At 46.1% G+C, this 288,358-nt stretch overlaps 1 protein-coding gene and 1 non-coding gene across 6 annotated transcripts; one reads left to right on the top strand and one right to left on the bottom strand.

The window, feature by feature from the left end:
• The first annotated feature begins 119,006 nt into the window (after positions 1–119,006).
• Positions 119,007–119,111, top strand: LOC139266471 (U6 spliceosomal RNA). The gene has a single exon (XR_011593716.1). It is a non-coding gene; the product is annotated as a U6 spliceosomal RNA (small nuclear RNA).
• Positions 119,112–158,365: 39,254 nt separating this feature from the next.
• On the bottom strand, positions 158,366–286,764 carry LOC139265159 (calcium-binding protein 39-like). Of its 5 annotated transcripts, XM_070882073.1 has the most exons (10): positions 286,696–286,707; positions 262,770–262,846; positions 194,812–194,972; positions 177,222–177,386; positions 175,842–175,960; positions 161,462–161,630; positions 161,308–161,367; positions 161,121–161,186; positions 160,803–160,946; positions 158,366–158,665 (listed from the first exon to the last, which is right to left on the bottom strand). In XM_070882073.1, exons 3-10 carry the CDS (start codon positions 194,926–194,928, stop codon positions 158,477–158,479), a joined length of 1,029 nt encoding a protein of 342 aa, XP_070738174.1. In that variant the 5' UTR covers positions 194,929–194,972; positions 262,770–262,846; positions 286,696–286,707; the 3' UTR covers positions 158,366–158,476. The 5 variants fall into 5 exon arrangements, with proteins under 5 accessions (XP_070738174.1, XP_070738176.1, XP_070738175.1 ...); XM_070882075.1 differs by lacking the exon at positions 194,812–194,972 and having other exon boundaries at positions 286,696–286,764; XM_070882074.1 differs by lacking the exon at positions 161,121–161,186.
• Positions 286,765–288,358: the final 1,594 nt, after the last annotated feature.

Genomic DNA, 288,358 nt, shown 5'->3' with positions numbered 1-288,358 from the left:
TCACCCATCACCCCCTGTGCTCACTGCCCAGTGTCCTAACTCGCACTGAGTCCTGCTAATTAGGGACTAATTAGCAACGTTGTTGTGCGAGGCCCCTTGGGGAAGAGTGACCATAATATGGTAGAATTCTTTATTAAGATGGAGAGTGACAAAGTTAAATCAGAAACTAGGGTCCTGAACTTAAGGAAAGCTAACTTCGACGGCATGAGGCGTGAATTGGCTAGAATAGACTGGCGAGTGATACTTAAAGGGTTGACGGTGGATAGGCAATGGCAAACATTTATAGATCACATGGATGAACTTCAACAATTGTACATCCCTGTCTGGAGTAAAAATAAAACAGGGAAGGTGGCTCAACCGTGGCTAACAAGGGAAATTAAGTATAGTGTTAGATCCAAGGAAGAGGCATATAAATTGGCCAGAAAAAGCAGCAAACCAGAGGACTGGGAGAAATTTTGAATTCAGCAGAGGAGGACAAAGGCTTTAATTAGGAGGGGGAAAATAGAGTGCAAGAGGAAGCTTGCCAGGAACATAAAAACTGACTGCAAAAGCTTCTATAGATATGTGAAAAGAAAAAGATTAGTGAAGACAAACATAGGTCCCTTGCAGTCGGACTTGAGTGAATTTATAATGGGAAACAAAGAAATGGCAGACCAATTGAACAAATACTTTGGTTCTGTCTTCATGAAGGAAGACACAAATAACCTTCCGGATGTACTAGGGGACTGAGGGTGTAGTGAGAAGGAAGAATTGAAGGATATCCTAATTAGGCGGGAAATTGTGTTGGGGAAATTGATGGGATTGAAGGCCGATAAATCCCTGGGGCCTGATTGTCTGCATCCCAGAGTACTTAAGGAAGTGGCCCTAGAAATAATGGATGCATTGGTGATCATTTTCCAACAGTCTATCAACTCTGGATCAGTTCCTGTGGACTGGAGGGTAGCTAATGTAACACCACTTTTTAAAAAAAAGGAGTGAGAGAGAAAACGGGTAATTATAGATCGGTTAGCCTGATCAGTAGTGAGGAAAATGTTGGAATCAATTGTTAAGGATGAAATAGCAGCGCATTTGGAAAGCAGTGACAGGATCGGTCCAAGTCAGCATGGATTTATGAAAGGGAAATAATGCTTGACAAATCTTCTGGAATTTTTTGAGGATGTAACAAGTAGAGTGGACAATGGAGAACCAGCGGATGTGGTGTATTTGGACTTTCAAAAGGCCTTTGACAAGGTCCCACATAAGAGATTGATGTGCAAAATCAAAGCACATGGTATTGGGGGTAATGTACTGGCGTGGATAGAGAATTGGTTGGCAGACAGGAAGCAGAGAGTCGGGATAAACAGATTATTTTCGGAATGGGAGGCAGTGACTAGTGGAGTGCCACAGGGCTCAGTGCTGGGACCCCAGCTCTTTACAATATACATCAATGATTTGGATGAAGGAATTGAGTGTAATATCTCCAAGTTTGCAGATGACACTAAACTGAGTGACGGTGTGAGCTGTGAGGAGGATGCTAAGAGGCTACAGGGTGACTTGGACAGGTTAGGTGAGTGGGCAAATGCATGGCAGATGTAGTATAATGTGGATAAATGTGAGGTTATCCACTTTGGGGGCAAAAACACGAAGGCAGAATATTATCTGAATGGCGGCAGATTAGGAAAAGGGGAGGTGCAACGAGACCTGGGTGTCATGGTTCATCAGTCATTGAAAGTTGGCATACAGGTACAGCAGGCGGTGAAGAAGGCAAATGGCATGTTGGCCTTCATAGCTAGGGGATTTGAGTATAAGAGCAGGGAGGTCTTACTGCAATTGTACAGGGCCTTGGTGAGGCCTCACCTGGAATATTGTGTTCAGTTTTGGTCTCCTAATCTGAGGAAGGACGTTCTTGCTATTGAGGGAGTGCAGCGAACGTTCACGAGACTGATTCCAGGGATGGTGGGACTGACATATGAGGAGAGACTGGATCAACTGGGCCTTTATACACTGAAGATTAGAAGGATGAGAGGGCATCTCATAGAAACGTATAAGATTCTGATGGGACGGGACAGGTTAGATGCAGGAAGAATGCTCCCGATGTTGGGGAAGTCCAGAACCAGGGGACACAGTCTTAGAATAAGGGGTAGGCCATTTAGGATTGAGATGAGGAGAAACTTCTTCACTCAGAGAGTTGTTAACCTGTGGAATTCCCTGCCGCAGAGAGTTGTTGATGCCAGTTCATTGGATGTATTCAAGAGGGAGTTAGATATTGTCCTTACGGCTAAAGGGATCAAGGGGTATGGAGAGAAAGCGGGAAAGGGGTACTGCAGTGAAGGATCAGCCAGGATCTTATTAAATGGTGGTGCAGGCTCGAAAGGCCGAATGGCCTGCTGCTGCACCTATTTTCTATGTTTCTATGTTTCTATGTTTCACCCATCACCCCTTGTGTTGACCGTGTGCTAACTCGCACTGAGTCCCGCTCACCCATCACCCCCTGTGCTCGCTGACTGTGTCCTAACTCACACCGAGTCCCACTCACCCATCACCCCTGTGCTTGCTGACCTACGTTGGCTCCGGTCTGGCAACGCCTCGATTTAAAAATTCTCATCCTTGTTTTCACATCCCTCCACGGCCTCACCCCTCCCTATTTCTGTAATCTCCTCCAGTCCTACAACCCTCTGAGATCTCTGCACTCCTCCAATTCTGGCCTCTTGCGCATCCCCGATTTTAATCGCTCCACCATTGGAGATCGTGACTTCAGCTGCCTGGGCCCTGAGCTCTGGAATTCCCTCCCTAAACATCTCCGCTTCTCTACCTCTCTCTCTTCCTTTAAGATGTTCTTTAAAACCCACCTCTGTCCAGGTTTTTGTTCACCTGTCCTTATGTGGCTCGGTGCCCAATACATTAAAGGCGCTATATAAATGCTTGTGTTGTTGTTCCAGACAGAGAAAGATAGAAACATAGAAAATAGATGCAGGAACAGGCCATTCAGCCCTTCGAGCCTGCACCACCATTCAATATGATTGTTATATATGTGGACTTGTATTTACTCTGTACAGCCACCAGAGAGCTCATCCCCCAGAGTCCCAAGGGATCCCATAATCCCTTGGGAGCACAGGTACTTAAGAAGGCTTCACAGATTGGAGAGGCACTCTGGAGACCTGCAATAAAAGACTACGGTCACAATTTACTTTGAGCTCACAGTGTTCAGTCTGACTCTTTCTCCATACACAACAACTGGCGACGAGATACAGATAGTGAACCCAAAGATGCAGAGAACAGTGGGCATCCTGGAGAAATTTTCGGAGGGAGATGATTGGGAAACTTTTGTGGAGCGACTCGACCAATACTTCGTGGCCAACGAGCTAGATGAGGAAGAGAGCGCTGACAAACAAAGGGCAATCCTCCTCACTGGCTGTGGGGCATCAACATATGGCCTCGTGAAGAATCTGCTCACTCCAACGAAACCCACGGAGAAATCGTATGATGATTTATGCACACTGGTCCAAGAGCATTTCAACCCGAAGGAAAGCGTTCTGATGGCGAGGTACCGTTCTGCACCTACAAAAGGTCTGAAGGCCAAGAAGTGGCGAGTTATGTCGCTGAGCTAAAACGCTTTGCAGGACATTGCCAATTTGAAGGCCATTTGGAGCACATGCTCAGAGACTTTTTCGTACTTGGCATTGGCCAGGAAACCATACGTCGCAAACTTTTGACTGTAGAGACCCCAAACTTGAGTAAGGCCATAGCGATAGCCCAGGCGTTCATAGCCACCAGTGACAATACAAAGCAAATCTCTCAGCACACAAGTGCTGCTACAAGTACTGTGAACAAAGTGATGTTGTTTTTGAATCATAACGTACAGGGCAGGTCACACATACGTGCAGGTGCACGTCCGCAGATGTCTCAGAGTCCACCATCAAGGGTGATAAATGCAAGGCCATTAACACCTTGTTGGCGCTGCAGGGGTGATCATCATTTCCATTCAGGCCGATTCAAAGGATATGTATGCAAGGGCTGTGGAACAATGGGATACTTCCAACGAGTGAGCAGGCGAGCTGCTAAGTCTGTTAAACCTGCAAACCACCATGTTGCAGAGGAGGATCACGACAAAACAGAGCCTCAGATAGAGGAGGCAGAGGTACATGGGGTGCACACATTCACTACAAATTATCCCCCGATAATGCTGAATGTTGAACTAAATGGACTCCCGATGTCAATGGAGCTGGATGTCAGTGTGCAAGCCAGTCCATCATGGTCAAAAAGACTTTCGAAAGGTTGTGGTGCAACTAGGCCTCAAGGCCAGTCTTAATTCCAATTTGCACGAAACTAAGAACTTACACGAAAGAACTGATTCCTGTAATCGGCAGAGCTATTGTAAAGGTCTCCTACGATGGAGCGGTGCAAAAGCTACCACTCTGGGTTGTACTGGGCGATGGTCCCACGCTGCTCGGCAGGAGCTGACTGGGAAAGATACGCTGGAACTGACGACATCCGAGCGCTATCGCCCGCTGACGACACTTCGTGTGCCCAGGTCTTAAACAAATTTCCTTCGCTTTTTGAACCAGGCATCAGGAAATTCCAAGGAGCAAAATTGCAGATCAACCTAATTCAAGGGGCGTGACCCATCCATCACAAGGCGAGAGTAGTACCGTACATGATGAGAGAAAAGATAGAGATCAAACTAGACCGGCTACAAAGAGAGGGCATCATTTCACTGATTGAGTTCAGCGAATGGGCCAGTCCTATTGTCCCAGTCCTCAAGGGAGATGGCACCGTCAGAATTTGTGGCGATTAGAAAGTAACTATCAATCGTTTCTCCCTCAGCACTAATACCCACTACCAAAACCCGACAACCTCTTTGCAATGCTGGCGGGAGGAAAGATGTTTACGAAGCTGGATCTGACTTCAGCCTACATGATGCAGGAACAAACTGGAGGAATCATCGAAGGCCCTCACCTGCATCAACATGCACAAAGGTCGTTTTGTTTATAACAGATGCCCGTTTGGAATCCGATCAGTGGCGGCGATATTCCAGAGAAACATGGAAAGTTTACTGAAGTCGGTCCCGCACACCGTGGTCTTCCAGGACAACATCTTGGTCACAGGTCAGAACACAGTCGAGCACCTGCAGAACCTGGAGGAAGTTCTTAGTCGACTCAACCGCGTGGGGCTCGGGTTAAAACGCTTGAAGTGCGTTTTCCTGTCGCCTGAAGTGGAGTTCTTGGGAAAGAGGATTGCGACGGATGGTATCAGGCCCACCAACGCAAAGACGGAGGCAATCGAGAACGCACTGAGGCCACAAAACGTAACGGAGCTACAGTCGTTTCTGGGACTCTTGAACTAATTTGGTAACTTCTTACCGGGTCTCAGCACTCTACTAGAACCACTACATGTCTTACTACAAAAAGGGGGCAAATGGGTTTGGGGCAAAAGCCAAGAAAATGCCTTTGTAAAAGTGAGAAAATTGTTATGCTCAAACAAATTGCTTGTGTTGTATGATCCATGTAAGCATTTGGTACTAGCAAGTGGTAGGTCGTCAATTGACGTCGGGTGTGTATTGCAACAAGGTAATGGTCTCGGTAAACTGCAACCGGTTGTGTTGTGTATCTGTAAAGTATGCACTCCCATGTTCCGCCACCAGGGAGCGCATCCCCTGAAGTCCCAAGGGATCCCAGCATCCCTTGGGAGCACTGTATATAAGCCGGCCCCTCAGGCCTGTTACTCATTCTGGAGTGTCTTAATAAAGACTGAGGTCACTGTTACTTTAACCTCCCTGTGTGCAGTCTCATCTGTGTTCGGAACAAAATAACTGGCGACGAATACACGAATCCAACGCAAAGATGCAGCAAACTGTGGCATCTTGGAGAAGCATTCGGAGGGTGAGGATGGGGAAGCCTATGTTGAACGGTTAGATCAGTACTTTGTAGCCAACGAGCTGGACAGAGAAGGAAGCGCTGCAAAAAGGAGAGCGCTCCTCCTCACGGTCTGCGGGGTACCGACCAACAGCCTCATGAAGAATCTTCTGGCTCGAGTGAAACCCACAGATAAGTCATATGAGGAGCTGTGTACACTAGTTCAGGAGCATCTTAACCCAAGGGAGAGCATGCTGATGGCGAGGTATCGGTTCTATACGTACCAGCGATCTGAAGGTCAAGAAGTGACGAGCTACGTCGCCGAGCTAAGGCGACTTGCAGGACAATGTGAGTTTAGAAACATAGAAACATAGAAAATAGGTGCAGGAGTAGGCCATTTGGCCCTTCTAGCCTGCACCACCTTTCAATGAGTTCATGGCTGAACATGCAACTTCAGTCCCCCATTTCTGCTTTCTCGCCATACCCCTTGATCCCCCTAGTAGTAAGGACTTCATCTAACTCCTTTTTGAATATATTTAGTGAATTGGCCTCAACAACTTTCTGTGGTAGAGAATTCCACAGGTTCACCACTCTCTGGGTGAAGAAGTTTCTCCTCATCTCGGTCCGAAATGGCTTACCCCTTATCCTTAGACTGTGACCCCTGGTTCTGGACTTCCCCAACATTGGGAACATTCTTCCTGCATCTAACCTGTCTAAACCCATCAGAATTTTAAACGTTTCTATGAGGTCCCCTCTCATTCTTCTGAACTCCAGTGAATACAAGCCCAATTGATCCAGTGTTTCTTGATAGGTCAGTCCTGCCATCCCGGGAATCATTCTGGTGAACCTTCGCTGCACTCCCTCAATAGCAAGAATGTCCTTCCTCAGGTTAGGAGTCCAAAACTGTACACAATACTCCAGGTGTGGCCTCACCAAGGCCCTGTACAACGGTAGCAACACCTCCCTGCCCCTGTACTCAAATCCCCTTGCTATGAAGGCCAACATGCCATTTGCTTTCTTAACCGCCTGCTGTACCTGCATGCCAACCTTCAATGACTGATGTACCATGACACCCAGTTCTCGTTGCACCTCCCCTTTTCCTAATCTGTCACCATTCAGATAATAGTCTGTCTCTCTGTTTTTACCACCAAAGTGGATAACCTCACCTTACATTTATCCACATTATACTTCATCTTCCATGCATTTGCCCACTCACCTAACCTATCCAAGTCACTCTGCAGCCTCATTGCATCCTCCTCGCAGCTCACACTGCCACCCAACTTAGTGTCATCCGCAAATTTGGAGATACTACATTTAATTCCCTCGTCTAAATCATTAATGTACAGTGTAAACAGCTGGGGCCCCAGCACAGAACCTTGCGGTACCCCACTAGTCACTGCCTGCCATTTTGAAAAGTCCCCATTTACTCCTACTCTTTGCTTCCTGTCTGACAACCAGTTCTCAATCCATGTCAGCACACTAGCCCCAATCCCATTGCTTTAACTTTGCACATTAATCTCTTGTGTGGGACCTTGTCGAAAGCTTTCTGAAAGTCAAAATATACCACGTCAACTGGTTCTCCCTTGTCCACTCTACTGGAAACATCCTCAAAAAATTCCAGAAGATTTGTCAAGCATGATTTCCCTTTCACAAATCCATGCTGACTTGGACCTATCATGTCACCATTTTCCAAATGCGCTGCTATGACATCCTTATTAATTGATTCCATCATTTTACCCACTACTGATGTCAGGCTGACCGGTCTATAATTCCCTGTTTTCTCTCTCCCTCCTTTTTTAAAAAGTGGGGTTACATTGGCTACCCTCCACTCGATAGGAACTGATCCAGAGTCAATGGAATGTTGGAAAATTACTGTCAATGCATCCGCTATTTCCAAGGCCACCTCCTTAAGTATTCTGGGATGCAGTCCATCAGGCCCTGGGGATTTATCGGCCTTCAATCCCATCAATTTCCCCAACACAATTTCCCCACTAATAAGGATTTCCCTCAGTTCCTCCTCTTACTAGACCCTCTGACCCCTTTTATATCTGGAAGGTTGTTTGTGTCCACCTTAGTGAATACCGAACCAAAGTACTTGTTCAATTGGTCCGCCATTTCTTTGTTCCCCGTTATGACTTCCCCTGACTCTGACTGCAGGGGACCTACGTTTGTCTTTACTAACCTTTTTCTCTTTATATATCTATAGAAACTTTTGCAATCAGTCTTAATGTTCCCTGCAAGCTTCTTCTCATACTCCATTTTCCCTGCCCTAATCAAACCCTTTGTCCTCCTCTGCTGAGTTCTAAATTTCTCCCAGTCCCCGGGTTCGCTGCTATTTCTGGCCAATTTGTATGCCACTTCCTTGGCTTTAATACTACCCCTGATTTCCCTTGATAGCCATGGTTGAGCCACCTTCCCTTTTTTATTTTTACGCCAGACAGGAATGTACAATTGTTGTAGTTCATCCATGCAGTCTCTAAATGTCTGCCATTGCCCATCCACAGTCAACCTCTTAAGTATCATTCGCCAATCTATCCTAGCCAATTCACACCTCATACCTTCAAAGTTACCCTTCTTTAAGTTTTGGACCATGGTCTCTGAATTAATTGTTTCATTCTCCATCCTAATGCAGAATTCCACCATATTATGGTCACTCTTCCCCAAGGGGCCTCACACAACGAGATTGCTAATTAATCCTCTCTCATTACACAACACCCAGTCTAAGATGGCCTCCCCCCTAGTTGGTTCCTCGACATATTGGTCTAGAAAACCATCCCTTATGCACTCCAGGAAATCCTCCTCCACCATATTGCTTCCAGTTTGGTTAGCCCAATCTATGTGCATATTAAAGTCACCCATTTTAACTGCTGCACCTTTATTGCATGCACCCCTAATTTCCTGTTTGATGCCCTCCCCAACATCAGTACTACTGTTTGGAGGTCTGTACACAACTCCCACTAACGTTTTTTGCCCTTTGGTGTTCTGCAGCTCTACCCATATAGATTCCACATCATCCAAGCTAATGTCCTTCCTAACTATTGCATTAATCTCCTCCTTAACCAGCAATGCTACCCCACCTCCTTTACCTTTTATTCTATCCTTCCTGAATGTTGAATACCCCTGGATGTTGAGTTCCCAGCCCTGATCATCCTGGAGCCACGTCTCTGTAATCCCAATCACATCATATTTGTTAACATCTATTTGCACAGTTAATTCATCCACCTTATTATGGATACTCCTTGCATTAAGACACAAAGCCTTCAGGCTTGTTTTTTTAACACCTTTGTCCTTTTAGAATTTTGCTGTACAGTGGCCCTTTTTGTTCTTTGCCTTGGGGTTCTCTGCCCTCCACTTTTCCTCATCTCCTTTCTGTCTTTTGCTTTTGTCTCCTTTTTGTTTCCCTCTGTCTCCCTGCATTGGTTCCCATCCCCCTGCCATATTAGTTTAACTCCTCCCCAACAGCATTAGCAAACACTCCCCCTAGGACATTGGTTCCAGTCCTGCCCAGGTGCAGACCATCTGGTTTGTACTGGTCCCACCTCCCCCAGAACCGGTTCCAATGCCCCAGGAATTTGAATCCCTCCCTGCTGCACCACTACTCAAGCCACGTATTCATCTGCGCGATCCTGCGATTCCTACTCTGACTAGCATGTGGCACTGGTAGCAATCCCGAGATTACTACTTTTGAGGTTCTACTTTTTAATTTAGCTCCTAGCTCCTTAAATTCGTTTCGTAGGACCTCATCCCTTTTTTTTAACCTATGTCGTTGGTACCAATGTGCACCACGACAACTGGCTGTTCTCCCTCCCTTTTTAGAATGTCCTGCACTGCTCCGAGACATCCTTGACCCTTGCACCAGGGAGGCAACATACCATCCTGGAGTCTCGGTTGCGGCCGCAGAAACGCCTTTCTAGTCCCCTTACAATTGAATCCCCTATCACTATCGCTCTCCCACTCTTTTTCCTGCCCTCCTGTGCAACAGAGCCAGCCACGGTGCCATGAACTTGGCTGCTGCTGCCCTCCCCTGATGAGTCATCCCCCCCAACAGTACCCAAAGCAGTGTATTTGTTTTGCAGGGGGATGACCACAGGGGATCCCTGCACTACCTTCCTTGCACTGCTCTTCCTGCTGGTCTTCCATTCCCTATCTGGCTGTGGACCCTTTACCTGCGGTACGACCAACTCGCTACACGTGCTACTCACGTCATTCTCAGCATTGTGGATGCTCCAGAGTGAATCCACCCTCAGCTCCAACTCCGCAACGCTGTCCGTCAGGAGCTGGATGCGGATACACTTCCCGCACACGTAGTCGTCAGGAACACTGGTGTCGTCCCTGAGTTCGCACATGGTACAGGAGGAGCATAACACGTGACCGAGCTGTCCTGCCATGACTTAACCCTTTGATAAGCAACAACAATGCTAAAGTTTACTCACTGTTATAGAAGAGAAAAAAGAAAAACTACTCACCAATCACCAGCCAATCACTTACCCCCTTGGCTGTGATGTCACCTTTCTGTTTCTTTCTACTTCTTTTTTGCCTTCTCCCTGTAGCTGCACCGGTAGGCCTCTCCATGCACCCCCTCGACGCTGCTCCCGACTGCCGCCGCGTTGGGCCTTTGTAGGCCTCTCGCCAACCCCGGAATTCACGCCTCTCCACGCACCTCCTTGACGCTACTCCCGACTGCCGCCGCGTTGGGCCTTTATAGGCCTCTCGCCGACCCCGGAACTCATGCCTCTCCACGCACCTCCTCGACGCTGCTCCCGACTGCCGCCACGTTGGGCCTTTATAGGCCTCTCGCCGACCCCGGAACTCACGCCTCTCCACGCACCTCCTCGACGCTGCTCCCGACTGCCACCGTGTTGGGCCTTTATAGGCCTCTCGCCGACCCCGGAACTCATGCCTCTCCACGCACCTCCTCGACGCTGCTCCTGACTGCCGCCGCGTTGGGCCTTTATAGGCCTCTCGCCGACCCCGGAACTCACGCCTCTCCACGACGCTGCTCCCGACTGCCGCCGTGTTGGGCCTTTATAGGCCTCTCGCTGACCCCGGAACTCACGCCTCTCCACGCACCTCCTCGACGCTACTCCCGACTGCCGCCGCGTTGGGCCTTTATAGGCCTCTCGCCGACCCCGGAACTCATGCCTCTCCACGACACTGCTCCCGACTGCCGCCGCGTTGGGCCTTTATAGGCCTCTCGCTGACCCCGGAACTCACGCCTCTCCACGCACCTCCTCGACGCTACTCCCGACTGCCGCCGCGTTGGGCCTTTATAGGCCTCTTGCCGACCCCGGAACTCATGCCTCTCCACGCACCTCCTCGATGCTGCTCCCGACTGCCGCTGCGTTGGGCCTTTATAGGCCTCTCGCCGACCCCGGGACTCACGCCTCTCCATGCACCTCCTCGACGCTGCTCCCGACTGCCGCCGTGTTGGGCCTTTATAGGCCTCTCGCTGACCCCGAAACTCATGCCTCTCCACGCACCTCCTCGACGCTACTCCCGACTGCCGCCGCGTTGGGCCTTTATAGGCCTCTCGCTGACCCCAGAACTGATGCCTCTACACGCATCTCCTCAACGCTGATGCCACGAGTTTGATGGTTTCCTGGAGCAAATGCTCAGAGACTTTTTTGTACTGGGCATTGCCACAAGACCATCCTACGAAAATTAGAGACACCAACCCTCAGCAAGGCCATCGCAATAGCACAGGCGTTTATGTCCACCAGTGATAACACCAAACAAATCTCTCAGCACACAAGTTCATAAATTACATGGAACTGTGTTTGCGAGCAGAAATGTACAGGGCAGAAACCAGGAGTCTGCAACTGCCAACAGGCCTCAGGTGACCCAGATGACTCAGCGTCCACAACAAAATGCAAGGCAATTCACACCTTGTTCGCGTTGTGGAGCTTCCATTCAGCCTATTCATGCCGCTTCAAAGGGTATGTTTGCAAGAGCTGTGGAACAATGGGGCACCTCCAACGAGCTTGCAGACGAGCTGCAAGCTCTGCAAAACCTGCTAACCACCATGTGGCAGAGGAAGATTGGTTCATGGTGGATCGAAGCAATTTCGAGCCTCAGAGAGAGTAGGCAGATTCTGAAGTACACGGGGTGCACACATTTTCGATGAAATATCCACCTATAATGCTAAACGTAAAATTGAATGGCTTACCCATAGCCATGGAACTGGACACTGGCGCTAGCCAATCCATCATGAGTAAAAAGATGTTTGAGAGACTGTGGTGCAACAAGGCACTCAGATCAGCACTGAGCCCCATCCACACGAAACTGAAAACGTACATCAAAGAGCTTATCACTGTTCTGGGCAGCGCCATGGTCAAGATCACCTATGAGGGCACAGTGCATGAACTGCCACTCTGGATTGTCCCGGGTGATGGCCCCACACTGCTTGGAAGGAGCTGGCTGGGCAAAATCCGCAGAAACTGGAATGACATCCAAGCGCTATCAGATGTCGATGAGGCCTCATGTACCCAGATTCTTAAATTTCCTTCCCTTTTTGAGCCAGGCATTGGAAACTTTTCCAGGGCGAAGGTGCGGATCCACTTGGTCCCAAAGGCAGGACCCATTCACCACAAGGCGCGAGCGGTACCTCACATAATGAGGGAGAGAGTGGAAATCGAGCTGGACAGGCTGCAACACGAGGGCATCATCTCCCCAAGTGGAATTCAGTGAGTGGGCCAGCCCGATTGTTCCAGTACTCAAACGTGATGGCACGATCAGGATTTGCGGCCATTATAAAATAACTATTAATCATTTCTCACGACAGGACAAAAACCTGCTACCTAAGGCAATCTATTTGCGACGTTGGCAGGAGGCAAGACGTTCACCAAGCTCGACCTGACTTCGGCCTACATGACGTAGGAGCTGGAGGAGTCTTCGAAGGGCCTCACCTGCATCAACACGCACAAGGGACTGTTCATCTACAACAGATGCCCGTTTGGAATTCAGTCGGCTGCAGCAATCTTCCAGAGAAACATGGAGAGCCTACTCAAGTCGGTACCACACATGGTGGTTTTTCAGGACGACATATTGGTCACGGGTCGGGACACTGTCGAGCACCTACAAAACCTGGAGGAGGTCCTCCAGCGACTGGATCGCGTAGGGCTGTAGCTGAAGAGGTCGAAATGCATCTTCATGGCAACAGAAGTGGAGTTTTTGGGGAGAAAGATCGCAGCAGATGGCATGCGGCCCACAGATGCCAAGACAGAGACTATCAGGAACGCGCACAGGCCACAGAACATCACGGAGCTGCGGTCGTTCCTGGGACTCCTCAACTATTTTGGTAACTTCCTGTCGGGATTAAGCACCCTATTAGAGCCCCTGCATGTGTTATTGCATAAAGGTGAGAACTAGGTATGGGGAAAAAAACAAGTAATTGCTTTTGAGAAAGCCAGAAACATTTTATGCTCCTACAAACTGCTTGTATTATATAACCCGTGTAAAAGACTCGTGCTAGCATGTGATGCGTCATCGTATGGAGTCGGGTGTGTATTACAAGCTAACATTGCGGGAAAGTTGCAACTTGTCGCCTATGCTTCCAGGAGCTTGTCTAAGGCCGAGAGGGCCTGCAGCATGATTGAGAAAGAGGCATTAGCGTGTGTGTTCGGGGTAAAGAAAATGCATCAGTACCTGTTTGGCCTCAAATTTTAGCAGGAAACTGATCACAAGCCCCTCATACCCCTGTTCCCTGAAAACAAGGGGATAAATACTAATGCCTCAGCCCGCATACAAAGATGGGCTATCAGCGTATAACTATACCATCCGCCACAGATCAGGCACCGAGAACTGTGCGGATGCTCTCAGTTGGCTACCATTGCCCACCACGAGGGTCGAAATAGCGCAGCCCGCAGACTTATTGATGGTCATGGAAGCATTTGAAAATGATAAATCACCTGTCACCGCCCGCCAGATTAGGACTTGGACTAGCCAAGATCCTCTGCTGTCCCTCGTAAAAAAACTGTGTACTGCATGGGAGCTGGGCCAGCATCCCCGTTGAAATACAAGAGCTAATCAAGCCATTCCAGCGGCGAAAGGACGAGCTGTCCATTCAGGCAGACTGCCTGTTGTGGGGTAACTGTAGTGCTACCCAAAAAGGGCAGGGAGACATTCATCTCGGATCTCCACAGCACACACCCAGGTATACTAATGATGAAAGCGATTGCCAGATCTCATGTGTGGTGGCCCGGTATCAATTCTGACTTAAGAGTCCCGTGTACGGCAATGCAGCGTATGTGCTCAGTTGAGCAACGCGTCCAGAAAGGCACCACTATGTTTGTGGTCCTGGCCCTCCAGACCATGGTCGAGGATCCATGTCGACTATGCTGGCCCATTTCTCAGTAAAGTGCTCCTGGTGGTGGTGGATGCTTTTTCAAAATGGATTGAATGTGAAATAATATCGGGAAGCACCGCCACCGCCACCATTAAAAGCCTGAGGGCTATGTTTGCCACCCACAGCCTGCCTGACATACTGGTCAGTGACAACGGGACATGTTTCACCAGTGCCGAATTTAAAGAATTCATGACCCACAATGGGATCAAATATGTCACCTCGGCCCCGTTTAAACCAGCCTCCAATGGGCAGGCAGAGCGGGCAGTACAAACCATCAAACAGAGCCTTAAGTGAGTCACAGAAGGCTCACTCCAAACCTGCCTGTCCCGAGTACTGCTCAGCTACCGCACGAGACCCCACTCGCTCACAGGAGTGCCCCCGGCTGAGCTACTCATGAAAAGGACACTTAAAACCAGATTCTCGCTGGTTCACCCCAACCTGCATGATCAGGTAGAGAGCAGGCGGCAGCAACAAAATGTAAACGATGGTCGTGCCACTGTGTCACGGAAAATTGATCTGAATGACCCTGTGTATGTGCTAAACTATGGACATGGTCCCAAGTGGATCGCGAGCACGGTGATAGCTCAAGAATAGGGTGTTTGTAGTCAAACTAGACAATGGACAAATTTGCAGAAAACACCTGGACCAAACGAGGCTGCGGTTCACAGACTGCCCTGAACAACCCACAGCAAACACCACCTTTTTCGAGCCCACAACACACACCCAAAGGATCAACGACACCACGCCGGACCAGGAAATCAAACCTATCACGCCCAACAGCCCAGCAGCCCTGCAGGGCCAACAACACGCCAGCCCAGCGAGGGCACAGCCAACACACCAGAACAGACATTTGTACCGAGGCGGTCCACCAGGGAAAGAAAGGTTCCCGACCGCCTCACCTTGTAAATAGTTTTCACTTTGACTTTGTGGGGAAGTGATGTTGTGTATCTGTAAAGCATGCACTTCCATGTTCCGCCACCAGGGAGCGCATCCCCTGAAGTCCCAAAGGATCCCAGCATCCCTTGGGAGCACTGTATATAAGCTGGCCCCTAAGGCCTGTTCCTTACTCTGGAGTGTCTCATTAAAGACTGAGGTCACTGTTACTTTAACCTCCTTGTGTGCAGCCTCATCTGTGTTAGGAACACACAGCCATGGTTATGGAAGCATTTGAGAGTGAGCAATCACCCGTCACTGCCCGGCACATCAAAACCTGGACAAGCCAGGACCCCTTATTATCTCTAGTCAAAAGCTGTGTGCTTCACGGGAGCTGGTCCAGTGTCCCAGTAGAAATGCAGGAAGAGATAAAGCCGTTCCAGCGGCGCAAAGATGACTGCTTTCTTTGGGGCAATCGAGTAGTGGTCCCCAAGAAGGGCAGAGGAACCTTCATCAATGACCTCCACAGTACCCACCCAGGCATCGTAATGATGAAAGCGATAGCCAGATACCACGTGTTGTGGCCCGGTATCGATGTGGACTTAAGAGTCCTGCGTTCACAGATGTAATACATGCTCGCAGTTAAGCAATGTACCCATGGAGGCGCCGCTAAGTTTATGGTTTTGGCCCTCCAAATCGTGGTCTAGGGTACACGTCGACTATGCAGGCCCGTTCTTGGGTAAAATGCTCCTTGTGGTTGTAGATGCATATTCCAAGTGGATTGAATGTGAGATAATGTCAACTAGCATGTCCGCAGCCACTACTGAAAGTCTGAGGGCCATGTTTGCCACTCACGGCTTACCCGATGTCCTGGTGAGCGACAACAGGCCATGTTTTACCAGTGCTGAGTTCAAAGAATTCATGACCCGTAACAGGATCAAACATGTCACATCTGTCCCGTTTAAACCAGCGTCCAATGGTCAGGCAGAGAGAGCAGTGCAAACTAATATGTCCTTACTACACAGTATAAATGCACACGAGGCCCATACTTGAGAGAAGGTCACTCTGTGACCAATAACCTTTATTAGCCAGCACTGAAGTGAAGGTGGTGGGTGGAGCTTCCCCTTTTATACCTGAAAGTCCAGGTTAGGAGTGTCTCCCACAAGTTCACCACCTAGTGGTCAGTGTTCTCATGGTGTACAAGTTAGGTCAGTTTATACATGGGTTACAATGACAGTTGAATACATGACACAAACCATCAAGCAAGGCTTGAAGTGGGTAACTGAAGGCTCACTGCAGACTCACCTATCCCGAGTCCTGCTTAGCTACCACACCAGACCCCACTCACTCACTGGGATCCCACCTACTGAACTGCTCATGAAACGAGCACTTAAGACAAGGCTCTCGTTAGTTCACCCTGATCTACATGAACAGGTAAAGAGCAGGCGGCTTCAACAAAGTGCATACCATGATAGCGCAAATGTGTCACGCAAGATTGAAGTCAATGATCCTGTATTTGTATTAAATTATGGACAAGGTCCCAAGTGGCTTCCCGGCACTGTCGTGACCAAAGAGGGGAGCAGGGTGTTTCGGGTCCAACTTTCAAATGGACTCATTCACCGGAAACACTTGGACCAAATCAAACTCAGATTTACGGACTATCCTGAGCAACCCACCTTGGATCCCACGTTTTTGATCCCCCAACATACACACCAGTGGCAACCGGCCCCATAGTTGACCACGAAGCAGAACCCATCATCCACAGCAGCCCAGCAGGACCCAACACACCAGGCAGCCTAGCAAGGCCAGCTGCACAGCAGCCCAGCGAGGGTCCAACAAATGATTCAACAACACCAGCTTTCACACCGAGATGATTAACCAGGGCAAGAAGGGCTCCAGATGGACTCACATTGTAAATAGTTACACTGTTGACTTTGGGGCGAATGTTGTTATATATGTGGGCTTGTATTTACTCTGTACAGCCACCAGAGGGCTCATCCCCTGGAGTCCCAAGGGATTCCATAATCCCTTGGGAGCACAGGTACTTAAGAAGGCTTCACAGGTTGGAGAGGCATTCTGGAGACCTGCAATAAAAGACTAAGGTCACACTTTGCTAAGAGGCTGCAGGGTGACTTGGACAGGTTAGGTGAGTGGACAAATGCATGGCAGATGCAGTATAAGTAGATAAATGTGAAGTTATCCACTTTGGTGGCATAAACTGGAAGGCAAAATACTATCTGAATGGTGACAGATTAGGAAAAGGGGAGGTGCAACAACACCTGGGTGTCATGGTACATCAGTCATTGAAAATTGGCATGCAGGTACAGCGGTGAAGAAGGCAAATGGCATGTTGGCCTTCATAGCGAGAGGATTTGAGTATAGGAGCAGGGAGGTCTTACTGCAGTTGTATAGGGCCTTGGTGAGGCCACAGCTTGGATACTGTGTACAGTTTTGGTCTCCTAATCTGAGGAAGGACTTTCTTGCTATTGAGGGAGTGCAGCGAAGGTTCACCAGACTGATTTCCGGGATGGCAGGACTGACATATGAAGAAAGATTGGATCGACTGGGCTTATATTCACTGGAATTTAGAAGAATGAGAGGGGATCTCATAGAAACATATAAAATTCTGACGGGATTGGACAGGTTAGATGCAGGAAGAATGTTCCCGATGTTGGGGAAGTCCAGAACCAGCGGTCACAGTCTAAGGATAAGGACCAAGATGAGGAGAAACTTCTTCACTCAAAGAATTGTGAACCTGTGGAATTCTCTACCACAGAAAGTTGTTGAGGCCAGTTCGTTAGATATATTCAAGAGGGAGTTAGATATGGCCCTTACGGCTAAAGGGATCAAGGGGTATGGAGAGAAAGCAGGAATGGGGTACTGAAGTTTCATGATCAGCCATGATCATATTGAATGGTGGTGCAGGCTCGAGGGGCCGAATGGCCTACTCCTGCACCTATTTTCTATGTTTCTATAATTCAAATTAATTGACCGAATTAAGTGGAGACTGTAGTTTCATTACACATTTTTTTAATTTGTTCTTGGGATGTGGGCGACACTGGCAAGGTCACATTTATTGCCTAACCCGAGGCGATGCTGGGCCTTCTGGAATCATTGAAGTCCTTCTCATGTTGGTACACCTATGATGATATTAGGCAGCAAATTTCAGGATATTAACACAGCGAAAATGAGGGAACAGTGATATATGAAGCTGATACTGTGTCCATAACATTGCTGCTCTTGTCCTTCTCGGTAGTAAAGGTTGTAGTAGTGGAGGGAGGGGCTGTTGTAGTAATCTCAGTGAATTTCGACAGTACACCCTATAAATAGTACATATTGCAATCAGAGCGTGTCGGTGGTGGAGGGGTTAAATATTTGGCACCTTAGGGCCTACTGTTAAGGCTAGTTTCAAGAAAAAAAATGGCGGCTGCCTGACTTCCAGCAGAGCCCGTGCTGGTCGCCATCTTGGGGAGGGCTACAGAGAAGTCTGTATGCAGAGGAGGCAGATTGTGACATCAGTCTGCATGTATATTCTCTTTTGACGCACGAACTGCCATTTTGGATGGCGCCGTTCCAAACTATGCCCTCTCCTAAACACACATGTGCATTCAACTGCACGCGAGACCCCCCACCAGCGCTATTTAAAGGGATACATAAAACTTGCAGGTAAGTTATTTTTCTTGCACTGGCTCTCTCAGAGTTTATCATAGAATCACAGAAATTTACAGCACGGAAGGAGGCCATTCGGCCCATCGTGTCCGTGCCGGCTGACCAAGAGCTATCCCGCCTAATCCCACTTTCCAGCTCTCGGTCCGTAGCCCTGTAGGTTACGGCACTTCAGGTGCACATCCAAGTACTTTTTTAATGTAGTGAGGGTTTCTGCCTCTACCACCCTTTCAGGCAGTGAGTTCCAGACCCCCAGCACCCTCTGGGTAAAGAAATGTCCCCTCAAATCCCCTCTAAACCTCCTACCAACTATTTTAAATCTATGCCCCCTGGTTGTTGACCCCTATGCGAAGGGAAATAGGACCTTTCTATCCACTCTATCCAGGCCCCTCATAATTTGATACACCTCAATCAGGTCTCCCTTTAACCTCCTCTGTTCCAAAGAAAACAAACCCAGCCTATCCAATCGTTCCTCATCGCTAAAATTTTCCAGTCCCGGCAACATCCACATAAATCTCCTCTGTACCTACACCAGTGCAATCACATCTTTCCTGTAATGTGACCAGAACTACATGCAGTACTCTAGCTGTGGCCTAACCAGTGTTTTATACAGTTCAAGGATAACCCACCCTGCTCTTGTATTCTATGCATCGGCTAATAAAGGCAAGTATTCCATATGCCTTCTTAACCACCTAATCTACCCATCCTGCTACCTTCAGAGATCTGTGGACATGCACTCCAAGGTTGCTTTGATCCTCTACACTTGTCAGTGTCCTACTATTTAATGTGTATTCCCTTGTCTTGTTAGCTCTCCCAAAATGCATTACCTCACACTTCACAGGATTGAATTCCATTTGCCACTGTTCTGCCCACCTGACCAGTTGATTGATATCTTCCTGCAGTCTTCAGCTTTCTTCCTCAATATCAACCACACAGCCACTCTTTGTATCATCTGCAAACTTCTTAATCATGTCCCCAACATTTTGGATACAACTTGCCACTTTGCCTTGGATCCCATGGGCTTTTACTTTCGTGACCAGTCTACCATGTGGAACCTTATCAAAAGCCTTGCTAAAATCCATATACACTACATCAAACACATTGCCCTCATCGACCTTCCTCGTTACCTCAACAAAAAATTCAATCAAGTTAGTCAGACAGTCAATACTAGCTTGCTGGAAGACATTTATCATGTTGTTCAAGTGTGCAGGGAGTGCTGCTGGACGTTTTGAAAGTGTTGGCTGCAACTGGAAGGCCTCTGACACCACTTGCTCCCAGTCATGGGGGCTGTAGATGCAGTCCACCTTACGCTGCAGCATGGCAGGGAGATGGAGCAGCAGCAGCAAAGGTAAGCTGCTCGCAGAGGGAGGGGGAGGAGTTGCAGGAGGTCTTACCCACCTAGGGTCTTCAGGGAGCACTTCTCCTATCTGCACCTAAGCCAGGAGCAGTGTATTTGGACGCTCCACTTCAGCAAGGAGGTGGTCACAGAATAGAATCATAGAAATTTACAGCATGGAAGGAGGCCATTTCGGCCCATCGTGTCCGTGCCGACCGACAAAGATCTATCCAGCCTAATTCCACTTTCCAGCTCTCGGTCCATAGCCCTGTAGGTTACGGCACTTCAGGTGCACATTCAAGTATATGTAAATGTGGTGAAGGTTTCTGCCTCTACCACCCTTTCAGGTAGTGAGTTCCAGACCATTTAATGTGTATTCCCTTGCCTTGTTAGCCCTCCCCAAATACATTACCTCACACTTCTCCGGATTGAATTCCATTTGCTACTGATTTGCCCACCTGACCAGTTAATTGATAGCGTCCTATAGTCCACAGCTTTTTTTTTCATTATCAACCCACAGTCTATTTTTGTGTCATCTGCAAACTTCTTAATCATACCCCCTACATTTAAGTCCAAGTCATTGATATATACCACAAAAAGCAAGGGACCCAGCACTGAGCCCTGTGGAATCCTACTGGATGCCTTCCAGTCACAAAAACACCCATCAACCATTACCCTTTGCTTCCTACCTGAGTCAATTTTGGATCCAACTTTGCCCTGGATCCCATGGGCTTTTACTTTCGTGACCAGTCTGCCATGTGGGACCTTATCAAAAGTTTTGCTAAATCCGTATGCACTACATCATATGCGCTGCCCTCATCGAACCTCCTGATTACTTCCTCAAAAAATTGAATCAAATTAGACAGACACGACCTTCCCATAACAAATCCATGCTGAATGTCCTTGATTAATCAGTGTCTTTCCAAATGAAGATTTATCCTGTCCCTCAGGATTTTCCCAATAATTTTCCGACCACCGAGTTTAGGCTGACTGGCCTGTAATTACTATGGACTGGAGGTTAGCTAATGTAACACCACTTTTTTAAAAAGGAGGGAGAGAGAAATCGGGTAATTATAGGCCGGTTAGCCTGACATCAGTAGTGGGGAAAATGTTGTAATCAATCATTAAGGATGAAATAGCAGCACATTTGGAAAGCAGTGACAGGATCGGACCAAGTCAGCATGGATTTATGAAAGGGAAATCATGCTTGACGAATCTTCTGGAATTTTTTGAGGATGTAACTAGCGGAGTGGACAAGGGAGAACCAGTGGATGTGGTGTATTTGGACCTTCAAAGGGCTTTTGACACGGTCCCGCACAAGAGATTGGTGTGCAAAATCAAAGCGCATGGTATTAGGGGTAGTCTACTGTCGTGGATAGAGAACTGGTTGGCAGGCAGGAAGCAGAGAGTCGGGATAAACGGGTCCTTTTTAGAATGGCAGGCAGTGACTAGTGGAGTGCCGCAGGGCTCAGTGCTGGGACCCCAGCTCTTTACAATATACATTAACGATTTAGATGAAGGAATTGAGTGTAATATCTCCAAGTTTGGTTTCTTCACCAAAGACAATGGTATGGATGCTTGGGTCTAACTTTGGTAATGAGGAGTAGAGGGAGAAAGGGGAGGAGTGGGCATGATGGTGAGGGAGGGGGAGTGTCACCATCATCATAGGCAGTCCCTCAAAATCGAGGACACTAAACTGGGTGCCGGTGTGAGCTGTGAGGAGGATGCTGAGAGGCTGCAGGGTGACTTGGTCAGGTTAGGTGAGTGGGCAAATGCATGGCAGATGCTGTATAATGTGAATAAATGTGAGGTTATCCATTTTGGGGGCAAAAATACGAAGGCAGAATATTATCTGAATGGCGGCAGATTAGGAAAAGGGGAGGTGCAACGAGACCTGGGTGTCATGGTTCATCAGTCATTGAAAGTTGGCATGCAGGTACAGCAGGCGGTGAATAAGGCAAATGGTATGTTGGCCTTCATAGCTAGGGGATGAGTATAGTAGCAGGGAAGTCTTACTGCAGTTAGGCCTCACCTGGAATATTGTGTTCAGTTTTGGTCTCCTAATCTGAGGAAGGACGTTCTTGCTATTGAGGGAGTGCAGCGAAGGTTCACCAGACTGATTCCAGAGATAGCTGGACTGTCATATGAGGAGAGACTGGATCAACTGGGCCTTTATTCACTGGAGTTTAGAAGGATGAGAGGGGATCTCATAGAAACGTATAAGATTCTGACGGGACTGGACAGGTTAGATGCGGGAAGAATGTTCCCGATATTGGGGAAGTCCAGAACTAGGGGACATTGTCTTAGGATAAGGGGTAAGGCATTTAGGACTGAGATGAGGAGAAACTTCTTCACTCAGAGTGTTGTTAACCTGTGGAATTCCCTGCCACAGAGAGTTGTTGATGCCAGTTCATTGGATATATTCAAGAGGGAGTTAGATATGGCCCTTACGGTTAAGGGAATCAAGGGGTATGGAAAGAAAGCAGGAAAGGGGTACTGAGGGAATGATCAGCCATGATCTTATTGAATGGCGATGCAGGCTCGAAGGGCCTACTCCTGCACCTATTTTCTATATTTCTATGTTTATTGTCAGGCTCACTAATGGGCAAACATGCAGGAGGCACATTGATCAGACGAAATTGCGGCACACAGACGAATCGGAATAGTTTGAAGAAGACACCATCAATGACCAATCAATTCATATTCAGCCATCAGACGATCCTGCTGTTGTCAATTAATCTGGACCTTCAATCTCCGACATGGACACTGTCACTCCCATTAGATCGGCTACCCAGCCTCAAGTCATGAGTGACTCGGAGAGCTCACCCAGATCTGGAATTGAACTGAGACGATCAATTCGGGAGCAGAAAGCCCTGGACCATCTCAATTTGTAAATAGGACTGATACCAAAATCTTGGGGGGGAATGATGTAATGTCTGGGTTTACCTGCCACCAGGGGGAGCGACCATCGGAGGTCATTGGGCCACAGACACACATGTGCAGCCCTTGTATATAAAGAAAGCCTCCATGTTTAATCCGCACTTTGAGAGCTAATAAAGTAGTCAGGTCACACCTGATTGAGTTCACGGTACTAAGCCTATTGAGTTATTGAACAGTCCAATACGAGAGCCACAGTCTCTGCCACAGGTGGGACAGATACTCAGTGAGGGAAAGGTGGGTGGGACAGGTTTGCCGCACACTCATTCCGCTGCCTGCGCTTGATTTCTGCATGCTCTCGGCGATGAGACTCGAGGTGCTCAGCGCCCTCCCAGATGCACTTCCTCCATTTAGGACAATCTTTGGCCAGGGACTCCCAGGTGTCAGTGGGGATGTTGCATTTTTTCAGGGAGGCTTCGAGGGTGTCCGTGTAACGTTTCCTCTGCCCACCTTTGGCTCGTTTGCCGTGAAGGAGTTCCAAGTGGAACGCTTGCTTTGGGAGTCTCGTCCATGTCTCTGAGCCATACAGGAGGGCAGGTATTACTATGGCCCTGTAGATCATGAGCTTGATGACAGTTTTGAGGGCCTGGTCTTCAAACACTCTTTTTCTCAGGCAGCCGAAGGCTACACTGGCACACTGGAGGCGGTGTAGGATTCGTCGTCAATGCATGCCCTTGTTGATAGGAGGCTCCCGAGATAAGAGAAGTGGTCCACATTGTCCAGGGCCACACTGTGGATCTTGATGACTGGGGGCAGTGCTGTGCGGCGAGGACAGGCTGGTGGAGAACCTTTGTCTTACTGATGTTTAGCATAAGGCCCATGCTTTCATACGCCTCAGTAAATACGTCGACTATGTCCTGGAGCTCAGCCTCTCTGTGTGCACAGATGCAGGCAACGTCCGCATACTGTAGCTCGACGACAGAGGTTGGGGTGGTCTTGGACCTGGCCTGGAGATGATGAAGGTTGAACAAGTTCCCACTGGTTCTGTAGATTAGTTCCACTCCAGCGAGGAGCTTGTCAACTGTGAGGTGGAGCATGGCAGCGAGGAAGATTGAGAAGAGGATTGGGGCAACGACACAGCCGTGCTTGACCCCGGTCCGGATGTGGATTGGGTCTGTGATGGATTTGTTGGTAAAGATCATGGCCTGCATGTCATCGTGGAGCAGGCAGAGGATGGTGACGTATTTTGGGGGCATCCGAAATGGAGGAGGACGCTCCATAAACCGTCGCAGTTGACAATGTCAAAGGCCTTTGTCAGGTCAAAGAAGGCCATGTATAAGGGCTGGCGCTGTTCCCTGCATTTTTCCTGCAGCTGTCACATTGCAAAAATCATGTCCGTTGTGCCCCGGAGGGGACGAAATCCGCACTGCAATTCCAGGAGGAGCTCCTCGGCCACAGAGAGAAGACGGTTGAGGAGGACTCTAGCGATGACTTTCCCAGTGGCTGATAGCAGGGAGATTCCTCTGTAGTTGCCGCAGTCGGACTTGTCTCCTTTTTTAAAGATGGTCACGATCACTGAATCTCTAAGATCTCCTGGCATGCTCTCCTCCCTCCAGATGAGAGAGATGAGGTCATATATTCGTGCCAGCAGTGCCTCTCCGCCATACTTCAGTGCCTCGGCAGGGATTCCATCCGCTCCAGTAGCCTTGTTGTTTTTTAGCTGTCTTATGGCTTTTTCTACCTCGTGCAGTGTTCGGGCCTCACTGAGGTGGTGGCAGGTAGTATGCTGTGGAATGGAGTTGAGAACACTCGAGTCAAAGGCAGAGTCTCGATTGAGGAGCTCTTCGAAGTGCTCCTTCCAGCGGGCCCTGACTGCCTCGGTGTCCTTGATAAGCGTTTCCCCGTTCTTGGCCAGCAGCGGGGTGGGGCCTTGGGTGTTTGGACGGTAGGTGGCCTTGACTGCGATGAAGAATCCTCGCACATCATGGCTGTCGACCAGCTGCTGTATCTCCTGTGCTTTCTCCATCCATCACCTGTTCTTTAGGTCCCGGGTTTTTTGTTGGATCTCAGCCTTGAGCCGTCTGTAATGTTGCTTTGCTGCTCCCGAGTTGGGTTGTTGTTTAGCGCTCAGAAATGCCCTGCGCTTGCACTCTATTAGCTCTTGAATCTCCTGATCATTCTCATCAAACCAGTCCTGGTGTTTCCTGGTTGAGTGACCAAGCGTCTTTTTGCAGGCACTGGTTATGGAGGCCTGGAGGGCAGACCAAGCGCTGTGGGCATTTTGCGTCTCGGGGTCATCAAGACAAACTAGGTTAGCTGTGAGGCACTGACTGTAAAGGGCTCTCTTAGCTGGGTCCTTAAGTGCCCCGGCATTGACTTTTTTGCGACACTGCTTCTGCTGCACCCTTTGCTTTGGGGCTATGCTGATGTCAATGATGGGTCGGATTAGGTGGTGGTCCATCCACCAGTCGTCAGCTCCTGTCATGGCACTGTTGGAAAAATGTTAGAAAAACGTTAGTCAAGATAGGGTATGAATGGCGGGATTATGACCAAATGCCATTAGAGACAAGGAGAGAAAAAAAGAAAGAAACAGGCTCTGGGAGGGAGCCAAAGATTGGCAGCGGTTACGCTCTGAAATTGTTGAACTCAATGTTGAGCCCAGAAGGCTGTAATGTGCCTAAATGAAAGATGAGGTGCTGTTCCTCAAGCTTGCATTGAGCTTCATTGGAACAGTGTAGGAGTCCGATGACGGAGAGGTCAGAGTGGGAGTGGAGTGGGGAATTAAAGTGACAGGTGACTGGAAGCTCAGGGTCATACTTACAGACTGAACGGAGGTGTTCAGCAAAGCGGTCACCCAATCTACGTTTGGTCTCCCCAATGTAGAGGAGACCACATCGTGAGCAGTGAATAAAGGATACTGAATTGAAAGAAGTACAAGTAAATCGCTGTTTCACCTGGAAGGATTATTTGGGGCCCTGGACAGTGGGAAGGGAGGGAGTAAAAGGACAGGTGTTACATCTCCTGCGCTTGCACGGGAAGGTGCAGTAGGAAGGGGAGGGGGCACTGGGGGTGACTGCAGAATGGCCCAGGGTGTCGCAGAGGGAGCTGTCCCTTCGGAATGCTGGGAGGGGAGGGGAGGGAAGATGCAAATGGTGGTGGGATCACGCTGGAGGTGGCGGAAATGGCGGAGGATGATCCGTTGAACATGGAGGCTAGTGGGGTGAAAGGTGAGGACAAGGGAAACTCTGTTGTGGTTCTGAGAGGGTGGGGAAGGGGTGAGAGCAGAGGTGCAGAAAATAGAACGGACATGGTCGAGGGTCATGTTAACCACGGTGGAGGGGAATACTCGGTTGAAGAGAAAGACATGTCAGAGGCACTAATGTGACAGATGGCGTCATCAGAGCAGATTCGACGGAGACAGAGAAACTGGGAGAATGGAATGGAGTCCTTACAGGATGCGGGGTGGGAGGAAGTGTAGTCCAGGTAGGTGGTGGGTAGGGTTTTAGAACAATAATCAGGGGAAAACTTGACAGGCACTTGGAGAGGTATAAGATAATTAAGCAGTGCCAGCACGAATTTTTTGATGAAGTAACAGAGAAGGTCGATGAAGGGAATGCAGTGGATGTTGTCTGTATGGATTTTAAGAAAGCGTTTGACAAAGTATCACATAAAAGGCTGGTTAACAAAATTGAGGCTCATGGAATAGGAGAGTCAGTGTCAGCTTGGATAAGAAATTGGCTTCAGGACTGAAAACAGCGCGTGGTGGAAAATGGTTGTGTTTCAGACAGGAGGATGTAGGACTGTGGTGTTCCCCGGGGGTCAGTGCTGGGACCACGGCTTTTTTTGATATATATAAATGACTTGGATATTGGAATACAGAGTAAAATTTCAAAATTTGCCGATGATACCAAACTTGGAGGAGTGGCAAACAGTGAGGATGATACCAATCGACTGCAACAGTTCATAGATAGGCTGGCAGAATGGGCAGACAAGTGGCAGATAGAATTTAATACAGAGAAGGGAAAGGGAGAGGCAATATAGACTTAATGGCACAGTTCTAAAGAGTGCAAGGACAGAGGGACCTGAGGGTTGATGTGCTTAGATCTTTGAAGGTGACAGGACATATTGAGAGAGTAGTTAGCAAAGCATATGGGATCCTGGGCTTCATAAATAGGAGGTATTGAGTACAAAAGTAGGGAAGTTATGCTGAACCTTTATAAAGCTCGGGTTAGGCCACAACTAGAGTACTGCGTCCAGTTCTGGTCACCACACTTTAGGAAGGTTATGAAGGTCCTTGAGAGGATGTAGAGGATATTTACTAGAATGTTTCCAGGGATGAGGGATTTTAGCTACAAGGTTAGTGTAATATATTTATGCTTGGAGGTCACCTGACATCAGAGGGCGCCACCGTCGGATGTCATGCAGGTAATACAGGAAGTCAACTCTTGTACTTATCCGAAGTGGGAATAAAAGAGATCGGGTTCACACCTGAGGGAGTTTATAACAACAGGACTCTTGTGTTATTACTTTGGCGATGAGGTAAATGAAGAACTTTCCTATTTACAATAGACAATGTACACTATTGGAATTATGCACGAATTCGTGGATGGCGAGGATTGGGCGGATTTTGTTGACTGCCTGGATCAATATTTTGTTGCCAACAAAATGGAGGGGAAGGCTGATGCAGTCCGTCGCAGGGCGGTTCTCCTCACCGTCTGTGGTCAGAAGGCTTACGGCATCATGAAGAACCTTCTCTCGCCTTTACGTCCAACCGCCAAGTCTTACGGGGAATTGTGCGATTTGGTGCATGACCATCTAAGGCTAAAAGAAGGGATCATCATCTCATGCTATCGCTTCTACTCTATGCTGAGGGTCAGTACATGTCGGGATTCATCAACTGACCTACGACAGCTTGCTGAGCCGTGTAAGTTCGGGAACGTGGTGGAAGACATATTGAGAGACTTTTTCGTGATAGGCATCAACCATGATGTCATTCTTCTGAAGTTATTGGCCGAAGAGAAACTGGACTTGAAAAAGGCCATCGCGATTGCCCAGGCATGCATGATGACTGATGAAAACTTGAGGCAGATATCATCCAATGGTCAGAGCTCCATGGCAGGCTTATCAGGTACTGCAAATAAGATTGGGTCGTCTAAGAAACATAGAAACATAGAAAATAGGTGCAGGAGTAGGCCATTCGGCCCTTCTAGCCTGCACCGCCATTCAATGAGTTCATGGCTGAACATTCAACTTCAGTACCCCATTCCTGCTTTCTCGCCATACCCCTTGATCCCCCCTAGTAGTAAGGACCTCATCTAACTCCTTTTTGAATATATTTAGTGAATTGGCCTCAACAACTTTCTGTGGTAGAGAATTCCACAGGTTCACCACTCTCTGGGTGAAGAAGTTCCTCCGCATCTCGGTCCTAAATGGCTTACCCCTTATCCTTAGACTGTGACCCCTGGTTCTGGACTTCCCCAACATTGGGAACATTCTTCCTGCATCTAACCTGTCTAACCCCGTCAGAATTTTAAATGTTTCTATGAGGTCCCCTCTCATTCTTCTGAACTCCAGTGAATACAAGCCCAGTTGATCCAGTCTTTCTTGATAGGTCAGTCCCGCCATCCCGGGAATCAGTCTGGTGAACCTTCGCTGCACTCCCTCAATAGCAAGAATGTCCTTCCTCAGGTTAGGAGACCAAAACTGTACACAATACTCCAGGTGTGGCCTCACCAATGCCCTGTACAACTGTAGCAATACCTCCCTGCCCCTGTACTCAAATCCCCTTGCTATGAAGGCCAACATGCCATTTGCTTTCTTAACCGCCTGCTGCACCTGCATGCCAACCTTCAATGACTGATCTACCATGACACCCAGGTCTCTTTGCACCTCCCCTTTTCCTAATCTGTCACAATTCAGATAATAGTCTGTCTCTCTGTTTTTACCACCAAAGTGGATAACCTCACATTTATCCACATTATACTTCATCTGCCATGCATTTGCCCACTCACCTAACCTATCCAAGTCGCTCTGCAGTCTCACAGCATCCTCCTCGCAGCTCACACTGCCACCCAACTTAGTGTCATCCGCAAATTTGGAGATACTACATTTAATCCCCTCATCTAAATCATTAATGTACAGTGTAAACAGCTGGGGCCCCAGCACAGAACCTTGCGGTACCCCACTAGTCACTGCCTGCCATTCTGAAAAGTACCCATTTACTCCTACTCTTTGCTTCCTGTCTGACAACCAGTTCTCAATTCATGTCAGTACACTACCCCCAATCCCATGTGCTCTAACTTTGCACATCAATCTCTTGTGTGGGACCTTGTCGAACGCCTTCTGAAAGTCCAAATATACCACATCAACTGGTTCTCCCTTATCCACTCTACTGGAAACATCCTCAAAAAATTCCAGAAGATTTGTCAAGCATGATTTCCCTTTCACAAATCCATGCTGACTTGGACCTATCATGTCACCTCTTTCCAAATGCACTGCTATGACATCCTTAATAATTGATTCCATCATTTTACCCACTACCGATGTCAGGCTGACCGGTCTATAATTCCCTGTTTTCTCTCTCCCTCCTTTTTTAAAAAGTGGGGTTACATTGGCTACCCTCCACTCCATAGGAACTGATCCAGAGTCAATGGAATGTTGGAAAATGACTGTCAACGCATCCACTATTTCCAAGGCCACCTCCTTAAGTATTCTGGGATGCAGTCCATCAGGCCCTGGGGATTTATCGGCCTTCAATCCCATCAATTTCCCCAACACAATTTCCCGGCTAATAAGGATTTCCCTCAGTTCCTCCTCTTACTAGACCCCCCGACCCCTTTTATGACCGGAAGGTTGTTCGTGTCCTCCTTCGTGAATACCGAACCAAAGTACTTGTTCAATTGGTCCGCCATTTCTTTGTTCCCCGTTATGACTTCCCCTGATTCTGACTGCAGCGGACCTACGTTTGTCTTTACTAACCTTTTTCTCTTTACATATCTATAGAAACTTTTGCAATCCGTCTTAATGTTCCCTGCAAGCTTCTTCTCATACTCCATTTTCCCTGCCCTAATCAAACCCTTTGTCCTCCTCTGCTGAGTTCTAAATTTCTCCCAGTCCCCAGGTTCGCTGCTATTTCTGGCCAATTTGTATGCCACTTCCTTGGCTTTAATACTATCCCTGATTTCCCTTGATAGCCACGGTTGAGCCACCTTCCCTTTTTTATTTTTATGCCAGACAGGAATGTACAATTGTTGTAGTTCATCCATGCGGTCTCTAAATGTCTGCCATTGCCCATCCACAGTCAACCCCTAAAGTATCATTCGCCAATCCATCCCAGCCAATTCACGCCTCATACCTTCAAAGTTAGCCTTCTTTAAGTTCTGGACCATGGTCTCTGAATTAACTCTTTCATTCTCCATCCCACTGCAGAATTCGACCATATTATGGTCACTCTTCCCCAAGGGGCCTCGCACAACGAGATTGCTAATTAATCCTCTCTCATTACATAACACCCAGTCTAAGATGGCCTCCCCCCTAGTTGGTTCCTCGACATATTGGTCTAAAAAACCATCCCTTATGCACTCCAGAAAATCCTCCTCCACCGTATTGCTTCCAGTTTGGTTAGCCCAATCTATGTGCATATTAAAGTCACCCATTATAACTGCTGCACCTTTATTGCACGCACCCCTAATTTCATGTTTGATGCCCTCCTCAACATCACTACTACTGTTTGGAGGTCTGTACACAACTCCCACTAACGTTTTTTGCCCTTTGGTGTTCTGCAGCTCTACCCATATAGATTCCACATCATCCAAGCTAATGTCCTTCCGAACTATTGCCTTAATCTCCTCCTTAACCAGCAATGCTACCCCACCTCCTTTTCCTTTTATTCTATCCTTCCTGAATGTTGAATACCCCTGGATGTTGAGTTCCCAGCCCTGATCATCCTGGAGCCACGTCTCCGTAATCCCAATCACATCATATTTGTTAACATCTATTTGCACAGTTAATTCATCCACCTTATTGCGGATACTCCTTGCATTAAGACACAAAGCCTTTAGGCTTGTTTTTTTAACACCCTCTGTCCTTTTAGAATTTTGCTGTACAATGGCCCTTTTTGTTCTTTGCCTTGGGTTTCTCTGCCCTCCACTTTTCCTCATCTCCTTTCTGTCTTTTGTTTTTGCCTCCTTTTTGTTTCCCTCTATCTCCCTGCATTGGTTCCCATCCCCCTGCCATATTAGTTTAACTCCTCCCCAACAGCACTAGCAAACACTCCCCCGAGGACATTGGTTCCGATTCTGCCCAGGTGCAGCCCGTCCAGATTGTACTGGTCCCACCTCCCCCAGAACCGGTTCCAATGCCCCAGGAATTTGAATCCCTCCCTGCTGCACCATTGCTCAAGCCACGTATTCATCTGAGCTATCCTGCGATTCCTACTCTGACTAGCACGTGGCACTGGTAGCAATCCCGAGATTACTACTTTTGAGGTCCTACTTTTTAATTTAGCTCCTAGCTCCTTAAATTCATTTCGTAGGAACTCATCCCTTTTTTTACCTATGTCATTGGTACTAACGTGCACCACGACAACTGGCTGTTCTCCCTCCCTTTTTAGAATGTCCTGCACCCGCTCAGAGACATCCTTGACCCTTGCACCAGGGAGGCAACATACCATCCTGGAGTCTCGGTTGCGGCCGCAGAAACGCCTATCTATTCCCCTTACAATTGAATCCCCTATCACTATCGCTCGCCCACTCTTTTTCGTGCCCTCCTGTGCAACAGAGCCAGCCACGGTGCCATGAACTTGGCTGCTGCTGCCCGCTCCTGATGAGTCATCCCCCTCAACAGCACTCAAAGCAGTGTATCTGTTTTGCAGTGGGATGACCACTGGGGACCCCTGCACTACCTTCCTTGCAATACTCTTCCTGCTGGTCTTCCATTCCCTCGCTGGCTGTGGACCCTTCTCCTGCGGTAAGACCAACTCGCTACACGTGATACTCACGTCATTCTCAGCATCGTGGATGCTCCAGAGTGAATCCACCTTCAGCTCCAACTCCGCAACGCGGACCGTCAGTAGCTGGAGGTGGACACACTTCCCGCACATGTAGTCGTCAGGGACACTGGTGTTGTCCCCGTGTTCCCACATGGTACAGGAGGAGCATATCACGCATATCTTCTGGCAAAGCTGCTCATGGCAGGGCCAAGTCAACTGTTTACGTGAAACCTGTAGCTGCTCAGAGCCCAACAACTGGTACGAAGCTGAGTTCACCCTATTGGCATGGTGGGGCAATCATCGGCCTCATCAGTGTCAGTTTAAACAATACTCCTGTAATGGCTGTTCGAAAGTGGGACATCTCCAGAAAATGTGCCCACAACTGAGCAAGCGTGCTGCTGCTGCTCATCATATTGTTGATGATGACCAGTCCAGTGCTGACTTTGATACACAACCTGAGGAGGAAGTGTATAGTTTGTATTCATTCTCGTCAAAGAGCCAGCCGATAACTGTTAATGTGAAGCTGAATGGCGTGCCTCTATCAAGGGAGCTGGACACAGGTGCAAGTCAATCGATCATGAGCCAAGTGATATTTGACAAGCTATGGGACACTGAGGCTGTGAAGCCGAAGCTGAGTCCAGTCAAGGCCAAGTTGCGTACTTATACAAAGGAACTCATACCTGTGATTGGCAGTGCAGTAGTCAAGGTGTCGTATGATGGCGTGATCCAAGATCTGCCATTATAGATCGTCCCAGGTAATTGTCCAACACTGTTCGGTCGGAATTGGTTCGAGAACATCAAGCTGAACTGGAGTGATGTCAAAGCATTCTCCTCGGTGGACAACACTTTTTGTGCTCAAGTGTTGAAGAAGTTTCCTTCTTTGTTTGAGCCTGGCATTGGTAATTTTACTGGAGCCAAGGTGCAGATTCACCTGGATTCTGATGCAAGGCCTGTCTATCACAAAGCTCCGTCTATCCCTATGTGAGGAGGGAGAAGATTGAGATTGAGCTTGACAGCAACGTGAAGGGGTCATATGGTGATATGACCTGTCGAGTTCAATGAGTGGGCCAGCCCTATTGTTCCTGTGTTGAAGAGTGATAGCACTGTCAAGATTTGCAGATACTACAAGGTTACGATTAACCGATTCTCGAAACAGGTTCAGTACTCGTTGCCGAAGGCTGATGACATATTCGCCATGCTGGCTGGCAGAAAGTCGTTCACTAAGCTAGATCTGACGTCAGCCTACCTGACACAGGGCCTCGTCGATAATTCGAAGAAACTGACCTGCATCAATACCCATAAAGGATTGTTTGTCTCCAACAGGTGTCCTTTCGGAATTTGTCCGGCTACAGCCATATTCCAGAGGAATATGGAGAGCATACTGAAGTCTGTTCCTAGAACTGTCGTGTTCCAAGATGACATTCTGGGTCACAGGTCACAACACCACTGAATATCTGAACAATGTTGAGGAAGTTCTACATCGTCTGGACAAAGTGGGACTCAGGCTGAAACGTTCGAAGTGTGCCTTCATGGCACCTGAAGTTGAATTCTGATAGAGAATTCAAACAGGCTGCATACAGACAGTCTGTACAGACCCCCCAGTTAGAGCTTCAATGTGCAACTCAGCACATTGCATTAAGTCATCAATCAACTTGACATTTTAGGACTTTTGGCAGCGAGCCAATTGAAGGTGAACAGAATATCAATTGAGCCAATAAGGTCAAAGAAGGCGCGTTCTTTTCTGTAAATTGATCAGGTATAAGAACAGCCATTTTGGCCATGTGTTCTCAGAAAGACAAAGGAACTGGCAATCAGCCAGAAGCTTGTTGCTGCTGCCAGAATAAAAGTTATGTTAAAACTACAACCAGAGTTCGCATTTCATTGAAAATTAAGAGATCTAACAATTTTGGCGTCAAGGACACGATCGCTGAGGGAAGAAACTGAATTTTGGACATCGGTCCTATATACTGAGGTAAGGACTCCTCGTTATAAAAGTCCTCGGTCAAAAGTCTAAATTCGCCTCTCCTTCTACGCGATTCCGAAAGCCTCCGTTTTGCGAACCCTCCGGTTGGTAGTTGGCTCGAGCTCCCATAGACGTCTAAACTTCGACGGTGTGTTAGTTAATTAATCACCGACCCACTGATCGGCTGGAAAGCCTACGACTCGAGACCCCAGTAAAGAAATAAGTATTATGGCAGCAGGAGATAAGTGCAAAGAATTGCCTACAACTGTTAAAGGTGGGCAGGCACCACCTGAGGTTTTGATAGATGAAATCCTCGAACAGTTGAAAGAATACATAGAGCAACAATTCAACTTATCTAAAAACTGTATTAAGATTGAACAAAAATACGGTACCTCCAAAGGACAATGGTCTTTGGACGAGATCAAAAGGGTCTGGGGAAAAACGACCCGTATGAAAAATAAAGAGCGAATCAGATGGTCCCTAGCCGTTATGGGACAGATCCGAAATCGGAATGAAATGATAACCCGTTCCCAACATGATAGAGAACTGATCAGTACAAAGGACCAATTGCAAGCTGTTTGTGCACAGCTGCGACAGAAAAAACTTGAACTTGAAAAGTCGGAAGCGGAAGTTAAAGATCTTAAAGGTGAAATTAAAGAATGGAAAAAATCATTAGGTCAAGAGACAGTAATAGGAAAAGGAAAATGTATCGGTCAATTCCCAGGGTACCCATGTTTGGATAAATTAAAAGCGCAAACCCGAAGACACGACCGAGGAATAGATACGGATTCTGAATCCTTCGACGATACAGGGTCGGAGGATGAAGAATTAGGGGTGCGCTTGGGCCCTTTTTAAAAAAGACGAGTTTTAGTCAAATCAGGAGAGACTGCGGATGAGGACGGAACAAAAACAACGAAGAACAGGGTGTATGCAAAATATTTAGTTCATGATCCGGCAGATCCAGAGAAAATTGATAAATGGTCCAAGGAGTTGCCCAATTCAAAGAAAGGGGGAGTGAAAACGTGGGACCAATTGGACCGCTTAAGAAATATATATCAACTTCATCCCTGGGACGGAGTGCAAATTTTGACCATAATGGTGCCAAAAACAGGGAAGAAAATTGTACGACAAGGTAGAAGAAGCTTTGGGGCGGGATGAGCAAGAATTAAACGCAGGATGGGAGGCGATTAAACACTGGCTGCAAGCCTTCAGTCCAGCTAAGACAGACTGGGGAAAAATTGCAGCCTGCCAACAGAAACAAACAGAGAAGGTCCTGGAGTATGAAGAGCAATTTAGATGCACGTGGCTAGAACATTCGGGTATGGATAATACGGATGAAGAAATGGATCAACAAGTGTTTGGACCCCTGAAAGCAGCTTTCATGGCAGCGAGAACTGTCCAAAATGCTTAAGGTAGTGTTACCGGACTGGGAAGGTAGAGGAACTACCTTTGCAGCATTGGTGGATCGATGTAACCAATTAGGTCAGGATATGGGAGCTAAAGTCCGAGCCCTGCAGGCTGTGGGATGGAAATCCCAGGATTCCGATAAACAGTTATTAGGAAAATTACCCGGAAAATGTCATTATTGTGGGAAAGAAGGTCACTGGGTCAAGACGTGCAGGGCAAAACAGCAAGGTCGCGGCCGGGGAAGAGGACGCAGCCAGGGATACAATTCAGCCAACAAGCCAGGCTTGTTACAAGATAATGACCTCATAGAAGCATTTAAGCGACTGACAATACAACAACAGAAGGAGTTACTTGGGATAGCAAAAAACGATTAGAGCCCACCCTGGCCCCCCTCCTCGCACTAATACAACAGAGGGAAGATGGGCTAAAAATAACTGAAGGTGGGCAATAAGAATGTGGACTGTCTTTTAGACACGGGCGGAATTAACATGCTTACCCCTACAATATGGAGACTTTTTGCCGTTGAATGGTAAGGCACGTACAGCCAATGGAGTTGGGGGCCATAAAATGGAAATTAAAAGGACAACACCGGTACTTATAGGGCTGGGTCCACATGAACTAACCACGCCGGTCTGGATAGGCCCAGTAGATCAACCCCTTTTGGGAATGGACGTTCTAATCCAAGTAGATTCATCGTTGCATTTTGAGGATGGTCGGGTGACATGGTCAATTAGAACTTTGAAGAAAGAAGAATTGAAGGAACACCCGATATGGGCTAAAGATAAGAACGATTGTGGCCTATTCCAGATGGAGCCTGCGTCATTTGCAGGGACCAAGCCTCCATGCACTAAACAGTATTCCATCAGTCCAACTGCCATCGCGGGAATCTTACCGGTTATTCAGCAATTGGAGAAACAAGGGGTGCTTATTAAAATGCATAGCTCCTCCAATAGCCCCGTGTGGCCGGTACAGAAATTTAATGAGACTTGGCGTTTGACAGTCGATTATAGGAAAGCTAACCAGTATATTGATCAAAAAGCTCCTTTGGTCGCAGATCCCTCCACCATTTTTAATGCCCTCAAACTGCAACATAAATATTTCTCGGTTATAGATATGGCCAACGGATTTTGGTTGGTGCCTCTGGCACCGGAGGTTCGACAGTGGTTTGCTTTCACGGTCCAAGGACAACAGTATACTTGGACCCGGTTACCGCAGGGTTTCCACAACAGCCCTACGGTATTCCACATGGCTTTACAAAGCCATTTGCGAGAATTACCTCCCCTGTCATCCACAGTCATCCAATATGCAGACGATATTCTGCTAGCTTCAAACACGGAAGAACAGCATGAACAAGATTTACGAGCTTTGCTGGACCACCTTTGGCTGAAAGGACATAAAGCCAGCATCGACAAAGCACAAATATCCCAAGAAGAGGTTGTATACCTGGGACAAAAGATTTCACAAGGAAAGAGAGAACTTACCCAGGATAGAACTGCAGCCATTTAGGCTGCTAAAAAACCCACCACTATTCAGGAACTAAGGTCTTTTTTTGGGATTGTGTAACTTTAACAGAAATTGGATTGACTCCTTCACACAGCTTGCTCAGCCACTGAATGATATCTTCAAGGGGAAACGTGCCTCTAAAGAAGCCATCACCCTCACTAAGGAACAGCAAGATGCCTTCCTGAGTTTGAAAAAGGCTTTGTGTTCGGCACCAGCTCAGGGAATCTCTGACAGTGGCAAGCCATTTACCCTGTTTGTCCATAAGAAAGAAGGATACATGACAACTATACTGACACAAGAAAAAGGGGATCGGCAAATACCTATTGGCTATTATTCAGCAAAACTAGATGCGGTAGCCCTCGGATGGGGAAGTTGCCTAAGGGCCATGGAAGCTACATGTCGAGCGGTAAAGACCACTGTGGGTCTAGTCCTCGACCAAAAGCTGATTGTCAAGTGTCCCCACACCGTACACGCTTTGCTGTCTATGAATAGAATGTCTCAGGTGATTGCAGCTAGATGGACCCGCTGGACAGCAGTTTTAGAAGCCCCTAATCTCCATATCGTCCGGGCCAGCCCAGTTAATCCCGCAACTATGCTCCCGATGTCAGAATCGAGGGAGCAAGAGGGAGGAGAATGTGAAGAGCATGACTGCGTGGAGATTTTTTAAAAAACAGAAGAAGCAGCCTTAGCAGCAGAGGAGCCTCTTCACAACCCAGACCTCATCCTGTTTACAGATGGTTCCTCCTTTGTTGACAATGATACCAGAAAAGCAGGATGGACAGTTACAACCTTATATGAGGTAGTGGCAAAAGGATGTTTACCCTCAGGAACATCAGCACAACAGGCCGAGTTACAGGCCCTGTCAGAAGCATGTCGAATAGCAGAAGGACAGACAGCTAATGTCTACACAGATTCGCGTTATGCTTTTGGAGTCGGTCACAACTTTGGTCTGTTATGGCGGAAAAGAGGATTTCTCACTGCTGCTGGTACACCTATCCGAAATGGAAAAGAAGTCCGAGACTTACTAGAGGCCATACAATTACCTCAGGAATTGTCCATCCTGAAGTGTAAGGCCCATACCAAGAAAAATACCACGGAAGCACAGGGAAATGCCCTAGCTTTCCAGGCAGCTAAAGATGCCGCCTCACAGGGCGCTCCCCCAGAAGAACCAACACAGATGTGCAGATTGAAAGCACTCAGGACTCTGACACGAGACCTTCAAACAATGCAAGGCGAGTGCTCCCGAGAGGAAAAATGGACATGGATTGAGGCAGGAATTAAGCTATGCGAAGATGGTGTCTGGAGACAAACAGTTACCGACAAGCCAGTCGCGCCACAAGCGCTTATGCCTTTTTTAGCTCAACAGATCCACTCGTGGGGACACTTGGTCTCACAACAGATGACGGCATGGTTCCAGAAAAGCTGGTGGGGTCGGGGATTTAAAAAACATGCCCAGCTGGTAGCAGACCGCTGTGTGGTCTGTCAGAAAAGTAATGCCCCAACTGAGGCCCCCTGCCCCTGTCGGACCATTCCAGCATCTGCAGGTTGATTATATATCTCTTCCTTCATGCCAAGGATACACTAACATTCTTGTCATGGTCGACAGATTCTCTAGATGGGTAGAAGCTGTCCCAACTAAAAGAGCCACAGCCAATCACACTGCAAAGGTCTTGTGTAAGGATTACATTCCCCGATGGGGAGTCCCGAGTAGCATTGACTCAGATTAGGGAACACATTTTATAGGTGCTGTCTGCCAAGAAGTCTGTAGGTTACTGAACATTAAGTAATATTTACACTGTCCTTATCATCCACAATCATCAGGACAAGTAGAATGAATGAATCGAACTCTGAAACAACGGCTTGCCAAATATCACCAAGAAGGAACACCATGACCAGTAGTGCTATGTAGCATTAGGGCAACCCCAAACAGAACTATAGGTCTTAGCCCATTTGAAATTATAACAGGAAGACCCATGTCGCTGCCAGGAACTATTGATTTACGGAAAGCTGATGTTCACTTAATGAGTGACACTTTGTTATCATACTGTCAGAACCTAACCAATGCTATTAGTTCTGTTTCCCGACAGGTATTGGCAGCTTGGGGTAACCCACCCGAAGGAGGACACAACATCATCCCGGGAATCTGGGTCTATGTGAAAAAGTTACATAAAGAACCTTTGGGTGCCAAGTGGGAGGGACCTTACCAAGTGTTATTGACCACCCAGGCAGCTGTTAAAGTCCAAGGAAAGAAAGCCTGGATCCACGCTTCACACATTAAACGAACACCCATAACTGAAGCTGAAATCTAATAAGGACAATTACTTTTTACCAAAATGTATAAATTTACTCTACAACTGACTGTAGGTATTCAAGACATTTGCCTACTTCTTACTAGCCGACCCTCTGCACCAAAGGGAATTACATGTAAATACCTTTTTATATATATGTCATACATTTATGCCAAACAAGATAACATTTCTAGTTGTTGGGTATGTGCGCATATTCCTATTCACTCAAAGGGAGGGATTCCCTTGAGGCCAGTTCCCTTGAATATCTCAGAAATGGCTGAGTGGATAATTAATCAAAACAAAACAGGCAATGCGTTTCAGGATACGGAAAAATGGGCATGTAAATGGAAGTCAGCAGGTTACAATCTGACTACCTTTGAAGGGAGGTACTTGCGCCCTACTCGGAACTGAGTGTTGCACTTTTATCCCAGATAGCTCCGAAGAAATTACCCACTTAGTGGAGCATATCCAAAAGGAGGTAGAAAAACTTAAGCAACCCCCATCATTCACTTTGTGGAGCGGAGCCACTGAATGGTGAGGTTCAATAGGAACTTCATTGGTGGAAGGTTTAATTCTATTCGTTGTCATTATTTTACTTTTATATTGTTTGTTTATGTTGATTAAATGTTATTGCAACCAGGCGGCTGTAGCTGCTGTCCCGCAGGCGAGACACCTTGCAGGTCCCAGCAGACCATCTGGACGTGGCACAGGGGTATGTTATGCTTAAGGGAAGGTTGTTTACTGGTTGAATTAAGATATTGATTTGGATTAAATTGGAATAAGGTTAATTAACCTACAAAAACCAGACTTCCATTGTGGCCACGATGGAATTCGTGTTGGTGTAAATTTGTGTGGAAGCTACTAGTCCGGACATGTGGCGAAACACATCAACAAATTTTAGAAGGAAACTATGAAATTATTTTGTAGAATGTTTAACCAGTGATACCTGATGTTTTATGATTCAGTTTGTGAAAGAATCAAAGGGGGAATTTTTTGAGAATTCAAACAGGCTGCATACAGACAGTCTGTGAAAATTCACAGACCCCCCCCCCCCAGTTAGAGCTTCTGTGTGCAACTCAGCACATTGCATTGTCATCAATCAACTTGACATTTTAGGACCTTTGGCAGCGAGCCAATTGAAGGTTAACAGAATATCAATTGAGCCAATAAGGTCAAAGAAGGCGCGTTCTTGTCTGTCAATCGATCAGGTATAAGAACAGCCATTTTGGCCACGTGTTCTCAGAAAGACAAAGGAACTGGCAATCAGCCAGAAGCTTGTTGCTGCTGCCAGAATAAAAAGTTATGTTAAAACTACAACCGGAGTTCGCATTTCATTGAAAATTAAGAGATCTAGCAAATTCCTTGGTAGGAAAATTTCTGCTTATGGAATCAGGCCTACTGATTCAAAAACCAAGGCCATCAAAAATGTACCCAAGCCTCAGAATGTGACAGAGCTGCATTCATTCCTTGGGCTACTCAACTACTTTGGTAATTTCTTACCCAGATTGAGCACTTTATTAGAGCCACTGCATTTGCTACTCAGAAAAGGTAACAATTGGGTCTGGGGTATGTCTCAAGATGGAGCCTTTGAGAAAGCTAAGAATATGCTCTGTTCAAACAAGTTGCTTGTTCATTATAATCCATGTAAGCGTCTTGTATTAGCCTATGATGCTTCACCATATGGTGTTGGCTGTGTACTCCAACAAGCCAATGAGTCGGGTAAGCTACAACCTGTTGTGTATGCTTCGAGAAGTTTATCTAAAGCGGAAAGAGCTTACAGCATGGAAGACAAAGAAGCTTTGGCCTGTGTGTATGGTATAACAAAGATGCATCAGTATCTGTTTGGTCTCCGTTTTGAACTCGAAACGGAAAACAAGCCACTCATTTCATTGTTTTCTGAAAACAGAACCAATGCATCGTCCCGTATTCAGAGGTGGCCGTTGACATTGTCTGGCTATAATTACATTATTCATCATAGACCCGGTATTGAGAATTGTGCCAATGCACTGAGTCGTTTGCCTTTGCCTACACCTGAGGTGAAAACACCTCAGCCCGCAGATCTAATGTTGGTAATGGATGCTTTTGAGAGTGATGAAACTCCTGTCACTGCTCAACAAATTAGGATCTGGACTAGCCATGACCCTAGTTGTGAAATGTTGTGTCCTCAGTGGTGATTGGTCTGAAATACCTACGGAGATGTGTGATGAGAACAAACCTTACAGCTGTCGCAAGGATGAGCTGTCCATTCAGTCAGATTGTTTACTGTGAGGTAATCATGTAATCATGTCTAAGAAAGGTAAAGAAAGATTTATACGTGAGATACATAGCACTCATCCCGGTATTGTTATGATGAAAGTCATTGCTCGGTCTCATGTATGGTGGCCTGGAATTGACTCTGATCTGGAATCATGTGTGCATCAGTGTAATAATTGCATGCAGCTAAGTAAAGTACCAGCAGAATCTCTGTTGAGTCTTTGGTCGTGGCTGTTGTGTTCCTAACACAGATGAGACTGCACACAGGGAGGTTAAAGTAACAGTGACCTCAGTCTTTATTAAGACACTCCAGAGTAACAGGCCTTGTATTAGCCTATGATGCTTCACCATATGGTGTTGGCTGTGTACTCCAACAAGCCAATGAGTCGGGTAAGCTACAACCTGTTGTGTATGCTTCAAGAAGTTTATCTAAAGCGGAAAGAGTGCTCTCAAGGGATGCTGGAATCCTTGGGACTTCAGGGGATGCGCTCCCTGGTGGCGAAACATGGGAATGCATGCTTTACAGATACACAACATTACTCCCGCCACCCCCCCCCCCCCGCCAAAGTCAAAGTGAAAACTATTTACAAGGTGAGGCGGTCGGGAGCCTTTCTTTCCCTGGTGGACTGCCTTGGTACAAATGTCTGTACTGGTGTGTTGGCTGTGCACTCCCTGGGCTGGCGTGTTGTTGGCCCTGCAGGGCTGCTAGGTGAGCCTGCCCTTGCTGGGCTGTTGGGCGTGATGGGTTCAATTTCCTGGTCTGGCATGGTGTCGTTGATCCTTTGGGTGTGTGTTGTGAGCTCGAAAAAGGTGGTGTCTGCTGTGGGTTGTTCAGGGCAGTCTGTGAACCGCAGCCTCGTTTGGTCCAGGTGCTTTCTGCAAATTTGTCCATTGTCTAGTTTGACTACAAACACCCTACTCCCTTCTTTAGCTATCACCATGCCCGTGATCCACTTGGGACCATGTCCATAGTTTAGCAGATACACAGGGTCATTCAGATCAATTTCCCATGACACAGTGGTGCAACCATCGTTTATATTTTGTTGCTGCCGCCTGCTCTCTATTGATCATGCAGGTTGGGGTGAACCAGCGAGAGTCTGGTTTTAAGTGTCCTTTTCATGAGTAGCTCAGCCGAGGGCACCCCTGTGAGCGAGTGGGGTCTCATGCAGTAGCTGAGCAGTAATCGGGACGGGCGGGTTTGGAGTGAGCCTTCTGTGGCTCGTTTAAGGCTCTGTTTGATTCTTTGTACTGCCCACTCTGCCTGCCCATTGGAGGCTGGTTTAAACGGGGCCGAGGTGACATGTTTGATCCCATTGCGGGTCATGAATTCTTTAAATTCGGCACTGGTGAAACATGGCCCGTTGTCACTGACCAGTATGTCAGGCAGGCCGTGGGTGGCAAACATGGCCCTCAGGCTTTCAATGGTGGCGGTGGAGGTGCTTCCCGACATTATTTCACGTTCAATCCATTTTGGAAAAGCATCGACCACCACCAGGAACATTTTACCGAGAAACGGGCCCGCATAGTCGACATGGATCCTCGACCATGGTCTGGAGGGCCAGGACCACAAACATAGTGGTGCCTCTCTGGGCACGTTGCTCAACTGAGCACACACGCTACATTGCCGTACACAGGACTCTAAGTCAGAGTCGATACCGGGACACCACACGTAGGATCTGGCTATCGCTTTCATCATTACTATACCTGGGTGTGTGCTGTGGAGATCCAAGATAAACGTCTCCCTGCCCTTTTTCGATAGCACTGCGTGGTTACCCCACAACAGGCAGTCTGCCTGAATGGACAGCTCGTCCTTTCGCCACTGGAATGGCTTGATTAGCTCTTGCATTTCAAGGGGGATGCTGGCCCAGCTGGTCCAAGTCCTAACCTGGCGGGCCGTGACAGGTAATTTATCATCTTCAAACGCTTCCATGACCATCAACAAGTCTGCGGGCTGCGCCACCATTAACAAGTTTGCAGGCTGCACCATTTCCACCCCCGTGGTGGGCAATGGTAGCCGACTGAGAGCATCCACACAGTTCTCGGTGCCTGGCCTGTGGTGGATGGTATAGTTATACGCTGATAGCGTGAGTGCCCACCTTTGTATGCGGGCTGAGGCATTAGTATTTATCCCCTTGTTTTCAGTGAACAGGGATATGAGGGACTTGTGATCGGTTTCCAGCTCAAATTTGAGGCCAAATAGGTACTGATGCATTTTCTTTACCCCGAACACACACGCTAATGCCTCTTTCTCAATCATGCTGTAGGCCCAATCGGCCTTAGACAAGCACCTGGAAGCATAGGCGACAGGTTGCAACTTTCCCGCAACGTTAGCTTGTTGTAATACATACCCGACTCCGTACGACGATGCATCTCATGCTAGCACGAGTCTTTTGCACGGGTTATACAATACAAGCAGTTTGTAGGAGCATAAAATGTTTCTGGCTTTCTCAAAAACAATTACTTGGTTTTTTCCCCATACTCAGTTCTCACCTTTACGCAATAACATGTAGGGGCTCTAAGAGGGTGCTTAACCCCGGTAGGAAGTTACCAAAATAGTTGAGGAGTCCCAGGAACAACCGCAGCTCAGTGATGTTCTTGGCCTTGGCACGTTCCTGATAGCCTCTGTCTTGGAATCTGTGGGCCGAATGCCGTCCGCCGCAATCTTTCTCCCCAAAAACTCCACTTCTGTTGCCATGACGATGCATTTCGTCCTCTTCAGCCGCAGCCCTACGCAATCCGGTCGCTGGAGGACCTCCTCCAGGTTTTGTAGGTGCTCGACGGTGTCCCGACCTGTGACCAATATGTCGTCCTGAAAAACCACCGTGCGTGGTACCGACTTGAGTAGGCTCTCCATGTTTCTCTGGAAGATCGCTACAGCCGACCAAATTCCAATCTGTTGTAGATGAACAGTCCCTTGTGCGTGTTGATGCAAGTGAGGCCCTTCGAAGACTCCTCCAGCTCCTGCGTCATGTAGGCCGAAGTCAGGTCGAGCTTGATAAACGTCTTGCCTCCTGCCAGTATCGCAAATAGGTCGTCTGCCTTAGGTAGCGGGTATTGGTCCTGTAGCGAGAAACGATTAATAGTTACTTTATAATCGCTGCAAATGCTGACCGTGCCATCACGCTTGAGTACTGGAACAATTGGGCTGGCCCACTTACTGAATACCACTGGAGAGATGATGCCCTCGTGTTGCAGCCTGTCCAGCTTGATTTCCACTCTCTCCCTCATCATGTGAGGTACCGCTCGCGCCTTGTGGTGAATGGGTCGTGCCTCTGGGACCAAGTGGATCCGCACCTTCGCCCCGGAAAAGTTTCCAATGCTTGGCTCAAAAAGGGAAGGAAATTTGTTCAGAACCTGGGTACATGAGGCCTCATTGACATGTGATAGCGCTCGGATGTCATCCCAGTTCCAGCGGATTTTGTCCAGCCAGCTCCTTCCAAGCAGTGTGGGGTCATCACACGGGACAATCCAGAGTGGCAGTTCATGCACCGTGCCCTCGTAGGTGACCTTGACCATGGCGCTGTCCAGGACAGTGATAAGCTCCTTGGTGTACGTTCTCAGTTTCGTGTGGATGGGGCTCAGGGCTGATCTGAGTGCCTTGTTGCACCACAGTCTCTCAAACATCTTTTTACTCATGATGGATTGGCTAGCGCCAGTGTCCAGTTCTATGGCTACGGGTAAGCCATTCAATTTTACGTTTAGCATTATAGGTGGACATTTCGTCAAAAATGAGTGCACCCTGTGTACTTCAGCATCTGCCTCCTTTCTCTGAGGCTCGAAATTGCTTTGATCCACCATGGACTGATCTTCCTCTGCCACGTGGTGGTTTTGCAGAGCTTGCAGCTCATCTGCAAGCTTGTTGGAGGTGCTCCATTGTTCCACAGCTCTTGCAAACATAGCCTTTGAAGCAGCATGAATAGGCTGAATGGAAGCCTCCACAACGCCAACAAGATGTGAATTGCCTTGCATTCATCCTTTGTTGCGGACTCTGAGTCATCTGGGTCACCTGAGGCCTGCTGGCAGTTGCAGACTCGTGGTTTCTGCCCTGTACATTTCTGCTCACAAACACAGTTCCAGTTAATTTATGAACATTGCTAACACTTGTGTGCTGAAAGATTTGTTTGGTGTTATCACTGGTGGACATAAACGCCTAGGCTATTGTAATAGCCTTGCTGAGGGTCGGTGTCTCTACAGTCAAAAGTTTTCGTAGAATGGTCTCGTGACCAATGCCCAGTACAAAAAAGTCTCTGAGCATTTGCTCCAGGTAGCCATCAAACTCACATTGTCCTGGTAGTCGCCTTAGCTCGGCGACGTAGCTCACCACTTCCTGACCTTCAGATCACTGGTACGTATAGAACCGATACCTCGCCATCAACACACTCTCCCTCGGGTTAAGATGCTCCCGAACCAGTGTACACAGCTCCTCATACAACTTATCTGTGGGTTTCACCAGAGCCAGAAGATTCTTCATGAGGCTGTAGGTTGGTGCCCCGCAGACCGTGAGGAGAACCGCTCTCCTTTTTGCAGCGCTTCCTTCTCCATCCAGTTCGTTGGCTACAAAGTACTGGTCTAACCGTTTGACATAGGCTTCCCTGTCCTCACCCTCCGAGAACTTCTCCAGGATGCCCACAGTTTACTGCATCTTTGCATTGGATTTGTATACTCGCCAGTTATTGTGTTCCTAACACAGATGAGACTGCACACAGGGAGATTAAAGTAACAGTGACCTCAGTCTTTAATAAGACACTCCAGTGTGAGAAACAGGCCTTAGGGGCCGGCTTATATACAGTGCTCCCAAGGGATGCTGGGATCCCTTGGGACTTCAGAGGATGCGCTCCCTGGTGGCGGAACATGGAAGTGCATGCTTTACAGATACACAACAGTGGCCATCTAAACCATAGTCGAGGATCCACATCGATTTTGCGGGTCCATTCCTTGGAAAGATGTTTTTTGTTGTGGTGGATGCATATTCAAAGTGGATAGAGTGTATTATTATGCCATCCAGTACATCTACAGCTACTATTGAGAGCCTACGTGTCATGTTTGCTACTCATGGTTTACCTGACATTGTTGTGAGCGACAACGGATCTTGTTTCACAAGTCTTGAATTTCAGGAGTTCATGAAACTCAATGGTATTAGACATGCTTTTGATGGTCAAGCAGAGAGTGCTGTTCAAACTATCAAACAAAGTATTAAACTCGTTTGTCATGTATAGTGCTCAGTTATAGGACAAGACCTCATACTGTTACTGGTGTTTCCCCTGCTGAACTACTGATGAAGAGCAATCTCAAGACCAAGCTTTCACTTGTTCATCCTGATTTGAAGCCCCAGATCATCTTGTATTGAAAACAGACGTCAAAGTCAGCAATTGTATCATGATCGTACTGCTGTGTCACGAGATATCTCTGTCAACGATCCAGTGTTTGTACTGAACTATGGTCAAGGTCCAAAATGGATTGCTGGTACTGTTACAGCTAAGGAGGGTAACAGAGCGTTCATTGTTGTGCTCAAGAATAGCCAAACATGCAGAAAACATGTTGACCAGGTAAAACTGTGGCACACAAATGAACTGGAACCGTTTGAGGAAGATCCAGTCAGCGACCCACCAACTATCGTTCATTCACCAGAGGCCTCTGTTGTCATTCCTGAACCCGGACTTCAGTCTCTGATGTTGTTATTACAACTCCGACCAGAACTGTTAATCAACCTCCAGTCACAACTGACTTAGAACATTCACCGTTGAACTGAGACAATCAACTTGTGAACGGAAAGCCCCAGACTGTCTTGTATTGTAAAGTGACTGATACTAAGATCTTGAAAGGGGGATGTTGTAATCTATTTATGCTGGGTCACCTGACACCAGAGGGCGCCACTGTAGGATGTCATGCAGGTAATACAGGAAGTCAACTCTTGTACTTATCCGAAGTGGGAATAAAAGAGATCAGGTACACACCCGAGGCAGTTTATAATAACAGAACTTGTGTTATTACAGTTAGGTTGGAGAAGCTGGGGTTGTTCTCCTTAGAGCAAAGGAGGTTATGGGGAAATTTATTGGAGGTGTTCAAGATTATGACGGGTTTGGATGAGGTAGACAGAGAAAGGCTGTTCCCATTAGCTGATAGTACAAGGACTAGGGGACACAGATTTAAGGTTTTGGGCAAGAGATACAGGGCGGATGTGAAGAAGAACTTGTTTCTGCAGTGAGTGGCAATGACCTGGAACTCGCTGCCGACGAGGATAGTGGAAGTGAGGAAATTGGATAGGCACTTGAGGGAATTACACTTGCAGGGCTACGGGGATAGAGCGAGGAAATGGGAGTGACTGGATTGCTGTACAGAGAGCCGGCAGGGACTCAATGGCCGAATGGCCTCCTTCTGTGCTGTAATGACCCTATGACCCTTTGACTCTAATAACAATCATAACATGATCGAGTTCAACATAATGTCTGAAAGGGAGAAATGTGAAACCACTACAAAGATTCTAGATTTAGGTAAGGCCAACATCTGTTGTGGGGAAATTGCTAGAGTCTATAATTAAAGATAGGGTGATTGAACACCTCGATCTTGCAGAGAGCCGGCACGGTCTTGATGGGCCGAATGGCCTTCTTCCGTGCTGTTATGATTCTATGATGAGGTGGAGACAGTCCATAGTAAACGGGGCAAATCTGTTAATGGGTAAAATGACAGAAGATCAGTGGGAGATGTTTAAAAAAGAATTCAATGTGATACAGAACCAGTTTATACCCCTGAGGGACAAGAGCTCAACTTGACAAAACAACAGCCATGGATGACTGGAGAGGTAAGGGACAGCATAAAACTAAAGGAAAGAGCATGTAAAAATGCAAAACATAGCATAGATCCTGGCGAATGGGAAAGATACAAGAACAGCAAAGGGTCACAAAACAGATAGTATGAAAAGAAATTTGCAAGGGATATTAAAATCAATGAGGAATTTTTACAGTTATGTTCGGAAAAAGAGCGTGGTCAGAAGCAATGTTGGCCCCTTAAAAACTGAAAGTGGTGATATTGTCAATGACAATGGGGAAATGGTGGACATGTTGAATAATTACTTTGCGTCAGTATTCAAGCTTGCCGGAAATCCCAAAGAAACTGATATTTAATCGATAACAGAAACGCAATAAAATTAACGTAAATACATTAACAATAATGAAGAAAATAATGACACTAAAGAGTGACAAATCCCCAGGATCAGTTGGTTTCCATCCCAGGGTTTAAAGGAAGTAGGTGAGCACATTGCAGATTCCCGAACTATAATCTTCCAAAGTTCTCTCCATTCAGGAACCGTCACTTTAGATTGGAAAGTTGTACATGTCGCTCCGCTATTTGAGAATGGTGAGAGAAGGAAACCAGGGAATTATAGACCAGTAACCCTAACATCTGTTGTCAGGAAATTGCTAGAGTCTATAATCAAGAACAGGGTGACTGAACACCTCAAAAATTTTCAGCTGATCGGGGACAGCCAGCATGGATTGTGAAAGGTCGGTCACGCCTGATAAACCTGATTGAAGTTTTTGAAGAGGTGACTAAAGTACTGGGCAGGGGAATGTCTATGGATGTTATTTATATGGACTTCCAGAAGGCATTTGATAAAGTCCCTCATAAGAGACTGTAACTAAGGTCGAAACCCAAGCAATTGAAGGCAAACTATTGACCTGGCTAGGAAGTTGGCTGAGTGATAGGAGGCAGAGTGTAAGGATAATGGTCAGGTACTCTAATTGGTGGGATGTGACTTGTGGTGTCCCGCAGGGATCTCTGCTGGGGCCTCAACTATTCACAGTATTTATTAATGACTTAGATGATGGGATAGAAAGTCACATACCCAAATTTGCCGATGACACAAAGATCGGCGACATTGTAGGCCGTGTAGATGAAAGCATAAAATGACAAAGGGATATCGATAGTGAATGGCAAAAACTGTGGCAAATGGATTTCAATGTCGGCAAATGTGAGGTCATCCACTTTGGACCTAAAAGGGAGAGAGAACAGGGAGCTTCCTAAATGGTGAAAGGCTAAACACAGTGGAGGTCCAAAGAGACTTGGGGGGTCCAGGTACATAGATCATTAAAATGTCATGGACAGGGACAGAAAATAATCAAAAGGCTAATGGGATGCTGGCCTTTATATCCAGAGCACTAGATTACACAGGGGTAGAAGTTATGCTGCAGCTGTACAGAGCCCTGGTTAGACCACAACTGGAGAAATGTGGGCAGTTTTGGGCACCACACCTTAGGAAGGATATACTGGACTTGTAGAGAGTGCAGCCTAGGTTTACCAGAATGATACCCGGACTTCAAGGGTTAAGTTACGAGGAGAGGTTACACAACTTAGGATTGTATTCCCTGAGGGGTAATCTGATCAAAGTTTTCAGGACATTAAGAGGAACAGATAAGTGTTATGTATGTAAACTCTACCGATGTGTAAGATTTGCCACCAGGGGGCGCACCAGTGGGAGACCCAAGGGTCACCTGCACATCCTGGGCAAGCAGGTATAAAAAGCTGTCTACCATGCTGCTTCCTCACTCTGGAGTTACATTAAAGAGACCAAGGTCACAACAGTTTGAGCTTACAGCATACAGTCATGTGAAGTTATTCTGAACATAACAATTGGCGATGAGTAACAGATCACGAACCTTCACGCCGTCATGGTTGCTGTTGGTATTCTTGAGAGATTTGTTGAGGGTGATGATTGGGAAGCTTTCGTTGAGCGTCTTGACCAGTACTTCGTGGCCAACGAGCTGGATACGGAAGAAACTGCGATCAAGCGCAGGGCGATTCTCCTCTCCGTTTGCTGGTCCACGATATATGGCCTCTCAAAAATCTGCTAGCACCGCCAAAACCAACAGAAAAGACATATGAAGAGTTGTGCATGCTGGTTCGGGAACACCTCAAGCCGAAGGAGAGCATCTTAATGGCCAGGAATCACTTTACACGCACCACCGCTCCGAGGGCCAGGACGTTGCGAGCTATGTCGCTGACCTAAGATGCCTTGCGGGACAGTGCATATTTGCTGGATTTTTGGGGGAAATGTTGCGGGACTTTTTCGTGCTTGGAATCGGCAACGAGGTCATTCTTCGCAAACTGCTGTCTGCCGAATCTCTAGATCTGAACAAGGCCATCACGACAGCCCAGGCTTTCATGTCCACGAACGATAACACAAAACAGACATCTGTGCAGCATTGAAACTTACCGGCAAGTACTGTGCATAAAATAACGCCTTCAGCAGGCAGAACTGTAGATAGCAGGGCCTACACGCCCGCAGAGGCCAGACTTAGGATGACTGAGTGCGCCGTGAATGCAAATCCATTAACACCATGTTGGCGCTGCGGGGGTAAATCATCGAGCCCATCAATATTGATTCAAGCACAATGTGTGCAAAGGCTGCGGAACAATGGGGCACCTCCAGCAAATGTGCAGACGTGCTGCGACTCACCACATGACAGTCGGCAGAAGATGACCAATCCGGCGCAGATCATGCTGAACGAGTAAGAGAGGCAACTTAACCCGAGGCTGAAGAGGAAGTGTATGGGGTACACACCTTCACCACCAAAAGCCCTCCGATAATGTTAAAAGTCAAATTAAACGGCATTCCAGTTTCCATGGAATTGAACACGGGGGTAAGTCAATCAATTATGAGACAGAAGGCTTTTGAGGAACTGTGGGGCAACAAGGCACAAAGGCCAAAACTAAGCCTGATCCCCATCAAGCTGCGCACTTACACCAAAGAGCTCATACCAGTCATTGGCAGTGCGGCAGTGAAAGTATCATATGATGGAGCTGTGCAGGATTTACCACTATGGATTGTACCAGGCAATGGTCCTACGCTGTTCGGCAGAAGCTGGCTAAGAAAGATCTGATGGAACTGGGACGACATCAAAGCACTGTCTTCGGAGGATGACGTCTTGTGCGCCCAAGTGCTAAACAAATTCCTGTCGTTATTCGGGCCAGGCATCGGCAACTTCACAGGCACCAAAGTGCAGATCCATCTGGTCCCTGATGCACGACCTGTTCATCACAAGGCCCAAGCGGTTCTATACATGATGCGAGAGAAAGTCGAGATCGAGCTGGACAGACTTCAACGAGAGGGGATCATATCGCCGGTCGAGTTCAACGAGTGGGCCAGTCCAATTGTTCCGGTGTTGAAAAGCGATGGGACGGTCAGAATCTGCGGAGACTACAAGGTAACGATCAACTGAATCTCGTTACAGGACCAGTACCCACTACCCAAAGCAGGTGACCTGTTCGCAACGCTAGCAGGAGGGAAGTCGTTCACCAAGCTGGATCTAACCTCTGCATACATGACACAGCAGCTGACAGAACCGTCAAAAAAATTAACGTGCATCAACATGCACAAAGGGCTGTTCATATACCACAGATGTCCCTTTGGGATTCGCTCGGCTGCGGCCGTCTTCCAGAGGAACATGGAGAGTCTGCTGAAATCAGTTCCATGCACTGTGGTGTTCCAAGACGACATCCTGATCACTGGCCGCAACACCACCGAACACTTGCACAACCTGGAAGAGGCTCTAAAGCGACTGGACAGAGTGGGACTCAGGTTGAAACGCTCCAAGTGTGTTTTCCAGGCACCAGAGGTCGAATTTCTGGGGAGAAAGATTGCGGCGGACAGCATCAGACCCACGGACTCCAAGACGGAGGCCATCAAGAATGCACCAAGACCACAGAATGTGACGGAGCTGCATTCGTTCCTGGGACTCCTCAACTATTTTGGTAACTTTCTACCGGGGTTGAACGCTTTGCTGGAACCTTTGCATTTATTGCTATAGCAAGGGTGACGACTGGGTTCAAGTAAATCTCAAGAGACAGCCTTTTAATAAGGCCAAAAACCTGCTATGTTCTAACAAGTTACTTGTATTGTATGACCCATGTAAACGTTTAGTACTAGTTTGTGATGCATCTTTGTATGGGGTCGGTTGTGTGTTACAGCAAGCCAATGCGTCAGGCAAACTGCAACAGGTTGCATATGCATCCAGAAGTTTATCTAAGGCTGAACGAACCTACAGTATGGTTGAGAAAGAAGCATTAGCATGCATATACGGGGTTAAGAAAATGCACCAATACCTATTTGGACTGCGGTTCGAGCTCAAAACTGACCACAAGCCACTCATTTCGCTGTTCTCAGAAAGCAAAGGTATTAACACCAATGCTTCGTCCCGCATCCAAAGATGGGCACTAACGTTATCTGCATATGACTATGTAATCCACCACAGACCAGGCACTGAGAACTGTGCCAATGCCCTCAGTCAGCTACCATTGCCCACCACCGGGGTGGAAATGGTGCAGCCCGCAGACTTGCTTCTTGTAATGGATGCTTTTGAGAGCGAAGGGTCACCCGTCACGGTTCGCCAGATCAGGACCTGGACTAGACAGGGCCCGGTGCTATCACTAGTAAAAAGCTGTGTCCTCAATGGGAGCTGGTCAGCAGTTCCCAGGGAAACGCAAGACGAAATTAAGCCGTTCCACCGACGCAAGGATGAAATGTCCATCCATTTGGATTGTCTCCTATGGGGGAATCGCGTAGTTTTGCCAAAAAAAGGCAGGGAAATGTTTATACGCGACCTTCACAGTACTCACCCAGGCATAGTCATGATGAAGGCTATCGCCAGGTCACACGTTTGGTGGCCCGGCATTGACTCGGAATTGGAGACATGCGTACACCAATGTAACACTTGCTCACAGTTGAACAATGCACCAAGGGAGGCCCCACTGAATCTGTGGTCATGGCCCTCCAAACCGTGGTCCAGGGTCCACCTAGATTTCGCTGGCCCCTTCCTAATAGCAGTGGACGCTTACTCTAAATGGATTGAATGTATAATAATGTCGTCATGTACGTCCACTGCCTCCATTGAAAGCCTCCGGGCCATGTTTGTCACCCATGGTTTGCCCGACGTCCTTGTTAGTGACAATGGACCATGTTTCACCAGCTCGGAATTCAACGAGTTCATGACCCCAAATGGCATCAAGCATGTCAGGGATGTCCCGTTTAAGCCCGCATCCAATGGTCAAGCAGAACGGGCAGTCCAAACTATCAAGAGTTTGAAACGTGTGACGGATGGTTATCTCGGATTCTGCTCAGTTACCGTACACGACCACACTCGCTCACTGGGGTTCACCCTGCAGAATTACGAATGAAGAGAGCACTCAAAACCAGGCTCTCCTTAGTCCACCCAGATCTCAATGATCATGTAGAAACCCGGCGTCACCAGCATAACGTGTACCACGATTGCGCGGCTGCATCACGTGACATTGAGGTTAATGACCCTGTGTTTGTTCTTAATTACGCTCATGGTCCCAAATGGGTTTCTGGCACTGTTTTAGCCAAGAGTTTTAGGGGAATAGAGAGTTTGTTGTCAACTTTTGAATGGACAAACATGCAGAAAGCACTTGGATCAGACCAAACTGCGTTCACTGACAACCAAGAACAGTTTGAAGAGGACATTACCATCATTGATCCACCAACACACACCCAACCAGCAATCAATCTCGTGGTCAACCACGAGGATGAACCCACCATGCCCGACAGTCCAATCAGACCAGCCACACCACAGTGCAGCAATGATCCGATCGACTCACCCATGCCAGGACTTCAACTCAGGTGATCAACCCAGGAACGAAGAGCCCCGGATCGCCTCAACTTGTAAATAACTTGTATCTAAGACTTTGAGGGGGGGGGGGGGGGGGGAGTGATGTTATGTATGTAAACTCTACTAATGTGTAAGACTTGCCACCAGGGGGCGCACCTGTGGGAGACCCAAGAGTCACCTGCACACCTCTGGGCAAGCAGGTATAAATGGCCGTCTTCCATGCTGCCTTCTCACTCTGGAGTTACATTAAAGTGACCAAGGTCACAACAGTTTGAACTTACAGCATACAGTCTTGTGGAGTTATCCTGAACCTAACAATAGGGAAGATAGAGAGAAATTATTTCTGCTGGTTGCGGATTCTAGAACTAGGGGGCATGGTCTGAAAATGAAAGCCAGACTTTTCAGGAGTGAAATTAGGAAACACTTCTACACACAAAGGGTGGTAGAAGTTTTGAACTCTCTTCCGCAAATGGCAATTGATGCTAGCTCAATTGTTCATTTTAAATCTGAGATGAATATCTTTCTGTTAACTAAAAGTACTAAGGTATATGGGCCAATGGTGGGTATATGGAGTTAGGTCACAGATCAGCCACGATCCATTGAATGGTGGAATAGGCCTGAGGGGAAGAATGGCTTCCTCCTGTTCCTATGTAAGTAAAAAAAACAATTAGGAAGGCAAAGTGGAACTGTGAAATGAATTATCAAGGAACATAAAACAATATAGTAAAATATTTTACAGGCACATAAATTCAAAAAAGGAAGGTTGGGATGGGATTACAGCCACTAAGAGACAGTCAGGATAAAATCACAGGCAGCGTTAGCGAAATGGCAGAAACATTAAATCATTAATTAAATAAATACTTTGCTTCAGTATTTACCAGGGAGACAGATCTGGTGGACATGACATGGAAGATGAGATTAGAAATGATATAATCGTATCCAAATTTACAAAAGGGGATATATTAAACAAACTAATCAAACTCAAAGAGGATAAAACCTCGATTACATGCATGCATTTTAAAAGAATCTAGGGAAGAAATAGCAGAAGCACTCTTACACTTATTTAATAATTTGTTAGAAACAGGTGTAGTACCAGAGGACTGGTGGATAGCTAACATAATACCTATATTTAAGAAGGGAGATAGAACATGTCGATGGAACTGTAGATTGGTCAGCTTAATATCGGTGGTAGGAAATATAATGGAATCCCTACTAAAGGAGAAAATAGAAGAACATCTCGAAACCAACATATAATAATGAATAGTCAGCATGAGTTTCAAAAAAGAAAGTCTTGCTTGACCAACCTCATTGAAATTTTGAAGAGGTAACGGAGAGAGTAGAAAATGGTAATGCAGTAGATGTAATTTATTTAGATTTTCAAAGGGCCTTCAATAAGGTACCTTCTTCTTCTTTCTTTAGGCAGTCCCCCAGAGTCGAGGATGACTTGCATCCACACTAAAATGAGTTCTAAGGTGACTGATTAGACCAATGAGGGACCTAGTCTCTGTCACAGGTGGGGCAAACAGTGGTTGGAGGGATGTGATTTGGTGCTTGGTGGGGTGCTTGGTTTGATTTATGCTCCTTCCTCTGTTTGTACTTAGCTTCTGTGTGCTCCCGGTGAAGAGACCCAAAGTGTTCGGTGCCTTCCCGGATGCTTCACCTCCACGTTGGGCGGTCTTAGGCTCGGTATTCGGTGGGGATGTTACATTTTTTCAAGGAGGCTTTGAGGGTATTCTTGAAGCATTTTCTCTGCCCACCTGGGGCTCGCCTGCCATGACGTAGCTTGGAGTAGAGTACTTGTTTCGAGAGTTTAGTATCGGGCATTCGGACGATGTGGCCCATCCATCGGAACTGATCGAGTTTAGTCAGTGCTTCGATGCTGGTGATGTTGTCCCGAAAAAGAATGCTGACATAGGTGCGCCTATCCTGCCAATGAATTTGTAGGATTTTGCGGAGGCAGCATTGATGGTACTTCTCCAATGCTTTGAGGTGTCTGCTGTACATAGTCCCTGTCTCTGAAGCATATAGGGGGCCCGGTATCACTACTGCTCTGTAGACCATGAGCTTGGGCCAGATTTGAGTTCCAGGTCTTTGAACACTCTTTTCCTCAGGTGGCCAAAGGCTGCGCTGGCGCACTGGAGGCGATGTTGGACTTCGTCATCGATGTCTGCCCTTGCTGATAGTAGGCCCCCGAGGTATCGGAAGTGGTCCATATTGTCCAAGGTCTCATCATGGATCTTGATAATCGGGGGGTAGTGCTGTATGGCGGGGTCAGGTTGATAGAGAACCTTTGTCTTACAGATGTTTAGTGTGAGGCCCAGACTCTCGTATGCTGCAGTGAAGGCGTTGACGATGGTTTGGAGTTCAAACTCCGAATATACACAAACGCAAACATCATCTGCATATTGTAATTCAATGACAGAGGTTGTAGCAACCTTGGGTCTGGACTGGAGGCATTGGAAGTTGAACAATTTCCTGCTTGTCCTGTAGGTTAACTCCATTCCAGCGGGCAGCTTGTTAAGGGTGAGATGAAGCATTGCAGCGAGGAAAATTGAGAAGAGTATTGGTGCGATGACGCAGCCTTGCTTGACCCTGGTCTGCACTTGTATTGGGTCTGTGATGGATGCGTTGGTAAGGATCACGGCTTGCATGGCATCGTGAAGCAAGCGGAGGATGGTAACGAATTTTTGTGGACAGCCCAATTTGAGGAGGACACTCCATAATCCCTCATGGTTGACAGAGTCAAAGGCCTTTGTGAGGTCAAAGAAAGCCATGTACAGAGGTTGATGCTGCTCCCGACATTTTTCTTGGATTTGTCACAGAAGATCATGTCCGTTGTGCCCCTTAGTGAGCGGAATACACATTGCGACTCTGGGAGGAGCTCTTCAGCCACTGGGAGGAGACAATTGAGGAGGATTCTTGCGATGATTTTCTCTGTGGCAGACAGCGAGGAAACTCCTCTAATTACCGCAATCGGACGTCATCTTTCTTGAAGATGGTCACGATTACGGCGTCTCTGAGATTCCCTGGCATGCTCTCCTCCTTCCAGATAAGAGAGATGGGGTCATGGATTTGTGCTAAAAGTACTTCTCCTCATGCTTTAGTACTTCAGCAGGGATTCCATCTGCTCCTGGGGCCTTGTTTGTCAGTTTTCGGATGGCCTTTTCAACCTTATGCCGGTCTGGGATTGTGCCGAGGTGGTGACAGATAGCATGCTGTGGGATGGTGTCGAGGACACTCAAGTCAAAGACAGAGTCTTGGTTTAGGAGATCCTCGAAGTGCTCCTTCCATGAGCACCTCTCCGTTCTTGGCTCTCAGTGGAATAGGACCTTGGATGTTTGGACCATAGGTGGAATTGTCTGCACTAAAACATCCAGACACATCGTGATTGTCAGCTAAATGATTGGTCTGCTGTGCTTTTTCCACCCACCATTTGTTCTTTAGGTAACGAGTTTTTTGTTGGACCTCAGCCTTCAGTTGTCTGTAGGTCTGCTTTCTTTCACTCGAGTTATGGAGTTTGCAGTTTACTGGCTTCTGGATTTCCTGGTTCTTCTCATCGAACCAATCTTGATGTTTTCTGGTACAGTAACCAAGAGTCTCTTCGTTGGTGCTAATTATAGTGGACTTGAGGGCAGACCAGGCACTGTGGACACTCTGCGGCTCTGGAGGTTGTCAGGTTGGTTGTGAGGTGTTAGCTGAATAGGGCTTTCTTAGCAGGGTCTTTGAATGCTTCAGCATTGACCTTTTTGCGGCAGCATTTCTGTTGCCCCCGCCGTTTTGAGGCTACGTTGATGGAGAAAGCAGAGCGGATTAGATGGTGGTCTGTCCAGCAGTCGCCAGCTCCTGCCATGGCGTGAGTGATGTGGACATCCTAGCGATCCCTCGCTCAGACGATGACATAGTCGAGCAGATGCCAGTGCTTGGAGCAAGGAGGCCTTGTACTTGTCTTTCTGACAAAACAAGGTGTTGGTTATGTTCTGAGCATTTAGTCAGGAGGAGGATATCATTGGAGTTGGTTTTCCCTACCCCTTCCCTGTCAATCACCCCTCTCCAGAGGTCTGTCTCCTTTCCAACTCTAGCATTAAAGTCGCCCAGGAGGATCAGCTAGTCGCCCGTTGGGACTCGGGACAGGATTGTACAATTCCTCTTTGGCCTCATCCGTTGCTTCTAGGGTTGGGGCAGGGAACATACTGGTTCTGATAAGGTACCACATAATAGACTAATGAACAAGGTCAGCGAATGTGGAGTCAGGGGGCAGGTAGCAGAATGGATCGCTAGAATGGCTTCAAGACAGAAAGCAGAGAGTAGGGGTAAAGGGTAGCTCTGCACAGTGGCAGAAGGTGGGTAGTGGGGTCCCACAAAGGATCCAGGTTGGTACCACTGTTGTTCACAATTTATATAAATGATTTAGGGCCCAAAATTGATGAAGGCCAAGGTACCACCGATGGCCTCCGAGAGTCTGGGCGGTACTTTGCCAGGAAAATTCCTCTAAAAGAGGTGGCAGTACCGACCGGCGGCAAAATAACGGCTTACGCCATCAATCTGGGTGGCAGCAGGCGGGAGTTCTCAATCTCAGCGGCAACGGCTCTTGCCACCCAAGTGCCGCCGAGGATAGAGTCGGGCCAAGGGAGGCTGGAAGAGCTGGAAATAAAAATCATTACAAAAAAACCCAACAGAACATCTTCAGGGGGCCCCATCCAGGTAAGTTGCTGTGAAAACATTTTTAAAATTATGTTCACTGACCATTTTTTTCCTTCATACCTACCGTCGGGGGTAGACCAGCCTCCACGCAGCGGTCTTTCCCCCTGCTGGCGCCGACTCCCGCCCGCACCAACCTGGCAGCTCGGCGGGTGGGAGGCCACTTGGCCGCCAGAGGATGTCAGCGGGCGGTTCCCGACGATGCTCCCCTCCCGCCCGCTCCAGCCCAAGTAGAAACTAGGAGAGAGAGGAAACCGGACGCAAAACTCAGCGGCAGTGGCGGTAAGGCCACCAATATCAGCTTATAGACTCTGGAATCATAAACACAATTTCTAAATTAGTGGATGACACCAAATTGGGGGGTGATAGTCAATACTGAGAAGGACTGCAACAAATTACTAGAAGTCATTAATAAACTTGTAGAATGGGCATATAATTGGCAAATGAATTTCAACACAAATAAATGTGAGGTATTATATTTTGGTAAGGAGTATAAGGAGATCACTTATTACATGGAAAATAAGTATCTAAATGGGGTAGAACAGCAAAGTGATCAGAGTACAAATACACAAATCACAAAGTAGCGATGCAGGTTAGCAAGGCCATAAAAGGGGCAAACCAAGCACTCGGTTATTGCTAAAGGGATAGAATTGAAAAGTAGAGAAGTTATGCTAAACCTGTTTCGAACCTTGGTTAGACCACACTTGGAGTACTGCGTACAATTCTGGTTGCCATATTTTAAAAAGGATATAAAGGCACTGGAGAGGGTGCAAAAAAAATTTAGAAGGATATCAGAAATGCGAGGTTATAACTATCAAAAATGGATGAACAGGCTCAGCCTCTGAGGGGTGACCTAATAGAGGTCTTTATAATTACGAAAGGTTTTGATAGAGTTCACACAGAATGTTTCCACTTGTGGGGAAGAGCATAACTAGAGGCCATCAATATAAGATAGTCACTAAGAAATCAAATGGGAATTCAGGAGAAACTTCTTTAAACAGAGTGATGAGAATGTGGACTCGCTACCACAGGGAGAGGTTGAGGCGAATAGTATCAATGCATTTAAGGGGAGGCTGGACAAGCATATGGAGGAGAAGGGAATAGAGGGTTATGCTGATAGTGAGATGAGGAAAGAGGGGAGAAGGCTCGAGTGGAGCATAGACATTGGCTTGGACTGGTTGGGTCAAAAGGTCTGTTTCTGTGCTGTATATCCTATGTATCCTCTCAACTGAGAGACAGCACTTCGACAGTGCAGCTCTCCTTCAGTACTGCTCTGGAGTGTCAGCCTAGATAATGGGCTTAAGTCTCTGGAATTGGTCTTTAGTGGGTTCTCCGAGTTGACAGCATAATGGGCCCAAGTTTCGACTGGAGTTGCTCCTATTTTTTTGAAGCAACTAGTTTAGTTTGGAGTATCTTAGAAATCGCAATTCTCGGCATTTAGTTTGCTCTTGTTCTAGTGAGTTAGTTTAGTTTTGTTTTAGTTCAGTCTTTTTTTCAAAAGGGGGTGTTACCAGCCACTTACACCTGTTTTGCAAGTTTAGGCAGCGAAAAGTTACTCCAAACTAACTTAGAACAGAGTAAGTGTCGACTTTTGTATGCTCAGAAAAACCCTGCGTACACTTTAGAATTAGGCGCAGGTAGCCAGAGGTGGAGGTGGGGGGGATGTTAGAGGGAAGTTAGGGGATTTCCCAAAGCATTTTTACCAATAAAGAGCCATCAACAATAATAAATTATAAATAAATCAATAAATAAAAAATTAAATTTTCCTACCTCTCCATCGAAGCAGCGGCAGCAGGCACCGAGCTGCGATCTTTCGGCCAGGGGATAGGGACAGCCTGAAAAACACCAGGATGGAGGGCAACATCCAAAGAGCCCGTCCACAGAGCACAGCCCCAGCATGCATGCAGCAAACCGAGCTGCGATCTTTCGGCCAGGGGACAGGGAAGGCCTGAAAAACACCGGGAGAGAGCCAGACAGCCAGTCAGCTCGCACCTTTGAAAGTTTTACTTCAAGTATGGGTGCTGCATTATCAGCGCCACGGATTATGCAATGGTTTTCCATCAATTCCCTACTTAGGAGAGAATTGATTAGAGCTCACCACACCAGGAACGTCATAGCCTGTAGGTTGATGGGCAGGAGGCCTTACCCACCTCGGCAATATCAAGTCAGGCATTCATACCCAAACATGAGTGAGGCTGATTGTGTCAAAAGGCTGCGTTTCCGCAGAGAATTTGTCGTTGAGATCTGTGATATGCTGAGAGCAGATTTACAGGCCAGAAGCAGAACGCCGACTGCCTTGTCTGTTGAAGTGAAGGTTACAGCTGCACTTTCCTTCTATGTCTCGGGATCGTTTCAAGTTACAACTGGAGATGTGTGCACCATCTCTCAACGTGCAATACATGCCTGCGTTTACCAGGTCATGGCTGCACTGTATGAGTGAAGAAATGACTTCATCAAGTTCCCAATGACTGGCCAAGCAATGCATGACAGGGCTCTGAGGTTCAGGGCTGCACTGATTGTACCCACATAGCCTTGCAGGCACCTGTGGAGGATTCTGAGCAGTTCAGGAATATAAAAGGTTTCCACTCCATCAATGTGCAGCTTGTGTGTGATAACATGCAGCGCATCATGTCAGTCAATGCAAGATACCCTGGCAGCACTCATGATGCATTCATCCTACGCGACTGTGTTATATCTGACATTTTTTAGGAGCAGCCAGAAGGGCAGAGCTGGCTACTGGGAGACAAAGGGTACGGCCTGACCACCTGGCTCATGACAACCCTACGTGTAACACGATGGAAGCTGACCATCAGTACATGTTGCACATTGCAACGCGCAGCATCATAGAGAGGACCATTGGCATCTTGAAACAGCGTTTCCGATGCCTGAACCATTCCGGAGGCCACTTGCAATACTCCCAAGATGGTCGGTCAGTTCACTGTTGTATGCTGCATAAGTTAGCCATCATGAGGCAGCAGGAGCTGGTAGTTGAAGACGACGACTCTCATGAGGGGCCAGTGCCTGGTAATAGTCATTTGGAAGAGCAGGATGAGGATGATGATGACGATCAGGAAACCATGCAAGTGCCTGATGCCAGAGCACGAGGTCGGAGGAGGGCTGTCCATCGTGCTCCTTTAACGATTGCTCGAACCCTGCGCCAGCAGCTCATCCATGAACGCTTCAATTACTGATGCCTGAGGGCTCTACGACCACTGTTGCGCATGGACATGTTTATTTTTTGGAGTTGTTCCTATGTTGTGTTATGTTAATGGAACATGATTGAGTTTTAATGTAAATATATTTTATTGAAAAGTTCACAATGTACTGCACGTTAGTGTAATAAAATAATTGTATCAAACTTTACTTTAATATGACTCTTTAAGATCACCTAAAAACTTTAAGATCACTTATAAACTTGTAACATTACAAAAATTACAAAACAATTTCAATTTGAAAAATCTTACACTCTAAGATCACTTAAACTTCAAGATCACTTTTTAGGTGTGAAATTAAATAACTTACAAAATGTAAGAACATTTACACTCTAAGATCACTTAAAAACCCTAAGATCACTTATAAGTTGTAAAGTTACAAAACTTACAAAACAATTTCAATTTGAAAAAAGTTACTACAGTATCAAAAACAAGAACAGCAGCAAAGAAAGGCTGCAACCATCTCTCATCCACATCTTGGTGAATGTTCACTTCTTCATGGGGCTGTGTTGCATCCCCTCCCTGACGGCCTGTGCCATCGCTTGCATCCCCTCCCTGACGGCCTGTGCCATCGCTTGCACTCCCTCTGACGTTCTCTCCCTCATTTCCCATATTATTGCTATTTCTGGTAACAGTCCTGTTACCTCATCACCCACTGCACTGACGCTGTCGACGAGTGATCGGGTAAGGTCATTGGTCTCCACACCCAATGCCCAACCTGATCCACATCTGTTGCATGCTGCATCTCAGGAGAGCGTGTTTTCATTCTCCTTCTGTTCGGCCTGTGTCTGCCTCGCGGCACCCTTCCCGTGAGAGGCACACTCTGGGACAGTAGGGCACTGGGTGTTCCAAGCAGCACCCCTCCAGTGGGAAGCGCACCCTGGGACAGTGGGGCACTGGGTGTTCCAAGCGGCACCCCTCCAGTGGGAAGCGCACACTGGGACGGTGGGGCACTGGGTCTTCCAAGCGGCACCCCTCCAGTGAGAGGCGCACTCTGGAACGGTGGGGCACTGGGTCTGCCTCGTGGCACCCCTCCAGTGAGAGGTGCACTCTGGGACAGTGGAGCCCTGGGTGTTCCAAGCGGCACCCCTCCAGTGAGAGGTGCACTTGGACGGTGGGGCACTGAGTCTGCCTCGCGGCACCCCTCCAGTGAGAGGTGCACTCTGGGACGGTGGGGCCCTGGGTGGTCCAAGCGGCACCCCTCCAGTGAGAGGCGCACTCTGGGACGGTGGGGCACTAGGTGTAAAATGCTACATTACACCACCACCAGCACCACTGGGATCCGTAACCTCGGACTGTGAAACCATCGAATATCGGTCCAGAACCTATGCAAGTATTTGAAAAACTGATGTCCGTTAATTGGACTGATACATATTAAGTTCAGAAGTTTCCCCTGAAGACATTTCAGTCAACCCCTGCACCCATCCTTGGTCTGGATCGTCCGCATCTGGTTCTTCTGGTTCTTCTTCTGTATCCTCAGGATCTTCAGGATCGGCATCACCTTCTGCAAAATATAACAGAACAGTCAAATGGTTAGCAGCACAGAAGGTGGTAGAATGGGTGGCATGAGTAATCTCACACATAGCAGGCCAGGCAGCAGGTTGATTTGAAGCATTTTCAGGACTTAGAATCTCCCTCGCATGCAGGCCCAGCTTGTGCAGTACTGATTGTTTTTCTCCAGGTATGACTCATCTGTTCCAAGGGTGTCAGTGGATGCAGATTTGGCACGCCTTCTCCTGTTCGAGTTCTCTCCCTTTTGTTGTGGGCCAATTTCTTCTGCAAAGATTAAAATATAACTTTTTACAGAATGAGTCTTTCTGCAGGGTGGAACATATACAGATGGTCACATTTATAATTGCAATTCCATTGAAAAATGAAAAGATTACTTACACTAACTACTTGACCAAGGTCGTGCCATTTCTTTTTACACTGGCTTCCAGATGTCCTGGTATGCACCACTGCGCAGTAATCTTCTGCAACTAGGTTCCAGTGTTTCTTCATTTGTGAGCTGTGAGGAGGATGCTAAGAGGCTGTAGGATGACTTGGACAGGTTGGGTGAGTAGGCAAATGCATAGCAGATGCAGTATAATGTGGATAAAAGTGAGGTTATCCACTTTGGTAGCAAAAACAGGAAGGCAGAATATTATCTGAATGGCAGATTAGGAAAAGGGGAGGTGCAACGAGACCTGGGTGTCATGGTACATCAGTCATTGAAAGTTGACATGTAGGTACAGCAGGCGGTGAAGAAAGCAAATGGCATGTTGGCCTTCATAGCGAGGGGATTTGAGTACAGGGGCAAGGAGGTGTTACTACAGTTGTACAGGGCCTTGGTGAGGCCTCACCTGGAATAGTGTGTTCAGTTTTGGTCTCTTAATCTGAGGAAGGATGTTCTTACTATTGAGGGAGTGCAGCGAAGGTTCACCAGACTGATTCCCGGGATGGTAGGACTGACATATGAGGAGAGGCTGGATCGACTGGGCCTGTATTTACTGGAGTCTAGAAGGGTGAGAGGGGATCTCATAGAAACATATAAAATTCTGACGGGACTGGACAGGTTAGATGTAGGAAGAATGTTCCCGATGTTGGGGAAGTCCAGAACCAGGAGTCACAGTCTAAGGATAAGGAGTAAGCCATTTAGGACTGAGATGAGGAGAAACTTCTTCACTTAGAGAGTTGTTAACCTGTGGAATTCCCTACCGCAGAGAGTTGTTGATGCCAGTTCATTGGATATATTCAAGAGGGAGTTAGATATGGCCCTTATGGCTAAAGGGATCAAGGGGTACCGAGGTGAATGATCAACCATGATCTTATTGAATAGAGGTGCAGGCTCGAAGGGCCAAATGGCCTACTCCTGCACCTATTTTCTATGTTTCTATATTTCTTTGGGTGCCACTTTTGTGCGACCTCTGTTGCTGGTATCCAGCTCCTGCCATCTCGGCTCAATCACATTAACTAGTGTCTCCACTTCCTCATGCAAGAAATTCTTCTTTCGTGGTGGGCGTTGTTCCATTACTGTATTGAAATGACACTCAGTGATTTTTCAAAACACACAGTCCTTACTTTGCATGCACCTATGCAGCACTTCTTCTGGAAGTTTAGCAACAACAAACAGCACTCACTGATTCCAGCAGCTGATTTCTTCCACAGTACTGCTAACAGCACTCCTTCAGGCTCAAAAAAATCACTCAGAAGGCTTTGCACAGCTCCACACAGCCAAAAATCTATTTTATGCATGTCCCTTTAAAGATGGCCAATTGCCAATGTTTGTGCCATTGCGCATGTGTGCATGCTCCAACATGCATGCGCAACGCTGCCAGCTCTCAAACTGACGCTGGGCCCTAGCCCCGCCCCCCTACCGGCAGTGTTTTCACAGAATGACATTTGCTCCGCCCCCAGCAGCTCCTGCTGTGCCGTGCCAAGCTGCAAACGTGCCTACAGGTAACGGAAAATCACAAAGTTTTAGGCGCCTTTTCTGTTCTAAAAATAGGCGGGTCTCAAGGAGGTGCGCCATTCTACCTGATAGCCAAAACTTGGGCCCTATGTTGCCATGCATTAAAAGGTGCTGCTGTCACACAATTAAAAGGCTTTAGAAATATAGATTTGGAACAGTTGTTAGTTGAGTGACCTAAGTCAACCCACCACAGAATGGGATGGAAGAAACCAAGTATGCTTCAAATAAACAGGAGCATATTAAAAGCTATTGCTGCTAACTTTACCCACACCCATGTTTCTTTAGAGATGATTGAAATAAACATTTTGTTGGGCTGTAAAATAATGTTGTGCACATGGAAAACTCTAAAGATTTCAGACGGATCCTGTTGTGCAAGTGAGGAGTGTTTGAAGCTCTGTATTCAGTAGAAATATGAATGGAATAATGGCTTACTTGACTGGGATTCTTGGCATAACAGAAGCAATGGGTTTGCGGCTGTGTGCAGAGTGCATCCTTTCATCCTGTTACTGAAGAACATGCATTCAGCTGTATTTTAAGAATCTTTGTGTTGAATCCAAAATTGAGCATGCTTTGCATTTTAAATTTTGTTTATCTATGAATTCCGTAGTTGCCAAAGTTATTTCTGCTTAAAAAAAATAGACGCTATGGATTGCAAATCTCTATTCAGCACAATTGTTTTGGATTATTCCATTGAGCAGAGTTTATGAAGAGGGCAGCACACAATATTCTAAAGCTTTCTGGGAGGAATTTGTTGAATTGACGAGTAGATGAGATGGTGTTTGTATTAAAGCAGTCAGTTTTTGTTATACCTTGGATAAAGAGACAGATCAGATACTGCAAGCTCAAAGTAAGTGTGACCATAGTCCTTTATTACAGATTTCAAAGTCCCTCTCCAGCCTGCGAGACCTCCTTATACAGGTGTTCCCAAGGGATTGTGAGATCCCTTGGGACTCCAAGGGATAAGCCTTCTGGTGGTTAGACATGGTAATTACAGATTTACATACATAATGACACTCTTCCTTTCTCTCTCCTCTCTTTCACTCCCCCTCCCTCAAAAGTCAATAGCTTAACTATTTACAATGCGAGTCGATTTGGGGCCTTCCTTTGCCTGGTTGATCGTCTCGGTGCAAATGCTGGTGTTGGTGAGTCGTTTGTTGGGCCTTCGCTGGGCTGCTGCGCAGCTGGCCTGCTGGGGGGTGGTGAGTGTTGCTGGGCTGATGGGTTCTGCTTCGTAGTCAACCGGGGGGGTCGGTTGCCACTTGTGTGTTTGTTGGAGGGTCGAAAAAGGTAGAGTCTATTGTGGGTTGTTCTGGATAGTCCGTAAATCTGAGTTTAGTTTGGTCCATGTGTTTTCTGCAGGTGAGTCCATTTGCAAGTTTGACCACAAACACCCTACTCCCCTCTTTAGCCCAAGCAGTGCCAGCAATCTACTTGGGACTTTGTCCATAGTTCAACACAAATGTAGGATCATTTACTTCAATTTCGCGTGACACATTTGCGCGATCATGATATGTATTCTGTTGAAGCCGCCTGCTCGCTACCTGTTCGTGTAGATCAGGGTGGACTAATAAGAGCCTCATCTTAAGTGCCCTTTTCATGAGCAGTTCAGCGGGAGGGACCCCGGTGAGCGAGTGGGATCTTGTGCAGTAACTAAGCAGGACTCGGGATAGGCGAGTCTGCAGTGAGCCTTCAGTTACCCTTTGCAAGCTCTGCTTGATTGTTTAAACTGCTCGTTCTGCCTGACCATTGGACGCTGGCTTAAACGGGGCAGACGTGATATGTTTGACTCTATTGCGGGTCATGAATTCCTTGAATTCGGCACTGGTAAAGCACAGCCTATTGTCACTTACAAGAACATCAGGCAGGCCGTGCGTGGCAAACATGGCCTGCCTGATGTCCTTGTAAGTGACAATGGGCTTTCAATGGTGGCAGTGGACGTGTTTGCCGACATTATCACACATTCAATCCACTGGGAATACGCATCTACAACCACTAAAAACATTTTTCCCAAGAATGGGCCTGCATAGTCGACATGAATCGACGACTAAGTTTATGGTTTGGAGGGCCAAGACCATAAACTTAGTCGTGTCTCCCTGGGGGCATTGCTTAACTGGGAAGCTGTTTAACCTACGCCGCCTCCAGGCCAGGTCCAACCTCAGTCATGGAGCTGCAGTATGCGGACGACGCACAGAGGTTGCACATTCAGAGGTTGAACTCCAGGATATAGTCAATGTATTCACTAAGGCATATGGAAAGCATGAGCCTTACGCTTAATATCTATAACACAAAGGTCCGATCACCGCCGCACAGCACTCCCTCCAATCATCAAGATCTCTGGACAACGTGGACCATTTTCCATATCTCGGGAGCCTCTTATCAACAAAGGCAGACATTCAGCATCGCCTCCAGTGCGCCAGTGCAGCCTTCGGCCGCCTGAGGAAAAGTGTATTTGAAGACCAAGCCCTCAAATCTACCAAGCAGCCCATGGGCTACAGGGCTGTAGTAATACCTGCCCTCCTGTATGGATCTGAGGCATGGACGATATACAAGGCGGCTCCTCAAGTCGCTGGAGATAAATCACCAACGATGTCTCCACAAGATCCTGCAAATCCCCTGGGAAGACAGATGCATCAACATCAGTGTCCTCAACCAGACTAACATCCCCAGTACTGAAGCACTGACCACACTCGATCAGCTTCGCTGGGCAGGCCACATTGTTCGCATGACAGATACGAGACTCTCAAAGCAAATGCTTTATGCAGAGCGCCTTCATGGTTAAACGAGCCAAAGGAGGACAGCGGAAACGTTATAAGGACACCCTCAAAGCCTCTCTGGTAAAGTGTGACATCACCACTGACACCTGGGAGACCCTGGCCGAAGAATGCCCGAGATGGAGAAAGTACATCTGGGAGGGCATTGAGCTCTTCGAGTCTCAACGCAAAGAGCGTGAAGAGGCCAAGCGCAGGCAACGGAAGGAGCATGCGGCAAACCAGCCCCACCAACCCCTTCCTCGACTAATGTCTGTCCCACCTGTAACAGGGTCTATGGCTCTCGTATCGGACTGCTCAGCCAAAGAACTCACTTTGGGAGTGGAAGCAAGTCCACCTCGATTCTGAGGGACTGCCTATGATAATGATGCTTAACTGAACAGGTATTATATTTGTGCACACAAGACTCTAAGTCTGCATCGATACCAGACCAACACAGGTGGAATCTGGCTATCGCTTTCATCATTACAATGCCTGGGTGGGTACTGTGGAGATCACTAATGAAAGTGTCCCTGCCCTTTTTTGGCACAACTACCCGATTACCCCCATAGGAGGCAGTCTGCCTGTATAGACATTTCATCTTTGCGCCGCTGGTATGGCTTTATTTCTTCCTGCATCTCTTAACGGGACACTAGATCAACTCCCGTGGAGCACACAGTTTTTCACTAAGGACAGTAAGGGGTCCTGGCTCGTCCAGGTTCTAATCTGTCGGGCGGTAACAGATGATTGCTCACTCTCGAATGCTCCCATTACCATAACTAAATCTGCAGACTGTGCCATCTGTATCCCTGTGGTGGGCAATGTAGCCTACTGAGAGCATCAGCATAGTTTTCTGTGCCTGGCCTATGGCGGATGGCATAGTTGTATGTGGACAACGTGAGCACTCATCTCTGGATGCGGCCCGATGCATTCGTATTTATCCCCTTATTTTCAGAAAAGAGGGATACAAGCGGCTTATGGTCGGTTTCCAATTCAAATTTGAGCCCGAACAGATATTGATACATTTTCTTTACCCCGTAAACACATGCTAACGCTTCTTTATTGATCAGACTGTAGGCCCTCTCAGCCTTAGACAGACTTCTGGATGCATAAGCAACCGGTTGCAATTTCCCAAATTCATTAGCTTTTTGCAATATACAGCTGACGCCATACGACAACGCATCACATGCTAGTGCCAAACGTTTACATGGATCGTACAACACAAGCAATTTGTTTGAACACAACAGCTTCCTAGCTTTCTCAAAGGCATTTTCTTGGCTTTTACCACATACCCATTCATCTCCTTTACGCAGTAGAGTGCAGGGGTTCTAACAATGTGCTAAGACCCGGTAAGAAGTTACCAAAATAGTTCAGGAGACCTAGAAACGATCGCAGTTCCATCACGTTCTGTGGTCTTGGTGTGTTTTTGATTGCTTCAGTCTTCGAATCGGTGGGCTTGATGCCGTCCGCCGCGATTCTTCTCCCCAAGAATTCCTTTTCAGGCACCAGGAAAAAGCACTGAGCGTTTTAGCCTGAGCCCCATACGATTAAGCCGACTAAGAACCTCCTCCAGGTTCTGCAGGTGCTCGACGGTGTCCAGACCTGTATCCAAGATGTCGTCCTGGAAGACCACGGTGCACGGGACCGACTTCAGCAAGCTTTCCATGTTCCTCTGGAATATTGCCGCGGCCAATCGAATCGCAAACAGGCATCTATTGTAAACTAAAAGACCTTTGTGCATGTTGATGCAGGTGAGGCCTTTCGAAGATTCCTCCAGCTCCTGCGTCATGTAGGCCGAGGTCAGGTCCAGCTTTGTGAACGTTTTCCCTCCCGCCAGCGTTGCAAGTTTGCCTTTGGTAGCAAGTATTGATCCTGCAGTGAGAAACGATTGCTAGTTACTTTGTAATCACCACAGATTCTGATGGTACCGTCTCCCTCGAGGACTGGAACAATAGGCCTGGCCCATTCATTGAATTCGATCGGCGAAATGATGCCCTCTCGTTGCAGCTGTCCAGCTCGATCTCCACCTTCTCTATTATGATAGATGGGTCGCGCCCCCGGAATCAAATGGATCTGCACTTTTGCTCCTTGGAACTTCCCGATGCCTGGTTCAAACAGCGAGGGGAACTTGTTTAGGACCTGGGCACATGAGGTGTCGTCGACGGACGAAAGCGCTTGGACGTCATCCCAGTTCCAGCGTATCTTTCCCAGCCAGCTCCTGCCAAACAGCGTGGGCCATCGCCCGGTACCACCCAGAGTGGTAAATCGTGCACCGCTCCATCGTAGGAGACCTTTACGGTAGCACTACCAATTACAGGAATCAGTTCCTTTGTGTACGTTCTAAGTTTGGTACGAATGGGAGTCAGGGCTGGCCTTGAAACCTTGTTGTACCACAACTTATCGAAAGTCTTTTTACTCATTATGGACTGGCTTGCGCCCGTGTCCAGCTCCATGGACACCGGGAGTCCATTTAATTCAACCATCAGCATCATCAGGGGACACTGTGGTAAATGTGTGCACTCCATATACCTCTGCCTCCTCGGTCTGAGGCTCTGGTTCGTCATGATCCACCGTGGATCTGTCCTCCTCTGCAACATGGTGGTTTGCATGATTAGCAGGGTTTGCAGCTTGCCTGCACATACATTGGAGGTGTCCTATCGTACCACAGCCCTTGCAAACGTATGCTTTGAAACGGCACGAATGAAATCGATGATCACCCCCGCAGCGCCAAGGTGTTAATTGCCGTGTATTCGCCACCCTTGATGGCTGACTCAGTCTTCTGCGGACATGCAGCTACAGGCATGTAAGTCCTGCCATGTACATTTTGCTTCGAAAACAACGTACTTTTGTTCACAGTATTTGCAGCAGCACTAATGTGCTGGGAAATTTGTTTGGTATTGTCACTGGTGGCGATAAACACCTGGGCTATCGCTATGGCGTTCAAGGTTGGGGTCCCTACAGTCAAAAGTTTGTGAAGTATTACTTCATGATCAATGCCAAGTACAAAGAAGTCCCTGAGCATGTGCTCCAAGTGTCCTTCAAATTCGCAATGTCCTGCAACGCGCCTTAGCTCGCCACTTCCTGGCCTTCAGACTTCTTGTACTTGTAGAACCGATACCTCGCCATTAGAATGCTTTCCTTTGGGTTTGGATGCTCCTGGACCAGTGTGCACAACTCATCGTACGACTTGTCTGTGGGTTTTGCTGGACCGAGCAGGTTTTTCATGAGGTCATACGTTGGTGCCCCGCAAACGGTGAGGAGGATCTCCCTTCGTTTGACTGAGTTCTCTTCTCCCAGCTCGTTGGCCACGAAGTATTGGTCAAGTGGACACGCTGAGTGTCCTGACCCAGTGGTGTGGACACACAGTGCCCCTGACCCAGTGGTGTGGACACCACCCTGAAATCAGAGTAGTAGCTTTACTGCATTGCTGTTTTACCTTCAATCGTTTTTCGGAATATTTCATCGTTGATTGAGGAATACTTATAATTTTAGGGGTTTATAAAATATATTTAATTTGAGGAGAGATGAGAGAGATTAATGAAATTTGACTAACAATTTTCAGTAAATTCAACTTTTTTTAAAAAATGGAGCCTGTAAATTCTGCACCAATGCTGGCTACTAATTTCATGCTGCAGAGCAAATCTGGAAGAGGGTTTATTATGTGCCCAAAGAGATGGTAGACTGCGGAGGAGGTGACGACCTTACCCACAACGCATTTACAGGGATAAGCCATCATACCTGGACTTTTCCGAGAACATGTGCATTAGAAGGCTAGGCTTCCTAAAAGGAGGTCGTCCGTGAGATATAGCAGCTCATTAAGGGAGACCAGCAGTCTACCAGCACCATCAGAACCGCTCTGTCCGTTGAGGTCAAGGTGACTGCGGCACTTTCATTCTATGCATCGGGCTCCTTGCAGATATCAGCTGGCGACATATGCCGCATCTCTCAACACGCCACACATTGCTGCATTCGGCAGGTGACAAGCGCTTTACGCTTTCCAATGAACAGGGAGACAGTGAAAGGGCGTTGAGATTCTCAAGAATAGCAAACTTCCCTAAGGTACAGGGTGCAATAGACTGTATGCACATCACCCTGCGAGCACCCATAGAGGATGCAGAGGTTTACCGTAACCAAAAGGGATTCCACTCCCTGAATGTGGTTGACATAGAGCTGCACAATCAAATAATCATGGCATCAAATGTCAATTTCCAGGGAGCATTCACGATGCGCACATCTTGCATGAGAGCACTGTCTCCGAACTCTTTAAAAGTCAGCCAAAAGGATAGAAACATAGAAAATAGGTGCAGGAGTAGGCCATTCGGCCCTTCTAGCCTGCACCGCCATTCAATGAGTTCATGGCTGAACATGCAACTTCAGTACCCCATTCCTGCTTTCTCACCATACCCCTTGATTCCCCTAGTAGTAAGGACTTCATCGAACTCCTTTTTGAATATATTTAGTGAATTGGCCTCAACTACTTTCTGTGGTAGAGAATTCCACAGGTTCACCACTCTCTGGGTGAAGAAATTCCTCCTCATCTCGGTCCTAAATGGCTTCCCCCTTATCCTTAGACTGTGTCCCCTAGTTCTGGACTTCCCCAACATTGGGAACATTCTTCCTGCATCTAACCTGTCTAACCCCGTCAGAATTTTAAACGTTTCTATGAGGTCCCCTCTCATTCTTCTGAACTCCAGTGAATACAAGCCCAGTTGATCCAGTCTTTCTTGATAGGTCAGTCCCGCCATCCCGGGAATCAGTCTGGTGAACCTTCGCTGCACTCCCTCAATAGCAAGAATGTCCTTCCTCAGGTTAGGAGACCAAAACTGTACACAATACTCCAGGTGTGGCCTCACCAAGGCCCTGTACAATTGTAGCAACACCTCCCTGCCCCTGTACTCAAATCCCCTCGCTACGAAGGCCAACATGCCATTTGCTTTCTTAACCGCCTGCTGTACCTGTATGCCAACCTTCAATGACTGATGTACCATGACACCCAGGTCTCTTTGCACCTCCCCTTTTCCTAATCTGTCACCATTCAGATAATAGTCTGTGTCTCTGTTTTTACCACCAAAGTGGATAACCTCACATTTATCCACATTATACTTCATCTGCCATGCATTTGCCCACTCACCTAACCTATCCAAGTCGCTCTGCAGCCTCATAGAATCCTCCTTGCAGCTCACACTGCCACCCAACTTAGTGTCATCCGCAAATTTGGAGATAATACATTTAATCCCCTCATCTAAATCATTAATGTACAGTGTAAACAGCTGGGGCCCCAGCACAGAACCTTGCGGTACCCCACTAGTCACTGCCTGCCATTCTGAAAAGTCCCCATTTACTCCTACTCTTTGCTTCCTGTCTGACAACCAGTTCTCAATCCATGTCAGCACACTACCCCCAATCCCATGTGCTTTAACTTTGCACATTAATCTCTTGTGTGGGACCTTGTCGAAAGCCTTCTGAAAGTCCAAATATACCACATCAACTGGTTCTCCCTTGTCCACTCTACTGGAAACATCCTCAAAAAATTCCAGAAGATTTGTCAAGCATGATTTCCCTTTCACAAATCCATGCTGACTTGGACCTATCATATTACCTCTTTCCAAATGCACTGCTATGACATCCTTAATAATTGATTCCATCATTTTACCCACTACTGATGTCAGGCTGACCGGTCTATAATTCCGTTTTCTCTCTCCCTCCTTTTTTAAAAAGTGGGGTTACATTGGCTACCCTCCACTCCATAGGAACTGATCCACAGTCTATGGAATGTTGGAAAATGACTGTCAATGCATCCACTATTTCTAAGGCCACCTCCTTAAGTACTCTGGGATGCAGTCCATCAGGCCCTGGGGATTTATCGGCCTTCAATCCCATCAATTTCCCCAACACAATTTCCCGACTAATAAGGATTTCCCTCAGTTCCTCCTCCTTACTGGACCCTCCGACCCCTTTTATATCCGGAAGGTTGTTTGTGTCCTCCTCAGTGAATACCGAACCAAAGTACTTGTGCAATTGGTCCGCCATTTCTTTGTTCCCCGTTATGACTTCCCCTGATTCTGACTGCAGGGGACCTACGTTTGTCTTTACTAACCTTTTTCTCTTTACATATCTATAGAAACTTTTGCAATCCGTTTTAATGTTCCCTGCAAGCTTCTTCTCGTACTCCATTTTCTCTGCCCTAATCAAACCCTTTGTCCTCCTCTGCTGAGTTCTAAATTTCTCCCAGTCCCCGGGTTCGCTGCTATTCCTGGCCAATTTGTATGCCACTTCCTTGGCTTTAATGCTATCCCTGATTTCCCTTGATAGCCACGGTTGAGCCACCTTCCCTTTTTTATTTTTACGACAGACAGGAATGTACAATTGTTGTAGTTCATCCATGCGGTCTCTAAATATCTGCCATTGCCCATCCACAGTCAACCCCTTCAGTATCATTCGCCAATCTATCCTAGCCAATTCATGCCTCGTACCTTCAAAGTTAGCCTTCTTTAAGTTCTGGACCATGGTCTCTGAATTAACTGTTTCATTCTCCATCCTAATGCAGAATTCCACCATATTATGGTCACTCTTCCCCAAGGGGCCTCGCACAACGAGATTGCTAATTAATCCTCTCATTACACAACACCCAGTCTAAGATGGCCTCCCCCCTAGTTGGTTCCTCGACATATTGGTCTAAAAAACCATCCCTTATGCACTCCAGGAAATCCTCCTCTACCGTATTGCTTCCAGTTTGGTTAACCCAATCTATGTGCATATTAAAGTCACCCATTATAACTGCTGCACCTTTATTGCACGCACCCCTAATTTCATGTTTGATGCCCTCCCCAACATCACTACTGATGATAAAGGATACAGCCTCGCCACCTGGCTCTTGCACCCCCTCGCCTCCATAAGCCCCAGACAGGAGCCAAGCATCGGTACAATCAATGTCATATAGCCACACGCAAATAGTCGAAAAAACAATTGGAGTGCTGAAGCAGCGCTTCAGATGCCTGGACCACTCGAAGCAACTTACACCACCATCCGGAGCAAGTCACAGAGTTCATTGTGGTGTGCTGCATGTTACATAACTTGGCAATCAGAAGGGGTCAGGAAATGCCACAGGAGACTGGAGGTCCACCTCAGGACATAGTGGATGAGGCAGTTAGAGAAGTGGAAGAGGACGGTGAGGAAGAGGTCGTCAAGGAGGAGTCTGGCGATGAAACCATGATACCAGCTACCCCGGCACCGCTGGAGAAGACTTGCAGCACTTACGCAGCAGCCAGACTATTACGTCAGCAGCTCATAAATGAACACTTTGCTTGACTGGGTATGAGTTCAGTTAAAATTTCCATTGTTTGTAACCCTTACATTGATGGCCCTTTTCCTCCCTCCAATGTTTGCCTCGGGCTCCACCTCCATCGCGACCGTTAATTTACAGTCCATTTTAGTTTTAATTAGATAAGTTGTCAAATGCACTGAAGTCCACTCTTTTTCCACAGCTCTCCTTTACTCAAACACGCATGTGTGGGATGACCTTTGACCCCTGAAACGCGGATTTTTTAAAAATCCACTTCGCAGGCGCAAAAAGAAAACACCAGCCATTGCACATGCGCAATAAGGTCGGGCTGGATCGAGCCAGCCTTACACGAGGACTAAGACCGCCCGCTACTGCAGAATGCCGCCCCCACAGCCCTCCTCCTCCTTGTCCTCCTCTTGCGCCGTCGTCTCCTCCTCCGCTGCCGCCTCCTCTTCCTGCTCCTGAGGTGGAACTGGTGGATCCACGTCTAGCGGCTGGCCCCTCACGTTGGCCAGGTTGTGAAGCATGCAGCAGACCACGATGAAAATGGAGACCCACTCAGGCGAGTATTGCAATGCTCCACCAGAGCGATCAAGCAACAGAGCCTCTGTTTGAGGATACCTATGCAGTGCTCAATGATGCGCCTGGAGGTGGAATAAGCGTCATTGTACGAGTGTTCGGCAGCAGTCCTGGAGTTGCGACGGTGGAGTCATGAGCCATGTGGACAGGGGATATCCCTTGTGCCCAAGCAGCCATCCACAATGCTGGTTTAGCCCCGAAAAGATGGCAGGCACACGATGAAGGAATCGTGGCTGCTGCCTGGGTATCTGGTACCGACTGCCAGGATCCTGCGCTGGTGGTCACACACCAGCTGCACATTCAGGGAGGGAAATCCCTTTCTGTTAATGTAAATTTCAGGGTGGTGTTGTGGCGCCCTCAGGGCGACGTGTGCAGTCGATGGCCTCCTGCACCCTGGGGAACCCTGCAATGCAGACAAATCCATCCTGCCGCTCCACTTGCTTCTCCCTCGTCATGGGGAAGGAGATGTAATCAACTCTTCCTTTAGAGGGCATCAGTCACTTGCTGGATGGAGCAATGAGCAGAAAACTGGAAAATATTCCAGTTGCAGACTGGAATGAGCAAGTCGCGTAAAAGTTCAACACGATGGTCACTGTGATATATTCACAGAGCACAAGCACACACAGCTCTTAACATGGAGGCAGCTCTCTCGGAAGTCTCTGGAAACTGCCTAGTTCTGTTTAATGATTAACTATGCACTTGCAGTACACAATACGTCCACATCCAGTGTGGAGCTACAAACATTACAAGCTTACAGACATTACACTTCTCCCTCCTTTATGAAGAAGCCATCATAACAAACATCATACATAACTTTCATGTTTCTACGTAACACAGGATATAAACTTTTTTTTTCCATATTTACAAATTTAACTTGACCATTTGTTTTCTGTTTCGAAGAGGATACCTTCGCTCTCGAACAGAACCTTCCAAACCTGGTGTCGATTTTGCACTCATTCGAGGCTCATCGTGAGGAACATTTTCCTCCACAGAATTGCCTTGATTTTCATTTGAACTCACTAACTTCAGGTTTTTTGTTTTCCTGACTCGGACTTAGACTTTCATTCTGATTCTCTCCTGGATTTGTTTCCAGTACATTGAATTTAGGATTTGCTACTGGCGTATCAAAACTATCTGATGAGTCAGAAATAATTGAATCATTCCCACCTTCAACTCCTTCCATGTCTGTAGGTAAAATATGATTAATATGAACAAACCTAACCTGTCCACTATCAAACATCTTTACTAAATATGTGCGAGGACCACATATCTTCACCACTCTTCCTGGTAACCACTTTAACCATTTATGCTGATGTTTCTTCACTCTCACCTTCTGGTTTAATTTCACACTTCTCTCTTTTACTCTACCTTTATCATGATTCTCATTATCATGATTGACATTGCCTCACGATGTACTCTATATCTTTATCAAGACCTGGCCACCATAAATAACTGCGTGCAAAACTCTTAAATGCTGGTCATGGAGGTCTCCTAATAATTTGGACCTGAATTTATTTGGTATAACCACTCTTGCACCCCACATGATACAATCTTTTTCAACTGATAATTCATTCCTATGAATGAAGAATGGATGTGTTTCTTTGTCTGTTACCTGGTTTGGCCATCCATTTGCAATATACTCATACACCTTTGACATCACTGGGTCACGTTTGGTTGCTCTACCAATCTCTTCAACTGTGACTGGCAGTTCATCAATGTATGAAAAATAAAACACTTCTTCCCTATCGGGTGTAACTTGTGATGGGGAAGGCAATCTAGACATTGCATCAACATTACTGTGATCAGCTGATCGTCTGTATTCAATATCATATGTATATGCTGACAAAATCAAAGCCCATCTCTGCATTCGGGCTGCAGCTAAGGTTGGAACTGGGGACTTTGGATGGAGGATTGCTGTTAGGGGCTTATGGTCTGTAACGATGATAAACTTACGACCATACAAGTATTTGTGAAACTTCTTAACCCCAAAAATTAATGCCAAAGCTTCCGTTTCAATTTGCGCATAATTACTCTCGCTGGCATTGAGAGTGCATGAAGCAAAAGCAATTGGTCTCTCCTCCCCACTACTTAATACATGAGAGATTACTGCCTCAACTCCATACGGAGAGGCTTCACATGCTAGCTTAATCTCCTTAGATATGTCATAGTGAACTAACATGGTGCTCTCTACCAATTTGCTTTTATACTCCTTGAATGCTGTATCGCATTCTTTTGACCACTTCCAATAGCCTGTTTTTTCAAAAGTTCATTCAGTGGATGTAATACTGTAGCCAAATTTGGTAGGAACTTCCCATAATAGTTCAAAAGACCCCAAGAATGAACGAAAATCAGTGACATTCCTGGGAGTGGGTACATTTCTAATTGCATCCAATTTTTCCATGGTTGGATGTAAACCATCTTTGTCCACTCTGTACCCCAAGTACTCCACTGAGTTTTTAAATAACTCACACTTACGAGCAGACACTCATACTCTGTGCTTCTCTAACCGTTTGAGGACTTCATTCAAAATGTTATGATGAATTTGCCTATTTGGTGCTGAAATTAGTATGTCATCCAAATAACAGACTACCCCTTCAATACCTTGCAAAATCTGGTTCATCACCCCTTGGAATATGGCAGGGGCGGAAGACACTCCAAACAGTAGCCTATTAAATTGATATAGGCCTAGATGAGTATTTATAGTCAAACATGACTTGGACTCTTCATTTAGTTCAAGCTGTAAGTAGGTATTCGTAAGATGCAGTTTTGAGAAGATCTGACCACCTATCAGTGTTGTGAACAAATCTTCTATATTCGGCAATGTATTGGGGACATTACCCTCTAGAACCTGGTTTACGGTTACTTTATAATCACCACACAATCTTACCTTACCATCGGGCTTAGGTACAACAATAATAGGTGTAGCCCAATTACATCGATCTATCTTACAAATAATGTTCTCAGTCTCTAGTCTTTTGAGTTCTTGCTCAACTTTCTCCTTGAGTGCATATGGCACGGAACGTGGCTTGTATTAAACTGATCTAGCGTCCTTCTGTACCCTGACACTCGCCTTGAATCGGACTGCCCGTTTCGCAGAACACCTTCGGATACTTCTTGGTAACCTCATCCATTGATGAAAATCTCGCTTCCACACAGAAAATCTTACTCCAATCCAGCTTCAGTGAGCTCAACCAATTTCTTCCGAGTATGGTAGACTTGTCTCCTTTCACTACTATTAGAAGCAAGTTCTGAAATTGATCTTTATATTTCACCGGTACGGTGATACGACCTACCACAGGAATTTTCTCTCCCTAGTAGCCTCGCAGCTCTATCTTGGATTTCTCCAGTTGGAAATCACGCAATTCGTCACGGTACAATGACTCCGGTACTACACTCACGGATGCACCCGTGTCAATTTCCATTGGTATCTTGAATCCCGCAACATCTGTGGATTTTGATGCGTTCCGAATCGCTGTCCGTTAACCTCGTGCTCCTGATGACGTGTAACTCTAACATCTCCTCATCCTGTTGTTGGTCTTCCATGATAAGTAGTCTCTTGGGATTTCTACTCATAGCTTTGAACACTGCACTCAGCTTTAAAAGCTGGTTTACCCTTCAGTTGGCATGCCTTCGCCAGATGCCCAGTCTTTCTGCAAAAGAAACAGTCTGCCTTCACGTATGGACAACTTTGAGCAATGTGTTGTCCCAGGCACCTAGAGCATGACTTCGACGCTCTGGTAGAAATTCCACTTTGAGACTTTCGGCCATGCCCATCTTTTACTTTGAACCTGCAGGTGATTTACTTCGGTTGACTGACAACCGTAATCATTAAATAATTCTCTGGAATATTGTTCGGCCATGCTCATCGACCTCGCTGTCTGACAAGCAATCTCAAAAGTCAAGTCATCCGTCGTCAATAACTTCCTTCTGATCACATCATTTTTCACCCCACAAACAAAACGATCCCGTAATGCTCGGTTTTGAAAATTTCCAAAATTACAGTGCGATAGCATTTTTAACGCTATGATGTAATCACCGATACTTTCATCAGCTTTATTCCGAATCCCGAAACAATAGCTTTCAGCAATTTCTAACGGTTTGGGGATATAGTGCTGCTCCAGCTTCGTTAAAATTTCTTTAAGCACTGTGTCCTTTGGCTCGTCAGGCACAAGCAGATTTACAAGGGTTTCATATAATGCCGGACCTGCCTCCGATAACAAGATCGCTCTCTTACGTTCCAACACAGCCTGGTTCTGGACTGCATTGTCTGGAACTTCGATTATGTTATTTGCAGTGAAATACATTTCTAGCCGATCCACATACGCTTTAAAACGTTCCTAGTCGTGTCTATATTCACCCAAATGTCCCAATAAACCTGCCATTTTAATCTCTAGCTGTTCACACCATGTGCTGTATTTTACCTCGGATTTTGTAGCTTTTTTCCCCAAAGACAGAAACTTCCAAAGTCTCTGTCGGTTGGCTGAATCCTTCACCAACAAAATTTTAGCTTTAAATCATCTGAAAAATCCCATCTCAGTTGCCAACTGATATATTCACAGAGCACAAGCACACACAGCTCTTAACATGGAGGCAGCTCTCTCGAAATTCTCCGGAAACTGCCGATTTCTGTTTAATGATTAACTATGCACTTGCAGTACACAATACGTCCACATCCAAAGTATGGAGCTGCAAACATTACAAGCTTACAGACATTAGTCACCTTTGTCTCATAGAAACATAGAAAATAGGTGCAGGAGTAGGCCATTCAGCCCTTCGAGCCTGCACCGCCTTTCAATGAGTTCATGGCTAAACATGCAACTTCAGTCCCCCATTCCTGCTTTCTCGCCATACCCCTTGATCCCCCTAGTAGTATGGACTACATCTAACTCCTTTTTGAATATATTTAGTGAATTGGCCTCAACTACTTTCTGTGGTAGAGAATTCCACAGGTTCACCACTGTCTGGGTGAAGAAGTTTCTCCTCATCTTGGTCCTAAATGGCTTACCCCTTATGCTTAGATTGTGACCCCTGGTTCTGGACTTCCCCAACATTGGGAACATTCTTCCTGCATCTAACCTGTCTAAACCCGTCAGAATTTTAAACGTTTCTATGAGGTCCCCTCTCATTCTTCTGATCTCCAGTGAATACAAGCCCAGTTGATCCAGTCTTTCTTGATATGTCAGACCCACCATCCTGGGAATCAGTCTGGTGAACCTTCGCTGTACTCCCTCAATAGCACGAATGTCCTTCAAGTCCTCAAAACTGTACATAATACTCCAGGTGTGGCCTCACCAAAGCCCTGTACAACTGTAGTAACACCTCCCTGCCCCTGTACTCAAATCCCCTCACTATGAAGGCCAACATGCCATTTGCTTTCTTAACCGACTACTGTACCTGCATGTCAACCTTCAATGACTGATGTACCATGACACCCAGGTCTCGTTGCACCTCCCCTTTTCCGAATCTGTCACCATTCAGATAATAGTCTGTCTCTGTTTTTACCACCAAAGTGGATAACCTCACATTTATCCACATTATACTTCATCTGCCATGCATTTGCCCACTCACCGAACCTATCCAAGTCACTCTGCAGCCTCATAGCATCCTCCTCGCAGCTCACACTGCCACCCAACTTAGTGTCATCCGTAAATATGGAGATACTACATTTAATCCCCTCGTCTAAATCATTAATGTACGATGTAAACAGCTGGGGCCCCAGCACTGAACCTTGCGGTACCCCACTAGTCACTGCCTGCCATTCTGAAAAGTACCCATTTACTCCTACTCTTTGCTTCCTGTCTGACAACCAGTTCTCAATCCACGTCAGCACACTACCCCCAATCCCATGTGCTTTAACTTTGCACATTAATCTCTTGTGTGGGACCTTGTCGAAAGCCTTCTGAAAGTCCAAATACACCACCATCCACTGGTTCTCCCTTGTCCACTCTACTGGAAACATCCTCAAAAGATTCCAGAAGATTTGTCAAGCATGATTTCCCCTTCATAAATCCATGCTGACTTGCCTATCATGTCACCTCTTTCCAAATGCGCTGCTATGACATCCTTAATAATTGATTCCATCATTTTACCCACTACCGATGTCAGGCTGATCGGTCTACAATTCCCTGTTTTCTCTCTCCCTTCTTTTTTAAAAAAGTAGGGTTACATTGGCTACCCTCCACTCCATAGGAACTGATCCACAGTCTATGGAATGTTGGAAAATGACTGTCAATGCATCCGCTATTTCCAAGGTCACCTCCTTAAGTACTCTGGGATGCAGACCATCAGGCCCTGGGGATTTATCGGCCTTCAATCCCATCAATTTCCCCAACACAATTTCCCGACTAATAAGGATTTCCCTCAGTTCCTCCTTCTTACTAGACCCTCTGACCCCTTTTATATCCGGAAGGTTGTCTGTATCCTCCTTAGTGAATACCAAACCAAAGTACTTGTTCAATTGGTCTGCCATTTCTTTGTTCCCCGTTATGACTTCCCCTGATTCTGACTGCAGGGGACCTACACTCAGAGCTGTCCTCAGCCTTGTCTGAGGCTGCAGATCTGCCCGCAAGTCATTGCACAGCTCTCAGGATGTCCTTCCTAAGCCTCAGCCTTCACACACATTGCTCATCGCGGAGCTGTATCCTTGCCTCAGGTCTGGCCTCCACTCCTTCGATGGCAGCTGGCTGATTCCCTCCCTCCTCAGGCTCTTGTTCTTCCTCAGCCTGTGGAGGCTGAAGCTGCCAACTCCTGGCCCATTATCTGGTGTGGTGGGTCAGCGTACCTGACCCTCCTCACGCCACCTCCTTCCTGCCCAAGCTCTCTGCGTTCAGGTCTCTCCCACCTCCAGCCCCTTTTCCATGTTGGGCAGCCATGGCTGCTGCTTTCCTTGCTCACTCCCTCTGTGCCTGTTGGTGATGGCACCACCTTCTCCTGAATGCCTCCCTGCACAATCTGGACAAGGCGTTCTCCTGCCAACACTGAGCCCATCGCGTTTGCAGGCTCAACCCTCACTTGGAAGCCTGTGTGTAGAAGTGAAAAAGGCCCCCAGGCCACTGGCAAAGACAGAGTATAAAACACTTTTTAGAAATCGGCAAAAGTTGACAAAATTCCTCAACAATTTTTGAAACTCCCAAAGCAGTTTCAACAACTCCGTAAAATCTTTCCCAACAATTATGGCGATTTGACCAAAACTCCGTCCTCCTGCTCTGGCTGTATCAAGCAGGCAGGCTCAGGGCTTTGGCACTAAAAGTTGTCGGGGGCACCGCTAGGAATCAAGTCGGCCTTTTTATGCTGAATTTATGGCGAGGGGCAGAGCGACAGTGGTGCGCACTGTGATTGCGTCATTATTGTCACAACCACAGTAGCGCTGCGGAAGACATCCGAATGGGGCAGATAGTGGCACCGCCAGAACAAGGGCCCCCCTGGATCTCGGCAGAAAGCGACGGCCGCTTTCCACCGCAATCTGGCCGTAACGGACCTAATTTGGGAGCTGAACTTCTGCCCTTATGATCACCGTTCCCTAAATAACACTCAACCCACCTCATTCCCCAGATCCAGAAATACCTCCTACTTCGTCAGGCCAGAAAAGTACTTAAAGTTCTCCTGAACATACATCAGAAATTCTTCCCCCTCTCTGCCCTTTACACTATTACTATCCCAGTCTATATTAGGATAGTTGAAGTCTCCCATTATCGCTACACTATAGCTCTTGTACCTCTAATTTTTCTGCAAATTTGCTCCTCCATATTTTTCCCACTATTTGGTGCTCTAGAGAATGCACCTAGTAGTGTAATGGCACCTGTTATTTCTTAACTCTAGTCATATAAATTCTGCCCTTGACCCCTCCAGGACATCCTCCCTCTCCAACACTAACATTCTCCTTAACCAATACTGCCACACCACCTCCTACCTTTCCTTCCCTTTCTTTCCTGAACCTTATAACTAGGAATATTTAATCCCCAATCCTGCCTTTTTTGAGCCAGAACTCAGTTAATGCCACACCATATTCCATGTGGCGATCTGTGCCTGCAGCTCATTTACCTTGTTTACTATGCTTCATTCACATACATACACTATAAACCAATCTTAGACCATCCTGTATTCTCTTAGTCTGACCCTGTAAAGTCCTTACACATACCACAAATCCACACGAGGCACATTCTATGGACAAGGTCACTCCATGACCTGAACCTTTATTCACAGGACCCAGTGATGACCCTGCGTAGAACCTCCCTTTATATACCTGGGTGACCAGGTGATGTGTGTCTCCCACAAGTTCACCCCCTGTGGTCAAGGTGTGCATTTCTTATGTATATACAGTATTGCAGTGTTGTTACATAAAGGTTATATACATCACTGCCCCCTCAACATCTTATTGGGATCATAGGTTAAGTCTCTCGGGTGGTCTACGCTCTCTCGTGGAGTGCCGCAGTTGAGGCTCTGGTTGTTAAGCCTTGGTATGCGTGACTGTCACCTGTAGTGATTCTGGCCTGTCCGGGCTGACAGCAGGGACTGTGCATGCTGCTGAATGTTCTTGTTGCTCGTTCACTGGCGGTGGTGTGAATACCATCTCATGATCTTCCTCAGGTTCCTCAGTGTCCATGCTGATCCTTTTTTTTTCCACTTGGTCCAGATGCTTGCGACATATCTGCCCATTGTTAAGTTTAACCACTATGAACCTATTCCCCTCTTTGTCTATTACAGTACCCTCAAGCTATTTGGGCCCCAAAGCGTGAGTGAGAACAAATACGGGGTCATCAATTTCTATACATCTCCCTCTTGAATTTCGGTCATGGTACTAGTTTTGGGACTGGCGCTTGCCCTCGACAATGTCGGACAGGACTGGATGAATGAGGGACAGCCGAGCTTTGAGTGTACGTTTCATGAGTAGCTGCGCTGGCGGGACCCCCGCGAGCGAGTGCGGTCGGGACCTATAGGCCAGCAGGAGGCGCGATAGGCGGCATTGAAGGGAGGATCCTTGAATCCGGAGCATGCCTTGCTTTATGATTTGGACCGCACGTTCCGCCTGGCCATTGGAGGTCTGCTTGAACGGTGCTGTCCTGACATGGTTAATGCCATTACCCGACATGAACTCCCGGAATTCATAGCTTGTGAAACATGGGCCATTATCGCTAACAAGGATGTCCGGCAAGCTGTGGGTTGCAAAGACCACACGCAGACTCTCCACGGTGGTGGCTGTCGTGCAAGAATTCAAAATGATGCACTTGATCCAGTTCGAGTACGCATCAACCACAATGAGAAACATTTTTCCCCATGAACGGGCCCGCGTAGTCTACATGAATACGTGACCATGGCCTGGTAAGCCAGGGCCACGGGCTGAACAGGGCCTCCCTGGGGGTGTTACCTGGCTGGGCACACGTTGTGCACCTGCGAACACAGTGTTCCAGGTCTGAATCAATTCCCGGCCACCACACGTGACCAGGCAATGGCCTTCATCAGCATGATGCCCGGGTGCTCGCTGTGGAGTTCCCTGATGAATGCTTCCCTGCCCCTCTGGGGCATGACTACCCAGCTGCCCCATAGTAGACAGTCAACTTGGATGGAGAGCTCATCCATCAGTCTGTGGAACAGTCTGACCTCCTCAGGGCATGCTCCGTGTGCGGGCGCCCAATCCCCAGTCAAGACACATTTCTTAATCAAGGATAGGAGGGGATCTCTGTTGGTCCAGATTTTGATCTGGCGGGCTGTGATGGGGGAGCCTGCACTGTCAAACGCATCGACAGCCATGACCATCTCAGCGCTTTGCTCCGCTGCCCCCTCAGTGGTGGCCAGTGGAAGCCTGTTGAGTGCGTCAGCACAATTTTTGGTGCCGGGCCGGTGGTGGATGGTGTAGTCATACGCAGTGAGCGTGAGAGCCCATCGCTGTATGCGAGCCGACGTATTAGTATTGACGGCCTTGCTGTCTGACAACAGGGATGTTAACGGCATGTGGTCCATTTCTAATTCGAACCGCCTGCCAAAAAGGTACTGATGCATCTTTTTCACCCCTTAGACACATGCGAGTGCTTCTTTCTCAACCATCCCATAACCCCGTTCAGCTTGAGCGCGCGACCTGGAGGCATAAGCCACCGGTTGTAGTTGGCCCTCAGCGTTACCCTGCTGCAACACGCACCCAACCCCATAGGACGATGCATCACACGTCAGAACCAATTTCTTACGGGGGTCGTGCAGGGTCAACAACTTATTTGAACAAAGTAGGTTCCGCGCCCGATTGAAAGCCCGTTCCTGACAGTCCCCCCAAAACCAATCACAACCCTTACACAGGAGCACATGTAGCAGCTCCAACAACGTGCTTAAGTTCGGCAGAAAGCTCCCGAAATAGTTCAAGAGTCCCAGAAATGAATGCAACTCCGATGTGTTGCTGGGCACTCGTTGAATCGCCTCAGTTTTGGATTTGGTAGGCCGAATCCCATCTGCAACAATCCTCCTGCCCAGAAACTCAACCTCTGAAGCCAAAAACACACACTTAGACTTCTTGAGTCGCATGCCTACCTGGTCCAGTCGGCGTAGCACCTTCTCCAGGTTGTGGAGGTGTTCCTCGGTGTCACGACCCATGATGAGGATGTCGTCCTGAAATACAATTGTTCCAGGAATGGATTTGGGCAGGCTTTCCATCTTTCTTTGAAAAATCGCAGCCGCTGATCGAATGCCAAACGGACAACTGTTGTAAACAAACAGTCCCTTGTGCGTGGTGATGGTGGTCAGTAGTTTAGATTCGTCAGCTAGTTCTTGGGTCATGTAGGTTGAAGTGAAGTCCAACTTGGTGAACAGCTTGCCGCCTGCCAGTGTGGGAAAAAGGTTCTCCGCTCTCGGGAGCGGGTACTGGTCTTGTAGGGATACCCGGTTGATAGGGGCCTTGTAGTCGCCACAGATCCTGACCGAGCCATCCGCTTTTAGGACGGGAACGATGCGGCTTGCCCAGTCGCTGAATTCAACGGGCGAGATGATGCCCTCTCAGCAAACGGTCCAATTCACTCTCAATTTTCTTCCGCATCACATACGGCACAGCTCTGGCTTTGTGGTGCACTGGTCTGGCGTCTGGTGATGCGTACCACCACTTTGGTACCTTTGAACGTCCCGATGCCAGGTTGAAATAGTAACTCAAATTGATGTAGGACCTGTGAGCATGAACTTCGCTCCACATATGACATGGCGTGCACATCCCCCCATTTCCAGTTCATCTCAGCTAACCAGCTCCTCCCCAACAGTGCGGGACCATTGCCTGGGACAATCCAGAGCAGCAGCCGGTTCACCAATTCATTGTATGACCGCCAACATTGCACTGCCGAGCACTGGAATGATTTCTTTGGTGTACATCCGTAATTGCATCTCAATGCGTTCTAGTTTGGGTCTGCTGGCCACAGTTTTTCAAATTGTTGAACACTCAAGTGACTGGCTGGCCCCCGTGTCCAGCTCCATGTGTACAGGGATGCCATTTAATAGGACTTTCATCATCATAGGTGGCGTTTTGGTATATGAGCTGTGAATGTTTGCCACATGAACCCGCTGAACTTCAGCGCCCATTGATTTGCCCCAAGCTTCATCCTGCCTCGCAGACCCCTCATCTGGTTCATCCGCCTCGTATATTAGCCTGGTATTACAGGCTTTCTGCACATTCTGGCTAAATAGCCACTGAGGTTACAATTTCTGCAGGTGAACTGTTGAAACCTGCAAGTCCTAGCAGCATGTCTGCCCCCACACCTCCAGCATGAACTGAGATTCCCATTGTTGTGAACAAAAGAGCTGTTACCAGGCATTCCTCGCTGATTGTCCCTTTGACTGTTCTTGAGCACCCTGTTAGTGGGTGTCAATGGCCCCTTTCCGGGCCGCGTTGTCCACTGGGGGGGCGTAAATGTCCATTCAGCCTGCCATTGTCTCTGTTGGAGACTTACTCTTGGGTCTATTGCTGCCTGGGGTGTCTTGAACTGCCCTTGCCTGCCTGCAGAACTGTCGCTTTTATGATATTGAGTCCCTGATCCATCGGCACGTTGGAGGTAGATTATCTTGGTTTCCTCCTCCCCCGCCATAAAAGTCTGAGCCATCAACGCCACCGCTTCCAAGGTCAAGTCCTTGGTCTCAATTGGCTTTCTGAAAATCCCAGCATGACCGATGCCCTCAAGAAATCCCTTAGCATCTCCCTCCTGCAGACGTCTGTGAACTTAGAGGCTGGCCAAGCGCCGGAGGTCCGCAACGAAATCCGGTATGCTCTGTCCTTCCCGACATCGGTGTGTATAGAATCTGTGACGGGCCATGTGCACGCTGCTCGCCGGTTTGAGGTGCTCACCGGTTAGTTTGCTGAGCTCTTCGAAGGTTTAGTCTGCTGGCTTCTCAGGTGATAGCAGGTCTTTCATGAGCGTGTAAGTCTTAGGTCCACAACTGGTCAGCAGATGAGCCCTTCGCTTGTCGGCCGCTGCGTCTCCCAGCCGGTCCTTCTTGACAAAACTCTACTGGAGCCTCTCAATGAAATCGTCCCAGTCCTCACCAACACAGTACCTTTCATCTGTGCTGCGGGTGGCCATTCTCGTAGGTCGTTGATTCCCGTTTCTCATCACCAGTGTAAAGTCCTTACACAATATCACAAATCCACACGAGGCACATTCTATGGACCAGGTCACTCCATGACCTGAACCTTTATTCACAGGACCAAGAAGTGATGACCCTGCGTGGGACCTCCCTTTATATACCTGGGTGACCAGGTGAGGAGTGTCTCCCACAAGTTCACCCCCTGTGGTCAAGGTGTGCATTTCTTATGTATATGCAGTATTGCATTGTTGTTACATAAAGGTTACATACATGACAGACCCCCACCAAATATCTTACTATTTCTTACTGTAGTGCTCTCTGCCTCAATCATTTGAGCACTTTATTTCCCCTATCTAATGTTACATCCTGGTGCCCATCCCCCGGCCAAATTAGTTTAAGCCCTCCCCAACAGCACTAACAACCCCCACCCGCGAGGATATTGGTTCCGGCCCTTTTGAGAAGCAATCCATCTGGCCTGTACAGGAATCTGAAGTCTTCCCTCCTGCACCATCTCTTTAGCCCCTAAGTTGAAAAAAAAAGTGTGACCTTTACCAACCAATCAGTTGCCAGTTATCCTGTGATGTTACTCCTGCATTTTTACTTCTCTCTCGACACTGTTCTCTGTTTATATTCTGCTGCCTCCTCACGGCCACTTAACCTCAAAATGTAAATTCTGTGAGAAGACTGATTGATGGGAATCTGGGGCACGCATTCCTGGCTCCCGGTGACTGTTTCCTGGCGGAGTGGAGTGACAACAAGGGGAAGGCAGTGATTGGGATTCTGTGGAGTCAGCAGAGCTCTCCATAGAAACATAGAAACTTACAGCGCAGGAGGCCATTTCGGCCCATCATGTCCGCGCTGGCCAACAAAGAGCCACTCGGCCCTTGGTCAGCAGCCCTGAAGGCTACATATAAACCTATGAACAATGAAGGAAAGGTAAAGAGCACCCAGCCCAACCAGTCCACTCCACACAACTGCGATACCCTTTGCACCGAAACATTCTGCACTCCACCCCAACCAGAGCCATGTGATCTCCTTGGAGAGGCAAATAACCAGATTAAAAACCCAGGCCAATTGAGGGAAAAAGAGATCTGGGAAAATTCCTCTCCAACCCATCCAGGTGATCAAACCTAGTCCAGGAGATCACTCTGGTCGTATTCGATTCCCTGCAGTACTTACCATTATATCTGCGCCAGCCAACAAGAGGTTATCCAGTCTAATCCCACTTACCAGCTCTCGGTTTGTAACCCTGCAGGTTACGGCACTTTAAGTGCCCATCCAACCACCTTTTAAATGTGGTGAGGGTTTCTGCATCCACCACCCTTCCAGGCAGTGAGGTCCAGATTTCCACAACCCAGTGTGTGAAGAAGCCCCCACCCCCCTCAAATCCCCTCTGAACCTCCAAACACCTTAAAACTATGCCCCTTCGTAATGGACCCCTCCACCAATGGAAATAGGCCCTTGCTATCCACTATGTCCAGGCCCCTCAATATTTTGTACACCTCAATGAGGTCTCCTCTCAACCTCCTCTGTTGCAATGAGAATAAACCCAGCCTATCCAATCTGTCCTCATAGCTAAGATTCCCCATTCCAGGCAACATCCTAATAAATCTCCTTTGCACCCTCTCTAGTGCAATCACGTCCTTCCTATAATACGCAGTACTCCAGCTGTGGCCTAACCAGAGTATTATACAATTTAAGCATAACCTCTCTGCTCTTGTATTCTATGCTTCGGCCAATATAGGCAAGCATTCCGTATGCCTTCTTAACCACCTGGCCTACTACTTTCAGGGATCTGTGGACAAGCACTCCAAGGTCCTATTGTTCATCTGCACTATTAAGTTGCCTACCGCTTAATGTGTACACCCTTTCCTTATTAGCCCTCCCAAAGTGCATCACCTCACACTTCTCCGAATTAAATTCAATTTGCCACTGCTCTGCCCACCTGACCAGTAGATTGATATCCTCCTGCAGTCCATGACTTTACTCTTCATTATCAACCACACAGACAATTTTAGTGTCATCTGCAAACTTCTTAATCATACTCCCTATATTCAAATCTAAATTTTTAATATATACCACAAAAAGCAAGGGGCCTAGTACTGAGCCCTGCGAAACCCCATTGGAAACATCCTTCCAGTCACAAAAATATCCATCAACCATTACACTTTGCACATGGGATTGGGGTAGTGTGCTGACGTGGATTGAGAACTGGTTGTCAGACAGGAAGCAAAGAGTAGGAGTAAATGGGTACTTTTCAGAATGGCAGGCAGTGACTAATGGGGTACCGCAAGGTTCTGTGCTGGAGCCCCAGCCGTTTACATTGTACATTAATGATTTAGACGAGGGGATTAAATGCAGTATCTCCAAATTTGCGGATGACACTAAGTTGGGTGGCAGTGTGAGTTGCGAGGAGGATGCTATGAGGCTGCAGAGTGACTTGAATAGGTTAGGTGAGTGGGCAAATGCATGGCAGATGAAGTATAATGTGGATAAATGTGAGGTTATCCACTTTGGTGGTAGAAACAGAGACAGACTATTATCTGAATGGTGACATTAGAAAAAGGGAAGGTGCAACGAGACCTGGGTGTCATGGTACATCAGTCATTGAAGGTTGGCATGCAGGTACAGCAGGCGGTTAAGAAAGCAAATGGCATGTTGGCCTTCATAGCAAGGGGATTTGAGTACAGGGGCAGGGAGGTGTTGCTACAGTTGTACAGGGCCTTGGTGAGGCCACACCTGGAGTATTGTGTACAGTTTTGGTCTCCTAACCTGAGGAAGGACATTCTTGCTATTGAGGGAGTGCAGCGAAGATTCACCAGACTGATTCCCAGGATGGTGGAACTGACCTATCAAGAAAGACTGGATCAACTGGGCTTGTATTCACTGGAGTTCAGAAGAATGAGGGGGGACCTCATAGAAACGTTTAAAATTCTGACGGGTTTAGACAGGTTAGATGCAGGAAGAATGTTCCCAATGTTGGGGAAGTCCAGAACCAGGGGTCACAGTCTGAGGATAAGGGGTAAGCCATTTAGGACCAAGATGAGGAGAAACTTCTTCACCCAGAGAGTGGTGAACCTGTGGAATTCTCTACCACAGAAAGTAGTTGAGGCCAATTCACTAAATATATTCAAAAGGGAGTTAGATGAAGTCCTTACTACTCGGGGGATCAAGGGGTATGGCGAGAAAGCAGGAAGGGGGTACTGAAGTTTCATGTTCAGTCATGAACTCATTGAATGGCGGTGCAGGCTAGAAGGGCTGAATGGCCTGCTCCTGCACCTATTTTCTATGTTTCTATGTTTCCTACCTTTAAGCCAATTTTGGATCCAACTTGCTACTTTGCCCTGTATCCCATGGGCTTTAACCTTCATGACCAGTCTACCTTGTTGGACCTTTTCAAAAGCCTTGCTAAAGTCCATATACACTACATCGTATGCACTACCCTCATCGGTTACCTCCTCAAAAAATTCAATCAGGTTAGTCAAACACGATCTTCCCTTAACAAATCCATGCTAACAGTCCCTAATTAATCCAAATGTAGATTTATCTTGTCTTTCAGGATTTTTTCCAATAATTTTCCCACCACTGAGGTTAGGCTGACAGGCCTGTAATTACTCGGCCCATCCCTTTCTCCCTTCTTAAACAAGGGTACTACATTAGCAGTCCGCCAGCACCATGCACAAATCCAAAGAGGACTGGAAAATGATGGTCAAGGCTGTTATGTATGTAACCCTTGGCAACCTGTATCACACCACCACCAGAGGGCCTACCTGTTGGGAGTCCCAAGGGATCCTAGCATCCCTTGGGAGCAAAGTATATAAGCAGGCCTCCCATGCTGTACCAGCACTCTGGAGTTTAATTAAAGGAGCTAAGGTCACACTTACTCATTGCATACAGTAGTCAGTTGTATCACTATGAGCATAACAATTGGTGACGAGTTAACGAACAACCACGTGAAAATGCAAAGAACTGTTGGTATCCTGGAGAAATTCTCAGAAGGGGACGATTGGGAGGCCTTCATGGAGCGACACGACCAATACTTCGTGGTCAACAAGCTGGAAGGGGATGAGAACGTTGCCAAACGAAGGGCGATCCTTCTTACTGTCTGTGGGGCAACACTCTATGGCCACATGAACAATCTTCTAGCTCCAGTGAAACCAAAAACCAAATCCTATGAAGAATTGCGTACGCTGGTCCGGGAGCACCTTAATCCGAAGGAAAGGGTTCTGATGGCAAGGTATCGATTCTACACGTGTCAGCGGTCTGAAGGCCAGGAAGTGGCGAGCTACGTCGCCGAACTAAGGCGCCTTGCAGGACATTGATTCCGAGAACAAATGCTAAGAGACTTTTTTGTCCTTGGCATTGGCCATGAGGTTATCCTTCGCAAACTATTGACTGTTGAAACACCTAACCTGAGCAAAGCCATAACATTAGCCCAGGCATTTATGTCTACCAGCGATAACACCAAAAAAAATTTGCAGCACAAAGCGGTTTCAGCTAGTACTGTACACAAAGTAACGTCGTTTTCAAGCAAGAATGCATATGGCAGAATGTACACGCCGGCAGCTGCACGACCTCAGCTGACCCAGAGTCCGCCATCAATCGTTAATGCGAGGCAGTTAACACCTTGCTGCAGCTGTGGAGGTAATCATCGGGCCCATCAATGCCGCTTCAAACACTATGCGTGCAAAGGCTGCAGAACAATGGATCACCTCCAGCGAATGTGCAGACGAGCTTCAAACTCTGCAAACCACCATGTTGCAGAGGAAGATCGATCCATGGTGGATCAGGCTGAACTAGAGACTCGAACCAAGGAGGCAGAAGTGTACGGGGTACACCTTCACCACGAAATGTCCACCAATCATGTTAAAAGTTGAACTGAACGGAATTCCAGTATCCATGGAACTGGATACGGGTGCGAGTCAGTCCATAATGAGCAAAAAGGCCTTCGCCGGGCTGTGGAGCAATAAGGCATACAGGCCCAAGCTTAGCCCCATTCACACCAAGCTAAGAACGTACACCAAAGAGCTGAATCCTGTTATTGGCAGCACAGAAGTAAAAGTCTCCTATGATGGAGCAGTGCAGGAACTCCCACTATGGATTGTGCCAGGGGATGGCCCCACACTGTTCGGCAGAAGCTGGCTGGGGAAAATCCGCTGGAACTGGGATGATATCAGAGCGCTTTCGTCCGTCGACGATGCCTCATGTGCCCAGGTTCTGAGCAGATTCCAGTCGTTGTTTGAGCTCCGCATTGGAAGTTTCTCGGGGGCGAAGGTGCAGATCCACTTGGTTCCCGGCCCATCCACCACAAAGCACGGGCGATACCATATATGATGCAAGAGAAAGTGGAAATTGAGCCGGACAGGCTGCAGCGAGAAGGCATCATCGCGCCGGTGGAGTTCAACGAGTGGGCCAGTCCAATTGTTCCGGTTCTCAAAGGTGTCGGCACGGTCAGAATTTGTGGGGACTATAAAGTAACGATTAACCGTTTTTCGCTACAGGACCAGTACCCGCTACCCAAAGCAGACGACCTATTTGCGACTCTGGCTGGAGGAAAGACGTTCACCAAGTTGGACCTGACCTCGGCCTACATGATGCAGGAGCTGGAGGAATCTTCGAAAGGCCTCAACTGCATCAACACGCACAAAGATCTGTTCATCTATAATAGATGCCTGTTTGGGAGTCGTTCGGCAGCGGCAATTTTCCAACGGAACATGGAGAGCCTGCTAAAGTCAGTTCCGCGCACCGTGGTCTTCCAGGACAACATACTGGTCACAGATCGGGACACCATCGAACACTTGAAGAATCTGGAAGAGATTCTAAGTCGGTTGGATTGCGTGGGACTCAGGTTGAAATGCTCAAAGTGTGTTTTCCTGGCGCCAGAGGTCGAGTTCTTAGGAAGAAGAATCGCGGCAGACGACATCAGACCCACCGACACCAAGACGGAGGCCATCAAGAACGCACAGAGACCACAGAACGTGCCGGAGCTGCGATCGTTCTTGGGACTCCTCAGCTATTTCGGTAATTTCCTACCCGGGTTAAGCACCTTGCTAGAACCTCGACTTGTGCTACTGCACAAGGGAAATGACTGGGTATGGGGGAAATCACAAGAGGCTGCTTTTGAGAAAGCCAGAAATCTGTTATGTTCCAACAAACTGCTTGTTTTGTATAACCCATGTAAACGATTAGTGCTAGCTTGCGATGAGTCGTCATATGGGGTCGGGTGTGTGTTACAACAGGCTAATGAGTCGGGAACATTGCAACCGGTCGCCTATGCGTCCAGGAGTTTGTCCAAGGCCGAAAGGGCCTACAGCATGATTGAAAAAGAAGCTCTGGCGTGCGTTTACGGGGTGAAAAAAATGCACCAGTATCTGTTTGGTCTCAAGTTTGAGTTAGAAACTGACTATAATTCACTCATATCGCTATTCTCAGAGAGCAAAGGGATTAACAACAATGCCTCTGCCCACATCCAAAGATGGGCTCTCACGCTGTCGGCATACAACTATGTAATCCGCCACAAACCAACCAATGGACTAACTTGCAGAGAGCATTTGGACCAAACCAAAATGTTCACAAACAGCCACGAGCATCCCAAAGAAGACACTACCAACTTCGACCCTCCAACACACACACAAGTGGCAACCGACATCATAATTGACCACGAAGCTGAACTCACCATCCCCCGCAGCCCAGCAAGGCCGGCTGCCCAGCAAAGAACCAACCAACTCACCCACATCTGCATTTGTACCGAGACGATCGACAAGGGAGCGAAAAGACCCAAATCATCTCACCCTGTAAATAAGTGTACTGTTGACTTTGGGAGGGAGTGATGTTATGTATGTAACCCTTGGCAACCTTTATCACACCACCACCAGAGGGTCTATCTGTTGGAGTCCCAAGGGATCCCAGCATCCCTTGGGAGCAAGGTATATAAGCAGGCCTCCCATGCTGTACCAGCACTCTGGAGTTTAATTAAAGGAGCTAAGGTCATACTTACTCATTGCATACAGTACTCAGTTGTATCACTTCATTATGAGCATAACAAAGGCCTCTGCTATTTCCTCTTTTATTTCGCTCAACAGCCTGGGATGCATTTCATCTGGGCCTGGGGACTTACCTATTTTCAAAGTTGCTAAACCCCTTAATACTTCGTCTCTCATCCAGAATTTCACACTCCTCCTCCATACCTTCCTGGTTCCACCGCAACTTTAACCTTATATTTAAAACTCACCTTTTGGTGCTGCACTGCTTCGGCCACAGAAGTTGGTGAAGAATCTGGAGTGGATTGGACCCAACCCTTCTCTGCTCATCCAGGTCATTTCCCAGAGCAGGCCTCAAATAGGCAATGAGCCCCACATATACATACGCAGGTGGCCTACTGCCTAGTTCAGGCTACTGCCAGGGATGCCTGAGAAATATCCTGACCCAATACCGTGTCGGCTATCTTTCAGGTGCCCTTGGGCCATGGGAGAGGATGTTCGTCCTCTCTCACGAATAGAGAGTCGGGATAAATGGTTCATTCTCAGGTTGGCAATCAGTAACCAGTGGGGTGCCGGAGGGATCAGAGCTGGGACCCCAACTATTTACAATCTATATTAACGACTTGAAGGAAGGGACTGAGTGTAACGTAGCCAAGTTTGCTTACGATACAAATATGGGAGAAAAAGCAACGTGTGAGAAGGACACAAAAAAATCTGCAAAATGACAGACAGGCTAAGTGAGTGGGCAAAAATTTGGCTGATGGAGTATAATGTTGGAAAGTATGAGGTATTGCACTTTGGCAGAAAATAATCAAAGAGCAAGTTATTATTTAAATGGAGAAAGATTGCAAAGTGCTGCAGTACAACGGGACCTGGGGGTACTTGTGCATGAAACACAAAAGGATAGTATGCAGGTACAGCAAGTGATCAGGAAGGCCAATGGAATCTTGGCCTTTATTGCAAAGGAGATGGAGTATAAGCGCAGGGAAGTCGTGCTACAGTTATACAGGATATTGGTGAGGCCACACCTGGAATACTGCGTGCAGTTTTGGTTTCCATATTTACAAAAGGATATACTTGCTTTGGAGGCAGTTCAGAGAAGATACACTAAGTTGATTCCGGAGATGAGTGAGTTGACTTAAGAGGAAAGATCGAGTAGGTTGGGCCTCTACTCATTGGAATTCAAAAGAATGAGGGATGATCATATTGAAACATATGAAATTATGAGGGGGCTTGACAGGGTGGCTGCAGAGAGGATGTTTCCACTGATAGGGGAGACTAGAACTAGGGGGCATGATCTTCGAATAAGGGGCCGCCCATTTAAAACTGAGATGAGGAGAAATTTCTTCTCCGAGGGTTGTAAATCTGTGGAATTTGCTGCCTCAGTGAGCTGTGGAAGCGGAGTCGTTGAATAAGTCTAAGACAGAAATAGACAGTTTCTTAACCGATAAGGGGATAAGGGGTTATGGGGAGCCGACGGGGATGTGGAGCTGAGTCCATAATCAGATCAGCCATGATCGTATTAAATGGTGGAGCAAGCTCGAGGGCCCGTATGGCCTATTCCTGCTATTTCTTATGTTCTTATGGTCCCTGAAGTTGCCTCTTGTTGAGCCTATAAAACAAGTGCAACAAGCTTGAGTTTCTACCCTTATATTTAACCGCAGTTTACATCTTTTCCAGAAAGCCTTATAAAAGCTTGCTTAAAATGTCTTAGTTTCATGCAGTAATATGCAATCCCAGCAAGACAATCCCAAGTCTTTATAACCCCTCTCTGCAAGGGCTGATTTATTAGAATTGAAGAAATAAACTATTGTAGAGGGAGAGAGGCCACAGTTACAATTCTTGTTTCAGCTCCAAAAATGTGAGGGATGCACACACTAACCTTCCACCTCAACATATTGTGCCCAGCCCTGAATGATCTGCATTCCAGAATGGCTGAGAAGTTACACAATCCTTGAGGATCTGATGAGCGAAACCCCCCTAGGAATATTGTAAGATAAATCACTGTGGAACTATGCAGATCATTTACTAACACCTTTGTTTGGTCCAGTTCTGGAGGCAGAAAGGTGAAAGGTCAGATTCTCCACTCAAATACTCCGATGTATATTGTAACTGAAGCCTCTGCCTGTACAATGCCCAGTGTGGCGCTGAACCCTGCACTAATCTGGGCGATATTCAGGGAGACTCATTATAACCAGATGATATAACAAACAGGAAAAACACAATGAGACACACGAAGGCACGATCATAGGTCACGGGATAAAAAGTACAAGCTTAACGATCTAAATTCCAAAACAGAAGAGTATTTATAATGCTGTATGTATTAATTCATCATCATCATAGGTAGTCCCTCGAAGCGAGGATGACTTGCTTCCACGTCCATAGCAACGATCTTTTCCCGTGTTTCGGGAGGTCAGGGGTCATCTGCACATGCGCAGAAGAGATTGCCATGCTCCACCTCAGTCAACAAGCTCCCCGCTGGAGTGGAACTCAACTACAGAACCAGTGGGAAGTTGTTCAACCTTCGCCGTCTCCAGGCCAGGTCCAAGACCACCCCAACCTCGGTCAACGAACTACAGTATGCGGACAATGCCTGCGTCTGTGCAGAGGCTGAACTCCAGGACATAGTCGACGTATTTACTGAGGTATACAAAAGCATGGGCCTTACGCTAAATATCAGTAAGACAAAGGTCCTCCACCAGCCTGTCCTCACCGCACAGCACTAACCCCAATCATCAAGATCCACGGCACGGCCCTGAACAACGTGGACCATTTCCCATACCTCGGGAGCCTCTTGTAAACAAGACATTGACGATGAGATTCAACACTGCCTCCAGAGTGCCTGAGGAAAAGAATGTTTGAAGACCAGGACTCAAATCTGCCACCATGCTCATGGTCTACAGGGCTGTAGTAATACCCACCCTCCTGTATGGCTCAGAGACATGGACCATGTACAGTAGACACCAAGTCGCTGGAGAAATACCACCAGCGATGTCTCCGCAAGATCCTACAAATATCCTGGGAGTACAGACGCACCAACATTAGCATCCTCGACCAGGCCAACATCCCCAGCATCGAAGCACTGACCACACTTAATCACCTCCGCTGGGCAGGCCACATTGTTCGCATGCCAGACACGAGACTCCCAAAGCAAGCGCTCTACTCGGAATTCCTTCAGGGCAAACAAGCCAAAGGTGGGCAGAGGAAACGTTACAAGGACACCCGCAAAGCCTCCTTGATATAGTGCAACATCCCCACTGACACCTGAGAGTCCCTGGTCAAAGACCACCCTAAGTGGAGGAAGTGCATCCGGGAGGGCGCTGAGCACCTCGAGTCTCATCGCCGAGAGCATGCAGAAATCAAGCACAGGCAGCAGAAAAAGCGTGTGGCAAACCAGTCCCACCCACCCACCCACAGGGACTGTGGCTCTCGTATTGGACTGTTCAGCCACCTAGGGACTCATTTTAAGAGTAGAAGCAAGTTTTCCTCGATTCCAAGGGACTGTATGAGAGAGATGAGCACATGTGCAGAAGAGAGTGAGAGAGAGAGGTGGAATTATTGATTTGTCCGGGAGCGTGAGCGTGTGGGGAGCCGGAGAGTCTGGAGGTAGACGAGGAATTCATTTCTGAGGAGGATCTCACAGCCCTTCGCCCGGGCAGGTAAGTGGTTGGCTGCTCTTTTTCTCTTTAATTAGATTTTAATTAGATAAGTCTAATTAGAGGGATGGCAGGGCAGCTCAGTTCCGTGGCGTGCACATCCTGCGGCATGTGGGAAGTCCTGGACGCTTCGTGCAGCCTAGACAACCATGTGTGCAAGAGGTGTCGCCAGCTTCAACTGCTCGAGCTCCGCGTTTCGGAGCTGGAGTCAATAAAGTGCATCCGCGAGGCGGAGAACTACATGGATAGCACATTTCAGGAGATGGTCACCCCGCAGCTTAAAAGCGTCCAGGTAGAGGGGCAGTGGGTGACCACCAGACGAAGTAAGAATGCTAGGCAAGTAGTGCATCTTGCTTTCCAACCAATATTCACTTCTGAGCATCGGTGAGGGTGATGGTGCCTCTGGGGACTGCGGCCAGAGCCAAGTCCAAGGCACCAGGGTGGCTCAGCTGCACAGGGGGGAGGGATGAGGAATGAAAGAGCCCTAGTGATAGAGGATTCAATAGTCAGGGGAACAGTCAGGCGTTTCTGCGGCCGCAGACGTGACTCCAGGATGGGATGTTGCCTCCCTGGTGGCAGGGTCAAGGATGTCACAGAGCGGACGCAGGGCACCGTAGGGGGAGGGGTAAACAGCCAGAGGTCGTGGTCCATATTGGGACCAACGACCTAGGTAAAATGAGGCCCGAGGTCCTACAGAAAGAATTTAGGGAGCTAGGAAGAAAATTAAAGGGTAGGACCTCAAAGGTGGTAATCTCCGGGTAAATACCAGTGCCACATGCTAATGAGTAAAAGAAAAGGAGAGAGGGGATGAACGCGTGACTGGAGAATTGGTGTAGGAGGGAGGGCTTTAAATTCTTGAGGCATTGGGACCACTTCTGGGGGAGATGGGACCTGTACAAACCGGACCGGTTCCACCTCAACAGCGCCAGGACCAATATCCTTGCGGGGAGTTTTGCTAGTGCTGTTGGGGAGAGTTTAAACTCGCTTGGCAGGGGGATGGGAACCCGAGAACAAATTCAATAGGGAAGGAAGAAAAACAGAAATTGGAAAGCAAGAATTTAGAAAACGAATCAGTCAGAGGAAACAAGGCTTAGTAAGTAGTAATCGAGGAGGTCTCACCACCAATCACATCTTCCCCTCCCCTCCCCCTCCCCTCTCAGCGTTCCGAAGGGACCACTCCCTCTGCGACACCCTGGTCCATTCCGCAATCACCCCCAGCACCCCCTCCCCTTCCCATGGCACCTTCCCGTGCAAGTGCAGGAGATGCAATACCTGCCCTTTTACCTCCTCCCTTCCCACTCTCCAGGGCCCCAAATACTCCTTCCAGGTGAAACAGCGATTTACTTGTACTTCTTTCAATTCAGTATACTCTATTTGCTGTTCACGATGTGGTCTCCTCTACATTGTGGAGACTGAGCGCAGATTGGGTGACCGCTTTGCTGAACACCTCCGTTCAATCCATAAGCATGACCCTGAACTTCCGGTCGCCTGTCTACTATACTTCACTACACTACATTATACTACACTCTGATATCTCCGTCCTCGACCTCCTTCACTGTTCCAATGAAGCTCAACGCAAGCTCAAGGAACAGCACCTCATCTTTCATTTAGGCACGTTACAGCCTTCTGGACTTGACATCGAGTTCAACAATTTCCGAGCATAACGCCTGCCCTTATTTTTTTTGTTTCTTTCCCACAGCAGCTGTTGATGATTTTGCCATTCCCATTCACCCTATCTAGACTCGTCTTTTGTTTCTTAACTTGTCCCATTACCATCTCCTTTTGCCTCACACTATCATCGCTTTTGTCTCTTTAATCTCTCCTGCCATTCATCCTATTCACAGACCTTCCCTCCGCCCTGCCCCTGCACTTGCTTAAAACCTGTCACATCTCTAACTTTTTCCAGTTCTGACGAAGGGTCATGCACCTGAAACGTTAACTGTTTCTCTCTCCACAGATGCTGCCTGACCTGCTGAGTGTTTCAGCACTTTGTTTTAATTTCAGATTCCAGCATCCACAGTATTTTGCTTTAATATTAACACTGTGCAGTGTAGGGCGCCACCTGCTGTTTACAGTGGTAGCTGCAGCATGGAACCGGATCAAAGCGATTATAGGGAAATAGAAGCTTATTGCTTTATCACATCCAAAACGTCCGCTTCCGCTCTGTCACTGCAACGTGAAAGGTGAGTTATGGTTTGTGAGTTCAGTTTCCATAAATACTTTAAAAGATATAAAATAACGTCCAATGGCAGCATGACTCGGAATTGGCACAATCGAATTGTTTGCAAGATTGTTTACTTTGAACTTTTTTTAAAAAACGGAGTTTTTGTCTCAACTCACCGCTGAAGGAATGTTAGCAACAAATTCAAAATTATTTCATTCCAGTGAGTGAGAAAATGCTATTTTTGTTTATTGGTGCAATTGGGTGAAAGGTGTTGACTTAATTCCATTGTGATAGAAACATAGAAAATAGGTGCAGGAGTAGGCCATTCGGCCCTTCGAGCCTGCACCACCATTCAATATCATGGCTGATCATTCACTCAGTACCCCTTTCCTGCTTTCTCTCCATACCCCTTGATCCATTTAGCCATAAGGGCCATATCTAACTCCCTCTTGAATATATCCAATGAACTGGCATCAACAACTCTCTGCAGCAGGGAATTCCACAGGTTAACAACTGTGAGTGAAGAAGTTTCTCCTCATCTCAGTCCTAAATGGCCTACCTCTTATCCTAAGACTATGTCCCCTGGTTCTGGACTTCCCCAACATCAGGAACATTCTACCCGTATCTAACCCATCAGAATCTTATATGTTTCTATGAGATCCCCTCTCATCCTTCTAAACTCCAATGTATAAAGGCCCAGTTGATCCAGTTTCTCCTCAGATGTCAGTCCAGCCATCCCAGGAATCAGTCTGGTGAACTTTCGCTGCACTCCCTCAAAAGCAAGAACGTCCTTCTTCAGATTAGGAGACCAAAACTGAACACAATATTCCAAGTGAGGCCTCACCAAGGCCCTGTACAACTGCAGTAAGACCTCCCTGCTCCTATACTCAAATCCCCTTGCTATGAAAGCCAACATACCATTTGCCACCTTCACCGCCTGCTGTACCTGCATGCCAACTTTCAATGACTGATGAACCATGACACTCAGGTCTCGTTGCATCTCCCCTTTTCCTAATCTGCTGCCATTCAGATAATATTCTGTCTTGGCTTTTTTGTCCCCAAAGTGGATAACCTCACATTTATCCACATTATACCGCATCTGCCATGCATTTGCCCACTCACCTAAACTGTCCAAATCACCCTGCAGCCTCTTGGCGTCCCCCTCACAGCTCACACCGCCACCCAGTTTAGTGTCATCTGCAAACTTGGAGATATTACACTCAATTCCTTCATCCAAATCATTGATGTATATTGTAAAGAGCTTGGGTCCCAGCACTGAGCCCTGCGGCACTCCACTAGTCACTGCCTGCCATTCTGAAAAGGACCCATTTATCCCGACTCTCTGCTTCCTGTTTGCCAACCAGTTCTCTATCCACATCAGTATATTACCCCCAATACCATGTGCTTTGATTTTGCACACCTATCTCTTGTATGGGACCTTGTCAAAAGCCTTTTGAAAGTCCAAATACACCACATCCACTGGTTCTCCCTTGTCCACTCTACTCGTTACATCCTCAAAAAATTCCAGAACATTTGTCAAGCCTGACTTCCCCTTCATAAATCCATGCTGACTTGGACCGATCCTGTCACTGCTTTCCAAATGCGCTGCTATTTCATCCTTAATTGATTCTAACATTTTCCCCACGACTGTTGTCAGGCTAACCGGTCTATAATTACCCGCTTTCTCTCTCCCTCCAGTTTTTAAAAAGTGGTGTTACATCAGCTACCCTCCAGTCCATTGGAACTGATCCAGAGACCACCAATGCATCCACTATTTCTAGGGACACTTGCTTAAGTACTCTGGGATGCAGACTATCAGGCCCCGGGGATTTATCGGCCTTCAATCCCATCAATTTCCCGAACACAATTTCCCGCCTAATAAGAATATCCTTCAGTTCCTCCTTCTCACTAGACCCTCGGTCCCCTAGTACTTCCGGAAGGTTATTTGTGTCTTCCTTCGAAGACAGAACCAAAGTATTTGTTCAATTGGTCTGACATTTCTTTGTTCCCCATTATAAATTCACCTGAATCCAACTGCAAGGGACCTACGTTTGACTTCACTAATCTTTTTCCCTTCACATACCTATAGAAGCTTTTGCAGTCAGTTTTTATGTTCGCTGCAAGCTTCTTCTCATAATCTATTTTCCTGCTCTTAATTAAACCCTTTGTCCTCCTCTGCTGAATTCAAAATTTCTCCCACTCCTCAGGTTTGCTGCTTTTTCTGGCCAATTTATATGCCTCTTCCTTGGATTTAACACTATCCTTAATTTCCCTTGTTAGCCACGGTTGAGCCACCTTCCCCGTTTTATTTTTACTCCAGACAGGGATGTACAATTGCTGAAGTTCATCCATGTGATCGTTGCCTATCCACCGTCAACCCTTTAAGTTGCCAGTCTATCCTAGCCAATTCACATCTCAAACCATCGAAGTTACTTTTCCTTTCGTTCAGGACCCTAGTCTCTGAATTAACTTTGTCACTCGCCATCTTAATAAAGAATTCTACCATGTTATGGTCACTCTTCCCCAAAGGGTTTCGCACAACAAGATTGCTAATTAATCCTTTCTCATTACACATCACCCAGTTTCGGATGGCCAGCTCCCTAGTTGATTCCTCAACATATTGGTCTAGAAAATCATCCCTAATACACTCCAGGAAATCCTCCTCCACCACATTGCTACCAGTTTGGTTAGCCCAATCAATATGTAGATTAAAGTCGCCCATGATCACTGCTGTACCTTTATTGCATGCATCCCTAATTTCTTGTTTGATGCTGTCACCATCCTTACTACTACTGTTTGGTGGTCTGTACTAGCGTTTTCTGCCCTTTGGTATTCCGTAGCTCCACCCATACCGATTCCACATCATCCAAGCTAATGTCCTTTCTTACTATTGCATTAATTTACTCTTTAACCAGCAATGCCACCCCGCCTCTTTTTCCTTTCTTTCTATCTTCCTAAATGTTGAATACCCCTGGATGTTGAGTTCCCAGCCTTGGTCACCCTGGAGCCATGTATCCGTGATGCCTATTACATCATACCCATTAACTGCTATCTGCGCAGTTAATTCGTCCACCTTATTCCGAATACTCCTCGCATTGAGGCACAGAGCCTTCAGGCTTGTCTTTCTCACACACTTTGCCCCTTTAGAATTTTGCTGTAATGTGGCCCTTTTTGCCTTAGGTTTCTCTGCCCTCCACTTTTACTTTTCTTCTTTCTATCTTTTGCTTCTGCCCCCATTCTACTTCCCTGTCTCCCTGCACAGGTTCCCATCCCCCTGCCATATTAGTTTAACTCCTCCCCAACAGCACTAGCAAACACTCCCACTAGGCAATTGGTTCTGGTCCTGCCCGGGTGCAGACCGTCCGGTTTGTACTGGTCCCACCTCCCCCAGAACAGGTTCCAATGTCCCAGGAATTTGAATCCCTCCCTTGTGCACCACTCCTCAAGCCATGTATTCATCTGAGCTATCCTGCGATTCCTACTCTGACTTGCACGTGGCACTGGTAGCAATCCTGAGATTACTACTTTTGAGGTCCTACTTTTTAAATTTAGCTCCTAGCTCCCTAAATTCATCTTGTAGGACCTCATCCCGTTTTTTACCTATATCGTTGGTACCTATGTGCACCACGACAACTGACTGTTCACCCTCCCTTTTCAGAATGCCCTGCACTCGCTCAGACATCCTTGACCTTGCACCAGGGAGGCAACATACCATCCTGGAGTCTCGGTTGCCCTTATTCCCCTTACAATTGAATCCCCTATCACTATAGCTCTCCCACTCTTTTTCCTGCCCTCCTGTGCAGCAGAGCCACCCACGGTGCCATGAACTTGGCTGCTGCTGCCCTCTCCTGATGATTCATCCCCCCCAACAGTACCCAAAGTGGTGTATCTGTTTTGCAGGGGGATGACCGCAGGGGACTCCTGCACTACTTTCCTTGCACTGTTCTTCCTGTTGGTCACCCATTCCCTATCTGGCTGTGTATCCTTTACCTGCGATAAGACCAACTCACTAAATGTGCTATTCATGTCATTCTCAGCATCATGAATGCTCCAGAGTTCATCCACCCGTAGCTCCAGTGCCACAATGCGGTCCGTCAGGAGCTGCAGGCGGATGCACTTTCCGCACATGTAGTCCTCAGGGACACTGGTAGCATCCCTGACTTCTCACATAGTACAGGAGGAGCATAACACAAGTCCAAGCTCTCCAGCCATGACTTAACCCTTAGATTAACTTAATTTGGCAATTCTAAAGGTTACTTACTGATAAAGAAAAAAGAAAAACTACTTACCAATCACCAGCCAATCACTTACCCCCTTGGATGTGACGTCACCTTTCGATTTCTTTCTACTTTTTTGCCTCCCTGGTGCAGCTGCACTTCTGGCCTCCTTTATAGGTCGCTGCCTCCTCGAACTCCCGGGTCTCCCGACTGCTGGGCCTTTATAGGTCGCTGCCTCGTCGAACTCCTGCCTCTCCGAACTCCCCGGTCTCCCGGTGGAACTCCGGTGCAGACTGCGGTACACTGGATACCTGCCGTTTCTGGAAGTTTCCTTGGTAACGAGCGGGGGTATTGGATTCATACTCTGTCACTGGATTGGCATTAGGACCCTGCGGGAGCTATTCACAGTTGCTGTAAACGTGCTGGTTTCGGGACATCATTTTGAGAGTTGCTATAAAGGACAGTTAGTTACCTTACTCCTGTTTGTTAGTCTGTTTATTTACGAACACAGCATAATTTGGCGACGAGGATGAATCAAATTAACTTTCATACCCCCCGCCTTTCCTCTCCACACATGGGGACCCTCCAATTCCGTGGCCTAGATGGATAAAAAGCTTTTCTACGTACATCATGGCGAGTGGGTTAGACAGCGACAACATAACGCCAGCTCGCCACCATGCAATACTTATCCACTGTCTCGGCATCGAAGACCAACACATCAAGACATGGAGTCCTACGATAAAGCATCAAGAGCCCGAGAGAAATATTTTAGGCCAAAGGAAAGTATCATGGAGAGATACAAATTTCGTCAAAGGGAGAAAGGTGAACCAAACAGTATATCATTTCATTAACTGAACTGGCTGCTACGTGTAACTTTGGAGCACTCAGAGGAAATGATCAGGGATCAAATTATTGACAAAACAACGATCGCTCGCATTCGGGAACGCTTGCTAATGGAGGATGACAAATTGACATTGGACAAAGCAACTAATTTGGCCATCCAAATCGAATCAGCGCTTTCCAATTCAAAAGCGATCAGATCCCCTGCTCCCCCTGTGCAGCAGACTTCAGCTACAGCCCATGTGCAAGGCATTCGTCCAAAGCGGAAATCACAGTAGAGATCCAGGGCTAGTAATAAGCCACCCACTATGGATCACGGGTCTAATTTCCACTGCTTTAACTGTGAGAACAAATCACATTCAGCGAAGAGTCCTAACTGCCCTGCACGTGGGAAGAAATGCTCTGCATGTGGTAAAATGAACCATTTTACTAGTGTCTGTCGCTCATCACAGCATATTCGATATTCGACATGTAGACAACCCCGAAAGTGATAAACCCAGCATGGTTTACACGGTTAGTAACATTTCGCACATGGGTTCGGGCAGATTCAAGGACTGTGATGTAAACATTGACGGCACACCCATCTGCCTCCTCATTGACCTTGGAGCCAAAGTCTCCATATTGAGCGAGGCAGAGTATAAAAACCACTTCACACACTGTCAACTGCAGCCCACAACTTCCACTTTACATGCATACTCCGACTCCAAATTTGAGGTACTTGGGGTCATATCTGTCCCAATATATTACAAGGACATAACATTGAAGAACTATTCCTTTCATGTCTCGAAGGGATGAAGACTCATGGGTGTTGACTTTTTTGACAAGCTTGGGTTCAAAGTTTATGACCTAACCGGCACACCTGTGTACACAGTGGACTTTGACGAGCAGTTTCCCTCACTCTTCACAGGGTTTGGAGCGACGACAAAATTCAGCCATCGTCCCCGCGTTGACCCTTCCGTCAAACTGGTTACGCAGCGACTTCACCGTCTCCCATTCGCGGTTCGTGACCAAGTATCCACAGAATTAACGTGACTCGAATTCCAGGGAATCATTGAGAGCATCGACTCCTCACCCTGGATCGTGAACTTAGTCATTGCTTGGCGTAAAAATGGGGAGATCCGCCTATGCATCGACCTGAAAGAGTTCAACAAGGCCATCATCGCCGACAATACCCTCTTCCTACCATCGACAAACTGTCTTCAGAATTCCACGGCTCAATAGTCTTTACGAAACTCGACATGCGACACAGTTACCTACAAATACCCCTAGCAGAGGACAGCAAACCGCTCACGGCATTCACGATGCATGATGGTCTGTATCAGTATCGACGCATGCCCTACGGACTATCTTCTGCACCTAGTGCATTTCAGAAGATTGTCACTATGCTAGCAGACATCGAGGGAGCCCTCAATCTGCTTGACAGTATCGTCGGCCATGGACGGACAATGGAAGAACATGAACAGTGACTTCACGCAGTTATGGCTAGACTTTAGATATAACATTACACTTAATGCCGCTAAGTGTACATTCGCTGCTGGACAGCGCAAGGTGTCAAGCCGACGCTCAACATTGACACGATCCAGCGAATGCAGGAGGCTACCAATGTCAAAGAACTTTCATCATTCCTCGGCACTTGCAACTTCTATCTGAGGTTCGTCCCACACTACGCGAACATTGCCGAACCACTTCGAAAGTTGCTGCGCAAGGACATCCCTTGGGAATGGACAGATTCCCAGGCTCAGGCATTCACCACGCTGAAAGAGAAAATCACATTCCCTCCTACCCTCGCGCATTTTAATCCGAATGCCACTACACACGTCACCACAGATACATCAGGCACCGCCATGGGTGCTGTGCTCTCGCAATGGATTGACGGCCTGGAACACCCAGTAGCTTTCGCCTCTCGCACACTCTAGTCTGCAGAACATAAATACTCTACAGGGGAACGTGAAGCACTCTCTTGCATCTACGCATGTGAACACTGGCACATCTACCTCTATGGCAAGAAATTTACCCTCCGTATGGATCACCAAGCACTAACTAGGCTACTCGCTACAACTGGATCTGGGCACAGACCACGATGAATCAGTCGATGGTCAGATCGCCTTCATCAGTATAACTGATGCACAGTACATCGCTGGCAGTCGCAACCACGTAGCTGACATGTTCAGGCGCTCGACATCTGCTTCGGACTCTGGTGCTGACTTGTTCACATGATGACACAATGTCACGTCGATCACTCAGTCCATCAGAAACCTTGTCTCCTGAACTCAAAATTGAATCACAGCGTGATGCTACGCTCCAGCACATGTGCCACTTTCTCCAGACTGAGTGGCCTAAGCAAATTCCGGATGAGCTGAAAACATTCCACAGGCTTCGCGATGAATTTTCCATTTGGAACGATGGCTGCCTAGCTTGTGGTGATAAAGCAGTAATTCCCAAGTCGTTTCAACAGCGCGTTCTCTCATTGGCACACGATGGACACCCTGACACTGTCCGCATGAAGCAGAGATGTCACGATTCAGCGTGGTGGCCTGAAATTGACACTCGCATCGAGTTAGTCTGTCTCTCACTGCAAAGCATGCAGTCTGAGCAAAAAGGCCACAAATATCCGACCAGCACCAATGAAGTCCATTCCATGGACACAAAGACCATGGAAACAACTTCAGTTGGATATCTTCGATCCAGTTGAGCAACTCCACAGCACCAGCATTTCCTTGTTGTACTACATGACCTGCATTCCAAATGACCAGAAATCACTACAACAAGTTCAGTGATCTCATCAACGATCGTCACGATTCTGCATCGCATTTTCACGAAGTGGGGCCTCCCAGAGGTCATAATCACTGAAAGTGGACTACAGTTTGTGTCCAACCAGTTTGCGGATTTCCTCGCTCGTCATGCGATCGAGCATCGCCTTACTGCTTGGTACAATCCTCAAAGCAATGGAGGAGTTGAGCGATTTACTGTGTTATAGAAACATAGAAAATAGGTGCAGGAGTAGGCCATTTGGCCCTTCGAGCCTGCACCACCATTCAATAAGATCATGGCTGATCATTTCACCTCAGTACCCCTTTCCTGCTTTCTCTCCATACCCCTTGATCACTTTAGCCGTAAGGGCCATATCTAACTCCCTCTTTAATATATCCAAGGACCTGACATCAACAACTCTCTGCAGCAGGGAATTCCATAGGTTAACAACTCTGAGTGAAAAAGTTTCTCCTTATCTCAGTCCTAAATGGCTTACCTCTTATCGTTTGATTATGGCCCCTGGTTCTGGACTTCCCCAACATTGGGAACATTTTTCCTGCATCTAACCTGTCCAGATCCGTCAGAATTTTAGATGTTTCTATGAGATCCCCTCTCATCCTTCTAAACTCCAGTGAATACAGGCCCAGTCGATCCAGTCTCTCCTCATATGTCAATCCTGCCATCCTGGGAATCAGTCTGGTGAACCTTCACTGCACTCCCTCAATAGCAAGAACGTCCTTCCTCAGATTAGGAGACCAAAACTGAACACAATATTCCAGGTGGGGCCTCACCAAGACCCTGTACAACTGCAGTAAGACCTTCCCGCTCCTATACTCAAATCCCCTAGCTATGAAGGCCAACATACCATTTGCCTTCTTCACCGCCTGCTGTACTTGCATGTCAACTTTCAATGACTGATGTACCATGACACCCAGGTCTCGTTGCACCTCCCCTTTTCCTAATCTGCCGTCATTCAGATAATATTCTGCCTTCGTGTTTTTGCCCCCAAAGTGGATAACCTCACATTCATCAACATTATACTGCATCTGCCATGCATTTGCCCACACCCCTAACCTGTCCAAGTCACCCTGCAGCCTCTTAGCATTCTCCTCACAGCACTAACCAGCTCAGTGTCATCTGCAAATATGGAGATATTACACTCAATTCCTTCATCTAAATCATTAATCTATATTGTAAATCGCTGGGGTCCCAGCACTGAGCCCTGTGGCACTCCACTAGTCACTGCCTGCCATTCTGAAAAGGACCCGTTTATCCCGACTCTCTGCTTCCTGTCTGCCAACCAGTTCTCTATCCACGTCAGTACTTTAACCCCAATACCATGTGCTTTAATTCTGCACACCAATCTCGTGTGGGACCTTGTCAAAAGCCTTTTGAAAGTCCAAATACACCACATCCACTGGTTCTCCCTTGTCCACTCCACTAGTTACATCCTCAAAAAATTCCAGAAGATTTGTCAAGCATGATTTCCCCTTCATAAATCCATGCTGACTTGGACTGATCCTGTCACTGCTTTCCAAATGCGCTATTTCAACTTTGATAATTGATTCCAACATTTTCCCTACTATTGATGTCAGGCTAACCGGTCTATAATTACCCATTTTCTCTCTCCTTCCTTTTTTAAAAAGTGGTGTTACATTAGCTACCTTCCAGTCCATAGGAACTGATCCAGAGTCGATAGACTGTTGGAAAATGATCACCAATGGATCCACTATTTCTAGGGCCACTTCCTTAAGTACTCTGGGATGCAGACTATCAGGCCCTGGAGATTTATCGGCCTTCAATCCCATCAATTTCCCGAACACAATTTCCCACCTAATAAGGATTTCCTTCAGTTCCTCCTTCTCACTAGACCCTCGGTCCCCAGTATTTCCGGAAGGTTATTTGTGTCTTCCTTTGTGAAGACAGAACCAAAGTATTTGTTCAACTAGTCTGCCATTTTTGTTCCCCATTATAAATTCACCTGAATCTGACTGCAAGGGACCTAAGTTTGTCTTCACTAATCTTTTTCTCTTCACATATCTATAGAAGCTTTTGCAGTCAGTTGTTATGTTCCCAGCAAGCTTCTTCTCATAATCTATTTTCCTCCCTCCTAATTAAACCCTTTGTCCTCCTCTGCTGAATTCTAAATTTCTCCCAGTCCTCAGGTTTGCTGCTTTTTCTGGCCAATTTATATGCCTCTTCCTTGGATTTAACACTATCCTTAATTTCCTTTGTTAGCCACGGTTGAGCCACCTTCCCCATTTTATTTTTACTCCAGACAGGGATGTACAATTGCTGAAGTTCATCCATGTGATCTTTAAATGTTTGCAATTGCCTATCCATCGTCAACCCTTTAAGTATCATTCACCAGTCTATTCTAGCCAATTCATGTCTCATACACTCGAAGTTACCTATCCTTAAGTTCAGGACCCTAGTCTCTGAATTAACTGCGTCACTCTCCATCTTAATAAAGAATTCTACCATATTATGGTCACTCTTCCCCAAGGGGCCTCGCACAAGATTGCTAATTAGTCCTTTCTGATTACATATCACCCAGTCTCGGATGGCCAGCCCTCTAGTTGGTTCCTCGACATATTGGTCTCGAAAACCATCCCTAATCCACTCCAGGAAATCTTCCTTCACCGTATTGCTACCAGTTTGGTTAGCCCAATCTATATGTAGATTAAAGTCGCCCATGATAACTGCTGTAGCTTTATTGCACGCATCCCTAATTTCTTGTTTGATGCTGTCCCCAACCTCACTACTACTGTTTGGTGGTCTGTACACAACTCCCACTAGCGTTTTCTGCCCTTTGGTATTCCGCAGCTCCACCCATACAGATTCCACATCATCCAAGCTAATGTCCTTCCTTATTATTGCATTAATTTCCTCTTTAACCAGCAACGCTACCCCACCTCCTTTTCCTTTCTGTCTGTCTGTCTGTCTGAATGTTGAATACCCCTGGATGTTGAGTTCCCAGCCTTGGTCACCCTGGAGCCATGTCTCCGTGATGCCAATTATATCATATTAGTTAACTGCTGCCTGCGCAGTTAATTCGTCCACCTTATTACAAATACTCCTCGCATTGAGGCACAGAGCCTTCAGCCTTGTCTTTTTAACACACTTTGCTCCTTTAGAATTTTGCTGTAATGTGGCCCTTTTCTGATTTCTGCCTTGGGTTTCTCTGCCCTCCACTTTTACTTTTCTTCTTTCTATCTTTTGCTTCTGCCCCATTCTACTTCCCTCTGTCTCCCTGCATAGGTTCCCATCCCCCTGCCATATTAGTTTAACCCCTCCCCAACAGCACGAGCAAACACGCCCCCTCGGACATTGGTTCCGGTCCTGCCCTGGTGCAGACTGTCTGGCTTGTACTGGTCCCATCTCCCCCACAACTGGTTCCAATGCCCAGGAATTTGAATCCCTCCCTTCTACACCAGAGGGTTTGAAAGCCAACCTCACAACAGGCGAAACGTTCAATGAAGCGGTCCAAACCAATCTCCGCCCATACTGTTCGACAAAGCACTCGCTAACAGGGAAGACACTTGCTGAGCTCATGATTGGGCGGAATCTTCGCTGGCTACTGGATATTCTCAAACCCCCAGCCAAACCTAGCACGAAGATAACCACACTCGCATCCCAGATTTTGGAATGGCAACTGTTGTGGAAGAATTATCTCTTAGTTTATAATACTCTTGTTTTTGGTACTGTACCATGTAAACGTTCAAGCAACAAATTGCCTGCTTAAAACAAAAGACACATTTAGATCCCAACATTCGTTGACCCCGAGTCATGAAGCTAGGGGAAGTAGGGAAATGGACGGTTGGAGAGGCAAACAGATGTATATCGCTTGTACTAATAACAGGAAGATAGTTCCTTGTTTTTCTGCTGATGCGGGGAACTAACCCCACTTGTGTCTGCGCCTGCTAGTTAACCTTTGACTTACCACAATGTAAAGATAGATTGTCATAGCATTACCATATAGGGTAAGACGTTACAAAAATGTTAGATAATTGGACAATGGTGTAAGGGGGCAGAACCGCCCCCAAAGGTATAATTGTAACTTGAAAACTTCGCTCGGGGAGAAGGGTGTGAGCGCTCTGTACGAATAAACTGTGACGTTTTCTTTCACTGTACTTGGACTCGGTGTGGAACTTATTTCCCTTACAATTTGGCATTGCGAGCAGGGTGAATACGGTCGCTTCGGGTCGCCTAGCCGGTGGAGAGGGACGAGTAGTCAAGGTTTGACCGTCCAGTCAATTGGGCCCCGGAACAGGGCGACCCGAGCCCCGATTCACCAAAGAACAAAACGTCCGTGAACGGTGAGAAAAACCACAGCTGAGACCCGGGTTAGAATCTAAGCTAGCTTGATATGAGTGATGTGTGAAAGAAACGAGTGTTCCCCGCCACTTCGATTGTCACAAACTATCTCAGTCACCTAACTTGAGCCGGAATTAAGAGGGTGAATGGCCCACGTGAAGGCCAAGGATTAAGGTCGAAGGGAACATGGAGAGGACAAAGTGGCGACGGAAAAGTGGAACAGTGAGTGAAGTAGGGACTAATCTCCTTGCGACTTTGAGTCACACAGGTCGGGACATTGGGGTAGTGTGTCGAACAATTAATGTGGTTGTAGTAAGTTGCGGGTGCAGCTGGAAAAGATCGTAGTGGGTCGCGGAGGTGCCATTTTTAACAAATCACAAGTGTGTTGAAACACCTCTGACGATAGAGACTGCAAGTCCTGAACGGACCGCTGACAGTAGTAAGACCGCGATGGGAAAGACTGCGATGCCCGGTAAGGAAACGGAGTGGGGCCCCCCCGGGGTCCCTGACCAGACTGTACCTAGTCGACCAAAAGGGATTGATAGATAGAATGCGAAAGGAGGGATGGGCCCCGACGGGAGAAAAAAAGTGTGAAAGAACAGAGAGAGTGGTGGGAGATGCAAAAACAAAGAAAAACTGGGACATTTGAGAGGACGAAAAGCCTACGTGCTAGACTCCGTTCTAGTTATGAAAAGAAAGGATAAAGATGCAGCCTTGAAAGAAAACAAATTGAACGAAATTGAAAGAAAAGGTGTCTTCGATTGTCTGAATTAACGAAGTTACCAAGAGACGAGCCCTGTGTAAAATACCAAAACCTAATTTGAAGAAAGGAGATCAAAAAAAAGGACATAACTTTCTAAATACTAGTTGAAATTGGCTGTGAAAAAAAAAAGATATTGGTTTAATTGAAAATTTTTTTGGAAGAGGTAAAAGACACTCTCCATTGAAAATGATTTTAAATTACGAGAAAGTTTCATTGCAGTTTGCAAAGATTCCCAGAATAGATGTGTTTATCAAGAAAAGTCCCGAACAGTCTAAACAAGCAGGAGGGTTTTGAAAATAACGAGAAGAGATCTAAGCTATGCGAACTCAGCACAGAAAGAAAAATTGGGAATTAGAAAATCTTACTGATTTTAAAATTCTTATAGGAAATGTTGGAATGTATACAGCTTGTGTGAAAATTGAAGTTCAGTAAACAAAATAGCTATTAAAAATGTGTGGTATCGTTTTAAATCAATTAAAAAAAAATCTTTGGCAAGCACTTGAATTAGAAGTAAAGGAAAAAATTTAAATTTAATCTAAAATGCTCTGTCCTGATGAGAAGACTTCTATTATGATGACTTTACTAATGATTTGTGCTGTTTTAACAGATTCCTAATTTCTAAGCAAGTTTTGAAAGCACAAAGACTCAAAAAAAAAAATTCGGATGATTACGTGAAGTCACGTAATGACATCAGGCCTTCTTACAAACCTGTAAAGAAGTTAACCCTTTCCATTGCCAACTGTTTTATATTGGACATTATTCATTTGGATTTCTTAATAGAATAAAGACTCACCTGACAGATAAAAGAAATGGTGGGATAGTCAGAATAAAATAAAACAGAACTAGCCCATGTAATAATACTCGCCTGATACAAATAATGAAAAAATTATTCTGGGAACAAGGGAATTTAAACTATTAATAGACGCCAAGCTTAACAAAATAATCTGGCCACAAGCAGATGGATGTAAAAGCAAGCACTCCGCGCCCTTACGAAACATTGCGAAAATGGGCAGTGCTAAACCACTGGCCCGGGATTAGGGATAAGAGTCGGGAGTAGACGGGGTGATATGCGAGGCCCCAGAGCCGGTATGGGCCAAAACAAAGCAGGACACAGGCCTCGTTGACATGACGCCGGTTAACGTCCCAGGGCCCGAACATGAGGGACATAGGAGAAAACCCAGAAGGCCTCCTGGGGGCAGTGAAGCCGCACCAGTGTGAGGAAGTGGATAGTGAGAATATAGGTCGCCTAGCAGACGAACCCTTAACCGGGGCACAGATGACCCTCTACGTGGATGAGTCTAGAAAGTATGTGGAAGGGACACCATGGACCGGGTGGGCCGTGGTAAATGGCCAGTTACAAACCGTGGCGTCTGGCAGATGAGATGGGGGAGTCTCAGCCCAAGTTGCTGAGATTGTGGCCTTCATTGAAGCTGGCAGGGGGCAAGACTGTTCATATCGATACAGATAGTCGCTATGCGGTTGGAGTTGTACATGATTATATGATAGCATGGGGACGCAGGTGGTCCGTCACAACAGGGGGAGAACCCATCCGACACCGGAAGAGAGTCCAGGCTCTATTGCACACAGCTGAAGGGCCACTGCACGCTGCTGTGATAAAAATAAAAGCTCATCAAAAAGGTACAAACCCAGAAGCAGGAAGGTAATCAGGCGGCTGACGCCGCCGCACAGCAAGCGTTGGAACAGGGCGTGGAGGAAAGAACTGAGGGGGTGGGTAGTGTGGTGCATGAGAAGGTGGACATAGTCCAACTTCACGCGGATACCTCCCATGAGGAGCGGGAAGAGTGGAAGGCGATGGGAGGCGCCCCAGATAAAGACTCAGTGTGGAGGAGAGGGGAAGGTCATAGCCCCAAATTGTATTAAGCACACTTTGTTGGACCTACACCACGGTGTGGCACATCTGGGCAGAGGGTCCATAACGAAGCTACCCACACGCGATTGGTGGTGGCCTGGAATGGGCCGGGATATAGCCAAACACTGTCAGTGCTATATAACATGTGCGCAACATAACCCTGGCAAGCCGGTTAGAATACGGATGGCCCATCAACCGAGACCAAGGGGGCTATGGGAAAATATACAAATAGATTTCACCGGGACACTGTCGGACTCGCGGGGGAAAAGATACTGCTTGGTGGTAATTGACCAATTCACTCGGTGGGTGGAAGCGCTCCCCACACGAAATTGTACGGCCACTACAGTGGCCAGTATACTGGCCGAGGAGATCATCCCCAGATGGGGAGGTGCCGGTGCAAATGGATTCGGATCAGGGCACCCACTTCACGGGAGGGGTGATAAAGGCAGTATGTAAACTGATGGGGATAAGACAGAAATTCCACATCCCATACCATCCCCAGAGCTCGTGGATGGTAGAACGGATGAATCGAACCCTCAAGGTGGCGATTGCAAAGGCAATCCAAGAAACCGGGAGGACCTGGGTTGACGTGTTGCCCCTCATTCTAATGAAGTTAAGAGCGATCCCAAACAGGATGACTGGGCTGTCCCCCTATGAGCTAATGACGGGTAGAGCAATGCAACTCCCAGAAGGGATCATCACAGGAGGGACTGATGTGGGACCCTTAAGGGATAGGATCAGGAGGTACATCCTGGAAAAGAGCAACAGTCTTAAGATGAGAACGCAGGTCAGGGATAAGCAGCTCAGACAGGACGAGAAATTAGAATCCACCGCCCTCCTAGATGTGCCCCAGGCAGGGACCCGCGTAATGGTAAAGGTCATCCCTGGGAAGCCTGGCTTTGCACCAAAATGGATAGGACCGTACGAGGTTATGATTAGCGGAGCTACGTGTGCCTGCGTCGACGAGGGGACGGGGGCAGTGGAAACACTGGACCCAGCTTACGGTTTTCGAGCCGAAAAACTAATGCCTACAGTATCCACTATTCTTTGATTCGCCCACAGGTCAATAGAGACACTACAAGCAACATATATGGCCATTTTGCCTTTGACTATTTGTTAATATAGAGTGGTAAGATGAAACTGTGTGCCGCAGTCTGTATAATAGCCTTGGTGTACGTCAAGTGCAGCGCGTGGGAAGCGAGACGGAAACGAGAACTCCATGTAAACACCTTTCTGTATATGTCTTATGTTTATGCGTGAAATGGGAACCTTTCTAGTTGCTGGGTGTGCTTGCATATCCCTATACATTCCAAAGGGGGAATTCCTTTGCGCGCCATTCCCTGACCCTGAGATTGTCAAGTGGCTTCTGAGCCAGAATGGCACGGGAGGAGGGGGGCCAATGCAAGAACGAAGGATGAAAGGCGGGTCAAGAGAGGAATCACGGATGGGAGGACCACCATACCGCTACCGTGTGGACAACCACGGGACGTCACCGTGTGGGAGAGTGCTGGGTACCCCATTAGTCAAACGTTCCAGGGATGGTACCAACCACCCTATGACCATAAAAGGGAACCCCCATACCTAGTCCTGACCAATACCTCGGGGATCGGGAGACCAACCGGGACCATATGTTTAACCCAAAACGACACCAGTGGAAGGGGACGTGTCATAGGGTACAGCGACTGTCCACACAACCTCACTATCACAACAGGCGCACAGGTCACCATCCTCTCACGCCTCCCGAATAAAACAGGTGGAGGTCTGTGGGCCCAGTCTTGGCACCCCGAGACAATATATGAAATGGCGGTGTATAACGGCACGTATTTTGTGTGCGGGCATAGGGCATATCCCTGGTTACCCAGGCGATGGACAGGGTCCTGTTATTTGGGATATGTGGTCCCCTTTGTCAGACAGGTAAATACCCTGGCAGAGGTGCATACACTAGGTTGACGAATACGAGCGATTACCCCGGGAGAAAGACTCTTTGGAGTTGTGATATTCCCATACGGGATAGGGCGCACCATGGATGAACTAAGAAACGTAGAGAGGGTTCTGGAACAAATAGCTTACGACACTGCCAAGGCAATGGAGAGCATAACAGCTAAAATGGTAGCCATACGTACTACCGTACTTCAGAACCGAATGGCCCTAGATTACGTATTGGCCCAGAACGGAGGCACTTGCGCATTGATTGGGGCCGAATGTTGCACTTAAATACACGATAATTCGGAGAATATAACCAACCTAGCCGACCATATAAGGAGAGAAGTGAGGAAACTAACCACCCCGGATGGTGAAGTTGGCTGGTTGGGGGGATAAGAACATAAGAACAGAAGAATTAGGAACAGGAGTAGGCCATCTAGCCCCTCGAGCCTGCTCCGCCATTCAATAAGATCATGGCTGATCTGGTCGTGGACTCAGCTCCACTTACCCGCCCTCTCCCCGTAACCCTTAATTCCCTTATTGCTTAAAAATCTATCTATCTTTGACTTGAAAACATTCAATGAGCCAGCCTCAACTGCTTCCTTGGGCAGAGAATTCCACAGATTCACAACCCTCTGGGAGAAGAAATTCTCTCTCAACTCGGTTTTAAATTGGCTCCTCCGTATTTTGAGACTGTGCCCCCTAGTTCTAGTCTCCCCCACCAATGGAAACAACCTCTCTGCCTCTACCTTGTCTATCCCTTTCATGATTTTAAATGTTTCTATAAGATCACCCCTCATCCTTCTGAACTCCAAGGAGTAAAGACCCAGTCTACTCAATCTATCATAAGGTAACCCCCTCATTTCTCGAATCAGCCTAGTGAATCGTCTCTGTACCCCTTCCAAAGCTAGTACATCCTTCCTTAAGTAAGGTGACCAAAACTGCACGCAGTACTCCAGGTGCGGCCTTACCAATACCTTATACAGTTGCAACACCTCCCTGCTTTTGTACTCCATCCCTTTCGCAATGAAGGCCAACATTCCATTTGCCTTCCTGATTACCTGCTGCACCTGCAAAACATATACTAAAAATTGGAACGATACAGAGAAGATTAGCATGGCCCCTGCGCAAGGATGACACGCAAATTCGAGAAGTGTTCCAAAAAGAGTTTCATGCACAAGGACCCCCAGGTCCCTCTGCACCACAGCATGTTGTAATTTCTCCCCATTCAAATAATATTCCCTTTTACTGTTTTTTTTTCCCCCAAGGTGGATGCCAAACCTTAGCCCATTCGCTTAACCTATCCAAATCTCCTTGTAGCCTCAGTCCTCTACACAACCCGCTTTCCCACTAATCTTAGTGTCATCTGCAAATTTTGTTGCACTACACTTTGTCCCCTCCTCTATGTCATCTATGTATATTGTAAACAGTTGTGGTCCCAGCACTGATCCCTGTGGCACACCACTAACCACTGATTTCCAACCGGAAAAGGACCCATTTATCCCGACTCTGCTTTCTGTTAGCCAGCCAATTCTCTATCCATGCTAATACATTTCCTCTGACTCCGCGTACCTTTATCTTCTGCAGTAACCTTTTGTGTGGCACCTTATCGAATGCCTTTTAGAAATCTAAATACATCACATCCATCGGTACACCTCTATCCACCATGCTTGTTATATCCTCAAAGAATTCCAGTAAGTTAGTTAAACATGATTTCCCTTTCATGAATCCATGCTGCGTCTGCTTGATTGCACTATTCCTATCCAGATGTCCCGCTATTTCTTCCTTAATGATAGTTTCAAGCATTTTCCCCACTACAGATGTTAAACTAACTGGCCTTTTGCCTGCCCCCTTTTTTAAACAGAGGCGTTACATTAGCTGCTCTCCGATCCGCTGGTACCTCCCCAGAGTCCAGAGAATTTTGGTAGATTATAACAAATGCATCTGCTATAACTTCTGCCATCTCTTAATACCCTGGGAGGCATTTCATCAGGACCAGGGGACTTGTCTACCTTCAATCCCATTAGTCTGTCCAGCACTACCTCCCTAGTGATAGTGATCATCTCAAGGTCCTCCCTTCCCACATTCCTATGACCAGCAATTTGTGGCATGGTTTTTGTGTCTTCCACTGTGAAGACGGAAGCAAAATAATTGTTTAAGGTCTCAGCCATTTCCACATTTCCCATTATTAAATCCCCCTTCTCATCTTCTAAGGGACCAACATTTACTTTAGTCACTCTCTTCCGTTTTATATATCTGTAAAAGCTTTTACTATCTGTTTTTATGTTTTGTGCAAGTTTACCTTCGTAATCTATCTTCCCTTTCTTTATTGCTTTTTTAGTCATTCTTTGCTGTTGCTTAAAATCTTCCCAATCCTCTAGTTTCCCACTAACCTTGGCCACCTTATACGCATTGGTCTTTGATTTGATACTTTCCTTTATTTCCTTGGTTATCCAAGGCTGGTTATCTCTTCTCTTGCCGCCCTTCTTTTTCACTGGAATATATTTTTGTTGCGCATTATGAAAGAGCTCCTTAAAAGTCCTCCACTGTTCCTCAATTGTGCTACCGTTTAGTCCTTGTTTCCAGTCTACTTTAGCCAACTCTGCCCTCATCCCACTGTAGTCCCCTTTGTTTAAGCATAGTACTCTCGTTTCTGACACAACTTCCTCATCCTCAATCTGTATTACAAATTCAACCATATTGTGATCACTCATTCCGAGAGGATCTTTTACGAGGAGATCGTTTATTTTTCCTGTCTCGTTACACAGGACCAGATCCAAAATGGCTTGCTCCCTTGTAGGCTCTGTTACATACTGTTCTAAGAAACAATCCCGTATGCATTCTATGAATTCCTCCTCCAGGCTACCCCCTGCAATTTGATTTGACCAATCGATATGCAGGTTAAAATCCCCCATAACTACTGCCGTTCTTTTTTCACATGCCTCCATTATTCCCTTGATTATTGCCCGCCCCACCATGAAGTTATTATTTGGGGGCCTATAAACTACGCCGACCAGTGACTTTTTCCCCTTACTATCTCTAATCTCCACCCACAATGATTCAATATTTTGTTCATTGGAGCCAATATCATCCCTCACAACTGCCCTGAATCATCCCTTATTAACAGAGCTACCCAACCTCCCTTCCCTTCCCTTCCTGCCTATCTTTCCGAATCGTCAGATACCCCTGTACGTTTAATTCCCAGTCCTGGCCACCTTGCAACCATGTCTCTGTAATGGCCACCAAATCATACCCATTTGTAATGATTTGTGCCGTCAACTCATTTACTTTATTTCTAATGCTGCATGCATTTAGGTAGAGTGTTTTCATCCTAGTTTTTAAAACCCTCCTGCAGCCCTTTTATAGAAACATAGAAAATAGGTGCAGGAGTAGGCCATTCGGCCCTTCTAGCCTGCACCGCCATTCAATGAGTTCATGGCTGAACATGCAATTTCAGTACCCCATTCCTGCTTTCTCACCATACCCCTTGATTCCCCTAGTAGTAAGGACTTCATCTAACTCCTTTTTGAATATATTTAGTGAATTGGCCTCAACAACTTTCTGTGGTAGAGAATTCCACAGGTTCACCACTCTCTGGGTGAAGAAATTCCTCCTCATCTCGGTCCTAAATGGCTTCCCCCTTATCCTTAGACTGTGTCCCCTGGTTCTGGACTTCCCCAACATTGGGAACATTCTTCCTGCATCTAACCTGTCTAACCCCGTCAGAATTTTAAACGTTTCTATGAGGTCCCCTCTCATTCTTCTGAACTCCAGTGAATACAAGCCCAGTTGATCCAGTCTTTCTTGATATGTCAGTCCCGCCATCCCGGGAATCAGTCTGGTGAACCTTCGCTGCACTCCCTCAATAGCAAGAATGTCCTTCCTCAGGTTAGGAGACCAAAACTGTACACAATACTCCAGGTGTGGCCTCACCAAGGCCCTGTACAATTGTAGCAACACCTCCCTGCCCTTGTACTCAAATCCCCTCGCTACGAAGGCCAACATGCCATTTGCTTTAACCGCCTGCTGTACCTGCATGCCAACCTTCAATGACTGATGTACCATGACACCCAGGTCTCTTTGCACCTCCCCTTTTCATAATCTGTCACCATTCAGATAATAGTCTGTCTCTCTGTTTTTACCACCAAAGTGGATAACCTCACATTTATCCACATTATACTTCATCTGCCATGCATTTGCCCACTCACCTAACCTATCCAAGTCGCTCTGCAGCCTCATAGAATCCTCCTTGCAGCTCACACTGCCACCCAACTTAGTGTCATCCGCAAATTTGGAGATACTACATTTAATCCCCTCGTCTAAATCATTAATGTACAGTGTAAACAGCTGGGGCCCCAGCACAGAACCTTGCGGTACCCCACTAGTCACTGCCTGCCATTCTGAAAAGTCCCCATTTACTCCTACTCTTTGCTTCCTGTCGGACAACCAGTTCTCAATCCATGTCAGCACACTACCCCCAATCCCATGTGCTTTAACTTTGCACATTAATCTCTTGTGTGGGACCTTGTCGAAAGCCTTCTGAAAGTCCAAATATACCACATCAACTGGTTCTCCCTTGTCCACTCTACTGGAAACATCCTCAAAAAATTCCAGAAGATTTGTCAAGCATGATTTCCCTTTCACAAATCCATGCTGACTTGGACCTATCATATTACCTCTTTCCAAATGCACTGCTATGACATCCTTAATAATTGATTCCATCATTTTACCCACTACCGATGTCAGGCTGACCGGTCTGTAATTCCCTGTTTTCTCTCTCCCTCCTTTTTTAAAAAGTGGGGTTACATTGGCTACCCTCCACTCCATAGGAACTGATCCAGAGTCAATGGAATGTTGGAAAATGACTGTCAATGCATCCACTATTTCCAAGGCCACCTCCTTAAGTACTCTGGGATGCAGTCCATCAGGCCCTGGGGATTTATCGGCCTTCAATCCCATCAATTTCCCCAACACAATTTCCCGACTAATAAGGATTTCCCTCAGTTCCTCCTCCTTACTAGACCCTCCGACCCCTTTTATATCCGGAAGGTTGTTTGTGTCCTCCTCAGTGAATACCGAACCAAAGTACTTGTTCAATTGGTCCACCATTTCTTTGTTCCCCGTTATGACTTCCCCTGATTCGGACTGCAGGGGACCTACGTTTGTCTTTACTAACCTTTTTCTCTACATATCTATAGAAACTTTTGCAATCCGTCTTAATGTTCCCTGCAAGTTTCTTCTCGTACTCCATTTTCCCTGCCCTAATCAAACCCTTTGTCCTCCTCTGCTGAGTTCTAAATTTCTCCCAGTCCCCGGGTTCGCTGCTATTTCTGGCCAATTTGTATGCCACTTCCTTGGCTTTAATGCTATCCCTGATTTCCCTTGATAGCCACGGTTGAGCCACCTTCCCTTTTTTATTTTTACGACAGACAGGAATGTACAATTGTTGTAGTTCATCCATGCGGTCTCTAAATGTCTGCCATTGCCCATCCACAGTCAACCCCTTCAGTATCATTCGCCAATCTATCCTAGCCAATTCACGCCTCATACCTTCAAAGTTACCCTTCTTTAAGTTCTGGACCATGGTCTCTGAATTAACTATTTCATTCTCCATCCTAATGCAGAATTCCACCATATTATGGTCACTCTTCCCCAAGGGGCCTCGCACAACGAGATTGCTAATTAATCCTCTCTCATTACACAACACCCAGTCTAAGATGGCCTCCCCCCTAGTTGGTTCCTCGACATATTGGTCTAAAAAACCATCCCTTATGCACTCCAGGAAATCCTCCTCTACCGTATTGCTTCCAGTTTGGTTAACCCAATCTATGTGCATATTAAAGTCACCCATTATAACTGCTGCACCTTTATTGCACGCAACCCTAATTTCATGTTTGATGCCCTCCCCAACATCACTACTACTGTTTGGAGGTCTGTACACAACTCCCACTAACGTTTTTTGTCCTTTGGTATTCTGCAGCTCTACCCATATAGATTCCACATCATCCAAGCTAATGTCCTTCCGAACTATTGGCTTAATTTGATCCTTAACCAGCAATGCTACCCCACCTCCTTTTCCTTTTATTCTATCCTTCCTGAATGTTGAATACCCCTGGATGTTGAGTTCCCAGCCCTGATCATCCTGGAGCCACGTCTCCGTAATCCCAATCACATCATATTTGTTAACATCTATTTGCACAGTTAATTCATCCATTTTATTGCGGATACTCCTTGCATTAAGACACAAAGCCTTCAGGCTTGTTCTTTTAACACCCTTTGTCCTTTTAGAATTTTGCTGTACAGTGGCCCTTTTTGTTCTTTGCCTTGGGTTTCTCTGCCCTCCACTTTTCCTCATCTCCTTTCTGTCTTTTGCTTTTGCCTCCTTTTTGTTTCCCTCTGTCTCCCTGTATTGGTTCCCATCCCCCTGCCATATTAGTTTAACTCCTCCCCAACAGCACTAGCAAACACTCCCCTTAGTACATTGGTTCCGTTCCTGCCCAAGTGCAGACCGTCTGGTTTGTACTGGTCCCACCTCCCCCAGAACCTGTTCCAATGCCCCACGAATTTGAATCCCTCCCTGCTGCACCATTGCTCAAGCCACGTATTCATCTGTGCTATCCTGCGATTCCTACTCTGACTAGCACGTGGCACTGGTAGCAATCCCGAGATTACTACTTTTGAGATCCTACTTTTTAATTTAACTCCTAGCTCCTTAAATTCGTCTCGTAGGACCTTATCCCTTTTTTTTTTTTAACCTAGGTCGTTGGTACCAATGTGCACCACGACAACTGGCTGTTCTCCCTCCCTTTTCAGAATGTCCTGCACTCGTTCGGAGACATCCTTGACCTAGATGGATATCTAAGTTGGGATAAAGCATTGTACAGGGTCTGATTTTGATCGTGGGCGTATGCCTTGTGGTGATGATGATTAAGATATGTATGTCCAAGTTATGTACCACGATACCCATAGCTGCCAGAACTTACATCAACGATACAACAACCCGACTTCCACCCGCAAAATATCAGAAGCTGCACCTCCATTTGCAGCAGTACCACCAGCTCCAGGCTCGCCCAAGGTCCCTGGCACAAGATGATGAGGCAGTTCGGATACAAGATTGGATTGTTCTTATCCGCATGAGATGGGAAAAGATCAACAGGAGGGACTGTTGTGGGAGAATTATAATACTCTTGTTTTTGGTACTGTACCATGTAAACGTTCAAGCAACAAATTGCCTGCTTAAAACAAAAGACACATTTAGATCCCAACATTCGTTGACCCCGAGTCATGAAGCTAGGGGAAGTAGGGAAATGGACGGTTGGAGAGGCAAACAGATGTATATCGCTAGTACTAATTACAGGAAGACAGTTCCTTGTTTTTCTGCTGATGCGGGGAACTAACCCCAATTGTGTCTGCGCCTGCTAGTTAACCTTTGACTTACCACAATGTAAAGATAGATTGTCATAGCATTACCATATAGGGTAAGACGTTACAAAAATGTTAGATAATTGTACAATGGTGTAAGGGGGCGGGACCGCCCCCAAAGGTATAATTGTAACTTGAAAACTTCGTTCGGGGAGAAGGGTGTGGCGAAGCTGCGGAGTTTCCCCACTACTCCCAGAGCGCTCTGTACGAATAAACTGTGACGTTTTCTTTCGCTGTGCTTGGACTCTGTGTGGAACTTATTTCCCTTACACCAACGAAAAGTGAAGTCGTATACTGACACATAACGACGCGCACAAAAGCCCCAACTGAAGAATGGAGATTGGATCAGAATTAAGTGCCCAAACTGAAGTCATAAGCTCGCATCTTCACTTTCACCTCCAAAACAGATCAGGCGAAAGTTCAGCCTTCACACCTATGAGCTCAATGATGAAACTCGATGGAACGCTCGTAGACTGATCCCAATTCTCAGGCCAACAGACGAGCAGGATGGAACACAGGCACTATTTGGTTTCCCAACTGAAAATCTTGATCAAGCACTGCAAGCTCCACGCTGGTCTCAGCATATCAGAACACGGCCTGGCTATCTCAAGGACTTTGTCTGTTCATAGATTGTGTTTTCAGAAGGAGGGAAATATGTTATGTTCATACTCTGTTTGTTGCACGAACACTCACTGGACGGGCATTAGGAGCCTGCGGAAACTATTCACAGTTGCTGCAAACATGCTGGTTCTGGGACACTGTTTTGAGAGTTGCTATAAAGGACACAGTTAGTTACATTACTCCTGTTGCAGTTAATCTGTTTAGGTACGAACACAACAGGGGGAACTTCTAGCCCAGTGGTGGGCAAACTACACCCATGGGCCGTATCCAGCCCGCCAGTTCATTCTATCCAGCTCGCTAGATGGGACATAAATGGAACGTGGGCAGGACCGAGCTACACATTAGTCTGAGTCGAGTCATGGCTGCTCATCACGCTGACTCATTTACCGAAGAAAAAGACAGGCACTGCATCATTCCTCTCCCAGTACAAGAGTATGATAGTAGGGGGTTCTCATCGTTGTCTGAGACACGGGAGTGGATCCCAGAGCACAAGGACTCCAGCTAATGGCAGGCGATTGGAGTTCACCTCTCGCGTTGGAGGCTCACACACACGAGTCACTCTTGAACAGCCCCACAGGGTCTTTCAGTAAAACATACAATTGATCATCATTTCATTAATTTAGTAATGGAAGATGTTACACTACATCTTGTGCATGTAACTACTGTTAGTAGTATCTGACTACTATCTGAATTAAGTTTATAAATGATTGGAAGTGTAGATACGGGAGTGATGATCAACACTGAGTTGGCCCGTTTCACATTTTAAAATTTAACACTTGGCTCTCACCAATCACTGGAGGCAGAGTTATTAATTCTTGCAGTTACTCACTTGTTTTATTATCCCACTTAACTCATTCACAATCACTAAGGAGATGGCACTCAGTAAGATAATGGGACTAAAGGCAGATAAATCCCCTGGACTTGATGGCTTGCATCCTAGGGTCTTAAGTAGCAGCAGGGATTGTGGATGCATTGGTTGTAATTTACCAAAATTCCCTGGATTCTGAGGAGGTCCCAGCAGATTGAAAAACCGTAAATGTAACATCCCTATTTAAAAAAGGAGGCAGACAAAAAGCAGGAAACTATAGACCAGTTAGCCCAACATCTGTGGTTGGGAAAATGTTGGGAGTCCATTATTAAAGAAGCAGTAGCAGGACATTTGGAAAAGCATAATTCAGTCAGGCAGTCAGCATGGATTTATGAAAGGGAAGTAATGTTTGACAAATTTGCTGGAATTCTTTCAGGATGTAACGAACAGGATGGATTAAGGGGAACCAGTGGATGTAGTGTATTTGGACTTCCAGAAGGCATTTGATAAGGTGTCACATAAAAGGTTGCTGAGCAAGATAAAAGTTCACGGGGTTGGGGATAATATATTAGCATGGATAGAGGATTGGCTAACTAAGAGAAAACAGAGAGTCAGGATAAATGGTTCATTCTCTGGTTGGAATCATTAACTACTAGTGGGGTGTCGCAGGGATCAGTTCTGGGACCCCAATTGCTTACAATCTATATTAATGACTTGGAAGAAAAGACCGAGTGTAACATCGCTGACGATACAAAGATGGGAGGAAAAGCAATGTGTGAGGAGGTCACAAAAAATCTGCAAGGGACATAGGCAAAGTGAGTGGACAAAAATTTGGCAAATGGAGTATAATGTTGGAAAGTGTGAGGTCATGAACTTTAGCAGAAAAAAATCAAGAGCAAGTTATTATTTAAACGGAGAAAAATTGCAAAGTGCTGCAGTACAGCAGGACCTGGGGATACTGGTGCATGAAACATAAAAGGTTAGTATGCAGGGACAGCAAGTGATCAGGAAGGAAGGCCAATGGAATCTTGGCCTTTAGTGCAAACAAGATGGAGTATAAAAGCAGGGAAGTCTTGCTGCAGTTATACAGGATATTGGTGAGGCCACACCTGGAATACTGCATAGAGTTTTGGTTTGCATATTTACAGAAGGATATACTGGCTTTGGAGGCAGTTCAGAGAAGGTTCACTGGGATGATTCCAGAGATGAGGGGGTTGACTTATGAGGAAAGGTTGAGGAGGTTGGGCCTCTACTCATTGGAATTCAGAAGAATGAGAGGTGATCTTATCAAAAGATATAAGATTATGAGGGGGCTTGCATTGGTGATCATTTTCTAAGTCTTTCAACTCTGGATTAGTTCCGATGGACTGGAGGGTAGCTAATGTACCACTTTTTTTTAAAAAGGAGGGAGAGCGAAAACGGGGAATTATAGACCGGTTAGCCTGATAGACCGGTTAGAAAATGTTGGAATCAATTATTAAACATGAAATAGCAGCGCATTTGGAAAGCAATGACAGGATCGGTCCAAGTCAGTATGGATTTATGAAAGGGAAATCATGCTTGACAAATTTTCCAGAATTTTTTGTGGATGTAACTAGAGTGGACAAGGGAGAACCAGTGGATGTGGTGTATTTGGATTTTCAGAAAGCTTTTGACAAGATCTCACACAAGAGATTGTTGTGCAAAATTAAAGCACATGGTATTGGGGAGAGAACTGGTTGGCAGACAGGAAGCAGAGAGTCGGGATAAACGGGTCCTTTTCAGTTTGACCCATATGGCCAAGTTCATAACCTCACATTTATCCACAATATGCCGCATCTGCCATGTATTTGCCCATTCACCGAACCTGTCCAAGTCACCCTGCAGCCTCTTAGCATCCTGCTCACACCACCACCCAGCTCAGTGTCATCTGCAAACTTGGAGATATTACACTCAATTCCTTCATCTAAATCATTGATGTATATTGTAAATAGCTGGGGTCCCAGCACTGAACCCTGTGGCACCCCACTAGTCACTGCCTGCCATTCTGAAAAGGACTCATTTCTCCCAACTCTCTGCCAACCTCAAAAAATTATAGAAGATTTGTCAAGCATGATTTACCTTTCATAAATCCATGCCGACTTGGACCGATCCTGTCACTGCTTTCCAAATGCGCTGCTATTTCATCTTTAATAATTGATTCCAACATTTTCCCCACTACCAGTCAGGATAACCGGTCTATAATTCCCCGTTTTCTCTCTCCCTCCTTTTTTAAAAAGTGGAGTTACATTAGCTACCCTCCAGTCCATAGCAACTGATCCAGAGTCGATAGACTGTTGGAAAATGATCACCAATGGATCCACTATTTCTAGGGCCACTTCCATAAGTACTCTGGGATGCAGACTATCAGGCTCTGGGGATTTATCGGCCTTCAATCCCATCAATTTCACCAACACAATTTCCTGACTATTAAGGTTTTCCTTCAGTTCCTTCTTCTCGCTGGACCCTCAGTCCCCTAGTATTTCAGGAAGGTTATTTGTGTCTTCCTTCGTGAAGACAGAACCAAAGTATTTGTTCAATTGGTCTGCCATTTCCTTGCTCCCCATTATAAATTCACCGGATTCTGACTGCAAGGGTCCTATGTTTGTCTTCACTAATCTTTTTCTCTTCACATATCTATAGAAGCTTTTGCAGTCAGTTTTTATGTTCCCAGCAAGCTTCCTCTCATACTCTATTTTCTCTATATTTTGAGAATAAATCCAAAGGACTATATCACAAGCTCAAACTGTTGTGACCTTGGTCTCTTTATTCAGACTCGAGTGAGGAAGCAGCATGGTGAATCATCCTTTATACCTGCTTGCCCCAGGGTGCACAGGTAACCCTTAGGTCTCCCACAGGTGTGCCCCCCAGTGGCAAGTCTTACATTTTGGTACGGTTTACATACATACATAACAGTAGTAATCTCCGGGTTACTCCTGGTGCCACGAGCTACTGAGTACAGGAATAGGATAGCGCAGATGAATGCGTGGCTGGGGAGATGGTGCAGGAGGGAGGTCTTTAGATTCCTGAGGCATTGGGACCGCTTCCTGGGGAGGTGGGACCTGTACAAGCCAGATGGGTTGTACCTCAACAGAGCCGGGACAAATATCCTCACGGGAGGATTTGCTAGTGCTGTTGGGGAGTATTTAAACTGGCTTGGCAAGGGGATGGGAACCTGAGAACAGATTCAGTAGGGAGCGGAGTAAAGCTGGAACTGGAAAGCAAAAGTGTAGAAAGTGAATTTGAAGGACAGAGGGAACAAGGGCTAGAAAGTAGTCAACAAGGAGGTCTGGCTGTGCTAAATGGTATACACTTCAATACAAGGAGTATAGCGAATAAGGCAGATAAGCTGAGAGCACAGGTAGACATTTGGGAGTATGATATTATAGCTATTGGAGACATGGCTAAAAGGGGCAGGTATGGCAGCTCAACATTCCTGGTTACAGGATCTTCAGACGGGATAGAGAGAGGGGTAAAAAGGGAGGGTGGGTCATGGTACTGATTAAAGAAACTATTACAGCTGTGAGGAGGGACGATGCGTTAGAGGGATCACCAAACGAGGCCATATGGGTTGAACTTAAAATCAAAAAAGGGGCGATCACACTGCTGGGCGTGTAATGTAGACCCCCAAACAGTGAGGGAGATAGAAGAGCAGCAAATATGCAGGCAAATTTTTGAGACGTGCAAAAACTATAGGGCAGTAGTAGGGGATTTCAACTATCCTAATGTTAACTGGGACATTAGTGTGACGGGTAAAGAGGGTGCGGAATTCCTAAAATGCATTCAAGAGAACTTTTTTAGCCAGTATGCAACAAGCCCAACACAGGGGCGGTTCTGGATTTCGTTTTGGGGAATAAAGCTGGACTGGAAACAGCTACTTAAAGGTAAATCAGTGTCAGAGTAGTAGGAGGCTTTCAAGGAGATCCAGAGGGCTCTGGCTAAACATATACCCTTAAAGAAAAAGGGTGGGACTAACAAATCTAGAGCCCCCTGAATGTCTAGGGACATACAGGTTAGGATACAGGAAAAAAAGGGAGGCTTATGACAGTTACAGAGGGCTAAATACTATAGAATGTCTAGGAGTATAGAAATACCAGAGGTGAAATTGAAAAGGAAATTGGGAAAGCAAAGAGAGATCATGAAACATTCTTGGCAAGTAAAATCAAGGAAAACCCAAAGATGTTTTATAAATATATTAAGAGCAAGAGGATAACTAAAGAAAGGGTAGGGCCTATTAGAGACGATACAAAGATAGGAGGAAAAGCAATGTGTGAGGAGGAGACACAACATCTGCAAAAGGACATAGGCAGGCAAAGTGAGTGGGCAAAAATTTGGCAGATGGAGTATAATGTGGAAAGTGTGAGGTCATGCACTTTGGTAGAAAAATATCAAAGAGCAAGTCATTATTTAAATGGAGAAAGATTGCAAAGTGCTGCAGTACAGCAGGACCTGGGGGTCCTTGTGCAAGAAACACAAAAGGTTAGTATGCAGGTACAGCAAGTGATCAGGAAGGCCAATGGAATCTTGGCCTTTATTGCAAAGGGGATGTGTGGAAATGTATTTTTAAAGCTGCATTACACTTTTTTTGTACCTTTTTTTGCAATAAAACAAAATGGAGTCCCGGTCCTGCCAGAAGCTTCTGCAGCAAACAGTCTGACATGCTAACCCTGACTGAAACTGCTGATAGCTGATTAATAGCCTCTGCTGAGATAAGTACCACCCATTGTGCTCCCCTGTATTATCAATAGTCTGTCGCTATACCAGACCTTAAAAGGGCTGGATAAAGTTGTAAAGATGCAGCACCAATTCACCCCCCAAGAGATAATCAAATTACCAGCCATTATCTCTTGTTCAGAACTCATCCATAATATGCAAAAAGCCAATTACCCAATCAACCACTATGGAAATCATAGGCCCAAATAGATGGCCAGGAAACTGGACAATCCTAAAACAATGCAAAACCAGTGATAGCACATTATCACACCCTAATCGAGTTATTGCCCACCAAAAACACTGACAAAGGAGACATTTGAAAAAATTGTAAAGACAAGGATGTGGTAATCATTAGCTGATTGGCAAACACTCTGTTTTCGCTGACTGCAAAGGCAGAACCAATACACAGGATGGAACCATAACTTGTTTGTTCTACTGTATAAATACATTGTGAAACTGTACCATATTGGGGGTCTCCACTTAGCCTTTGACTGAGTGAGACTCTTCTTTGTTGCAAGTAAAACTTATTAAAGGAACATCTACCAGAGTTGATTGTGTCAGAGTCTTATATTGAGAGTCGAGATTTCGGCAGATGGAGTATAAAAGCAGGGAAGACTTGCTATAGTTGTACAGGGTATTGGTGAGGCCACACCTGGAATACTGCCTGCAGTTTTGGTTTCCGTATTTACAAAAGGATATACTTGCTTTGGAGGCAGTTCAGAGAAGGTTCACAAGGTTGGTTCCAGAGATGAGGGGGGTCGACTTATGAAGAAAGGTTGAGTAGGTTGGGCCTCTACTCATTGGAATTCAGAAGAATGAGGTGATCTTATCGAAACATATAAGATTGTGAGGGGGCTTGACAAGGTGGATGCAGAGAGGATGTTTCCGCTGATAAGGGAGACTAGAACTAGGGGGGATGATCTTAGAATAAGGGGTCGCCCATTTAAAACTGAGATGAGGAGAAATTTCTTCTGAGGGTTGTGGATCTGTGGAATTCGCTGCCTCAGAGAGCTGTGGAAGCTGGGACATTGAATAAATTTAAGACAGAAATAAAGAATTTCTTAAAACGATAAGGGAATAAGGGGTTGTGGGGAGCAGGCAGGGAAGTGGACCCGAGTCCATGATCGGATCAGTCATGATTATTAAATGGCGGAGCAGGCTCGAGGGGCCGTATGGCCTTGTCCTGCTCCTATTTCTTATGCTCTTATGAGGGTAATCTGTGTATAGGCAGAAGATGTGGGTATGGTTCTTCCAAGTTTTCATGAGAGGGACAATGCAGACACTACTATCGCAAAGGAGTGTGAAATATTAGTTGAAATAAACAGCACGAGAGGAGGTATTGAGGTTTAGCAGCTTTGAAAGTGGATAAGTCCCCAAGCTGTTAAGAGAAACAAAAGAGGAAATAGCAGAGGCCTTGACCATCATTTTCCAATCCTCCTTGGATTTGGTCATGGTGCCAGAGGACTGCTAATGTTGTACCCTTGATTAAGAAGGGAGAAAGGGATAGACCAAGTAATTACAGGCCGGTCAGCCTAACCTCAGTGGTGGGAAAATTATTGGAAAAAATCCTGAAGGACAGGATAAATCATCACTTAGAAAGACACGGATTAATCAAGGATAGTCAACACGGATTTGTTAAGAAAGGTCTTGTCTGTCTAACCTGATTGAATTTTTCGAGGAGGTAACCAGGAGGCTCGATGAGGGCAGTGCATACAATGTAATGTATACAGATTTTAGCAAGGCTTTTGATAAGATCCAACATAGTCTGGTCACAAAAGTAAAAGCCCATGGGATCGAGGGCAAAGTAGCAAGTTGGATCCAAAATTGGCTCAGAAGCAGGAAACAAATGGTAATGGTTGATGAGTGTTTGTGTGACTGGAAGAATGTTTCCAGTGGGGTTCCGCAGGGTTCAGTACTGGGTCCCTTGCTTTTTGCGATATACAGCAATGCTCTAGATTTAAATATAGGGGGTATGATTAAGAAGTTTGCAGATGATTCTAAAATCGGCTGTGTGGTTGATAATGAAGAAAGCTGTAGACTGCAGGAAGATATCAATCAACTGGTCAGGTGGGCAGAACAGTGGCAAATGGAATTTAATCCAGAGAAGCACGTGGTGATGCATTTGGGAAGTGCTAACAAGGAAAGGGAATACACATTAAATGGTAAAACACTGAAGTGTGCATGTCCACAGATCCCAGAAAGTAGCAGGCCAGGTAGATAAGGTAGCTGAGAAGGCATACAGAATGCTTGCTTTTATTACAGGAGGCATATAATACAATAGCAGGATTGTTATGCTTGAACTGTAGAAAATACTGGTTAGGCCACAGCTGTAGTATGTGCAGTTCTGGTCACATTGCAAGAAGGATGGGATTCCACTGGAGAGAGTAGAGAATTAAGAGGATGTTGCCAGGAGTGGAGAATCTTAGCTAGCTGGGTTTGTTTTCCTTCAAACAGAGGCTGAGGGGAGACCTCATTAAGGTGTATAAAACTATGAGAAGCCTAGATATAGTTGCTAGAAAGGGCCTACTTTCCTTAACAGTGGGGTCAACAACCAGGGGGCATAAATTTAAAGCAATTGTTAGAAGATTTAGAGGGGATTTGAGGGGAAATTTCTTCATGCAAATGGTTGTGGGAGTCTGGAACTCACTGCCTGAAAGGGTAGTAGAGGCAGAAACGCTCACATTTAAAAAGTACCTGGATGTGCACTTGAAGCGCCGTAACCTGCAGGGCTACGGACCAAGAGCTGGAAGAGCGTGTGACCAGGGGGGGGGGGGGGGGGGTGGAGGCAAGGAGAGCAGGGGGGGCGAGGAGAGGGCCGGGCTTGAATTGGCGATGAGTCAGTACCACGTGAGGGAACGATTCAGGCAGAGGGGACGGGATAGACACAGGTCTATCAAAAAGTACAGCACAAATAGTTACTGATAGTTGGATGCGTTTATTTGTAGACTGAATTCCAGCTGTTATTGGCTCTCCATTATCACATGGAATATCGCTGCTTGGTCCCCTCGGACAATAAGTCACCCCCTGAGGTTTCTCTGGAATATGTAAATGGAATCATCCAAACTAACTTTACATGTTGTAGCATGATCCATTTGAACTTCACCCCCAGCCAAAGTCCCTTACCCCATTGCAAGTCCATGACCTTACACCTCTCCCCTCCCTAATAGATGGGGCAGCGTGTGCAGATTGTTAACAGGTTTATTGGGTATGTGTCAAGTGTCGTGACTTCTGGATTTCATCCACTCCAACAATGTCAGGTGTGGGTTGGAAGAACTTGATTTGTCTTCCTGGAGTTCCCCCCCCCCCAACAGACTCTCAGCGGGGAGCATAGGGCTCGGCAGCCGGCAGCTCAGCAGGCAACTTGGTGTTTGGGCCTATTCCGACGCACGCACAGAAAAGGTTTAGTATAAATTGCATTGGGAGGGCAGGTGGAAGCGGGAAACTTCTCGCATGCATAAGTGCAAGTTAGGACAAATAGTCACTGTAGTTTTAAATGTGGCGAGAGTTCCTGCCTCAACCACGTTTTAAGGTAGTGAGTTCCACTCTGGGTGAAACATTTTCCCAACTCCTCTCTAATCTTTTTACCCATTATTTTAAATCTATGCCCCCTGGTACTGACATCTGCTGAGGAAGAAAGTGGACAGGAAGGATCTATCTCGACCAGTCCTCAATTTTATACACTTCAATTAAATATCTCAGCCTCCTCTGCTCCAAAGAAAACAACCGCAGCCTATCTAATCTTTCCTCACAGCTAACTCTCCATCCTAGAAACATCCTTGCAAATCTCCTCTGTACACAAGAACATAAGAAAGAGGAGCAGAAGTACGCCATACAGCCCCTCGAGCCTGCTCCATTTAATAAGATCATGGCTGATCCAATCATGGACTCAGCTCCACTTCCCCACAACCCCTTATCAGTTAAGAAATTATCTTATCTCTCAAATTTATTCAATGACCCAGCTTCCACTGCTCTGAGGCAGCGAATTACAGATTGGCAACCCTCAGAAGAAATTCCTCATCTCAGTTTTAAATGGCAGTCCCTTATTCTAAGATTATACCCCCTAGTTCTAGTCTCCCCCATCAGTGGAACCATCCTCTCTGCATCCACCTTGTCAAGCCCCCTCATAATCTTATACATTTCAATAAGAATACCTCTCATTCTTCTGAATTCCAATGTAGAGACCCAACCTACTCAATCTTTCCTCATAAGTCAACCCCTTCATCTCAGAGTAAATATCTTTCCTGTAATGTGACCAGAACTACACGTAGTACTCCAGCTGTGGCCTAATGCTTTATACAGTTCAAACATAACTTCCCTGCTCTTATATTCAATAATAGACTCCTGAAATGCATACACGAGATCTTCCTTGATCAGTTTCCAGCCCAACGAATACAGCCAGGGTGATCTCCTGGACTAGTGTCGATCGCCTGGATGGGTCGGAGAGGAATTTTCCCAGATTTCTTCTCCCTAAATTGGCCTGGGTCGTTAATCTGGTTTTTGCCTCTCCCAGGAGATCACATGGCTCCGGTTGGGGTGGAGCGCAGAATGTTTCAGTATAAGAGGTGTTGCAGTTGTGTGAGGCACTCTGGTTGGGCTGGGTGTTCTTCGCCTTTCCGTCATTGTTCATATGTAACTTTTAGGGCTGCTGACCAAGGGCCGTGCGGCTCTTTGTCGGCTGGCACGGACATGATGGGCCGGACTGGCTCCTTCTGTGCTGGGTCTAATTCTGGGAAATGAAGCGTTTAAAATCATGAACGATTTTGATGAGTAAATAAGCAGAAATGATTTCCAATGGGAGAAGGGTCAGTAACCAGAGGACACAGATTTAAGGTGATTTGGCAAAAGGTGACACAAAACACAGCATTGTGATCTGAAATGCACTGCCTGAAAAGGTGGAAGCAGATTCACCTTTAAAAAGTTATTCAGTAAATTCTCAAAGGGAAAACATTTACAAAGCTGTGAAGAGCATGAGAGTGGGACTAATGAATAGCTCTATCAAAGAGCCAGCACAGGCACAATGGGCTGAATGGCTTCCTTCTGTGCTGTATCACGATAGGTTTTTGTTCGGTAAAGTATCAGGGGGTAAGGAACAAAGACATGTAAATGACAACAAAGTACAAATCAGTCACGAATACCATTAACGGGTTTGGCAGACTCCTGATCCCACGTTATATTTGCCTTCCTGGAAATAACCTAATGGAATCAAATGCTCCTGCATATATTCACTAGTTCCTCCAAGTGCAAACACAAGAAATTGCACATTTTTATAAAATTTTCCTTAAGTAGACAATCAATTTAACATTCGCTAGCCAATCCTGCAGAATTACTGACTTCAAATCAACGTCGGCTCTATTAGCTCAAGATGTTTCTTTCAACACCGACAATTCAGACCTGATTAATACCCTGACCCCACCCCACATCCCCAAACCTCAATCAACATCTCACACAACAGCCATTTGTATAGTAGTCAGTCAGTCACACGGGCTAGAGACAGGTTCCACTGCCGTACATTTCACAACCCGGGCGGTAGCAAATTTCTAGAGGAGGCAATCATTTCAACTGTGATAAATGTGAAAGAAAAACAGAACGTGCTGGAAATACTCAGCATGTCAGGCAGCATCTGTGGAGAGAGAAAGTTAATGTTTCAAGTTGATGACGCTTTGTCAGAACTGGTTAGAGGCAACCGTTTTTAAGCAGGCCCAGAGGCGGGCAGGAAAGAACAATGGGCATGTCTGGATAGGGGGGTTAGATGACAACAGGATAGTGCAAAGCAAAAAGGGGGTGGTTCTGGGACAAGAAAAAAAAGATGAAACATAGAAAATAGGTGCAGGAGTAGGCCATTCGAGCCTGCACCACCATTTAATAAGATCATGGCTGATCATTCCCTCAGTACCCCTTTCCTGCTTTCTCTCCATACCGCTTGATCCCTTTAGCCATAAGGGCCATATCTAACTCCCTCTTGAATGTATCCAATGAACTGGCATCAACAACTCTCTGCGGCAGGGAATTCCACAGGTTAACAACTCTGAGTGAAGAAGTTTCTCCTCATCTCAGTCCTAAATGGCCTACCCCTTATCCTAAGACTGTGACCTCTGGTTCTGGACTTCCCCAACATCGGGAACAATCTACCAGCATCTAACCTGTCCAGTCCTATCAGAATTTTATATGTTTCTATGAGATCTCCTCCCATCCTTCTAAATTCCAATGTATAAAGGCCCAGTTGATCCAGTCTCTCCTCATATGTTAGTCCAGCCATCCCGGGAATCAGTCTGGTGAACCTTTGCTGCACTCCCTCAATAGCAAGAATGACCTTCCTCAGATTAGACCAAAACTGAACACAATATTCCAGGTGAGGCCTCACCAAGGCCCTGTACAACTGCAGTAAGACCGCCCCGCTCCTATACTCAAATCCCCTAGCTATGAAGGCCAACATACCATTTGCCTTCTTCACTGCCTGCTGTACCTGTATGCCAATTTTCAATGACAGATGAACCATGACACCCAGGTCTCGTTGCAGCTCCCCTTTTCCTATTCTGCCACCATTCAGATAATATTCTGTCTTCGCGTTTTTGCCACCAAAGTGGATAACCTCATTTATCCACATTATACTGCATCTGCCATGCATTTGCCCACTTACCTAACCTGTCCAAGTCACCCTGCAGCCTCTTAGCATCCTCCTCACAGCTCACACCGCCACCCAATTTAGTGTCATCTGCAAACTTGGAAATATTACACTCAATTCCTTCATCCAAATCATTGATGTATATTGTAAATAGCTGGGGTCCCAGCATTGAGCCCTGCGGCATTCTAAAAGGAACTGTAAATGGCAACAGCAGAACCATTACCAGCATCTGCTGTCCAAAAATATGGGAGCAATGGTTATGATCTGAAATTGTAGAACTCAATGCTGAATCCAGAAGGTTGCAAAGTGCTGACTTGAAAAATGAGTTGGTTCCTTGAACTTCACTGGAACAGTGCAAGAGGGAAGAGGACTGAGAATTAAAATGTCAAGCAACTGGAAACACGTGGTCACATCATGTGACAAAGTGAAGCTCAATGATCAGGTTTTTGTGGGGTGGGGGAGTGCACGTGATTTACTAGAATGGTACCAGAGATCCAAGGGATTCCTGCCAATGCGAAGTTTATCCTCATTTACTCTAATCATAATCCCTCATGTTTGTACACCTCTTAACCTGCCCTGCTCCAGGGAAAACAATCCCAGTTTCTCTACACATATCTGAAGTCCCTCATCCTTGTACATTCTAGTAAATCTCCTTTGCATCCTCTCTCAAGGCCTAGACATCAAAGTTTCCATCAATTTATTCTTGGGCCATATGGACCATTCAAAAGTCCGCACACGCGCGTTTGCCAATTTAAAAGCCAGCTCATCAGCTGTGAGACCCTGGAGTGCTGCGTGGCCACACAACTTAAAGGGAACATTGCTCAACATCCTTCCAAAATTGTGGTGCCCAGAATTGATGCCTACTTAGTGATTTATAAAGGTTTAGACTGGAGTGAAGATACAAGTTTTCAAGAAACATGTTACATCAGCTATGATCTCATTGAATGGCAGAGCAAGCTCGAGGGGCCAAAATGGTTGACTCCTGCTCCTATTTCTTATGTTACTCTGTCTTAAATCCATCAAGAAATTTAACATTTCAACCCATCCATTTAAAAAAATATATATATTATATTAAAGCACAACTTTAGGCACAATGCAACTGGGCATTTTTGTTCCTAGATGTCAACCTACATTCACCTGAATGGCCAGCGTGAAGTGTTGCTTGGGCAGGTCCAAGGAGCACGAGTAACAGCAAAAGGGAACTTGTACAAATCTACAAGTTGTAGTCATCACTTCAACTTGCTCACAGATTTGGAATCTGGGGCAATAAACCTAAAGTCAAGAGATATTTTTCAGGTTGGCAATTTGAGAAACAGTAGCAGTAAGCCCCAATCAAGACTTGAAATTAATAATTTCCTGTCACATGCAGGCCACACTGGGTTGGGATTCCTTTTACTGAAGAACATTCCTTGTTTTTTTTTAAAAACCCCTGGCATTGTTCCACATATAACTAAATCTTGGGAGTTCAATCTCCGGTCTTGCCCTGGATTTTTCCTCCACCTCCGATATGCTGGGCCAGTACCACAGCCAGTAGTCTACTGTACCCATTAAAAATTTCCTTAAAAGAACAAACTAATTTGCATACCAACACTGCCAAAAGTTAGCCAGGTTTTATTTTAAATGTCACAATGAAGGCCAACAATAACCCATTAAATATTTAGCTCGATCATGCAAATGTCTTGCGGATTACAGATGGATACCGTGCAATTTTACAAAAGAAAAAGAATCAAAATTGCATCGTGATCCACCCGACAACAGCAAGACGACAGGAGACAAGATTCTTGAATGGGGGAAAACTTAGCGGATTTGACAAAATCAGTCCATTTGCCGTTAAGTCCTTTTTTTCCTCCACAGGCCGGGACAAGTGCAATACTGCTAACACAATACCCAGCAATGCAACAAATCCCCACCCATGCAGAAACCAGCCTGCATTGTTCAAACACGGCACAAGTACCATCACTGGTTGAGTAAAATTAACTTTCAGCTCTCCAGAAAGCACTGCTACAGTCAGTTTTGCATGGATTTGCACAGCACCTGGTACTTACACAGCTGGATGCAAACCTGCAAAACTAACTGTAAACAGTAACCAATAAAGATTTCCATCTCTCCACCACTTGAGACCACTGTGTTTTTGTCTAGCATGACTGCAAGTGCTCATATTGCAGTAGATTTCATACACTACTACCTGCACTATGAGCACTTTGGTACTGCATGGACAGGTGATGTTCCTGTAGATATCAAGAGAAATGCTAGTGAAAGGAAAACACCTGAAGGTTGCCCGCTAAGCAGATAAAGGGGCAGCAGCCAAGGTAAACAGCAAGCAGCAGTACAGTTCCCTACTAGTTTTGCATAGATTTGCACAGGTCACATCTTCCTGTAGTACAAAACTGCAAAACTGGCAGAGAGTTGCAAGAGTATAATTGAGGCAATTGCAACTAAAGCACTTCTTCAAATGAAAACAAGTTGGCATCTTTGACTTAATAATGTGGCTGATGCAAACATTTGGTTGGACTTGTAATGTCTGTGTTGCGCCCCCCGCACCCCCCCCTCCCCTTTAATTTACCATGACCTCCATTTTCTGTTTATTTGACACCTCGCTAATTACTTTGGGAGCAGGTCTCCAGTCGTCATGGTTAATCCTTGCCACTGGACCAAGGCTTAGCTGTGTCAAGCCCGTGTGGTGGCTGGTGTGCAACGGTCACCACACGTTAAAAAATTCACGCACAGGCATCTTCCACCCCCTCAATTGGATTTCAGGATTGGAACATCGGGTCCTTCACTGAAACACCTGTGAATTCTTGGAAGCAAGTCATCCTCATTTGAGGGACCACCTATGATGATAATGATGAATTACTTTGGGAATTGTTCTGTAAACACATCCCACATGATCTGTACACTACGATCTTAACTATGCAAAGAACTCCGACTTCCTGCCAACACATGGCACAGAATGGTGGGAGTGTGGTTGCCTTGCAGGCTAAATATTGGTCGGATACACAAAGCCATGCATTCCCAGTGATTCATGCTGAGAAATGGTGCATGGGACATAGCAATTATGCTAAAACTATACTAGAGTGATCCAATGAAAAAAAAATTCTCATGTATAGTTTTTACAGTACAGCTGGTGGATTATCTTCAGGCCATTGTATTACACCACAGCACCTTCGAAACATTGGACAGGCTGCCATGAATCACATTCTCACCCTCAATACACTGCAGAATCAAAGCAACATATCTTGGTCCTTAAACTCTAATCACTTCAATTCAAAGCAAAGCTTCCAAGTAATTTACAGAACAGGATACAAGCAGAATAATCACATTAAACAGAAAGTTTAGTTTACATCTTTTAAGATGTGCCAAGGCTGATTACCAGGCTGACTGCGTAGCATCTTGTGCCAGAAGGAGCACTTAGGGCAGTAGATTCTAAGCTACTTCACTAACTGCACTAGATGCACCTTAACACAAGGGGTACGTTAGCAAACTGCATGCATGGCTCACAAAGCAAGTAACGCAGCAGCTCAGTGTTAGGGTGGGGTTAGGAGGCATGGACTACTTGCAGTTAAACATAACTGTCAAGGTAATGCAACAAGTGCTTGCACTGCAGTAGATGCAGCCTGCTACCTGCACTGTAAGCACTTTTGCACAACTCTGACCAAATCCCATGCAGGGCATTGTCTCAAATCTTCGCATTTGACGCTCATTCACCAAATCTTCAAACCGATGGTCTCTTTATTCACATCTGCTGGGATGAATCAAGAACAAGTACAAATTAATGTTGTTAAAAAAAAATTATATAATACAAGAGCACCAGAAACAAAAGTTTTGGCAATTAAATTCTAACTACTAAATCACAGACTGCCAATCTAACTCCCCCCTTAACAGGCGACATGCCATCATGCAAACACCAATCTGATGTCCAGAGGAATCAAAGTGACAGGTGACTTGAGGGATAGAATGTGTATGGTAGCTTATATGTCACTGGACTAGTAACCCAGAGACCTGGACTAATACGCCAAAGGACAGGAGTTCAAATCCCTGTCAGTGAGAATTTGAATTAAATTTTCTAAATTTGGAAACAAAGATCTGGCATCAGTAAGTGTGCACGAAACTGTTGGACTGCCATAAAACCCTGATGAAGGAACAAAATATGTAGTTCCTTTACCTGGTCTGGCCTATATGTAACACCAGTCCCACTCAAACTGCCCTCTGAAGTGGCCTAACAAGCCACTCAGTTGGCAGGGCGACTAGGGATGGGCAATAAATGTCAGTCTGTATCCCAAGAATGAATTGAGGCAATGAGCCCAGAATTCTCAATACTACCTTCCATCCCAATGCTTTTGCTTCTAGTTTGGAGATATATGTTCTGATTTATATACTTCCACTTCTGCTGTTTGACATATTTGTGAAAGCTGTAGGTTATTCAAACTTAGTGATTTATTCCCACGGCCTAATATGCTTGCGCTCATGTTTTAAATCATTGCAAATTGCGCAGCACACAAATTGAATCAACAGAACACTTCCCCACCCCACGCGACCCATCTCCTCACACACAAGCAACAGAGCCATGTGGTTTGCATTGATTTTTCAGTGAAAAATATCTAAATACTTGGCAAAAAAAAACCACATCTGGTTGGTAATAGCACTTGATTTGAAAATAACTTCTGCGCAACAATACGATGAGCATTTACCTCACTGGACACGCCGGCTTACTGTGATGGATCAGTTGACTGAGAGAATAGGGCTGCCCTACTGTTTAATCGGATGCTTCAAAGTTTGAAGATTATGAGCACAAATTATAAAAACAATGTATGGCCCCCAGGTGCCCTGCTCCCAGTTACCGCAATCACTATCTGCAGCGTGTGAAATGCAGATCAGTTTAAATTTCAGATTAGCCCATTAACTAGTTAGCGATCTAACCAAGCTCACAAAGTAACATTGGTATTTCTAAATATCTTCCCCACTCGCTGTGAAGGTGGAAAGCCGATGCCAGGATGCATAGTCGGGTCCATCCCCCAGCCCGGGACAGGACCCGGCACATGGTGACAAAGAGCGCAAAACCTGGTGGTTGAGTCTCAGGGATAGCAGCCTGCTTCAAGTAAATCAAAGATATTAAAAATATACAAGTTTTACAAATCAGGTTTAGTTTTATTTATTTTAAACTGCAATCAGATCTTTAAAAAATTATAAATGCAAATAGGAGGCAGAAATGTGAAAACTAGTGAGCAGGCAGGAGTTGCAGAATGTGTGGCACCCAGGGAACGTGCGTTTCCTTATTGCAATTATCATCATGTGTTGATCAGGCCGAGTGAGCCCGGCCGGGCCCCGAGAACCCCCTCCCTCTCTCCCCCTGGTTCCCGCCATTTTACATCAACGAAACTCCAGCTCCCGGCAGCCCCCGCGCCAAAAGCCGGGCCCCCGCTCCCTCACCGCCCGGGGCCCGTCCATCCCTCCCCACCACACACACCATTCCCGCCCGGGCCCCGCCGCTCGCTCCCTCCCCTCACCGCCCGGCCCCTCCATACAATCCCCTGCCCCGGAGCGGCTCCCTCCCCACTCCCCGAAGCCCCGCCATGTGCCCAGCCGCCGCTCCCTCCCTCGGGCCGCAGTTCGGACGAGTCGCTTGGCCCCGAGCAGCGGCTTACCTTCCTCCACGGCATCAGCCCGGCGCTGGGCCCAGGGACTCGGGCGGTGAGGGAGCCGGGCTCAGGCCCCGGGACTCGGGCGGCGAGGGAGCCGGGCCCAGGCCCCGGGCGGCGAGGGAGCCGGCCCCAGGCCCCGGGACTCGGGCGGCGAGGGAGCCGGGCCCAGGTCCCGGGACTTGGGCGGTGAGAGAGCCAGGCCTCGCGCCGACTGTCGGACTTTACGAAAGTGGCGCGAAGACCAGCCCACGTGACCATCCGCGGGCAGCCCCGCCCCCTCATTAACATAATTCAGGGCCAACATCCAATTGTTCAAAAGCCCCCAGAAACTAATCTCTGACTCAATCCCCCAAACTCCCAGAAACTAAACTCAGACTCAATCCCCCCAACTCCCAGAAACTAAACTCAGACTCAATCCCCCAAACCCCAGAAACTAAACTCAGACTTAATCCCCCAAACTCCCAGAAATTAAACTCAGACTCAATCCCCCCCAACTCCCAGAAACTAAACTTCGACTCAATACACCAAACTCCCAGAAACTAAACTGCGACTCAATCCCCCAAATCCCAGAAACTAAACTCAGACTCAATCCCCCAAACTCCCAGAAACTAAACTCCGACTCAATCCCCCAAACCCCAGAAACTAAACTCAGACTCAATCCCCCAAACCCCAAAAACTAAACTCAGACTCAATCCCCCAAACTCCCAAAAACTAAACTCAGGCTGCATCTCCCAAATAAGGTCAGAGTAGGGAAAATGGTAATGGTAAAAAGACAAAATTAAAAGATCTATATCTGAACGCACACAGCATTCATAACAAGATAGATGAATTGATGGTGCAAATAGAAATAAGTGGTTATGATCTGATAACCATTACAGAGACGTGGTTGCAAGGTGACCAAGGCTGGAAACTGAATATTCAGGGTTACTTCACATTTTGGAAAGATGGCAGAAAAGAAAAGGAGGTGGGGTAGCTCTGTTAATAAAGAATGAGATCAGTGCAGTAGTGAGAAATGATCTGGGCTCAGAAGATCAAGATGTAGAATCAGTTTGAGTGGAGATAAGAAAGGGAAATAAGTCACTGATGGTAGTAGTCTATAGGCCCCCGAACAGTAGCTACACTAGCACAGAGTATAAAGCAAGTAATAATGGGGACTTGAAAGAGAGGCTGTTCAGAGAAGGTTCACTAGGTTGATTCTTATGTTCTTATGTAATGGGACTGAAAGCCGATAAATCCCCTGGACCTGATGGCCTACACCCTCGGGTTTTGAAAGAAGTGGCTATAGAGATAGCGGATGCATTGGTTATCATCTTCCAAAATTCCATAGATTCTACAATAGTTCCCACAGATTCGCAGAGAACTAATGCAACCCCACTATTTATGAAAGGAGGGAGAGAGAAAACAGGGAACTTCAGACTAGTTAGCTTGACATCAGTCGTAGGGAAAATGCTAGAATATTATTAAGGATGTGGTAACAGGGCTCTTAGAAAATAATAATAGGATTGGGCAGAGTTAACACGGATTTATGAAAGGGAAATCATGTTTGCCAAATCTGTTAGAGTATTTTGAGGTTGTAACTAGTAGAATAGATAAGGGGGAACCAGTGGGTGTATTTGGATTTTGAGAAGGCATTCGATAAGATGCCACACAAGAGATTATTAAACAAAATTAGGGCTCATGGGATTGGGGGTAATAAAGTAGCATGGATTGAGGAAACATAGAAATTAGGTGCAGGAGTAGGCCATTCGGCTCTTCGAGCCTGCACCACTATTCAATAAGATCATGGCTGATCATTCCCTCAGTACCCCTTTCCTGCTTTCTCTCCATACCCCTTGATCCCTTTAGCCAAAAGGGCCATATCTAACTCCCTTTTGAATATATTCAATGAACTGGCATCAACCACTCTCTGCAGTCGGGAGCAGAGTGGAGAATGCGAGCTTGGTTAACAGACAGAAAACAGAGTAGGAATAAACGGATCTTTTTCAGGTTGGCAGGCTGTAACTAGTGGGGTGCTGCAAGGATCAGTGCTGGGGCCCCAAATATTTACAATCTATGTCAATGATTTGGATGAGGAGACCAAATGTAATATATCCAAGTTTGCTGATGATACAAAGCTAGGTGGGAATGTAAGTTATGAGGAGGATACAAAGAGGCTTCAAGGGGATATAGACAGGCTAAGTGAGTGGGCAAGAACATGGCAAATGGAATATAATGTGGAGAAATGTGAAGTTATCCACTTTGGTAGGAAAAATAGAAAAGTAGATTATTGTTTAAATGGTGAGAGATTGGGAAATGTTGGTGTTCAGAGGGACCTGGGTGTCCTTGTACACCAATCACTGAAAGTTAACATGCAGGTACAGCAAGCAATTAAGAAAGCAAATGGTATGTTGGCCTTTATTACAAGAGGATTTGAGCAGAATAGTAATTATTGCATTTATATAGGGCCCTGGTGAGACCACACCTGGAGTATTGTGTACAGCTTTGGTCTCCTTACCTCAGGGTGGATACACTTGCCATAGAGGGAATGCAACGAAGGTTCACCAGACTGATTCCTGGGATGAGGGGATTGTCCTATGAGGAGAGATTGAGTAGACTAGGCCTATATTCTCTTGCGTTTAGAAGACTGAGAGGTGATCTCATTGAAACATACAAAATTCTTACAGGACTTAACAGGGTAGATGCAGGGAAGATGTTTCCCCCGGGCTGGGGAGTCTAGAACCAGGGGTCACAGTCTCAGAATAAGGGGTCAGCCATTTAGGACTGAGATGAGGAGAAACTTCTTCACTCAGAGGGTGGTGAATCTTTGGAATTCTCTGCCCCAGAGAGATGTGGAGGCTCAGTCGTTGAGTATATTCAAGACAGAAATCGATAGATTTTTGAATATTAAGAGAATCAAGGGATATGTGGACAGTGCAGGAAAGTGGAGTTTAGGGAGAAGATCAGCCATGATCTTACTCAATGACGGAGCAGGCTCGAGGGGCCGAATGGCCTACTCCTGCTCATAATTCTTATGTAAGTTGTGCTGAACATAAGAAATAGGAGCAGGAGTAGGCCACCTGGCCCCTCGGGCCTGCTCTGCCATTTAATAAGATCATGGCTGATCTGATCAGGGACTCAGCTCCACTTCCCTACCCGCTCCCCATAACCCTTTACTCCCTTATCGCTCAAAATTCTGTCTATCTCCGCCTTAAATATATTCAATGACCCAGCCTCCATAACTCTCTGAGGCAGAGAATTCCATAGATTTACAACCCTCTGAGAGAATAAATTTCTCCTCATCTCAGTTTTAAATTGGCGGCCCCTTATTCTGAGACTATGCCCCCTAGTTTTAGTTTCCCCTGTGAGTGGAAACATCCTCTCTACATCTACCTTGTCGAGCCCCCTCATTATCTTACAAGTTTCAATAAGATCACCTCTCATTCTTCTGAACTTCAATGTGTATAGACCCAACCTACTCAACCTATCTTCATAAGTTAACCCCCTCATCTCCGGAATCAACCTAGTGAACCTTCTCTGAACAGCCTCCAATGCAAGTATATCCTTCCTTAAACATGGAGACCAAAACTGTACAGTTGTAGCAGGACTTCTCTGCTTTTATACTCCATCCCCCTTGCAATAAAGGCCAACATTCCATTAGCCTTCCTGATTACTTGCTGTACCTGCATACTAACTTTTTGTGTTTCATGCACAAGGACCCCCAGATCTCTCTGTACTGCAGCACTTTGCAATTTTTCTCCATTTAAATTATAATTTGCTTTTCTATTATTTCTGCCAAAGTGGATAGCCTCACGTTTTCCCACATTATACTCCATCTGCCAAATTTTTGCCCACTCACTCAGCTTATCTATATCCCTGTGCAGATTTTTTGTGTCCTCCTCACAATTTGCTTTCCCACCCATCTTTGTATCATCAACAAACTTGGCTACATTACACTCAGTCCCTTCATCCAAGTCATTAATATAGATTGTAAATAGTTGAGGACCCAGCGCCGATCCCTGTGGCACCCCACTAGTCACTGTTTGCCAAACGGAAAATTACCCATTTATCCCGACTCTCTGTTTTCTGTTTGTTAACCAATCCTCTATCCATGCTAATATATTACCCCCAACCCCGTGAGCTTTTATCTTGTGCAGTAACCTCTTATGTGGCACCATATCAAATGCCTTCTGGAAATCCAAATACACCACATCCACTGGTTCCCCTTTATCCACCCTGCTTGTTAAATCCTCAAAGAACTCCAGAAAATTTGTCAAACATGATTTCCCTTTCATAAAACCATGCTGACTCTGCTTGATTGAATTATGCTTTTCCAAATATCCCGATACTGCTTCCTTAATAATGGACTCCAGCATTTTCCCAACGACAGATGTTAGGCTAACTGGTCTATAGTTTCCTGCTTTTTGTCTCCCTCTTTTTTTAAATAGGGGCGTTACATTTTCAATTTTCCAATCTGGGAATTTTGTTAGATTACAACCAATGCAGCCACTTCTCTTAAGACTCGAGGATGTAAGCCATCAGGTCCAGGGGACTTGTCCGCCTTTAGTCCCATTATTTTACCGAGCACTACTTCATTAGTGATAGTGATTTGATTAAGTTCCTCCCTACCTATAGCCCTTTGATTATCCACTATTAGGATGTTTTTAGTGTCTTCTACCTATATAAAGCACTAGTTTGGCCCCAGCTGGAGTATTGTGCCCAATTCTGGGCACCTCACTTTAGGAAGGACGTGAAGACTTTGGAAAGGGTAAAGAAAAGATTTACTAGAATGGCTCCAGGGATGAGGGATTACAGTTACGTGGATAGATTAGAGAAACTGGGGTTGTTCTCCTTAGTGCCGAGCCGGCTAAGAAGAGATTTGATAGAGTTGTTTAAAATCATGAAGGGTTTAGATTGACCGTGTCATCATAGTATCATAGACATTTACGAGAGAAGGAGGCCATTTGGCCCATTTAAAGAGAAACTATTTCTAATGGGTGAAGGGTTGATAACGAGAGGACACAGATTTAAAGGGATGGGAAAAAAAAACAGAGGTGATTTTAAATGCAAGGCCTGATAGGGTGGTAGATACAGATTCTAGAGCAGCCTTCAAAGGGAATTGAATAAATACTGGAAGGAGAAAATATTGCAGGGATATGGGGAAAGAGTGGGGGAGCGGGACTGACTGGATTGCTCTTCGAAAGATCCAGTGCAGTCTCGATGGGCCGAATGGCATCCTGTGTTGTACTATTCTAAGTGATCTTAGAAAGTACAGAAAAGGCAAAATTTTTAGTTTTAATCTGGCACAACACTGAACATCTCTTCACATTCTGTTCCACAGAGCCTCATTTGTGAATCTGCAGTTAAATTAATGTTTTACAGCAACATTCCTTGTACTATGGCTTTTGCACCCACGCAGACCCGAAGGGATCCTTGTGTGTTGTATTATTCTATGATTACAGCTATAAAGTTTTTATTGATTTTAATTCGCCCATGAGCTATGGTGCGATTCGAACCCGGGTCCCATCGATTGATGTCCGGCGCTTGGACCACTCGGCCGCCGGCCCGGCATCAGCTGTGCGCGCAACACGCCACACGTCACCAACAGCCGTGCATGCAGGAGGTTTCCAGGACAATGTGGTGATGCGTGACCCCGGGGGGCGAGAGAGAGAGTGACCACCCGGAGTGGGGGAGGGAGAGAGTGACCACCCGGGGGAAGGGGAAGAGAGTGACAACCCGGGGGGGGGGGGAGAGAGTGACCACCCGGGCGGGGGGGGGGAGAGTGACCACCCGGGGGGGGGGGGGGGGGGAGGGGAGAGTGACCACCCGGGGGGGGAGGGGAGAGGAGAGTGACCACCCGGGCGGGAGAGTGACCACCCGGGGGGGGAGGGGAGAGTGACCATCTCGGGGGGGGGGGGTGGTGGAGGGAAGGGAGAGTGACCATCCCAGGGGGGGGGGAGAGAGTGACCACCCGGGCGGGGGGGAAAGAGTGACCACCCGGTGGAGGGGGGAGGGAAGGGGAGAATGACCACCCGGTGGGGGGGAGGGGAGAGTGACCATCCCGGGGGGGGGAGAGAGTGTGAGAGTGACCACCCGGGGGGGGGGGTGGGTGGGAGGGGAGTGTGACCATCCCGGGGGGGGGGGGGAGTGACCACCCGGGGGGAGAGTGACCACCCGGTGGAGGGGGGAGGGAAGGAGAGAGTGACTACCCGGTGGGGGGGAGGGGAGAGTGACCACCCGGGGGGGTGGGAGGGGAGAGAGTGTGAGAGTGACCACCCAGGGGGGGGGTGGGAGGGGAGTGTGACCATCCCGGGGGGGGGGGGGGAGGGGAGAGTGACCATCCCGGGGGAGGGGGAATCGGGGGGGGAGGAGAGAGTGACCATCCCGGGGGGTGGGGGAGGGAAGGGGCGAGTGACCACCCGGTGGGGAGGGGTGAGTGGGAGAATGACCACCGGGGTGGGGGGTGAAGGGGAGAATGACCACCCGGGGGGTGGGGGGTGGGAGAGTGACCATCCGGGGGGGGGGGGGAAGAGAGTGACCACCCGGGCGGGGGAGAGTGACCACCCGGTGGGGGAGGGAAGGGGAGAGTGACCACCCGGGGAGGGGAGAGTGGGAGAGTGACCACCCGGGGGTGGGGAGAGTGACCACCCGGAGATTTCAATTGTCCTGAGCATCTACAGCCCTTTGGGGGAGAGAGTTCCAGGTAGCCACTGCCCTTTGTGTGGTAAAAATGCTTCCTAATTTTCCTGCTGAATGGCGTAGCTGTAATTTTAAGATCAGGAACTGTTCTGGATTCCCCCACAAGAGGACATATTTTGTCGGTATCTACGGTAGTATAGTGGTTCTGTTACTGGACGAGTAATTCAGAGGCCTGGGTTTATGAGATGGAGACATGAGTTCAAATGCTTTTCAGTTTGAATCAAGTATTTTTAATTCAGTTTAAAAAAAAAATCACAATTAAATAAAAATGTGAAATAAAAGGCTAGTATCAGTAAAAGCTGTCGATTGTCATAAAAACCCAGCTGTTGCACGAATCTTCTCCTTCAGGGAAGTAACTCTGCCATGCTTTCCCGGTCTGGTGCATCATCATCTTCTTAGGCAGTCCCCCGGAGTCGAGGATGACTTGCTCCCACACTAATGAGTTCTCAGGTGACTGATGAGTCCAATGTGGGACCTGCAGTCTCTGTCATTGGTGGGGCAGACAGTGGTTGGAGGGACGGGTGGGTGGGAGCTTGATTTGTCGTACACTCCTTTCGCTGTTTGTACTTGGCTTCCGCATGTTCCCTGTCATGTATTCAACCAGCATTGTAACCCATGTATAATCTGACCTAAGTTGTACACTGTGAGAACACTGACCACTAGGTGGTGAACTTGTGGGAGACACTCCTAACCTAGACCTTCAGATATAAAAGTGGAAGCTCCACCCACTTCCTGCACTTGAGTGCTATGAAATAAAGGTTACAGACTGACCTTCTCTCAAGTATGGGCCTCGTGTGCATTTATACTGTATAGTAAGGACCTGACTTGCTCCCACACTAATGAGTTCTCAGGTGACCGATGAGTCCAATGTGGGACCTGCAGTCTCTGTCACTGGTGGGGCAGACAGTGGTTGGAGGGACGGGTGGGTGGGGAGCTTGATTTGTCGTACACTCCTTCCGCTGTTTGTACTTGGCTTCCACATGTTCCCGGTGACGAGACTTGAAGTGTTCTGTGCCTTCTCGAATGCTTCTTCTCCACTTTGAGCGGTCTTGGATCAGTGATTCCCAAGAGTTGGTGGAGATCTTGCATATTTTCAAGGAGGCTTTGAGGGTGTCCCTGAAGTGTTTTCTTTGCCCTCCTGGGACTCGCTTCCCGTGATGCAACTCCAAGTAGAGTGCTTGTTTCGGGAGTCTCGTGTCGGGCATGCGGACAATGTGGCTCGTCCATCGGAGCTGAACGAGCGTGGTCAATGCCTTGATGTTGGCCTGAGCGCGAACACTGACATTGGTACGCCTATCCTGCAGTGCTTTGCAGTGGCTGCTGTACATACTCCAAATCTTGAGCCATCATCATCATAGTTTGGTCCCTCGAACGAGAATGACTTGCTTCCACGAGTTCACAGATGTTTCAATGAAGGACCCGATGTTCCAGTCCTGAACTCCAATTGAGGAGGTGGATTTTTTTAACGTGTGGTGACCGTTGCACAACAGCCACCACACGGGCTTGACAAAGCTAGGCCTTTATCCACTGGCAAGGGTTAAAAAAGGACGGAGAGAGAAAACGGGGAACCACTTTTATTAAAAAGTAGGGAGAGAGAAAACGGATAATTATAGACCGATTAGCCTGACATCAGTAGTGGGGAAAATGTTGGAATCAATTATTAAAGATGAAACAGCAGCACATTTGGAAAGCAGTGACAGGATCGGTCCAAGTCAACATGGATTTATGAAAGGGAAATCATGCTTGACAAATCTTCTGGAATTTTTTGAGGATGTAACTAGCAGAGTGGACAAGGGAGAACCATCGGATGTGGTGTATTTGGACTTTCAAAAGGCTTTTGACAAGATCCCACACAAGAGATTAGTGTGCAAAATTAAAGCACATGGTATTGGGGGTAATGTATTGACGTGGATAGAGAACTGGTTGGCAGACAGAAAGCAGAGAGTCAGGATAAACGGGTCCTTTTCAGAATGGCAGGCAGTGACTAGTGGGGTGCCGCAGGGCTCAGTGCTGGGACCCCGGCTATTTACAATATACATCAATGATTTAGATGAAGGAATTGAATGTAATATCTCCAAGTTTGCAGATGACACTAAGCTGGGTGGCGGTGTGAGCTGTGAGGAGGATGCTAAGAGGCTGCAGGGTGACTTGGACAGGTTAGGTGAGTGGGCAAATGCATGGTAGATGCAGTATAATATGGATAAATGTGAGGTTATCCACTTTGGGGGCAAAAACATGAAGGTAGAATATTATCTGAATGGCGGCTGATTAGGAAAAGAGGTGCAATGAGACCTGGGTGTCATGGTACATCAGTCATTGAAGGTTGGCATGCAGGTACAACAGGTGGTTAAGAAGGCAAGTGCTATGTTGGCCTTCATAGCTAGGGGTTTTGAGTATAGGAGCAGGGAGGTCTTACTGCAGCTGTACAGTTCCTTGGTGAGGCCTCATCTGGAATATTGTGTTCAGTTTTGGTCTCCTAATCTGAGGAAGGACATTCATGCTATTGAGGGAGTGCAGCGAAGGTTCACCAGACTGATTCCCGGGATAGCAGCACTGACATATGAGGAGAGACTGGATCAACTGGACCTGTGTTCACTGGAGTTTAGAAGGATGAGAGGGGATCTCATAGAAACATATAAAATTCTGACAGGACTGGACAGGTTAGATGCAGGAAGAATGTTCCCGATGTTGGGGGAGTCCAGAACCAGGGGGTCACAGGATAAGGGGTAAGCCATTTAGGACCAAGATGAGGAGAAACTTCTTCACTCAGAGAGTGGTTAACCTGTGGAATTCTCTACCGCAGAGAGTTGTTGGTGCCAGTTCATTGGATATATTCAAGGGGGAGATAGATATGGCCCTTACGACTAAAGGGATCAAGGGGTATGAAGAGAAAGCAGGAAAGGTGTACTGAGGTGAAGGATCAACCATGATCTCATTGAATGGTGGTGCAGGCTCGAAGGGCCGAATGGCCTACACCTGCACCTATTTTCTATGTTTCTTACCACTGCTCTGATCTCATCCTTTATTAATAGAGCTACCCCACCTCCTTTTCCTTTCTATCTATCCTTACGAAATGGCAAATACCCAATAATATTTTGTTCCCAGCCTTGGTCACCTTGCAATCACATCTCTGTAATAGCTATCAATCATACCCATTTATTTCTATTTGTGCCGTCAACTCATCTATCTTGTTGCGAGTGCTTCGTGCGTTCAGATATAGAGCTTGTAATTTTGTCTTGTGTGTGTACACTCTGTCCCTTTCTGCAAAGGGAAGGTCGTGACTGACTAACTTGGTTGAAGTTTTTGAAGAGGAAAACAAACCTAGCCTATCCAATCTTTCATCACAGCTAAAATTCTCCAGTCCAGGCAACATTCTCGCAAACCTCCTCTATACCCTTTCTAGTGCAATCACATCTTTCCTGTAATGTGGTCACCAGAACTACGCACAGTACTCTAGCTGTGGCCTAACTAGTCTTTTGTACATAAGAACATAAGAAATAGGAGCAGGAGTAGGCCATTTGGCTCCTCGAGTTAGCTCCTTTAATTCAATAAGATCATGGCTGATTTGATAATGGTCTCAGCTCCACTTCCCTACCCGCTCCCCATAACTCTTTTGTTGTGTATCTGTAAAGCATGCACTCCCATGTTCTGCTACCAGGGAGCTCATCCCCTGAAGTCCCAAGGGATCCCAGCATCCCTTGGGAGCATTGTATATAAGCCGGCCCCTAAGGCCTGTTCCTCACTCTGGAGTGTCTTATTAAAGACTGAGGTCACTGTTACTTTAGCCTCCCTGTGTGCAGCCTCATCTGTGTTAGGAACACAATAACTGGCGACGTGAATACGAATCCAACGCAAAGATGCAGCAAACTGTGGGCATCCTGGAGAAGTTCTCGGAGGGTGAGGACTGGGAAGCCTGTGTCGAACAGCTAGACCAGTACTTTGTAGCCAACGAGCTGGACGAAGAAGGAAGCGCTGCAAAAAGGAGAGCTGTCCTCCTCTCAGTCTAAGGGGCACCGACCTACAGCCTCATGAAGAATCTTCTGGCTCCAGTGAAACCCACAGATAAGTCGTATGAGGAGCTGTGTACACTGGTTCGGGAGCATCTTAACCCGAGGGAGAGCGTGCTAATGGCGAGGTATCGGTTCTACATGTGCCAGTGATCTGAAGGTCAGGAATTGGTGAGCTTCGTCGCCGAGCTAAGGCGACTTGCAGGACAATGTGAGTTTGATGGCTACCTGGAGCAAATGCTCTGAAACTTTTTTGTACTGGGCATTGGCCACAAGATCATCCTACAAAAACATTTGACTGTAGAGACACCGACCCTCAGTAAGACCATTGCGATAGCACAGGCGTTTATGTCCACCAGTGATAACACCAAACAAATCTCTCAGCACACAAGTGCTAGCAATGTTCATAAATTAACTGGAACTGTGTTTGCGAGCAGAAATGTATAGGGCAGAACCCACGAGTCTGCAACTGCCAGCAGGCCTCAGGTGACCCAGATGACTCAGCGTCCCCAACAAAGGATGAATGCAAGGCAATTCACACCTTGTTGGCATTGTGGAGGCTTCCATTCAGCCTATTCATACCGCTTCAAAGGGTATGTTTGCAAGAGCTGTGGAACAATGGGGCACCTCCAACGAGCTTGCAAACAAGCTGCAAGCTCTGCAAAACTTGCGAACCACCATGTGGCAGAGGAAGATCGGTCCATGGTGGATCAAAGCAATTTCAAGCCTCAGAGAGAGGAGGCAGACGCGGAAGTACACGGGGTGCACATATTTTTGACGAAATGTCCACCTATAATGCTAAACGTAAAATTGAATGGCTTTACCCGTGGCCATGGAACTGGACACTGGTGCTAGCCAATCCATCATGAGTAAAAAGATGTTTGACTGTGGTGCAACAAGGCATTCAGACCAGCCCTGAGCCCCATCCACATGAAACTGAGAACATACACCAAAGAGCTTATCACTGTCCTGGGCAGCGCCATGGTCAAGGTCACCTACAAGACACGGTGCACGAACTGCCACTCTGGATTGTCCCGGGCAATGGCCCCACACTGCTTGGAAGGAGCTGGCTGGGCAAAATCCGCTGAAACTCGGATGACATCCGAGTGCTATCACATGTCGATGAGGCCTCATGTACCCAGGTTCTTAACAAATTTCCTTCCCTTTTTGAGCCAGGCATTGGAAACTTTTCCAGGACAAAGGTGCGGATCCACAGGACCCACGGCCTGCCTGACAGACTGGTCAGTGACAACAGGCAATGTTTCACCAGTGCCGAATTTAAAGAATCATGACCCGCAATGGGATCAAACATGTCATTTCGGCCCCGTTTAAACCAGCCTCCAATGGGCAGGCAGAGCGGGCAGTACAAACCATCAAACAGAGCCTTAAACGAGTCACAGAAGGCTCACTCCAAACCCGCCTGTCCCGAGTACTGCTCAGCTACCACACGAGACCCCACTCGCTGACGGGTGCCCCCGGCTGAGCTACTCATGAAAAGGACACTTAAAACCAGACTCTCGCTGATTCACCCCAACCTGCATGATCAGGTAGAGAGCAGGCGGCAGCAACAAAATGTAAACAGTGGTCGCGCCACTGTGTCACGGGAAATTGATCTGAATGACCCTGTGTATGTGCTAAACTATGGACATGGTCCCAAGTGGATCGTGGGCACGGTGATAGCTAAAGAAGGGAGTAGGGTGTTTGTAGTCAAACTAGACGATGGACAAGTTTGCAGAAAGCACCTGGACCAAACGAGGCTGCGGTTCACAGACTGCCCTGAACAACCCACAGCAGACACCACCTTTTTCGAGCCCACAACACACACCCAAAGAATCAACAACACCACGCCGGACCAGGAAATCGAACCCATCACAGCCCAGCAAGGCCAGGCTCACCTAGCAGCCCTGCAAGACCAACAACACGCCAGCCCAGCGAGGGCACAGCCAACATACCAGAACAAACATTTGTACCGAGGCGGTCCACCAGGGAAAGAAAGGCTCCCGACCGCCTCACCTTGTAAATAGTTTTCACTTTGTCTTTGGGGGGAGAGTGATGTTGTGTATCTGTAAAGCATGCACTCCCATGTTCCACCACCAGGGAGCGCATCCCCTGAAGTCCCAATGGATCCCAGTATCCCTTGGGAGCACTGTATATAAGCTGGCCCCTAAGGCCTGTTCCTCACGCTGGAGTGTCTTATTAAAGACTGAGGTCACTGTTACTTTAGCCTCCCTGTGTGCAGTCTCATCTGTGTTCGGAACACAATACCTTTATTCCCTTGTCGCTCAAAAGTCTGTCTGTCTCTGTCTTAAATATATTCAATGACCCAGCCTCCACAGCTCTTGATTATCCACTATTGGGATGTTTTTAGTGTCTTCTACCGTGAAGACCGATACAAAATATTTGTTCAACGTCTCTGCCATTTCCCTGTTCTCCATTATTAATTCCCCAGTCTCATCCTCCAGGGGACCAACATTTACCCCCACCCCCCATACATAAGAAATAGGAGCAGAAGTAAGCCATACTGCCAGCATCCCCGCACCCCACCACCCCCACCCCCAAGTCTGCTCCGCCATTCAATATGATCATGGCTGATTCTTACACAAAATCTCAATAGGACAGAACCTGCTCTCTCCAAAGCCAACAGTTATAGATCTCTTTCCCCCCCGACCCTGTGCCCCTCCTCCCCCCTCCCACCGATTCCCGGTCCCATCTTTTTCTCCCCTGCCATTTTCCCTCCCGCTCGCCACCGACTTAGTTGTAACTAGGTTCCAGGACTCTGCCACTGGCAAATCCACAAACACATTTTGTATTAAAATGTTTTAATTTGCTGAAAAACAATTAAATTGCTTGAAATAAACCTGAAAGGCACAGGTGCAAAATATAATCTTTAAAACAAAGTGTCAGTACTTTCGCACTTGTTTTTTGACCCTGAAAAGGTTGCCTGTGCTCAAGTGGGAGCAGCCAGTGATTTTACAAGTAGCTGCCAATCTACAAACGCTGCTCCGAGCTTTTGACCTCAGGATATGCCTATTTAGCCCATTTTCCCAGAGTACCTGGGTTGTGGTCCCGATGGGACTTCCAGATTAAACACAGCTCTATCTCCACAGCTAAACAGCACCTCAGTACTCCAGATGTCAGAGGAGCTTGGTTGTGATAATTCAGCCGTCAAATAGCGTGCCAAGACTCACCCACCAATGGCCATTTGTCTAATTATCAAAAGGTGACCTGTGCCCATTTTTATACAAAGCCCTGCAACATTTAACCTGTGATACTACAGCATCAATCTTCAAAAAAGATTCTGATAAATCAACCTGAAACGTTAACTGTTTCTCTCTCCACAGATGCTGCCTGACCTGTTGGGTATTTCCAGCTTTTTCTGATTTTAGTTATGATTTGCAGCACCCACTGTATTTTGCTTTTGCTCCAGTGTGGCCCTCTGTGGCTGACTCTTTAGTTACTAGTTAGAAATGCAACGAGTAACAGACATGGGGTGTGCATGTGAACTTTAACCTTGTGTGCTTGCTTTTCACCGCACCATTTTACCAACAGAGTACGAGTGTTGAGTGCTTTAATTCCTTGCATACTGAATGGTGGTCGATGTTTGAGAAGTAAATACACACATGTGAAGTACATTTACCTGCATGACATTTTCTCCTAAAATTAGCGTATGTGGTTAAAATGGTGTCATCGTCGCCTCACCACCGATTTTTATTGGACGACACTGGCCTAGGAGCAGCCAAGTACTTCAAAACCTGTGTGGCCTGCGCATCCCAGTCTGGCCACAGATTGAAATATCTGCAATAGGTTATGGTTCACGGGGAGTGATGCATGCTACAGATGTGCTGTAAACCCAGGTGTGCAAAAAGAACAAATTCACATTCCACACTAAAAGAGCACTTCAGGTCACAAACAAAGCATTTATCTGCTGTGCCAGTTACACAGCTTTAGTCCTTGTGTTCATGTTTGCTCAACACCTTCATTCCCATGCTGCATTTATGGGAAACCAAGTTAAGTAGCCACTGCTGCAGGCCTTTTTAAATCTCGTATCTGCTTGATCAAATAGGTCTTTTCATCGCAAAACTGTTCATCGTCCGTCCGATCAGACTGAAACTTGCTTAGGAACTCAATCAGCTTACTTTGATTCTTTAACAGGATATCCAAGACTGGTTGGGTTTTGCTGGGATTTGCCACAAAAACCTGTTGGGGAAAAAAAAATTACCACAATTAATAAAACAGCAACAGTGCATTTATACAAAGTGAAACTCTTTGACAAACTTTGTTGCAGTTCGGTAACTACTGATAACCTTTCTGATAGAAACTGGTTATGGTTTATTTATTTATGGCAGTAACTATTTGTACTGCACTTTTTTTTGAAGACCTCAGGCCCCGACTCTCTTCAACCGCTCGTGCCCCGAGGACTCGCTAGGCCCCAAAGCCAACCCCCCACACCCCCACTTCCCCACCTCTCGGGGGGCCGAGAGAGAGAGAGAGACACCCGGGGGTGGGGGAAAGAGAGAAAGACGGGTGGGGAGGGGAGAGAGAGCGAGAGTGAGAGAGAGGCCGGAGGGAGATAGGGGCTGGGAGAGAGAGAGGCTGGGGGGGAGGGGAGAGAGAGGCTGGGGGGGAGGGGAGAGAGAGAGAGGCTGGGGGGATAATGAGAGAGACTGGGTGGGAGAGTGAGATGGACTGGGGGGGGGGGGGGAAGAGTGAGAGGGACTGGGGGGAGGGTGAAGGGGCTGGGGGGGGGAGGGTGAGGGGGCTGGGGGGGGGGAGGGTGAGGGGGCTGGGGGGAAGAGTGAGAGGGACTGGGGGAGGGGAGTGAGAGAAGCTGGGAGGGGAGGGGGAGAGTGAGAGAGGCTGTGGGAGGGGGGGCGGAGGGGGAGAGATGGAACTCGGGGAAGACGGATCATGTTCTTCCAACCCCCTACAAGGGACATCGTTGGGTATCCAACACTCACTATTCACTTCATACCTAATTAACCTGTTAACAATCCTGCCCCATCTATGGTTTTGGGGGACGGGGGGATGGAAGGATGCACTTGGACTGGGGTAAGGCACTTTGGCCCTTGCTGTCTTCTGGGGAGCTCTGTCCTCTCTCACTTCAGGAAGTCAAAGTGGATCAAGTTGCAACTTGCAAAGTCAGTGAGACCCTGGCATGGGCGGTCCCAGTTACACATTCCAGTGAAACTTCAGGGTGTGGTTTATCCTCCAAAGGGACCAATCATAGACAAAGGGTGGGGCATGTTGGCCATTTTTGCAGTACAAAAAAGCGGGATCTCTATAGAGGGCTTGAATTTAAGCCGGCTGCAATCCTGGCATTACGTGGAGATCGCGGCTGCAGGGGGAGGGTATCGAATCTGCACAGGACTCCCGCCTCCGGCCCCCCCCCCACCGTACACCCTGCGTCACTACCCCGTGGACACCCTCTATCCTCCTCCCCCTATCTCCCCGTTACCCCCCCTAAACAGCCTGTGTTCGCGTCTGCCCCCCCATGCCACCCCATACCTGCCCACGACACTCCGTACCCCCCGCCCCGCCCACAACACCCCATACCCCCCCTCCCCCAGCCCACGACACTCCGTACCCCCACCCCGTCTCCCCCCGACACCCCTGTGCAGTCAGGTCAGTGACCAGGATAGAGGTCAGCCTCCATAATCCAGGGGTACTCACCTCTCCTCAGAGTAGCCAGCTCTCACACTGACTGTGGAATCACGACTCGGAACTTGTGCTTTAACTGCACTGGGCCAGAGAGTGAGCACATCCCTGTAAAGGAATTTCTTCTCCCAGAGGGTTGTGAATCTGTGGAATTCTCTGCCCAGGGAAGCAGTTGAGGCTAACTCATTGAATGTATTCAAATCACAGATAGATAGATTTCTAACCAATAAGGGAATTAAGGGTTATGGGGAGCGGGCGGGTAAGTGGAGCTGAGTCCACGGCCAGATCAGCCATGATCTTGTTGAGTGGCGGAGCAGGCTCGAGGGGCTCGATGGCCAATCCTGTTCCTAATTCTTATGTTCTTATGTAAACTATTTAGACCACAGGACCTCACACTTCCTCAAAGGAAATCTTAAAATGGGAATAAATGATTTTTGTAGCCTCACAGAATTCTGTTGGCAAATTCTTTATTCCAGGAATTCGTTCCCCTTTATTACTTTTTAAGAAATATTACAGAAGTGATGTCCTTTTCATCTCCATTTAATCAAATTATTGTATGTTTTCAAATGTAGGTTTGCACGATCCACTCGCTCAGGAATATGAAACCAATGTAATTACATTATCATAAACATGTCCTTCCGCTCAATGCTGGGTGAGATCACCAGGGGAAAGGGTTTACCTTGAACACGTGAAAAGCTTCAAACTGGATGTTTCTGCTTTTGTCCCTCAGTAAATTCATCATGAGTTTGAGGTTTTCCGGTTTGCTGATGTACTTTGACATGATGCTGTAATTATGTCTGTCCAGCAACAATTCCCCGAGAAGCTTTTGGCAAAGAGGCATGCAGTCAATAGAAAGCCCGAGCACGTCGAGAATCACTTTCATCATTTTTATTCCACCGTTAATGGAGAAGGTTTCAGCTGTGCAATGTTATACTGCCCAAGGCAGTGGTAGTGTTTGTCAGTGTAAAGGAATGGAACGAAGAAAGAATTCACGTACCTTCAGACACTGACGCTTGGTCACATAATTTTCAGAATGCAGCAGTTTCTCATATTCAATAAATATCTAAAAATAAGCCAAATTTCATGTCCATGCTTTCTACTATTGTATCTTCCTTTATTGTTTAAGCAGTGCCAAGATCTTTAATAACAGTAAAACATGAAATAGAATAAAGAATTAAACTTACTCTGTCATAATTTTTTTCTAAAAAATGTGCAGAAACAGGCCTGTGTCGGGTGAGCAAATCCTGAAAATATGTGTGAAATATCAGTAATTGTAAAGTGAATGAAACCGTGCAAGGTAATCTGCCACCCAACTGCTACTGAGAAACAATCATTTACCTTAAATGAAGCAAAGGCGTCCGAGGCGATGTCAAAAGTGGACAGTTCTACATATCTGAAGAAGTCATAAAACTGTTCTGAGTCGAGAATTATTTTGGTCAAAGGCTCATGACGGATGCATTCTCGCAACATAATGCCACAATTTAGTGCAATTTCAGGTGTCTCGTATCTATGCAACACAAAGCAATAGGACTTAAGTAATGATGATTTCCATCACTTTTAATTTAAACACTATGGCCCAGAATTTCCTGAAAGCTTATGCCTAAACAACCACCTAAATATGGTGTAATGCCGAATTTCGGTGCAAAAGTTCGAGGAAATTTGTATGACTTACGCCTGTTTTTACACTATTCCTAAATTTCCTTGATCTTGTTCGCTGATTCCGCAAAACCTCTGCCGAAACTATCGCTCATTAACATCACCCCGAACCTCGTCGACATCGCCCTGGCTCCATGTAAAATTGCAGCTCGTGCAAATTTCCTGAATTTACTTCAGTTCTGAACAGTGTGTAAAATTACAAAGGAATAGGAGGGGCCATTCAGCCCCTCGAACCTGTTCCATCATTCAATGAGATCATGGTTGATCTGCGATCTAACTCCATATACCTGCCTTGACCCATATCCCTCAATATCTCTGGTTAACAAAAAGCTATTAATCTCTGATTTAAAATTAACAGTTGATCAACTTGTATTTATATAGCTCATTTAACGTAGTGAAATGTTCCAAGGCGCTTCACAGGAATGTTATGAGATAAAACAATTTGACACCGAGCCACATAAGTATAAATTAACGCAGGTGATCAAAAGCTTGATCAAAGAGGTAGTTTTAAGGAGCGTCTTGGAGGAGAGAGAGGTGGAGAGGTTTATGCAGGGAGTTCCAGAACTTGGAGCCTAGGCAGCAGAAGGAATGGCCATCAACAGTTGAGTGATTATAATCAGGGATGTTAAAGAGGGCAGAATTAGAGGAGCGCAGAGATCTCGGGGGGGTTGTGGGGCTGGAGGAGATGATGAAGATAGGGAGGGGCGAGGCCATGGATGAATTTGAAAATAAGGATGAGAATTTTGAAATCAAGGCGTTGCTTAACCGGAAGCCAATGCAGGTCAGTAAGCACAGGGGGTGATGGGGTACTGAAGTTGCATGTTCAGCCATGAACTCATTGAATGGCGGTGCAGGCTAGAAGGGCCGAATGGCCTACTCCTGCACCTATTTTCTATGTTTCTATGTTTCTATGTGATGGGTGAGCGGGACTTGGTGTGAGTTAGGACATGGGACAGCGAGCACAGGGGGTGATGGGTGAGCGGGACTTGGTGCGAGTTAGGACATGGGACAGTGAGCACAGGGTGATGGGTGAGTGGGACTTGGTGTGAGTTAGGACATGGGCAGCCGAGTTTTGGATCACCTCTAGTTTACATGGCTAGAATGTGGGAGGCCAGGAATGCGTTGGAAAAGTCAAGTCTAGAAGTAACAAAGGCATGGATGAGGGTTTCAGCAGCAGATGAGCTGTGGCAAGGGCGTAGACGGGCGATGTTACGGAGGTGGAAATAGGCGGTTTTAGTTAGAGGGACTGGGGGGGGGGGGAGAGTGAGAGGGATTGGGGGGGAGGGTGAGAGGCTGGGCGGGGGAGGAGAATGAGAGGCTGGGAGGGGAGGGGGAGAGTGAGAGAGGCTGGGGGGGGGGGCGGGCGGCGGAGAAGGAGAGATGGAACTCGGGGAAGACGGATCATGTTCTTTCAACCTCCTACAAGGGACATCATTGGGAGTGGATGATACCCAACACTCACTATTCACTTCATACCCAATTAACCTGTTAACAATCCTGCCCCATCTATGGTTTTGGGGGGCGGGGGGATGGAAGGATGCACTTGGACTGGGGTAAGGCACTTTTGCCCTTGCTGTCTTCTGGGGAGCTCTGTCCTCTCTCACTTCAGGAAGTCAAAGTAGATCAAGTTGCAACTTGCAAAGTCAGTGAGACCCTGGCATGGGCGGTTCCAGTTACACATTCCAGTGAAACTTCAGAGTGTGGTTTATCCTCCAAGGGGACCAATCATAGACAAAGGGTGGGGCATGTTGGCCATTTTTGCAGTACAAAAAAGCGCGATCTTTATAGAGGGCTTAAATTTAAACCGGCTGCAATCCTGGCATTACGTGGAGATCGCGGCTGCAGGGGGAGGGTATCGAATCTGCACAGGACCCCCGCCTCTGGCCCGCCCCCCCCCGTACACCCTGTGTCACTACCCCGTGGACACCCTCTATCCTCCTCCCCCCACCTCCCCGTTACCCCCCCTAGACAGCCTGTGTTCGCGTCTGCCCCCCCCATGCCACCCCATACCCCCCCACGACACCCTGTACCCCCCGCCCACGATACCCCATACCACCCCCCCCCCGCCCACGACACTCCGTATCCCCACCCCGTCTCCCTCCGACATCCCTGTGCAGTCAGGTCAGTGACCAGGACAGAGGTCAGCCTCCATAATCCAGGAGTACTGACCCCTCCTCAGAGTTGCCAGCTCTCACACTGACTGTGGAATCACGACTCGGAACTTGTGCTTTAACTGCACTGGGCCAGAGAGTGAGCACAACCCTGTAAAGGAATTTCTTCTCCCAGAGACGGGTGATGTTACGGAGGTGGAAATAGGCGGTTTTAGTTATGCTGTGGATATGTTGTCGGAAGCTCATTTCAGGGTCAACTATGACACCAAGGTTGTGAACAGCCTGGTTCAGCCTCAGACAGAAGTTGGGGAGAGGGATGGAGTCAGTGGCTAGGGAACGGATTTTGTGACGGGGACCAAAAACAATGGCTTCGGTTTTAGAATTCAGCAAAAAAGGACCAAGAGATTGATTAAGAGGGGAAAAATAGAGTATAAGAGTAAACTTGCAAGGAACATAAAAAACGACTGCAAAAGTTTCTACAAGAATGTAAAAAGAAAAAGATTAGTGAAGACAAATGTAGGTTCTTTACAGACAGAAATGGGAGAATTTATAATGGGGAACAAGGAAATGGCAGAACAATTAAATAAATACTTCGGTTCTGTCTTCAAGGAAGAGGACACAAATAACGTCCCAGAAATTCTAGGGAACCAGGGGTCTAGTGAGCAAGAGGAATTAAAGGAAATTATTATTAGTAAGAAAATAGTGTTGGAGAAACTAATGGGACTGAACGCTGATAAATCCCCAGGGCCTGAAGATCTGCATCCCAGAGTACTAAAAGAGGTAGCCATGGAAATAGTAGATGCATTGGTTGTCATCTTCCAAAATTCTATAGATTATGGAACAGTTCCTGCAGATTGGAGGGTGGCAAATGTAACTCCACTATTTAAAAAAGGAGGGAGAGAGAAAACAGGGAACTACAGACCAGTTAGTCTGACATCAGTAGAAAGGAAACTGCTGGAGTCCATTATAAAGGATGTGATAACGGCACACTTAGATAATAACGGGATTAGACAAAGTCAACATGGATTTATGAAAGGAAAATCATGTTTGACAAACCTACTGGAGTTTTTTGAGGATGTAACTGATAGAATAGATAAGGGAGAACCAGTGGATGTAGTGTATTTGGATTTTCAGAAGGCCTTTGATAAAGTCCCACATAAGAGGTTAGTGTGCAAAATTAAAGCACATAGGATTGGGGGTAATGTACTGCCATGGATTGAAAATTGGTTAACTGACAGGAAACAGAGAGTAGGAATAAACGGGTCTTTTTCGGGGTGGCGGGCAGTGACTAGTGGGGTACCACAGGGATCAGTGCTTGGGCTCCAGCTATTTACTATATATATATATATATATATATATAAAAATATATATATATATACACATGATTTGGATGAGGGAACTAAATGTAATATTTCCAAATTTTCTGACGACACAAAACTAGGTGGGCTGTGAGTTGTGAGGAGGATGCAAAGACGCTGCAAAGCGATTTAGATAGGTTGAGTAAGTGGGTAAGCATATGGCAGATGCAGTATAATGTGGATAAATGTGACGTTATCCATTTTGGTTGGAAAAACATAAGGACAAAGTATTATTTAAATGGTGATGGCTTGGGAAGTGTCGATGTACAGAGGGACCTGGGTGTCCTTGTACACCTGTCATTGAAAGCAAACATGCAGGTGCAGCAAGCAGTTAGGAAGGCAAATGGTATGTTGGCCTTCATTGCAAGATGATTTGAGGACAGGAGCAAGGATGTCTTATTACAGTTATACAGGGCCTTAATGAGACCGCACATGGAGTATTGTGTGCAGTTTTGGTCTCCTTACCTAAGAAAGGATATATTTGCCATAGAGGGAGTGCAGTGAAGGTTCACCAGACTAATTCTTGGGACGGCAGGACTGTCGTATGAGGAGAGATTGGCCTGTATTCTCTAGAGTTTAGAAGAATGAGTGGGGATCTCATTGAGACGCATAAAATTCTGACTGGGTTGGATCGACTGGATGTGGGGAGGATGTTTCCCCGGCCTGGCTAGAACAAGGGTCACAGTCTCAGGGTACGGGGTAGGAAATTTAGGACCAAGATGAGGAGAAATGTTTTCACTCAGAGGGGTGAACCTGTGGAATTCTCTACCACAGAAGGCTGTGGAGGCCAAATCACTGAATATATTTAAGAGGGGGATGGATAGATTTCTCGACATAAAAGTCATCAGAGAGTATGGGGGAAAAGTGGGAATATGGTTTTGAGATAGAGGATCAGCCATGATCATATTGAATGGCAGTGCTGACTCGAAGGGCCTTATGGCCTACTACTGCTCCTATTTTCTATGATTCTATGTTTCTAAGGACGAGGAGGGATAGTTTGCTTTTGTCACAGTCACAAAGGATGTTATTTGTGACTTTGATGAGAGCTTTTTGGGGACTGTGGCAAGCGCGGAATCCGGATTGGAGGGATTCAAATGTGGAAATGCGGGAAAGATGGGCACGGATGTGGGAGGCGACAACATGTTCAAGGACTTTGGAGAGGAAAGGGAGGTTGGAGCTAGGGCGGTAGCTTGCAAGGACGGAGGGGTCAAGGGTTGATTTTTTGAGGAGAGGGGTGATGACAGCAGATTTGAGGGAGAGGGGGACAGTACCTGAGGAGAGAGAACCGTTAACTATGTCAGCTAACTAGAAAAGGAAGTTGGGTGATCAGCAGTTTGGTGGGAATAGAGTCAAGGGAGCAGGAAGTGGCTCCCATGGACAGGATGTGCTCGGAAAGGTCATGAGGGGGGATCGGAGAGAAACTGGAGAAAGATGTGAGGTCAGGGCTAGGGCAGGGGGCTTCCTTAGAGGAAGTTTGGCCTGGTGGGCTAGAGGAAGGAAGGGAAGAGGCAGAGGTGGCTGAACGGATGGTCGCAATCTTAGAAACAAAGAAGACCATGAGCTCCTCGCATTTATTGCCGGAAGTGAGGGTGGAGACTGGGGAGAGGGGTTTAAAAAGGCGGTTTGCAATGGAGAATAGAAGCCGGGGTTTTGTCAGATGAGAGCAGGACCCGATAGTGCTTTATGTGGTCCAGCCAATGGCAGTGAATGGCTGAACCAGTTACCCGCCATTTGTTCAAGTCTACGTCCCTTGGACTTAAGGAAACAAAGATCAGGGCTCTACCAGGCGGAATGGCCAGGGTGAGAGAGTAATTGTTTTAACAGGGACTCGGTCATCAAAAGTGGTGGTGAGGGTGTGATTGAGCTGATCGGTGAATGGAGGGCCAAAGGCTGGACAGTTGGGAGTTGAGTGCAGTTGTCAGAGAGTCTGAAGAGAGTTTTTTTCCAGGGGCAGATACACAAGGAGGTAGGGTTGGGGGAGGGGGGGCGGTTAGGGGGGTTGGGGGATGTGGGTGGAGAGTAATACGAGGAAGTGGTCAGATTTCGCACCAATTGCCATTTGCGGGACAGTTCCAATCTTCTACCTACCACCCTTTGTGTGTAAAAGTGTTTCCTAATTTCACTCCTGAAAGGACTGGCTCTAAACTTTAGACTCTGCCCTAGTCTGGTGGAAATAGTTTCTCTCTATCAACTTTATCTGTTCCTCTTAATGTCCTGAAAACTTCGATCAGATCACCCCTTAACCTTCCCAATTCATAGAATCATAGAATGGTTACAGCACAGGGGGCCATTGGACCCGTCGAACCCGTGCCGGCTCTCTGCAAGAGCACTTCGGCTAATCCCACTCCCCCGCCCTTTCCCTGTAGCCTGCAAATCTTTGTCCTTCAGGTACTTTCCAATACCCTTTTGAAAGATAAGATTGAGTCTGCCTCCACCACTGTTTCAGGCTGTGCATTCCAGATCCTAACCACTCACTGCGTAAAAATGATTTTCCTCATGTCGACTTTCCGGTGGGGTAGCTCTGTTAATAAAGGATGGGATCAGTGCGTTAGTGAGAAACGATATTGGCTCAGAGGATCAAGATGGTAAATCAGTTTTGGCGGAGATAAGGAATAATAAACGGGAAAAGTCACTGGTGGACGTTGTCTATAGGCCCCCTGACTAGCTACACTGTTGGACGGAGTATAAATGAAGAAATAATGGAGGCTTGTAATAAAGGAACAGCAATAATTATGGGTGATTTTAACCTTCATATTGATTGGACAAAGCAAATTGGCCAGGGTAGCCTTGAGGAGGAGTTCATAGAGTGTATCCGGGATAGTTTCCTTGAACAGTACGTTGTGGAACCAACCATGGAGCAGGCTCTCTTAGATCTGGTACTGTGTAATGACACAGGATTAATAAATGATCTCCGACTAAAGGATCCTCTAGGAATGAGTGACTATAACATAGCTGAATTTCAGATTCAGTTGGAGGGTGAGAAAGTTGGTTCTCAAACCAGTGTCCGAAGCTTAAATAAAGGAGACTACAAAGGTATGAAGACAGAGTTGGCTAAAGTGGACTGAGAAAATAGACTAAAGAATGGGACGGTTGATGAGCAGTGGCAGACATTTAAGGAGAAATTTCATAACTCGCAACAAAAATATATCCCAATGAGAAGGAAAAACGAAGAGAAGGAATAACCATCCGTGGCTAACTAAGGAAATAAGGGATGGTATCATATTGAAAACAAAGGCATACAATGTGGCCAAGACTAGTGGGAGGCCAGAGGATTGGGAAACTTTTAAAAGCTAGCAGAAAACGACTAAAAAAATGATTAAGAGAGGAAAGATAGATTCTGAAAGTAAACGAGCATGAAATATAAAAAGATAGTAAAAGTTTCTACGGGTACATAAGAAAAGAAAAAAGAGTGGCTAAAGTAAATGTTGGTCCCCTAGAGGATGAGACCAGGGAATTAATAATGGGGAACAGGGAAATGGCAGAGACGTTGAACAAATATTTTGTATCGGTCTTCACAGTAAAAGGCACTAAAAACATCCCAATCGTGGATAATCAAGGGGCTATAGGGAGGGAGGAACTTAATACAATCACTATCACTAAAGAAGTAGTGGGAAATAATTGGACTGAAGGCGGACAAGTCCCCTGGACCTGATGGCTTGTATCCGAGGGTCGTAAGAGAAGTGGCTGCAGAGATCGTGGATGCATTGGTTGTAATCTACCAAAATTCCCTGGTCCCAGCGGATTGGAAAACCGCAAATATAACGCCCCTATTTAAAAAAGAAGGCAGACAAACAGCAGGAAACTGTCATGCATCTTACATTATTATATATAACTGTATCCTAACATGCTATACATGACTGTAATAAGATATGACCTGTAACCACCAGCATACCTTGCAAGAGACAGGTATATAAGGACAGGTCTCAGGCAAGTGCAGCATTCCAGAGCTGTGAAATAAAGGTGCAGGTCCAGAGTGACCTTGACTTCACTACATGCCTTGTGTGAATCTGTACTGAGGGGACAGGACTTTACAGTGGCGACGGGTTACGGGATTACGGAATCCACAGAATGGCGAACGACGGATCAGATGAAAAGTACAATGCGGGAGACAATTGGGAGGACTTTATAGAAAGGCTCCAGCAAAGCTTTGTAACCAAAGACTGGTTAGGCGACGATAAGGAAGACAAGAGAAGAGCCCATCTCTTGACCAGCTGTGGCTCGAAAACATACGCTTTAATGAAGGATCTGTTGGCACCCGAGAAACCAGCAAGCAAGTCGTTTGAAGAATTGGGCACACTGGTAAGAGACCACCTGAAACCAGCGAGCAGCCTACACATGGCCAGACACAGGTTCTACAACTACAGATGCTGTGTGGGCCAGAACATACCCGCGACTACGTGGCGGAACTTCGGAGGTTGGCTAGTTCATGTGAGTTCTCCGATGAACTAAGGAGAGAAATGCTGAGAGACTTTTTCATTGAAGGAATAGGCCACGCAGGCATATTCCGAAAGCTCATAGAGACCAAGAACCTGACCTTAGAGACACCAGCACTGGTTGCATAGACATTCTTGGTAGGGGAAGGAGAAACGAGGTTGATTTACAATGCAGGTACGAAAACTAATGAAATATTGGAAGAAGTTCACAGCACTAAACAAGCTGCTACCCCCACACACAGACAAAACCGGGAGAACAGGCTCTCGACAGCAGGCAGAAGCCATCAAGCTGCTACCCCCACACACAGACAAAACCGGGAGAACAGGCTCTCGATAGCAGGCAGAAGCCATCAAGCTGCTACCCCCACACACAGACAAAACCGGGAGAACAGGCTCTCGATAGCAGGCAGAGGCCATCAAGAGCCACAGGAACGGCCGTTCACACATATGCGAGCAATCAACTACAAACTGAGAGAAGTTCAAGAGAGATCAGCCAGACGCAGCTCATTCTTTGGGAACTCTTTGAACAATGGAACAGGTCTGTGCTGGAGGTGTGGGGGTGGGCACTCGTCAAGGGGATGTCGATTTCAGCAGGCTGTTTGCAGAAATTGTGAATATACAGGGCACTTGGCCCGCATATGCAAAAAAACGGCAGCTCAGCTGGTATATGAATCAGATGGGTCGGAAAGCAGACCAGAAGATGGTGGGGACAGTACCCGGGACACCGGTGTACAGCGGGTTAACACGATAAATGGCCGCTGCTCCTACAACAGGATGCCTCCTATAATGATGAGGGTCCTACTCAACGGGATATCTGTCAACATGGAGCTGGATACGGGAGCGAGTCAATCTCTCATGGGCGCTCAACAATTTGAACAACTGTGGCCGCATAAAAGAGACAGACCAAAACTCACAAGGGTCGACACCACACTAAGGACCTATACCAAAGAAATCGTACCAGTCCTCGGCAGCGCCATGCTCTCTGTCACACACAAAGGGACAGTGAACCGACTACCCCTGTGGATTGTCCCCGGAGACCCCCCAGCTGGGGAGAAGCTGGCTGGCAAAACTAAACTGGCAATGGGATGATGTCCATGCCATGTAATTAGAGGAACGGACCTCCTGCTCAACAGTTATAAAGCGATTTGAACATCTCTTTCAGCCAGGTGTGGGCACTTTCAAAGGGGCCAAAGTCAAAATCTACATCACACAGGATGCTAGACCGGTCCATCACAAGGCCAGAGCTGTACCCTATGTGACGAGGGAAAAGATTGAACACGAACTAGACAGGCTTCTGCGGGAAGGCATTATATCACCTGTGGAATTTAGCGACTGGGCAAGTCCCATCGTCCCAATCATGAAGCCTGATGGATCCGTACGAATCTGTGGGGACTACAAATCTACCATAAACAGAGTCTCCCTACAGGACCAGTACCCACTGCCCAGAGCGGAGGACTTATTTGCCACATTGGCTGGAGGTAAACTTTTCTCAAAATTAGACCTCACATCTGTGTATATGATGCAAGAATTGACCGAGGAATTCAAGCTACTCACTACCATCAACACACATCGAGGCCTTTTCATGTACAATCGATGGCCATTCGGCATCAGGTCGGCAGCTGCCATATTCCAGTGCAACATGGAGAGTCTGCTCAAATCCATCCCGGGGACGGTTGTATTTCAAGACGACATACTTATCACGGGCAGGGACACCGGCTCCCATCTCCGTAATTTGGAGGAAGTACTAAAGCTGTTGGATTGGGTAGGCCTACGAGTCAAGAAATCCAAGTGCCTGTTTCTCGCACCCGAGGTTGAATTTTTGGGCAGAAGGAATCCGCCCAACAGAGTCCAAAACAGAAGCAATTCGCCTGGCACCCAGGCCCCGGAATGTCTCAGAACTGCGCGCCTTTCTCAGGCTACTCAATTACTTTGGGAACTTTATGCAGAACTTAAGCATGCTGCTGGAGCCTCTCCACGTGCTACTCAGGAAGGGGTGCAATTGGATTTGGGGGGACGCACAGGAACGCGCCTTCAATAAGGCACGCAACCTTCTGTGTTCCAACAGTGTTTTGACTTTCTTTAACCCGGGTAAAAAGCTAGTCCTCACATGCGATGCGTCAGCGTACGGGGTCGGGTGCATTTTGCAACATGTCAATAGTGCGGGCAAATTACAACCCATAGCTTATGCCTCCAGATCACTTTCGCGGGCGGAGCGCGGGTACGGAATGGTAGAGAAGGAGGCGCTCGCGTGCGTGTACGGTGTCAAAAAGATGCACCAATATCTTTTCGGGGCCAAGTTCGCGTTAGAAACCGACCACAAGCCCCTCACGTCCCTCCTATCTGAGAGCAAGGCAATAAACGGCAATGCCTCGGCGCGAATTCAACGGTGGGCAATCATGCTGGCGTCCTACGACTACACAATAAGGCACAGACCAGGCACAGACAACTGTGCTGACGCGCTCAGCAGGCTACCCCTGGCGATCACGGAAGGGTCTGACGAACGGGACTGTGAGATAGTCATGGCAATCAATGCCTTTGAGTCCACAGGTTCGCCCATGATGGCTCACCAAATCAGAGCCTGGACGGCCAGCGACCCCACGTTATCCTTAGTAAAAAGATGTGTCCTAACCAGTGACTGGGCAGAGGCTCGCGATGCCTGCCCCGAGGAATTAAAACCCTTTCACAGGCGCATGCATGAGCTATCACGACAAGCAGACTGCCTGATGTGGGGCAGCCGAGTAGTCATGCTTCTGCGAGGCAGAGAGGCATTTGTCCGGGAGCTCCACTGCGAGCACCAGGGGTTCGTTCTCATGAAGGCCATAGCCAGATCCCACGTCTGGTAACCTGGTATTGACACGGACTTGGAGCTCTGCGTCCGAAGGTGCACCATTTGTGCCCAACTCAGCAATGCCCCCAGGGAGGCTCCACTGAGCCCCTGGCCCTGGCCTACCAAACCGTGGTCGCGGGTGCACGTAGACTATGCGGGCCCATTCATGGACAAAATGTTCCTCGTAGTTGTAGATGCATTTTCAAAGTGGATTGAATGCACCATTTTAAACTCGAGCACAACCTCCACCACTGTGGAAAGCCTCGCAACCATGTTTGCAACGCACGGAATCCCTGACACATTGGTCAGTGACAATGGTCCATGCTTCACCAGCGCAGAATTACAAGACTTTATAATTGACCACGACATAAATCACGTCAAGACGGCACCGTTCAAGCCGGCCTCCAACGGCCAGGCGGAGAGAGCAGTGCAAATCATTAAGCAAGGCATGCTTAAAATCCAAGGTCCCACGCTGCAGGGTTGCCTGTCGTGACTGCTGCTGGCCTACAGATCTCGTCCACACTCACTGACTGGGATCCCCCCGCGCAACTGTTGATGAAAAGGACTTTAAAAATAAGCTCTCATTAATCCTCCCAGGCATGCATGAAATCGTTGAGGCAAAGCGCCGTAAGCTGACTGAGTACCATGACAGAAATTCGAGGGAGAGATGGAATGAGATAGGGGACAAAGTGTTTGTACTAAATTATGGCAGGGGTCCCAAATGGCTTGCAGGGACAGTAACGGGCAAGGAAGGAAACAGGCTACTGGTAGTACAAATGGACAATGGCAAAACTTGCCGGAGGCATGTAGACCAAGTCAAAAGCTGATTTACCAACAACACTGCGGAACCAGAGGCAGACTACAATGTGGAACTCGCACCACACCTGGTGGACAAACAGAGGGAACAACCTGAGGAAAGGGGAATCCCAACAGACAGCCCAGGCGAGTCAACAACAATCACACCAATCGAAACAGACAGCCCAGGCGAGATACCAGCAACCACACCCAAAGAAAAACAGACACCAAGGCAAACAACTGAACCACAACTCAGACGCTCCATGCGAGAGCGTAGACCACCTGAGAGACTGAACCTATAAAGACAATAAGACCTTGGGGGAGGGTGATGTCATGTATCTTACATTATTATATATAACTGTATCCTAACATGCTAGACATGACTGTAATAAGATATGACCTGTAACCACCAGCATACCTTACCACCAGGAGTGCACTTGCAAGAGACAGGTATATAAGCACAGGTCTCAAGCAAGTGCAGCATTCCAGAGCTGTGAAATAAAGGTGCAGGTCCAGAGTGACCTTGACTTCACTACATGCCTCGTGTGGTGAAGGTGCTCCCACAGTGCTGTTCGGGAGGGAGTTCCAGGATTTTGACTCAGTGGCGATGAAGGAACGACGATATATTTCCAAGGTAGGATGGTGTGTAACTTGGAGGAGAACTTGGAGGTGGTGGTGTTCCCATGCGCCTGCTGCCTTTGTCCTTCGAGGTGGAGAGGTCACAGGTTTGGGAGGTGCTGGTGAAGCAGCCTTGGCGAGTTGCTGCAGTGCATCTTGTAGATGGTACACACTGCAGCCATGGTGCGCCGGTGGTGGAGGGACTGAATGTTGAAGGTGGTGGATCGGGAGCCAAGTGGGCTGCTTTGCCCTGGATGGTGTCGAGCTTCTTGAGTGTTTTTGGAGCTGCATTAAATGAAACAAGTGGAGAGTATTCCATCACACTCCTGACTTGTGCCTTGTAGATGGTGGAAAGGCTTTGGGGATTCACGAGGTGAGACACTCGCTGCAGAATACCCAGCCTCTGACCTGCTCTTGTTGCCACAGTATTTATGTGGCTGGTCCAGTTAAGTTTCTGGTCAATGGTGACCCCCCGCACCCCCCCCCAGGATGTTGATGGTGGGTGATTTGCCGATGATAATGCCGTTAACTATCAAGGGGAGATGGTTAGACTCTCGCTTGTTGGAGATGGTCACTGCCTGGCACTAGTGTGGTGCGAATGTTACTTGCCACTTATCAGCCCAACCTCAGTGTTGTCCAGGTCTTGCTGCATGCAGGCACGGACTGCTTCATTATCTGAGGAGAAGCGAATGGAACTGAACACTGCAGTCATCAGCGAATATCCACATTTCTGACCTTACGATGGAGGGAAGGTCATTGATGAAGCAGCTGAAGGTGGTTGGGCCTAGGACACTGCCTTGAGGAACTCCTGCAGCGATGTCTTGGGGCTGTGATGATTGGCCTCCAACAACCACAACCATCTTCCTATGTGCTAGGTATGACTCCAGCCAGTGGAGAGTTTTCCCTGATTCCCATTGACCAGTTTTACTGGGGCTCCTTGATGCCATACTCGGTCAAATGCTGCCTTGATGTCAAGGGCGGTCACTCTCACCTCACCTCTGGAATTCAGCTCTTTTGCCCATGTTTGGACCAAGAATGTAATTAGATCAGGGGTGGAGTGGTCCTGACGGAGTGGTCCTGGTTCTCTCACCACCTGCTGCAGGCCCAGTCTGGTAACTCTGTCCTTCAGACTCGGCCAGCTCGGTCAGTAGTGGTGCTACCAAGCCACTCTTGGTGATGGACATTGAAGTGCCCCACCCAGAGTACATTCTGTGCCCTTGCTACCCTCAGTGCTTCTTCCAAGTGGTGTTCAACATGGAGGAGTACTGATTCATCAGCTGAGGGAGGGCGCTCGGTGGTAATCAGCAGGTTTCCGTGGCCATGCTTGACCTGAAGCCATGAGACTTCATGGGGTCCGGAGTCAATGTTAAGGGCTCCCAGGGCCACTCCCTCCTGATTGTATACCACTGTGCTGCCACCTCGGGTGGGTCTGTCCTGCCGATGGGACAGGACATACCTAGGGATGGTGATGGAGGAGTCTGGAACATTGGCTGAAAGGTATGATTCTGTGAGTATGACTATGTCAGGCTGTTTCTTGACCAGTCTATGGGACAGCTCTCCCTATTGTGGCACAAGTCCCCAGATGTCGGTGAGGAGGACTTTGCAGAGTCGACTGGGCTGGGTGTGCCGTTGTTGTGTCCGTAGTCGGTGCCGAGGTCGATGCCAGGTGGTCCGTCGGGTTTTATTCTTAATGTTTTCTGTCGCGGTTGTGTACAACTGAGTGGCTCGCTGGATCATTTCAGAGAGCAGTTAGTCAACCACAGGCAAAGGCAAAGAGCACCCAGCCCAACACAACTGCGATATCCCTTACGCTAAAACATTCTACACTCCACCCCAACTGCTCCACTGTGACCCCCCCGCCTCCACCGCAGTAACTATGAAGTGCTTTTAATTGATAGTTTCAAATTCAACGAGGCTTACCCCTTTAGCAGCATGAAGAGGATCTGCATGTGTGAGGACACATACTCTACTGTCGGAGTGCTTGTGCCAATCTGCCTGCGGAGAATGTTGTTGAAGATCTGTGCTACATCTTTCTTGCCCTAAAGTGAAAGCAAAAAGAAATTTGGAAATTCCAGATTTTCTAAAGTGTAACAGTAAAACAAGTCAATGGAACAGAACTTATTAATGCAAAATACAACAATAACAGGGGTGGGGGCTGGGGGAGGTGGAACGGGAGTGGCGGGGGGGGGAGGTGGACCGAGAGTGTGGGGGGGGGGGGGGTGAAACGGGGGAGGGGAGGGTGAAATGGGGGAGGGGAGGGTGAAACGGGGGGGGGGGGAGGATGGAATGGGGGGCAGGGGGGAGGATGGAATGGGGGGCAGGGGGGAGTGTGTGGAAGGGGCGGGGGGGAGTGTATGGAACGGGGGGGGGCAGTGTGTGGAACGGTGGGGGGGGGGGGGGGAGTGTGTGGAATGGGGGGGGGGAGTGTGTGTGGAGTGTGTGGAACGGGGGGGGGGGAGTGAGTGGAACGGGGGAGGGTGTGGAACTGGGGAGGGGAGAGAGGGTGGAACGGGGGGGTGGTGTGGAACTGGGGAGGGGAGGGAGGGTGGAATGGGGGGCGGGGGTGAGTGTGTGGAACGGGGGGGGCAGGGACTGTGTGGAACGGGGGTTGTGTGGAACTGGGTAGGGGGGAGGGTGGAACAGGGGGATGGAACAGTGGGGGGAGGGTGGAACTGGGGGGGGGGTGGGGGAGAGGGTGGAACGGAGGTGGAGGCACGTGGAATGGGGGAGGGCGGAGCGTGAGGGGAGGGGGACAGGGGAGCTGGAGCGGGGAGGAGGGGTAGGGGTGGGTATCGGAGAGAGCCGGTGGAGTGAGGGAGGGGGGGCGTCGGTGGAGTGAGGGAGGGTCAGTGGAGTGAGGGGGGTGTCGGTGGAGTGAGGGGGGTCGGTGGAGTGAGGGAGGGGGTCGGTGGAGTGAGGGAGGGGGTCGGTGGTGTGAGGGGGGTCGGTGGAGTGAGGGAGGGGGTCGGTGGAGTGAGGGAGGGGGTTGGTGGAGTGAGGGGGAGATCGGTGGAGTGAGGGGGGGTCGGTGGAGTGAGGGAAGGGGGCAGTGGAGTGAGGGAAGGGGGGCAGTGGAGCCCAGGGAGGGATCAGTACAGTTGCCAATGGCAGTCCCTGCTCCCCCAAGAACTTTTCCAGACTAGATTCTGAACTGATTCTGAATCGAGATATTAGTGTTTTGCTAATTACTTTGTAATTAAATGATAGAGGAAACTGATATTTATAAAATCATGATATTACATTGTGATTTCATTCCTGATAGGACAGAAAATGAATGAACTGATTCTGTTTCTATTGTACCTCAAAGTCGATCATGTGGAGGCCAGCTATTAGGGTGGTTAATAGATTGGAGTTATAAAGTTCCTGGGCTAACTGGGCCACAGCTTCAGTCTGCGGGTCCTTCTCACTTGTGCCATAAAGTACTTCCTTCATTAATATCAAACTTTTAGATACTTCCTCAGTGACCTGAATAAAATCATTACAGCTGAGTTAGTTTACACACAGCCATGTACTGGCAAAATAAACAATCCCAGTAACTTCACTTAATACATCTATCAAGCAACAAAATGGAGTAAACAGGGACACAATCTTTGTATCTGTGCACACATTTATTTTGTGGGAGGGGTGCGTGGGGGTGTTGGTAGGATGGGGGAATTCAGTCAACAGAAATTTGCCAGTTGAAGATTTTTCTCAAAGCTGGCTCCAAAATAGACTACTTGCACATTGTACAGGAACAGAAGGAGGCCATTCAGCCCTTCGAGCCTGCTCTGCTATTCAATGGGATCATGGCTGATCTAGAGAACTCCATCTACCCACTTGGTTCCGTAACCATTAATACCCTCACCCAACAACCTAGCAATCTCAGGTTTGACACTTTCAATTTGACCCTCAGCCTGACAGTTTTTTGGGGGCGGGGGAGCGGGGAGGCGGGGGGAAGAGTTCCAGATTGCCACTACACTTTGTGTCACCATTTCATTAGCCTTTACAATTATTGTTTGCACTATCCATTGGCTTTTAGTGATTTCTGTACTTGGACCCTAAATCTCTCTCCTCCACCACAGTTCTGAGCTTCTCACCATTTCGAAAATGCTCTGATCGATCTTTCTTGGGTCCAAAGTGGATGACCTCGCACTTTCCCACATTGAACGCCATCTACCAGCTTTGCTCACTCACTGAATCGATCTATGTCCCTTTCAAAATTTCTGCTCTCATGGACAGTTTACTGAGCAATCTAACTTAGTGTTGTCAGCAAACTTAGATTATACGGGCTCTCTATTCCTTCATCCAAGTCATTTATAAATAATGAAAAGCTTATCAAATGCCTTCTGGAAGTCCATTAACTAACATCCATAGACACCAAGCCCCTGACCAGGAGGAGGAACAACAGTAGAATCGCTCACATCTTGTGCACCATTGCCTCCAGATCCAGTGTACTGAGCCTGCACAGGGGGACAAGAGTAGCATCTTAACACAGGTAAGAATTTCAGGATTTAGAATGAAAGGGCCCAAGTTTCGGCCTCAGTTGCTCCTGATTTTTTGGAGCAACTGGTGTAGAACGGAGTATCTTAGAAATTCAAATTCTCGGCATTTAGTTTGCTCCAGTTCTAGTCAGTTAGAACAGTTTCACTTTGGAACAGAATTTTTTTTTCAAAAGGGGGCGTGTCCGGCCACTTACGCCTGTTTTCAAAGTTTCGGCAGTGAAAACTTACTCCAAACTAACTTAGAATGGAGTAGATGAAGATTTTTGTATGCTGGAAAAAACCTTGTCTGCACTTGAGAAAATCAGGCGTAGGTTACAAATCAGGCGTAGGGAATAGTGGGGGGGGGGTGTTTAAAGGGAAGTTTACAAACATTAAACACTTCAGTTTTACAAATAAAGAGCCATCATCAATAATAAATGATAAAAACATCAATAAATCAACCAATAAATCAATCAAAAAAAATTAATAAGAAAGAATTTTTAAAAAAATCAATAAATAAAACATTTTCTACTTACCGACTGCAGCACCGGAAGCCCTCCAACAGCGTGCTGGGATGCCCCCCCCCACCCCCCCAGTGTGTCTGTCAGCGTCTCTATCTCTCTGTCTATCTGTGTCTCTCACTCTCTGTCTGTCAGTGTCTGTGTTTCTGACAGCGAGAGGAGGGGGGTAGAGGGAGAGAGGGGGGGAGGGATGGGGGAGAAGGGGGAGGGGGAGAAGGGGGAGGGGGGAGAAGGGGAGAGGAGGAGAAGGGGAAGGGGGGGAGGAGGGGAAGGGGAGAGGAGGGGAAGGGGGAAAGGAGGGGAAGGGGAAAGGAGGGGAAGGGGAAAGGAGGGGAAGGGGAAAGGAGGGGAAGGGGAAAGGAGGGGAAGGGGAAAGGAGGGGAAGGGGAAAGGAGGGGAAGGGGAAAGGGGAGGAGAAGGGAAGGAGATGGGGGGAGAAAGGAGAAGGGGGGGAAAGGAGAAGGGGGGGAAAGGAGAAGGGGGGAGAAAGAAGAAGGGGGGAAAGGAGAAGGGGGGGAAAGGAGAAGGGGGGGAAAGGGGAAGGGGGGGAAGAAAGGAGAAGGGGGGAAGAAAGGGGAATAAAGGAGAGGGGGGGAAGTAAGAGGAAGGGGGGGGAAGGAGAAGGGGGAGGGAGGCTGAATGGGCCGGGCCCAAGACTTCGGGCAGGGCCCATCCCCAGCACCAGATTTACAGGTGGGTCGGGTCGGGTCGGGGGGAGCGCGGGGTCGGGAGCGTGAGTCGGGTCGGGGGGTGGTGGGAGGGAGGTCGGTTCGGTTCAGGTCGGGGGGGAGGGGGAGGGAGGGAGAGGGAGCTCAGGTCGGGTGGGAGGAGCGCGGGTCGGGTCGCGTCCGGGGGCTGGGGAGGGGGGGGGGGAAGTGGGAGTCGGGTCGGTGTTGGTGTCGGGTCCGGTCCGGGGAGACGGGGCGGTGGGGGAAGCGGGAGTCGAGTCGGGTCGGGAGGAAGTAGGAGCTGGGCGTGGGAGGCAGCTTTATGCACGCAGCCCCAGTGAGGCCATTCGGCCAGGGCTAGGGGCTGCGTGCTTCGGGCCCCTCCCACACAGTTTTGGGCACCTGGAGCTACTATAGCGCGCATGTGCAGAGGTCCCGGCACTGTTTTCAGTGCAGGGACCTAGCTCCGCCCTCCACAGCTCGTGCTGCGCCGCGCCGAGATGCAAATGACCTGCAGGGAGCCAGAGAATCTGTAAGTTTTTTTTAGGCGCACTTTGTGACGCGAAAAACGGGCGTCCAGGTCGGGGCTGCGCCATTCTAGGCGCGGCCCGAAACTTGGGCCCAAAGTTACATCAAAATTCTCACTCTTCCATGACGTTACTCACAGGTAGTCCGGGGTCTGGGGCATGGTTGTGACATTTAGTTGCTAACCAAGCCTGTCACTTTAAGGAACTGCCCTAAGTAGGCAAATTCAGACAGCTGTAGCTACCTGTCAACTGTGGAGGTCAAGTTGAGGACAGCTGCAAGTGCTTCTCAGTTTCAGATTCCAGGTCAATGAATGGCTTTCATTCTCTTTCTGTAAAACAATGTTTTACATAGAATGTTACAGCACAGGAGGCCATTCATCCCATCCTGTCCGTGCTGGCTCTTTGGTAGAGCAATCCAATTAATCCCATTCCCCTCCTGCTCTTTCCCCATAATCCTGCGAATATTTCACTTTAAAGTATATATCTAATTCCCATTTGAAAGTTACGATTGAATCTGCTTCCAGCACCCTTTCAGGCAGCGCGTTCCCGATCATAACATCTCGCTGCATAATTATTTTTTCCTCATCTCCCCTCTGGTTCTTTTGCCAATCACCTTAAATCTGTGTCTTCTGGTTACTCTATCAAAACCTTTCATGATTTTGAACACCTCTATTAAATCTCCCCTGAACCTTCTCTGCTCTAAGGAGAACAACCCCAGCTTCTCCAGTCTCTCCACATAACTCAAAACTCAAATCCCACATCCCTGGTACCATTCTGGTAAATCTTCACTGCACCCTCTCCGAGATTCTTCCTGAACTGTGTTGCCCAGAATTGGACATAATCCTCCAGCTGGGGCTTAAATCAGTGATTATAAATAAAGGTTTAGCATAACTCCCTTGCTTTTGTACTCCATGCCTCTATTTATAAAACCAAGGATCCTGTGTGCTTTTTTAACAGCTTCAAAGATTTGTGTATGTACAACCCCAGGTCTCTCTGTTCTTGCACCCCATTTAAAATTATACCATTTAGTTTATATTGCCTCTCCTCATTCTTCCGACCAAAATGTATCATTTCACACTTCTCTGCATTAAATTTCACCTGCCATGTGTCTGCCCATTTCACCAGTCTGTCTGTGTCCTCCTGAAGTCTGTTAACAATAAGAACATAAGAAATAGGAGCAGGATTAGGCCATCTGGCCCCTCGAGCCTGCTCCGCCATTCAATAAGATCATGGCTGATCTGATCATGGACTCAGCTCCACTTCCCTGCCCGCTCCCCATAACCCTTTACTCCCTTATTGCTCAAAAATCTGTCTATCTCCACCTTAAATATATTCAATGACCCAGCCTCCACATCTCACTGGGGCAGAGAATTCCATAGATTTACAACCCTCAGAGAAGAAATTCCTCCTCATCTCAGTTTTAAATGAGCGGCCCCTTATTCTGAGACTATGTCCCTTAGTTTTAGTTTCTCCTATGAGTGGAAATATCCTCTCTGCATCCACCTTGTCGAGCCCCCTCATTATCTTATATGTTTCGATAAGATCACCTCTCATTCTTTTGAACTCCAATGTGTATAGGCCCAACCTATTCAACCTATCTTCATAAGTCAACCCCCTCATCTCCGGAATCAACCTAGTGAACCTTCTCTGAACAGCCTCCAATACAAGTATATCCTTCCTTAAATATGGAGACCAAAACTGTAAACTCCTTACTCAATGGCACAAAACCCACTTGAGGCACTATGACCTGAACCTTTATTCACAGGATCAAGAAGTGATGACCCTGCGTGGGACCTCCCTTTATATACCTGGATGACCAGGTAAGGAGTGTCTCCCACAAGTTCCCCCTGTGATCAAGGTGTGCATTGCTTAAGTATATACGGTATTGCAGCGGTGTTACATAGAGGTTACATATATGACATCACCTCCCCCCCAAAGTCTTATTGGGATCATAGGTTAAGTCTTTCAGGTGGTCTACGCTCCCTCGTGGAGCGCCGCAGTTGGGGCTCTGGTTGTTGAGCCTTGGCGTGAGTGTCTGACACCTGTGGTGATTCCTGCCTGTCCGGGCTGACCGCCGGGACTGTGCATGCTGCTGAATGTTCTTGTTGCTCGTTCACTGGTGGTGGTGTGAGCACCATCTCATGATCTTCCTCGGGTTCCTCAGTGTCTATGCTGAACCTTTTTTTTTACTTGGTTCAGATGCTTACGGCATATCTGCCCATTGTTAAGTTTAACCATGATGACCCTGTTCCCCTCTTTGTCTATTACAGTACCCTCAAACCATTTGGGCCCCACGCCGTGATTGAGGACAAATATGGTGTCATTTATTTCTATACATCTCCCCCTTGAGTTTCGGTCATGGTACTCATTTTGGGACTGGCGCTTGCCCACAACAATGTCGGACAGGACTGGGTGAATGAGGGACAACCGAGTTTTGAGTGTTCGTTTCATAAGTAGCTCAGTGGGCAGGACCCCGGTGAGCGAGTGCGGTCGGGACCTATAGGCCAGCAGGAGGCGCGATAGGCAGTATTGAAGGGAGGGTCCTTGAATCCTGAGCATGCCTTGTTTAATGATTTGGACCGCACGTTCCGCCTGGCCATTGGAGGCCGGCTTGAACGGTGCTGTCCTGACATGGTTGATGCCATTGCCCGACATGAACTCCCGGAATTCGTAGCTCGTGAAACATGGGCCATTATTGCGAACAAGGATGTCCGGCAAGCCGTGGGTTGCAAAGACCGTACGCAGACTCTCCACAGTGGTGGATGTCGTGCATGAATTCAAAATGATGCACTCGATCCATTTCGAGTACGCATCTACCACAATGAGAAACATTTTTCCCATGAACGGGCCCGCGTAGTCTACATGAATACGTGACCATGGCCTGGTGGGCCAGGGCCACGGGCTGAGCGGGGCCTCCCTGGGGGCATTACCCAGCTGAGCACACGTCGTGCACCTGCGAACACAGTGTTCCAGGTCTGAATCAATTCCCGGCCACCAAACATGTGACCGGGCAATGGCCTTCATCAGAACGATGCCAGGATGCTTACTGTGGAGTTCCCTGATGAATGCCTCCCTGCCTCTCTGGGGCATGACTACCCGGCTGCCCCATAGTAGGCAGTCAGCTTGGATGGAGAGCTCATCCACCCGCTTGTGAAACGGTCTGACCTCCTCAGGGCATGCTCTGTGTGCGGGCGCCCAATCCCCAGCCAGGACATATTTCTTAATCAGAGATAGGAGGGGATCTCTGTTTGTCCAGATTTTGATCTGGCGGGCTGTGATGGGGGAGCCTGCGCTGTCAAAGGCATCAACGGCCATGACCATCTCAGCACTTTGTTCCGCTGCCCCCTCGGTGATGGCCAGTGGAAGCCTGCTGAGCGCGTCAGCGCAATTTTCGATGCCCGGCCGGTGCTGGATGGAGTAGTCATAAGCAGCCAGCGTGAGAGCCCATCGCTGTATGCGAGCTGACGCGTTGGCATTGACAGCCTTGTTGTCGGACAACAGGGATGTTAACGGCTTGTGGTCCGTTTCTAATTCGAACCTCCTGCCAAAAAGGTACTGATGCATTTTTTTTACAGCATAGACACACGCGAGTGCCTCCTTCTCAACCATCCCATATCCCCGTTCTGCTTGAGAGAGCAACCTGGAAGCATAAGCCACAGGTTGTAATTGGCCCTCAGCATTACTCTGCTGCAACACGCACCCGACCCCATAGGACGATGCATCACATGTCAGAACCAATTTCTTACAGGGGTCGTACAGGGTCAATAACTTATTTGAACAAAGTAGGTTCCGTGCCCAATTGAAAGCCCGTTCTTGACAGTCCCCCCAAAACCAATCACAACCCTTATGCAGGAGCACGTGAAGCAGCTCCAACAACGTGCTTAAGTTTGACAAAAAGTTCCCAAAATAGTTCAAGGGTCCCAGAAATGAACGCAACTCCGATGTATTGCCGGGCCTGGGCGCTCGTCAAATCGCCTCTGTTTTGGATTCGGTGGGCCGAATCCCATCTGCAGCAACCCTCCTGCCCAGGAACTCAACCTCAGGAGCCAAAAACACACATTTAGACTTCTTGAGTCGCAGATCTACCCGGTCCAGTCAGCGTAGCACCTCCTCCAGGTTGTGGAGATGTTCCTCAGTGTCACGACCCGTGATGAGGATGTCGTCCTGAAATACGATTGTTCCAGGAATGGATTTAAACAGGCTTTCCATGTTTCTTTGAAAAATTGTGGCCGCTGATCTAATACCAAACGGGCACCTGTTGTAAGCGAACAGTCCCTTGTGCATAGTGATGGTGGTCAGTACTTTAGATTCGTCGGCCAGTTCTTGGGCCCTGTAGGCTGAAGTGAGATCCAACTTGGTAAACAGCTTGCCGCCTGCCAGCGTGGTGAAAAGATCCTCCGCTCTCGGGAGCGGGTATTGGTCTTGTAGGGACACCCGATTGATAGTGGCCTTGTAGTCGCCACAGATCCTGACAGAACCATCCGCTTTTAGGACGGAAACGATGGGGCTCGCCCAGTCGCTGAATTCAACAGGCGAGATGATGCCCTCTCTCAGCAAACGGTCCAATTCGCTCTCAATTTTCTCCCGCATTACATACGGCACAGCTCTGGCTTTGTGGTACACTGGTCTGGCGTCCGGGGTGATGCGTATCTTTGGTATCTTTGAACGTCCCGACGCCAGGTTGGAATAGTGACTCAAATTGTTGTAGGACTTGTGAGCACGAACTTCGCTCCACAGATGACATTGCGTGCACATCCCCCCATTTCCAGTTCATCTCAGCTAACCAGCTCCTTCCCAACAGTGCGGGACCATTGCCCGGGACAATCCAGAGCGGCAGCCGGTTCACTGATACATTGTGTGTGACCGCCAACATTGCACTGCCTAGTACTGGAATGATTTCTTTGGTATACGTCCGTAGTTGTGACTCAACGCGTTCTAGTTTGGGTCTACTGGCTTTGTGTGGCATAGCTTTTCGAATTGTTCAACGCTCATGAGTGACTGGCTGGCCCCCGTGTCCAGCTCCAGGCGTATAAGGATGCCGTTTAATAAAACCTTCATCATCATTGGTGACGTTTTGGTATATGAGCTGTGACTGATTACCACATGAACCCACTGAACTTTAGCGTCCATTGATTTGCCCCAAGAGTCATCCTGCATCACAGTCCCCTCTTCTGGTCCATCCGCCTCGTAAATTAGGCTGGTTACAGACTTCCTGCACATTCGAGCTAAATGGCCACTGAGGTTGCAATTTCTGCAGACGAATTGTTGAAACCTGCAAGTCCTGGCATAGTGTTTGTCCCCACATCTCCAGCATGAGCTAAGATTCCCATTGTTGTCAACAAAGGAGCTATGACCCGGCATTCCTCGCTGATTGTCCTTTTGACTGTCCTTGAGTACCCTGTTAGTGGGTGTCAATGGCCCCATCCTGGACCGCATTGTCCACTGTGATGGCGTAACTGTCCGTTCAGCCTGCCATAGTCTCTGTTGAAAACCTGCTCCGGGGTCTATTGCTGCCTGGGGTGCGTTGAACTGTCCTTCCCCGCCTGCGGGGCTCTGAGTCGCATTTATGATATTGACTCCCTGGTCCCCCGCCGCGTTGGAGGCAGAATTGCGTGCGTATATTATTTTGGTTTCCTCCTCCCCCGCAATGAAAGTCTGAATCATCAACGCCGCCGCTTCCAAAGTCAAGTCCTTAGTCTCAATTAACTTTCGGAAAATCCTGGCATAACCAATGCCCTCAATAAAGAAATCCCTTAACATCTCCCCCCTGCAGGCGTCTGTGAGCTTACAGAGGCTGGCCAAACGCCGGAGGTCCGCAACGAAGTCCGGTATGCTCTGTCCTTCACTACGTCGGTGGGTATAGAATCTGTGTTGGGCCATGTGTATGCTGCTCTCCGGTTTGAGGTGCTCACCGATTAGCTTGCTGAGCTCTTCAAAGGTTTTGTCCGCCGGCTTTTCGGGTGCTAGTAGGTCCTTCATGAGCGCGTAAGTCTTAGGTCCGCAGCTGGTCAGCAGATGTGCCCTTCGCTTGTCGGCTGCTGCATCTCCCAGCCATTCTTTTGTGACAAAGCTTTGCTGGAGCCTCTCAACGAAATCGTTCAGTCCTCACCAACACAGTACCGTTCCTCTGTGCTACCGTGGCCATTCTCGTGGGTCGTTGATTCCCGTTTCTCGTCGCCAATGTAAAGTCCTTACTCAATGGCCCAAAACCCACACGAGGCACATTCTATAGACAAGGTCACTCCATGACCTGAATCTTTATTCCCAGGATTAAGAAGTGATGATCCTGCGTGGGACCTCCCTTTATATACCTGGATGACCAGGTAAGGAGTGTCTCCCACAAGTTCACTCCCTGTGGTCAAGGTGTGCATTGCTTAAGTACATAGGGTATTGCAGTGGTGTAACATAGAGGTTACATGCATGACAAAAACTGTACGCAGTACTCCAGGTGTGGCCTCACCAATACCCTGTACAGTTGTAGCAGGACTTCTCTGCTTTTATACTCCATCCCCCTTGCAATAAAGACCAACTTTCCATTTGCCTTCCTGATTACTTGCTTTACCTGCATACTAACTTTTTGTGTTTCATGCACAAGGACCCCCAGATCTCTCTCTCCTGCAGCACTTTGCAATTTTTCTCCATTTAAATTATAATTTGCTTTTCTATTATTTCTACCAAAATGGATAACCTCACATTTTCCCACACTATACTCCATCTGCCAATTTTTTGCCCACTTACTTAGCCTGTCTATATCCCTTTACAGATTTTTTGTGTCCTCCTCACAATTTGCTTTCCCACCCACCTTTGTATCATCAGCAAACTTGGCTACATTACACTCGGTCCCTTCAGCCAAGTCATTAATATAGATTGTAAATAGGTGAGGCCCCAGCACCGATCCCTGCGGCACCCCACTAGTCACTGTTTGCCAACCGGAAAATGACCCATTTATGTTTTCTGTTAGCCAATCCTCTATCCATGCTAATATATTACCCCCAACCCAGTGAACTTTTATCTTGTTCAGTAACCTCTTATGTGGCACCTTATCGAATGCCTTCTGGAAATCCAAATACATCCACTGGTTCCCCTTTATCCAACCTGTTTGTTATGTCCTCAAAGAACTCCAGCAAATTTATCAAAAATGATTTCCCTTTCATAAAGGAATAAAGAGTTATGGGAAGCGGTCAGGGAAATGGAGCCGAGTCCATGATCAGATTGGCCATGATCTTATTGGGTGACAGAGCAGGCTCGAGGGGCCGTGTGGCCTGCTCCATGTTCTTATAAAACAATGCTGACTCTGCTTGATTGAATCATGCTTTTCCAAATGTCCCGCCACTGTTTCCTTAATAATGGACTCCAGCATTTTCCCAACGACAGATGTTAGGCTAACTGGTCTATAGTTTCTTGCTTTTTGTCTACAACCAATGCATCCACTATCTCTACAGCCAGTTCTCTTAAGACCCTAGGACGTAAGCCATCAGGTCCAGAGGACTTGTCCGCCTTTAGTCTCATTATTTTACCGAGTACAACTTCAGTAGTGATAGCGATTTGATTAAGTTCCTCCCTCCTTATAGCCCCTTAATTATCCACTATTGGGATGTTTTTAGTGTCTTCTACCGTAAAGACCAATACAAAATATTTGTTTAACGTCTCTGTCATTTCCCTGTTCTCCATTATTAATTCCCCAGTCTCATCCTCCAGGGGACCAACATTTACTTTTCCTATAGAAACTCTTACCATCTGTTTTTATATTTCGTGTGAGAATACTTTCATAATCTATCTTCCCTCTTTATCATTTTTTTAGTCGTTCTTTGCTGGCTTTTAAAAGTTTCCCAATCCTTTGGCCTCCCACTAGTCTTGGCCACATTTATGCCCTTGTTTTCAATTTGATACCATGCCTTATTTCCTTAATTAGCCACGGATGGTTATCCCTTCTCTTACAGTTTTTCCTTCTCATAGGGATATATTTTTTTGCGAGTTATGAAATATCTCCTTAAATGTCTGCCACTGCTCATCAACCGTCCCATACGTTAATCTATTTTCCCAGTCCACTTTAGCCAACTCTGCCTTCATACCTTTGTAGTCTCCTTCATTTAAGCTTAGGACCCTCTAACTGAATTTGAAATTCAACTACACTATGATCACTCATTCCTAGAGGACCCTTTACTACGAGATCATTTATTAATCCTGTCTCATTACACAGTACCAGATCTAAAATAGCCTGCTCCATGGTTGGTTCCGTAACGTACTGTTCAACGAAACTATCCCGGTATACTCTAGGAACTTGCTTTGTCCAATCAATATGAAGGTTAAAATCGTCCATGATTATTGCTGTTCTTTTATTTCAAGCCTCATTTATTTCTTAATTTATACTCTGTCCAACAGTGTAGCTACTGTTAGGGGGCCTATAGACTACGCCCACCAATGACTTTTCCCCCTTATTATTCCTTATCTCCACCCAAACTGATTCTACATCCTGATCTTCTGAGCCAATATCATTTCTCACTAACGCACTGATCTCATTCTTTATAACAGAGCTACCCCACCTCCTTTTCCTTTCTGTCTGTCCTTCCAAATTGTCAAATACCCCTGAATATTTAGTTCCCAGTCCTGGTCACCTTGCAACCATGTCTCTGTAATGGCTATCAGATCATATCCGTTTGTATCCATTTGTGACGTCAACTCATCTATTTTGTTCCCCGCAGTCAGAATCAGGGGAAGTCATAACGGGGAACAAAGAAATGGCAGACCAATTGAACAAGTACTTTGGTTCAGTATTCACTAAGGAGGACACAAACAACCTTCCGGATATAAAAGTGGTCAGAGGGTCTAGTAAGGAGGAGGAACTGAGGGAAATCCTTATTAGTCGGGAAATTGTGTTGGGGAAATTGATGGGATTGAAGGCCGATAAATCCCCAGGGCCTGATGGACTGCATCCCAGAATACTTAAGGAGGTGGCCTTGGAAATAGCGGATGCATTGACAGTCATTTTCCAACATTCCATTGACTCTGGATCAGTTCCTATCGAGTGGAGGGTAGCCAATGTAACCCCACTTTTTAAAAAAGGAGGGAGAGAGAAAGCAGGGAATTATAGACCGGTCAGCCTGACCTCAGTAGTGGGTAAAATGATGGAATCAATTATTAAGGATGTCATAGCAGCGCATTTGGAAAGAGGTGACATGATAGGCAAGTCAGCATGGATTTATGAAGGGGAAATCATGCTTGACAAATCTTCTGGAATTTTTTGAGGATGTTTCCAGTAGAGTGGACAAGGGAGAACCAGTGGATGGTGGTGTATTTGGACTTTCAGAAGGCTTTCGACAAGGTCCCACACAAGAGATTAATGTGCAAAGTTAAAGCACATGGGATTGGGGGTAGTGTGCTGACGTGGATTGAGAACTGGTTGTCAGACAGGAAGCAAAGAGTAAGAGTAAATGGGTACTTTTCAGAATGGCAGGCAGTGACTAGTGGGGTACCGCAAGGTTCTGTGCTGGGGCCCCAGCTGTTTACATTGTACATTAATGATTTAGACGAGGGGATTAAATGTAGTATCTCCAAATTTGCGGATGACACTAAGTTGGGCGGCAGTGTGAGCTGCGAGGAGGATGCTATGAGGTTGCAGAGTGACTTGGATAGGTTAGGTGAGTGGGCAAATGCGTGGCAGATGAAGTATAATGTGGATAAATGAGGTTATCCACTTTGGTGGTAAAAACAGAGAGACAGATTATCTGAATGGTGACAGATTAGGAAAAGGGGAGGTGCAACGAAACCTGGGTGTCATGGTACATCAGTCACTGAAAGTTGGCATGCAGGTACAGCAGGCGGTTAAGAAAGCAAATGGCATGTTGGCCTTCATAGCGAGGGGATTTGAGTACAGGGGCAGGGAGGTGTTGCTACAGTTGTACAGGGCCTTGGTGAGGCCACACCTGGAGTATTGTGTACAGTTTTGGTCTCCAAACTTGAGGAAGGACATTCTTGCTATTGAGGGAGTGCAGCGAAGATTCACCAGACTGATTCCCGGAATGGTGGGACTGACCTATCAAGAAAGACTGGATCAACTGGGCTTGTATTCACTGGAGTTCAGAAGAATGAGAGGGGACCTCATAGAAACGTTTAAAATTCTGACGGGTTTGGACAGGTTGGATGCAGGAAGAATGTTCTCAATGTTGGGGAAGTCCAGAACCAGGGGTCACAGTCTAAGGATAAAGGTAAGCCATTTAGGACCGAGATGAGGAGAAACTTCTTCACCCAGAGAGTGGTGAACCTGTGGAATTCTCTACCACAGAAAGTAGTTGAGGCCAATTCACTAAATATATTCAAAAGGGAGTTAGATGAAGTCCTTACTACTCGGGGGATCAAAGGGTATGGCGAGAAAGCAGGAAGGGGGTACTGAAGTTTCATGTTCAGCCATGAACTCATTGAATGGCGGTGCAGGCTAGAAGGGCTGAATGGCCTGCTCCTGCACCTATTTTCTATGTTTCTATGTTTTTCTATGTTACAAATGCTACGTGCATTCAGATAAAGAGCTTTTAAATTTGTTTTTATACCATTTTTTCCTGCTTTGCTTTGCCCTCACTTTCTGATTCACTTTTATGTTTATACATTCTATCCCTCCTGTCACGCTCTGGCTTTCATTTCCCTGTGCTACCCTGCTCTATTGCCTTCTCCTTATTCTTTGACTTTTTAAATTTTCGCTCACCCGAATCCTCCCCCACCCCCACTAATTAGTTTCAAGCCCTCTCTACAGCCCGAGTTATTCGATTCGCCAGGACCCTAGTCCCAGCACGGTCTAAGTGGAGCCCGTCCCAACGGAACAGCTCCCTCTTACCCCAGTACTGGTGCCTGTGCCCCACGAACTGAAACCCATTTCTCCCACACCAGTCTTTGAGCCACGTGTTTAACTCTCTGATCTTATTTACCCTATGCAAATTTGCTCGTGGCTCAGGTAATAATCCAGAGATTATTACCTTTGTGGTTCTGCTTTTTAATTTGGCCCCTAGCTGCTCATTCTCCCTTAGCAGAACCTCTTTCTTTGTCCTACTTATGTCGTTGATACCCACGTGGACCACAACAACTGGATCTTCCCCCTCCCTCTCCAAGTTCCTCTGCAGCCCTGAGATGTCCTTAGCCCTGGCACCGGGCAGGCAACACAGCCTTCGGGATTCATGCTCTCAGCTGCAGAAAACTGTATCTATCCCCCTAACTATACTGTCCCCTACCTTTACTACATTTCTTTTTACTCCCCCCATTTGAATGGCCCCCTGTACCACGGTGCTGTGGTCAGTTTGCTCATCCTCCCTGCAGTCCCTGCTCTCATCCACACAGGGAGCAAGATCCTCAAACCTGTTAGACAAGAGCAAGGGCTGAGGCTCCTCCATCACTCCATCCTGAGTCCCCATACCTTCCTCACTCGTAATTACACCCTCCTGTCCCTGACCATGGATCGAATTTGAATTAATTACTCTAATTGGTGTGACTAGCTCCTGGTTCACAGCGTCCAGGTAACTCTCCCTCTCCCTGATGTGTCCTAGTGTCTGCAGCTCGGACTCCAGCTCATCGACCCTGAGCCGAAGTTCCTCGAGCTGCAGACACTTGCTGCAGATGTGGTTGTAATGGACCTCAATGGTGTCAACCAGCTCCCACATGTAACAGCAGAAACACATCGCCTGTCCTGCCATCTCCAATGTATTTACTATCCTCCTCACTGTTTACTACATTTCCAAGTTTTGTATCCTCTGCAAATTTTGAAATGGTGCCGTTTACCCAGGTCCAGGTCATTAATATATATCAAAAGTAGCAGTAGTCCCAACACCAACTCCCGGGGAACAGCATTGCACACTTCGCTCCGGCCTGATAAACAACCATTCGCTATTACTCTCTGCTTTCTCTCCCTCAGCTGATTTTGTATCCACACTGCCACTCTCCCTTTAATCCCATGGGCTTTAATTTTGCAAACAAGTCTGTTATGTGGTACTTTATCAAACACCTTTTGAAAATCCATATACACAACATCAACCACACTACCCTCATCAACACTCTCTATTACCTCATCAAAGAACTCAATCAAGTTGTTAAACACGATTTGCCTTTAACAAATCCATGCTGACTTTCATTTATTAACCCATATTTTTCCAAGTGCTAATTAATGTCTCAAAAAGCTCCCCCACCATGGACATTAGGCGGACTGGCCTGTAGTTGCTGGGTTTATCTCTCTCTCTTTTTTTTGAACAGGGGTGTAACATTTGCAACCTGCCAGTCCTCTGGCACCAACCCCGTATCTAAGGAAGATTGTGGCCAGAACCTCCACAATTTTCACCCTTACCCTGTCACCTTGAATGTATCCCATCTGGATTGGGTGACTTTTCTACTTTGAGCGCTGCCAAGCTTTTCCGCACAGGTACAACGTCTCAAATCCGGCTGTCCGAAAACCGGACATTTTTGAGAAAATCCCATTTGATGTTCAGTAGTCCGAAATCCGGAATTATTGTCTAGAAACCAGCGGGCCGGACTAGTTATCGGCTTCGTAAATGCGGAGGATCCTCTTCGGATAATTCTTGACAGATCGGAAAAGTTGGTTTTCGGCGCATGCGCATTGCGTCCCGAAAACAGTCTTTTGTGAGGCCTCTCTGGGTTCGTGCGCACTTCATGGGAATTTCGGCCCATAGATTTTCTTGTCTGAAATCCGGAAAAATCCAAAAACCAGCAGTCTCAAGATTACCGGACTTGAGATGCTGTACCTGTACCACCTTTTTATCTACTTTTATTCATTCCACCTCCTCCTTTACCGCAGCATTGGCAGCATCCTCTGCTTTAGTGAAGGCAGATGCAAAGTACTCATTTAGTAGCTCAGCCATGCTCTCTGTCTCTGCAAGGTCTCCTATCTGGTCCAGAATCGGCCCCATCCTTTCTTTTACTACCCCTTTAGAATCATATAATCATTCTAGAATAGAATCATTGCTATTTATATGTTTGAAGGGTTTGTGGATTCCCTTTTATGTTATCTGCCAATCTATTCTCATACACGCACTCTTATTCCTTTTTTCAGTTTTCTGTACTTTCTGTATTCAGCTTGGTTCTCTACTGGCATTTATCATAAGCTTCTTGGTAGTCCCATGATACAACGATAATGGCATTGTTGACTGATCATAGCAACCAATCTCTATCACTGAGTCTACAGCAGGGTCAGGTTTTGATAACCTGCTGCCCCCCAGTAGCAGGCGGTGGGATCGACAAGCCCCTGCCCACCTACACAAACTTTCCTCAGCAATTCACCTCTAGTTGACCTCAGCATATACCTATTTAGACCTTTTGCCCGCAGGAAATCCAACAGCAGTGGCCTTAAAGGAGCAGACCAGGTTAAATAGTGCTAAACATACAGACATGCTTCAGATCCAAACTACCCGTGAGTGTAAAGAAAAGAGAAATAAATTGTGTGGCTTAGTGGTTTGTTATATACGTGCCACACGTTCCCATCGGGTGTGAATATAGGACAGAATGATGGGCTGAAAGTTCCCTCCCTCTACCACATGCTGAAGAGCTCGATATGAAATGAGTTTGTTAGTCCAGTTTCCATGGGAAGTGGACCCACAGCCCATCATTCAGCACAAATTAACACCATTAATAACTTAACTCAGAGAGGCACCTGGTGTGGGGAAGAGAAAAAAATATATGCCAAAGCAAAACACTGCGGATGCTGGAATCTGAAATAAAAACAGAGAATGCTGGAAATCTCAGCGGGTCAGGCAGCATCTGTGGAGAGAGAAACAGAGTTAACGTTTCAGGTCGAAGTCCCTTCGGCAGAACTGGCAATAGTTCGAAATGTAAGAGATTCTTAAGGAAGTGCTGGGGCCACTGAAAAGAGAGCGGAACATACTAAAAATAAAGGGGAGGGGGGAGTTTTTGTTAAAAAAGAAAGCAAAGGAAAGGGAACAAAATGTGAGCAGAGGTTATGCTCTGAAATTGTTGAACTCGATGTCGAGTCCGGAAGGTTGTAAAGTGCCTAAACGAAAGATGAGATGCTGTTCCTCGAGCTTGCGTTGAGCTTCAATGGAACAGTGGAGGAGGCCGAGGACGGAGAGGTCAGAGTGGGAGTGGAGGGTGACAGGCGACCGGAAGCTCAGGGTCACACTTACAGACTGAACGGAGATGTTCCGCAAAGTGGTCACCCAATTTACACTTGGTCTCCCCAATGTAGAGGAGACCACATCGTGAGCAGCGAATACAGTATACTGAATTGAAAGTAGTACAAGTAAATCGCTGTTTCTGTGGCAGCTGGTAATCAGTCTGTCGTTCACACCCTATCTAGACTCACCTTTAGTTTCTGAACCTGTGCTATTACCATCTCAATTCGGCCCAAAATCCCCTTTGTCTCTCAAATCTCTCCTGCCTTTCACCCTATCACAGACCTTCCCTTTTGTTCTTTCCTCCCCTCCCGCTTTCGAACTACTGCCAGTTCTGACAAAGGATCTTCGACCTGAAAAGTTAACTCTGTTTCTCTCTCTGCACAGATGCTGCCTGACCCGCTGAGATTTCCAGCATTCTCTGTAGAAAAAAATTTATACTTGTATATTACAGCAGACCATGTGTGACTGGAACATGTTATTCTATCCAAAGAAAGATAAATGAAAGAGACAGAAGAGCAGATGGAATGAGTGGAAACTCTAAAACAAAATGGAATAACTTCCGAACATTACACTTGCTTCAATCTTGCTTCATACCTTTTCAGCTTTTCTATACTCTGAAGGATCTCGTTTTTCTAATATGGCCATGTTCTCCTTTAGATTTCTCACAATTTCGACAGGAGTTTTGTGTGATTTAACAAAAGGAAACGGCATGATTAATTTGCTGGAATTGGATTTCTGCTCACTGGTGTATTCACCTGCAGAAACAGGGCAAACAGTGTTTCCAGAATTAGCAAAAAGGCAAGCACAAGTACATAATTTGCAAACCCCTAAAGTGCTGACATTTATGCTGGAGCGCATATCACGGCACATTAGAGGTCGGATCCTTAGGTTTTGTAGATAAGTGGAGAATCGTTAGAACCTGTAAAATGTTTTGAAATAACGTTCAAAAAAACTGCTAAAAGATTGAGCAGAATTTAATGTTGGAAATAAATATTAGAATAAAACAATATTGTTTGAAGATACGTTATATGTTGAACTCTGCAGGGGCCTGGACTTGAGTCTTTAAGTATAAACACTCATTACCTGCAGAAATAGGCTGAAGTCTCTTCATTTAAAATATTTAATTCCTCAATACCCGGATCCAGGAGTGATCCCAAGCCGTTTATTGCCTGTACAGGTCTGAAGAAACAGGGTAAGTTGGGCCCTGGTTTTGGGTTCTGCTCCACTGAGGATGAGACTCCCACCATTATGGCAACAGGCTTTACAATTTAATGGTCCCCAAACTGCATTTCTTTTAAAAATCACCAATTATTTGCAACAGGACCCCTGCTTTGTGCAAGAGTCACAGAGCAGTGAACTATCAGCAATTTCGTGGTCACACATTGGAACTGTGTGGGTTGGCAGGAGTGCAGAATGTCCGTCCAAAATCAAACGCCACTCATACCCCCACCCAACACTGAAATATAGTTAACACACGTCTTTAATAGGACCACCTTGTGTAATTTATTAGGTATCAGGTAGAGTGACTTTTGTAATGACCCAGCAACCCAGGGGCTTTTGGTCTAAATCCACCATGGCAAATTGCGAAGTCTGCTGATCTGTGGCTGGCACCAGGAAATGAATCATGAAAGTTGTTGAATTGCCATAAAAATTGAACTGGTTGATTCGTGTCTTTTAGGGATAGGAACCTGCACCCCTAACCGTGACTGCTGTACCAAACACTGTGCTCGATAAAGTTTTCTCAAGTCTCCAGTAAATGGAACTGGTTTCATTGCTATATATTTGAGCCAATTTTCCCCCATTGGAGTCCTGACACGTTACATTGTGTGATGTAATGGATGTTCACTAATTTATACAGTACAAAACATGTATATAATTAAATTTAGCATCGAGTGCATGTCCAATAACATCACACTAAGTGTCACATGTCTGCATCGCAAAAAAAGTTGTCCAGCTCGGGCACCCAATTTAAAAAAGGCAGCTCAAGATGGGCAATAAGAACATAAGAATTAGGAGCAGGAGTAGGCCATTCAGCCCCTCAAGCCTGCTCCGCCATTCAATAAAATCATGGCTGATCTGATCATTGAGGCCTGGCCAGTGACACACACATCCCAAAAAATCAAAACATTTCAAAAGTAGACTTATTTTCTGACAAAAAGCTTCCAATCATCTCAAGATAACTGACGGTTCTGAACTGCTGTTTCATAATTAATGAATGCTGGGTGGGAATCATTTTTATATCAAGTGCAGATTGGCATGTGCAGGTCTTCTTTCTGCTCATGGACCACACACACCTCTTGTCTCAGACACAAGCACCACCGAGTCTTTCCCACACTCTCTCCTCATGATAGGCCTACGCTACTGCCCAATGCCCACCACGAGTGCACCATCTCCACATGAAGGGAGGGGGAGGGGGGAGGCAGTGGTTGCAGGGCTGGAGGAGGTACCAGAGATAAGGAGGAGGGGGGGTTGTAGGGCTGGAGATGCTCGCGGCCTTCCGCGATAGGGTGGGTGCTGGAGGGACTGGAATGCATCATCATGCCTGGCAACCAAATTTTAATTTGACCGTTTATTGTTTAAAACGTTTTATTGGGTAATTTGTCGGTTCTAGTGCCCCCATAAAGGGGCACTTGATTTACTGTTTTGCACAAATAGTTGCAGGGCTGGAGGAGGCACCAGAAATAGGGGGAAGAAGGGATTGTAGGGTTGGAAAAGGTACCAGAATTGTAAATAGAAGGCATTGGGGAACTGAGAGACAATGTAGGATAAATAACGGAAGATTATTTTGTTCTATCGAACAGTGTTTGGGGTATTAGTGAATAGTGTTTGGGGTTTTATCGAACAGCGTTTGGGGTTTTAGTGAACAGCGTTTGGGGTTTTAGTGAACAGTGTTTGGGGTTTTATCGAACGGTGTTTGGGGTTTTAGTGAACATAGTTTGGTATTTGAGTGAACAGTGTTTGGGGTTTTAGTGAACAGAGTTTGGTGTTTTAGTGAACAGCGTTTGAGGTTTTAGTGAACAGTGTTTGGGGTTTTCGTGAACAGTGTTTGGGGATTTAGTGAACAGCGTTTGGGGTTTTAGTGAACAGTGTTTACGGTTTATCGAACAGTGTTTGGGGTTTTCGCGAACAGTGTTTGGGGTTTTCGTGAACAGTGTTTGGGGTTGTCGTGAAGAGTGTTTGGGGTTTTAGTGAACAGTGTTTGGGGTTTAGTGAACAGTGTTTGGGGTTTTAGTGAACAGCGTTTGTGGTTTTTGTGAACAGTGTTAGCGGTTTTATCGAACAGAGTTTGGGGTTTTAGTTTACAGTGTTTGGGATTTTAGTGAAAAGTGTTTGGGGTTTTAGTGAACAGTGTTTGGGGCTTTATCGAACAGTGTTTGGGCTTTTAGTGAACAACGTTTGGGGGTTTTAGTGAACAGCGTTTGGGGTTTTAGTGAACAGTGTTTGGGGTTTTAGTGAACAGCTTTGGGGTTTTAGTGAACAGCATTTGATGTTTTAGTTAACAGCATTTGGGGTGTTAGTGAAAAGTGTTTGGGGTTGTAGTGAAGAATGTTTGGGGTTGTAGTGAAGAGTGTTTGGGGTTTTAGTGAAGACCGTTTCGGGTTTTAGTGAACAGCGTTTGGTGTTTTAGTGAACAGCGTTTGGGGTTTTATCGAACAGTGATTGGGGTTTTAGTGAACAGCGTTTGGGGTTTTAGTGAACAGAGTTTGGGGTTTTCTCGAACAGTGTTTGGGGTTTTCGTGAACAGAATTTGTGGTTTTAGTGAACAGCGTTTGGGGTTTTATCGAACAGCGTTTGTGGTTTTATCGAACAGTGTTCGGGATTTCAGTGAACAGCGTTTGGGGTTTTAGTGAACACCGTTTGGGGTTTTAATGAACAGCGATTGGGGTTTTAGTGAACAGCATTTGGGTTTTTAATCGAACAGTGTTTGGGGTTTTAGTAAACAGTGTTTGAAGTTTAGTGAACAGTGTTTGGGGTTTAGTGAACAGTGTTTGGGTTTGAGTGAACACTGTTTGGGGTTTTAGTGATCAGAGTTTGGGGTTTTCGTGAACAGTGTTTGCGGCTTTAGTGAACAGTGTTTGCGGCTTTAGTGAAGAGTGTTTGCGGTTGTAGTGAAGAGTGTTTGGGGTTGTAGTGAAGAGTGTTTGGGGTTTTAGTGAACACCGTTTGGTGTTTTCGTGAACAGTGTTTGGTGTTTTAGTGAACATTGTTAGCGGTTTTATCGAACAGTGTTTTGGGTTTTAGTTTACAGCATTTCGGGTTTTAGTGAACAGCGTTTGGGGTTTTATCGAACAGTGTTTGGGGTTTTAGTAAACAGTGTTTGGGGTTTTAGTGAACAGAGGTAGGGGTTTTAGTGAACAGCGTTTGGGGTTTTAGTGAACACTGTTTGGGTTTTAGTGAACAGCATTTGGGGTTTTAGTAAACAGTGTTTGGGGATTTAGTGAACAGCGTTTGGGGATTTAGTGAACAGAGTTTGTGGTTTTAGTGAACAGCGTTTGGGATTTTAGTGAACAGTGTTTGGGGCTTTAGTGAACAGTGTTTGCGGTTTTAACGAACAGCGTTTGGGGTTTTAACGAACAGTGTTTGGGGTTTTAGTAAACAGTGTTTGGGTTTTTAGTGAACAGTGTTTGGGGTTTTAGCGAACAGCGTTTGGGATTTTAGTGAACAGTGTTTGGGGCTTTAGTGAACAGTGTTTGCGGTTTCATCGAACACTGTTTGGGGTTTTAGTGAACAGAGTTTGGGGTTTTAGTGACCAGTGTTTGGGGTTTTAGTGAACAGTGTTTAGTGAACAGTGTTTGGGGTTTTAGTGAACAGTGTTAGCAGTTTTATCGAACAGTGTGTGGTTTTTTAGTGAAGAGTGTTTGGGGTTTTAGTGAAGAGTGTTTGGGGTTTTAGTAAACAGTGTTTGGGGTTGCGTTTGGTGTTTTAGTGAACAGCGTTTGAAGTTTTAGTGAACAGCGTTTGGGGTTTTAGTGAACAGTGTTAGCGGTTTTATCGAACAGTGTGTGGTTTTTTAGTGAAGAGTGTTTGGGGTTTTAGTGACCAGTGTTTGGGATTTTAGTGACCAGTGTTTGGGGTTTTAGTGACCAGTGTTTGGGGTTTTTGTGAACAGTGTTAGCGGTTTTATCGAACAGTGTGTGGTTTTTTAGTGAAGAGTGTTTGGGGTTTTAGTGAAGAGTGTTTGGGGTTTTAGTGAAGAGTGTTTGGAGTTTTAGTAAACAGTGTTTGTTGTTTTATCAAACAGTGTTTGTTGTTTTATCGAACAGTGTTTGGGGTTTTAGTGAACAGTGTTTGGGGTTTTCCTGAACAGTGTTTGGGGCTTTCTTGAACAGTGTTTGGTGTTTCCGTGAATACCGTTTGGTGTTTTATCGAACAGTGTTTTGGGTTTTAATTAACAGCATTTGGGGTTTTACTGAACAGTGTTTGGTGTTTTAGTGAACAGTGTTAGCGGTTTTATCGAACAGAATTTGGGGTTTTCGTGAACAGCGTTTGGGGCTTTATCGAACAGTGTTCGGGATTTCAGTGAACAGCGTTTTCGGTTTAATCGAATAGTGTTCGGGATTTTAGTGAACAGCGTTTGGGGTTTTAGTGAACACCGTTTGGGGTTTTAATGAACAGCGATTGGGGTTTTAGTAAACAGTGTTTGAAGTTTAGTGAACAGTGTTTGGGGTTTAGTGAACAGTGTTTGGGTTTGAGTGAACACTGTTTGGGGTTTTAGTGATCAGAGTTTGGGGTTTTCGTGAACAGTGTTTGCGGCTTTAGTGAACAGTGTTTGGGGTTTTAGTGAACAGTGTTTGGGGTTTTAGTGAACAGTGTTTGGGGTTTTAGTGAACAGTGTTTGGGGTTGTGGTGAAGAGTGTTTGGGGTTGTAGTGAAGAGTGTTTGGAGTTGTAGTGAAGAGCGTTTGGGGTTTTAGTGAACACCGTTTGGTGTTTTAGTGAACAGTGTTTGGTGTTTTAGTGAACAATGTTAGCGGTTTTATCGAACTGTGTTTGGGGTTTTACTTCACAGCGTTTCGGGTTTTAGTGAACAGCGTTTGGGGTTTTATCGAACAGTGTTTGGGGTTTTATCGAACAGTGTTTGGGGTTTTAGTAAACAGTGTTTGGGGTTTTAGTGAACAGAGGTAGGGGTTTTAGTGAACAGAGGTAGGGGTTTTAGTGAACAGCGTTTTGAGTTTTAGTGAACAGTGTTTGGGATTTTAGTGAACAGCATTTGGGGTTTTATCGAACAGTGATTGGGGTTTTAGTGAACAGCGTTTGGGGTTTTAGTGAACAGAGTTTGGGGTTTTATCGAACAGTGTTTGGGGTTGTAGTGAACAGTGTTTGGGGCTTTAGTGAACAGTGTTTGGGGCTTTAGTGAACAGTGTTTGGGGCTTTAGTGAACAGCGTTTGGGATTTTAGTGAACAGAATTTGTGGTTTTATCGAACAGTGTTTGGGGTTTTAGTGAACAGTGTTTGGGGTTTTAGTGAACAGTGTTTGGGGTTTATGTGAAAAATGTTTGGGGTTTTCTCGAACAGTGTTTGGGGTTTTAGTGAACAGCGTTTGGGGTTTTAGTGAACAGCGTTTGGGGATTTAGTGAACAGCGTTTGGGGATTTAGTGAACAGCGTTTGGGGATTTAGTGAACAGAATTTGTGGTTTTAGTGAACAGCGTTTGGGGTTTTATCGAACAGTGTTCGGGATTTCAGTGAACAGCGTTTTCGGTTTAATCGAATAGTGTTTGGGGTTTTAGTGAACAGTGTTTGGAGTTTTCGTGAACAGCGTTTGGGGTTTTATCGAACAGTGTTTCGGGTTTTAATTAACAGCATTAGGGGTTTATGTGAACAGTGTTTGGGGTTGTAGTGAAGAGTGTTTGGGGTTTTAGTGAACAGTGTTTGGGGTTTAGTGAACAGTGTTTGGGGTTTAGTGAACAGTGTTTGGGTTTGAGTGAACAGCGTTTGGGGTTTTAGTGAACAGCGTTTGGGGTTTTTGTGAACAGTGTTTGTGATTTTATCGAACGGTGTTTGGTGTTTTAGTAAACATTGTTAACGGTTTTGTCGAACAGAGTTTGGGGTTTTAGTTTACAGCGTTTGGAGTTTTAGTTTACAGTGTTTGCCGTTTTAGTGAAGAGTGTTTGGGGTTTTAGTGAACAGCGTTCGGGGTTTTATCGAACAGTGTTTGGGGTTTTAGTGAACAGTGTTTGGGGTTGTAGTGAAGAGTGTTTGGGGTTTTAGTGAACAGTGTTTGGGGTTTAGTGAACAGTGTTTGGGGTTTAGTGAACAGCGTTCGGGGTTTTATCGAATAGTGTTTGGGGTTTAAGTGAACAGTGTTTGGGGTTTATGTGAAAAATGTTTGGGGTTTTATCCAACAGTGTTTGGGGTTTTCTCGAACAGTGTTTGGGGTTTTCGAGAACAGTGTTTGGGGATTTAGTGAACAGCGTTTGGGGTTTTAGTGAACATCGTTTGGGTTTATAGTGAACAGCGATTGGGGTTTTAGTGAACAGCGATTGGGTTTTATTGAACAGTGTTTGGTGTTTTAGTGAACAGTGTTAGCAGTTTTATCGAACAGTGTTTGGGGTTTTAGTTTACAGCGTTTGGGGTTTTAGTGAACAGCGTTTGGGGTTTTATCGAACAGTGTTCGGGGTTTTATCGAACAGTGTTTGGGGTTTTAGTTTACAGCGTTTGGAGTTTTAGTTTACAGTGTTTGGCGTTTTAGTGAAGAGTGTTTGGGGTTTTAGTGAACAGCGTTTGGGGTTTTATCGAACAGTGTTTGGGGTTTTAGTGAACAGCGTTTGGGGTTTTAGTGAACAGAGTTTGGGGTTTTATCGAACAGTGTTTGGGGTTGTAGTGAAGAGTGTTTGGGGTTTTAGTGAAGACCGTTTCGGGTTTTAGTGAACAGCATTTGGTGTTTTAGTGAACAGTGTTTGCTGTTTTAGTGAACAGCGTTTGGGGTTTTAGTGAACAGCGTTTGGGGTTTTATCGAACAGTGTTTGGGGTTTTAGTGAACAGCGTTTGGGGTTTTAGTGAACAGAGTTTGGGGTTTTATCGAACAGTGTTTGGGGTTTTAGTGAACTGTGTTTGGGGACTAAGTGAACAGTGTTTGGGGTTTATGTGAAAAATGTTTGGGGTTTTATCGAACAGTGTTTGGGGTTTTAGTGAACAGCGTTTTGGGTTTTAGTGAACAGTGTTTATGATTTTAGAGAACAGTGTTTGGGATTTTAGAGAACAGTGTTTGGGATTGTAGTGAAGAGTGTTTGGGGTTTTAGTGAACAGAGTTTGGGGTTTAGTGAACAGTGTTTGGGGCTTTAGTGAACAGTGTTTGGGGCTTTAGTGAACAGTGTTTGGGGCTTTAGTGAACAGTGTTTGGGGCTTTAATGAACAGTGTTTGGGGCTTTAGTGAACAGTGTTTGGGGCTTTAGTGAACAGTGTTTGGGGCTTTAGTGAACAGTGTTTGGTGTTTTAGTGAACAGCGTTTGGGATTTAAGTGAACAGTGTTTGGGGCTTTAGTGAACAGTGTTTGGGTTTAAGTGAACAGTGTTTGGGGTTTATGTGAAAAATGTTTGGGGTTTTATCGAACAGTGTTTGGGGTTTTCTCGAACAGTGTTCGGGGTTTTAGTGAATAGTGTTTGGGGTTTTAGTGAACAGCGTTTGGGGTTTTAGTGAACATCGTTTGGGTTTATAGTGAACAGCGATTGGGGTTTTAGTGAACAGCGTTTGGGTTTTATTGAACAGCATTTGTGGTTTTATCGAACAGCGTTTGGTGTTTTAGTGAACAGTGTTAGCAGTTTTATCGAACAGTGTTTGGGGTTTTAGTTTACAGCGTTTGGGGTTTTAGTGAACAGCGTTTGGGGTTTTATCGAACAGTGTTTGGGGTTTTAGTTTACAGCGTTTGGGGTTTTAGTGAACAGAGTTTGGGGTTTTATCGAACAGTGTTTGGGGTTGTAGTGAAGAGTGTTTGGGGTTTTAGTGAAGACCGTTTCGGGTTTTAGTGAACAGCATTTGGTGTTTTAGTGAACAGTGTTTGCTGTTTTAGTGAACAGCGTTTGGGGTTTTAGTGAACAGCGTTTGGGGTTTTATCGAACAGTGTTTGGGGTTTTAGTGAACAGCGTTTGGGGTTTTAGTGAACAGAGTTTGGGGTTTTAGTGAACTGTGTTTGGGGACTAAGTGAACAGTGTTTGGGGTTTATGTGAAAAATGTTTGGGGTTTATGTGAAAAATGTTTGGGGTTTTATCGAACAGTGTTTGGGGTTTTAGTGAACAGCGTTTTGGGTTTTAGTGAACAGTGTTTATGATTTTAGAGAACAGTGTTTGGGATTTTAGAGAACAGTGTTTGGGGTTGTAGTGAAGAGTGTTTGGGGTTTTAGTGAACAGTGTTTGGGGTTTAGTGAACAGTGTTTGGGGCTTTAGTGAACAGTGTTTGGGGCTTTAGTGAACAGTGTTTGGGGCTTTAGTGAACAGTGTTTGGGGCTTTAGTGAACAGTGTTTGGGGCTTTAGTGAACAGTGTTTGGGGCTTTAGTGAACAGTGTTTGGGGCTTTAGTGAACAGAGTTTGGTGTTTTAGTGAACAGCGTTTGGGATTTAAGTGAACAGTGTTTGGGGCTTTAGTGAACAGTGTTTGGGTTTAAGTGAACAGTGTTTGGGGTTTATGTGAAAAATGTTTGGGGTTTTATCGAACAGTGTTTGGGGTTTTCTCGAACAGTGTTCGGGGTTTTCGTGAACAGTGTTTGGAGTTTTCGTGGACAGCGTTTGGGGTTTTAGTGAACAGAGTTTGCGGTTTTATCGAACAGTGTTTGGGGTTTTCGTGAACAGTGTTTGGGGATTTAGTGAACAGCGTTTGGGGTTTTAGTGAACAGAGTTTGTGGTTTTAGTGAACAACGTTTGGGTTTTATCAAACAGTGTTTCGGGTTTTATCGAACAGTGTTTGGGGTTTTAGTGAACAGCGTTTGGGGTTTTAGTGAACAGCGTTTGGGGTTTTAGTGAACATCGTTTGGGTTTATAGTGAACAGCGATTGGGGTTTTAGTGAACAGCGTTTGGGTTTTATTGAACAGCATTTGTGGTTTTATCGAACAGTGTTTGGTGTTTTAGTGAACAGTGTTAGCAGTTTTATCGAACAGTGTTTGGGGTTTTAGTTTACAGCGTTTGGGGTTTTAGTGAACAGCGTTTGGGGTTTTATCGAACAGTGTTTGGGGTTTTAGTTTACAGCGTTTGGAGTTTTAGTGAACAGCGTTTGGGGTTTTAGTGAACAGCGTTTGGGGTTTTAGTGAACAGCGTTTGGAGTTTTAGTGAACAGCGTTTGGGGTTTTAGTGAACAGCGTTTGGGGTTTTATCGAACAGTGTTTGGGGTTTTAGTGAACAGTGTTTGGGGTTTAAGTGAACTGTGTTTGGGGTTTATGTGAAAAATGTTTGGGGTTTTATCGAACAGTGTTTGGGGTTTTCGTGAACAGTGTTTGGGGTTTTCGAGAACCGTGTTTGGGGATTTAGTGAACAGCGTTTGGGATTTTAGTGAACAGAGTTTGTGGTTTTATCGAACGGTGTTTCGGGTCTTATCGAACAGTGTTCGCGATTTCAGTGAACAGCGTTTGGGGTTTTAGTGAACATCGTTTGGGTTTATAGTGAACAGTGATTGGGGTTTTAGTGAACAACGTTTGGGGTTTTATCGAACAGTGTTTGGGGTTTTAGTGAACAGCGTTTGGGGTTTTAGTGAACAGAGTTTGGGGTTTTATCGAACAGTGTTTGGGGTTTTAGTGAACAACGTTTGGGGTTTTATCGAACAGTGTTTGGGGTTTTAGTGAACAGCGTTTGGGGTTTTAGTGAACAGAGTTTGGGGTTTTATCGAACAGTGTTTGGGGATTAAGTGAACAGTGTTTGGGGTTTATGTGAAAAATGTTTGGGGTTTTATCGAACAGTGTTTGGGGTTTTAGTGAACAGCGTTTTGGGTTTTCGTGAACCGTGTTTGGGATTTTAGAGAACAGTGTTTCGGGTTTTAGTTAACAGCATTTGGAGTTGTAGTGAAGAGTGTTTGGGGTTGTAGTGAAGACCGTTTGGGGTTTTAGTGAACAGCGTTTGGGGTTTTAGTGAACAGCGTTTGGGGTTTGTTTTAGTGAACAGCGTTTGGTGTTTTAGTGAACAGCGTTTGGGGTTTTAGTGAACAGTGTTTGATGTTTTAGGGAACAGCGTTTGGGGTTTTATCGAACAGTGTTTGCGGCTTATCGAACACTGTTTGGGGTTTTCGTGAACAGCGTTTGGTGTTTTCGTGAACAGCGTTTGGGATTTTAGTCAACAGTGTTTGGGGTTTTATCAAACAGTGTTTCGGGTTTTAGTTAACAGCATTTGGGGTATTAGTGAACAGTGTTTGGGGTTGTAGTGAAGAGTGTTTGGGGTTGTAGTGAAGAGTGTTTGGGGCTTTAGTGAACAGTGTTTGGGGCTTTAGTGAACAGTGTTTGCGGTTTTATCGAACACTGTTTGTGGTTTTAGTGACCAGTGTTCGGGATTTTAGTGAACAGTGTTTGGAGTTTTAGTGAACAGTGTTTGGTGCTTTAGTGAACAGCGTTTGGGGTTTTATCGAACAGTGTTTCGGGTTTTAATTAACAGCATTAGGGGTTTATGTGAACAGTGTTTGGGGTTGTAGTGAAGAGTGTTTGGGGTTTTAGTGAACAGTGTTTGGGGTTTAGTGAACAGTGTTTGGGGTTTAGTGAACAGTGTTTGGGGTTTTAATTAACAGCATTAGGGGTTTATGTGAACAGTGTTTGGGGTTTTAGTGAACAGCGTTCGGGGTTTTATCGAACAGTGTTTGGGGTTTTAGTAAACAGCATTTGGGGTTTAAGTGAACAGTGTTTGGGGTTTTAGTGAACAGCGTTTGGGGTTTTAGTGAACAGCGTTTGGGGTTTTAGTGAACAGCGCTTGGGGTTTTATCGAACAGTGTTTGGGGTTTTAGTGAACAGTGTTTGGGGTTTAAGTGAACTGTGTTTGGGGTTTATGTGAAAAATGTTTGGGGTTTTATCGAACAGTGTTTGGGGTTTTCTCGAACAGTGTTTGGGGTTTTCGTGAACAGTGTTTGGGGTTTTCGAGAACCGTGTTTGGGGATTTAGTGAACAGCGTTTGGGATTTTAGTGAACAGAGTTTGTGGTTTTATCGAACGGTGTTTCGGGTTTTATCGAACAGTGTTCGCGATTTCAGTGAACAGCGTTTGGGGTTTTAGTGAACATCGTTTGGGTTTATAGTGAACAGTGATTGGGGTTTTAGTGAACAGCGTTTGGGGTTTTATCGAACAGTGTTTGGGGTTTTCGTGAACAGCGTTTGGGGTTTTAGTGAACAGAGTTTGGGGTTTTATCGAACAGTGTTTGGGGATTAAGTGAACAGTGTTTGGGGTTTATGTGAAAAATGTTTGGGGTTTTATCGAACAGTGTTTGGGGTTTTAGTGAACAGCGTTTTGGGTTTTCGTGAACAGTGTTTGGGATTTTAGAGAACAGTGTTTGGGGTTTTAGTGAACAGTGTTTGGAGTTTTAGTGAACAGTGTTTGGGGTTTTAGTGAACAGTGTTTGGGGATTAAGTGAACAGTGTTTGGGGTTTTAGTGAACAGCGTTTTGGGTTTTATCGAACAGTGTTTCGGGTTTTAGTTAACAGCATTTGGAGTTGTAGTGAAGAGTGTTTGGGGTTGTAGTGAAGACCGTTTGGGGTTTTAGTGAACAGCGTTTGGGGTTTTAGTGAACAGCGTTTGGGGTTTGTTTTAGTGAACAGCGTTTGGTGTTTTAGTGAACAGCGTTTGGGGTTTTAGTGAACAGTGTTTGATGTTTTAGGGAACAGCGTTTGGGGTTTTATCGAACAGTGTTTGCGGCTTATCGAACACTGTTTGGGGTTTTCGTGAACAGCGTTTGGTGTTTTCGTGAACAGCGTTTGGGATTTTAGCCAACAGTGTTTGGGGTTTTATCAAACAGTGTTTCGGGTTTTAGTTAACAGCATTTGGCGTATTAGTGAACAGTGTTTGGGGTTGTAGTGAAGAGTGTTTGGGGTTGTAGTGAAGAGTGTTTGGGGCTTTAGTGAACAGTGTTTGGGGCTTTAGTGAACGGTGTTTGGGGCTTTAGTGAACAGTGTTTGGTGCTTTAGTGAACAGCGTTTGGGGTTTTATCGAACAGTGTTTCGGGTTTTAATTAACAGCATTAGGGGTTTATGTGAACAGTGTTTGGGGTTGTAGTGAAGAGTGTTTGGGATTTTAGAGAACAGTGTTTGGGGTTTTAGTGAACAGTGTTTGGAGTTTTAGTGAACAGTGTTTGGTGCTTTAGTGAACAGCGTTTGGGGTTTTATCGAACAGTGTTTCGGGTTTTAATTAACAGCATTAGGGGTTTATGTGAACAGTGTTTGGGGTTGTAGTGAAGAGTGTTTGCGGTTTTATCGAACTGTGTTTGGGGTTTTACTTCACAGCGTTTCGGGTTTTAGTGAACAGCGTTTGGGGTTTTATCGAACAGTGTTTGGGGTTTTATCGAACAGTGTTTGGGGTTTTAGTAAACAGTGTTTGGGGTTTTAGTGAACAGAGGTAGGGGTTTTAGTGAACAGAGGTAGGGGTTTTAGTGAACAGCGTTTGGAGTTTTAGTGAACAGTGTTTGGGATTTTAGTGAACAGCATTTGGGGTTTTATCGAACAGTGATTGGGGTTTTAGTGAACAGCGTTTGGGGTTTTAGTGAACAGAGTTTGGGGTTTTATCGAACAGTGTTTGGGGTTGTAGTGAACAGTGTTTGGGGCTTTAGTGAACAGTGTTTGGGGCTTTAGTGAACAGTGTTTGGGGCTTTAGTGAACAGCGTTTGGGATTTTAGTGATCAGAATTTGTGGTTTTATCGAACAGTGTTTGGGGTTTTAGTGAACAGTGTTTGGGGTTTTAGTGAACAGTGTTTGGGGTTTATGTGAAAAATGTTTGGGGTTTTCTCGAACAGTGTTTGGGGTTTTAGTGAACAGCGTTTGGGGTTTTAGTGAACAGCGTTTGGGGATTTAGTGAACAGCGTTTGGGGATTTAGTGAACAGAATTTGTGGTTTTAGTGAACAGCGTTTGGGGTTTTATCGAACAGTGTTCGGGATTTCAGTGAACAGCGTTTTCGGTTTAATCGAATAGTGTTTGGGGTTTTAGTGAACAGTGTTTGGAGTTTTCGTGAACAGCGTTTGGGGTTTTATCGAACAGTGTTTCGGGTTTTAATTAACAGCATTAGGGGTTTATGTGAACAGTGTTTGGGGTTGTAGTGAAGAGTGTTTGGGGTTTTAGTGAACAGTGTTTGGGGTTTAGTGAACAGTGTTTGGGGTTTAGTGAACAGTGTTTGGGTTTGAGTGAACAGCGTTTGGGGTTTTAGTGAACAGCGTTTGGGGTTTTTGTGAACAGTGTTTGTGATTTTATCGAACGGTGTTTGGTGTTTTAGTAAACATTGTTAACGGTTTTGTCGAACAGAGTTTGGGGTTTTAGTTTACAGCGTTTGGAGTTTTAGTTTACAGTGTTTGCCGTTTTAGTGAAGAGTGTTTGGGGTTTTAGTGAACAGCGTTCGGGGTTTTATCGAACATTGTTTGGGGTTTTAGTAAACAGCATTTGGGGTTTAAGTGAACAGTGTTTGGGGTTTATGTGAAAAATGTTTGGGGTTTTATCCAACAGTGTTTGGGGTTTTCTCGAACAGTGTTTGGGGTTTTCGAGAACAGTGTTTGGGGATTTAGTGAACAGCGTTTGGGGTTTTAGTGAACATCGTTTGGGTTTATAGTGAACAGCGATTGGGGTTTTAGTGAACAGCGATTGGGTTTTATTGAACAGTGTTTGGTGTTTTAGTGAACAGTGTTAGCAGTTTTATCGAACAGTGTTTGGGGTTTTAGTTTACAGCGTTTGGGGTTTTAGTGAACAGCGTTTGGGGTTTTAGTGAACAGCGTTTGGGGTTTTAGTGAACAGCGTTTGGGGTTTTAGTGAACAGCGATTGGGGTTTTAGTGAACAGCGATTGGGTTTTATTGAACAGTGTTTGGTGTTTTAGTGAACAGTGTTAGCAGTTTTATCGAACAGTGTTTGGGGTTTTAGTTTACAGCGTTTGGGGTTTTAGTGAACAGCGTTTGGGGTTTTATCGAACAGTGTTCGGGGTTTTATCGAACAGTGTTTGGGGTTTTAGTTTACAGCGTTTGGAGTTTTAGTTTACAGTGTTTGGCGTTTTAGTGAAGAGTGTTTGGGGTTTTATCGAACAGTGTTTGGGGTTTTAGTTTACAGCGTTTGGAGTTTTAGTTTACAGTGTTTGGCGTTTTAGTGAACAGCGTTTGGGGTTTTATCGAACAGTGTTTGGGGTTTTAGTTTACAGCGTTTGGGGTTTTAGTGAACAGCGTTCGGGGTTTTATCGAACAGAGTTTGGGGTTTTATCGAACAGTGTTTGGGGTTGTAGTGAAGAGTGTTTGTGGTTTTAGTGAAGACTGTTTCGGGTTTTAGTGAACAGTGTTTGGTGTTTTAGTGAACAGTGTTTGGGATTTAAGTGAACAGTGTTTGGGGCTTTAGTAAACAGTGTTTGGGTTTAAGTGAACAGTGTTTGGGGTTTATGTGAAAAATGTTTGGGGTTTTATCGAACAGTGTTTGGGGTTTTCTCGAACAGTGTTCGGGGTTTTCGTGAACAGTGTTTGGGGTTTTCGTGGACAGCGTTTGGGGTTTTAGTGAACAGAGTTTGCGGTTTTATCGAACAGTGTTTGGGGTTTTCGTGAACAGTGTTTGGGGATTTAGTGAACAGCGTTTGGGGTTTTAGTGAACAGAGTTTGTGGTTTTAGTGAACAACGTTTGGGTTTTATCAAACAGTGTTTCGGGTTTTATCGAACAGTGTTTGGGGTTTTAGTGAACAGCGTTTGGGGTTTTAGTGAACAGCGTTTGGGGTTTTAGTGAACATCGTTTGGGTTTATAGTGAACAGCGATTGGGGTTTTAGTGAACAGCGTTTGGGTTTTATTGAACAGCATTTGTGGTTTTATCGAACAGTGTTTGGTGTTTTAGCGAACAGTGTTAGCAGTTTTATCGAACAGTGTTTGGGGTTTTAGTTTACAGCGTTTGGGGTTTTAGTGAACAGCGTTTGGGGTTTTATCGAACAGTGTTTGGGGTTTTAGTTTACAGCGTTTGGAGTTTTAGTGAACAGCGTTTGGGGTTTTAGTGAACAGCGTTTGGGGTTTTAGTGAACAGCGTTTGGGGTTTTAGTGAACAGCGTTTGGGGTTTTAGTGAACAGCGTTTGGGGTTTTATCGAACAGTGTTTGGGGTTTTAGTGAACAGTGTTTGGGGTTTAAGTGAACTGTGTTTGGGGTTTATGTGAAAAATGTTTGGGGTTTTATCGAACAGTGTTTGGGGTTTTCTCGAACAGTGTTTGGGGTTTTCGTGAACAGTGTTTGGGGTTTTCGAGAACCGTGTTTGGGGATTTAGTGAACAGCGTTTGGGATTTTAGTGAACAGAGTTTGTGGTTTTATCGAACGGTGTTTCGGGTTTTATCGAACAGTGTTCGCGATTTCAGTGAACATCGTTTGGGTTTATAGTGAACATCGTTTGGGTTTATAGTGAACAGTGATTGGGGTTTTAGTGAACAGCGTTTGAGGTTTTATCGAATAGTGTTTGGGGTTTTAGTGAACAGCGTTTGGGGTTTTAGTGAACAGCGTTTGGGGTTTTATCGAACAGTGTTTGGAGTTTTATCGAACAGTGTTTGGGGTTTTAGTGAACAGTGTTTGGGGTTTTAGTGAACAGTGTTTGGGGTTTTAGTGAACAGTGTTTGGGGTTTTAGTGAACAGTGTTTGGGGATTAAGTGAACAGTGTTTGGGGATTAAGTGAACAGTGTTTGGGGTTTATGTGAAAAATGTTTGGGGTTTTATCGAACAGTGTTTGGGGTTTTAGTGAACAGCGTTTTGGGTTTTATCGAACAGTGTTTGGGGTTTTAGTGAACAGCGTTTTGGGTTTTATCGAACAGTGTTTCGGGTTTTAGTTCACAGCATTTGGAGTTGTAGTGAAGAGTGTTTGGGGTTTTAGTGAACAGCGTTTGGGGTTTGTTTTAGTGAACAGCGTTTGGTGTTTTAGTGAACAGCGTTTGGGGTTTGTTTTAGTGAACAGCGTTTGGTGTTTTAGTGAACAGCGTTTGGGGTTTTAGTGAACAGTGTTTGATGTTTTAGGGAACAGCGTTTGGGGTTTTATCGAACAGTGTTTGCGGCTTATCGAACACTGTTTGGGGTTTTCGTGAACAGCGTTTGGTGTTTTCGTGAACAGCGTTTGGGATTTTAGTCAACAGTGTTTGGGGTTTTATCGAACAGTGTTTCGGGTTTTAGTTAACAGCATTTGGGGTATTAGTGAACAGTGTTTGGGGTTGTAGTGAAGAGTGTTTGGGGTTGTAGTGAAGAGTGTTTGGGGCTTTAGTGAACAGTGTTTGGGGCTTTAGTGAACAGTGTTTGGGGCTTTAGTGAACAGTGTTTGGGGCTTTAGTGAACAGTGTTTGGCACTTTAGTGAACAGTGTTTGGGGCTTTAGTGAACAGTGTTTGGGGCTTTAGTGAACAGTGTTTGGGGCTTTAGTGAACAGTGTTTGCGGTTTTATCGAACACTGTTTGTGGTTTTAGTGACCAGTGTTCGGGATTTTAGTGACCAGTGTTTGGGGTTTTAGTGACCAGTGTTTGGGGTTTTAGTTAACAGCATTTGGGGTTTTAGTGACCAGTGTTAGGGGTTTTAGTGACAGTGTTAGGGGTTTTAGTGAACAGTGTTCGCGGTTTTATTGAACAGTGTGTGGTTTTTTAGTGAAGAGTGTTTGGGGTTTTCGTGACCAGTGTTTGTGATTTTAGTGACCAGTGTTTGGGATTTTAGTAAACAGTGTTTGGGGTTTTAGTGAACAGAGTTAAGGGTTTTAGTGAACAGCGTTTTGAGTTTTTTCGAACAGTGTTTCAGGTTTTAGTTAACAGCATTTAGGGTTTTAGTGAAGAGTGTTTGGGGTTGTTGTGAAGAGTGTTTGGCGTTGTAGTGAAGAGTGTTTGGGGTTTTAGTGAACAGTGTTTGGGGTTTAGTGAACAGTGTTTGGGTTTGAGTGAACAGCGTTTGGGGTTTTAGTGAACAGCGTTTGGGGTTTTTGTGAACAGTGTTTGTGATTTTATCGAACGGTGTTTGGTGTTTTAGTAAACATTGTTAACGGTTTTGTCGAACAGAGTTTGGGGTTTTAGTTTACAGCGTTTGGAGTTTTAGTTTACAGTGTTTGCCGTTTTAGTGAACAGTGTTTGGGGTTTTAGTAAACAGCATTTGGGGTTTAAGTGAACAGTGTTTGGGGTTTATGTGAGAAATGTTTGGGGTTTTATCCAACAGTGTTTGGGGTTTTCTCGAACATTGTTTGGGGTTTTCGAGAACAGTGTTTGGGGATTTAGTGAACAGCGTTTGGGGTTTTAGTGAACAGCGTTTGGGTTTTAGTGAACAGCGATTGGGTTTTATTGAACAGTGTTTGGTGTTTTAGTGAACAGTGTTAGCAGTTTTATCGAACAGTGTTTGGGGTTTTAGTTTACAGCGTTTGGGGTTTTAGTGAACAGCGTTTGGGGTTTTATCGAACAGTGTTCGGGGTTTTATCGAACAATGTTTGGGGTTTTAGTTTACAGCGTTTGGAGTTTTAGTTTACAGTGTTTGGCGTTTTATCGAACAGTGTTTGGGGTTGTAGTGAAGAGTGTTTGGGGTTTTAGTGAAGACCGTTTCGGGTTTTAGTGAACAGCGTTTGGTGTTTTAGTGAACAGTGTTTGCTGTTTTAGTGAACAGCGTTTGGGGTTTTAGTGAACAGCGTTTGGGGTTTTAGTGAACAGCATTTGGGGTTTTAGTGAACAGCGTTTGGGGTTTTATCGAACAGTGTTTGGGGTTTTAGTGAACAGCGTTTGGGGTTTTAGTGAACAGAGTTTGGGGTTTTATCGAACAGTGTTTGGGGTTTTAGTGAACTGTGTTTGGGGACTAAGTGAACAGTGTTTGGGGTTTATGTGAAAAATGTTTGGGGTTTTATCGAACAGTGTTTGGGGTTTTAGTGAACAGCGTTTTGGGTTTTAGTGAACAGTGTTTGGGATTTTAGAGAACAGTGTTTGGGATTTTAGAGAACAGTGTTTGGGGTTTTAGTGAAGACCGTTTGGGATTTTAGTCAACAGTGTTTGGGGTTTTATCGAACAGTGTTTCGGGTTTTAATTAACAGCATTTAGGGTTTTAGTGAAGAGTGTTTGGGGTTGTTGTGAAGAGTGTTTGGCGTTGTAGTGAAGAGTGTTTGGGGTTTTAGTGAAGACCGTTTCGGGTTTTAGTGAACAGCGTTTGCTGTTTTAGTGAACAGCGTTTGGGGTTTTAGTGAACAGCGTTTGGGGTTTTATCGAACAGTGTTTGAGGTTTTATCGAACAGTGTTTGGGGTTTTAGTGAACTGTGTTTGGGATTTTAGAGAACAGTGTTTGGGATTTTAGAGAACAGTGTTTGGGGTTGTAGTGAAGAGTGTTTGGGGTTTTAGTGAACAGTGTTTGGGGTTTAGTGAACAGTGTTTGGTGTTTTAGTGAACAGCGTTTGGGATTTAAGTGAACAGTGTTTGGGGCTTTAGTGAACAGTGTTTGGTTTTAAGTGAACAGTGTTTGGGGTTTATGTGAAAAATGTTTGGGGTTTTATCGAACAGAGTTTGGGGTTTTATCGAACAGTGTTTGGGGTTTTAGTGAACTGTGTTTGGGGATTAAGTGAACGGTGTTTGGGGTTTATGTGAAATATGTTTGGGGTTTTATCGAACAGTGTTTGGGGTTTTAGTGAACAGCGTTTTGGGTTTTAGTGAACAGTGTTTGGGATTTTAGAGAACAGTGTTTGGGATTTTAGAGAACAGTGTTTGGGGTTGTAGTGAAGAGTGTTTGGGGTTTTAGTGAACAGTGTTTGGGGTTTAGTGAATAGTGTTTGGGGCTTTAGTGAACAGTGTTTGGGGCTTCAGTGAACAGTGTTTGGGGCTTTAGTGAACAGTGTTTGGGGCTTTAGTGAACAGTGTTTGGGGCTTTAGTGAACAGTGTTTGGGGCTTTAGTGAACAGTGTTTGGGGCTTTAGTGAACAGTGTTTGGTGTTTTAGTGAACAGCGTTTGGGATTTAAGTGAACAGTGTTTGGGGCTTTAGTGAACAGTGTTTGGGTTTAAGTGAACAGTGTTTGGGGTTTATGTGAAAAATGTTTGGGGTTTTATCGAACAGTGTTTGGGGTTTTCTCGAACAGTGTTCGGGGTTTTCGTGAACAGTGTTTGGGGTTTTCGTGGACAGCGTTTGGGGTTTTAGTGAACAGAGTTTGCGGTTTTATCGAACAGTGTTTGGGGTTTTCGTGAACAGTGTTTGGGGATTTAGTGAACAGCGTTTGGGGTTTTAGTGAACAACGTTTGGGTTTTATCAAACAGTGTTTCGGGTTTTATCGAACAGTGTTTGGGGTTTTAGTGAACAGCGTTTGGGGTTTTAGTGAACAGCGTTTGGGGTTTTAGTGAACATCGTTTGGGTTTATAGTGAACAGCGATTGGGGTTTTAGTGAACAGCGTTTGGGTTTTATTGAACAGCATTTGTGGTTTTATCGAACAGTGTTTGGTGTTTTAGTGAACAGTGTTAGCAGTTTTATCGAACAGTGTTTGGGGTTTTAGTTTACAGCGTTTGGGGTTTTAGTGAACAGCGTTTGGGGTTTTATCGAACAGTGTTTGGGGTTTTAGTTTACAGCGTTTGGAGTTTTAGTGAACAGCGTTTGGGGTTTTAGTGAACAGCGTTTGGGGTTTTAGTGAACAGCGTTTGGGGTTTTAGTGAACAGCGTTTGGGGTTTTATCGAACAGTGTTTGGGGTTTTAGTGAACAGTGTTTGGGGTTTAAGTGAACTGTGTTTGGGGTTTATGTGAAAAATGTTTGGGGTTTTATCGAACAGTGTTTGGGGTTTTCTCGAACAGTGTTTGGGGTTTTCGTGAACAGTGTTTGGGGTTTTCGAGAACCGTGTTTGGGGATTTAGTGAACAGCGTTTGGGATTTTAGTGAACAGAGTTTGTGGTTTTATCGAACGGTGTTTCGGGTTTTATCGAACAGTGTTCGCGATTTCAGTGAACAGCGTTTGGGGTTTTAGTGAACATCGTTTGGGTTTATAGTGAACAGTGATTGGGGTTTTAGTGAACAGCGTTTGGGGTTTTATCGAACAGTGTTTGGGGTTTTAGTGAACAGCATTTGGGGTTTTAGTGAACAGAGTTTGGGGTTTTATCGAACAGTGTTTGGGGATTAAGTGAACAGTGTTTGGGGTTTATGTGAAAAATGTTTGGGGTTTTATCGAACAGTGTTTTGGGGTTTAGTGAACAGCGTTTTGGGTTTTCGTGAACAGTGTTTGGGATTTTAGAGAACAGTGTTTGGGGTTTTAGTGAACAGTGTTTGGAGTTTTAGTGAACAGTGTTTGGGGTTTTAGTGAACAGTGTTTGGGGATTAAGTGAACAGTGTTTGGGGTTTATGTGAAAAATGTTTGGGGTTTTATCGAACAGTGTTTGGGGTTTTAGTGAACAGCGTTTTGGGTTTTATCAAACAGTGTTTCGGGTTTTAGTTAACAGCATTTGGAGTTGTAGTGAAGAGTGTTTGGGGTTGTAGTGAAGAACGTTTGGGGTTTTAGTGAACAGCGTTTGGGGTTTTAGTGAACAGCGTTTGGGGTTTGTTTTAGTGAACAGCGTTTGGTGTTTTAGTGAACAGCGTTTGGGGTTTTAGTGAACAGTGTTTGATGTTTTAGGGAACAGCGTTTGGGGTTTTATCGAACAGTGTTTGCGGCTTATCGAACACTGTTTGGGGTTTTCGTGAACAGCGTTTGGTGTTTTCGTGAACAGCGTTTGGGATTTTAGTCAACAGTGTTTGGGGTTTTATCGAACAGTGTTTCGGGTTTTAGTTAACAGCATTTGGGGTATTAGTGAACAGTGTTTGGGGTTGTAGTGAAGAGTGTTTGGGGTTGTAGTGAAGAGTATTTGGGGCTTTAGTGAACAGTGTTTGGGGCTTTAGTGAACAGTGTTTGGGGCTTTAGTGAACAGTGTTTGCGGTTTTATCGAACACCGTTTGTGGTTTTAGTGACCAGTGTTCGGGATTTTAGTGACCAGTGTTTGGGGTTTTAGTTAACAGCATTTGGGGTTTTAGTGACCAGTGTTAGGGGTTTTAGTGAACAGTGTTAGGGGTTTTAGTGAACAGTGTTAGGGGTTTTAGTGAACAGTGTTCGCGGTTTTATTGAACAGTGTGTGGTTTTTTAGTGAAGAGTGTTTGGGGTTTTCGTGACCAGTGTTTGTGATTTTAGTGACCAGTGTTTGGGATTTTAGTAAACAGTGTTTGGGGTTTTAGTGAACAGAGGTAAGGGTTTTAGTGAACAGCGTTTTGAGTTTTTTCGAACAGTGTTTCAGGTTTTAGTTAACAGCATTTAAGGTTTTAGTGAAGAGTGTTTGGGGTTGTTGTGAAGAGTGTTTGGCGTTGTAGTGAAGAGTGTTTGGGGTTTTAGTGAAGAACGTTTGGGGTTTTAGTGAATAGTGTTTGATGTTTTCGTGAACAGCGTTTGGTGTTTTATCGAACAGTGTTTGGGGTTTTAGTGAACAGCGTTTGGGGTTTTATCGAACAGTGTTTGAGGTTTTAGTAAACAGTGTTTGGGATTTTAGTGAAAAGCGTTTGGGGTTTTAGTGAACAGTGTTTGGGGCTTTATCGAACAGTGTTTGGGCTTATAGTGAACAACGTTTGGGGGTTTTAGTGAACAGCGTTTGGGGTTTTATCGAACAGTGTTTCGGGTTTTAGTTAACAGCATTTGGGGTTTTAGTGAACAGTGTTTGGGGTTGTAGTGAAGATTATTTGGGGTTGTAGTGAAGAGTATTTGGGATTGTAGTGAAGAGTGAATGGGATTTTCGTGAACAGCATTTGGTGTTTTAATGAACCGTGTTTGCTGTTTTAGTGAACAGCGTTTGGGGTTTTCGTGAACAGCGTTTGGGGTTTTATCGAACAGCGTTTGGGGTTTTAGTAAACAGCATTTGGGTTTAAGTGAACAGTGTTTGGGGTTTATGTGAAAAATGTTTGGGGTTTTATTGAACAGTGTTTGGGGTTTTCTCGAACAGTGTTTGGGTTTTTCGTGAACAGTGTTTGGGGTTTTCGTGAACAGTGTTTGGGGTTTTCGTGAACAGTGTTTGGGGTTTTCGAGAACAGTGTATGGGGATTTAGTGAACAGCGTTTGGGGTTTTAGTGAACATCGTTTGGGTTTATAGTGAACAGCGATTGGGGTTTTAGTGAACAGCGTTTGGGTTTTAGTGAACAGTGTTAGCAGTTTTATCGAACAGTGTTTGGGGTTTTAGTTTACAGCGTTTGGGGTTTTATCGAACAGCGTTTGGGGTTTTATCGAACAGTGTTTGGGGTTTTAGTTTACAGCGTTTGGTGTTTTAGTTTACAGTGTTTGGCGTTTTAGTGAAGAGTGTTTGGGGTTTTAGTGAACAGCGTTTGGGGTTTTATCGAACAGTGTTTGGGGTTTTCGTTAACAGCATTTGGGGTTTAGTGAACAGTGTTTGGGGTTGTAGTGAAGAGTATTTGGGGTTGTAATGAAGAGTGTTTGGGGTTTTAGTGAAGACCATTTGGGATTTTAGTCAACAGTGTTTGGGGTTTTATCGAACAGTGTTTCGGGTTTTAGTTAACAGCATATGGGGTTTTAGTGAACAGTGTTTGCTGTTTTAGTGAACAGTGTTTCGGGTTTTAGTGAACAGTGTTTGGGGTTGTAGTGAAGAGTGTTTGGGGTTGTGGTGAAGACCGTTTGGGGTTTTAGTGAACAGCGTTTGGTGTTTTAGTGAACAGCGTTTGGTGTTTTAGTGAACAGCGTTTGGGGTTTTATCGAACAGTGTTTGCCGTTTATCGAACAGTGTTTGGGGTTTTCGTGAACAGCGTTTGGGATTTTAGTCAACAGTGTTTGGGGTTTTATCGAACAGTGTTTGGGGTTTTCGTGAACAGTGTTTGGGGATTTAGTGAACAGAGTTTGGTGTTTTAGTGAACAATATTTGGGGTTTTAGTGAACAGTGTTTGGGGTTTTAGTAAACAGTGTTTGGATTTTCGTGAACAGAATTTGGGGTTTTCGTGAACAGGGATTGGTGTTTTCGTGAACAGCGTTTGGGGTTTTATCGAACAGTGTTTTGGGTTTTAATTAACAGCATTTGTGGTTTTTAGTGAACAGTGTTTGGGTTTGTCGTGAAGAGTGTTTGGCGTTGTTGTGAAGAGTGTTTGGGGATATGTGAACAGCGTTTGGGGTTTTAGTGAACAGCGTTTGGTGTTTTAGTGAACAGTGTTTGATGTTTTAGTGAACAGCGTTTGGAATTTTATCGAACAGTGTTTGGGGTTTTAGTGAACAGCGTTTGTGGTTTTAGTGAACAGAGTTTGCGGTTTTATCGAACAGTGTTTGGGGTTTTAGTGAACAGTGTTTGGGGATTTAGTGAACAGCGTTTGGGGTTTTAGTGAACAGAGTTTGTGATTTTAGTGAACAGCCTTTGGGTTTCATCAAACAGTGTTTCGGGTTTTATCGAACAGTATTTGGGATTTCAGTGAACAGCGTTTGGGATTTTAGTGAACACCGTTTGGGGTTTTGGTGAACAGCGATTGGGGTTTTAGTGAACATTGTTAGCGGTTTTATCGAACAGTGTTTGGGGTTTTAGTGAACAGCGTTTGGGGTTTTAGTGAACAGCATTTGGAGTTTTAGTGAACAGTGTTTGGGGTTTTGGTGAACAGTGTTTGGGGTTTTGGTGAACAGTGTTTGGGGTTTTCGTGAACAGTGTTTGGTGTTTTTGTCAACAGCGTTTGGGGTTTTATCGAACAGTGTTAGCGGTTTTATCGAACAGTGTGTGGTTTTTTAGTGAAGAGTGTTTGGGGTTTTAGTGAAGAGTGTTTGGGGTTTTAGTAAACAGTGTTTGTTGTTTTATCGAACAGTGTTTGTTGTTTTATCGAACAGTGTTTGTTGTTTTAGTGAACAGTGTTTGGGGTTTTCCTGAACAGTGTTTGGGGCTTTCGTGAACAGTGTTTGGTGTTTCCGTGAGCACCGTTTGGTGTTTTATCGAACAGTGTTTCGGGTTTTAATTAACAGCATTTGGGGTTTTAGTGAAAAGTGTTTGGGGTTGTAGTGAAGAGTGTCTAGGGTTTTAGTGAATACCGTTTGGGGTTTTAGTGAACAGCGTTTGGGGTTTTAGTTTACAGCGTTTTGGGTTTTAGTGAACAGCGTTTGGGGTTTTATCGAAAAGTGTTTGGGGTTTTTGTGAAGAGTGTTTGGGGTTGTAGTGAAGAGTGTTTTGGGTTGTAGTGAAGAGTGTTTGGGGTTTTAGTGAAGAACGTTTGGGGTTTTAGTGAACAGCGTTTGGTCTTTTAGTGCACAGCGTTTGGGGTTTTAGTGAACAGCGTTTGATGTTTTCGTGAACAGCGTTTGGTGTTTTATCGAACAGTGTTTGGGGTTTTAGTAAACAGTGTTTGGGGTTTTAGTAAACAGTGTTTGGGATTTTAGTGAAAAGCGTTTGGGGTTTTAGTGAACAGTGTTTGGGGCTTTATCGAACAGTGTTTCGGGTTTTAGTTAACAGCATTTGGGGTTTTAGTGAACAGTGTTTGGGGTTGTAGTGAAGATTATTTGGGGTTGTAGTGAAGAGTATTTGGGATTGTAGTGAAGAGTGTATGGGGTATTAGTGAAGACCGTTTCGGGTTTTAGTGAACAGCATTTGGTGTTTTCGTGAACAGTGTTTGGGGCTTTATCGAACAGTGTTTCGGGTTTTAGTGAACAGCATTTGGTGTTTTAGTGAACAGCGTTTGGGGTTTTATCGAACAGCGTTTGGGGTTTATGTGAAAAATGTTTGGGGTTTTCTCGAACAGTGTTTGGGGTTTTCTCGAACAGTGTTTGGGGTTTTCTCGAACAGTGTTTGGGGTTTTCTCGAACAGTGTTTGGGGTTTTCTCGAACAGTGTTTGGTGTTTTCTCGAACAGTGTTTGGGGTTGTAGTGAAGAGTGTTTGGGGTTGTAGTGAAGAGTGTTTGGGGTTGTAGTGAAGAGTGTTTGGGGTTGTAGTGAACAGCGTTTGGTGTTTTAGTGAACAGCGTTTGGTGTTTTAGTGAACAGCGTTTGGTGTTTTAGTGAACAGCGTTTGATGTTTTAGTGAACAGCGTTGGGGGTTTTATCGAACAATGTTTGCGGTTTATCGAACAGTGTTTGGGGTTTTATCGAACAGTGTTTGGGGATTTAGTGAACAGCGTTTGGGATTTTAGTCAACAGTGTTTGGGGTTTTATCGAACAGTGTTTGGAGATTTAGTGAACAGTGTTTGGGGTTTTATCGAACAGTGTTTGGGGTTTTCGTGAACAGTGTTTGGTGTTTTAGTGAACAGCATTTGGGGTTTTAGTGAACAGAGTTTGCGGTTTATCGAACAGTGTTTGGGGTTTTCGTGAACAGTGTTTGGGGATTTAGTGAACAGCGTTTGGGATTTTAGTCAACAGTGTTTGGGGTTTTATCGAACAGTGTTTGGAGATTTAGTGAACAGTGTTTGGGGTTTTATCGAACAGTGTTTGGGGTTTTCGTGAACAGTGTTTGGTGTTTTAGTGAACAGCATTTGGGGTTTTATCGAACAGTGTTTGCGGTTTATCGAACAGTGTTTGGGGTTTTAGTGAACAGTGTTTGGGTTTTCGTGAACAGGGTTTGGGGTTTTAGTCAACAGTGTTTGGGGTTTTATCGAACAGTGTTTCGGGTTTTAGTTAACAGCATTTGGGGTTTTAGTGAACAGTGTTTGGGGTTGTAGTGAAGAGTGTTTGGAGTTTTAGTGAACAGCGTTTGGTGTTTTAGTGAACAGCCTTTGATGTTTTAGTGAACAGCGTTTGGGGTTTTAGTGAACAGTGTTTGATGTTTTAGTGAACAGTGTTTGATGTTTTAGTGAACAGCGTTTGGTGTTTTATCGAACAGTGTTTGGGGCTTTAGTGAACAGTGTTTGGGGCTTTAGTGAACAGTGTTTGGGGTTTTAGTGAACAGAGTTTGGGTTTTAGTGAACAGTGCTTGGGGCTTTAGTGAACAGTGTTTGCGGTTTTCTCGAACACTGTTTGGGGTTTTAGTGAACAGTGTTTGGGGTTTTAGTGAACAGTGTTTGGGGTTTATGTGAAAAATGTTTGGGGTTTTATCGAACAGTGCTTGGGGTTTTCGTGAACAGCGTTTGGGGTTTTATCGAACAGTGTTTGGGGTTTTCGTGAACAGTGTTTGGTGTTTTAGTGAACAGCATTTGGGGTTTTATCGAACAGTGTTTGCGGTTTATCGAACAGTGTTTGGGGTTTTAGTGAACAGTGTTTGGGTTTTCGTGAACAGGGTTTGGGGTTTTAGTCAACAGTGTTTGGGGTTTTATCGAACAGTGTTTCGGGTTTTAGTTAACAGCATTTGGGGTTTTAGTGAACAGTGTTTGGGGTTGTAGTGAAGAGTGTTTGGAGTTTTAGTGAACAGCGTTTGGTGTTTTAGTGAACAGCCTTTGATGTTTTAGTGAACAGCGTTTGGGGTTTTAGTGAACAGTGTTTGATGTTTTAGTGAACAGTGTTTGATGTTTTAGTGAACAGCGTTTGGTGTTTTATCGAACAGTGTTTGGGGCTTTAGTGAACAGTGTTTGGGGCTTTAGTGAACAGTGTTTGGGGTTTTAGTGAACAGAGTTTGGGTTTTAGTGAACAGTGCTTGGGGCTTTAGTGAACAGTGTTTGCGGTTTTCTCGAACACTGTTTGGGGTTTTAGTGAACAGAGTTTGTGGTTTTAGTAAACAGTGTTCGGGGTTTTAGTGACCAGTGTTTGGGGTTTTAGTGAACAGTGTTTGGGGTTTTAGTGAACAGTGTTTGGGTTTGTAGTGAAGAGTGTTTGGGGTTGTAGTGAAGAGTGTTTGGGGTTGTAGTGAACAGCGTTTGGTGTTTTAGTGAACAGCCTTTGGTGTTTTAGTGAACAGTGTTTGATGTTTTAGTGAACAGCGTTTGGTGTTTTATCGAACAGTGTTTGGGGCTTTAGTGAACAGTGTTTGGGGCTTTAGTGAACAGAGTTTGGGTTTTAGTGAACAGTGTTTGGGGCTTTAGTGAACAGTGTTTGCGGTTTTATCGAACAGTGTTTGGTGTTTTATCGAACAGTGTTTCAGGTTTTAGTTAACAGCATTTAGGGTTTTAGTGAAGAGTGTTTGGGGTTGTTGTGAAGAGTGTTTGGGGTTGTTGTGAAGAGTGTTTGGGGTTGTTGTGAAGAGTGTTTGGGGTTGTAGTGAAGAGTGTTTGGGGTTGTAGTGAAGAGTGTTTGGGGTTTTAGTGAAGAACGTTTGGGGTTTTAGTGAACAGCGTTTGGTGTTTTAATGAACAGCGTTTGGTCTTTTAGTGAACAGTGTTTGGGGTTTTAGTGAACAGCGTTTGGGGTTTTCGTGAACAGAGTTTGCGGTTTTATCGAACAGTGTTTGGGGTTTTAGTGAACAGCGTTTGGGGTTTTCGTGAACAGAGTTTGCGGTTTTATCGAACAGTGTTTGGGGTTTTAGTGAACAGTGTTTGGAGTTTTCGTGAACAGTGTTTGGTGTTTTAGTGAACAGCGTTTGGGGTTTTATCGAACAGTGTTTCGGGTTTTAATTAACAGCATTTGGGGTTTAAGTGAACAGTGTTTGGGGTTGTCGTGAAGAGTGTTTGGGGGTTTAGTGAACAGTGTTTGGGGTTTGAGTGAACAGTGTTTGGGGTTTGAGTGAACAGCGTTTGGGGTTTTAGTGAACAGCGTTTGTGGTTTTTGTGAACAGAGTTTGTGATTTTATCGAACGGTGTTTGGTGTTTTAGGAAACATTATTCGCGGTTTTGTCGAACAGAGTTTGGGGTTTTAGTTTACAGCGTTTGGAGTTTTAGTTTACAGTGTTTGGGGTTTTAGTGAACAGTGTTTGGGGCTTTATCGAACAGTGTTTGGGCTTATAGTGAACAACGTTTGGGGGTTTTAGTGAACAGCGTTTGGGGTTTTATCGAACAGTGTTTGGGGTTTTAGTGAACAGTGTTTGGGGTTTAAGTGAACTGTGTTTGGGGTTTAAGTGAAAAATGTTTGGGGTTTTATCGAACAGTGTTTGGGGTTTTCTCGAACAGTGTTTGGGGTTTTCGTGAACAGTGTTTGGGGTTTTAGTGAACATCGTTTGGGTTTATAGTGAACAGCGATTGGGGTTTTAGTGAACAGCGTTTGGGGTTTTATTGAACAGTGTTAGCAGTTTTATCAAACAGTGTTTGGGGTTTTAGTTTACAGCGTTTGGGGTTTTAGTGAACATCATTTGGGGTTTTATCGAACAGTGTTTGGTTTTAGTTTACAACGTTTGGAGTTTTAGTTTACAGTGTTTGCCGTTTTAGTGAACAGTGTATGGGGTTTCAGTGAACAGTGTTTGGGGTTTTATCGAACAGTGTTTGGGGTTTATCGAACAGTGCTTGGGGTTTTCGTGAACAGTGTTTGGGGTTTTATCGAACAGTGTTTGGGATTTTAGCGAACAGTGTTTGGGGTTTTAGTCAACAGTGTTTGGGGATTATGTGAACAGTGTTTGGGGTTTATGTGAAAAATGTTTGGGGTTTTATCGAACAGTGTTTGGGGTTTTAGTGAAGAGCGTTTGGGGTTTCAGTAAAGAGTGTTTGGGGTTTTAGTAAACAGTGTTTGGTGTTTTCGTGAACAGCGAACAGTGTTTCGGGTTTTAATTAACAGCATTTGGGGTTTTAGTGAACAGTGTTTGGGTTTGTAGTGAAGAGTGTTTGGGGTTGTTGTGAAGAGTGTTTGGGGATATGTGAACACCGTTTGGGGTTTTAGTGAACAGCGTTTGGGGTTTTAGTGAACAGGGTTTGATGTTTCAGTGAACAGTGTTTGATGTTTTAGTGAACAGCGTTTGGGATTTTATCGAACACTGTTTGGGGTTTTAGTGAACAGCGTTTGGGGTTTTAGTGAACAGAGTTTGCGGTTTTAGTGAACAGAGTTTGCGGTTTTATCTTACAGTGTTTCGGGTTTTATCGAACAGTGTTCGGTGTTTTAGTGAACAGAGGTCGGGGTTTTAGTGAACATCGTTTGGGGTTTTAGTGAACAGTGTTTTGGGTTTTAGTGAACAGTGTTTGGGGTTTTAGTGAACCGTGTTTGGGGTTTTCGTGAACAGTGTTTGGGGTTTTCGTGAACAGTGTTTGGGGTTTTAGTGAACAGTGTTTGGGGTTTTAGTGAACAGTGTTTGGGGCTTTCGTGACAGTGTTTGGAGTTTTAGTGAACAGTGTTTGGGGTTTTAGTGAACAGCGTTTGGTGTTTTAGTGAACAGAGTTTGCGGTCTTATCGAACAGTGTTTGGGGTTTTAGTCAACAGTGTTTGGGGTTTTAGTGAACAGTGTTTGGGGTTTTAGTGAACAGAGTTTGCGATTTTATCTTACAGTGTTTCGGGTTTTATCGAACAGTGTTCGGTGTTTTAGTGAACAGTGTTTGGGGTTTTAGTCAACAGTGTTTGGGGTTTTAGTGAACAGTGTTTGGGGTTTATGTGAAAAATGTTTGGGGTTTTATCGAACAGTGCTTGGGGTTTTCGTGAACAGTGTTTGGGGATTTAGTGAACAGCGTTTGGGGTTTTATCGAACAGTGTTTGGGGTTTTCGTGAACAGTGTTTGGTGTTTTAGTGAACAGCATTTGGGGTTTTATCGAACAGTGTTTGCGGTTTATCGAACAGTGTTTGGGGTTTTAGTCAACAGTGTTTGGGGTTTTATCGAACAGTGTTTCAGGTTTTAGTTAACAGCATTTAGGGTTTTAGTGAAGAGTGTTTGGGGTTGTTGTGAAGAGTGTTTGGGGTTGTTGTGAAGAGTGTTTGGGGTTGTAGTGAAGAGTGTTTGGGGTTGTAGTGAAGAGTGTTTGGGGTTTTAGTGAAGAACGTTTGGGGTTTTAGTGAACAGCGTTTGGTGTTTTAATGAACAGCGTTTGGTCTTTTAGTGAACAGTGTTTGGGGTTTTAGTGAACAGCGTTTGGGGTTTTCGTGAACAGAGTTTGCGGTTTTATCGAACAGTGTTTGGGGTTTTAGTGAACAGTGTTTGGAGTTTTCGTGAACAGTGTTTGGTGTTTTAGTGAACAGCGTTTGGGGTTTTATCGAACAGTGTTTCGGGTTTTAATTAACAGCATTTGGGGTTTAAGTGAACAGTGTTTGGGGTTGTAGTGAAGAGTGTTTGGGGTTTTAGTGAACAGTGTTTGGGGTTTAGTGAACAGTGTTTGGGGTTTGAGTGAACAGTGTTTGGGTTTGATTGAACAGCGTTTGGGGTTTTAGTGAACAGCGTTTGGGGTTTTTGTGAACAGAGTTTGTGATTTTATCGAATGGTGTTTGGTGTTTTAGGAAACATTGTTCGCGGTTTTGTCGAACAGAGTTTGGGGTTTTAGTTTACAGCGTTTGGAGTTTTAGTTTACAGTGTTTGGGGTTTTAGTGAACAGTGTTTGGGGCTTTATCGAACAGTGTTTGGGCTTATAGTGAACAACGTTTGGGGGTTTTAGTGAACAGCGTTTGGGGTTTTATCGAACAGTGTTTGGGGTTTTAGTGAACAGTGTTTGGGGTTTAAGTGAACTGTGTTTGGGGTTTAAGTGAAAAATGTTTGGGGTTTTATCGAACAGTGTTTGGGGTTTTCGTGAACAGTGTTTGGGGTTTTAGTGAACATCGTTTGGGTTTATAGTGAACAGCGATTGGGGTTTTAGTGAACAGCGTTTGGGGTTTTATTGAACAGTGTTAGCAGTTTTATCAAACAGTGTTTGGGGTTTTAGTTTACAGCGTTTGGGGTTTTAGTGAACATCGTTTGGGGTTTTATCGAACAGTGTTTGGGGTTTTAGTTTACAACGTTTGGAGTTTTAGTTTACAGTGTTTGCCGTTTTAGTGAACAGTGTATGGGGTTTCAGTGAACAGTGTTTGGGGTTTTATCGAACAGTGTTTGGGGTTTATCGAACAGTGCTTGGGGTTTTCGTGAACAGTGTTTGGGGTTTTATCGAACAGTGTTTGGGATTTTAGCGAACAGTGTTTGGGGTTTTAGTCAACAGTGTTTGGGGATTATGTGAACAGTGTTTGGGGTTTATGTGAAAAATGTTTGGGGTTTTATCGAACAGTGTTTGGGGTTTTAGTGAAGAGCGTTTGGGGTTTCAGTAAAGAGTGTTTGGGGTTTTAGTAAACAGTGTTTGGTGTTTTCGTGAACAGCGAACAGTGTTTCGGGTTTTAATTAACAGCATTTGGGGTTTTAGTGAACAGTGTTTGGGTTTGTAGTGAAGAGTGTTTGGGGTTGTTGTGAAGAGTGTTTGGGGATATGTGAACACCGTTTGGGGTTTTAGTGAACAGCGTTTGGTGTTTTAGTGAACAGGGTTTGATGTTTCAGTGAACAGTATTTGATGTTTTAGTGAACAGCGTTTGGGATTTTATCGAACACTGTTTGGGGTTTTAGTGAACAGCGTTTGGGGTTTTAGTGAACAGAGTTTGCGGTTTTATCTTACAGTGTTTCGGGTTTTATCGAACAGTGTTCGGTGTTTTAGTGAACAGAGGTCGGGGTTTTAGTGAACATCGTTTGGGGTTTTAGTGAACAGTGTTTGGGGAACCGTGTTTGGGGTTTTCGTGAACAGTGTTTGGGGTTTTCGTGAACAGTGTTTGGGGTTTTAGTGAACAGTGTTTGGGGTTTTCGTGACAGTGTTTGGAGTTTTAGTGAACAGTGTTTGGAGTTTTAGTGAACAGCGTTTGGTGTTTTAGTGAACAGAGTTTGCGGTCTTATCGAACAGTGTTTGGGGTTTTAGTCAACAGTGTTTGGGGTTTTAGTGAACAGTGTTTGGGGTTTTAGTGAACAGTGTTTGGGGTTTATGTGAAAAATGTTTGGGGTTTTATCGAACAGTGCTTGGGGTTTTCGTGAACAGCGTTTGGGGTTTTATCGAACAGTGTTTGGGGTTTTCGTGAACAGTGTTTGGTGTTTTAGTGAACAGCATTTGGGGTTTTATCGAACAGTGTTTGCGGTTTATCGAACAGTGTTTGGGGTTTTAGTGAACAGTGTTTGGGTTTTCGTGAACAGGGTTTGGGGTTTTAGTCAACAGTGTTTGGGGTTTTATCGAACAGTGTTTCGGGTTTTAGTTAACAGCATTTGGGGTTTTAGTGAACAGTGTTTGGGGTTGTAGTGAAGAGTGTTTGGAGTTTTAGTGAACAGCGTTTGGTGTTTTAGTGAACAGCCTTTGATGTTTTAGTGAACAGCGTTTGGGGTTTTAGTGAACAGTGTTTGATGTTTTAGTGAACAGCGTTTGATGTTTTATCGAACAGTGTTTGGGGCTTTAGTGAACAGTGTTTGGGGTTTTAGTGAACAGAGTTTGGGTTTTAGTGAACAGTGCTTGGGGCTTTAGTGAACAGTGTTTGCGGTTTTATCGAACACTGTTTGGGGTTTTAGTGAACAGAGTTTGTGGTTTTAGTAAACAGTGTTCGGGGTTTTAGTGACCAGTGTTTGGTGTTTTATCGAACAGTGTTTCAGGTTTTAGTTAACAGCATTTAGGGTTTTAGTGAAGAGTGTTTGGGGTTGTTGTGAAGAGTGTTTGGGGTTGTTCTGAAGAGTGTTTGGGGTTGTAGTGAAGAGTGTTTGGGGTTGTAGTGAAGAGTGTTTGGGGGTTTTAGTGAAGAACGTTTGGGGTTTTAGTGAACAGCGTTTGGTGTTTTAATGAACAGCGTTTGGTCTTTTAGTGAACAGTGTTTGGGGTTTTAGTAAACAGCGTTTGGGGTTTTCGTGAACAGAGTTTGCGGTTTTATCGAACAGTGTTTGGGGTTTTAGTGAACAGTGTTTGGGGTTTAGTGAACAGTGTTTGGGGTTTGAGTGAACACTGTTTGGGTTTGATTGAACAGCGTTTGGGGTTTTAGTGAACAGCGTTTGGGGTTTTTGTGAACAGAGTTTGTGATTATATCGAATGGTGTTTGGTGTTTTAGGAAACATTGTTCGCGGTTTTGTCGAACAGAGTTTGGGGTTTTAGTTTACAGCGTTTGGAGTTTTAGTTTACAGTGTTTGGGGTTTTAGTGAACAGTGTTTGGGGCTTTATCGAACAGTGTTTGGGCTTATAGTGAACAACGTTTGGGGGTTTTAGTGAACAGCGTTTGGGGTTTTATCGAACAGTGTTTGGGGTTTTAGTGAACAGTGTTTGGGGTTTAAGTGAACTGTGTTTGGGGTTTAAGTGAACTGTGTTTGGGGTTTTATCGAACAGTGTTTGGGGTTTTCGTGAACAGTGTTTGGGGTTTTAGTGAACATTGTTTGGGTTTATAGTGAACAGCGATTGGGGTTTTAGTGAACAGCGTTTGGGGTTTTATTGAACAGTGTTAGCAGTTTTATCAAACAGTGTTTGGGGTTTTAGTTTACAGCGTTTGGGGTTTTAGTGAACATCGTTTGGGGTTTTATCGAACAGTGTTTGGGGTTTTAGTTTACAACGTTTGGCGTTTTAGTTTACAGTGTTTGCCGTTTTAGTGAACAGTGTATGGGGTTTCAGTGAACAGTGTTTGGGGTTTTATCGAACAGTGTTTGGGGTTTATCGAACAGTGCTTGGGGTTTTCGTGAACAGTGTTTGGGGTTTTATCGAACAGTGTTTGGGATTTTAGCGAACAGTGTTTGGGGTTTTAGTCAACAGTGTTTGGGGATTATGTGAACAGTGTTTGGGGTTTATGTGAAAAATGTTTGGGGTTTTATCGAACAGTGTTTGGGGTTTTCGTGAACAGTGTTTGGGGTTTTAGTGAAGAGCGTTTGGGGTTTCAGTAAAGAGTGTTTGGGGTTTTAGTAAACAGTGTTTGGTGTTTTCGTGAACAGCGAACAGTGTTTCGGGTTTTAATTAACAGCATTTGGGGTTTTAGTGAACAGTGTTTGGGTTTGTAGTGAAGAGTGTTTGGGGTTGTTGTGAAGAGTGTTTGGGGATATGTGAACACCGTTTGGGGTTTTAGTGAACAGCGTTTGGTGTTTTAGTAAACAGGGTTTGATGTTTCAGTGAACAGTATTTGATGTTTTAGTGAACAGCGTTTGGGATTTTATCGAACACTGTTTGGGGTTTTAGTGAACAGCGTTTGGGGTTTTAGTGAACAGAGTTTGCGGTTTTATCTTACAGTGTTTCGGGTTTTATCGAACAGTGTTCGGTGTTTTAGTGAACAGAGGTCGGGGTTTTAGTGAACATCGTTTGGGGTGTTAGTGAACAGTGTTTGGGGTTTTAGTGAACCGTGTTTGGGGTTTTCGTGAACAGTGTTTGGGGTTTTCGTGAACAGTGTTTGGGGTTTTAGTGAACAGTGTTTGGGGTTTTCGTGACAGTGTTTGGAGTTTTAGTGAACAGTGTTTGGAGTTTTAGTGAACAGCGTTTGGTGTTTTAGTGAACAGAGTTTGCGGTCTTATCGAACAGTGTTTGGGGTTTTAGTCAACAGTGTTTGGGGTTTTAGTGAACAGTGTTTGGGGTTTTAGTGAACAGTGTTTGGGGTTTATGTGAAAAATGTTTGGGGTTTTATCGAACAGTGCTTGGGGTTTTCGTGAACAGCGTTTGGGGTTTTATCGAACAGTGTTTGGGGTTTTCGTGAACAGTGTTTGGTGTTTTAGTGAACAGCATTTGGGGTTTTATCGAACAGTGTTTGCGGTTTATCGAACAGTGTTTGGGGTTTTAGTGAACAGTGTTTGGGTTTTCGTGAACAGGGTTTGGGGTTTTAGTCAACAGTGTTTGGGGTTTTATCGAACAGTGTTTCAGGTTTTAGTTAACAGCATTTGGGGTTTTAGTGAACAGTGTTTGGGGTTGTAGTGAAGAGTTTTTGGAGTTTTAGTGAACAGCGTTTGGTGTTTTAGTGAACAGCCTTTGATGTTTTAGTGAACAGCGTTTGGGGTTTTAGTGAACATCGTTTGGGGTTTTATCGAACAGTGTTTGGGGTTTTAGTTTACAACGTTTGGAGTTTTAGTTTACAGTGTTTGCCGTTTTAGTGAACAGTGTATGGGGTTTCAGTGAACAGTGTTTGGGGTTTTATCGAACAGTGTTTGGGGTTTATCGAACAGTGCTTGGGGTTTTCGTGAACAGTGTTTGGGGTTTTATCGAACAGTGTTTGGGATTTTAGCGAACAGTGTTTGGGGTTTTAGTCAACAGTGTTTGGGGATTATGTGAACAGTGTTTGGGGTTTATGTGAAAAATGTTTGGGGTTTTATCGAACAGTGTTTGGGGTTTTCGTGAACAGTGTTTGGGGTTTTAGTGAAGAGCGTTTGGGGTTTCAGTAAAGAGTGTTTGGGGTTTTAGTAAACAGTGTTTGGTGTTTTCGTGAACAGCGAACAGTGTTTCGGGTTTTAATTAACAGCATTTGGGGTTTTAGTGAACAGTGTTTGGGTTTGTAGTGAAGAGTGTTTGGGGTTGTTGTGAAGAGTGTTTGGGGATATGTGAACACCGTTTGGGGTTTTAGTGAACAGCGTTTGGTGTTTTAGTGAACAGGGTTTGATGTTTCAGTGAACAGTATTTGATGTTTTAGTGAACAGCGTTTGGGATTTTATCGAACACTGTTTGGGGTTTTAGTGAACAGCGTTTGGGGTTTTAGTGAACAGAGTTTGCGGTTTTATCTTACAGTGTTTCGGGTTTTATCGAACAGTGTTCGGTGTTTTAGTGAACAGAGGTCGGGGTTTTAGTGAACATCGTTTGGGGTTTTAGTGAACAGTGTTTGGGGTTTTAGTGAACCGTGTTTGGGGTTTTCGTGAACAGTGTTTGGGGTTTTCGTGAACAGTGTTTGGGGTTTTAGTGAACAGTGTTTGGGGTTTTCGTGACAGTGTTTGGAGTTTTAGTGAACAGTGTTTGGAGTTTTAGTGAACAGCGTTTGGTGTTTTAGTGAACAGAGTTTGCGGTCTTATCGAACAGTGTTTGGGGTTTTAGTCAACAGTGTTTGGGGTTTTAGTGAACAGTGTTTGGGGTTTTAGTGAACAGTGTTTGGGGTTTATGTGAAAAATGTTTGGGGTTTTATCGAACAGTGCTTGGGGTTTTCGTGAACAGCGTTTGGGGTTTTATCGAACAGTGTTTGGGGTTTTCGTGAACAGTGTTTGGTGTTTTAGTGAACAGCATTTGGGGTTTTATCGAACAGTGTTTGCGGTTTATCGAACAGTGTTTGGGGTTTTAGTGAACAGTGTTTGGGTTTTCGTGAACAGGGTTTGGGGTTTTAGTCAACAGTGTTTGGGGTTTTATCGAACAGTGTTTCGGGTTTTAGTTAACAGCATTTGGGGTTTTAGTGAACAGTGTTTGGGGTTGTAGTGAAGAGTGTTTGGAGTTTTAGTGAACAGCGTTTGGTGTTTTAGTGAACAGCCTTTGATGTTTTAGTGAACAGTGTTTGATGTTTTAGTGAACAGCGTTTGGTGTTTTATCGAACAGTGTTTGGGGCTTTAGTGAACAGTGTTTGGGGTTTTAGTGAACAGAGTTTGGGTTTTAGTGAACAGTGCTTGGGGCTTTAGTGAACAGTGTTTGCGGTTTTATCGAACACTATTTGGGGTTTTAGTGAACAGAGTTTGTGGTTTTAGTAAACAGTGTTCGGGGTTTTAGTGACCAGTGTTTGGTGTTTTATCGAACAGTGTTTCAGGTTTTAGTTAACAGCATTTAGGGTTTTAGTGAAGAGTGTTTGGGGTTGTTGTGAAGAGTGTTTGGGGTTGTTCTGAAGAGTGTTTGGGGTTGTAGTGAAGAGTGTTTGGGGTTGTAGTGAAGAGTGTTTGGGGTTTTAGTGAAGAACGTTTGGGTTTTTAGTGAACAGCGTTTGGTGTTTTAATGAACAGCGTTTGGTCTTTTAGTGAACAGTGTTTGGGGTTTTAGTAAACAGCGTTTGGGGTTTTCGTGAACAGAGTTTGCGGTTTTATCGAACAGTGTTTGGGGTTTTAGTGAACAGTGTTTGGGGTTTTAGTGAACAGCATTTGGGATTTTAGAGAACAGTGTTTGGGGTTTTAGAGAACAGTGTTTGGGGTTTTAGTGAACAGTGTTTCTGGTTTTAATTAACAGCATTTGGAGTTTTAGTGAACAGTGTTTGGGTTTGTAGTGAAGAGTGTTTGGGGTTGTAGTGAAGAGTGTTTGGGGTTGTAGTGAAGAGTGTTTGGGGTTGTAGTGAAGAGTGTTTGGGGTTGTAGTGAAGAGCGTTTGGGGTTGTAGTGAACAGCGTTTGGTGTTTTAGTGAACAGCGTTTGGTGTTTTAGTGAACAGCGTTTGGTGTTTTAGTGAACAGCGTTTGGTGTTTATGTGAACAGCGTTTGATGTTTTGTGAACAGCGTTGGGGGTTTTATCGAACAGTGTTTGCGGTTTATCGAACAGTGTTTGGGGTTTTCGTGAACAGTGTTTGGGGATTTAGTGAACAGCGTTTGGGATTTTAATCAACAGTGTTTGGGGTTTTATCGAACAGTGTTTGGAGATTTAGTGAACAGTGTTTGGGGATTTAGTGAACAGTGTTTGGTGTTTTAGTGAACAGTATTTGAGGTTTTCATGAACAGTGTTTGGAGTTTTAGTGAACAGTGTTTGGGGTTTTAGTTAACAATGTTTGGGGTTTTAGTTAACAATGTTTGGGGTTTTCGTGAACAGGGTTTGGGGTGTTCGTGAACAGTGTTTGGTGTTTTCGTGAGCAGCGTTTGGGATTTTAGTCAACAGTGTTTGGGGTTTTATCGAACAGTGTTTCGGGTTTTAGTTAACAGCGTTTGGGGTTTTAGTGAAGAGTGTTTGGGGTTGTAGTGAAGAGTGTTTGGGGTTGTAGTGAATAGTGTTTGGGGTTGTCGTTAACAGTGTTTGGGGCTTTAGTGAACAGTGTTTGGGGCTTTAGTGAACAGTGTTTGGGGCTTTAGTGAACAGTGTTTGGGGCTTTCGTGAACAGTGTTTGGGGCTTTAGTGAACAGTGTTTGGGGCTTTAGTGAACAGTGTTTGGGGCTTTAGTGAACAGTGTTTGGGGCTTTAGTGAACAGTGTTTGGGGCTTTAGTGAACAGTGTTTGGGGCTTTAGTGAACAGTGTTTGGGGCTTTAGTGAACAGTGTTTGGGGCTTTAGTGAACAGTGTTTGGGGTTTTAGTGACCAGTGTTTGGGATTTCAATTACCAGTGTTTGGGGTTATAGTGAACAGTGTTTGGGGTTTTAGTGAACAGTGTTTGGGGTTTTAGTGAACAGTGTTTGGGGTTTTATCGAACAGTGTGTGGTTTTTTAGTGAAGAGTGTTTGGGGTTTTAGTGAACAGTGTTTGGGGTTTTCGTGAACAGTGTTTGGTGTTTTAGTGAACAGCATTTGGGGTTTTATCGAACAGTGTTTGCGGTTTATCGAACAGTGTTTGGGGTTTTAGTGAACAGTGTTTCGGGTTTTAGTTAACAGCATTTGGGGTTTTAGTGAACAGTGTTTGGGGTTGTAGTGAAGAGTGTTTGGAGTTTTAGTGAACAGCGTTTGGTGTTTTAGGTGAACAGCCTTTGATGTTTTAGTGAACAGCGTTTGGGGTTTTAGTGAACAGTGTTTGATGTTTTAGTGAACAGTGTTTGGGGTTTTAGTGAACAGAGTTTGGGTTTTAGTGAACAGTGCTTGGGGCTTTAGTGAACAGTGTTTGCGGTTTTATCGAACACTGTTTGGGGTTTTAGTGAACAGAGTTTGTGGTTTTAGTAAACAGTGTTCGGGGTTTTAGTGACCAGTGTTTGGTGTTTTATCGAACAGTGTTTCAGGTTTTAGTTAACAGCATTTAGGGTTTTAGTGAAGAGTGTTTGGGGTTGTTGTGAAGAGTGTTTGGGGTTGTTGTGAAGAGCGTTTGGGGTAGTAGTGAAGAGTGTTTGGGGTTGTAGTGAAGAGCGTTTGGGGTTTTAGTGAAGAACGTTTGGGGTTTTAGTGAACAGCGTTTGGTGTTTTAATGAACAGCGTTTGGTCTTTTAGTGAACAGTGTTTGGGGTTTTAGTGAACAGCGTTTGGGGTTTTCGTGAACAGAGTTTGCGGTTTTATCGAACAGTGTTTGGTGTTTTAGTGAACAGCATTTGGTGTTTTAGTGAACAGCATTTGGGATTTTAGAGAACAGTGTTTGGGGTTTTAGAGAACAGTGTTTGGGGTTTTAGTGAACAGTGTTTGGGGTTTTAGTGAACAGTGTTTGGAATTTTCGTGAACAGTGTTTGGAGTTTTAGTGAACAGCGTTTGGGGTTTTATCGAACAGTGTTTCGGGTTTTAATTAACAGCATTTTGGGTTTAAGTGAACAGTGTTTGGGGTTGTAGTGAAGAGTGTTTGGGGTTTTAGTGAACAGTGTTTGGGGTTTAGTGAACAGTGTTTGGGTTTGAGTGAACAGCGTTTGGGGTTTTAGTGAACAGCGTTTGGGGTTTTTGTGAACAGAGTTTGTGATTTTATCGAACGGTGTTTGGTGTTTTAGGAAACATTGTTCGCGGTTTTGTCGAACAGAGTTTGGGGTTTTAGTTTACAGCGTTTGGAGTTTTAGTTTACAGTGTTTGCCGTTTTAGTGAAGAGTGATTGGGGTTTTAGTGAACAGTGTTTGGGGCTTTATCGAACAGTGTTTGGGCTTATAGTGAACAACGTTTGGGGGTTTTAGTGAACAGCGTTTGGGGTTTTATCGAACAGTGTTTGGGGTTTTAGTGAACAGTGTTTGGGGTTTTAGTGAACTGTGTTTGGGGTTTAAGTGAACTGTGTTTGGGGTTTAAGTGAAAAATGTTTGGGGTTTTATCGAACAGTGTTTGGGTTTTCTCGAACATGTTTGGGGTTTTCGTGAACAGTGTTTGGGGTTTTAGTGAACATCGTTTGGGTTTATAGTGAACAGCGATTGGGGTTTTAGTGAACAGCGTTTGGGGTTTTATTGAACAGTGTTAGCAGTTTTAGCAAACAGTGTTTGGGGTTTTAGTTTACAGCGTTTGGGGTTTTAGTGAACAGTGTTTTGGGTTTTAGTGAACAGTGTTTGAGGTTTTAGTGAACCGTGTTTGGGGTTTTCGTGAACAGTGTTTGGGGTTTTCGTGAACAGTGTTTGGTGTTTTAGTGAACAGTGTTTGGGGTTTTCGTGACAGTGTTTGGAGTTTTAGTGAACAGTGTTTGGGGTTTTAGTGAACAGCGTTTGGTTGTTTTAGTGAACAGAGTTTGCGGTCTTATCGAACAGCGTTTGGGGTTTTAGTCAACAGTGTTTGGGGTTTTAGTGAACAGTGTTTGGGGTTTTAGTGAACAGTGTTTGGGGTTTATGTGAAAAATGTTTGGGGTTTTATCGAACAGTGCTTGGGGTTTTCGTGAACAGTGTTTGGGGATTTAGTGAACAGCGTTTGGGGTTTTATCGAACAGTGTTTGGGGTTTTCGTGAACAGTGTTTGGGGTTTTCGTGAACAGTGTTTGGGGTTTTCGTAAACAGTATTTGCCGTTTTATCGAACAGTGTTTGCGGTTTATCGAACAGTGCTTGGTGTTTTATCGAACAGTGTTTCTGGTTTTAATTAACAGCATTTGGAGTTTTAGTGAACAGTGTTTGGGTTTGTAGTGAAGAGTGTTTGGGGTTTTAGCGAACAGTGTTTGGGGTTGTAGTGAAGAGTGTTTGGGGTTGTAGTGAAGAGATGTTTGGGGTTGTAGTGAAGAGTGTTTGGGGTTGTAGTGAAGAGTGTTTGGGGTTGTAGTGAAGAGTGTTTGGGGTTGTAGTGAAGAGTGTTTGGGGTTGTAGTGAAGAGTGTTTGGGGTTGTAGTGAAGAGTGTTTGGGGTTGTAGTGAAGAGTGTTTGGGGTTGTAGTGAACAGCGTTTGGGGTTGTAGTGAACAGCGTTTGGTGTTTTAGTGAACAGCGTTTGGTGTTTTAGTGAACAGCGTTGGGGGTTTTATCGAACAGTGTTTGGGGTTTTCGTGAACAGTGTTTGGGGATTTAGTGAACAGCGTTTGGGATTTTAGTCAACAGTGTTTGGGGTTTTATCGAACAGTGTTTGGAGATTTAGTGAACAGTGTTTGGGGTTTTATCGAACAGTGTTTGGGGTTTTCGTGAACAGTGTTTGGTGTTTTAGTGAACAGCATTTGGGGTTTTATCGAACAGTGTTTGCGGTTTATCGAACAGTGTTTGGGGTTTTAGTGAACAGTGTTTGGGTTTTCGTGAACAGGGTTTGGGGTTTTAGTCAACAGTGTTTGGGGTTTTATCGAACAGTGTTTCGGGTTTTAGTTAACAGTATTTGGGGTTTTAGTGAACAGTGTTTGGGGTTGTAGTGAAGAGTGTTTGGAGTTTTAGTGAACAGCGTTTGGTGTTTTAGTGAACAGCCTTTGATGTTTTAGTGAACAGCGTTTGGGGTTTTAGTGAACAGTGTTTGATGTTTTAGTGAACAGTGTTTGATGTTTTAGTGAACAGCGTTTGGTGTTTTATCGAACAGTGTTTGGGGCTTTAGTGAACAGTGTTTGGGGTTTTAGTGAACAGAGTTTGGGTTTTAGTGAACAGTGCTTGGGGCTTTAGTGAACAGTGTTTGCGGTTTTATCGAACACTGTTTGGGGTTTTAGTGAACAGAGTTTGTGGTTTTAGTAAACAGTGTTCGGGGTTTTAGTGACCAGTGTTTGGGGTTTTAGTGAACAGTGTTTGGGGTTTTAGTGAACAGTGTTTGGGTTTGTAGTGAAGAGTGTTTGGGGTTGTAGTGAAGAGTGTTTGGGGTTGTAGTGAACAGCGTTTGGTGTTTTAGTGAACAGCCTTTGGTGTTTTAGTGAACAGTGTTTGATGTTTTAGTGAACAGCGTTTGGTGTTTTATCGAACAGTGTTTGGGACTTTAGTGAACAGTGTTTGGGGCTTTAGTGAACAGAGTTTGGGTTTTAGTGAACAGTGTTTGGGGCTTTAGTGAACAGTGTTTGCGGTTTTATCGAACAGTGTTTGGTGTTTTATCGAACAGTGTTTCAGGTTTTAGTTAACAGCATTTAGGGTTTTAGTGAAGAGTGTTTGGGGTTGTTGTGAAGAGTGTTTGGGGTTGTAGTGAAGAGTGTTTGGGGTTGTAGTGAAGAGTGTTTGGGGTTTTAGTGAAGAACGTTTGGGGTTTTAGTGAACAGCGTTTGGTGTTTTAGTGAACAGCGTTTGGTGTTTTAATGAACAGCGTTTGGTCTTTTAGTGAACAGTGTTTGGGGTTTTAGTGAACAGCGTTTGGGGTTTTCGTGAACAGAGTTTGCGGTTTTATCGAACAGTGTTTGGGGTTTTAGTGAACAGTGTTTGGTGTTTTAGTGAACAGCATTTGGTGTTTTAGTGAACAGCATTTGGGATTTTAGAGAACAGTGTTTGGGGTTTTAGAGAACAGTGTTTGGGGTTTTAGTGAACAGTGTTTGGGGTTTTAGTGAACAGTGTTTGGAGTTTTCGTGAACAGTGTTTGGAGTTTTCGTGAACAGTGTTTGGTGCTTTAGTGAACAGCGTTTGGGGTTTTATCGAACAGTGTTTCGGGTTTTAATTAACAGCATTTGGGGTTTAAGTGAACAGTGTTTGGGGTTGTAGTGAAGAGTGTTTGGGGTTTTAGTGAACAGTGTTTGGGGTTTAGTGAACAGTGTTTGGGGTTTGAGTGAACAGTGTTTGGGTTTGAGTGAACAGCGTTTGGGGTTTTAGTGAACAGCGTTTGGGGTTTTTGTGAACAGAGTTTGTGATTTTATCGAACGGTGTTTGGTGTTTTAGGAAACATTGTTCGCGGTTTTGTCGAACAGAGTTTGGGGTTTTAGTTTACAGCGTTTGGAGTTTTAGTTTACAGTGTTTGGGGTTTTAGTGAACAGTGTTTGGGGTTTTATCGAACAGTGTTTGGGGTTTATCGAACAGTGCTTGGGGTTTTCGTGAACAGTGTTTGGGGTTTTATCGAACAGTGTTTGGGATTTTAGCGAACAGTGTTTGGGGTTTTAGTCAACAGTGTTTGGGGATTATGTGAACAGTGTTTGGGGTTTATGTGAAAAATGTTTGGGGTTTTATCGAACAGTGTTTGGGGTTTTCGTGAACAGTGTTTGGGGTTTTAGTGAAGAGCGTTTGGGGTTTCAGTAAAGAGTGTTTGGGGTTTTAGTAAACAGTGTTTGGTGTTTTCGTGAACAGCGAACAGTGTTTCGGGTTTTAATTAACAGCATTTGGGGTTTTAGTGAACAGTGTTTGGGTTTGTAGTGAAGGGTGTTTGGGGTTGTTGTGAAGAGTGTTTGGGGATATGTGAACACCGTTTGGGGTTTTAGTGAACAGCGTTTGGTGTTTTAGTGAACAGGGTTTGATGTTTCAGTGAACAGTGTTTGATGTTTTAGTGAACAGCGTTTGGGATTTTATCGAACACTGTTTGGGGTTTTAGTGAACAGCGTTTGGGGTTTAGTGAACAGAGTTTGCGGTTTTATCTTACAGTGTTTCGGGTTTTATCGAACAGTGTTCGGTGTTTTAGTGAACAGAGGTCGGGGTTTTAGTGAACATCGTTTGGGGTTTTAGTGAACAGTGTTTTGGGTTTTAGTGAACAGTGTTTGGGGTTTTAGTGAACCGTGTTTGGGGTTTTCGTGAACAGTGTTTGGGGTTTTCGTGAACAGTGTTTGGGGTTTTAGTGAACAGTGTTTGAAGTTTTAGTGAACAGTGTTTGGGGTTTTAGTGAACAGCGTTTGGTGTTTTAGTGAACAGAGTTTGCGGTCTTATCGAACAGTGTTTGGGGTTTTAGTCAACAGTGTTTGGGGTTTTAGTGAACAGTGTTTGGGGTTTTAGTGAACAGTGTTTGGGGTTTATGTGAAAAATGTTTGGGGTTTTATCGAACAGTGCTTGGGGTTTTCGTGAACAGTGTTTGGGGATTTAGTGAACAGCGTTTGGGGTTTTATCGAACAGTGTTTGGGGTTTTCGTGAACAGTGTTTGGTGTTTTAGTGAATAGCATTTGAGGTTTTATCGAACAGTGTTTGCGGTTTATCGAACAGTGTTTGGGGTTTTAGTGAACAGTGCTTGCGGTTTTATCGAACAATGTGTGGTTTTTTTGTGAAGAGTGTTTGGGGTTTTAGTGACCAGTGTTTGGGATTTTAGTGACCAGTGTTTGGGGTTTTAGTGAACAGTGTTTGGGGTTTTAGTGAACAGTGTTTGGGGTTTTAGTGAACAGTGTTTGGGGTTTTATCGAACAGTGTGTGGTTTTTTAGTGAAGAGTGTTTGGGGTTTTAGTGAACAGTGTTTGAGGTTTTCCTGAACAATGTTTGGGGCTTTCGTGAACAGTGTTAGGTGTTTCCGTGAACACCGTTTGGTGTTTTATCGAACAGTGTTTCGGGTTTTAATTAACAGCATTTGGGGTTTTAGTGAAGAGTGTTTGGGGTTTTAGTGAACAGTGTTTGGGGTTTTAGTGAACAGTGTTTGGGGTTTTCGTGAACAGTGTTTGGGGTTTTCGTGAACAGCGTTTGGGATTGTAGTGAAGAGTGTTTGGGGTTGTAGTGAAGAGTGTTTGGGGTTGTAGTGAAGAGTGTTTCGGGATGTAGTGAAGACCGTTTGGGGTTTTAGTGAACAGTGTTTGATGTTTTAGTGAACAGCGTTGGGAGTTTTAGTCAACAGTGTTTGGGGTTTTATCGAACAGTGTTTGGGGTTTTCGTGAACAGTGTTTGGAATTTTAGTGAACAGTGTTTGGAGTTTTAGTGAGCAGCGTTTGGGATTTTAGTCAACAGTGTTTGGGGTTTTATCGAACAGTGTTTCGGGTTTTAGTTAACAGCATTTGGGGTTTTAGTGAACAGTGTTTGGGGTTTTCGTGAACAGGGTTTGGGTTTTCGTGAACAGGGTTTGGGGTTGTAGTGAACAGCGTTTGGTGTTTTAGTGAACAGCCTTTGGTGTTTTTGTGAACAGCGTTTGGGGTTTTAGTGAACAGCATTTCATGTTTTAGTGAACAGTGTTTGGGGCTTTAGTGAACAGTGTTTGGGGCTTTAGTGAACAGTGTTTGGGGCTTTCGTGAACAGTGTTTGGGGCTTTCGTGAACAGTGTTTGGGGCTTTAGTGAACAGTGTTTGGGGCTTTAGTGAACAGTGTTTGGGGCTTTAGTGAACAGTGTTTGGGGCTTTAGTGAACAGTGTTTGGGCTTTTGTGAACAGTGTTTGGGGCTTTAGAGACCAGTGTTTGGGGTTTTAGTGAACAGTGTTTGGGGTTTTCCTGAACAGTGTTTGGGGTTTTCTTGAACAGTGTTTGGTGTTTCCGTGAACACCGTTTGGTGTTTTATCGAACAGTGTTTCAGGTTTTAGTTAACAGCATTTAGGGTTTTAGTGAAGAGTGTTTGGGGTTGTTGTGAAGAGTGTTTGGGGTTGTTGTGAAGAGTGTTTGGGGTTGTAGTGAAGAGTGTTTGTGGTTGTAGTGAAGAGTGTTTGGGGTTGTAGTGAAGAGTGTTTGGGGTTTTAGTGAAGAACGTTTGGGGTTTTAGTGAAGAACGTTTGGGGTTTTAGTGAACAGCCTTTGGTGTTTTTGTGAACAGCGTTTGGGGTTTTAGTGAACAGCATTTCATGTTTTAGTGAACAGTGTTTGGGGCTTTAGTGAACAGTGTTTGGGGCTTTAGTGAACAGTGTTTGGGGCTTTCGTGAACAGTGTTTGGGGCTTTAGTGAACAGTGTTTGGGGCTTTAGTGAACAGTGTTTGGCGCTTTAGTGAACAGTGTTTGGGGCTTTAGTGAACAGTGTTTGGGCTTTTGTGAACAGTGTTTGGGGCTTTAGAGACCAGTGTTTGGGGTTTTAGTGAACAGTGTTTGGGGTTTTCCTGAACAGTGTTTGGGGTTTTCTTGAACAGTGTTTGGTGTTTCCGTGAACACCGTTTGGTGTTTTATCGAACAGTGTTTCAGGTTTTAGTTAACAGCATTTAGGGTTTTAGTGAAGAGTGTTTGGGGTTGTTGTGAAGAGTGTTTGGGGTTGTTGTGAAGAGTGTTTGGGGTTGTAGTGAAGAGTGTTTGTGGTTGTAGTGAAGAGTGTTTGGGGTTGTAGTGAAGAGTGTTTGGGGTTTTAGTGAAGAACGTTTGGGGTTTTAGTGAACAGCGTTTGGGGTTTTAGTGCACAGCGTTTGGGGTTTTAGTGCACAGCGTTTGGGGTTTTAGTGAACAGTGTTTGATGTTTTCGTGAACAGTGTTTGATGTTTTCGTGAACAGCGTTTGGTGTTTTATCGAACAGTGTTTGGGGTTTTAGTGAACAGCGTTTGGGGTTTTAGTGAACAGAGTTTGCGGTTTTATCGAACAGTGTTTGGGGTTTTAGTGAACAGTGTTTGGGGATTAAGTGAACAGTGTTTGGGGTATATGTGAAAAATGTTTGGGATTTTATCGAACAGTGTTTGGGGTTTTAGTGAACAGTGTTTGGTGTTTTAGTGAACAGCATTTGGTGTTTTAGTGAACAGCATTTGGGATTTTAGAGAACAGTGTTTGGGGTTTTAGAGAACAGTGTTTGGGGTTTTAGTGAACAGTGTATGGGGTTTTAGTGAACAGTGTTTGGAGTTTTCGTGAACAGTGTTTGGAGTTTTAGTGAACAGCGTTTGGGGTTTTATCGAACGGTGTTTGGTGTTTTAGGAAACATTGTTAGCGGTTTTGTCGAACAGAGTTTGGGGTTTTAGTTTACAGCGTTTGGAGTTTTAGTTTACAGTGTTTGCCGTTTTAGTGAAGAGTGTTTGGGGTTTTAGTGAACAGCGTTCGGGGTTTTATCGAACACTCTTTGGGGTTTTAGTAAACAGTGTTTGGGATTTTAGTGAAAAGCGTATGGGGTTTTAGTGAACAGTGTTTGGGGCTTTATTGAACAGTGTTTGGGCTTATAGTGAACAACGTTTGGGGGTTTTAGTGAACAGCGTTTGGGGTTTTATCGAACAGTGTTTCGGGTTTTAGTTAACAGCATTTGGGGTTTTAGTGAACAGTGTTTGGGGTTGTAGTGAAGTTTATTTGGGGTTGTAGTGAAGAGTATTTGCGGTTGTAGTGAAGAGTGTATGGGGTTTTAGTGAAGACCGTTTCGGGTTTTAGTGAACAGCATTTGGTGTTTTAGTGAACAGCATTTGGGGTTTTCGTGAACAGCATTTGGGGTTTTAGTGAACAGCATTTGGGGTTTTAGTGAACAGCATTTGGTGTTTTAGTGAACAGCGTTTGGGGTTTTAGTGAACAGCATTTGGGGTTTTAGTGAACAGCATTTGGTGTTTTAGTGAACAGCGTTTGGGGTTTTCGTGAACAGCGTTTGGGGTTTTAGTGAACAGCGTTCGGGGTTTTATCGAACAGTGTTTGTGGTTTTCGAGAACAGTGTTTGGGGTTTTAGTGAACAGCATTTGGTGTTTTAGTGAACAGCGTTTGGGGTTTTAGTGAACATCGTTTGGGTTTATAGTGAACAGCGATTGGGGTTTTAGTGAACAGCGTTTGGGGTTTTATTGAACAGTGTTTGGGGTTTTATTGAACAGTGTTTGGTGTTTTAGTGAACAGTGTTAGCAGTTTTATCAAACAGTGTTTGGGGTTTTAGTTTACAGCGTTTGGAGTTTTAGTGAAGAGTGTTTGGGGTTTCAGTGAACAGCGTTAAGGGTTTTATCGAACAGTGTTTGGGGTTTTAGTAAACAGTGTTTGGGATTTTAGTGAAAAGCGTTTGGAGTTTTAGTGAACAGTGTATGGGGCTTTAGTGAACAGCATTTGGGGTTTTAGTGAACAGTGTTTGGGGTTGTAGTGAAGAGTATTTGGGGTTGTAGTGAAGAGTGTTTGGGGTTTTAGTGAACACCGTTTCGGGTTTTAGTGAACAGCGTTTGGTGTTTGAGTGAACAGCATTTGGGGTTTTAGTGAACAGCATTTGGGGTTTTATCGAACAGTGTTTGGGGTTTTAGTCAACAGTGTTTGGGGTTGTAGTGAAGAGTGTTTGGGGTTTTAGTGAAGAGCGTTTGGGGTTTCAGTAAAGAGTGTTTGGGGTTTTAGTGAAGAGTGTTTGGGGTTTTAGTGAAGAGTGTTTGGGGTTTTAGTGAAGAGTGTTTGGGGTTTTCGTGAACAGCGAACAGTGTTTCGGGTTTTAATTAACAGCATTTGGGGTTTTAGTGAACAGTGTTTGGGTTTGTAGTGAAGAGTGTTTGGGGATATGTGAACACCGTTTGGGGTTTTAGTGAACAGGGTTTGATGTTTCAGTGAACAGTGTTTGATGTTTCAGTGAACAGTGTTTGATGTTTTAGTGAACAGTGTTTTGGGTTTTAGTGAACCGTGTTTGGGGTTTTCGTGAACAGTATTTGGGGTTTTCGTGAACAGTGTTTGGGGTTTTAGTGAACAGCGTTTGGGGTTTTAGTGAACAGTGTTTGGGGTTTTAGTGAACAGTGTTTGGGGTTTTCGTGAACAGTGTTTGGAGTTTTAGTGAACAGTATTTGCGGTTTATCGAACAGTGCTTGGGGTTTTCGTGAACAGTGTTTGGGGATTTAGTGAACAGCGTTTGGGGTTTTAGTGAACAGTGCTTGGGGTTTTAGTGAACAGTGTTTGGGGTTTTAGTGAATCGCGTTTGGGGTTTTAGTGAACAGCGTTTGGGGTTGTAGTGATGAGTGTTTGGGGTTGTAGTGAAGAGTGTTTGGGGTTGTAGTGAAGAGTGTTTGGGGTTGTAGTGAAGACCGTTTGGGGTTTTAGTGAACAGCGTTTGGTGTTTTATCGAACAGTGTTTGGGGCTTTAGTGAACAGTGTTTGGGGCTTTAGTGAACAGTGTTTGGGGCTTTAGTGAACAGTGTTTGGGGCTTTAGTGAACAGTGTTTGGGGCTTTAGTGAACAGTGTTTGGGGCTTTAGTGAACAGTGTTTGCGGTTTTATCGAACAATGTGTGGTTTTTTAGTGAAGAGTGTTTGGGGTGTTCGTGAACAGTGTTTGGTGTTTTCGTGAGCAGCGTTTGGGATTTTAGTCAACAGTGTTTGGGGTTTTATCGAACAGTGTTTCGGGTTTTAGTTAACAGCATTTGGGGTTTTAGTGAAGAGTGTTTGGGTTTGTAGTGAAGAGTGTTTGGGTTTGTAGTGAAGAGTGTTTGGGGTTGTAGTGAATAGTGTTTGGGGTTGTAGTGAAGAGTGTTTGGGGTTGTAGTGAACAGCGTTTGGTGTTTTAGTGAACAGCCTTTGGTGTTTTAGTGAACAGCGTTCGGGGTTTTAGTGAACAGTGTTTGGTGTTTTAATGAACAGCGTATGGTGTTTTATCGAACAGTGTTTGCGGCTTTAGTGAACAGTGTTTGGGGCTTTAGTGACCAGTGTTTGGGATTTTAGTGACCAGTGTTTGGGGTTTTAGTGAACAGTGTTTGGGGTTTTAGTGAACAGTGTTTGGGGTTTTAGTGAACAGTGTTAGCGGTTTTATCGAACAGTGTGTGGTTTTTTAGTGAAGAGTGTTTGGGGTTTTAGTGAAGAGTGTTTGGGGTTTTAATAAACAGTGTTTGTTGTTTTATCGAACAGTGTTTGTTGTTTTATCGAACAGTGTTTGGGGTTTTAGTGAACAGTGTTTGGGGTTTTCCTGAACAATGTTTGGGGCTTTCGTGAACAGTGTTAGGTGTTTCCGTGAACACCGTTTGGTGTTTTATCGAACAGTGTTTCGGGTTTTAATTAACAGCATTTGGAGTTTTAGTGAACAGTGTTTGGGTTTGTAGTGAAGAGTGTTTGGGGTTGTTGTGAAGAGTGTTTGAGGTTGTAGTGAAGAGTGTTTGGGGTTGTAGTGAAGAGTGTTTGGGGTTGTAGTGAAGACCGTTTGGGGTTTTAGTGAACAGCGTTTGGGGTTTTAGTGAACAGCGTTTGGGGTTTTAGTGAACAGTGTTTGATGTTTTAGTGAACAGCGTTGGGAGTTTTAGTCAACAGTGTTTGGGGTTTTATCGAACAGTGTTTGGGGTTTTCGTGAACAGTATTTTGGGATTTAGTGAACAGTGTTTGCTGTTTTATCGAACATTGTTTGGGGTTTTAGTGAACAGTGTTTGGGTTTTTCCTGAACAGTGTTTGGTGCTTTCGTGAACAGTGTTTGGTGTTTCCGTGAACACCGTTTGGTGTTTTATCGAACAGTGTTTCGGGTTTTAATTAACAGCATTTGGAGTTTTAGTGAACAGTGTTTGGGTTTGTAGTGAAGAGTGTTTGGGGTTGTTGTGAAGAGTGTTTGAGGTTGTAGTGAAGAGTGTTTGGGGTTGTAGTGAAGAGTGTTTGGGGTTGTAGTGAAGACCGTTTGGGGTTTTAGTGAACAGCGTTTGGGGTTTTAGTGAACAGCGTTTGGGGTTTTAGTGAACAGTGTTTGATGTTTTAGTGAACAGCGTTGGGAGTTTTAGTCAACAGTGTTTGGGGTTTTATCGAACAGTGTTTGGGGTTTTCGTGAACAGTATTTTGGGATTTAGTGAACAGTGTTTGCTGTTTTATCGAACATTGTTTGGGGTTTTAGTGAACAGTGTTTGGGTTTTTCCTGAACAGTGTTTGGTGCTTTCGTGAACAGTGTTTGGTGTTTCCGTGAACACCGTTTGGTGTTTTATCGAACAGTGTTTCGGGTTTTAATTAACAGCATTTGGGGTTTTAGTGAACAGTGTTTGGGGTTGTAGTGAAGTGTGTCTGGGGTTTCGTGAACAGTGTTTGGTGTTTTAGTGAACAGTGTTAGCGGTTTTATCGAACAGTGTTTGGGGTTTTAGTTTACAGCGTTTCGGGTTTTAGTGAACAGCGTTTGGGGTTTTATCGAACAGTGTTTGGGGTTTTAGTGAACAGAGGTAGGGTATTTTAGTGAACAGCGTTTGGGGTTTTCGTGAACAGTGTTTGGTGTTTTCGTGAACAGCGTTTGGGGTTTTATCGAACAGTGTTTCGGGTTTTAGTTAACAGCATTTAGGGTTTTAGTGAACAGTGTATGGGGTTGTTGTGAAGAGTGTTTGGGGTTGTAGTGAAGAGCGTTTGGGGTTTTAGTGAACATCGTTTGGTGTTTTCATGAACAGCGTTTGGTCTTTTAGTGCACAGTGTTTGGGGATTAAGTGAACAGTGTTTGGGGTTTATGTGAAAAATGTTCGGGGTTTTATCGAACAGTGTTTGGGGTTTTAGTGAACAGTGTTTGGTGTTTTAGTGAACAGCATTTGGGGTTTTATCGAAAAGTGTTTGGGGTTTTAGTTTACAGCGTTTGGAGTTTTAGTTTACTGTGTTTGGGGTTTTAGTGAACAGTGTTTGGGGTTTTAGTGAACAGTGTTTGGGGTTGTTGTAAAGAGTGTTTGGGGTTGTAGTGAAGAGTGTTTGGGGTTTTAGTAAACAGTGTTTGATGTTTTCGTGAACAGCGTTTGGTATTTTATCGAACAGTGTTTGGGGTTTGAGTGAACAGCATTTGGGGTTTTAGTGAACAGCGTTTGGGGTTTTAATGAACAGAGTTTGCGGTTTTATTGAACAGTGTTTGGGGTTTTAGTGAACAGTGTTTGGGGATTAAGTGAACAGTGTTTGGGGATTAAGTGAACAGTGTTTGGGGATTAAGTGAACAGTGTTTGGGGTTTATGTGAAAAATGTTTGGGGTTCTATCGAACAGTGTTTGGGGTTTTAGTGAACAGCATTTGGGGTTTTATCGAAAAGTGTTTGGGGTTTTAGTGAACAGTGTTTGTTGTTTTGTCGAACAGTGTTTGTTGTTTTATCGAACAGTGTTTGAGGTTTTAGTGAACAGTGTTTGGGGTTTTCCTGAACAGTGTTTGGGGCTTTCGTGAACAGTGTTTGGTGTTTCCGTGAACACCGTTTGGTGTTTTATCGAACAGTGTTTCGGGTTTTAATTAACAGCATTTTGGGTTTTAGTGAACACTGTTTGGGGTTTAAGTGAACAGCGTTTGGGGTTTTAGTGAACAGTGTTTGGTGTTTTAGTGAACAGTGTTAGCGGTTTTATCGAACAGTGCTTGGGGTTTTAGTTTACAGCGTTTCGGGTTTTAGTGAACAGCGTTTGGGGTTTTATCGAACAGTGTTTGGGGTTTTAGTAAACAGTGTTTGTGGTTTTAGTGAACAGAGGTAGGGGTTTTAGTGAACAACATTTGGAGATTTAGTGAACAGTGTTTGGGATTTTACTGAACAATGTTTGGGGTTTTCGTGAACAGTGTTTGGGGTTTTCGTGAACAGCGTTTGGTGTTTTAGTGAACAGCGTTTGGGGTTTTATCGAACAGTGTTTCGGGTTTTAGTTAACAGCATTTAGGGTTTTAGTGAACAGTGTTTGGGGTTGTTGTAAAGAGTGTTTGGGGTTGTAGTGAAGAGTGTTTGGGGTTTTAGTGAAGAACGTTTGGGGTTTTAGTGAACAGCGTTTGGTGTTTTAATGAACAGCGTTTGGTCTTTTAGTGCACAGCGTTTGGGATTTTAGTGAACAGTGTTTGATGTTTTCGTGAACAGCGTTTGGTGTTTTATCGAACAGTGTTTGGGGTTTGAGTGAACAGCGTTTGGGGTTTTAGTGAACAGCGTTTGGGGTTTTCCTGAACAGTGTTTGGGGCTTTCGTGAACAGTGTTTGGTGTTTCCGTGAACACCGTTTGGTGTTTTATCGAACAGTGTGTGGTTTTTTAGTGAAGAGTGTTTGGGGTTTTAGTGAAGAGTGTTTGGGGTTTTAGTAAACAGTGTTTGTTGTTTTATCGAACAGTGTTTGTTGTTTTATCGAACAGTGTTTGTTGTTTTATCGAACAGTGTTTGTTGTTTTATCGAACAGTGTTTGTTGTTTTATCGAACAGTGTTTGTTGTTTTATCGAACAGTGTTTGTTGTTTTCGTGAACAGTGTTTGTTGTTTTCGTGAACAGTGTTTGTTGTTTTAGTGAACAGTGTTTGGGGTTTTCCTGAACAGTGTTTGGGGCTTTCGTGAACAGTGTTTGGTGTTTCCGTGAACACCGTTTGGTGTTTTATCGAACAGTGTTTCGGGTTTTAATTAACAGCATTTGGGGTTTTAGTGAACAGTGTTTGGAGTTGTGGTGAAGAGTGTCTGGGGTTTTAGTGAACACCGTTTGGGGTTTAAGTGAACAGTGTTAGCGTATTTATCGAACAGTGTTTGGGGTTTTAGGAAACAGTGTTTGGGGTTTTAGTGAACAGAGGTAGGGGTTTTCGTGAACAACATTTGGAGATTTAGTGAACAGTGTTTGGGGTTTTATCGAACAGTGTTTCGGGTTTTAGTTAACAGCATTTAGGGTTTTAGTGAACAGTGTTTGGGGTTGTTGTAAAGAGTGTTTGGGGTTGTAGTGAAGAACGTTTGGGGTTTTAGTGAACAGCGTTTGGTGTTTTAATGAACAGCGTTTGGTCTTTTAGTGCACAGCGTTTGGGATTTTAGTGAACAGTGTTTGATGTTTTCGTGAACAGCGTTTGGTGTTTTATCGAACAGTGTTTGGGGTTTGAGTGAACAGCGTTTGGGGTTTTAGTGAACAGCGTTTGGGGTTTTAGTGAACAGCGTTTGGGGTTTTCCTGAACAGTGTTTGGGGCTTTCGTGAACAGTGTTTGGTGTTTCCGTGAACACCGTTTGGTGTTTTATCGAACAGTGTGTGGTTTTTTAGTGAAGAGTGTTTGGGGTTTTAGTGAAGAGTGTTTGGGGTTTTATCGAACAGTGTTTGTTGTTTTATCGAACAGTGTTTGTTGTTTTATCGAACAGTGTTTGTTGTTTTATCGAACAGTGTTTGTTGTTTTATCGAACAGTGTTTGTTGTTTTATCGAACAGTGTTTGTTGTTTTCGTGAACAGTGTTTGTTGTTTTCGTGAACAGTGTTTGTTGTTTTCGTGAACAGTGTTTGTTGTTTTAGTGAACAGTGTTTGTTGTTTTCCTGAACAGTGTTTGGGGCTTTCGTGAACAGTGTTTGGTGTTTCCGTGAACACCGTTTGGTGTTTTATCGAACAGTGTTTCGGGTTTTAATTAACAGCATTTGGGGTTTTAGTGAACAGTGTTTGGAGTTGTGGTGAAGAGTGTCTGGGGTTTTCGTGAACAACATTTGGAGATTTAGTGAACAGTGTTTGGGGTTTTATCGAACAGTGTTTCGGGTTTTAGTTAACAGCATTTAGGGTTTTAGTGAACAGTGTTTGGGGTTGTTGTAAAGAGTGTTTGGGGTTGTAGTGAAGAGTGTTTGGGGTTGTAGTGAAGAGTGTTTGGGGTTGTAGTGAAGAGTGTTTGGGGTTTTAGTGAAGAACGTTTGGTCTTTTAGTGCACAGCGTTTGGGGTTTTAGTGAACAGTGTTTGATGTTTTCGTGAACAGCGTTTGGTGTTTTATCGAACAGTGTTTGGGGTTTGAGTGAACAACGTTTGGGGTTATAGTGAACAGCGTTTGGGGTTATAGTGAACAGAGTTTGGGGTTTTATTGAACAGTGTTTGGGGTTTTAGTGAACAGTGTTTGGGGATTAAGTGAACAGTGTTTGGGGATTAAGTGAACAGTGTTTGGGGATTATGTGAAAAATGTTTGGGGTTCTATCGAACAGTGTTTGGGGTTTTAGTGAACAGTGTTTGGTGTTTTAGTGAACAACATTTGGGGTTTTATCGAAAAGTGCTTGGGGTTTTAGTGAACAGAGTTTGTGATTTTATCGAACGGTGTTTGGTGTTTGAGTAAACATTGTTAGCGGTTTTGTTGAACAGAGTTTGGGGTTTTAGTTTACAGCGTTTGGAGTTTTAGTTTACAGTGTTTGCCGTTTTAGTGAAGAGTGTTTGGGGTTTTAGTGAACAACGTTTGGGGTTTTAGTGAACAGTGTTTGGGGCTTTATCGAACAGTGTTTGGGCTTATAGTGAACAACGTTTGGTGTTTTAGTGAACAGTGTTTGCTGTTTTAGTGAACAGCGTTTGGGGTTTTAGTGAACAGCGTTTGGGGTTTTATCGAACAGCGTTTGGGGTTTTAGTGAACAGCGTTTGGAGTTTTAGTGAACAGCATTCGGGGTTTTATCGAACAGTGTTTGGGGTTTTATCGAACAGTGTTTGGGGTTGTAGTGAACAGCGTTCGGGGTTTTAGTGAACAGTGTTTGGGGCTTTAGTGAACAGCGTTTGGTGTTTTAGTGAACAGCGTTCGGGGTTTTAGTGAACAGCATATGGTGTTTTATCGAACAGTGTTTGGGGCTTTAGTGAACAGTGTTTGGGGCTTTAGTGAACAGTGTTTGGGGCTTTAGTGAACAGTGTTTGCGGCTTTAGTGAACAGTGTTTGCGGCTTTAGTGAACAGAGTTTGGGTTTTAGTAAACAGTGTTTGGGGCTTTAGTGAACAGTGTTTGCGGTTTTATCGAACACTGTTTGGGGTTTTAGTGAACAGAGTTTGTGGTTTTAGTAACCAGTGTTTGGGGTTTTAGTGACCAGTGTTTGGGATTTTAGTGAAAAGCATTTGGGGTTTTAGTGAACAATGTTTGGGGCTTTATCGAACAGTGTTTGGGCTTTTAGTGAACAACGTTTGGGGGTTTTAGTGAACAGCGTTTGAGGTTTTATCGAACAGTGTTTCGGGTTTTAGTTAACAGCATTTGGGGTTTTAGTGAATAGTGTTTGGGGTTGTAGTGAAGATTATTTGGGGTTGTAGTGAAGAGTGTATGGGGTTTTAGTGAAGACCGTTTCGTGTTTTAGTGAACAGTGTTTGCTGTTTTAGTGAACAGCGTTTGGGGTTTTAGTGAACAGCGTTTGGGGTTTTAGTGAACAGATTTCGGGGTTTTATCGAACAGTGTTTGGGGTTTTATCGAAAAGTGTTTGGGGTTTTAGTGAACAGTGTTTGGGGTTTAAGTGAACTGTGTTTGGAGTTTATGTGAAAAATGTTTGGGGTTTTATCGAACAGTGTTTGGGGTTTTCGTGAACAGTGTTTGGGGTTTTCGTGAACAATGTTTGGGGTTTTCGTGAACAGTGTTTGGGGTTTTCGAGAACAGTGTTTGGGGATTTAGTGAACAGCGTTTGGGGTTCGAGTGAACAACGTTTGGGTTTATAGTGAACAGCGATTGGGGTTTTAGTGAACAGTGTTAGCAGTTTTATCGAACAGTGTTTGGGGATTTAGTGAACAGCGTTTGGGGTTCGAGTGAACAACGTTTGGGTTTATAGTGAACAGCGTTTGGGGTTTTAGTGAACATCGTTTGGGGTTTTATCGAAAAGTGTTTGGGGTTTTAGTGAACAGTGTTTGGGGTTTTAGTGAACAGTGTTTGGGGATTATGTGAACAGTGTGTGGGGTTTGTGTGAAAAATGTTTGGGGTTTTATCGAACAGTGTTTGGGGTTTTCGTGAACAGTGTTTGGGGTTTTAGTGAACAGTATTTGCCGTTTTATCGAATAGTGTTTGGGATTTTAGCGAACAGTGTTTGGGGTTTTAGTGAACAGTGTTTGGGGTTTTATCGAACAGTTTTTGGGGTTTTATCGAACAGTGTTTGGTGTTTTCGTGAAGAGTGTTTGGGGTTTTAGTGAAGAGTGTTTGGGGTTTCAGTAAAGAGGGTTTGGGGTTTTAGTGAAGAGGGTTTGTGGCTTTAGTCAACAGTGTTTGGGGTTTCAGTCAACAGTGTTTGGGGTTTTAGTCAACAGTTTTTGGGGTTTTATCGAACAGTGTTTGGGGTTTTCTTGAAGAGTGTTTGAGGTTTTAGTGAAGAGTGTTTGGGGTTTCAGTAAAGAGTGTTTGGGGTTTTAGTGAAGAGGGTTTGGGGATATGTGAACAGCGTTTGGTGTTTTAGTGAACAGCGTTTGATGTTTTAGTGAACAGTGTTTGGGGTTTTAGTGAACAGCGTTTGATGTTTTAGTGAACAGTGTTTGGGGATTTAGTGAACAGCGTTTGGGGTTTTAGTGAACAGAGTTTGTGGTTTTAGTGAACAGCGTTTGGGGTTTTATCGAACAGTGATTCGGGTTTTATCGAACAGTGTTTGGGATTTCAGTGAACAGCGTTTGGGATTTTAGTGAACACCGTTTGGGGGTTTTAGTGAACAGCGATTGGGGTTTTAGTGAACAGTGTTTGTGGTTTTATCGAACAGTGTTTGGTGTTTTAGTGAACATTGTTAGCGGTTTTATCGAACAGTGTTTGGGGTTTTAGTGAACAGTGTTTGGGGTTTAAGTGAACTGTGTTTGGAGTTTATGTGAAAAATGTTTGGGGTTTTATCGAACAGTGTTTGGGGTTTTTGTGAACAGTGTTTGGGGTTTTCATGAACAATGTTTGGGGTTTTCGTGAACAGTGTTTGGGGTTTTCGAGAACAGTGTTTGGGGTTTTAGTGAACAGCGTTTGGGGTTTTAGTGAACAAGGTTTGGGTTTATAGTGAACAGCGATTGGGGTTTTAGTGAACAGCGTTTGGGGTTTTATTGAACATCGTTTGGGGTTTTAGTGAACAGTGTTTTGGGGTTTTAGTGAACCGTGTTTGGGGTTTTCGTGAACAGTGTTTGGGGTTTTCGTGAACAGCGTTTGGGGTTTTAGTGAACAGCGTTTGGGGTTTTAGTGAACAGCGTTTGGGGTTTTCGTGAACAGCGTTTGGGGTTTTAGTCAACAGTGTTTGGGGTTTTAGTCAACAGTGTTTGGGGTTTTATCGAACAGTGCTTGCTGTTTATCGAACAGTGTTTGGGGTTTTCGTGAACAGCGTTTGGGGATTTAGTGAACAGTGTTTGGGGTTTTATCGAACAGTTTTTGGGGTTTTATCGAACAGTGTTTGGGGTTTTCGTGAAGAGTGTTTGAGGTTTTAGTGAAGAGGGTTTGGGGATATGTGAACACCGTTTGGGGTTTTAGTGAACAGCGTTTGGTGTTTTAGTGAACAGCGTTTGGGATTTTATCGAACACTGTTTGGGGTTTTAGTGAACAGCGTTTGATGTTTTAGTGAACAGTGTTAGCAGTTTTATCGAACACTGTTTGGGGTTTTAGTGAACAGCGTTTGGGGTTTTAGTGAACAGAGTTTGCGGTTTTATCACAGTGTTTGGGGTTTTCGTGAACAGTGTTTGGGGTTTTCGTGAAGAGCGTTTGGGGTTTCAGTAAAGAGTGGTTGGGGTTTTAGTGAAGAGGATTTGGGGATATGTGAACACCGTTTGGGGTTTTAGTGAACAGCGTTTGAGGTTTTAGTGAACAGCGTTTGGGGTTTTAGTGAACAGCATTTGGGGTTTTAGTGAACAGAGTTTGGGGTTTTAGTGAACAGAGTTTGCGGTCTTATCGAACAGTGTTTGGGGTTTCAGTCAACAGTGTTTGGGGTTTTAGTGAACAGTGTTTGGGGTTTATGTGAAAAATGTTTGGGGATTTATCGAACAGCGTTTGGGGGTTTTAGTGAACAGTGTTTGGTGTTTTAGTGAACAGTATTTCCCGTTTAGAAACATAGAAACATAGAAACATAGAAAATAGGTGCAGGAGTAGGCCATTCGGCCCTTCTAGCCTGCACCGCCATTCAATGAGTTCATGGCTGAACATTCAACTTCAGTACCCCATTCCTGCTTTCTCGCCATACCCCTTGATCCCCCTAGTAGTAAGGACCTCATCTAACTCCTTTTTGAATATATTTCGTGAATTGGCCTCAACAACTTTCTGTGGTAGAGAATTCCACAGGTTCACCACTCTCTGGGTGAAGAAGTTCCTCCGCATCTCGGTCCTAAATGGCTTACCCCTTATCCTTAGACTGTGACCTCTGGTTTTGGACTTCCCCAACATTGGGAACATTCTTCCTGCATCTAACCTGTCTAACCCCGTCAGAATTTTAAATATTTCTATGAGGTCCCCTCTCATTCTTCTGAACTCCAGTGAATACAAGCCCAGTTGATCCAGTCTTTCTTGATAGGTCAGTCCCGCCATCCCGGGAATCAGTCTGGTGAACCTTCGCTGCACTCCCTCAATAGCAAGAATGTCCTTCCTCAGGTTAGGAGACCAAAACTGTACACAATACTCCAGGTGTGGCCTCACCAATGCCCTCTACAACTGTAGCAACACCTCCCTGCCCCTGTACTCAAATCCCCTTGCTATGAAGGCCAACATGCCATTTGCTTTCTTAATCGCCTGCTGCACCTGCATGCCAACCTTCAATGACTGATGTACCATGACACCCAGGTCTCTTTGCACCTCCCCTTTTCCTAATCTGTCACCATTCAGATAATAGTCTGTCTCTCTGTTTTTACCACCAAAGTGGATAACCTCACATTTATCCACATTATACTTCATCTGCCGTGCATTTGCCCACTCACCTAACCTATCCAAGTCGCTCTGCAGCCTCACAGCATCCTCCTCGCAGCTCACACTGCCACCCAACTTAGTGTCATCCGCAAATTTGGAGATACTACATTTAATCCCCTCATCTAAATCATTAATGTACAGTGTAAACAGCTGGGGCCCCAGCACAGAACTTGCGGTACCCCACTAGTCACTGCCTGCCATTCTGAAAAGTACCCATTTACTCCTACTCTTTGCTTCCTGTCTGACAACCAGTTCTCAATCCATGTCAGTACACTACCCCCAATCCCATGTGCTCTAACTTTGCACATCAATCTCTTGTGTGGGATCTTGTCGAACGCCTTCTGAAAGTCCAAATATACCACATCAACTGGTTCTCCCTTATCCACTCTACTGGAAACATCCTCAAAAAATTCCAGAAGATTTGTCAAGCATGATTTCCCTTTCACAAATCCATGCTGACTTGGACCTATCATGTCACCTCTTTCCAAATGCACTGCTATGACATCCTTAATAATTGATTCCATCATTTTACCCACTACCGATGTCAGGCTGACCGGTCTATAATTCCCTGTTTTCTCTCTCCCTCCTTTTTTAAAAAGTGGGGTTACATTGGCTACCCTCCACTCCATAGGAACTGATCCAGAGTCAATGGAATGTTGGAAAATGACTGTCAATGCATCCACTATTTCCAAGGCCACCTCCTTAAGTACTCTGGGATGCAGTCCATCAGGCCCTGGGGATTTATCGGCCTTCAATCCCATCAATTTCCCCAACACAATTTCCCGACTAATAAGGATTTCCCTCAGTTCCTCCTCCTTACTAGACCCCCCGACCCCTTTTATAACCGGAAGGTTGTTCGTGTCCTCCTTCGTGAATACCGAACCAAAGTACTTGTTCAATTGGTCCGCCATTTCTTTGTTCCCCGTTATGACTTCCCCTGATTCTGACTGCAGGGGACCTACGTTTGTCTTTACTAACCTTTTTCTCTTTACATATCTATAGAAACTTTTGCAATCCGTCTTAATGTTCCCTGCAAGCTTCTTCTCATACTCCATTTTCCCTGCCCTAATCAAACCCTTTGTCCTCCTCTGCTGAGTTCTAAATTTCTCCCAGTCCCCAGGTTCGCTGCTATTTCTGGCCAATTTGTATGCCACTTCCTTGGCTTTAATACTATCCCTGATTTCCCTTGATAGCCACGGTTGCGCCACTTTCCCGTTTTTATTTCTATGCCAGACAGGAATGTACAATTGTTGTAGTTCATCCATGCGGTCTCTAAATGTCTGCCATTGCCCATCCACAGTCAACCCCTTCAGTATCATTCGCCAATCTATCCTAGCCAATTCACGCCTCATACCTTCAAAGTTACCCTTCTTTAAGTTCTGGACCATGGTCTCTGAATTAACTGTTTTATTCTCCATCCCAATGCAGAATTCCACCATATTATGGTCACTCTTCCCCAAGGGGCCTCGCACAACGAGATTGCTAATTAATCCTCTCTCATTACATAACACCCAGTCTAAGATGGCCTCCCCCCTAGTTGGTTCCTCGACATATTGGTCTAAAAAACCATCCCTTATGCACTCCAGAAAATCCTCCTCCACTGTATTGCTTCCAGTTTGGTTAGCCCAATCTATGTGCATATTAAAGTCACCCATTATAACTGCTGCACCTTTATTGCACGCACCCCTAATTTCCTGTTTGATGCCCTCCCCAACATCACTGCTACTGTTTGGAGGTCTGTACACAACTCCCACTAACGTTTTTTGCCCTTTGGTGTTCTGCAGCTCTACCCATATAGATTCCACATCATCCAAGCTAATGTCCTTCCTAACTATTGCCTTAATCTCCTCCTTAACCAGCAATGCTACCCCACCTCCTTTTCCTTTTATTCTATCCTTCCTGAATGTTGAATACCCCTGGATGTTGAGTTCCCAGCCCTGCTCATCCTGGAGCCACGTCTCCGTAATCCCAATCACATCATATTTGTTAACATCTATTTGCACAGTTAATTCATCCACCTTATTGCGGATACTTCTTGCATTAAGACACAAAGCCTTTAGGCTTGTTTTTTTAACACCCTCTGTCCTTTTAGAATTTTGCTGTACAATGGCCCTTTTTGTTCTTTGCCTTGGGTTTCTCTGCCCTCCACTTTTCCTCATCTCCTTTCTGTCTTTTGTTTTTGCCTCCTTTTTGTTTCCCTCTATCTCCCTGCATTGGTTCCCATCCCCCTGCCATATTAGTTTAACTCCTCCCCAACAGCACTAGCAAACACTCCCCCGAGGACATTGGTTCCGATTCTGCCCAGGTGCAGACCGTCCGGATTGTACTGGTCCCACCTCCCCCAGAACCGGTTCCAATGCCCCAGGAATTTGAATCCCTCCCTGCTGCACCATTGCTCAAGCCACGTATTCATCTGAGCTATCCTGCAATTCCTACTCTGACTAGCACGTGGCACTGGTAGCAATCCCGAGATTACTACTTTTGAGGTCCTACTTTTTAATTTAGCTCCTAGCTCCTTAAATTCATTTCGTAGGAACTCATCCCTTTTTTTACCTATGTCATTGGTACCAACGTGCACCACGACAACTGGCTGTTCTCCCTCCCTTTTTAGAATGTCCTGCACCCGCTCAGAGACATCCTTGACCCTTGCACCAGGGAGGCAACATACCATCCTGGAGTCTCGGTTGCGGCCGCAGAAACGCCTATCTACTCCCCTTACAATTGAATCCTCTATCACTATCGCTCGCCCACTCTTTTTCCTGCCCTCCTGTGCAACAGAGCCAGCCACGGTGCCATGAACTTGGCTGCTGCTGCCCGCTCCTGATGAGTCATCCCCCTCAACAGCACTCAAAGCAGTGTATCTGTTTTGCAGTGGGATGACCACAGGGGACCCCTGCACTACCTTCCTTGCACTACTCTTCCTGCTGGTCTTCCATTCCCTCGCTGGCTGTGGACCCTTCTCCTGCGGTAAGACCAACTCGCTACACGTGATACTCATGTCATTCTCAGCATCGTGGATGCTCCAGAGTGAATCCACCTTCAGCTCCAACTCCGCAACGCGGACCGTCAGTAGCTGGAGGTGGACACACTTCCCGCACATGTAGTCGTCAGGGACACTGGTGTTGTCCCCGTGTTCCCACATGGTACAGGAGGAGCATATCACATGACCGAGCTGTCCTGCCATGACTTAACCCTTAGATACACTTAAATTGCCGACAACAATGTTAAAAGTTACTGACTAATAAAGAAAAAGAAAAACTACTCACCAATCACTTACCACGTTGGCTGTGACGTCACCTTTTGATTTCTTTCTACTTCTTTTTTGACTTCTCTCAGCTGGAGCTGCACAAGTACGCCTCTCTCGACTCCCGCCTCTCTCGACGCTCCCCGGACTGCTGAGCCTTTTATAGGCCGCTGCCTCTCTGGACTCCCGCCTCTCTCGACGCTCCCCGGACTGCTGAGCCTTTTATAGGCCGCTGCCTCTCTCGACGCTCCCCGGACTGCTGAGCCTTTTATAGGCCGCTGCCTCTCTCGACTCCCGCGTCTCTCGACGCTCCCCGGACTGCTGAGCCTTTTATAGGCCGCTGCCTCTCTCGACTCCCGCCTCTCTCGACGCTCCCCGGACTGCTGAGCCTTTTATAGGCCGCTGTCTCTCTCGACGCTCCCCGGACTGCTGAGCCTTTTATAGGCCGCTGCCTCTCTCGACGCTCCCCGGACTGCTGAGCCTTTTATAGGCCGCTGCCTCTCTCGACTCCCCGGACTGCTGAGCCTTTTATATGCCGCTGCCTCTCTTGACTCCCGCCTCTCTCGACTCTCCCCGGACTGCTGAGCCTTTTATAGGCCGCTGCCTCTCTCGACTCCCGCCTCTCTCGACGCTCCCCGGACTGCTGAGCCTTTTATAGGCCGCTGCCTCTCTCGACTCCCGCCTCTCTTTTATCGAACAGTGTTTGGGATTTTAGCGAACATTGTTTGGGGTTTTAGTCAAAAGTGTTTCGAGTTTTAGTCAACAGTGTTTGGAGTTTTAGTGAACTGTGTTTGGGGTTTTATCGAACAGTGTTTGCGGTTTATCGAACAGTGCTTGGGGTTTTCGTGAACAGTGTTTGGGGATTTAGTGAACAGCGTTTGGGGTTTTCGTGAACAGTGTTTGGGGTTTTCGTGAACAGTGTTTGGTGTTTTAGCGAACAGTGTTTGGGATTTTAGCGAACAGTGTTTGGGGTTTTAGTCAACAGTGTTTCGAGTTTTAGTCAACAGTGTTTGGGGTTTTAGTGAACTGTGTTTGGGGTTTTATCGAACAGTGTTTGCGGTTTATCGAACAGTGTTTGGGGCTTTAGTGAACAGAGTTTGGGTTTTAGTGAACAGTGTTTGGGGCTTTAGTGAACAGTGTTTGCGGTTTTATCGAACACTGTTTGGGGTTTTAGTGAACACTGTTTGGGGTTTTAGTGAACAGTGTTTGGGGTTTTAGTAAACAGTGTTTGGGGTTTTCGTGAACAGTGATTGGGTTTTCGTGAACAGGGTTCGTGGTTTCGTGAACAGGGTTCGGGGTTTTCGTGAACAGCGTTTGTTGTTTTCGTGAGCAGCGTTTGGGATTTTAGCGAACAGTGTTTGGGGATTTAGTGAACAGCGTTTGGGGTTTTAGTGAACAGTGTTTGGGGTTTTAGTGAACAGTGTTTGGGGTTTTAGTGAACAGTGTTTGGGGTTTTAGTGAACAGTGTTTGGGGTTTTAGTGAACAGAGTTTGGGTTTTAGTGAACAGTGTTTGGGGCTTTAGTGAACAGTGTTTGCGGTTTTATCGAACACTGTTTGGGGTTTTAGTGAACACTGTTTGGGGTTTTAGTGAACAGTGTTTGGGGTTTTAGTAAACAGTGTTTGGGGTTTTCGTGAACAGTGATTGGGTTTTCGTGAACAGTGTTCGTGGTTTCGTGAACAGGGTTCGGGGTTTTCGTGAACAGCGTTTGTTGTTTTCGTGAGCAGCGTTTGGGATTTTAGTCAACAGTGTTTGGGGTTTTATCGAACAGTGTTTCGGGTTTTAGTTAAAAGCATTTGGGGTTGTAGTGAAGAGCGTTTGAGGTTTTAGTGAACAGCGTTTGGTGTTTTAGTGAACAGCCTTTGGTGTTTTAGTGAACAGCGTTCGGGGTTTTAGTGAACAGCGTATGATGTTTTATCGAACAGATGTTAGGGGCTTTAGTGAAGAGTGTTTGTCGGCTTTAGTGAAGAGTGTTTGGGGTTGTAGTGAAGAGTGTTTGGGGTTGTAGTGAAGAGTGTTTGGTGCAGTAGAGTGCTGGTGGTTGCAGTTTGTGTGTGTCCCTGACCACTTCATTCTCCGCCCCCCTCACATATAGATTATGCTGGAGACTCATTGCATTCATGTACATTCATGTCCAGAAAGGTAAAGTCTGCATTAAATTTGTGGTTCAGTTGTAAGACACGTATGTTAGGCTGGTGAGATACATTATCGATACGTACGGGGGATCGATGACTGGTACGTAAGGACAAGCTAGTTCCTGAACTGCTGGATGGTGTCGAGGCAGTCTGGTGGCAGCACAGTGCCCAGTGCTGGCAGTGGGATCCCAGTTAGCTCAAGTTGCCTGCTCTTGGGGCTATTGCCGTAGTTCCTAGCGTCGGGCAGGTTCACCGATGCCTGTGACCTCCCTGTCCTTTCTTTGCGCCTTGGGTCGCTGCTGCTCCCTGAGGAGCTGTCGCGAGCAGTGCACAGGGAACTGCTGACTCGCTAGCCTGGGCGTTGTTTGGTTTGGGATCCTGGCTGGTCCCAGTCCCATTTGGGAGGACTGTTGTGGGTGATCCTTCCTTTCCAGGTATGGTCTTGGTGGCGATGGGGTCTGGGGGCTACGCCTTAGCACAGTTTGCTTTTTCAGGCTCGTGGCGGTCGGTGCCATTGGGTGCCTGAGAGTCGGAGGTGCTCTGATAAGGACTCCACGAGGCAATGTGTTGTACTTGAACTGTAGTGACCTTAGTCCTTTATTGATAACTCCAGAGTGAGGATCACACCTGGTGGCCTGCCTTTTATACTCGGCCAGGCACACCTGTATATGTAACCTACAAGTCTCCCACTGCTGTGACCTCTGGTGGCAAACCTTGTGATAGTACAAACAGTAGCCATGTAGGATACATGACAGGATCGGTGTCTTTTTTGCTCACACTCCTGTGAAGTGCCTTGGGACATTCTTGTACATTACAAGTGTAATTTAAATGCAAGTTGTGGTGTGGCTGTGGGGGACTGATATTTATGCCAGGGTCAGAGGGAGGAGTTTGAGACCAGTATAAGCCAGACAGACTCAGACCACAACAAATGGCCACCAATTACAGATCCTGGGTGTCATGTATGTAACCTTCACATAACTGTAACCCTTATGTAACAATACTGTACACTGTATACACCTGAGTAATGCACACCTTGACCACAGGGGGTGAACTTGTGGGAGACACTCCTCACCTGGTCATCCAGGTATATAAAGGGAGGTCCCACGCAGGGTCAGCACTTCTTGGTCCTGGGAATAAAGGTTCAGGTCACGTCGTGACTTTGTCTGCAGTACATGCTTCATGTGATTTTATAGTAAGGTGTAAGGACACCACACTGGGCATCAGAGACTTCACAGTTGGTGAAGTTCAAGGTTCATTATCTTCAACAAGAACTACAAACACATCATGGGAAGGAGAGAAAAAACTCTCTTTTATGGTCATGCAAATAATTGGAAAAAAGAAAGGTATTGGGAAGGAAGGAGGGAAGTACAAACAATGAAATAAATACCATGCACCTTGGCAAATAAAGAAACATTATGTAAACAACTAACAATTGGAGGCTTTGGGGAGGAAAGAAGAAAGTTATTCGCATCTTAGGTTTCTAGACAAGTAAATGATAAGTAAATTGTGATACAAATATTGCAGCTGTGAGCCCTGTATCTTTCAGCATCAATAAGCTCTGTACATTTTTGACCATTATCATGTGAAATATTATTTCAGTAAATTTGTTGTATTACATGATTTGCAAACCACTGTTACAGGATCTCAATAACCATCAGAAATTGCCCTCCTCAAGCAAGGCCATGGGAGAGATGCTGCAAAACCTTACTCCCCATTATGTTTTTGTCATACTTTTGTGTCAACCTTTCCCATGATAAATTGGTATGTTCACATTTCTGGAAACTGCTGATGTAACTGTGTCACACTGTAATTATACCCTCGCGCCAGGAGTGGTGCTGTATACTTCAGTTTCGCATCTCCCACCACTTTAGGTCACAGCAAAGAAACTTCAATCCTCCAACAAACTCAACTGTTCTGCTTCCCATACTCCCTCTAAGATTCCCTGTTTACCTATAAATAATATACAGTGTAACATCAAATATTCTCTGAAAATACAGACAGAATGCATGATTCCAAAATGGAGACTGAATATCTATAGGATATATTTATATCTTCTCGAAAAGCTTACATCAGCACACCCTGGGTCAATTATCCCCCGCCGTTACCCCCGTTGACATGAAGATTACACTTGATCTCGACTCCCTGAGTGCAGTGCTAGCAGAGACTCGTCTGTTATTATTTATAATAAAAATGGAAGAAAATGTTGAACTATCCACTTCTAATGTATATACTATTTATGATCTTGCTCACATATTTTGAAGGGATTTTTTTCTTTGTCGCCCAAGAAAATCAGCTGAAACTGCTCCTAGGATGTCACTTAGTATTGTGATGTAATTCTTTGTTACAGTCACATGATTATCAGGGAAGTAATGATACTTGATTTTTCATTCATATCCTTCCAATTGAGCAGCAATTACCCAAGACCAAGAGGGCAAGATTGTATAAATAGAATGGTGCTGCTCTGTTTCCGCTCTAAGCCCAAGCCAATCAAACAAGGAACAATTAGTTCAGTCCTGTGACTAGCTGCAGTTATTAGATTGCTCGATAGGCGACTCCATTTGCCAAATAGATTGCTTAAAAACTTTACTAAGATTTGATAGGTCACTACTGGCCAATGGGATTGTTCAAAAGTGACACCCACCATTATTTTGAAGTATTAATTAAACTATTATATAGTGGTGTCCATTGTAGTTAAAATTATGGTGTGTTTCCTTACTACATTGAAAGGATGATTTTAATTGTCATGTGTTTCCCCTGCTGAAAGTGCACATGCGAACACTGGGTTTCGACACAATCAAGCTTAGCTTGTTACCCCCAAGGTCACCCGTCTCCACCCCTGCCTCAGCTCATCCGCTACTGAAGCCCTCATCCATGTCTTTATTACCTCTAGACATGACTACTCCAATGCACTCCTGGCTGGCCTCCCACATTCTACCCTACCAAAACTCGGCTGCCAGTGTCCTAACTTGCACCAAGTCTCTTCACCCATCACCCCTGTGCTCGCTGACCTACATTGGCTCTCGGTTAAGCAATGCCTCAATTTCAAAATTCTCCCCCTTGTTTACAAATCCCTCCATGGCCTTGCCCCTCCCCATCTCTGTAATCACCTCCAGCCCCTCCCTCTTCCCCCCCCTCCCCCGAGATGTCTGTGCTCCTCTAATTCTGCCCTCTTGAGCATCCCTGTTGGTGGCAGTGCCTTCTGTTGCCAAGGCCCTCAGCTCTGGAATTCCAAAACCTAAACCTCTCTGCCCCTCTTTCCTCCTTTAAGATGCTCTTTAAAACCTCTATTTGACCACCTACTCTAATTTTTCCTTATGTGGCTTGGTGTCAAAGTGTTTTATCTTATAATACTTCTGTGAAGCGGCCTGGAATGTTTTACTATGTTAAAGGCGCTGTATAAATACAAGTTGCTGTTGTTTTCACAGATAGACTTACATCAAATGTGGTCATTTGGGAAAAGTGCTGGAAGGTCACTCTTGCTCATGGAACCATGTCCGAGTATGAACTGTCACCTTCAGAAGAGGAATATAAAGGGAGAACAATTACAAATGTAGAACAAAGACACATGTCACCAATAGAAAATAAATAATCAGTTTTGATGATATTGGTTGGTATCAGTTCACAAGAGCTTTATATATTTTTGCTTGCAGTTATTCTGCGCCATCAAGTATTTTTTCAATAATGAGTGGTGGACTGAATATTCTACAGATATTTACAGTGAAACCCAGAAGTTTCTTGGTATACTCGTAACGCTGAACACTGCAAAGACCATTAAAGAGGGGCTTTTGAAAAGCTTATGTGCAATCTTTCTCTGAACTGCTTAATCGAATGGAGGAGGTAAAGGTGCTAAAATCTTAGCCGACTGCAAAGACCAAAAAATCCCTCCTCAAAATCCCACCCTTGACCCCTTTGCCCTTGAAAACGACCGCCCCATCCCCAATCTCCCTTTCCTCACCAATGTTTTTGAACATGTTGTCAAATCCGTGCCCATCTTTCCTGCCACTCCATGTTTGAACCTCTCCAATCAGACTTTGGTCTGTACCACTGTAATAAAATGGCCCTAACCCATCACAAATTACATCGTCTGTAACTGTGACCACAATGTATTATCCCTGCTAAAGGAAACCGGTCCTTCATATCCACTCTACCCAGGCCCATCATAATTTTATACACCTCAGCCTCCTCTGTTCCAAAGAAAACAAACCCAACCCATCCAATCTTTCCTCGTAAATCTCCTCTGTACCTGTCATGTATTCAACTATCATTGTAACCCATGTCTCAGCTGACCTAAGTTGTACACCTTGAGAACATTGACCACAAGGGGGTGAACTTGTGGGAGACACTCCTAACCTGGACTTTCAGGTAGAAAAGGGGAAGGTCCACTCACCTTCATCACTTGAGGTCTTGGTAATAAAGGTAACTGGTCACAGAGTGACCTTCTCTCAAGTATGGGCCTCGTGTGCATCTATACTGTATAGTAAGGACATATCATTGGCGATGAAAAACTGGGATTTAAACCACACGAGCATAGCCACTAGCAGCACAGAAGAGAGGTACTGTGTTGGTGATGATTGGGACGACTTTATTGAGAGACTACAGCAAAGTTTTGTTACTAAGGAATGGTTGGGACAGGATTCGGCCGACAAACGCAGGGCTCATCTCCTGACGGTTTGTGGATCCAGAACGTACTCCCTGATGAAGGACCTTCTAGCGCCAGAGAAGCCGGCGGACAAGACATTCGAAGAGCTCAGTAAGTTGATCGGAGACCACCTTAAACCGGCGAGCAGCATGCAACATGGCGAGACACCGGATGTATGCGCACCGGCGGCAAGAAGGGCAAAGCGTTCCAGACTTCGTGGCAGATCTCCGGTGACTGGCAAGCCTATGTAAGTTCCCAGATGCATGCAGAGCGGAGATGCTGCAAGACTTTTTTATTGAGGGCATCGGGCATGCTGGGGTTTTCAGGAAACTGATTGAGACCAAAGACTTGGAAGCGGCGGCTCTGATAGCCCAGACATTTATCTCAGAGGAGGAAGAGACCAGAATGATGTATGACAAAATCTTGGCTCAAATGCGGCAAATAACAGGGAGTCAACATTGTTAATGCGGCACACAGTTCTCGAGGCAGACAAGGACAATCGGACATGCCCCAGCATGTAGTCGAACCCAAAGGGGGAATTCAACAGAAACAATGGCTAGCTGAATGGCGATTCATGCCATCGCAATGGACAATGCGGCCAGTAATGGGGCCATCAACACCTGTTAATAGTGTGCTTAAGGACAGTTACAGAGACAGTCAGAGATGATCGACTGCTGCTGGACCTTTTGTTTCCAACAACGGGGCCTCCAGCTCATGCTGGAGGTGTGGAGGCAAACACCCAGCCAGAGCTTGCAGGTATCAGCAATATACCTACAGAAACTGCAACGTCAGCGGTCACTTGGCGCGTTTGTGCTGGAAGCGGCCAGGTTGATGTATGAGGAGGAATGGCCCGATGTAAGCTCTACGAGGCCAATTGAATACTGGGGGAAATCGCTGGAAGCTGAAGTTCAGCGAGTTCATGTGGAGCACATATACAGTTCATATACCAGAACGCCACCGATAATGATGAAAGTGCTCCTCAATGTCATCCCAGTATTAATGGAGCGAGACATGGGGGCCAGCCAGTCTCTGATGAGTATCAAACAGTTCGAAAGATTGTGGATGTCCAAGGCCAGGAGACAAAATTATTGCCGATTGACGCACACCTACGGATATATACAAAGGAGATCATTCCGGTGCTAGGCAAGGCCACGGTAGTCGTGACCCACAAAGATTCGGAGAACAGGTTGCCACTCTGGATTGTCCCGGAGGACGGTCCTGCACTACTGGGGAGGAGTTGGCTTGCTGTCATGAACTGGAAATGGGGCGATGTCAATGCAATTTCTTCTGTGGAGCGAGTATCATGCTCACAGATCCTGGACAAATTTGACTCATTATTTCAAACCGGCATCGGCATTTCATGGGGGCCAAGGTAGTGATTCACATAAACCCGGACGCCAGGCCAATACACCACAAGGCCAGAGCAGTGCCGTACGTGATGCGGGAAAAGATAGAAGGCGAATTGGACCGCCTACTGAGGGAAGGCATCATCTCGCCAGTCGAATTCAGTGACTGGGCAAGCCCGATCGTGCCGGTGCTCAAGGCGGATGGGTCGGTCAGGATATGTGGCGATTACAAGACCACCATCAATCGGGTGTCACTCCAAGACCAGTACCCGCTACTGAGAGTGGAGGACCTCTTTGCGACGCTATCCGGTGGCAAACTTTTTTCAAAATTGGACCTGACCTCAGCTTACATGACCCAGGAGCTGGCGAATGAATCGAAGAAGCTGACCATCATCACGACACACAAGGGGTTGTTTGAGTACAACAGATGCCTGTTCGGGATTCGTTCGGCCGCCGCGATCTTTCAGCGAAATATGGAAAGCCTCCTCAAGTCGATTCCAAGGACGGTGGTTTTTCAAGACGACATCCTCATCACGGTCACGATACTGAAGAACACCTCCACAACCTGGAGGAGGTGCAAAGCAGACTAGACCGGGTAGGGCTGCGACTGAAAAAGGCAAAGTGCGTCTTCTTAGCTCCAGAGGTAGAATTCCTGGGGAGGAGGGTAGCAGCAGACGGGATCAGACCTACTGCGTCCAAAATGGAAGCGATCCAGAGAGCAACCAGACCCCGTAACACGACGGAGCTGCGTTCGTTCCTGGGGCTCCTGAACTATTTTGGTAACTTTCTTCCCAAATTGAGCATGCTGTTAGAGCCGCTACACGTGCTCCTACGCAAAGGTCGCGATTGGGTCTGGGGGGACAGCCAGGAAAGGGCTTTTGATAGAGCACGCAATTTGTTATGCTCCAACAAACTGTTAACGTTATATGACCCGTGTAAGAAACTTGTTTTAACGTGCGATGCGTCGTCCTATGGGATTGGTTGTGTGTTGCAGCATGTGAATGCCAATGGTCAGTTACAGCCGGTAGCTTATGCCTCCAGAAGTCTGTCCCAGGCAGAAAGGGGCTACGGGATGGTAGAAAAGGAAGCGCTAGCATGTGTATATGCAGTAAAAAAAAATGCACCAGTACCTGTTTGGCAGGAAATTTGAGCTGGAGACAGATCACAAACCCGTAACGTCCCTTTTGGCCGACAACAAGGCCATAAATGCGAAAATGCATCAGCCTGCATACAGAGGTGGGCACTCACGTTAGCCGCCTATTACTACACAATTCGCCACAGACCGGGCACTGAAAACTGCGCCGATGCACTCAGCAGACTCCCACTAGCCACGACTGAGGGGGCAACTGAGCATGATGCTGAAATGGTCATGGCTGTTGAAGCTTTCGAAAGCGAAGGCTCACCTGTGACAGCCCGTCAAATTAAAGTCTGGACAAATAAAGACCCGCTACTGACTTTAGTCAAGAAATGTGTCCTGAATGGGGCATGCCCTGAGAAATTTAAACCGTTTCATTGGCGCAAGGATGAACTCTCGATTCAGGCCGATTGCCTACTGTGGGGAAACCGAGTAGTCATGCCCCAGATGGGCAGAGAGGTGTTTATCAGAGAACATCACAATGAGCACCCGGGCATTGTCATGATGAAGGCCAGGTCACACGTTTGGTGGCCAGGGATAGATGCAGACCTGGAACTTTGTGTTCACAGGTGCAACACGTGTGCTCAGCTGGGCAACGCACCCAGGGAAGCCCCTCTTAGCCCCTGGTCCTGGCCCGCCAAGCCATGGTCACGCATCCAGGTGGACTACGCAGGTCCTTTCATGGGAAAAATGTTTTTGGTTGTAGTAGACGCCTACTCCAAATGGATTGAGTGTGCCATTTTAATTTCAAGTACATCCTCTGCCACGGTAGAAAGTCTATGGGCAATGTTCGCCGCCCATGGTCTACCGGATGTCTTGGTCAGCGACAATGGCCCATGCTTCACAAGCACTGAATTCCAGGACTTCATGGCAGGCAATGGAATCAACCATGTCAGAACGGCACCGTTCAAGCCGGCCTCAAACGGCCAGGCGGAACGAGCAGTGCAGTTAATCAAACAGGGGATGCTCAGAATCCAAGGGGGTTCCCTACAAAGCCGCTTATCACACCTTCTGTTGGCCAATAGATTCCGACCACACTCGCTCACAGGGGTTCCACCCGCAGAGCTGCTAATGAAAAGGACGCCTCAAAACCAGGTTATCCCTTATACACCCTACTATGAAAGACATTGTTGAGAGCAGGCGTCAGTCACAATGTGACTACCATGACAGGAATGCGAGAGCGCAATGTATTGATGTCAATGACCCTGTTTTTGTCCTTAATTACGCTGCAGGTCCCAAATGGCTTGCAGGCACTGTGATTGTCAAAGAGGGGAATAGGGTTTTGGTAGTTAAACTTACCAATGGACAAATCTGCCGCAAACACATGGATCAAACTAAAAGGAGGTTCAGCAACCACATAGAAGAAGCAGAGGAAGAACATGACGTCGACTTTACTCCACCACAGGTGACCAAACACCGGAACCAAGTGGAGGAGAGCCCAGTCACTGTGGGCAGTCCGGACAGGCCTGAGGCACCTCAAACAGCAGACACACTGGCCAGCCCCCAACAACCGGAGCCCCAACTCAGGCGCTCTACAAGGGAGCGTAAACCACCAGAGAGACTTAACCTGCGATCCCAATAAGACTTTGGGGGAGAGGTGATGGCATGTATTCAACTATCATTGTAACCCATGTATAAGCCGACCTAAGTTGTACACCTTGAGAACATTGACCATAACGGGCGAACTTATGGGAGACATTCCTAACCTGGACTTTCAGGTATAAAAGGGGAAGCTCCACCTACCTTCATCACTTGAGGTCTTGATAATAAAGCTAACTGGTCACAGAGTGACCTTCTATCAAGTATGGGCCTCGTGTGCATCTATATTGTACAGTAAGGACATATCAGTACCCTCTCGAGTGCAATCACATCTTTCCTGTAATGTGGTGACCAGAACTGCACGCAGCACTCCAGCTGTGGCTTAACTAGTGTTTTATACAGTTCAAGCACAGTCCGTGACGAGAGTGGGAGAGTCCGTGACGAGAGCGGGAGAGTCCGAGTTCAGGAGATCGGCGAGACGGCAGGCCCTGAGGTCAATGAGTCGGCAGGCCCCGAGGTCGGCGAGTCGGCAGGCCCCGAGGTCAGCAGGCCCCGAGGTTGGCGAGTCGGCAGGCCCCAAGGTCGGGGAGTCGGCAGGCCCCGAGGTCGGCGAGTCGGCAGGCCCCGAGGTCGGCGAGTCGGCAGGCCCCGAGGACGGCAAGTCGATAGGCCCCGAGGTCGGTGAGTCGGCAGGCCCCGAGGTCGGCGAGTCGGCAGGCCCCGAGGTCGGGGAGTCGGCAGGCCCCGAGATCGGCGAGTCGGTAAGCCCCGAGGTCGGCGAATTGGTAGGCCCCGAGGATGGCAAGTCGATAGGACCCGAGGTCGGCGAGTCAGTAGGCCCCGACGTCGGCGAGTCGGTAGGCCCCGAGTAGGCCCTGAGGTCGGCGAGTCGGTAGGCCCTGAGGTCGGCGAGTAGGTAGGCCCTGAGGTCGGCGAGTAGGTAGGCCCTGAGGTCGGCGAGTCAGGAGCTCAGAGGCCGGGAGGTCATTGAGGTGAGTTGGTAAGTAGCTCTCTTTTCTCTATTTCTTTTTAAGTAGGCCGGGAGTTCGGAGGCCGAGAGGTCGGAAGACAGAGAAACTGATAGAGAATTCAAACAGGCTACAGACAGACAGGCTGTGAGAATACACAGACCCCCCAGTTAGAGCTTCTACGTGCAACTCAGCACATTGCATTAAGTCATCAATCAACTTGACATTTCAGAACCTTTGGCAGCGAGCCAATTAAAGAATACAGTATACTAATTGAGCTAATAAGGTCAAAGAAGGCGCGTTCTTTTCTGTAAACTGAGCCAGGTATAAGTACAGCCATGTTTTGCCATGTGTTCTCAGAAGGACAAAGAACCTGGCATAAGGCCAGAGCTTGTTGCAGCTGCCAGAATAAAATGATGTTAAAATATCACCGGAGTTCGCATTTCATTGAAAATTAATAGATCTAACAATTTTGGCGTCGCGAACAGGATTGCTGAGGGAAGAAACTGAATTTTGGACATCGGACCTACATACTGAGATAAGGACTCCTCTTTATATAAGTCCTCGGTCAAAAGTCTAAATTTGCCTCTCCTTCTACGCGATTTCGAAAGCCTCCGGTTTGCGAACCCTCCAGTTGGTAGATGGCTCGAGCTCCCATAGACGTCTAACTTCGGCGGTGTGTTAGTTAATTAATCGGCTGGAAAGCCTACGACTTGAGACCCCAGTAAAGAAATAAGTATTATGACAGCAGGAGATAAGAGCAAAGGATTGCCTACAACTGTTAAAGGTGGGCAGGCAACACCTGAGGTTTCGACAGATGAAATCCTCGAACAGTTGAAAGAATACATAGAGCAACAATTCAACTTATCTAAAACCTGTATTAAGATCGAACAAAAGTACGGAACCTCCAAAGAACAATGGTCCTTGGACGAGATTAAAAGGGTCTGGGGAAAAACGACCCGTATGAAAAATAAAGAGCGAACCCAATGGTCCTTAGCTGTTATGAGACAGATCTGACAGCGGAATGAAATTATAACGCGTTCCCAACATGATCGAGAACTGACCAGTACAAAGGACCAATTGCAAGCGGTTTGTGAACAGCTGCGACAGAAAAAGCTTGAAAATGAAAAGTTGGAAGTGGAAGTTAAAGATCTTAAAGGTGAAATTAAAGAATGGAAAAAATCATTAGGTCAAGAGACAGTAATAGGAAAAGGAAAATGTATCGGTCAATTCCCAGGGTACCCATGTTTGGATAAATTAAAAGCGAAAACCCGAAGACACGACCGAGGAATAGATACGGATTCTGAGTCCTCCGACGAAACAGGGTCGGAGGATGAAGAATTAGGGGTGCGCTTTGCCCCGTTTAAAAAAAGACGAGTTGTAGTCAAATCAGAAGAGACTGCGGATGAGGACGGAACCAAAACAACGAAGAAAAGGGTGTGGCAAAATATTTAGTTCATGATCCGGCAGACCCAGAGAAAATTGATAAATGGTCCAAGGAGTTGCCCAATCCAAAGAAAGTGGAAGTGAAAATGTGGGACCAATTGGACCGCTTAAGAAATATATATCAACTTCATCCCTGGGACGGAGTGCAAATTTTGACCATAATGGTGCCAAAAACACAGGGAAGAAAATTGCACGACAAGGTAGCAGAAGCTTTGGGGCAGGATGAGCAAGAATTAGATGCAGGGTGGGAGGCGATTAAACACTGGCTGCAAGCCTTCAGTCCAGCTAAGACAGACTGGGGAAAAATTGCAGCTTGCCAACAGAAAGGAACAGAGAAGCTCCTGGAGTATGACAAGCGGTTTAGATGCACGTGGCTAGAACATTCGAGTATGAATAATACGGATGAGGAAATGGATGAACAAGTGATTGAACCCCTGAAAGCAGCTTTCATGGCAGGTCTAAAGCCAGAACTGTCCAAAATGCTTAAGGTAGTGTCACCGGACTGGGAAGGTAGAGGAACTACCTTTGCAGCATTGGTGGATCGATGTAACCAATTAGATCGGGATATGGGAGCGAAAGTCCGAGCCCTGCAGGCTGTGGGATAGAAATCCCAGGATTCCGATAAACAGTTATTAGGAAAATTACCCGGAAAATGTCATTACTGTGGGAAAGAAGGTCACTGGGCCAAGATGTGCAGGGCAAAACAGCAAGGTCGCGGCCGGGGAAGAAGACACAGCCAGGGATACAATTCAGCTAACAAACCAGGCTTGTTACAAGATAATGACCTCATAGAAGCATTTAAGCGACTGACAATACAACAACAGAAGGAGTTACTTGGTATAGCAAAAAACGATTAGAGCCCACCCTGGCCTCCCTCCTCGCACTAATATAGAGATGGGCTATATATAACTGTGAGGGTGGGCGATAAGGATGTGGACTGTCTTTTAGACACAGGGGCAGAATTAACATGCTTAACCCTACAATATGGAGACTTTTTGCCGTTGGATGGTAGGGCACGTACAGCCTATGGAGTTGGGGGCCATAAAATGGAAATTAAAAGGACAACACTGGTACTTAAAGGGCTGGGTCCACATGAACTAACCACGCCGGTTTGGATAGGTCCAGTAGATCAACCCCTTTTGGGAATGGACGTTCTAATCCAAGTAGATTCATTGTTGCATTTTGAGGATGGTCGGGTGACATGGTCAATTAGAACTTTGAAGAAAGAAGAATTGAAGGAACACCCGATATGGGCTAAAGATAAGAACGATTGTGGCCTACTCCAGATGGAGCCTGCGTCATTTACCGGGTCCAAGCCTCCATGCACTAAACAGTATTCCATCAGTCCAACTGCCATCGCGGGAATCTTACCGGTTATTCAGCAATTGGAGAAACAAGGGGTGCTTATTAAAACGCATAGCTCCTCCAATAGCCCCGTGTGGCCGGTACAGAAATCTAATGAGACTTGGCGTTTGACTGTCGATTATAGGAAAGCTAACGAGTGCATTGATCAAAAAGCTCCTTTGGTCGCATATCCCTCCACCATTTTTAATGCCCTCAAACCGGAACATAAGTATTTCTCGGTTTTCGATATGGCCAACGGATTTTGGTCGGTGCCTCTGGCACCGGAGGTTCGACAGTGGTTTGCTTTCACTGTCCAAGGGCAACAGTATACTTGGACCCGGTTACCGCAGGATTTCCACAACAGCCCTACGGTATTCCACATGGCTTTACAAAGCCATTTGCGAGAATTACCTCCCCTGTCATCCAATATGTAGACGATATCCTGCTAGCTTCAAACACGGAAGAACAGCATGAACAAGATTTACGAGCTTTGCTGGACCACCTTTGGGTGAAAGGACATAAAGCCAGCATCGACAAAGCACGAATATCCCAAGAAGAGGTTATATACTTGGGACACAAGATTTCACAAGGAAAGAGAGAACTTACCCAGGATAGAACTGCAGCCATTCGGGCTGCTAAAAAACCCACCACTATTCAGGAACTAAGGTCTTTTTTGGGATTGTGTAACTTTAACAGAAATTGGATTGACTCCTTCACACAGCTTGCTCAGCCATTGAATGATATCTTAAAGGGGAAACGTGCCTCTAAAGAAGCCATCACCCTCACTAAGGAACAGCAAGAGGCCTTCCTGAGTTTGAAAAAGGCTTTGTGTTCGGAATCCCCGACAGTGGTAAACCATTTACCCTGCTTGTCCATGAGAAAGAAGGATATATGACAGCTATATTGACACAAGAACATGGGGATCGGCAAAGACCTATTGGCTATTATTCGTCAAAACTGGATGCAGTTGCCCTCGGATGGGGAAGTTGCCTAAGGGCCATGGAAGCTACATGTCGAGTGGTAATGATCACTGCGGGTCTAGTCCTCGACCAAAAGCTGATTGTCAAGTGTCCCCACACCGTACACGCTTTGCTGTCTATGAATAGAATGTCTCAGGTGACGGCAGCTAGATGGACCTGCTGGACAGCAGTTTTTGAAGCTCCTAGTCTCCATGTCGTCCGGGCCAGCCCGGTTAATCCCGCAACTATGCTCCCGATGTCAGAATCGAGGGAGCAAGAGGGGGGAGAATGTGAAGAGCGTGACTGCGTGGAGATTTTAAAAGAAACAGAAGAAGCAGCCTTAGCAGCAGAGGAGCCTCTGCACAAACCAGATCTCATCCTGTTTACAGATGGTTCCTCCTTTGTTGACAATGGTACCAGAAAAGCAGGATGGGCAGTTACAATCTGATATGAGGTAGTGGCAAAAGGATGTTTACCCTCAGGAACATCAGCACAACAGGCCGAGTTACGGGCCCTATCAGAAGCATGTCGAATAGCAGAAGGACAGACAGCTAATGTCTATACAGATTCGCGATCTGCTTTTCGAGTCGCTCACATAGAAACATAGAAACATAGAAAATAGGTGCAGGAGTAGGCCATTCGGCCCTTCTAGCCTGCACCGCCATTCAATGAGTTCATGGCTGAACATGCAACTTCAGTACCCCATTCCTGCTTTCTCACCATACCCCTTGATTCCCCTAGTAGTAAGGACGTCATCTAACTCCTTTTTGAATATATTTAGTGAATTGGCCTCAACAACTTTCTGTGGTAGAGAATTCCACAGGTTCACCACTCTCTGGGTGAAGAAATTCCTCCTCATCTCGGTCCTAAATGGCTTCCCCCTTATCCTTAGACTGTGATCCCTGGTTCTGGACTTCCCCAACATTGGGAACATTCTTCCTGTATCTAACCTGTCTAACCCCGTCAGAATTTTAAACGTTTCTATGAGGTCCCCTCTCATTCTTCTGAACTCCAGTGAATACAAGCCCAGTTGATCCAGTCTTTCTTGATATGTCAGTCCCGCCATCCCGGGAATCAGTCTGGTGAACCTTCGCTGCACTCCCTCAATAGCAAGAATGTCCTTCCTCAGGTTAGGAGACCAAAACTGTACACAATACTCCAGGTGTGGCCTCACCAAGGCCCTGTACAACTGTAGCAACACCTCCCTGCCCCTGTACTCAAATCCCCTTGCTATGAAGGCCAACATGCCATTTGCTTTCTTAACCGCCTGCTGTACCTGCATGCCAACCTTCAATGACTGATGTACCATGACACCCAGGTCTCTTTGCACCTCCCCTTTTCCTAATCTGTCACCATTCAGATAATAGTCTGTCTCTCTGTTTTTACCACCAAAGTGGATAACCTCACATTTATCCACATTATACTTTATCTGCCATGCATTTGCCCACTCACCTAACCTATCCAAGTCGCTCTGCAGCCTCACAGCATCCTCCTTGCAGCTCACACTGCCACCCAACTTAGTGTCATCCGCAAATTTGGAGATACTACATTTAATCCCCTCATCTAAATCATTAATGTACAATGTAAACAGCTGGGGCCCCAGCACAGAACCTTACGGTACCCCACTAGTCACTGCCTGCCATTCTGAAAAGTACCCATTTACTCCCACTCTTTGCTTCCTGTCTGACAACCAGTTCTCAATCCATGTCAGCACACTACCCCCAATCCCATGTGCTCTAACTTTGCACATCAATCTCTTGTGTGGGATCTTGTCGAACGCCTTCTGAAAGTCCAAATATACCACATCAACTGGTTCTCCCTTGTCCACTCTACTGGAAACATCCTCAAAAAATTCCAGAAGATTTGTCAAGCATGATTTCCCTTTCACAAATCCATGCTGACTTGGACCTATCATGTTACCTCTTTCCAAATGCACTGCTATGACATCCTTAATAATTGATTCCATCATTTTACCCACTACTGATGTCAGGCTGACCGGTCTATAATTCCCTGTTTTCTCTCTCCCTCCTTTTTTAAAAAGTGGGGTTACATTGGCTACCCTCCACTCCATAGGAACTGATCCAGAGTCAATAGAATGTTGGAAAATGACTGTCAATGCATCCACTATTTCCAAGGCCACCTCCTTAAGTACTCTGGGATGCAGTCCATCAGGCCCTGGGGATTTATCGGCCTTCAATCCCATCAATTTCCCCAACACAATTTCCCGGCTAATAAGGATTTCCCTCAGTTCCTCCTCCTTACTAGACCCCCCGACCCCTTTTATATCCGGAAGGTTGTTTGTGTCCTCCTTCGTGAATACCGAACCAAAGTACTTGTTCAATTGGTCCGCCATTTCTTTGTTCCCCGTTATGACTTCCCCTGATTCTGACTGCAGGGGACCTACGTTTGTCTTTACTAACCTTTTTCTCTTTACATATCTATAGAAAGTTTTGCAATCCGTCTTAATGTTCCCTGCAAGCTTCTTCTCATACTCCATTTTCCCTGCCCTAATCAAACCCTTTGTCCTCCTCTGCTGAGTTCTAAATTACTCCCAGTCCCCAGGTTCGCTGCTACTTCTGGCCAATTTGTATGCCACTTCCTTGGCTTTAATACTATCCCTGATTTCCCTTGATAGCCACGGTTGAGCCACCTTCCCTTTTTTATTTTTATGCCAGACAGGAATGTACAATTGTTGTACTTCATCCATGCGGTCTCTAAATGTCTGCCATTGCCCATCCACAGTCAACCCCTTAAGTATCATTCGGCAATCCATCCCAGCCAATTCACGCCTCATACCTTCAAAGTTACCCTTCTTTAAGTTCTGGACCATGGTCTCTGAATTAACTGTTTCATTCTCCATCCTAATGCAGAATTCCACCATATTATGGTCACTCTTCCCCAAGGGGCCTTGCACAACGAGATTGCTAATTAATCCTCTCTCATTACATAACACCCAGTCTAAGATGGCCTCCCCCCCTAGTTGGTTCCTCAACATATTGGTCTAAAAAACCATCCCTTATGCACTCCAGGAAATCCTCTCCACCGTATTGCTTCCAGTTTGGTTAGCCCAATCTATGTGCATATTAAAGTGAAGAAGTTTATCCTCATCTCAGTCCTAAATGGCATACCCCTTATCCTAAGACTGTGTCCCCTGGTTCTGGACTTCCCCAACATCGGAAACATTCTACCCGCATCTAACCTGTCCCGTCCCATCAGAATCTTATATGATTCTATGAGATCCCCTCTCATCCTTCTAAACTCCAATGTATAAAGGCCCAGTTGATCCAGTCTCTCCGCATATGTCAGTCCTGCCATCCCGGGAATCAGTCTGGTGAACCTTCGCTGCACTCCCTCAATAGTAAGAACGTCCTTCCTCAGATTAGGAGACCAAAACTGAACACAATATTCCAGGTGAGGCCTCACCAAGGCCCTGTACAACTGCAGTAAGACCTCCCTGCTCCTATACTCAAATCCCCTAGCTATGAGGGCCAACATACCATTTGCCTTCTTCACCGCCTGCTGTACCTGTATGCCGACTTCCAAAGACTGATGAACCATGATACCCAGGTCTCGTTGCACCTCCCCTTTTCCTAATCTGCCGCCATTCAGATAATATTCTGTCTTCGCGCTTTTGCCCCCAAAGTGGATAACCTCACATTTATCCACATTATACTGCATCTGCCATGCATTTGCCCACTCACCTAACCCGTCCAAGTCACCCTGCAGCCTCTTAGCATCCCCCTCACAGCTCACACCGCCACCCAGTTTAGTGTCATCTGCAAACTTGGAGATATTACATTCAATTCCTTCATCCAAATCATTGATGTATATTGCAAATAGCTGGGATCCCAGCACTGAGCCCTGCGGCACACCACTCGTCACTGCCTGCCATTCTGAAAAGGACCCGTTTATCCCGGCTCTCTGCTTCCTGTCTGCCAACCAGTTCTCTATCCACGTCAGTATATTACTCCCAATCCCATGTGCTTTGATTTTGCACACAAATCTCTTGTGTGGGACCTTGTCAAAAGCCTTTTGAAAGTCCAAATACATCACATCCACTGGATGCCTCTGGTGAGTGCATCCAGAACCAATTCCAAGGCACCACGGGTGGCTCAGCTGCACAGCGGGGAGGGACGAAAAACAAAAAAGCTGTAGTAAAGCCCCGGGTGCTGTTGGAGGGGATGACTCACCAGGGGAGGGCAGCAGCAGCCAAGTCCATGGCACCATGGGTGGCTCTGCTGCACAGGAGGGCAGGAAAAAGAGTGAGAGAGCTATAGTGGTAGGGGATTCTATTGTAAGGGGAATAGATAGACGTTTCTGCGGCCGCAATTGTGACTCCAGGATGGTATGTTGCCTCCCTGGTGCAAGGGTCAAGAATTTCTCGGAGTGGCTGCAGGACATTTTGGAGGGGGAGGGTGAACAGCCAATTGTCGTGGTGCATATTGGTACCAACGATATAGGTAAAAAACGGGATGAGGTCCTACAAGCTAAATTTAGGGAGTAGGAGTTAAATTAAAAAGGACCTCAAAGGTAGTAATCTCAGGATTGCTACCAGTGCCACGTGCTAGTCAGAGTAGGAATCACAGGATAGCTAAGAGGAATACGTGGCTTGAGGAGTGGTGCAGGAGGGAGGGATTCAAATTCCTGGGACATTGGAACCGGTTCTGGGGGAGGTGGACCAGTACAAATCGGGTGGTCTGCACCTGGGCAGGACCGGAACCAATGTCCGAGAGGGCGTATTTGCTGGTGCTATTGGGAAGGGGTTAAACTAATATGACAGGGGGATGGGAACCTATGCAGGGAGATGGAAATAGAATGGTGGCAGAAGCAAAAGATAGACAGAAGAAAAGTAAAAGTGGAGGGCAGAGAAACCCAAGGCAAAAAGCAAAATGGGCCACATTACAGCAAAATTCTAAAAGGGCAAAGTGTGTTAAAAAGACAAGCCTGAAGGCTCTGTGCCTCAAGGCAAGGAGTATTTGTAATAAGGCGGACGAATTAACTGCGTAGGCAGCTATTAACGAATATGATATAATTACGGAGACATGGCTCCAGGGTGACCAAGGCTGGGAACTCAACATCCAGAGGTATTCAACATTCAGGAAGGATAGATAGAAAGGAAAAGGAGATGGGGTAGCGTTGCTGGTTAAAGAGGAAATTAACGCAATAGTAAGGAAGAATATTAGCTTGGATGATGTGGAATCTGTATGGGTTGAGCTGCAGAATACCAAAGGGCAGAAAACGCGAGTGGGAGTTGTGTACAAACTACCAAACAGTAGTAGTGAGGTTGGGGACAGCATCAAACAAGAAATTAGGGATGCATGCTGTTGTGTATCTGTAAAGCATGCACTCCCATGTTCCGCCACCAGGGAGCGCATCCCCTGAAGTCCCAAGGGATCCCAGCATCCCTTGGGAGCACTGTATATAAGCCGACCCCTAAGGCCTGTTCCTCACTCTGGAGTGTCTTATTAAAGACTGAGGTCACTGTTACTTTAGCCTCCCTGTGTGCAGCCTCATCTGTGTTCGGAACACAATAACTGGCGACGTGAATACGAATCCAACGCAAAGATGCAGCAACCTTTGCTGGGCATCCTGGAGAAGTTCTCAGAGGGTGAGGACTGGGACGCCTATGTCGAACGGCTAGACCAGTACTTTGTAGCCAACAAGCTGGACGGAGAAGGAAGCGCTGCAAAAAGGAGAGTGGTCTTCCTCAGTCTGCAGGGCACCGACCGACAGCCTCATGAAGAATCTTCTGGCTCCGCGGAGTGAAACCCACAGATAAGTCGTATGAGGAGCTGTGTACACTGGTTCAGGAGCATCTTAACCCGAGGGAGAGCGTGCTGATGGCGAGGTATTAGGAAAAGGGGAGGTGCAAAGAGACCTGGGTGTCATGGTACATCAGTCATTGAAGGTTGGCATGCAGGTGCAGCAGGCGGTTAAGAAAGCAAATGGCATGTTGGCCTTCATAGCAAGGGGATTTGAGTACAGGGGCAGGGAGGTGTTGCTACAGTTGTACAGGGCCTTGGTGAGGCCACACCTGGAGTATTGTGTACAGTTTTGGTCTCCTAACCTGAGGAAGGACATTCTTGCTATTGAGGGAGTGCAGCGAAGGTTCACCAGACTGATTCCCGGGATGGCGGGACTGACCTATCAAGAAAGACTGGATCAACTGGGCTTGTATTCACTGGAGTTCAGAAGAATGAGAGGGGACCTCATAGAAACATTTAAAATTCTGACGGGGTTAGACAGGTTAGATGCAGGAAGAATGTTCCCAATGTTGGGGAAGTCCAGAACCAGAGGTCACAGTCTAAGGATAAGGGGTAAGCCATTTAGGACCGAGATGCGGAGGAACTTCTTCACCCAGAGAGTGGTGAACCTGTGGAATTCTCTACCACAGAAAGTTGTTGAGGCCAATTCACTAAATATATTCAAAAAGGAGTTAGATGAGGTCCTTACTACTAGGGGGATCAAGGGGTATGGCGAGAAAGCAGGAATGGGGTACTGAAGTTGAATGTTCAGCCATGAACTCATTGAATGGCGGTGCAGGCTAGAAGGGCCGAATGGCCTACTCCTGCACCTATTTTCTATGTTTCTATGTATCGGTTCTACACGTGCCAGTGATCTGAAGGTGAGGAAGTGGCGATCTACGTCGCCGAGCGAAGGCGACTTGCAGGACAATGTGAGTTTGATGGCTACCTGGAGCAAATGCTCAGACCTTTTTGTACTGGGCACTGGACACGAGACCATCCTACGAAAACTTTTGACTGTAGGGACACCGACCCTCAGTAAGGCCATTGCGATAGTCCACCAGTGATAACACCAAACAAATCTCTCAGCATACAAGTGCTAGCAATGTTCATAAGTTAACTGGAACTGTGTTTGCAAGCAGAAATGTACAGGGCAGAACCCACGAGTCTGCAACTGCCAGCATGCCTCAGGTGACCCAGATGACTCAGCGTCCCCAACAAAGGATGAATGCAAGGCAATTCACACCTTGTTGGCATTGTGGAGGCTTCCATTCAGCCTATTCATACCGCTTCAAAGGGTATGTTTGCAAGAGCTGTGGAACAATGGGGCACCTCCAACGAGCTTGCAAACGAGCTGCAAGCTCTGCAAAACTTGCTAACCACCACATGGCAGAGGAAGATCGGTCCATGGTGGATCAAAGCAATTTCAAGCCTCAGAGAGAGGAGGCAGATGCTGAAGTACACGGGGTGCACACATTTTCGACGAAATGTCCACCTTTAATGCTAAACATAAAATTGAATGGCTTACCCGTAGCCATGGAACTGGACACTGGCGCTAGCCAATCCATCATGAGTAAAAAGATGTTTGACTGTGGTGCAGCAAGGCATTCAGACCAGCCCTGAGCCCCATCCACACGAAACTGAGAACGTACACCAAAGAACTTCTCACAGTCCTGGGCAGCGCCATGGTCAAGGTCACCTACGAGGGCACGGTGCACGAACTGCCACTCTGGATTGTCCCGGGCGATGGCCCCACACTGCTTGGAAGGAACTGGTGGGCAAAATCCGCTGGAACTGGGATGACATCCAAGCGCTATCACATGTCGATGAGGCCTCATGTACCCAGGTTCTAAACAAATTTCCTTCCCTTTTTGAGCCAGGCATTGAAATCTTTTCCGGGGCGAAGGTGCGGATCCACTTGGTCCCAGAGGCACGACCCATTCACCACAAGGCGCGAGCGGTACCTCACATGATGAGGGAGAGAGTGGAAATCGAGCTGGACAGGCTGCAACGCGAGGGCATCATCTCCCCAGTGGAATTCAGTGAGTGGGCCAGCCCGATAGTTCCAGTACTCAAAAGTGATGGCACGGTCAGTAACTATTAATCGTTTCTCGCTACAGGACCAATACCCACTACATAAGGCAGATGACCTATTTGCGACGCTGGCAGGAACCAAGCTCGACCTGACTTCAGCCTACATGACGCAGGAGCTGGAGGAGTCTTCCAAGGGCCTACATCTACAACAGATGCCCGTTTGGAATTCGGTCGGCTGCAGCGATCTTCCACAGAAACATGGAGAGCCGACTCAAGTCGGTACCACACACGGTGGTCTTTCAGGACGACATATTGGTCACGGGTCGGGACACCGCCGAGCACCTAAAAAATCTGGAGGAGGTCCTCCAGCAACTGGATTGCGTAGGGCTGCGGCTGAAGAGGTCGAAATGCATCTTCATGGTAACAGAAGTGGAGTTTTTGGGGAGAAAGATCGCGGCGGACGGCATTTGGCCAACAGACATCAAGACAGAGGCTATCAGGAACGTGCCCAGGCCACAGAACGTCACGGAGCTGCGGTCATTCCTGGGACTCCTCAACTATTTTGGTAACTTCCTCCCGGGGTTAAGCACCCTCTTAGAGCCCCTACATGTGTTGTTGCATAAAGGTGAGAACTGGGTATGGGGGAAAAAAACAAGTAATTGCTTTTGAGAAAGCCAGAAACATTTTATGCTCCAACAAGTTGCTTATATTGTATAACCCGTGTAAAAGACTTGTGCTCGCATGTGACGCATCGTCGTACGGAGTCGGGTGTGTATTACAACAAGCAACGTTGCAGGGAAGTTGCAACCTGTCGCCTATGCTGCCAGGAGCGTGTCTAAGGCCGAGAGGGCCGACAGCATGATTGAGAAAGAGGCATTAGCGTGTGTGTTCGGGGTAAAGAAAATGCATCAGTACCTGTTTGGCCTCAAATTTGAGCTGGAAACCGATCATAAGCCCCTCACATCCATGTTCGCTGAAAACAAGGGGATAAATACTAATGCCTCAGCCCGGATACAAAGGTGGGCACTCGCGCTATCAGCATATAACTATACCATCCGCCACAGGCCAGGCACCGAGAACTTTGTGGATGCTCTCAGTCGGCTACCATTGCCCACCACGAGGGTGGAAATGGCACAGCCTCCAAACTTATTGATGGTGGCGCAGCCCGCAGACTTGTTGATGGTCATGGAAGCGTTTGAAAATGACAAATCACCTGTCACGGCCCGCCAGATTTGGATTTGGACCAGCCAAGATCCTCTGCTGTCCCTAGTAAAAAAAACTGTGTACTGCATGAGAGCTGGGCCAGCATCCCCGTTGAAATGCAAGAGCCAATCAAGCCATTCCAGCGGCGAAAGGACGAGCTGTCCATTCAGGCAGACTGCCTGTTGTGGGGTAACCGCGTAGTGCTACCAAAAAAAGGCAGGGAGACGTTCAGCTCGGATTTCCACAGCACACACCCGGGTACAGTAATGATGAAAGCGATAGCCAGATCCTACGTGTCGTGGCCCGGTATCGACTCTGACTTGGAGTCCTGTGTACGGCAATGCAGCGTATGTGCTCAGTTGAACAACACGTCTAGAGAGGCACCACTAAGTTTGTGGTCCTGGCCCTCCAGACCATGGTCGAGGATCCATGTCGACTATGCAGGCCCGTTTCTCGGTAAAATGTTCCTGGTGGTGGTGGATGCTGTCCACTGCCTTGTCCACTCTACTAGTTACATCCTCAAAAAATTCTAGAAGATTTGTCAAGCATGATTTCCCTTTCATAAATCCATGCTGACTTGGACTGATCCTGTCACTGCTTTCCAAATGCGCTGCTATTTCATCTTTAATAATTGATTCCAACATTTTCCCCACTACTGATGTCATGCTAACTGGTCTATAATTCCCCATTTTCTCTTTCCCTCCTTTTTCAAAAAGTGCTGTTACATTAGTTACCCTCCAGTCCATAGGAACTGATCCAGAGTAGATAGACTGTTGGAAAATGATCACCAATGCGTCCACTATTTATTGAGCCACATCCTTAAGTACTCTGGGATGCAGACTATTAAGCCCTGGGGATTTATCGGCCTTCAATCCTATCAATTTCCTGCCTAATAAGGATATCCTTCAGTTCCTCCTTCTCATTAGACCCTCGATCCCCCAGTAATTCCGGAAGGTTATTTGTGTCTTCCTTCGTGAAGACAGAACCAAAGTATTTGTTCAACTACCATTTCTTTGTTTCCCATTACAAATTCACCTGATTCTGAATGATGTTTGTCTTCACTAATCTTTTTCTCTTCACATATCTATCGAAGCTTTTGCAGTCAGTTTTTATGTTACCAGCCAGCTTCCTCTCATACTCTATTTCCCCCCTCCTAATTAAACCCTTTGTCCTCCTCTGTGAATTCTAAATTTCTCCCTGTCCTCAGGTTTGCTGCTTTTTGTGGCCAATTTATATGCCTCTTCCTTGGATTTTACACTATCCTTAATTTCCCTTGTTAGCCACAGTCCCCGTTTTATTTTTACTCCAGACCGGGATGTGCAATTGTTGAAGTTCATCCATGTGATCTTTAAATGTTTTCCATTGCCTATCCACCGTTAACCCTTTAAGTATCATTCGCCAGTCTATCCTAGCCAATTCACGTCTCATACCATCGAAGTTACCTTTTCTTAAGTTCAGGATGTGGTGTATTTGGAATTTTAAAAGGTTTTTGACATGGTCCCACACAAGAGATTGGTGTGCAAAATAAAAGCACATGGTATTGGAGGTAATGTATTGACGTGGATAGAGAACTGGTTGGCAGACAGGAAGCAGAGAGTTGGGATAAACGAGTCCTTTTCAGAATGGCAGTGACTAGTGGGGTGCTGCAGGGCTCAGTGTTGAGACCCCAGCTATTTACAATATACACCAATGATTTAGATGAAGGAATTGAGTGTACGATCTCCAAGTTTACAGATGACATTAAGCTGGGTGACGGTGTGAGCTGTGAGGAGGATGCTAAGAGGCTGCAGGGTGACTTGGACAGGTTCGGTGAGTGGGCAAATGCATGGCAGATGCAGTATAATGTGGATAAATGTGAGGTTATTCACTTTGGGGGCAAAAACATGAAGGCAGAATATTATCTGAATGGCGGCAGTTTAGAAAAAGGGGAGGTGACTCGAGACCTGGGTGTCATGGTACATCAGTCATTGAAAGCTGGCATGCAGGTACAGCAGGCGGTGAAGAAGGCAAATGGTATGTTGGCCTTCATAGCTAGGGGTTTTGAGTATAGGAGCAGTGACGTCTTACTGCAGTTGTACAGGGCCTTGGTGAGGCCTCACCTGGAATATTATATTCAGTTTTGGTCTCCTAATCTGAGGAAGGACGTTCTTGCTATTGAGGGAATGCAGTGAAGGTTCACCAGGCTGATTCCTGGGATGGCAGGACTGACATATGAGGAGAGACTGGATCGACTGGAGTTTAGAAGGATGAGGGGGGATCTCATAGAAACATATAAAATTAGAAACATAGAAACATAGAAAATAGGTGCAGGAGCAGGCCATTCAGCCCTTCTAGCCTGCACCGCCATTCAATGAGTTCATGGCTGAACATGAAACTTCAGTACCCCCTTCCTGCTTTCTCGCCATACCCCTTGATCCCCCGAGTAGTAAGGACTTCATCTAACTCCCTTTTGAATATATTTAGTGAATTGGCCTCAACTACTTTCTGTGGCAGAGAATTCCACAGGTTCACCACTCTCTGGGTGAAGATGATTCTCCTCATCTCGGTCCTAAATGGCTTACCCCTTATCCTTAGACTGTGACCCCTGGTTCTGGACTTCCCCAACATTGGGAACATTCTTCCTGCATCCAACTTGTCCAAACCCGTCAGAATTTTAAACGTTTCTATGAGGTCCCCTCTCACTTTTCTGAACTCCAGTGAATACAATCCCAGTTGATCCAGTCTTTCTTGATAGGTCAGTCCCACCATCCCGGGAATCAGTCTGGTGAATCTTCGCTGCACTCCCTCAATAGCAAGAACGTCCTTCCTCAAGTTAGGAGACCAAAACTGTGCACAATACTCCAGGTGTGGCCTCACCAAGGCCCTATACAACTGTAGCAACACCTCCCTGCCCCTGTACTCAAATCCCCTCGCTATGAAGGCCAACATGCCATTTGCTTTCTTAACCGCCTGCTGTACCTGCATGCCAACCTTCAATGACTGATGTACCATGACACCCAGGTCTCGCTGCACCTTCCCCCTTCCTAATCTGTCACCATTCAGATAATAATGTCTCTCTGTTTTTACCACCAAAGTGGATAACCTCACATTTATCCACATTATACTTCATCTGCCACGCATTTGCCCACTCACCTAACCTATCCAAGTCACTCTGCAGCCTTATAGCATCCTCCTCGCAGCTCACACTGCCACCCAACTTAGTGTCATCCGCAAATTTGGAGATACTACATTTAATCCCCTCGTCTAAATCATTAATGTACAATGTAAACAGCTGGGGCCCCAGCACAGAACCTTGCGGTACCCCACTAGTCACTGCCTGCCATTCTGAAAAGTACCCATTTACTCCTACTCTTTGCTTCCTGTCTGACAACCAGTTCTCAATCCACGTCAGCACACTACCTCCAATCCCATGTGCTTTAACTTTGCACATTAATCTCCTGTGTGGGACCTTGTCGAAAGCCTTCTGAAAGTCCAAATATACCACATCAACTGGTTCTCCTTTGTCCACTTTACTGGAAACATCCTCAAAAAATTCCAGAAGATTTGTCAAGCATGATCTCCCTTTCACAAATTCATGCTGACTTGGACCTATCATGTCACCATTTTCCAAATGCGCTGCTATGACATCCTTAATAATTGATTCCATCATTTTACCCACTACTGAGCTCAGGCTGACCGGTCTATAATTCCCTGCTTTCTCTCTCCCTCCTTTTTTAAAAAGTGGGGTTACATTGGCTACCCTCCACTCGATAGGAACTGATCCAGAGTCAATGGAATGTTGGAAAATGACTGTCAATGCATCCGTTATTTCCAAGGCCACCTCCTTAAGTACTCTGGCATGCAGTCCATCAGGCCGTGGGGATTTATCGGCCTTTAATCCCATCAATTTCCCCAACACAATTTCCCGACTAATAAAGATTTCCCTCAGTTCCTCCTCCTTACTAGACCCCTGACCCCTTTTATATCCGGAAGGTTGTTTGTGTCCTCCTTAGTGAATACTGAACCAAAGTACTTGTTCAATTGGTCTGCCATTTCTTTGTTCCCCGTTATGACTTCCCCTGATTCTGACTGCAGGGGACCTACGTTTGTCTTTACTAACCTTTTTCTCTTTACATACCTATAGAAACTTTTGCAATCCGCCTTAATGTTCCCTGCAAGCTTCTTCTCGTACTCCATTTTCCCTGCCCTAATCAAACCCTTTGTCCTCCTCTGCTGAGTTCTAAATTTCTCCCAGTCCCCGGGTTCGCTGCTATTTATGGCCAATTTGTATGCCACTTCCTTGGCTTTAATACTATCCCTGATTTCCCTAGATAGCCACGGTTGAGCCACCTTCCCTTTTTTATTTCTGACGGGATTGGATAAGTTAGATACAGAAAGAATGTTCCCGATGTTGGGGAAGTCCAGAACCAGGGGACACAGTCTAAGGATAAGGGGTAAGCCATTTAGGACTGAGATGAGAAACTTCTTCACTCAGAGTTGTTAACCTGTGGAATTCTCTACCGCAGATTTGTTGATGCCAGTTCATTGGATATATTTAAGAGGGAGTTAGATATGGCCCTTACGGCTAAAGGGATCAAGAGGTATGGAGAGAAAGCAGGAAAGGGGTACTGAGATGAATGATCAGCCATGATCTTATTGAATGGTGGTGCAGGCTCGAAGGGCCGAATAGCCTACTCCTGCACCTATTTTCTATGTTTCTATGATTCTATAGTCAGGGGAACAGACAGGCGTTTCTGCAGCCGTAGACGTGACTCCCGAATTTTGTGCCCCCCTGGTGCCAGGGTCAAGGATGTCACAGAGCAAACGCAGGGCATCCTAGGGGGGGGATGAACAGCTGGAGGTCGTGGTGCATATCGGGACCTACGACCTCGGTAAAATGCGGCCTGATGTCCTACAGGAAGAATTTAGGGAGCGAAATGAGGGAGGGGGAGGGGAGGATGGAGACTGGATGTGGGCCCGACATCCCGCGGCTGGCTGACGGTGTGGGGCCCTGGGCTCACTCACCGTGCACAGTCCGATCCTCAAACCCGCTCCCGCCTGCAGCCGTCAGCCGGACTGACGCATAGTTGGTCCAATGAGAAGCGAGTGGGGGCGGGGACTGAAGCCCGGATGGTCCAATCAAAAGCGAATGTGGACGGAGCCCGAACCACCCGCGCGCACAGCGCGGTGACGTTGAGGCAGCCGGGTGCGCGCGCAACGGCTCCGGGAGCGTCAGAGAGTCGGCGCGCGGACAGCGAGCGAGCGAGCGGTGAGTGAGCGACCCCCGAACTGCCAACCCACCCCTCCTCCCAACACCCCCTCAACCCGCGCTTCCCCTCCTCCCAACACCCCCTCAACCCGCGCTTCCCCTCCTCACCGCAGGCCCCCCTTGTTCCCCCCCCCAGACTCCCCTTGTTTCCCCCCCCCCCCCAGACTCCCCTTGTTTCCCCCCCCCCCAGACTCCCCTTGTTTCCCCCTCCCCCAGACTCCCCTTGTTTCCCCCTCCCCCCCAGACTCCCCTTGTTTCCCCCCCCAGACTCCCCTTGTTTCCCCCCCCCCAGACTCCCCTTGTTTCCCCCCCCCCAGACTCCCCTTGTTTCCCCCCTCCCCAGACTCTCCTTGTTCCCCCCCCCCAGACTCCCCTTGTTCCCCCCCCCCCAGACACCCCTTGTTCCCCCCCCCCAGACACCCCTTGTTCCCCCCCCAGACACCCCTTGTTCCCCCCCCCAGACTCCCCTTGTTCCCCCCCCCAGACTCCCCTTGTTCCCCCCCCCCAGACTCCCCTTGTTCCCCCCCCCAGACTCCCCTTGTTCCCCCCCAGACTCCCCTTGTTCCCCCCCCCCCCAGACTCCCCTTGTTCCCCCCCCGACTCCCCTTGTTCCCCCCCCCCCCAGACTCCCCTTGTTCCCCCCCCAGACTCCCCTTGTTCCCCCCCCCCCAGACTCCCCTTGTTCCCCCCCCCCCCAGACTCCCCTTGTTCCCCCCCCCCCAGACTCCCCTTGTTCCCCCCCCCCCAGACTCCCCTTCACTTCCCCCCCCAGACTCCCCTTCATCCCCCCCCCAGACTCCCCTTGTTCCCCCCCCCCCCAGACTCCCCTTCACTTCCCCCCCCAGACTCCCCTTGTTCCCCCCCCCCAGACTCCCCTTCACTTCCCCCCCCCCCCAGACTCCCCTTCACTTCCCCCCCCAGACTCCCCTTCACTTCCCCCCCCAGACTCCCCTTCACTTCCCCCCCAGACTCCCCTTCACTTCCCCCCCCCAGACTCCCCTTCATCCCCCCCCCCAGACTCCCCTTCATCCCCCCCCCCAGACTCCCCTTCATCCCCCCCCCCAGACTCCCCTTCATCCCCCCCCCCAGACTCCCCTTCATCCCCCCCCAGACTCCCCTTGTTCCCCCCCCAGACTCCCCTTGTCCCCCCCCCAGACTCCCCTTCACTCCCCCCCCCGACTCCCCTTCACTTCCCCCCCCCCGACTCCCCTTCACTTCCCCCCCCCGACTCCCCTTCACTTCCCCCCCCCGACTCCCCTTCACTTCCCCCCCCGACTCCCCTTCACTTCCCCCCCCCGACTCCCCTTCACTTCCCCCCCCCGACTCCCCTTCACTTCCCCCCCCGACTCCCCTTCACTTCCCCCCCCCAGACTCCCCTTCACTTCCCCCCCCCCAGACTCCCCTTCACTTCCCCCCCCA

The sequence above is a fragment of the Pristiophorus japonicus genome, chromosome 6 (genome assembly GCF_044704955.1).
Source record: "Pristiophorus japonicus isolate sPriJap1 chromosome 6, sPriJap1.hap1, whole genome shotgun sequence".
In the NCBI taxonomy this organism is placed as follows: Eukaryota; Metazoa; Chordata; class Chondrichthyes; family Pristiophoridae; genus Pristiophorus; species Pristiophorus japonicus.
Note: the sequence above shows the minus strand (reverse complement) of the source record. Positions and strands in the feature narration are given on the sequence as shown.

Bases quoted from the DNA above. Each gene is read 5' to 3' on its own strand.
- LOC139265159 (XM_070882073.1), bottom strand. From the start codon at position 194,928: ATGCCGTTTCCTTTTGTTAAATCACACAAAACTCCTGTCGAAATTGTG. The intron at 161,631-175,841 runs GTAAGCCTCGTT...TGTGTTGCATAG, and splicing joins CTCTTCATGCTGCTAAAGGG to ATACGAGACACCTGAAATTG. The intron at 158,666-160,802 runs GTAAACCCTTTC...TTTCCCCAACAG, and splicing joins AAGCTTTTCACGTGTTCAAG to GTTTTTGTGGCAAATCCCAG.